Consider the following 243,849-nt stretch of genomic DNA (forward strand, 5'->3'; position numbering starts at 1 on the left):
ATTAATGAAAAGCAGAGGAGCCGGGGGACGTACAGTATCCCAAAACACAGGAATACAAATGTGCCATTGATCAGCATGACAATGAAAAACACATCACTGTTCATTTATTAATGCTGCAACAAAGATTCAGCTCTAACTATTGTTGATGTCAATGTGGTTTAGCTTATTAAGAATAGATTAACTGAACTAAAGACACATCACTTTCAATAATAATTTAACTTTAAATTGGGGTTAACAGAATCAAAGAATGTATTTGACTAGCAGCACTTAACAAATAAACTCTTCGACTTAAGAGTAATACCTACGTGATTTTATTATCTAAACTTAGATAAAAAGTTATAGCTGGTGAAGAAAATAAAGCATATAGCAACTACTCTGCCAGACGTTTCATCTCTGCTGACGGTGAAGACAAAAACAGATTTTAAACTGATAGAGAATAACAAGCTCCTGACTGTCTCCCGGACAAAAACATGAATCTGAATTAATGCTAATGATTTCTCATGAATACAAGCGGATGATTTTGTCCCTCAACATGTTTCCCATAAAACATTTTATAAGTAAAAACTGTGTCATTCTGCTGATTACAGCTTGTTGTGTTGCACAAAAATGGAAATGAAACTGAACAAACGGCCAAGCAATTACTAACAATTTCAACTGCTTAACTCACAGTGACTTATTAGCCACTTGGGGGCAGTAAAGGCTCTTATTTCCCACTGACTAACACTATAATATAAAGGTATTATATGAAACATTGTTCGAAAGCAAATCTGGAGCAGGGTATGGAGTTTAAAATTTCTATGGTCATGAGTCTTTGTTGTCTGGTAAAAATGTGTTTCTATTCTATTCTATTCTATTCTATTCTATTCTATTCTATTCTATTCTATTCTATTTTTAGCTCTGATTTGAGAGCAGGCTACTGGACCCAAATCATCTATAGGGAAAAGAGGAGTAAGATCCTGTCCTGCAATCCAGACAACTTCAGCAGAGCTAGCAAGTCATCTCTGAGATGCTGAATGCTACAAAATAATGTGAACCATAAGCTTAGTGATAATAACAGTGTTAAAAGATGGAATTTTTAGGACTCTCATCGTGTTAAAAGGTTTGTCATCTGTAAACTCTGAGAATAAGAACTAAATATTGGAAAGAAATGTCAACAGAAATCTTCCTTCAAAACCTTGAAGCCTCAGATACATCCCTACACATTGCCTCTCACCTTGTTGGGACTCTAACTCTCATAACCACTTCCTTACTTTACATTTTTGCACACACATTTTACATCCTACTCACATCTTTGTCGTTGCAAACAGTCCTCTTTTTTGTTTTCTGGCTCAGTTGTGTACAAGAAAGCCCTGCATGTGTCACAGAACTGAATCATCCTGCATAACAGAGTGAAAATTAATATTTTATTACCTTTTCACTCAAAGACATTGGCCTAATTATTGTCAAAAAAAAAAACCTGGATATTCAACTTTGAACCATGTTCCTTCAAAAGAGAGAAAAAAAAGATGGTGGAAAGAATGTAACCGGAAAACATTCACCAGATATGAATCTAAATTATTTGAGCCATCATCCCACTCAGATCTTTCATGCTCTGCTGCCAGCTCCATCATCACAGGAATGTTTACACTTTGAGTTTTTAGGCATCAAATTGCTCGGTAACCCAGAGCAGGTACAGTGATAGAGAGATAAATTGGACTATCGTCTTGTAGACACTTGTAAACCTTGGATGTGCTGGGAGGCTCAGTCTAACAAGCAGGTGAAATATGAGTGAGATGCATGTTTATGTGAGCCTTTATACGTGCCAGGATGATGCTTTACGGCCTCTCTGTTCCCTGGATGTTTTCCACGCTGCTCGTTTTCAGAGGCTCATGTGAGGCTGCCACCTCCAAGAGCTCAACCTCTGCCAGCTTCGATAAACAGTCACTCCCGATATCAAAACCTCTAAGTCAGACCAACAGCATGATCAAGAGGCACACCTGAGGTGAACCCAGAGGTAATCTACCCTTCCACCTCCCGCTGCTGTGCATCTCTATTTGTTTATTTCTCTTTGTCTCTTATGTTTTGCTGCTTATATTCTCTCCCAGCATGCAATAGAAACAATATCTTGCACTGTCACCTCGTGGGTTTGGCTTCACTGAATCCTCCACAATATCATGTCATGATAATCTAAGACTCTCATATACTGTTTTTTTCCATTTCCTACTCAGGACCCAGTGACCTGAGTCCATTTCATATACGGCCAGCCCTGCACTTTGCCACACATCCCTCTTCTCTGTATCCCTCAATCTCACTCTTATTCTCAACTTAGAGCTCCACTTCACAGAACAGTCATAGCTGGGAAGACAAATACCCGTTTGCCCGGGTCAGTGTTCATATTTTCTTCCTTATGGGGTGAATTCACCTGTACTCAACAAGATGAATGGTTGGGGCGCACTCACTGGGAAATGGATGTAGTTAAACAATCCTACCCCCCTTTTCCTTCCTCTGCACAGATGAATGGACAGACTCAAAAAAAATGTGAATGGGAGGTGTGAAAAGGCCAACCACTGAAAGTAATTGCTGTTGTGTTCACCAGAGAGAAAGAAAACAACTTACAAGGAAGTTGTTTGCAGCGCACCAGGAGAGCCACATATCAAATTGCCCAGGCAGACGTGGCAAAGGTTCAGTCGAGCGAAATGGGCTAATTCATTTTAAAGCATGAATTCTCTGCCACTCTGATTCGTATTCTGACAGACACCCTCAACGCAAACACCAGCTTTTGAGCTGCTGCTGCTGCTGCATCAGGCACCTTCACACATTGGTGATTTTAATGGGCAGCAGGAGACAAGTGTTTGATAAATGTGCGCTCTGATATATGGCGTTATGTGATGTGATGTCGGTGAACTACACACAACACTCTCATGTTAGAAAACCTGAATTGTGTATGATGCTTATTTTCAAAGGCTAACACAGGTTCTTGGTTTTGTATGGGATCCAACACAGGGCCATCAGGCTAACTCCTGGCCTAAGCATTTTTCCTCCCACTTTTGTCCCACACATGTTATTCCTGTTTAGTCTCCCTTATTTTGAGAGTAAATGTAATATTACTAAAAGTTGGAATTGGCGAAATCAAACTATTTCTCAAAGCCCAAAATGAAAGTTTTGTAAGTAAAATCTTGTTATATTTTGGGTCAGTGACATAGACTTTATAAAACATGGACGTAGTCTCGCCGACGTCACCCGTCTGTTTCTGGAACGGAAAATGAAACACATCGGCTATAGCGGCCATATTGGTAGTGGCAAGGGCCTCTCGTACAGCCATAGGGCGCCTGTCGGTCACGTGACTCTCAGCTGTGCCTCTTATTGGGAGAGCTCGCGATCTTAATATCGTCTGAACGGCCGCGTTAGAACAAAATTCACCCCCCATACAGTGGGTGCCGGTAGTAAAATTAACGACTCAGACAGGAGATGTTTTTTGAACCAGGCTGTAAATAGGTTAATTTCTGCTTTGAAAACTGCTTTTTTTTGGCTTGGTGTGTATGTGACTTCCGCTACTTCCGGAGTCAGCCTCAAGCGAACGCTTGAGAAACAGCAGATTTTAGCACTTCCGCATTGTCTCATATTCCCAGACTGGAAGTTGCATGGTCAGTGAATACATTTTGGGTTTTATTTTTATTTTTATAATTACCTTTCAGGCCGTTGATACGTTTCAGGCTCTAACAAAACTAAAGTGCTAGTTTTGTGTGGTTTTCTCCTAGCCTGTCTTGTTGTTTTCGTTTGTTTGTTTGTTTTACATTGAGAGCACAGACTGTGTAAAACATGGGTGAAGTCTCCCCAATGTCACCTGTCTGTTTCTGAAACGGAAAATGAAGAAAATTGGGAATCGCGGCCATATTGGAAATGGCAAGGGCTTCACACACAGCTACAGGGCACCTGTCAGTCACGTGAGCCGTACCTCTGATTGGGCGAGCTCATGATCTTAATATCCACCGAACCGCAGAGTTAGAAAAAAATTCATCCCCTGTACAGTGTGCACGGATAGTAAACTTAACAGTTCAGACAGGGGACGTTTTTTCAACCAGGCCGTCCATAGCTGCTTTTTTTGGGGGCTTTGTGCATTTGTGACTTCCAGTACTTCCGGAGCCAGCCTCAAGCAGACATTCAAGGAACAGCAGATTTCAGCACTTCCGCATTGTCTCATATTCTTAGACCAGAGGTTGCTGCTTGTTTTAGATAAAAAATAAATCTTGTCTCAATGCAGGTGAAAGGGAGGGGTCCCATGAGGTCCAGCCCCTTCTCCAAAAATGTTTCATTTTATCTTAAAAATATTTATAAAATCAAAGAAATGACTTATTACCTTTGGAGTATTGAGGAGTATTGCTGCCATGCCAGAAAAAAAGAACAAACACACAAAAAAACAAACATATCAGTACCAGGTTATAACATGATAACTTATATTAAACCAATGTTTGAATGAGGAAACTGTAGAGAGTACTTGATGAATATCACTGTTAGAGACCGAGTTGCTGCCTAAAATGTAACAAGTTTTTACATTTTACATTTTAGTCTCTTTTATTTAATAACTTTTTTCTATTACATTTTTGGCTAGGCACTTTTGTTACATTTTGGGGCAGTTCTTACAGTTCGGGCTTTATTACATTTTTCCTTTTATTACATTGATTCTTTGTTACAATTTGGGCTCTAACATGGCTCACTTTGATGATTTGATGAAATTCTACGTCATGCTTGGGACTGCACTGTGGGTGATATAATTATAAAGATATGCATATTAAGATGGATTTTGAAATGCGTTGGGCTCTTTGTAGAATCAGTCCGACCCTCTGGAAGTAGCTTCATTTATCATTGGCAAGCTGGATGGGCATGGAAGGCTCCATGAATACAAGCTGAAGCAGTCCCTGTCAAAACTCATCACATGATAACATCATAACTCAGTATCATGAGTATCAACTTACAAGTCACTTATCATGTTATTGATATGTTTGGGTTTTTTCTGGCGTGGCCGTAATAGACCCCCATACCAAAGCCATCATACTGGATTAATTAAAAAAAAAAAAAAACATATATGATGTAAAAAACTAAAACAAAGAAGTATTTTCTTTTTTTCTTGATTTCAGTTTCTTCCAAACTTTGTTGTGTGGTACCATTTGTTGGTTTTCTTTGCTAGAAAGCTGCTTGAAGTAAGACGAGCATTTTGCAGGGTTGTTTTCAGCATTTTAACAGGGTTGCCTGCCTGTAGTAAGATAAGCTGCCTCTGATTGGGCAAACTCATCAATTGAATATCTTCTAATCTGTTGAATTGTAATCCCCGCAGTAGAGTGATTGTTGATAGAGATGTGAGACGCTCAGATCTGAGCTGTTTTTTTTTTTTCTCTTTTTGCCAGGCCTTCAAACATGTTTATTAATACTGTAAAAGTTGCCTTTTTGGCTTGGTGTGTAAGTGGTTTCTGGTCTTTCTGTGACCATCCTTAAGCGTCATATTGAACAACTGGAGTTTTTTTATTGCACTTTCCCTTAGGCTTCATGTCTCACAGCCGGAGCTTGCCGCTTGCATAGTACCTATTTGTTACTGCTGAGTGTGTCAAAAGATCAGCAGCAGCTTCTGTAAACTTAGCCCTCACTTTTTTTTTTAATCTATAAATCTTTCCTCTTAGATCTAACACTCACCACTTCAAATTAAATGTTTTATATGGATAGTCTTACTCTTTATGTTGCTATGAACCACACAGAATAGCTTCTCAATTTATTCTCTCAACTAAGGTCCCATCTTTTACAGTTTGCAGAGTCTTCATTATCAGCTGTTGTAACGCAATTTGATTGCATAACAAGAGGATTGCTGCACTAGACAGGGCTTTATAGCTGAAAGTGCATAGCAATCTTATGAAGGATATGACAAGAAATCAATTAGATATATATGGTAAAACAAAACAAAACAAAACAAAAAAAATCCCCATTCAACCATGACGAGCCGCCTCTGGTTCAAGTAACGTACCACACTTGTTTGAATGTGGCCTTTACAGTTCATTGAACAGATATAAATGTACTGGTACATGCACCTCCTCACCCCACAGTATGCCTTTATGTAACCCACTGTAAAGACAGCACAGCCTCAGATCTTATTTGAAAGCATCAGTCCTGATAGTGCAACACAAAGCTTCGACAACAATGCAAAGAACTCAGTGAGTACAGAAGATGTATATCATGGTTTGAATGAGAGCATGTGGTTACAGAATAGTCTTTAGTCCCAACAACTGTCATTTGTCTGGAATAATCAAGATTTCTCATAGTCAAAGTAGTGAGCCGTCTGCACCAAACAACAAAAAACGTAATCTCTTGTACAAACCCATGATTGTCCAGAATGCATCAAGTTCCTTTCAAAACAATTATCCTTACATCCTGTTTGAGTACTTGGAATTGAATTGTGCAGCATTACATGTTGTATTAAAGAATAAAGTCAGGGACTCAGCAGCCATGGGAATGATTTAGTGCCAGTGGTTCATCCTGCGAAAAAGCTGGCTGCTATCAGTATGACAACAAGGAATTGTTGGCCAGCGTGAGGTTAAAGGCTCGTAAATGAAGCTGCAGTAAATCAGGACATGGACACTTAACCTTATTAAAAGGTTTTAAGTCATTGTGAAGTCATCTCTAGCTCTCTGACCACAAAAAGAAATACCTACTCTCTGAAAGGAACGACTCCATCACAGAGGCTTGGACAGTTCCAGCACCTAACTAAATGGAAGATGTGTTAGCTCCTCTTTTTTTTTGCAGGTGGTGAATTAATCAGACTCAAATTTTCCATCCCCCTGTTTGCACTGCATCCTTGATGTCTTCTAATTTGTAAACCAAATGCCCACTTAGAATCACAGCATTACCTCAGACAGATTGTAAATGATAACTTTATTTACTTTGTACAAGTTTGCCTCTGACTGCAGTCTTTTTGTAGTCACCCATCAGGCCATGGGGTAACAATGAATCAAGTTCCTCAGACCCAAACAAAAGCAGACAAGCCACACAGAGGTGAGATTAGGCTTCACTGGAAGTTTGCTTTGGTAGACAGACGCCTGTTTAATTTTCACACCTCTGATTAAGAGCAGTGCACAACTGTGTCCCAAAGCTTTTCACTGGGACCCATAAGGCTTCAAGCCAGCACGACTCATTAACCGGCTGTTATCAGTTGTCATCTGGAGCATAGTTATGAAGTTCCAGGGCCCTGTTCTGCCTCCATGGTTTCCTCTTTTGGCAAATGGAAACCACCCACAGTTACACTGAAGCATTAGCTTAATGTCACCATGACTCGGAGATGTTCTGAGGGGACTAATTTCCCAACTGTTTAACCATAAAACTTAAATTGTGACTCAGCAGCTAGTCTGGGACAGACACAAAACAGTCACATTTTATTAAAAACAGCTTGATCACTTGTGCTTGTTCAGCTCAGGTGAAAGACATCTTCGGGTATCTGATATAATAAAAAGTTTTACAGAGCTTGTACTGTATGGACAGCAAAATGCGAATATTCCCACTTCTGAGGCAAAACGTCAAGATGGAAGTATGGGACCTCCACGAGACTGGCTGAAATGATGAGGTCATCACATAAGGATCTCCTAACCAGTGTTTGACATGTTGGAGGCAAGAGGCAACATTTGGTTGAGAAAAAATGAAGCCTATGTGGAAGTGCTAAAAGTCACTGTTCATTGAGAATCTGCTTGAGGCTAGCTGCAGAAAGACCTGAAACCACGTACACACCAAGCCAAATTGAAAGACTTTTATGGCATTAAAAAAACACATTTACTGCCTGGTTCAAAAGACGGCTTGAAGTGGAAACTCTAATTTTGCCTTCAACACACACTGTATGGGGGTTGGATTATTTTCTTACTTAGTGGTTTAAAGATATGGTAAAATGGTAAATGGACCAATACTTATATAGCACCTTTCTTGTCCCTCGGACAACTCAAAGCACTTTACACTGCTAGTCATACACCACTGACCAACAGTGGGAGCAGTGGGTTCAGTGTAGGGCTGAACAATTAATCGATTTTAAACCGACATCGCAATGTAATAGAATGCATTTTTCAAATCGCAAAGGCTGCAATTTTAAAAAAAAGTTTCATGTACACAGACCTGGAGGAAGTAGAGTAATTTGTACTTGTACTGTCTCAAAACCAGCAAAAGTCAAAATGCTGTTTTTTCTAGCAACCGATCGAGAGACAAATCCACCACTGAGCCACAGCCACCCAGGATCACGAATCATGAGTCTGTCCAATCAGAGGCACAGCTCAGCTCATGTGACTGATGCGCCCTATAGATGTTAAAAAGGAAGCTCATATCCAATATGGCCACATTCAACGACTGGCTTCATTCCACTGTATCAGGAACAGAAGGGTGATGTCACGGACACATATGTTTTACAGTCTATGGTTGGAGGCCAAAAACCAGTCTGCCCATAGTTCTGCCCCACGTGGAAGGCTCCAGGTGTGAGAAAAGAAGCCATACCGAAGTGCAAAAACCTACAGTTCTTTGAGATTTCTCTGTTTGCAGAAATCACATACACACCAAGCCAGAAAAGAAAAAATTATGGCATTAGAAAAAAATATTTACAGCCTGTTTCAAAAAACAGCTTGGGGATGTGTATTCATTTCCAATATGGCACCCTCACCAAAGACATCAAAACATCGTATTAGAAACAGATGGGTGACATCACAAAGACTATGCTCATATTCTATACAGTCTATGCTCCGTCGCCTACAGGCCTCCAGAGTGCTGGCCAATCAGAGAGAAGGAAGTTTGTTTAGAGGAGAGGAGAGGAGAGTCCAAGATGCAGCAGCTAACTGTAAGTGTGTCTGATTTTCCCTCCTGAGGTCAGGGTTTAAGGCTGTGTTTAAATGTGATTTTAATATAACACAATGTTGTAATTTCTTATATTCAGCACGATTTAAAAACCATTAAGTGCACACAATGTAGTTAAGACATTCGTATTCTGCCTTCACATCATGGGCTGGTTGAAACAGGTGTTCTATTAAACCTGACCCCACAAAGACAGTGATTACTTAAAGATGACTACGGGCATTGCAGGATGTATTAGCAACTAAATTAACAATCCGATAAAATGCAAAAGTAGAAGAGCTTTGTTTAGGATTTATTGCAGGTGCCATGATACATGACGCCCGAGGCTCTCAATGATGTAGTTTTCAAACTATCAAGATTTAACGCTGCTGAGCCCTGAAAGCCTGTTAGTGAACCACAAGGACCATAAGTTACTGCAGCTATATGACACAATGCATCTGTGCATCAGAGCATTGGTGCTCGTCTGATTTGCAGCACGTCTGAGGCAACAAAAGCCGAAAGGAGAATAAATCTGAAATGTGGCTCAAGCTCAGGTGGAAGTGCAACAATCAGGCTGTGTTTCAGTGTCCTCAGCTGGTACACACAAGCTTCAGAAGAGTAATATTTCAGTGTTCTTTTGTGTCAAACAATATCTTACCCTCTTATTTTGATGCTTAAATGTTGTAATTCCAAGGTTTGATGCAAATTTGTTTGAAACTGAAGGAAGTAAAAACACATGCCCTTAAGTTTACCTCCAAGAAATTTGTCTGGAAAATGTAATCGCACATAAAAAAATGCTTGACTTTGTAAGATGTTACTTTTATTCAAAGTCATTTTCCATCCTCTTTCAATTGTAGAAACATGTCTTTAAAAGGGTGGAAGTTTTTGAGCTCTGATTATTTCAGTTTGACCTTGGAAAGTGCCTCAAACCTCCAGCTGTCACTTTGTGTTAGGAATTTTTTGCTGATGAGCTCAGCTCCTTCACGCCCTCTATCTCCTTCCTCTACATCTCATTATCTCTCCAAATATCATAACTTATTCAAAAGCCCCTTAAAAGGCAGACTATACCCTGACACAGCAATATGCACCAGGACTCTGCCACTTCATTAAAAAACCTCATTAAACATGCACATCGCAAACACGTAGGGACACACAGGGACACACACGGTATACACACTGAAGCTAATGCAGCTCTATGAGAACGTGTGCTGACAAGTTTTCCTTAGATTGTGTACTGTCTTTTATCAAGGGACCAGGTATAGAGGTTGTCCTCTCAGAAATCTTTTTTTCCCTGGGCCAGCCTTTACATATCGAGATCTGATCGTGTTTGAAGCTGACGTCAAATGGCTAATTCAAAGTACACTAAAAATTTGGACACAGAGCAGGTGCAAGGCAACTTCTTGTGTGGAAAAAAAATGAAGTGCAAAAGTTAATAAACTGTCCGCTTGAGTGAGTGTCATCATCGGAAGCTTAAAGCCGGCTACAAAAGCTAAACCTTGGGTGTTTTTTTTTAGTGCATTCATTCGGATTTTTGTGGAGGCCAAAAGTTATGCATACATTTACACATTACATAACTGTGTTACTGACAAGTGGGTTCATAGCTTTTCCCCAAGAGGCCAAGAAGCCTGCTTCAAGACGTGGTGGCACTAGCCATTTGAACCATGCTGTACTCAAGCACAATTGCACCCCAGCAGCGCTGTTACCCTCCTGGAGAATACGGCCTATGAACACACTACTCCAATGTGAAACAGATTTAAGGAACAAGTATGGCCAGTCTGCATCATCATGTGTCTGTTTACAAGAAGTGCAATCACATCAGTTAGCACAATGAGACACAAAGAACACTGCTCCAACTTTAGTTACTTTTTGGCTAGCGTTGAGTCATTTTGGTACGACACAGCCCTCTTAACACTCAGAAGTGAACTCTGCTCGAATACGACACACTTGCGGTCACACTGGCCAAACAATCCGGACTTTTGGCTTAAAGAGTGCTTAAAGGTAGGGTTTTCAGGAATTTCCATGACTTGTTGTTAAACACAACATTCAAACTGGGCCCTTCCTCCTTGGTTCAGTGCCAGCAGCAGCGCATACCAACAGCTTCCGACTGAAGCTACATGAAGACATTCACTAGCTTAGTGGCCATCTGCAGGGCTGTGGAAGGGACTTGAGAGCCATGCAAATGACTTGGCATGTTAGCACAAGCTAACCACAGGCATTCGACACATACCTGCTCAGCAGAAAGCTAATTTGCACCGCTCCTCATCCCGTGATGCTCTCTGAGCTCCCGAAAGTGAGTGAAAGTTGAGCCAAGCTTCAGCTCTTTTAAGGAAAAAGCTTTATCTGTTTGGCGCTTCGTTTTACCTTGGTTATGTTTTGTCTTGCACCGAGGTACATCCACTATTGTTGTTGATAGCTTTTTCCGCTCACTAATAAACACTTTAAGTCACTTGTGCTGGGTCACTGGGCGTGCTGTGATTGGCTGATGTAACCACGCTTACTCTCTGCCCAGAAATGACACAATACAACCAAAGCAACAGCAAACAGATTGCAGAGGGGGTTCAAGGCAGACATTTTGTTGTGTACTTAGGTTGATAAGTTAGGCAGAGCCAACATTTCCAGGGACAAACTGTCAATGTAACAGAGACTACTTCCATGTTTTATACAGCTTGTAACAGCATGCATTAAAATGCTTTAATGGAGACCATTTTTGAGAAAAAAGATTTAGAAATTTTGAAGCAGGCAGCGCTTTATAGGGTACTGCCTCTTTGATACCCTTGAAGTGGCTTTGCGAGAGTTAAGGCCTTTTCACACTGAGTCAGTTTTTTTTGTCCGAAACTTGGGCTCGTTCAAAAATAAATTTGATCCCATGTTATGTCAATCATGTTTGCATACTCAATCCGAAACTTTTGTCCACCATTATATTTTTGGAACAGGTTCGATTTTTTGAGTTTTTTTACACCTGCCCAGCTCATTTCTAAGGTAGTTTGACTATTCAGAGACACCGTAGACTACTTCCAACATCATATTTTCACATTTTCTGACACATTTTCTCTACAGATTTCGGGTGATGTTTAGTTGATGAATTAATACTTTTGTATATATGTGTGTCTGATTGTGTGCCTGTGTGTGTGTGTGTCCCTGCACGTATAGCTTAAACATATTAACAGCCCCTGCTCAGGATCACATGCTTGATGATTCCATTTTTCTCATACTGCAAATTCTCGCTATTAATACAAAATCAACACATTGGTTAGTCCCCATTTTGTCCATTAATTTGAATGATCTTTATTAGAGATGGGTTATCCATCTTTGTAATATCAATGACCTGTTTGCAACCTGCGCTGCTTTGTTCATTCTCAGGCAGAGCTGCTGACCGAAAAACTTTTAAATTATGTCATCAATTGTCACATAGCCTGATAATTTCCTCGTCTGGCAGCCAGAGTTAAAATTACCCACACCTGGCTGCCATGTTGGTTGCATGTTTTTGATGAAAATCACACCGCTAAGAAGGAATGCCTTTCAATAGTCTCTGGGTAGAATAGCTTTGGGCTTTATTAGGGACCATACGCTTGTCTGACAACACACCCTGATGCTGTGTTAAATCCCATATGTAGCTGTGTGTTTTTTTTTAGACTGTCTTAAGCTGTGTGTGTGTGTGTGTGTGTGTGTGTGTGTGTGTGTGTGTGTGTGTGTGTGTGTGTGTGTGTGTGTGTGTGTGTGTGTGTGTGTGTGTGCTGTGAGGTAAATGGCCCTCTTCAGCTTTATTACCTGGCCATGAATCATGAACCTTCATTACAGCCTGCTCATTGTGCTCTGAAGGTTAAGCAAACCAATTAGAGTTCCCCACACGCCGTTGGGGTTCTCGGCAACAACTGCATCCCTGCGTCTTGCATTTTAAATAGGCGGATGAGGTCCGGGATTAAAGAAAAGAAAGGAAAGAGTGCAAGTGAAGAGGATGTTTAGAAAGGTGGGTATGGTTCACAAGAGAGGGGAAAGACATTGTGTCAGGAGGAGAAGAGAGGGAGGAAACAGATGATGAGAGAAAGAAAAAGAGGGAAAGAGAGAGAACGAAGCCCTATTAAAAGAAATGACACCGTCATGGTTCACTGGGTGCCTTCACTAGGCTGCAGTAGCCCTGTGCTTAATGCTTTCTGGCTGTCAGCGCCACAGTCAGCAGCACTGCCTGGCTGCTCCCAGGAGGAAGCTGTGTTGGTCTATGCTCTCGATTAACTCTGCTGCTTATTAGAATAGATACTGGGGAAAAGGACTCAGCCAACCAAAGAGCAGATCCGATAGAGTGCAGACGTGGCACACTGTGATCATAATGTGGAGAGTGATTTCTCAGAGTTCCTCGGCAAGTCCGATGTGCGGTTTAGATTTTAGATCCTTTGATCAACACCCCGTTTGAACTCCTCATGCATTGATTTTCTCTGGCTGGTTTTTAATTTTCATCACGTTTACTTTCTGCAAATGAACAAGCAGTCAGATGTGTCTGTCATAAGGATGTAAAAGCCTGCGTGCATCTGCATCAGGAAGAGTTTTGCACCATGTGTTAAGACTGTGAAAGCACCAGCCTCTCTCATATTCTAGTGAGCACCCTTGGGAGTCAGGTACTCTGAAAAGGCTGTCAAAGGAAGTTTGGAGAAACAGCTGAAATTACAGCTTTCATCCACATGTAAATCGGATAAAGGTTTCTGGAAATTGGTTCCTTTCAGCACAGTACAAAGAAAGGCCAGTGCACTGGCGAGGTGTGATGAGGGGTGGTGCTTTACACTATGTGGCTGTTTTTTTCCTTTGTCTTGCAGGAGGCTAAATTTTACATGACCACTGACCTTCTCCTTAGTTTGAATATTTAAAAAAGCCCCAGATTCTGCTTTTGTGAAGGTAGACGAGAAGACACAGGGACAGGACAAGGAAGAGATGCAGAGAGAGTGATCTCATCTCAGAGATAGAAGAGAGGCGAAGGCTAGGAAAGGCTGACGCTGGCGCACTAAGTTGCCATATTAGCATTTCAGAGGAAAAAGTAGAAGAATCAGCTAGGAGACAAAAAGGCTGGATCAGCACTGACAGAACCAAGGACTAATGTTCAGATGAAGAAAACACTCCTTTTCCTCCTCTTCCTCTTTCTGTTTCTCCCTCAAGCTCCACAGCAGCCACAGATGAATGAGTGTTATTGAGCCTGGTCTCTTTTAGCTGGACTCATTGGGGCAATTAGTGCGTTTATTCCAGCATTGTATTATGAGTGTAAACCTAGGTACTTAGGCTTACTTCCATATTTTTACCCAAGTCCCAAGAAAGGACATGTTCTGGCTCTCACCCTACAATATATGACCACTGCAGCTATACATGAGTTTTCAAACAAATGGTCCTCAGTAATGGTTTACATAACTGTAGCCCCCTCTTGACTCTTTACAGCCAAGTGGCGCTGAAATGAAATGAAAAATGAAAAAAAAAAAAAAAAACTGCAGTTCCTCGACTGACCACTCAAGGCTTTTCCCAAAAGTGAGTCAGTCCACAAAAAGGTATACAATGAAATAAAGCACTGATCTCTGGTCTTTAAAAAAAAAAAAAAAAAAAAAAAAACTCTTCAGAAGTGATTAAAAACTTGTGCTGTTCTTGAGAGTCCACTTGAGGCTAGCTGCAGAAAAAAAAACAACATATACCCAAATCCAAGAGACATTTTTTTTTCCAGAAAAAAAGGGTTTGGTCTGAATAGCTTATTTCTCTATCGGCACACTGTCTAGCTAACTAGTTATTTTCAAAGTAGTTAAATGAACCCATTTTTCCCATATAGGCGTGTGGCTGACTTAGTTGACGAGCAGGCACCCAGCAGATGTGAAGGCTCGCCCCATTGCCTCATCCAAACTTAAAGGAAGGTTGAGTTCAGTAATTTAAGTATGGCACCCACAATGATAGGCTTCAAAGCTGTATATATGGAAACAAATGGGTGGCATCATGGACACTACATTCATAAATTATTACAATCAAAGAGTAAAAGGTCATAGATAATTTAATAGAAAAAACAGCACCATTAGTTAGATACAAGAGGATGTTACAGTCCTATTTATTTCTGTGGGGTTGAAATATATTCCTTCTAGCCACATGGCTTTGCTGGTTGGGGCTGCTGAGTCATTGTGAAATTTGTTATTAAAGGTTCCATATTCTGCTCCTTTTCTGCAGTATAACATGGATCATTGATGTCTTCATGAAATGGTAGTACCATGTTTTGGTCCAAAAAGCCAACAAATCAAGCACAGCAGCATTGTTTCCAGGCTCTCATAGCCCCTCTGTTCAGAACGCTCTGATTTAGTGGGCATGGCCGTTATATGTAAATGAGCCACCGCTGATACCGCCCTGCTCTTCCGCATTACTGAGAGCGGTGCAACATCCATGACTACCAAGCTCCGAGTGCACAATGTTTAGAAAACACAAACAAAGCTCGTTTACAGTAACATTACAGGCTAAAACAACAGGCTAACCTGAGCTAAAGTTAGCATCCTGAAGTTAACACAGAGACAGGGGGGACACTGAGGAAAAGCTCTTAAATCTGCTCCACAGCACACAGCATTTAAAATACTCACATTTCCAGGGTCCGAGGTTTGTTGCCGGATGGTTGGTAATGCGCCTGGATTCAGGACCGGTGAACCAACCAGGCCAGACTTGAAAGGGGAATCGCTGACGTTGGCAAACCCCGGAAATTCCAAACAGCTCATTTTAGGTCAGGATTTTACATTCACAAGCACTACTAAGTACAGGTTTTGTCATTAAATATCACATTTTGTGAGCTGGGAGGAAAGACAAAGACCCACAAATTTCACTAAAAAAAATTATTAAAGGGATTTGTGCATAATATGGGACCTTCAAAGGCACATACATTATCTACATGTTTGACCAATAACAGCTCTGGCATAAAAAGGGAAGTGACTTTTTAATAGCATAACCCCTCTTTGAACATAATCATGAAAAGTCTGAAATCAGTCTGCTTCTTCTACACCAGTGTGACCTACTCTCCAGATTTAATGTTAGTTCCTGCCACTAAACTTGACATCTTCACTGTTTTTATGGTGTTGCTACTTTTTAGTGTGTTTTTAGGCACACACTGAACGGGGGTTTGTCCAGGGTTTGCAGTGCAGATGATTGTAAAAACAGACTGTTAAAAAGTCGGTGAGTCAGTTTTTGGGGGAGTAAATCTTTGTTCCATGCTGAGTGTCCATGCTGAGCAGACATTTGTATCTGTCAGTAAGTCATGTATTATAATATTTGTGGGAATACGCATGGGGCTATAGACTCACTGGTTAGTGATGGGAATGAGGTGCCATATGTATCACCAGAATATCTTAAAATGTATTCATCTAACTATACTACCATACTTCTCTCACCTCTTTCCACACCGAGCGTTTGATGGGGAAAGATGAGCAGGAGGCGTTCTGGTTCTCAGGTGAATTTAAATGTATTAACAATCAGTCAAGAATGTGCAGTTACAGAGTCTCCGGGTTCAGTTACGCTTCCCTGACATCAACATGTGCTGGGTCAGTTGGCTGAGGGTGCGATGGGTCTCTTTGGGTGGTTGCTCTTCATCATTGGTTGTTAGCCTCTCACACGTAATTCTTCTCTGCCTCCTGGCCGCATTCCTCATCTGTTTATCCAGCCCCCTCCACGCATCACATTCTACAGAGAGACACCATTAAAACCACTTCTCCCTGTCCTCTATTCATTTTTCCTAACTCCTTTAAAAGAAACTTGTACCTGAACTCTGCAAAAGCAAATTCCTGACCTAAGTTTGTAGAATTACTCACAATTAATTCTTTTTTATTATTTGGCATTAGCATTACTTTCAATTGTGGTCACTTTTCATCTTTAAACTGGGTGATCCTCCCAGGAGCTTCTAACCTGTAGACTGTATATAGAGTGGACAGCGTGGCTCCGCCATTTACCATTGTATGGTTTTGAAGCCAAAATACCGCCGTCATAGGCGCCGCCATTGAAGCAGTTTTGCAGCCAGAGTCTGCCCAGTAGAAACTCTGAGGGATTTTGGGAGAATCTAAGAGGAGCCGGGTGACAAAAATAATAATAATTTTTTTCTTTCGAGAGTCTTATTACTTCTTGACTCTATCTCCTGACATATTTTACAATCCCCGAAAAAATACACAAAAACAGCAGCTGTAAATCATCGTTAAACGTTAAGTAAATCCTTGTTTTTAACCTCTTTTAACTAATGAAAACAAAACTTTTCTGGAAAAAGAGGACTTGAATACAAGGCAGCCAAGTAATATATTTAAGTCACCACAACAACCGGATGTGAGAAACATTTCTATGAGGCGTATTCATTTTTTCAAGTTTGATCACAGCCCATCTGGAATGGCAGGAGAGCCGATTTTTTGTTTTGTTTTTACCTATACTGAAGCCAGCCACCAGGGGGACGACATCACTTCAAGCCGAGCAAGATGACATCCATTTTTTTAATAGTCTATGTTCTAACCTTCCATTAAGTGTCCAACAATATGTTTTACCATAATGAGCACATTTATATAATATCATTAGCAAAGCATATGCACATAAGCTATATATTCTAACATTAGTTTTATTGACTGCTCTGTTAACTATCTCATCTCTTGACTGCACCAGTGATAATAACCCAATCATCATTTGTGTAAATATTAAGACATACTTCAATGATTAATCTGTGACATAAGTTCTTTTAATGTGGTTGTTTTTAAATATGCTCAAGTAAGTTAACATAGGTGACACAAACAATTTTACTGAGAATTTCTATTGCCAAATAATTTTTCTTGGCAGTTTTTAGACTTTGGCTGCATTACATGATTTAAAGCAGCAGTAAGCAACGTGATCAATTGATGCAGGGTTGGGCACACTAGGATGCCCCTCCTGCTTGGTCTTATCATTCAGCTAAGCTCCTCCTACAAAATAATGCACCAGTCATGCTGATTGTTGTCAATGCAAACTGTCTATCCCACCAAGAACAACAACCATTCTGTGTGAGGCTGCAACAGCCAGAGCGCCCCCTGGTGTCTGGCAGACTGCAGATGGAACAAGGGTCAAACTAAAAGATTATTAGACAGATCTTGGTGTTTTTTTTGTTTGTTTTGTTTTCATTTTCTACCACTCCCAGCTTTTAAACGTGACTGGACAGTTAGTTCCTGAAAGCCTTCTGTTTGAAATACTGTCTTCATTATGATACATAACAATAATTTATGTTGTCATGTCAAACCAACAGCTATAATCATTCTCAGCACATTATACAGACATGCCAGAGAGAGCATGCCACTTTGTATGTATATTTATTCACTGAAGCTGTTTATGTTTCTGTGCAGTTGATGTACAGGTTTGCCAGCTGAACATACGGTTCTGTTTCCCCCTGTGTGTGTAATGTGTCTCCAGGAGCTGCTGCCCTCGCAGGGTTAAACAGTCCAGTCGTCCCTTCCTTTAGTCAGATTTCCTTGAAGCGAAATAGGGGGACAGGGTTCCTGGCTGCTGCCCTGTCAGCTTGACCTGCTTTAAAACGCCACCATCATCAGTGGAGGAGAGCTTTGAAATGCCTGTTAGTGCTGAGCGTCGGCTTCCCATTCAGAGCCCTCTGAAAGCCCCACTCACCGCAACCTGATAACAGCTCCAGGTGTCTGGATGGCGTCCAAATAGCCGCCTATAGTCTTCACTCTGTTAGAAAAGCTTAGCCCTGGCACCCATGTTTTGACTGCCCTCCCCTTCTGCTATCCCATTTTCTCCTTTTCCATTCCCTCTTTCACACATGCTCACTTTTTCCCAGTTCCTGGGGAATCTTTGTTAAAGTCATCTTTAAATAAGGATTCTGTATTGATAAATGTAGTAACTGACTTCTCTGATGGTGTCTCTTCAGTCTGTACAGTCTTCACTTCAGCACCTTTCACCATGAGTCAAATAGTATGCTGAGATGCTAGCCATATTTACTGCAGTCAGCAGGTTTATTATGGTTTCTATTGCTCTGGAAGCTGCTGTTTCTCTATGATTTTTTCGGTAATGTCACATCTCCTGGGAAAGTTTGTATAAGGCAAGGTAAAACCATTAAAGTTCTTTCTCTTGCAGTTTTACAGTCTTAGTGCATTATTCATGTGCTATGGAGCAGGTCATTCTGGGTAAATTACTTTGGGGCATCCCTGTTCTCATATTAAACCTGCAGGATGTGTATATTCCTCTTTTTTGTGCTATGTTGAGCACAGCATAAAGTTTTGTTGCAATGGTGAGATTGTGGGTTTGATAACCTGTCCTCAAGGCTCTGGGTCCTGGTGCAGAAGTAATTCTTACAACTATTTTCCCCTGTTTCTATTCCCACAGCACAGTTGCGTAACTGGTCAGACACTAACTCTTTTCGTGTCCCACTGGAAAACAGCAGTCACCGAAGTTCATCCACTGAATTAAAAACTTGCTCTCTGCTCTTCCCGAGTACAAAGCAAACACTCAAAAGTTCTCCCGTCCTATAAGAGATGTGACTGGAATGTAAGAGAGCTAGTTTGACCCAGTTTCTCTATTATCACGAAAGGTTGAACATGCAAAAAATGGGAAGATGAGCCTTAAAATGAGAAGACCCAGTCGATGTCCTGGAGGCATATGGCTGGAATGAAATCCACCCAACCCAGACAATCTGTTTGCCAGGGAAGGAGACATTCAAGTCGTTTTTGATATATTCATGTTGCACTCGTCCACCGAGCACCTGCCTTCATCTTGTCCCTGCCTTCACTTGCTTCTTGGCTTCCTGTGCGGATGGCTCCTGTCCCACAGGCCCTCTGGCAGTCCAGGTAATAGAATCATGAGGCAAGTATCAGTTAAACAGAGAGGAGAGAGCGTCTCTTCTCCGTGTGACTAAAAGAGTGTGATGAGTCGAGTCCTCAGCTTCCTGTCAAATTATAACCCCTACAGTGTCATCATCCCTGACCAGGACACCTTTAGCTGGTGGATAAGCTGATAAGCTAATGTCATTACCTCTGAATATGATAATGTTCAGATAAAAGTAACCCATTTTGGGTATTTTAAAACAGCTGCCAGCTCTTTAATTCTAGACCTTTGGTTTTGACTTCCAGCAGTACAATTAGGGCAGATTTAATGGTGCAGTTAAAATTCTGTCAAAGGTTTTCACTCGTGTGTGAATTTAAATTCTCACATCGGCTGTTTAAAAGTCAGGCAATGCTTATTTGAGATGAGATATGCACAGCTGGGAGGGGGTGGCATCATATTACAATATTTGTCATTTACCATTTGATAAACCTTTCCAGGAACGGTGATTCACCTGTAACAGTCATCTCGAGGTAAGCAGGGTCAATCTTTGTATGAGACTTGAAGCCAGAGCTTTTCTAAAGGACTTTTAAAAACATGGAGGCTGATGCAATTTTGGAGGTTTTCAAAAAACAAAAAAAAAAAAAATGTGTTAGTGTTTGATGGCATGTGAGAAGTGCAGCCATAGCAGAAGGTTTTTTACAGGGATCAGAGGAGTCTGCCTTTTGTCAACTACATGATGAAGCATCATCCTCGCTAGTGGACACTAAAGTTACTTTTCAGTTACATTAGTAAATAATATTTCATCACTTTAACTAATGGCCTCCTAGCTTGGCGCAGTTTGGTATCTGTGAAACAAGAAAATTAAGATAAAGCCTGTGTTGGCTGTGTCGGATTTACTCGTCATGGGCAGAATGTAAGCAATGCAGGCATGTGAATATTAACCAGTAGTGAGGACAGAGGGCTATAGACACTAGCCCTGCTAGCCATGCTCAGCTATCCTGCAGACATCGTTGACTCTGAAATCCTATATTAAACCACATCAAATAAATTCTGCCTTTTCTGAGACCTTTTGTGAAACCTTTAGGTTTATTTTGATTTTTTAAAAGCCTGATAAGGGCTTTGTATACTGTGACAGAATATCAGAGCCACATCAAGAAACAAAAAATCTGGGGTTTCAAGAATTAAGTCATAATATTACAAATAAAGTTGTAAAGTGACATCCCTCTAACTAAGCATAAAGCTCCAAGCTTTTTCAGTAGCTAAACTAATGAAAGGGTCCTCAAATGTTTCAGCATTACAACTTCAAACTAGCAGTGTAGGAGACTGGTGACCCCCTGCATTGAAATACTCTGACCAACCCAAAAACGGCCGTAAACAAACAATGGCCTTAGATACTTGATGTAGCTGAGGGGTAGAAAATTACTGCCTGTGCAGATATTGCTGTGTTTTTCAATGGACCTTCTGCTATTGATACAGTTGTTATCCAAGCTTAGTCACCTCTAAGAAATGTGGAAAACAGATCTAATAATTTCTGTTTCCATCGTCTTATATCAAATTTTTACTAGTACTTTTGTTGATATTTTACTACAATGTTTAAAATATGCACTTGTAAATAGCTTTTTAATTCAGCAGGCATTTTGAAATCTCCTTATCAGAGTTTCATGACACACCCAATTTGGGAATCACTAAGTTTACAGCTGCATGTAAAATTGGTGTTTTAATATTGGACTGAATTGGGATTCCATGAAATTAAAGGAACTGCAGTTTTTAGGGCACACTGGCTGTATTTCTTAATACTGGATGCTGCCATTTACAAGCCGAAAAAAATCAAGTTTTTCAGGTGAGAAATGGTTTCTGGGTTGACTGTGCGTGATGAGAATGACTCAGCTGCAGGATAAAGTTTTGTGAAATCCACAATGCAAAAATGTAGAAAGTATCATACAGTTGAGCATGAAAGAGTTCATACAAGCAACACTCTGTGAAGCATGGACATCATGAAGGCAGCCATTGTAATCCTCCACAAGTGACCTACAGTGTTCTGTCGTTGGCAGCTGGGATTGTCAACACTGTTCAGTGTCTGGTTCAAACATATGCATTCCCACATAGGCCTAAAGCTCCTCTGGGTCATGTTTGGATAAGTTCATCGATGGTGTTACATTCACAGACAGTCTGGTTCATCTTCCTGCACAAAGCTTTTCTTCTTTACAACTTTTGAAAATAAAGAACAAATGCACTCTTTGCAACAATGCAGGGAACAACTCAGCTCTGTTGTCTCTCAACAGTCAAACAGTTTTATTTTGACATGAATGAAGGTTTGTTTCTCATTGCTCTTTTGTTGCTGGCTTTAATTTGCTTCAGGCTTATCACATAGCCTGTAAGAACAAAGCTGTTTTTTACCAGAGAAAAGTAGCTTTAGCTTTATTGTTGTTTCATATCACAGGTTATTACAGATTAGGGATGATGTTTTCACCACCATGATGAGCTTCTCATTATCAGTATTTCTTTTTTGACCTCTGAAAACCTCTGACCTGTTGACTCCAGGCCTGGATCCACTCGTTGTGATGGTTTATTGTTGCATTTAAGTCAGTTACATTCTGGCATCTAAACAGGGTGTTTTATTCTGAAAATAATTGGATGTTTAACTTCTGAATTCCCACCCTGCTCAACCTGCCCTGAGCCAGGTTATCAGATGTTGTTCATCTGGTCACTTTTTCGTCAACTGCCATGGCTTTAAGTCGCCTCTGGTTAATTTTCAGTAGTTCTCAAATCCTGTTCTGCTCCGTTCAAATGGTGCTACAGTGTTTGCCAATTTTCTGGTGCTAGCTTGCGGTAGCTGCAAAATCCACATATGAAGACAAGGTTCAGCCCCGACAGCAAAAATACATGGGTCATTTTAAACAAAGCGTACATTGCAGTACTGCTTTTCACCAGTAGGTGAGCTGTGGGTTTATTCATTCATTCATTCATTTTCTGAACCGCTTATCCTGTGCAGGGTTGTGGCTGACTGGAACTTATCCCAGCTGTCATTGGGCGAGAGGCGGGGTACACCCTGAACTGGTCGCCAGTCAATCACAGGGCTGACACAGAGACAGACAACCTTTCACTCACACTTATGGAGAATTTAGAGTGCTCAATTAACCTGATGAGCATGTTTTTGGACTGTGGGAGGAAGCCCGAGGACCCGGAGAGAACCCATGCATGCACATGGAGAACATGCAAACTTCACACAGAAAGGTCCATCGGCCAAGCTGGGATTCAAACCAGTGACCTTGCTTTGGGGCTGCAGCACTAACTGTTGCAGCCCTAAGCTGTGAGTTTGACATATTTATTGTCTTTAGTTGTGTGGGTGAGAAATCATGACAGAATATAGATGATTTCAAGCATGTGTCCAATAGGTGGTGCTATTTCCTTTACCTTCATGCATCTGTATATAAGTGGAAAATGGGACTATGATCATGCATGTTAAATTTGAAACAGATTGGACAATATACTTGAAAGGCATACGTTCATCACGTCATATCTGAGCATGCGCTGAAAAAACGCACCCTGACAACTTTCCATTTGAGTGGATACATGATACTCAATTGGTTTGGGGAAAGGGATATTCCACCTCTGTAAAACGAATTAAATGTCCATTCGGAGTGGCACATTCCTTTCGGAATCAGGTGTATGTATAGGTTAAATTCTTTCCGTTTGAGCAAATAAACCGAATGCAAGCAGAATATTTAGGTCCATGTATACGTGGCTACTGACTTCCTGGTTCATTGCAAGATATCAGAGTTTGATGTGGCACTGTAGAATTTTAACAACAGGACATGACCTGATGAGAGATGCTTGATAAAGACCTGAGAGACATTTCTGAGTGCATTTGAAATGAAAATGGTATTTTAATAACATATCAAAATAAATGACTTCCTGTTGACAGTAGGGGGGGCTGTACTTTAGACTTAATAAAAAGCTTATGGATACTTACAGGCTGAGACATTGCCTGTGTGTGTGTGTGTGTGTGTGTGTGTGTGTGTGTGTGTGTGTGTGTTTTGGGGGAGCTATTTAGGTTTAAATTTTGCCAAAATATTGTAAACTTTGGTGGTGATTTGCGGCCACGTTCACTGAATTTAAAAAAAAATCCTTTATAACATTTCATGGTCGATGTTTGTAGTATACAAAAGGCAAGTTTGGAGTTGATGTAATAAAAAACTTGGAAGTGTTCAAATATGAAGCAGACAATTAATTAAAATTTGACCCTTAACTCCAATTTCCAAACTTCCTGTTAAGAATGTTTTATGGTCCTAAGAACTTTTTAACTTTGTTGTAATAACTGGCATGATAGTTATACACAGAAAATTCGAGCCAGTAGCTCATAAATAGCCAGTGAGGCTGCAGTTTTAAGTCACTAGGATGTGCACTGGAGCAGGTATCCGCATGAAAGCACTGGATTCATAATTTTTTTTGCGTGACTGAATTTTGTGGCTGGGTGCATTTGTGTTTATCTCAAGCTAAAGGCATGCAATTTAGGGTTAAAGGTCCAGAAAGAATTAAAGAATAATATTCCTCAAGTTATAATATAATAATATTCCTTAGGGTTTTAAGAGGGCCTTTGCCCCGTATTTCGGACTTGGTTCCTGATTATACCTGTAATAAAATTGACAGACACATCTACAAAATAAGGGAGCTGCTTATTCCCACCTTTGTCCAAACTTGGTTGAGCCTTGGTTCAAAAGTTCCCTTGAATGTAGGTTGGGGAAATAGCAGGAGCTATCCAAAACAAACTGCATGTGTTATGATGAGAATAGAAAACAGTAACTGAGGAGGACAGAACCAAAATTTATTTCACTTTTACTATTCACAAAGCGTTTTGTGCCAAACAAGTAAGCTTATTCAAAGTGACAAAGAGATGACAACTTCTACCTGCAAAGTCAGATTTGCTTTGGTGGAATTTGTAGCTGTTAGCTGAAAATTCAACATTCATGCTGGAGTAATGGATGGAGATTAAGGCGTCAGGAGTAAATGGAAAGTCGATGCAGGAGAATAAAGATGTGCAAAATCTAGAAGTAACAAATCCCTGCCTGCACACACTCACACATGCTCACGCTCACACACACTCACACACATTCCCCGTGCTTCCTGTGACGCCAGCTGTAAGTTTCAGTGTGTGTTAAGTCCCCTCATTCCTCTCACTTATCTCACGCCTTTCACTGCAGATGGTGCAACAAACAAACTGCAACCGTTTGAGTCATGTTTCATAAAGGCAGACTAATTATCGAAAACATATTCTTTCAACCATTTGCTTTCAATAACTTAAATGAAAGCATTTTGGAGCCTAAATCACTTGGCGTCATAGAAATTGCTGTCTCAGGGTCCAATTTACAACAGGGAGTGCCGATGGAAGCTTTAGGCTTGCTTGCCGCAGTAGGAGGGTGGTATCATGATTAATTTAGGCTTGTTTTGTCAGCGCAGGAAGCCACAAAAAAAGCTCATTACAATCAGCTGGGTTTTGTCACAGTCCGGGCTCTCTCTCATCTCCCATAGAGAAGCAGAGCGACACCGCCTCTTTGAATATGCATTGATGATAATTGCATGATTTATGCATGAGCGTCATGGCACCTTAAGACTTTTCCCCGCCCAACGAAAGTCCTTGAAATTCTGAAATGAGAGCTTTTGTCGGTGCTCTCAAAATGTTTGTTTAATGCACTCGTCTGGGCCATTCTTGAATGTGTCAGTGTTTAATATGGAAGTATAAGATAACAGCGACTTGTTTGTTTGAATATTTACCAAATGCTTGTACAAAGCCATTAGGAAACATGTTGTAAGCTGTCATGTTGCTTTTAGCCTCATTCAGTATTCAGTTTGTTGCATGTCTCTGTTTGACTTTGGGCTTTCACTGACATTACCTGCAATTAGGCTCTCGTAATTGCCCCACTTGCCAGCAACTGACTCAAATTAGGAGGGTGATTGATGGTTATATGAGAGTCACAGCAGTGATGTGTGCGCTGACCTTCCAGTGAGCTCATCTCATGAGGGTGCTGACCCTTCAATAAACACAGACAAGGCCTCCCAGACAGACCTGGTGTGTGCGGCTGCTGCGAGGTGCCCCAGAGTTTTCCTGTTAGCGCTGATAGATGATGATGCACTTTACGCTTACCCCTCCCACCAAGTTGTCGTCCTTTACTAACAACTGAATGACTGTGGTACACACAGGGTCTGCAGAACTTAAGACAAAGCAGAAATACTGTTAAGCATGGCTCAGTGTTAAAATAGAAAAAAAATAATAATAATTGAGCACATTTTTAAGACTGCACAAAAATCACAACTACTGTAAAGTCCTGAACAAAGGACACATTGGTATGTAAAACACAGTCAGTTTTTGGGAATTCTACCAGAGGGGGAGTAAGAGCCAGTCCCAGTCATTGCGTTTACATCAGGGATCTCAAACTCCCTGCTCTCCGCTTGAAGGTGAGGTAATCAGGGAAATCAGCTGGTGGAGTTTCTGGTTGGAAAGAAAACTTGCAGCCTCTTGGCCCTCCATAGCACGAGTTTGAGATCTCTGGTTTACATGAAGTCATTAACCCTTTCATATTCAGAATACTAGCAATAACCCGGTTGAGGAAGGGCCATGTAAAACATAAAAACCCCTTTTGATAAACTGGAATATGCTCATATTCCGGTTTTCAAAAACCCAAAAAACACTCCCAGGGTACTCCTTTTGAAACCTGAAAATTTGGTCATGAATACACCTATCAGGATATCCCCGTCGAAAGGAACATTTAGTTGTGCTCTGTGCATGGTCGGATCGCAAGGACCCTGGTCTTTTGAGTGCAGGAAGTCCACCGTGCTTCTGCTGTTGTGGTTGTTGCTATAGATACAGCAAGACGAAGTGGACATGACGCGCATTCCATCGTGATGTTTTTCATGCGTCGAGGTGTTGCCCATGCGTCGCAGTTTTGAACATTCCAAAAACCGGAATATTGACCTTAACCCAAATACTGACTGTATGTAAACATAGCCAATGAATACCAGTCAGTGCATCAAGTCACTTGTCTGATATGGAGGAGTCTTCAACAGAACCAGGTTTACTGCATTGAACTTATGCCACTGTTTGCTACCTGTCTGGTCTGCCTAGCCGTGTATTCAGTATCTTTCTGCAGGAAAATAGTTCCTTCCTTCTTTGATCACCATCTTCTGGTAAATTTACATAAGATAAAATTATCCCTTGTTCTATATTTGATAAAACTACTGTTTAGGAAGCAGCTCTTTGTATGACAATGTTGTCACCCTCAATTGTTAAACAAGGATAACTTGGGAGTTAAATCTTGTTTTGGCTTTCTACTGTCTCTGTAGTAGTTTAACTTTTACATAATGTACAGCTAAAAAAAACAAACTACTTTTCTCACACTGGATTTTAGAAAACCTTCATTTTAGCCTTAGTTTGAGGTGCTATGTTTTCGCTGCTCTCTTTAAGACTCACTCCACAAACCCCCCTTCCCTCTGATTGGCCACTTCTCTGGTAACTTGGTGGGGGCAGAGTTATGGTCACACCTCAGTGTTTGAGGCCCACTCCTACACTGTGTCATAAGTTATTAAGGAGATGCTTGTGCAGTGAGTGAGCTCATCATTTTAGCAAATCTCTTAAAGACTGTGGTGTTTTGGAATGGGGCATTTTGACCAGTTTATGGACAGATTCAAGGATTTATAAAACCTGAACTTCTAATGTTGGCACAAGGTAAAATGTTCAGTCTGAGCTGTAATGCAGCAACCCACTGTAAGTCAGAACTATTGCCACTATAACTGGCAACTACTTATAATCTAAAATGCTCTACTACCTGGATGTAAGCATGCACAGATGACAGGTGGCATCTTGTAGTGTAACCAAGGAGATATCATTTTTATAATTGCCTCACTAACTCAAGCATGACAAGGTGAAGTAAGCATGGACAGATGAAGGATGGTGGTGATCAGTGGTCAAAAAAATTATCTTTAATTAAGTTTTTTTTGTGATTTTCTTTGTTTGTTGTTTTTGTTTGTTTTTTGACTGTTTTTTTTCATTTATTATCTATTATTAGATTCAATAGGCTCTGGTGAAATCACAGATACTGTGCAAACCTACAGAACAGCAGACAGACAAAATAAATGTGAATTAAAGCCAATTAGCTCTTTCTAAATATGCTTTCACTTACCACACCATCTGTCTCTATCACACCATGTATTCACACGTTGCATATGTTTCTCGCCATGTGCTTAAGCAGCTTTTATTGCTTTACCTTGTCAAGATGGAGTTGTTATTTGAAACTTTCTTTGAGAAAACTACTGAAAAGCATTAAAATTGATCACCTGCCAAGCTGGTGTGAGCGATGATAGTGACAGCAGGACTGAATCAAAACAGAAATGTTTGAAACACAGAATATTGGTTTTATATCAAAGATAGCTTTTTGTTGAGGGTTTTACTGCTGTGGCTTGACCTGTTTAATCATGATTTTAAGCAACAAATGACTCTGTTTTTTCTTTTTATCTGCACTTATATACAAAATGAATGGGAAGTAGCTATACATGGACTCATTTGATTATGAGTCCATGCATAGCTCTCCTCCTTCCCCTTATTTCAGATTAAAGAATTTAGGTGTTTACTCCACTTTATTAACTGCTCTCTTTATTTTGCTTTTGCCTATTTTAAACAGTCCTGATAAGGCTTCAGAGCATTGTTTTCCACACTGTGCCAAATCATTTTTTCTTTTTAGTTGGTATGAAAATACTTTATTTGAAAACAGAACGTGTCCCTAATTCGAAATGGCTCAGCGGGTTTTGTCCAGAAACAGAACATTAAAATGTCTTGAGAGGACTGCTTTCTACCTGTGTGCTGGGAGAAAATCTCAAAGCCTCAGTGAAAAAGTAGAATCAGTCCTGTCATTTTTGTGAGTCATATTTTTATGCAAATATCTGTGCTCTTGAGTTACAAATATGTGTACTTTTGTCCCCATTTTATCTTTGGCAGATAAAACCCCCAAACTTATCTGTAGGATTTGGTGGACACAAAAAATAAAGGGAGACGAAGAGTAAATATTTGGTTCATTGGTGGAGTAGAAAACATGACTCTGAGATAAAGTTGATGCTAAGTATCTAAAGGATGTTGACGTGTTTGCCATCATATTCACAGTAGCTCATTGTGCTGCTGCAAAGTCCTGTTTTTGCAGCTACCTGCTCTCTGGTAAAAGTCTGCATTGTGTTTTTTGTTCATGACTCTTTTGATGAGCAAACAAGCAGACGTATGTGGACAGGTACATACAACACTAGCAGATGGACGCAGGTTTCCTAATTCCAAGCTGAATACTTTCTTCTAAGGTAGCAGCCCTCTACTTGTAAAAGACGGAGCTGTATAGCCCTGTTAGCCGATTAGCAGCTTCTCTAAAAAGTACAAACCAATCTGGAGCCTTTGATGTCCGTTTGCATAGCAACTCTCCCTCTCTGCTTGCTCTGCAGACTCATATTTTCCCCGCCGCCTATTCATCCCCTCCCCTCTCTCACTCTCTGCTCTCGAACTTTCTTCTCTCATCTCCCTCTGCTGAGCCAGATCTCTTCCATATTCCTTTTGCCCAGGTTCTGCCGGCTGAGACAGACTTATTTAACAAGTGCCTGCAGCCTGGCAGGCTGGGCGCTGGGATGTGGCAGCTGTGGAGAAGAGGTTGATGTGGCCCTCTCTGCCACAGGAGACTGAATCCCTGGGAGGGGGTCTCCAGATGGGCTCGGTTTGAAGCAGTTCACCCCTGGTTCCCCTAGATGAGCTCCATACAGGATAACACTGCATATCTGAATACTAAGTGCAGATTGAGTGTAATTAATTACCTGACTGCACTTAGGTCTTATTTACATACTGCACCTGATACTGTTTCTTAAATCCAGTTTAAATGTTCTCTCAAAAATGTGCTGCATTTAAACGTCTTCTCTACACTCAAGTGGGTTGCATACAGAGACAATTAATTACGTTTTTTTACATCCATACACACATGAAAATGACCTCTGTCATCATGCATTCACAATGTGTGACAGAAGCTTTGATCCTCCTGCTTCTGTGCTCCTCTCTCCTCTGACTTGTACAGGCTGCTGGTATTCTCCCTGCGTGCCTCTGTGCTGACACCGCTTTCCTCTGCATCCCATTGATTCAGGAGCCCTGAGTGATAGATGGCTTTAATAAAGCAAGGTGCAGTCCCCCCAAATAAATGAGCAAACGCAGGATTTATTACCAACATCTGCATTTTAAGGGGCGTAAACAGGGCCTAAGCTGGGAAACACAGTTTCATGATACTCCCACAACCTCGAGTCTGCGCCAGAAACAGTCCAGCCAACACTGAGCTTTGCACGTACACACACTCAGAGACTTCCAATCACTGCCTTTTCCTGTTCCATGTCCTTCATTCTCTCTGTCATTTAGTACTCACATCTATGCCATTCATCTTCCTCCTTCAATAAAATGAGTCCTTGGTTCTCCAATGATTTTTGGCATCTCTCTCCTCTCCTCAGATACTCACACTCTTCAGCCTTTTCTTTTTTCTTTTGTCTTTCCACTCTTTCCCGACAGACACTCACCCTTTTTGAAGCTGCAGAGCCGTTTCCTCTTTGAACCAAAGTGCTCATCACTAGTTTGTCATCACACATAATGGTCTTTTTGTCATATAGCGCAGCACATTTTATTTGCCCTCTTTTTTTCCCCTTACCATGGCAGTGCTACAGGCTGCTTAGCTGTGGTGATTTATCCGTGCACAGTGCCAGTGGAGCTAAATCTCTACTCCCCTTGGCACTGGAACAGTAGTGTGCATGGTTTAATTTCAGCTCTGAAAGACTGTCGTGCTGCAGTGATAACGCAGGGCCTGTTTGCCAGCGATTGGACTAATTAATAGGCTCACAGATGATTCGTTGCCGTCTTACCCAGTCACAGCGGAGGAGGGCAAAAATTAGACGAGGGGAAGGAGAGAGGGCAAAAATAAAGCAGCTTGACCCGTGAACATCAGAGCCTCTTTGGAAAACAGTGGGTTTGCTCATTAACTTTCATGTGCACGAAAAAAGAGGAGACGTGAGCCATAAAGTGCCAGAAAATAGCACTCACAGGTGACTGCAATTTTTCCAAGCATGTTTGTTTATTAGTGACAGCCTTTTGACAAGTCAGTGGATAATTACAAACACATTTAGCCGCTCTTCCACAGGGCTCACACACTGTTTCATTTTCCACTGCGTGCTCCCCGCTGCTGCTGCAGATCTGATACCCTGAAAGCTTTATACAGTTTATACTTTCTCCCACCCTCCCTTTCTTTTGTGTCTCACTGCAGATGACCCACTAATGCTTTATACAATGAGTGCTACTCTGATAGCCATCCCTCTGCGTAATTACAGAGCGAGCTGTGATTAAATGGAAGAAATGGCCTGTTTACCAAACATGCATTAGTCAACAACACTGTATGTTTCACAAGAAGGGGTGTTATATGTGGACAGCGCTGGCTGCTGACATTGATGAATGAATACGGTGAACAACAGTTGGGCAATTTGTCCCCAAATCTTAAATCCTGAATTGGTCTGTCAGCCTGGATCGTATGTTTATACGCACACACACATATGCACACACACACACTCAGCAATCTTTCACACACTCAATAGACTTATGCTTGTTTGTCACACACATGCTCGCTGCCTGTTCTCACATGTGAAACACTGCACATCAAGTGCATAATAAAAATGAGATGTATTCACTTCAAAGAATCTCTGTTTAAATAAAGCCAGCAGCACTGAGTAACAGAGGGCGCCATACAGCAGCGAGAGTTTGTGCCTCACACACATTTCATTAGTTTATCCAGCGTAAACACACACAGCAGGAGAGCAATGAGAAACACTCGGAGAGCAGATGTCTTCGATTTAACATCACTTGTGACACACATGTATCTCTGCAGTGGCATGTGATGGTAACAACTTTGTGGATAGTTTCAGTAGTTTTTAAAGCAGCTCAGTAAAGCAGCCAACAAAGGCTGAGGACCTGCAATGGCCCAAATAATCTGTGTCAGGAGAAACAAGTTGCAAAAATGACAGAAAAACACATGCAGAAGTCTAAAACAAAAAGGTGAAGCATAAAACACACAAAACAAGAAAACTACTGTGAGATCAATACCATTTTTAATGCCAGTGCTTGATGCCTGTAGGGCCTGAGTGAAACATCTTTATCATTGATGGGATTGAAAAGAAGAGCAGAGTCTAGACTTTAGAGGATCGTTTGATGTCAGGGATTGTTGGGACAGCATTGTTAAAAAAAGCAAGCTAGGAGAGTCTGACTCACACTCTGTTGGCTGGTCAAAGAAAAACCATGGAGGGGATTGAACACAAAGAGGATGAGGAATGAGTTGGAGGTCAGTCAGTAGACTTGAGTTGGGGTTCTATGAGCCGAATCATCTGGGCGAACGAACTGAACTGAATCACTTCCTGAAAAGATTAGTTCATTTTTTCAACTTTAGTTGCGCTCTCCTCTTTGTGTCTCTCTATATCCTAAGCAGCGCTTGACATTAACTTTTTAGCTCACCAGCCACTGTGGCTAGTGGTATCCCAGAGTTACTAGCCACTCAGTATTTTCACTGGCCAAAATTTGTTGTTGGATAATTATGTTCAATATGATTAAAGCCGATGATGACATGCTAAAGTTTACTTAAAAAAGATTTACAACCTCTTTAAATGTAAATGACCCCTATGCACACTCAAAACAAGATACATCAATGTTAAAATCCACAGGTCCTTAACCAGGTATTCAGCTCTGATAAAGTTGTGTGTTACATTGTGCTCCTTTCATATGAAAATATGCAGTCTATTAAAACATAGTAATTAAAACAGTAGTTTGTTATTGCTTATAATAAAATGGTAAAGGGGATTAATTGAACTGATAAAAACTCAGCAGGAGACACTGTCTGCTTAAATATTTATTAACGATTGTAATCAGAAAATAATTTCTTTTTTCATGAGAATGACAATGAAGGAGAGGTAAATTAAATTTCCTCAGAGCTTTCGTCATCAGTCATCTTTTTGCTTGTCTCTCTGCTCCATGTTTGAGATAAAATTCAACCTGCCAAAGTGGCCAGTGGGAGCAGTGGTGTTACCAGCCACTGCTGAAATCCACCAGCATTTGGCCAGTGTTAATGTCAAGCCCTGATCCTAAGTGTTGCCCAAGCCGTCCCTCCCTCTCCCTTTCCTGTCAGTGATATGTACTGACTGAACCAACAGGTTGGAGTCAGTTGGGAGCCTTGTGTTGTTCAAGCCCACCCCTACATCTCCTGCTCATGTTTCCAAAGTAGAGGAAGTAGCAAATATTTTGTCAAACATGAGGTGTCATAAAATGTATGTGCTTTTTAAATCTGCTTTCAGTTTGCAATGGTTATCCTACTTAACACCCATTTTCACCATTTTAACATCCAATAAAGACGATCTCAAATGATTGTGTTTCAGTCAGCACAATTTGTGTGCTGTGACGTGGAGGCCATTTACACGACAATGGTTTTAGGGTGAAACGTTCAACTTTTGTTGCATTTCAGCCTCGTGTTAACACAGAAACAGCGTTTCAGCTGACCTAGAACACACTTTTGAAAACGGCCTCCAGGATGGTATTTTTTATGAAACCCTGCCGACACTGTTGCCGTGTAAACAGTAAGACGACGTTTTCAGTGGAAATGCTGATGTAATGCTCCGCTTCATGCGAGCGCATACGACCATACACCAGTACCATTGTTACGATTGTCACAGACTACTGTGTTGTGCTTTTACTGCTCAATCTGCTGACTGTCTTTCAACAAGATGTGCATCTGTTGCTCCACTTCTGCTCTTAGTGTGCACCAGTACACTAGATGATCCGTTCAACTCTACTTCGGTGGAGATCTCCCAAAAGCGGCTTCTTGACAAGACAGTTGTAGCGCCACCCACAGGCCTGACATGCTTACTACAGCGTTTTAAGTCCATCAGCATTTCTGTGTAAACGCAGATTTTTTTCCCTACGCGTTTTAGCGTTTTAGGATGAAACGTCGTCGTGTAAACAGGGCCTAAGGCTGAGGGCTTAAAGTCTCACTTGTCCAGTCAGTCAGTGAACCAATGAATGGATTCCTCTCACTTCTGTCAGCCAGTCCAGTAAACGTACTCAACAGGAGCTCCAACATGAATCACTCACTGACTGACTGGGAGGGAAAGAGGGGCTCCCATTCAGTTCGTTTACTGACTGAATGAACTGAGTGAACTGAACAAACTAAACTGAGGCTAGTGTCGTCTCTCACTTTCACTTTGTCTGTCACTGAATGAATGTACTGAACGGTAGCTCTGTCACCCACTCTCTGTCAGTCAGTGAGTGATCGGTGTACTGATTGTAGTAAACAGAGCAGTCAGAAAAATTAGTGTGATTGTTCTAGCAGCTTCCAGTTTGCAAACTGTAGCTTTATCTCACTAAATTCACTGTCCATATTTCTGCTTGTTTAATTCTGATTCACAGGCAGAGCTGCAGATAAGTACTGAATGATTTTAGTGAACAAATCTTATGAACAAATCACTTTCCTGAACTGATTGGAATGATTCTGCGTACTGAAAGTACCTGTTTTTCTCATCCATGTCAGGAAGACTTGGAGGCTTCCCTGACTGCTAACAGTGCTAACAGGCCTGTGCTCAGAGGCTAACTGATGGCTGTAACCAGAGAAAGCTGCACTCAGCAGTGCAGAGGAATCATTGCTGGGTTTAGTTCTAAGCATCCCAGGCTGCTCCCACTTAAGCCTCACTTAGATGGAGAGATAATTGTGCCTGACACCCTCTTTGAGCCCAGAGTGCATTCTTCATCCCCACTGTCAGACTCCAGAACAGAATTACTACAGTATAAAATGCTTCGCTACTGTATGAGTAAATAAGTTAGTGAATGATTTAGTATATTTTAATTTTTGGTCATTCATCAAGACTACCACTTTTTTATCATCACCTCTTAAGTCATGTTTTTTGGGCATTTTAACCTTCTTGAGATTGGACAGCTGAGGAGACGAAGAGCTTAGGAGTAGGGAGAATAGGTGAAGACATGCAGCAAATGCTGAACCAACAACTGCTGCAACAAAGACCAAAGTTTTTGTTTATCTAGTGTGTGAACTGCTAAGAGCCAACTTTAGAATTACTCTCTGCTAACTTCAGCTGGCGTAAAAATACTCAAATAACATAAGCATTATTACTCCCTGATGACTGAGGTTTTCTGGGTGTCTGAAGCTTTAGAGGCTGTTCAAAAAGTGAACTCCACTAGCTGCTGAGCAGACAGATAATTGTGTTTACTTAATATCAGGTAAATTAATAACAGATAAATTCAGTGACTACTTCCTCCCTGCTCCATCAGTGATAACGCTGTTTCACTCAGTGCCCCCTCAGGCCTCAGATAGCCTTGGAGCTTTTATCGCTTGCACTTGTTTTCTGCTTTTGTGTGTTTTTGATTTTGCATCATTCATGTATTCAGTATGTTTGCTGGTAGTGCAGGTGTTTCAGCTTTTAGCAGCACTTTTTTTTAAAGATTTATTTTCTCTGTGTTCCTTGTGTTGCGTTTGTTCATGAATTTGCTTATTTTTTTCTTAAACATTTGTCGTAAGAGTCTCTGAATGACGAGCGTTTAGGTCGTAGCTGATCCTTCTCTTCTCTCTGCCTCTCTGCCACTGTATAGTTCTGTGATGCTTGACACTAATTTCAGGAGGTCCTGGTCGATATCTCTACTTGGAGAGCTGCTGGATTGCTAATGCAGATGTTCATAAATCATCCCTGACCCGGCTGCCTCACATTCTTGTTTTACTGTTATCTGTATTATAGAGAGCCATCAATGTTTTAAGTCCTTGTCATTGCTGCCAGATCTTAAAACCTTCTCTATGTTCACAACCCCCATAAATATATTAAATTGAATGGCCACATTTTTGTGAAGCAGGGACGTCTTTTTAGAAGGCCAAAAATTCAAAAGTGGACAGATATAACCTCTCTGCGCTAAGGTTCAGAACAGACAATCATTTTAACAGCCTCTTTCAGACACGCTCAGTGTTACGTAAACAGGACAGCAGTTTAACATGTGCATCGTGTCTGTGTAAACTATTGACTGGATAAAAAGATGGATGACTTGTCTGCACAAAAGTGATGCCAAAATCACCCAGTGGCAGGTGTTGACCTCTTGTGCATTTGGAGTTGGTCTCTCTGCAGACATTCAGAGTCAAGGAAATCTGAAAATGACTCTCAGCATATTGACCTATGGGACTTAATAACTGACCCAAAATAGAATAATTTTTTAATCAATCAACTTTTTCTAACAACGTGTTACATTTTTGTTTGGTTATTATTTTTTGGGTTGCTAAATTTTGGGCTCAACCAGGGTTCATGCAAGCGTATTGGCTAGCAGAAACAGGAACTGAGTTGTTCAATTTGTGAGCTTAAAGCATATAGTGGCACCTGCTAAGTTGTTAGACAGTGCCGTTTAATATACCATACCTATCAGCTACTTCCTAATCACAGAGCACTCTGGGAATGGTGTGTTTGGTTTAATAATATTTTCATTTATGGCTTCATAGAAACACCATTTATTAGCATTTTCTATTTCATGTGAATGTACGAAAAGTCTGCTCAGTTTGGGATACTCCTTTAACAGCCTGAATCATACATTATGAAACAATATTTCTTTTACATTTCGATAATGCATGTATGTATCTGTTAATTATCACCACTACAGCTGGATATTCTTTCAAAAGCTGTATTTTAATGATGAGTCATGCGAAAAAGATGTGACTTTACAAGCCGAGCCGGCTCCCAACTTTATTCCTTTTAATGCTCAGTTCTCACTCAGCCATTCAACTCTGCACACCAAAACTTTGTTTTGATTGACAGCATGGCAGCCATGTAGCCAATGACAAGAGAGGATAGGATCATACCAGTATGTGAAAGCAGGAAGGGGACAGCAGACAGCGATGAGGAGTGTGCATAATGTTGCGAAAACACATAAATAGGGATGACATCCACAAACAAAGCCTCATCTTGATCAGCAACCTCACCTTGTTCAATTGATTTTTTTTTTAATTGTTGGTGCAAACATAGTTTGATTAAAATATTAGAAGTCAGAATGCCTGCTTATGTAACAAAACATATGCACAAAACAAGGCAATTATGAGACTTCTCATGAAAACACTGAAGTCAAAAGAGTTTATCAATACACAAATCATTCATACTGCCAAGTCAGATATATTACCAGATTAAGAGCTGTTTGAGACCCAAAAGAGCCAGCTCTTTTTTGGAAGCTGTGCCAAAAGCACTGGCTTTCTGAAGAGAGCTAAACTACTGCCTTTAGTTAACTCAAAAATGAGGTAAAATTTGTGATACTGGGCAAAGATGGACAGTGAAACTCTTTTCTCCTATTATAGTCAGACTCTACATGTTAGAAAACCAAAGCCAACTGCTCAGCGCTATAGTAGTGTTTATATGCCTTGGCAGGCCATGCGGGTATGTTTGCTGACTATTTATACATTTTTTCTATTTTTACCAACATGCTAGCATTTACCATTTTAGACCGATTAACTAGTGTACTCACCCTTCACCACTCTATGATCAGAGAGGACAGAGATGTCTGCTGTTGTCTCTCCTTAAAGGCAATGATTCTGGTTTTTAGTCTTACGTAAAATAGACTTCTCATGCCTTTGTTGGACACATTTTTCATGTTATTCTGGAAGAGACATACCTGATATGAGAACAGAACTGTTTGTTTTCTTGTTGTTTCGTTTTGTTTTTAGTTGTCAAATATCTCAGTTTTCTGAACACTTTTCTTCCCAGTGAGTTCCCACACATTGTTGCACATTAAGCTATTTTTAATGATGAACAACTAACATAACCACTTTTACTCATCAGTATGATCACAGAACACTTCTCCTGTATCTCTCCATCTTCTTCTTTTTTCTCCCCTCCTTGAGAAGCATCTTAAAACTTCTCCTCAACAGTCCTGTCAGTTTTTCACCTCAGGAGCTCTCTCAGAGGCTAAGTTGCTTCAAGAGTGGTTTTCATTTTTACCAGGATCTAGTCTTATCATGAAGAAGAAATTCTTTGAAAACATCATGATTCTTAGGATTTATAGAGGCTTTTTATTATATATTTATTTTATGAGGAGCCACTCTTTGTGCCGGGAAGCTTTATGAGTGTGATCCCTGGCCTCTAATGGTTTTTAGAGGAACAGCCTGTCCTGTTTCGAGCTGTGAGCGAACTGTTAGCAACTGGCTGCGGAGAATATTTTGTGATGAAATACAGATTTTCACATTTACTCTTTTTATTGTTTATGAACTCAAAACAGCAGTAAAAATTACTAGAATCTATTTGTTTACTTTGGTGATGACAGTAGTGACAGATTCATGTGTTGGCAGAGCTTGACACGTGATGGTGCTGAAACTGGTTTACCACCCACCTCTAGCTCAAAGACATTTTTTTATTTAGTCAAATGCTTGTCAAATGTTCTCGACTTCTGTGGAACCGACACAAGAATAATCAAAGTAACGTTTATGAAACAGTACTACATGTCTTTCTGTCCAAACTGAGCTTGTCTTGGATCATTCAGCTCATCTATGACATGACAAACTGAGAGTTTTCTGCATCTGTGTCTTCTCCAGCTGAGCCTAAAGGTTCAAATCCCCATCAGAAGAAGGGGAGTGCAGTCATCCTGACCTAACACTGAGACATCCCATAGGACTGAACAGTGTACAATGCTGCCTTAACTACATAACATCACTTCTCTGTGTGGACCTCTGGGGTCAAACTCATTGTGTATTCCTGAGCTACTGGTTCAGAGTTGCTTCGGGGAGTCTGAGAGCACAGCAGCGTGCTGGCAAGCTGTTAGAGCCCGGCTGTAAATGATTCATATTGTACAGGCAGGCACGTTCATGCTAGCGCAGATTTTAAAGCAGCATCTGAATGATGTCCTCCAACTCAAGGTCTGGGGTCCCTGAGCGGATATAACGCCTCAGGTTAGTCCTATTAATGAGGAGGAGGTGATTTCCTAGCTTGCTGTAATGTTGTTCACATATGTTTCAGGGGGCTTTTGATGAAATGTGGCATTGGAGGGCCGTTAGTCCAGGTGTGCTCAAGTCACTGCAAAAAGCTGATGGTAATCTGCTCCGGGACAATCCATGCTGACACCATTCCCTGGGTGGGAATGTGTCAATCTACCTGCAGTGAAATGAACACCTCTAATACTTTACACTCCTTTCTCTGGGGGCTCATTCTCTCATCTCCCCCTAATCTCAATCTCTCCTTCCTTTCTTACTTTCCCCCAACTGATTTCCCCTCCCCGAGCTTTTATTTCACCTCAGTCTATCCCAAAGAAGATGAAGCGGCAGGATAAGGTCGCGGCATCTGTAAAGGCTCAAATTGGGGCTTAATGAATACCATTAATTCAATCTGGGGACTTGTTTGGATGGCCATGGCCTTTGTCCAGTCATGATTAAGCGATGCTATCAGTTATCAATCGTAATGAGCTTTTGTGGCTGTGGGAGACGGGCACCAGCTTGTGAAATAATAACGTCTTGGTGGGATGATAGTGGGTAAGACCAGACACCTATCTCCTCCCTGTATAATGATAAAAGGAGGTGTGGGAGGTGGTATAGATATGCAGTGTCTCATGGCTCAGTGCTGGTCAGATAGAAACAGCACACTAAAACCTTTTGTACTGAGAAAGTGATCAAGAGATTTCCTTTGACAGTCTCTCTTGTTGTCATCATATGCAAGTTCATTTCCGTTGCATAGCTATGGCTAATATTTTATATTAACGATGGATTAAATTATGTGTGATGAGAAATAGATGGCCTAATTCTGCAGCTCCCTGCATGAGCATCTTTCAATTCATTGTCAGTGTGCTGATCATGTGCAGCAGGTGTTTTAGCAAAGAAGCTTTAAAAGCTAAATGCCAAATGCTTCGGAATAGATTTTGTGCTATAATGCAAATGTTGACATCTATGTCAGCATATAAGCAATACTATATTGTTTACTATAAGATTTTACAATTACTTGCTATTTATGTCTACAGAGGAAAACTTGATCAAAATCATTATCAATCAATTATTTGATAAGAACTTTATCCAAACATGTTTGCTTCTTCTGAGGGAGCTAGACATCCATCACATAATCAGCTGTTACAGTCAAACATGAATCCATAGCCAGTGACGTTCCTTCATCCCAAGTTAAAGTTTCTATGAACTTTCTTTAAGTTATTTGAAAATTCCTATACTTGTAGTCTTGATGTCATTGTAAAGAAGAGATGCCCTCAATGATTCCTTAATGAAATAAAGTTTTAAAGAATATAGAACTTCAAACTTTAATGTGTTAGTATTTTGGCGTCAGAGAAAATCTGAGTGGAAATACACTTCCATAATTGTTAGAACACCTTGTTCAGCGTAGTTAACGGTTAAAACCATTTCTGATGACTGTGTGGGCCAAGCAACTAATGTTTTGATTGATCATGACCAAGGTTAAAATAGTTTTGGATTTGTCATTATAGTTTAGTTTTAGTTAGTTCTGACATTTTTTTTCCATTACAGTTTAGTTTTAATTAGTTTTGGAGCGGGCATTCTAGTTTTTATTTAGTTTTAATTTTTGCAACAAGGCTTAGTTTTAGTTTAGTTTTAGTTTTTTCATACCTTATTAACCAGGTGCAGGTTTCAAAAAGGTCAGAGTAAATATTTTGTAATACTGTTTATTTTCAAGTCCAACATAGTGCTCACTGCTCAGTCAATGCTGATACTGAACTGTTGGCCGCTGCCTTAAACACAAGAAAATAATATGAACTTAATATAAAAATATAAACATAAATTATATAAAATAATTTTAACATGAATTAAATAAAAATAATAAAAGCATAAATTATATAAAACAATATAATATGAGCTTTAATAATTAGAAACTTGAACTCTATAACAATAAATTCAGACTCACATTAAATTAAACTATTACAGATTCTCTGATTCATTGCGTCACTACGTTTGGTCGCAGCACAGCGCACAGCCAGTCAGTGCAGTAAACAAGCTCGTTCCAGTACGTCACTATGATGGTGCCGTACGGCGCTGACAACTGACGAAAACTGACGTAAAATTGGTTGGGAAAATGTGTCGGATTAATTTAAATCCTAAAGGCTATTAATATTGTCAGAAACGATAACTAAGGACATTTTGTCTTTAATTTTAGTTCGTTACAGTTCGTTTTGTGAACACAAGATACAGTTTTAGTTTACTTATCGTTTTTGTTTTCTTTTCTAGTTTTTATTAGTTTGAGTTAACTGCAATGTATTTTAAATTTTTGTTTTCCTTTTTAGTTTCGTTTTAGTTAACTATTACAACCTTGATCATGACACATTGCACACTTTTGAGGTGCCTGACTCCAAACTAGACAACAGAGAGACTTAAGCATCAGAAAGTTCAGTTCAGTTCAGATGCTCATTTCTGGAAAACAAATTCCTATATGTACTTACTTCTTTGTCTTTAGTCTTGGGGGATCAGGATCATGCGATGTATGGAGAGGTGGAGGCTGAAGTGCAGGATTCAGAGTATACCAGACCAAACCTTTTGGCCAACGCAAGCACACTGTTCCTGTGCTGAGACTGCTTAAGCACGACTCTGCTACTGCTCCCACAAAAACACAGCCCAGTGTTTCATCAAATGAGCTGCAATTGAAAAATACAGAAGTGATCAGATGTCGTCTTTACTGGTGGATGTGCAGCCAGGGATGCCACACTCAAGCAAAGTGGCGCACAGAGCAGAGAGACAGCTGTTCAGAGGAAGCAGTGAAGCTAATAGCAAAGGCAACACAAAGAGAACAGAACTCCACACAGATATTAAAAGAGACTGAGCAGGAGTTGATTTTTTAACCGTTTTTTGGGGGGCATTGTTTTGTTTATTTATTTTCCTGCTCTGAATTGGGAGACGCTTTGACAAGCTTAGTGACAGAAGATTTAGCATTAGCTGGCTGTTAGCTAATGCTATCTTTGGCTGACGTGCGGAGAAGTGAGCCTTGGTGTTAACTTATTCTGTGAGTATTTCTTTTTCATTTGTCACTTAAAAACTACAACAGAACCACATATTTCATTCAAATGCATACAGTACTTACTGTTGTCCTTTTGTGGTGCCTCTTTGTTTTATTAACTTTAACTGCTTTGTGAGCTTCACTTCAGCTATAGCCAGCAGGTAAATGTACTCAGCAGCACCACCAGGTGGACTGAAAAAGCAACCGATTGTATTTCTTCATGACCAGACTTAATGTGCAACTCATTGAAAAATGAGCATTAATACTTTTGACTGTATGCCAATACAACAGAGCTAAGCAAAATGTTGTGATAAGTAACTATATCCCAGTGTGGGCTGTTTCACTGGGTTACAACATTGCAGAAGCAAGACATGCAAGCAACAACAGGAACTTCACATACACCCACTCAGACATGCATCAAAACATAGGGCTCATGTGTGATGCTGACTCTTATGTTTACAGTGATGCATTTTTACCTATGCTGGCTAAGCAGTGGAACAATTTGGCCTCATTGTTATGCCTCCATTTATGTCACATTGCAGGCACTGGTAGAAGACTTGTCTTTCACGTGTAAAGAAACCAAAGTAGTTGTCCTTCGAACATGTAGAAATATTCATTTAGACCATGGTTGTCCCTTGACCATACAGCAACAACAGATTCCACATCAACAACTTCTCTACTTATCACTAAATGAGACACTTTCTACATCTTTTAGCATCCTTAGCATCCCTGACCAATAAATCACAAGCTCTTGACTGGTGTGTGATCTTATGAGTCTGTAATTGAGACTTTCCTGTCATGTCAGCAGTGAAGCTGATGCCCACTTATCCTTATTTAGAATGCAGCATCTGTATGCTCTTTGCCCTCCAGATTTAAATAATTCACACAAAGCAGATTCTCCATTCAGTTTTTATGAGCCCCCAGTGGCAGTTCAAGGCAGTTTCAGCCTGTTTGTTTCACATTCTCCCTCATCCACCCTCATCTCAGCCTCCTTTAATTTTGCATTTGGTTGCATCCTGTGAAGCCTCTAACCTTATGTTGTTTTCTGGTTTTTAATAACAAGGCCCAGCACTATTATAAAGACTCTGCAACCTTAACAAAGTGCTACAGTCTTTGTAAACACCACAGTGATTCATAGCACAGGTTATATAAGTGCACATATGACTTTTAAGATAAACCCAAGGGCATATTCCTGGATGGCTTTCGATGCCTACCAACAAACAAAAACAAACGACCCATCATGCAGCAGCACCAACAGCAATGGGAAAAGAGTATTGTGCTGGACGGCTGAGCAGAGCTGCAGCTGGCCTGGAGTGATGCACTGTTCTCATCCCTCTCATAACGTTATTAAAAGTTTGAGCCTGGAGGCCATGAAGGTTTAGCTGAGGATTATTATTTCAAGCTCCCTGCAAAATAAATCAATCCTTTATCAAAGTCCGCAGTCCCCATGAACTGCGTAATCAAATTGAACAGTGTTCTAGGCTAGTAACCCGTTACTGTTCTATTAAACTGAGCTATTGCTGGTGGAGATGGCTCAAATATAGCCTTGCTCATAAGTCATGGGTGTTATGTGCAGACAATTGAAAATTCCCATAAATTTGTGCTGTTAAACATTTCCCTCAAAGGATTTTTATCTTTCAAACTTCTCCTCCTCTTCATTACCTGTGGCAAGTTGAAATTTGTATTTTTGAGATAAAGATACTCAGTATATCTTCTGCAGTGTGTTTGGGGCCCTTGTAGTGGTATGTTTGATATGCAGTCGTTTACCCTGTGTACCAGCTAAACTCTCATTCCATACCAACTCTTTACTCTCTCAACTTTGCATGAGGCGACCAAGAATGCCTCCCTGACATTTAGAGTGAATATATTGGCGAGACCCATTTCTATTGTTGAATCACACATTCCTGTAATGCAATTTCTCAACATGAATATCTCTCCCTCTGCTCTGTTTCCTCTCGCTTTCTTTCTCTGCCTGGTACGCCTGTCTGCTCTGTGATTGGACGAGGCCGTCTTGCACGCTCTGCGCTTCTATTCAGCTGGTCCCTGTTGAATAGCGCCCGTCAAGCGGCGGAGCGCTGAAGTGTTTTTGCTGTTATGGTCAATGAAGGAAATGACAGTGAATTTTGAAAATATGCTGATGACTCCACTTGAAACAGCAATTCCTCTGAATATAGCTGAGGCTGTGTTTCCTTCACATACCTCCAACCCGCCCCCCTCCAGGCTCCCTTACAGGGTTTCCCGTGATGTTGGCAGGGATTTCACCTTGGAGATGATGTGAAGTATTAATGCCTGAGGCGATGGATACAATGTATGTCTGAGACCACACCACAGCTGCATTTTCTTATCGATACCAAGGTTTTGCATTTTTTGTTGCAAGTGACTTGTGTGCAACATGGGACTGCATTAAATTTGGATATGAAAGATTTAAAGAACAACAACCTGCAACATTAAGCATGCACACTGAAAAAACAGTGAGGCTGAGAAAGGATCAATTTGTGCTCATTTCCTGCCAAACACTGAGACTCTGACCTCACAGCTCTTTTGAATTATGAAACTGAGAAACCCGTATTTAGGGTTAAGCGCCACTTAACACAGCTCTCCAAAGATAGAAGAATAATACAGCTCACTTTCTGTTTTATATTCAGGATCAAGGGCAAACACAATCACACAAATGCTCAAAGCTACTGTAGGCAACGCATTACAATTTGGTTTCACAAGTTTTGATTGTTGCTTGTCACTAAATGTTATGATGCTATCCTTATCATATTTACAAACCCGTCCTAGCTGAGTAATACAACGAATCAGAGTTAACTTTTAAGAAACTATTAGGGCAGTGTGTCTCTGCACAAGCTAGCAGCATCTGACATGACATGAATCATGTCTGTACAAACACAGAGGTTGTTTAAAGGAGCATTAAAGTCTGTAACCATAACTATGATGATGATTATGATGATGATGACGATGATCTCTTTCTCTCTCTCAGCAGGGGCGAGGGGCAGGAGAAGCGGATGGATGATGGGTGGCACAACCATCTTCATAAAGTGAAGCCAGAACATTTAGAGCACCCTCTGGTGGCTGGCTGCAGTGAAGCCTGCCCCCTCTATCACAGCATGGAACATGGGGCAACTTGAAAATTCAAAAAAAAAAAAAAAGTTTTCATACATTTTTTCGTAAACATGCTTTTTGACATAACTTTTTTGTCATCATCGTGGCTCTTTTGTACAAGACTGTACATGACTCCATTGCTGAGTTCAAAAGTTTGCAGCCCACAAATCATGTTCTCACACTATACGTTCTGATGCTCTGATGCAACGTCACTGCTTACACTATACATCCACGCGTCGGACTCTGTGTCCTTCTCCTATGGCATTTGGGAGCAGGACTCTTGTATCCAGCTCTGCAACATCAAAAGGAGGTGAAGAAAAAACCCAGAAGTGAGAGATGTACACCGAAGATGCTCAACAAAAATAAATGCACCGCCTTAGCAATTTTTGCCATTCTTTGTGAAGAGACAACAACAACAAATAAAAAAAGAGGAAGAAGGAGAAGACATGTATGGACTGAGAATTGGACAGACATTCTTCAGTGAGAACAGGAGGTAAATTGGGACAGCCAAATTGAACTTTAGACTAACTTAAAGAGGTCACTTCAGAGATTGCTCATGCTCTATTCCAGAGGTTGAGGCAAGTTGGCTTGTGGTACTGCTCCTACTGTGCGATACCTTTACGAGGAGCAACCAAGATTTCAAACAAGTTTGATTTTCTTGCAATCAGCAGATTTGTGATCGGGAGCACATTGTGAGGTGTCAATCTCACCTCGTTACCCCTGTATACCACACAAAGCACAACACGTTAATGAGCTAAAATTTGGCCTGATCAAAAAAATTGTCGCACGAGTGGCAAATCACTCAAAACAAGCCAACAATTGCACAGTGTATGGTCAGCTTAAATTGTGTTTTCCTAGTCTTTTGGAGCAACATCTTACTACCAAGATCCCACATTTTCTTAATAGGGCAGTAAAAAAAGAAATAGTAAAAAAAATAGTATGGTTCAAAGCTGTTATACTCCCCTGTATTTCATTTGACATGTTTTTTTATGTGTGTGTTGTTTAATTAGCACAGTTTTATTGAAATGTGTGAAATGCAAATGTTACTTTTTTCACTTTACTCAGATCTGGAATTCAGTTCTCGATTTTAGATAAAGACAACAGTTTAACTGTATATGTTACAACTGGAACTCTCCTGGATAATTAAATGTTACCCCTGAGTTTCAAAAATACTTCTTGTTGGGACAGAATGTGACAAGAACTAACGACCTCCTCTCACAAGCTTAAGGCCAGCAAAAGCCATGTGCATGTATTTTGCCCCCTTTGGTAGGAAAGATACAGATTAGAGACTTCAGACAGCAAACTGAGAATCAAAAGTTTTTTTTTTTCATTGAAATGTTAATGATGCTTTCTGTCTGAATTTTTCAGCGTGGTAGCCATGCTAAAAAATTCAGAGTCAGACAGCTTTTTGTTAATTTTCTATTCCAGTTTTAACGCATCCGAACACCCAGCAACATCAAGATTGATGCTAAGGATTCAATCAATATCTCATTACAAGACTACTAGCATCCATAGAATGACAGTTTATTTGAATAATGGTTTTAAATGATATTTCGTATCACTCATAGAGGAATTTGTTGCTGTATCCAGTGTGCTTGTAGTGAGCTCCATTGGCATCTGCTGTGTATGCAACACACGCAGCACAGATGGCATTTGCTCTTCCTGTCACACTCACTGTAACCTGGTGTGTGTCATTAAAAAAGAAGTGTAGCAATGCATTTTGAGGTGTAGCTCTGATTGAGTGTTTGACGCTGCTTGGAGGTGTTTGGAGGTACACTGACGCACACACAAAACGTACCTGGACGACAGACTGAACCACTCTGCCTTCAAAGCTGTAATTAGGTTCTGGAGGAGTAGCAGTGACAGGGACATCACTTCCTGTTCAAAGACACAAATGATGTGACGATGAGACACACACACACACACACACACACACACACACACACACACACACACACACACACACACACACACACACACACACGTGTTTTATGCTCTGGCAGTAATGAGCACAGCATATCATGTCTGTGCGCCTTGAACAGGTTTGTTTTTAACATCATCACCTCCACAGGGTGAATCTTATTTATTTGCTCAAGGGCTTGTCGAAATCTAAAGAGCCCTACTATTATCCTGTAACTACTGTCAATTTTGAATAGAAACATCACACAACTGGAGTAATACACATCTTTTCTTACACCTCTCACACACACTCACAGCTACACTTTGGTTTTCTCTTTTGATGCTTCAGTGAAAGAATGAAATTACTTTCCTGACTCTGATGCTGCTCATCCTTGTTATTCGTTGAATGTCGAGGTCTATGTCTGGTCAGACTTTGTTTCTAGAGCTGTGGAGGAGGACCAGTATTATAAAACAATGATGGGGCTTCATGCGCTGTCAGCCACTGACAGAGTCTTTCGCTCTTGATACACTGAGTTTTTAATGGACTGCCACAACTTTTTTACCCAGGAGATGACTCTATATTTACCAAGTCTTAGAGTGTGAAAATGGGTTTTGATCGTCAGACATGAGTGTTTATGAAGTACTTTCTAGTATATTAAAATACCACTACAGCATTTTTTTCTGCAGTAAACAGTTTAAAAAAACACAAAGGTGGATTAATAATTACTTTTCTAAGAAGTGATGAAGTTTCAAAAAGAAAAACCTTTTTATTTGTTTATTATAATATTGCTTTAGTACTTTTGACTTTCTGCTCAGGGTTTAAAGTTATAGTTTCATTTTATGCTCTCATGTTTTTATTTATCTTTTACCTGGTTAAGTAGGGTTGTATGAAGTTTTTCCATTAGTTAATAATCTACACAAGATGCTGGTCAGCTCGGCTGCTTTGTTGCTTGCCTCCTTTCCCAGGTGGCTTGATGTGTCTATCCACGCTTGTTTCACTTAGGGTGAGTGACCTTTTTGTGAACCATTTGGCTGGAGAGCTTCAATGCTTCAAAAAGCTTAATATCACCATCACTAGCTGCCACTTCCTGTTTGTAAAACTTCAAACTAAAAGCCCCCCCGATTTTTTAAAGTTGGATTTTCTCCAAGCGGCAACCTCCAGTCTAAGAATATAAGACAATGCGGAAGTGCTAGTGGAACTCTGCTGTTTCTCGAGTGTCCACTTGAGGCTGGCTCCGGAAGAACCGGAAGTCACATATACACCAAGCCCAAAAAAAAAAACATTTTCAAAGCAGAAATTAACCTATTTACAGCCTGGTTCAAAAAACGTCTCCTGTCTGAGGCGCTAATTTTACTACCGGCACCCACTGTATGGGGGGGTGAATTTTTTTCTAACGCGGCCGTTCAGAGGATATTAAGATCCCGAGCTCCCCCAATAAGAGGCAGAGCTGAGGGTCGCGTGACCAACAGGCGCCCTATGGCTGTACATGAAGCCCTTGCCACTACCAATATGGCCACTATAGCTGATGTGCTTCATTTTCTGTTTCAGAAACAGATGGGTGACGTCGGCGAGACTACGTCCATGTTTTATACAGTCTATGATTTTCTCATAATAAAGTTAGATATTGTGTTTTAGTCCTGCGTGCACAGTACTGCACTCAAAGAAAACAAGTCATGGTCATGTTAGGTATTTGTGACGGTAGCAGTGTCACATGCTTGTTTACATTTGAAATCATGTGATACAAACTGCACAGTCAGTTCTGGGTGGTCAAGCGAGGAGCTTCACTAAAGAGGTATAAAATACAGCAGATGTTTGATGAATCCTTGCCTGGTCAGATATATTACTCAGTAAAGTTAAATGCCCAGCACTTGAACTGAGTATGTTGTATCAGCACTTGTGTATCATTTTGGACTTTTTTTTTAAGTGAGTATATTTTATGAACCTCAGCAATAAAGGTCACCTTTCTATGTGCTAGTTGTTGCTGTGTCTTACATCACTTGTCTCGATTGGCTAAACTGGGCTTATTAAAAACAGAAACAGGGGCAAGTCAACCTTGGGCAGAATAACATGAATGCACTATTTCATCACAGTGACAAAATTCTCTGCATGTGTATTAAACTCAAACATGTTTTTGTGAATTATTTATCCCCCTACAAATTTTGCTCTTTGTACTGAAAGGGGCTTTAACTCTAGGCAAGGGAACTAAATAAGCATATCTCCCAAAATGTCAAGCAATCCCTTCAAGCCTGAGATCATTTCAGCGTGATGGTAAGTCTATGTGCGACAATCATCCAAACTTGGAGAGGCTTCTGGGAAACATGACCCAGATAAGCCTCTGATATTATTGCATATGACTCATGGATGAGTCAACAAATTATGTTGTGACCTTTCTAAGGGCTGATCTGTTTACTTATAAAAATGCAAGATGGTTTAATTCCCAACAGTTAACCAATGATTTTGTACTACAAACAATAAGATACACACATTCAGAAAATACTGTCTTACACTGATCACAAGCTCATCAGCTGACTCTTATTCCCCTTATTAATACTGGCAGCATACAACATCGCAGAAAATGTGTTCGATTTCAATGATTTGATTACACATTAGACTGCAAACATTCATCACATTCCAAACAAAGAGCGACAGAAGCCGTTTTCTATGTGAGAAAAAAAACTTACTGTATGGTGCGATATATTCGGGTCATCATGGTTTTCAAAGGGAGCTATTTGCAGTCAGCTGTTTGCCGTATCTGTAAGTGCTTAAAAAGCCGGCTGCCCTGAGCGATAAGTAGTGTATCGTCCAGATGTGAAGTCTCACTGTGCTCCTTGTCATTTCTAATGGGCCTTATTAATGAAGCTCTGTAAGACTTCAACCCCTGCTTCTTTTTCATTCATTCCTTTCTAATCCAACCCTGCCAGTCTCCTGAGTGGTGTCCTCTGTCCTCCACATGTTCAGCGAAAGTACAAAACTACATACATGAACAATCAAAGCAGCCATAAATCAGTTACATGCACCCCATAGGCTCATTGCTGCCTGACTTCATTTTAATTCCAGAGCAGCTGAATTCATCAAAGCATTGATTCAGCGAGATGCTTGAAATGCCCCACAGGGATGCCGGTCCACACTGACTTGGGGCTGTCGTGCAGTAAATGCAGATTTTTTCATCCATGTTAGGAACGTCTTGTTTTATCTCATCCCAGAGGTGCTCTGTTTGGTTTAAATCTGGGAGCCACTGAAGCAGTTTTTCAGAAGGATGCACCTTGAGTCTGCTGCTCCACTGTAATAATTTTAAGAAAGGGTATTTGCTTTGAAGAACCAGTAAACCAAATGTATTTACTATTGACTGTAGAAAAAAAATGGATGTCATCTTGCTCAGCTTGAAGTGTGAATACCATATAAACTACTCCCCCTGGTGGCTGGCTGCAGTATTGGTCAAAAAATCCATCTCCCCTGCTGTTCCAGATGGGCTGTGGTCTAACTCGAAAATATTTATACACCTGGTAGAAATATTTCTGACGTCTGATTGTTGTGGTGATTGAAAGATATTATTGAGCTGCCTTGTAATCAGATTCTCTTTTTTCTGAAAAGTTTCATTTTCATTGGTTATACAAGGTTAAAAACGAGGCTTTACGTAATATTTAACGATGACTGACAGCTGCCGTTCTTGGGTATTTTTTTCAGGGACTGTAAAATATGTTGGGAGGGGGAGCCAAGAAAAGAATCTCGAAAGAGACTCTCAAAAGAAAAAAAAATATGTTATTTTTGTCGCCCAGCTCCTCTCAGAATCTGTCTGAGACCCTCAAACCCTCTACTGAGTGGTCTCTGGCTGCACAACGGCTACCAATGGGGGCACCTGTGACGGGTGAGAGTGGGATCATATTGATCTCACTCTCATATCTGATTGTAAAGTATGTGTTGGGAGAAAAACTGACATCCAAGCTGTCTCATGGCAAAAGTAATTTCTTTTTAAGTGCAAAAATCTCACATATTAAAATTTTAATTAGGTGTGTGTGTGTGTGTGTGTGTGTGTGTGTGTGTGTGTGTGTGTGTGTGTGTGTGTGTGTGTGTGTGTGTGTGTGTGTGTGTGTGTGTGTGCGTGTGTGTGTGTGTGTGTGTGTGTGTGTGTGTGTTTAGTTACACTACACTACCCATAAGTTATGCCTAACCACTATCTGGGGGCCCAAGCTCTGGTTTGTGATTTCCACTGAATAATCCAGGACAGATCCCCAAATCACTAAGACGAACTGTCCCACTGTTTGGGTCTTTACTGTTAGGGTGCCGGACAAAACCTTTCCAATCCCAGAAGGTGGAGCTACAACACTGCAGACCGTTGACTGGTCGAAAGAATCGTCACTTACCGTGCAACAGCAGCCGTATGACTCCTCACTTCCCACACCTCCTCAGAAACAAAGTATGATGTGCTTTGCAACAAAGCGCCACATAGAAATAACAAAGAAGACATACTGCTGCATGTCTTTCATTGTTGCTCTTTGTTTACTGTGTCGGGGTTTTCTTCTTTGTTGGATTTTTTTAGCAGGGTCCACTGTGCTACACTGCAATAGTGTCACCCAATTGCATAACTGGCGCAGCTATCAGCACTCCAGCTTAAATCCTGCCTACCGAAAGAGGACACGGTCAGCTGTGGAAACGCAAACAAGAACAGGCTTTACCGAACCTGTACCAAACTGCACTGATCTAAACTGGACTGTGTCCCCTTTCCTTCACATGTTCAGTAGAAGTACAAAACTACATACAGGATCTAGACTGGACCGCTTGATGGAGCAGTCTTTAGAGTTGCTCCCAGCTAAGAAATTGCTGGACTCGTAACCTCCTTTAGGAAATGAGACATCATCTTTAAGCTTCGTCTTTTGGTAAGGAAATAGACAAGTTAATGGTTCTGTCTTCATTTTCTATACTTGGTACCAGTATCTATTAAAGCAGAGTTCTGGGGGATTCTGGCACAGTCACACTTCTTCCAAGGTGGCTGGAAGAAAGAGAAGGAGGCTCAAAACTTTAAGTACGAAGAACCGGTTTTTAAGGTCACACTTTTGCCAGAGACAATTTTACATCGACAATTCTTGCAAACTGATCCACATTGAATTGAAAGAAGTATCACTTTGTCTACAGGAGTGGCTAAAACTGAGACATGATTGAAACAACTCTGGGTAAACCCCGATCAGTCGTTGTTGGAGAGGATTTCAACTTTTGAGTAAATTCGCAAGTTTCTCCTCAGATGTGGAGCCTTTCTTTTAGTAACACTGGATTTTAATCCCCTTGATTTGCATTTAATGCACTTCATAAAGAACTCAGAGAGAAATAATTGCTTCTTATATTGCGACTCATTAACTCTTTAAAATGCCCTCTGTTTTACCCAGAATTGTATTTTTTTTGTATTAACAAAGCAGTTTGTTTACTCTATTTGTGCTGCTGCTTATAGACTCTGGTGTTGCCTGTGTTTTTAATTCTAAGCTGAAGAGTAAGTGGAACATTTAGATGGCCTGACAGCAGTTTTGCCTTCCTGTGAGTTAAATAAAAAAGTCTTCTTGCATCTTTTCAGCGACTGAGAGAAGCAATCATTGCAGAGGAAGAGGCACTAATTCTCCACAGAGCCTCAAAAACCAATACTGTAATGCAGCCCTAAGATATTTTGTGTTTTGAGTTCCAGCACCATTTATAAACCTCCCTGAAAACGACTTTCACCTTTTCTGAGGATGGGAAGAAGAAAAATGTAGAAAATCACAACCTGGGGTCAGGCAGGATGAGAGAAAACGAAAACACTGACAATATGCTACAGAGCTGGAGCCTGTCTTTCATCCAGGGCTACATTTGAGATATTGAGACCTAACTTCAGTTGATGTGGCTGTCTTTCAGACTTCGTCACAGCAGCAGCGATATAATTAGTTTGACAAGGAGCCTTGCTGCTGCAGGGCCACAGTCTGCTCTACACACTTTGCATTTTGCACCATTCATTGTCTGTTGTCATAACTCTGGACCTTGAATGTGTGTTGCACAAAACTCCCTTGAGGACAGCCGTCTGCATATTCCAGACCTGGCACATACACAGCCTGCGATCCCTGCGTGCTCAGAGTCGAATCATGACTCTTGCCCCTTCAGGTTTAGTCAAACAGTAACCAGATCTCCTCTCGCTGCCTGCATGCTCTCTGTGAGTCACACCTGCATTACTCACAGTCTGAAGAAGCTGGCTCAGGCACAGATGGGAGAAAAGGCAGATGCACTTTTTTCAGTAATAGTGAGGATGCAAGAGAATAATTGTGTGCCACACGTCATTTACATCAATAAATTATTAAATAATCAGCAGGAATGCTTCTGGAGCCTCTGTGCTAATATTTGTTTTCTTCATCTCCTTTTGTTTCAGTCTTACCCTAAAGGCTGAAATCCACATGTCATCTTACATCATCTCTGTTGTCTTGGGACTTAATAAAAACAACAGCTCTCATCTATGAAGCCTTTTTAGAAACCAAGTTACACAGTGTAGAACAAAGGCAGCAGGTTACAAAATCATGAAGAAAAGAAAAGATTAAGAATTAAACATTTGAGAGACAAAAAATTATTCTAAAGGTCAAAGTACATATACATTAAAAAAAAAATGTCAGTAAAATAAAGAAACGTTTAATAAAGGCACGTTATATGGAGGGGTTTCAGAGATCACCCTCACCCTTCACAGCACACTTAGCACCGGACTTTACAATGTGTGAGAAATGAGGTGCTCAGACCAAAACTGTGTTTTCCTGAACCTGGCTGTGAAGAGGTTTATTTTTGCTGTAAGGTAAACTTTCTCAAACCGGGGGGTTATGTGGTTTCCAGTACTTCTAGAGCTGGCTTCAAGTGGACACTCAAGAAACTACACGTTTTATCATTTTGCCTCGATCACTAAAAAAGTTGGAGTGTAACAACCTGATCAACTCTGCAGCCCAGTTAGCATTGACTCAGCTTCATGAGGCTGTTAGCCCCAGTGCTAATAAACTGGATGCTTGTTCAGTGAAGTCCATTTACACTTAACTTTTTCGGCAAATTACTGTGTAATGGTTCCTTAAATGCAAAACAAACAGCGCTGGTGTACAGTGATGCACTGATGATAATATTCAAAAGACTCAGAAACCAGGTCAAATTTCAACCTAGCAGATCAAAAGCTTAACAGGAAAAAGGATCCTATCTGTGGTTGTTGATCACAGAAACCTCTTCAAGTCTTGGGAAGACAAAGCTTTCCTTTTTGGACCCACTCAGTCGGACTGATCGCAGAACACAGAAGTCTCCATGATAAAAGCCATGGTCTGATTTGCCTCTTTAATACACAGTAAGCTTCACTTTTTTTTTTTTTTTACAGTTTAATATCTGCTAAGAGCCTATGACAGCTCAAAGATAAAATCCCCTTAAGTTTAAAAATCCCCTCCAATGTAAAAAAAAAAAAAAATCGGGAAAGATTCACTTACATTTTGACAAATTAATTTCAGAGCCTGTAGTTTTTGGTTTCTCAATTAATGCACTCTTTCCCATACTGCAAAAAAACTTAAACCTTATCAAGTATTTTTGTCTAATTTTTTTTAGTAGAAATGCCTTTTAAGACTTAATATGAGCCACATTCACCTAAACAGTCCAGAAAATGTCTTGTACAAAGTTATTTAAAGACAAAAATGAGGTCTGAATTGCTTTTAACAAGTTAAAAAAAACTGCCAATACAACAAGGGAAAATTAACTTGTATTGAGACATTATTCTAATTTCTAGCAAATTTTATTTTAAGTGGCAGATTATTTTTACTCGTTACAAGCAACTCAGATCTTATTTTCATCTTCAAATAACTTGAGACAATTTTTTACTTAAAATAAGACAAAAGCACTTGATAAGACTTCATGGTTTTTTGTTTTATTTTTGCCATGCATTAGGTTGGCATGATATTTGAACCAGACAAAGGATCTCAATTTACATGTCAGATATTCATTTAAGAGACAGCCTTAAAAAGTCAAAAAAAACAGTTCCAAATATCAACCCTAAAACACAATTGGCTCATGTTAAAAAAAAAAACAAAACAATAAAAAAACGAAAAACAGTGCTTTGCTGAGCAGAATCAACAATAACAACAACAAAAAAAAAATGTGCAGAATGAATTAGAAATCCAATCAAAAAAGAAAAAAAACCCACTCAAATCACGACAATTCCTCAGAAATTCTTTTTTTTCCTAAAAAAAAAAAATCACACGCTTCTGGAGTCTGATCAATGTCAGGCGAGCTTGAAAGTCAAGTGCAGTTCTGTTCAGGTGCACTTGAAGATAGGCGCGAAGCTTAAGAGGAGAAAAGAGGGAAATGGAACAACTGAGTCAGAATCTGATTTATTCATTGTGTCCTTGTGAAAGAGAGAAAGAGAGAGATGGTGGAGACTCTGTGATGCAGCGAAGTGAAGGGTTAGTGAACCAGAAAGCTTCTTTTTGTGTGGCTGTAATCAGAGTATCCTCCCCATGACACGTCCTCCTTCTGCTTTGTCTTTTCCCTTTTTCCCTTCATGCACACTCTCATCCTCCTCACACACACACATACACATGCACACACACGCACACACACATTTGTTTCCCTTGGTGACAGAGCCCCTGTTAGATCAGATTAACTCTCACAGCCACGCAGGCCCAAAGAGGCAGGCCAGGCTACAGCCGACACATGCTGGAAGTGTGCGGCGGCACAGTAGGGGATGATTCGTTGTCCTCTGGTGGAAGGAAATGTGCTCTTCTGCTCTTGTGATTACATGAACAGTTCCTCTCCTTTTATTACTCTCCTGAATGAAAGGCTTCACCGTAATTGCTTGCTGCCTCTTGTTTCTCTCTCCTCCTCTCTTATTCTTGCAGGACAAACACGGCCGCTGTGTCACCCCCTTTGATAGGTGAGTAAACTCATTCCACAGAATAGTCTCATGAGCACCATGTACTGCAGTGCGGTGCCATCCTCGTGCACCACTCCCCCACGTTGTCTTGTTCCTGTTTGAAAGCAGTCCAGGCATAACAGAGGAAAAAAGGAAAAAACAAAAAGAGGGAGAGGCAGCGAAGCAAAGGAAGAACAAAAAAGCAATATCCTTTCATGCTTTGTCAGAAATGGGTTGTTTGGATCATACAGTAGCATTTTATTTAGCCTGAGTCTGTTCCACAGGACTGGTGCAGTGAATAAATCCTGAATCACAGTGTCTGCATCCAAAAATGAAAGGAGAAAAAAAAAAACGCTGGTGTTTTGCCATGTTTGTTGGATTTGTTATTTGAGCTGCATGTGGCAGGCTGGATCTCTGTAAGAAGGAATTCATTTTTAACCGCACAATGAAGACCCAGAGAGCGCTGAAATGACACAGACTGTCTGGGCAACCTATTGAGCATCGTGCTGATTTACTGTATGCGTGAGAATTCACACTGTTGGAATAAGCAGGATTTAAATGATTAGCTGTCCCTTTGCTGAATTTATTCAAGTAAATCCTGATGAAAATGTCCTCCTTAAAATATATTTCTAACTGTTTAAAGCCAGTGCTGGAATTATATGCCACACGGCATCCTTGTGCAGTGTGTTTTGTAAGCAGTTGGTGGTTATAATAATACATTATTGATTGTGTCACAAAGCATTTTATAAAGCAAGAGACAGGGGGGGAGAGGGGAAGATCACATGGCAGATGAAGCTGTCACTGGAGCCCTCAATCAGAGAAGGAAGGAGAGTGAGAGTGAGGCAGATGGTGCTTACTATTGATCCAAAACATGCACACACACTTCCACTGACTAACGGCTCAATATCAGTCCATTTCAGAAGGAGGAAAAAACCTCCTCTCTTTGTGTATTTGTCTGCAGGGGGGTTCTCAGGCCACTGATAGTCCACCGGCACCACGCTGGAGTTTAAGTATTCAGAGTGTTTAACCTGAGCCAAGATCCCCGCAGGCCACAAAACGCATCCTCCGTGTTTAATTCAGCGTGGAGAGGTTCAAACAGTGTGCAGGAATGACATGGACACAGAACACAAGACCCCTTTCTGTACATTTTTATTTACAAAATGTATTAAAATTCTCTGTACAGCGCCTCACTAATGAGGTTCAGCAAATTATGCATGCATCTCTTGCTCTTTTGTACCCACTACTTGGCCTGGCAACTTTTAGTTTTGCAGAAGGTGAGGTGTACAAAAAAGAAAAGGGTGAAACTGATTTACAAAAGAAATAACCAGGGCTGAATTTCTAATGTTAACCTAGGGTCAGTTTGTGAGTAGCAGAGCTGGTCAAGCATCACTGATTTCACATGCAGTTTCTTAGAAAAAAAAAAGTCAAATAAAGGGGGAAAGAAATCAGTTATCTGTCATGTAATATAAATAATCTCATTTATCTAAATGTACACATCTTCTCAGCTCATTCTTTATTTTTCTTCACATTATCATCTTCTTTTTATATATAAAACTAACGGCCCATAGTTTCAGGTGATTAGATATTTATCTTCCTAAATCCTATGGAATCACAGTCTTTTTGAAAGAACAGAAATGATTACAGCAAAATGGAAATGTGCTAAGCTTCAGGACTCTCCCTGGTATAACCTTGTATAAATCTATTTTCCCTTGAATTCATATATTTTTCATTACTAAGTGAAGTCACCAAACACTGTAATGCTCTTCAAAGGAAATCAAATTAAAGCGAACCACAGCTCATTTGAAAAATGTGCAATTGTTAAAGAAAACGGTTAGGTAATCCAAAATACTACAGTTTAAAAGCCATTACTGTTATCCTTTAATTGGATTGCAGTTAATCTACAATTGAATTACCCTTTTTGTTTGGTTTCACTTTCATGTACAGAAGACTTGAATGACTCTTCAGGGAAAAACTGCTCAGAGCGACAAACCTCAGCGAGTTGGTGCTCCTTTGATATTTTACAAACTGTAAATCACAAACTCTTTTTTTTTTTTTAACTCAAGCATGAACACTTAGCTTTACACACTCTTTGTCATACAAAACACACTCTTGGCAGTATTGGAAGTGCGAATCATGACCTGGTTCTGGGGGTGCGTAAATCAGATCATCTTCTCCTCGTCACAAGTCCTGTCAAACGTTCAGAAGACAGTGGCAGCAGCACCAGAGTTTAGAGTACAAACAACACTCTCGAAATTGTTTTGGGCTAAATGGCGTCGCTCCAACAAGGTCAATCTGTCTTTTAAAACAAGTACAATGTCACTATAAGTGACTTACAGCAGTATAAAAGCTAGAGTCTAATATCCAGTGTCTTACAGTGCACTGAGTAGATCTAATAAAAGTATTTGAACACAGAACCAGTGAAAATCTGGCAGCAGAACGATGAAGAGTAATCTGATCATATTGATTACAAGAAACCAATTAGACACTTGTTATATAAGATTCTTCCTCTTTGTGGCACTTCAAAATGTGCTTAGGGTTGCAAATGATGGCTTTAGTTCTCTCATTCATTGTAACATGTCAAATGTATTATACATACGTATATATCTATACATCTATAGATATATACATATTGACCACTGCACCATTCTTCTTTTTTTGTATGAGTTTTCAAGCAAAAAGCGATATTGTGAATGAGTTGCATTGATTGGACTCAGAGTTCCATAAGGCACTGAGAGGAGGGAACCGCCTCGGCTCTTCCCGTGACCAGTCCAGTCTAGTCCAGTCCAGTCCAATCGTGTCATCATTGCAGATTATCATGCCGTGTCCGCCCAGGAGGATTTGGCCCAGAGCTCAATCCCCGCGATCCCAACCTTTTGTAGATATTCAGTCACAGTTGTAAGGGGAAATGGAAATGTTCCCTAAATCTGCAAGGAAGAAAGAAACATAAGGTTTGGTATCTGATTGTCAGGGGGAAGTACATCTGCTGACCCATGTTGGGTCTGAATACGAGACTGTGAATGAAAGACGTCAGGCTCATCAATAATTAAATTTGACACATTCATATTCAGGAAAAATTTGTTGACTTGCAAACCACAAAAAAGTAAATAAATCAAAATGCTATTCTCTTGTGATAGCAGAATGTGGGTTATCCTTTTCACTACTGCACCGGATCTGATTCAAACAAGTGAGAACTTCACACTCAAAACAACACAAATACAGATGTCTCATGTGTGAACAATCTACAAAATCTATACAAACACTTCCTTTTAAACACAGATCAGTGTGGTATGTTAGTCTTGGATGCCATGAGTATGCTTTCTTGGACTCTTATTGATGTTGGACAGCTGTTCTTCTGCAAACTGATGAACTTAATAAGATGCACCAGGACACACATGCACCCAGTCCAATCAAACACCAATCAAAATAAAACTAACAGTTTATTTAAGAGCATCCTTGTGTAACTATGCTGCCCCTCTGTTTAGTGCGCTGCTGCAGAACTTCTGCCTAAATTAAGCAAATTCCTCCTCATCTGGAGTGATATTAAAAGAAAGAAGAGAGCTTTTAGTGAACTACTAGGCCTATTTTGAAGAAATAAGTCCTCATTAAAGCTCTTCACAGTTTGTCTGTGAGTTTTTGAGAGTGTAAATGATACTGTTCAAAATAAAAAGCTTCATCAAGGGGTGCAGATATGGTCAAGAGGTTTAAGCAGCGCCCCATGAGGCTAGCCCTTGAGTGAGTTGCAGGGTTAAAATCCAGGCTGCGGTTTCTTTACTGATCATCACACCGGTTTTGCTTCATTTTGCCTCTGGCTTATACCTTGATGTCATTGTCCTCCCCTTTTTATGCACTTTTAAAAATTTATTTATTTATTTGTTCATTTATTTATTCATTTAAGCTAGTGGCCAGAATACACGGACTAAAACCAGAGTTTTCAGTGCCACAGAGCTGGCCGTCTTCAAACCTGGATGTCTGGATGCCCTATAAGTGTGATTTAGATTATCAGCTGATGTAAAACCAGGAGCCCTTTGGAGCCCTGACGCTCTGTGTTTAATGACAGGACAAGGACATGCAATTAAATTAACACACTGTGTATTTATCGCATGACCAGTTCCATCTAATTCCCTTGATTCTGGCTACAATCTGCCCCCTCCAGTCTTCTTCCTCTCATTTGTCCCTGTTTGCAGACTATCCATATGTTAAAAGAACAATAAGAGCACATCATGAACAAAATACAATAAATATAAATCTTAAATGCTCTGTATTAATAAGGATATAAAAAACTGTATCTAGAAATGGATGCTAAGTGTAAAAAAATATGAAAGTTTTTAAAGGAAACACGTTAAAAAAATCAGTATGAAGTAACCACTGAGCAGCTATTTGTGTGAACGAGGTTGTGGTTATAGTAACTTGGTGATATCACAAGTTACAGCACTCATGCAGCCTGAGGCACTATCCATGTAGCCATACATTACAAGGCATGAACAATATCTCCCAGTTTTGTATTTAAGTTGGCATGCGTGTTCTGTTGTGCCCAACATGACAAACCTAAACAATTTCACAAGCAGCAGCCTCACGGCAACACACACGGATGAATTATTCACTTTAAGTGATACGACAGGAAGTTAAATGATTCATCTCCCACAATGCTCGGGGGTAAGGGGGTGGGTGTGTGTGGACAGTCATGAGAGGGGACATACCTCTAGATCTTAACGCTTTCGGTTCCGTATACGTTGTAGCCTTCTCTGTATGTGGCAAAGTTCTGGGTGTTGGTCGGGGGAGTCGGCTTAAAATTCTGGGCATTCTTGGCCAATTTCAGCCGTTTGGTTTCTTGCCGTGATTTATAACAGAACTCTATCAGAGCCACCATCATGGCCAGCCCCAGCCCTCCGACCAGAATATAGAAGACACCAGCCACATTGCTTAGGCTGAGAGCACTTGTCTTGTCCTGGGGGAAAGTGAAGAACACAGTTAAGAGTTTTGCGGTGGAGCGAGGACAGCAGAACAAAAAAAGAGCAGCCTGTATCCTTCAAACTGAGTCTGACATTCCCTTCACTGCTAACTGCTTTAGTAAATCATTCTACTTTCTCTCACTGCTGCTACAAATGGCAGATTACGGATGCTTATTGCTACAAGCAACCAAAAATTGAAGATGTAATGAGGTGCTGAAGCTAGAGTTTCAGGCTGTACTGGCTCTCCTGTAGCTGTCACAAACTTGTTAGGAACTTCTGACTGCCGTAATTAAACCACTGAGGAGAATTAGGCAAACTTTTATAGCTTTATCTGCTGGTGAATGCAGAGCTTTCTCTTCCCTAAACTGCAGCAAAAAATGGCTTCTGCTCTTGACCATTTTAGGAAGCTGGTCAGTATCGCATAGGTCGATATCTCTGAAAAGCCCTGTCTTTTTCAATCTTGGTAGCGACATGTACGTATAACTCTCATGGCAACATTGTCATACAGTACAGTCAAATTCAAAGTAGATGAATGAAAGCTCCAATAAAGTAAAAAAAACACTAAAGATCAAACCATTTTGCTGCTGCTTACCTACCAAACATATTCATAAAAAATTTGTTCATTAGAGTTTTACTATTTGCAGTTTAACCCTATGAGCATGGGGATTTCATAACGCTATCTAGCCACCCTAACCTATAGACTTAAGGCTGCGTCTGTGTCTCAGAGGGTTAAATAGTGGGTTTATTACATTCCTCAACTTCTTGTAATGTGCAAACAGAGCCTCTAACCTCAACTCTGAGCAGCAGAACAGATTCAGAGGACGCCCTGCGGCGCTCTCGCTGCTCACAGGAGTTGAATTTGAGTAAATCGTCACAATAAGAGGCTTTGAGTGTTCATCACACCACGGGAGGCCGAAGAATCTAATAGACACATCTCCATGCAAACTAGTAACAACAAAAATAAATCAAATTTTCATTAACAGTTTGGTAAATAGAAACAGCAGCATAATGGTCAAAGTATCATGAATGTCAAGAGTGAAAATGAGCAAAAATAGCATTTATTCAACAACTGTTAACTGCAGTGATTCAATCCAAATAGTGTATCTGAAAGGCACGTCTTCCCACAGCATTAGCATTACAGTTAAAAAAAAAGACAGAGAGAGCTTCTACATTTTAAAAAAGTGTCTAATCTCTAAGGCAGAAAAAGAAAAAATGAGTCAGGGAAAAGCAGTGCCTTGTGTTGAAGCCACTCGTAAACTGTGCTACAGTTTGTGGCAGAAAAGCTGAAACACTAAAAAAAAAAGAAAAAGTATGTGTAGCAAATGAACAAAATGTACACTATAGATGTTAGAGAAGTCTTGTCTTGCATATGAACAGTACGTCAAAATGCAATTTGGAATCAGTACAAAAGACCTGCAGCGACTGACCTTACTTCCAGAGTCCTTGGTTCCACATTCACCCTTATCGTACCACCATTTGTTTTTCAGCTTGTCTAAGATGCCTTGTTCACTGAGTTTCAATACTGCAAGGTTTACAGGAGTTCTTCACGTGGGAAATAACATAAATAACATTATATTATGTTATTTTATGTTATTCAACTTTTTAACTACTACATACTTTACAAAGCGATAAAGCAGGGCTCCTGGCTATGTCAACATCACAGAGAGCAGGCATTCTAACTATTACCTTTATAACCCCTAGTCTAAAGCCAGGACCTGCCCATATCGCTTTGAGTAATCGGCAGATGCTGTTAACAGGGCGACCAGCAGGTACACAGCGTACGATCTGCAAGTCTTTGGTTTTTAAAAATTGTTGGGTAGTTGGTCTGGGGGGCTGGTAATGGATCACAGGGGCTTTATGACAGAATCTAACATGTTCAGTCCAACGGGAGCTTTGTCCTCACAAACAGAAGAATCTTACTGATACCCACGGCCTTTCTAATTCCACTGTATCAGCCTAATCCTGTAACAGCTAATGCTACTGTCACCAGCATGACAACGATCAATTCTGGAGGTATTACAACCAATTTCATATCCTGGCAACTATGCCCAAAAGTGTAAGCGTAATTAATTCTTACGTGTTCTATCCGGACATATCGCTGAGAAAACCTTATCTCCCAATTATAGCAGATTAGTGTCAGATGAAGTGTGTCCCAACCAAATTGCAGCGAGCTGCAGGACTGTGCTCAGAAGTGTCAGTGAAGTAATTCCTCTTGTAGCCACATAATCGAATGTTTGACACAGCTGTTTCATATGGTTTGATGTCTTCTGGAGTGATAGCGTCATATCCAAACATTGCATGTGAAAGCTAAGCTAACTCTCCTGTTCTACTGCACAGTCCCATCAGAGGAAACATATGAAACTAGAGGCGGACAGAGATCCCAGTGAAGTCTTGGTATTAGAGTGTTTCTGGGTTGGATCAATCCTTTTGTGTAAAAGGGAAAAAATATTGAAGCAAAGAAAAATAGTACATCGATTAATAAGTGACCTGACTACTCCCTGGGAACAATGTCCCCAGAGGGGATCTGCGCGATGCATAATGCACTGGGAGAAGATTACACCACTGTATATCCCTCATAGCCAATCTGGAGAAACGAACTGTGAAGACCCAGCCATTGTCTTGGCTCGGAGGAGACATTGATTAACAATGCAATTACCCTGAACATGCTCTGTGTCTGAAACTCAATCAAGGCTGCACTGTGTTGTGCCTGAGGCCAGAGAAGAGCTGTGGTAACTGTGTATGAGTGGCTGTGCATGCAGCTGTGTGCATGTTTATGTGCATCCTCTCATGTCTGTTTCAACATGGAGCTGTGAGCAGGACAGGGCAGAGTGGAGCACTATTTGAAACAGGACACTTCAGGCAGCTGTACTCCAGCTACCCAGGCCTTCCCACTGAGTCCTGGAGCCCGAACCAGCCAGGCTTCACACAGAGGATACATACCTGTGCGTGGTAACAGGCTGGAGACAGAGCAAGAGACAGATGCTTTGAAATGGCTCTGGGTAGCTCAGGGAAGCCTCCCGAGCTCAGTGACTACAGGATCGACAACATTAGCAATGCATACATTGAAAAATGTGACTGTACAATTATTAACAGCTCATTCAGAAATAACCACAACACATTGCTTGATCTCTAACCTGTTCAGTGATTTAAAAATGACTCACTGCAGCTTAACTGTTCACTGTGGTCGAGGCCAAGCCATGACAAATGACATAATGAGCATAATGACACAACCCAGTCTGTGAGACCTTGCAGTTTATGTCATTTAGCCATCAGCTAACCTTCATCATCACATGTGACGGCATCATTTGTCATGACATTGACCTGCATTGTAATTTTAAGAAATTATCAGATTACAGGTGTTCTGGTAAAAAATAGCACAATGCTTCATGGCACATTATCTCTGTGACATTACACTGAGCTGTCCTGGTGTCACAATGTTCTCCATTAGCCTCCATAAAGAGAAAATCATCCATCATTTAAACAAAAGAAGAGGGAGAAACCTGATGGTCAAGAGGTTCACAGCTGGGTTATTAATGGGTTGGGGTAGGGACTCTGTAAGAGGGAATCAAACCAAAGGTAGATCATCAGCTAAATTAGACTTCTCACGTTTGCCTGTAATGCTTAGTCCCCTCAAGACGCCGCTGTTCCCCTTGCTTCCCTGTTGGCCTCAACTGAGCAGCCATTTTGTTTGGTTTGTTTGTTTTGTTTTGTTGTTGAGTTGAGTTTGTTCTACTTTAAAGCTCATCAGTTCTTGGCCAGTATCATGGACATGGAGCAGCTGTGCAGTGAAGTACTGCAAAGCTAGGCATTAAACAGGATTAGCAAACTTCACCTTCAGGAGGGACAGCCTCTCGAATGTAGAATAGTCTTTCATCAGCAAAACTTCAAGGTCTCTTCTGGAGTTAAGACGCTAAGACTTCAATAATGGCTATGCAAAGGTGGTCTGCCCTCCACCTGTGTCAAGGTGAATAATAAAGCTCAACCTTTCACACCTGCAGGGCAGCCACACTCACTTGAAAATGTCCATATTTAGGAAAAAAAACTCCTCTCTGTATCAAACTGCTTTTGTTAGAGGAAATTCATTTAGTTTGAATTTTCTTTATAAAAATTATATTGAATCTACAATTTTAAGCTTTCTGTTTGCTAAGAAAAGTCTCCTTTAGTTGGATCTGAGCTGTCAATCTGTCTGATCAGACCAGCAGTTAATTTGGTAATCTGCCGTGGGGCAGCAGCACGTTGGATACGGTGGACAGTTGGTTTGGTTATGGTTGGGTTGACGTAACAGCCTTGCCGATTACTCTGAACTATGGTACCCGATTGTGGTGACATCGAGGCTGACCTTGGAGTCACCTCCCCCGCTGCCGCACTCTCCCTTGTCGTACCACCATTTGTTTTTCAATTTGTCCAAGAGGCCTTGCTCATTCAGTTTTAAAACTGCCAGGTTAACAGCATTTCTTGAAACGATAAAACATAACTTGTAAGAAAATGCACAGGTCCGTGAGAAATCTAATGCAAAGTTAAGAGTTATATTAAGCATCATTGTGATAGGTAAAGGTAGTGAGACTACCACTGTCAAAGCAGGGGGGCTTATGCACAGAGCACTGTTAATCATTAGGTCTAGGAAAGGACAAATTGTTTAAGAATTTTAAGGAATATGGAGAGATAAGAAAGGCTCATATAAGGTAAAGACAGTGTTAAATCTTGGAAAAGGTGGCATGAAGGGTTACGTAGTTTAGAACTGAAGTGTGCGGGATGGGGACACTTGTCATTGAGAAGAAAAGTAACAACAACAAACATCATGCAATTAACATTCGTCACAAGTGACAGCGCAGCTTTTAAAGGCTAAATTGAAAAACCATTGAACTGTTAAATTAAAAGTGACAACACAACAGTCAGGTAGGACAGCATACGGGACAGAAGGAGAGATCGAGGAGAGAAAAAGCAGTAAGAAAGACATAAATATGAAACGACTGTTAGCTTTAGCCTTATTATCTGGATTTGATTCATCTGCTGGAAATTAGCATCTTATACCACATCTATGAAATACTAAGAACAGTGATTATAAATTTAAACCTTTTCATCCTTTATACTACCATTACCTTGATGTCCAATAAAGAAATAAAAGAGGGAGAGAAGAGAATGAAAACAGGGGGACATCAGGGTAGGTGGAATACTATAACAACATGGACAATATTGTTATATTATTCCACCCACCTTAATGCTGAGCCTTTGGGTGTCGCCACACCGTAGCCTTTCGAGTCCAGGTTCCCGCCCACTTTCATGGTGTCGCACGGCTTCCGCTGCTCGATGTACTCGTTCATGGTGGACTCAAGGAGAAAGGCGAACTTGCCCTTTGACTTTCGTACCCGGGCTACGCCATCGGGCGTGGTCTTAACAAACACTGAGGGCTCAGCAGATTTCATGTATGACCACATCTTCTCATACACTGCTATTTTGGATCGCTGTGCAGGGGAGAAAAAGAAGAGGAGCGTTAGAAAGGGACAATTTTATGACTTTAATGGAGTTTGCTGGATTGTTGTGCTTAATGATCACTTCATTTAAAGATGCAACATGAAGTATTGAGAGACATCTCGGAACAAAAGCAATGTGATATCTCCAAATACTCCCACATAATATAGCTGGTGGACTTCTACCAGATCATGAAGTACAAGAATTTACAAAATCCATTCAGCATAAATGTACTAAGTAAGTTTTTTGAGGATCAAATTCACTGAGTGTTAAGTAGATCAGACATCACTAATACAGATGATAATGTCCAAATTAGCTTATAGAAGAGACACTTCCATTTTTGGACTTAGTTATTGAAAAATGCACTTAACAAATAAGCTCTTGCAACAGTAAATTGTGATTGATTTGAGAATTTGAAAAACTGTAACAAATCTCTGTTAGTGAATTTGAGCCTTGGTTTATAGTCCTAATACAACTCACAGAACTTATTACAGTCATTCATTTCAACAACACTGCCCTCAGTGTAACTGCTCAGCTGTGACTCAGAGGCAATGTGCATAAGGAGCAAGAGGAAAGCGGGTTACACAGAGACAAGACAACCCATCACAAAGTGACACAGATGAGCATTTTCCTAGCGCCTGGGGTCAGGCTTAGTGAGCCTGTAAAATCTGTGGGAGTTGAGCGCTATCTATAATAAGCATCAATTAAATTATTCAATACCGCTGGATTTATTTTGGCATAGGCATTTCACACTCTGAACAGATCCCAGTCCTCGCTGTGATGAGCCAGTTCCCGAGTGGCTCTGTGTGTAGGCTACCACAGACTGGATCCCGTTTAAAAAAAACACTCTCTTTCAGTGAAGGCCAGAGAAAAAAAAGAGCTCTTGGATTGGTTCTCCATCAGATGGCTGAGTCAAAATATCTGCTGTGTGCATGAAATGTGGACGAGCTGCTGATACACCATCATCTGTCAGAGTAACTTCCCTGCGGGTGTTTGTTTACCTCACAAGGCAATGTGTCTTCAGTTAGCTGTAGTAACATTTCAGTGTGAGCCAATCAATTCATAAGAATGTGACGGGACAATCAACTGAAACTATTTTAATGTAAGATTAGGCTAATATCATTTCATGAGACATTGCAACAAAACCAGTATCACTATGAAATGCATATCAATGGGTCTATGCTATCATCATCATGATACTAACAACCTGAAAGAACAACACATAAATCATCATAATAAACTACAATTTCCTGTAACATTAAAAATTATTAGTCATGAAGGGGTTTCTTCCTAATCCATAATGTGAATGAACAAAAGAAAGATCTCATAAAAAAGCTTTTGCAGATAGCTTTTTTGGCAACACCATTCACACTTTTAGCTAACTCGCATGAATAACAACACCAGAATCTTACATTTTTCTATAGTCCTGTGTCTTATAATTTTTAATATTTTATGATTAATTTGTCAATTTCATCTCAAGTTTTTGGGGTTTTTTTCTTCAAAAACTAAGGTACTGGACTAAAGACTTAGCAAATGAGTTTTAGCGATGCAAATGGGATTTTGAGCCAGTCAAAATGACTAGAAATGCTGAATATGCTGTGCTTCCGGCTTCAAAAATCTAATAATTAGACAAAGTTTTTTCTTATTTATTTGAAACTACCCCTGAAATTTCATGAGAATTAGGTGAAAATTAGCTCATAACTTCTGGCCAGATTCTGTTTTGCAGTGCGCCTGTACTCACAGTGTCTATAGCAATCAGGTAAGGCCAACTTACAACCCCACTCTTGGTGAATATCACATCTGAAGCCTTCAGTTGTATCATGTAAAACATTATAGGCCTAATCATAAAGGTTTATCATTTTGTGCGTGATCTCAATTATGCATATCAACAAACTGGGTACTAAAGAACTTGGTGAAATTAAATAAATAGCTAACTATCAACTGCTTATTGGAAAATTGAATTATTCACTTAACATTTCAAAGGTATCAGAGGAAACAATGAACCTAACTTCTGTGTACAAGAATTAAGCAGCTATTTATCACCTGCTTCTCTGGGAATAGCAGGAATGTTGGGATACTTCTAAAAACATTTTGTGGTGGGTTGTGATTTAATTAAAAAAAAATTGCTAATCATCACCTTCTTACCTTGGAATTTGGAGTAAATTTCAAAGAAACTGGGGAAAAAGTAGCCTACCAATTGTGAGTTGGGCCTATACACTTGGACAATATTTTAAAGAAGCTATGTGCTAATTTCAAAGAAGTAAGAAAAAACACTGAAATTTGCGGACCTCTAAAGTAAAGTGTTACCAAATGTCCTTTCATCTGAGAAAAAGGAATGCATGTTACTAGAAAAAAAAGTAATACACAAGTTTGGTGGTTTTTAAATTAGCTAGTAGTTATTGTGCTTGAACATATGTGATATTACCATGACAAAAAACTGAAGGTCTTATATTATGAAGCTCTGTGAGTGAAAGTCTTTGATAAAGTTGTCTGAAATGACTCTGATGAATACTAAGCTGGCTATGCACGTCCTTACTGATCAGTAGGCAGACTCATCACTGTCCCAAATGGTAAAAGCCCCTTAACAAAAGCAAATTCATCTCTAATGCACTTCTATTAATAAACAAAAAGCATTAACCTTGACCCAGGGAAAGTGCCTCACTGGCATCATGTAAGCATATACAATTTGTTTGCGGGCATCTGTCACACAGCATCAGACCAAATGTGGGGATGAGATGAGACAGCAACATAACACAAATTAAAAGTCTGCATGATAAATGTTCTCTGCTCAGATGAAAAGCCTTGAGGTTGAGGCAATGGGCATTTTATTTTAATGCAAATACAAAGGATCGGAGGGGTGTTGGGAGGACAGCCAGACTCAGATGTGACATTTTTGTTGACGATCTTGTTAAATGTGTTCTATTTGCATGTGTCAGACCTCATGGAAAGGACACTAGTTTGGAGGACAATTTCCCCAAAGACTCTGGGCTCATCTGCTCGGTGAGGGGAAAGCTCCAGACGTCTCCTCAAATGAAGAGAAAAGAATGAATCTGGCCATTGATTACTGACGACAGAGTGTGCTGCCTCAGTGCTTTATGAAGTCAATTCATCAATATCAGAGCGGAGACGGAGTGAGACCGAAACCTAAATAGGCCGATTCCAACGCAACTAAAGTCAGCAGCAAGATGCTTAAGGCAGATTCTGATAGAGAGAAACGAGACACAGTGAGTGAGCCCAGCAGGGAAAGAGAAAGATATTTGATTATTGACTGCTGGCACACAAATATGCATACTCAAAGAAAACACCCTCACACTCATACACTACACACACACATGGACACACATAGTGCACTGGAGGTCTGCTCCCATTTCTTTAAAACGTAATCATTCACATTCCAGTCTGTGGCGGTCATTTAAAATTCAATTACAGAATAATGACTGCACAAGTCCATCATCAATGAACAGACAATTTGTTCTGCAATTATATACTGCCATAAATACAGCTTTATACACGTGGCTCTCATTCACACTTTATAATAGCCCTGTTAGAAGATACTGCTCCATCCTCAATGAGCTAACAGGGAGCGGCTACATTGATTGCCAGTGCAGAAAATAATCAAAAACACAGGCACATGTGGGTGAAAACTCTTCACTCCTCCTCCTTAAAATATGAATTTACCAGAAGCACTCATGATGTTGCTCTGTTCATGATGAAGTGCCTAAATAGTGGATCTCAGCCAGCCCTCCTACCTAAGTGACACGGTTACATCATCTGCGTAGGTGTTCCCCTGCAAATCTGTCTGAAGCAGTGAGTTTTCTACTTTCTTACAACAGAGGATGAGGGGAAAAAAACTCTGCTCTGTTTATCCAGACAGTTGACCTAAGATGAGGCATAAAGGGAACAGGACTTGCCTTGAGAAATACAGGTTAAAGAGAAGCTTGGTGGTGGAGAGGCCTTGGTATCACCATGTCTGAATCACATGTGGATAAAAACAAACTTACAATCAGGCTCTTAAAGGCTTGTGCTCGAAAATGAAGGTTATCTCGGAGCAAGGGCCTGCAATTAGGCTCAAGCATCTGCCATGTACTCTTAAGCACTGTTTGAAGGGGAGGAGGCATCTAATGCATTTGTGTTATTTTTTCTTTTCAATATTTTTCTCTTTGTTTGGTTCCTGGCCACCTCAAACAGAAACATACTGTTACTGTACCACTGACATATATTGAAGCCAAAATACCCCCGTCACAGGCGCCACTATTGGCAACAGTTGTGCAGCCAGAGTCTGCGCAGTAGGGGCTATGAGAGACTCTGGGAGGATCTGAGCAGAGCCTGGTGTCAAAAATAATACAATTTTTTTTTTCTTTGGAGAGTCTTATCTCTTTTTGGCTCTCCTTTCCAACCTATTTTACGTTACTGAAAAAAATACACCAGAATAGCAGCTGTCAATCTATATTAAACGTGACGTAAAGCCTTGTTTTTAACCTCATATAACTGATGAAAGCGAAACTTTTGAGAAAAAAGAGGACTTAAATCCAAGGCAGCCAAATAATATCAAATCACCACAACAATTAGAAGTGAGAAACATTTCTACGAGGTGTATTAATTTTTTAAAGTTTGACCACATCTCATCTGGAATGACTGGGGAGTAGTGCTGCACGATTATCGCAATTGCAATGTCAGCACATGCAATTCCGATTTTTCTCCATGATAACCAAGCAAGTCTGTAGACTCATCATGACCCAACTTTTTTTATTAAATCGCAAGCACAATCGCAATCGCAATCGCAATCGCAATCGCAATCGCAATCGCAATCGCAATCGCAATCGCAATCGCAATCGCAATATTGTCCACCTAATCGCACCTTTTCCCCAAATCGTGCAGCACTACTGGGGAGTTGGACTTTTTGACCTAAACTGCAGCCAGTCACCAGAGGGAGCAGTTTTTGTGGCGGCCTCACTTCGAACCAAGCAAGATGATGTCCATTTTTAATTACAGTCTATGGAAGCAATTCCCTGCTCCTCCAAAGATACGTGATGAGTCAACTCAAAAACAGGCTGAATCCAACGCATAAAACACACTACCTGGACAGGAAGTCAGACATGAAAGCAACAAGTTTCATCTTGTCAATTTCAAAATAAAAGCTATGTACCAATTCCTCACCAAGTATCAGATTTCATAGATTAGAAATTCTTTCTTTGATAAACACACTGTTAAAAAACACAAAACAGCCACTAATCTGTACTCCAAGTCCATTACACCAGGATGTTAAGCTGTTAACTTGTTCTGTAGGTAACGGCACAAAGCAGATCTTGTTAAACATTTAAATATAAGCCAAAAAGGACATTTAACTCATAAGACATACTTAACATTATTAAAATCATAAAAGTTTTTGGACTAATCTCTATATAAAATGAAAACTAGCAGAAAAAAAAAATAACCTGACATCAGTGTGTTGGTCTCTGTGGAGATCATTGTTATTATGTGATTGTAAATTCCTGCGAGATCTTGCTGAGTTCCCACTTGATTTCATGGTCCTGCTGCTCCATTCTGCGAAGCTTCAAACATGCTACCAGTGAGGCAGAGTGTGTCCCAGTCCACAGTGAAAAACACTGACAGAACCATTTGTAACCAAAGGTTAGCCACTGAATGTGCCAAAATGTTGTCTAACTGCTTTTTTCCGCCAATTCGTCAGGGTGGGTGAGGTTGGTTTTGAAGCACTCAAACATAGAAAAGTTTAAAACAACACTTTGAGGATAAAATTTACTCATGTTACAGTTTCAAGATTACATTGTGGGACAAATGTTTTTTTCCTCTTTACCCCCACAGTGTCTTCCTCCTTATAATGATAACATCTGCTTTGTGCTGCAAGAGAGACTAACTTGCTTATCCTCAATAAACAGTAGCCTGCTTCAGTTGTGGTTGTTCAGAACTGCTCTGGTTGCTGTTGCCTTAGGAAAAAAAAATACAAAAACACTTTCGCACTGCCACTTATTTATGTCTGTGTGATGCAGATCTGCTGTTTCAAATGCTGAAGGCAAGGTTTGAAAACTGTGCCACAAATAACAAAACAGACAGTCAAGTACAAGACCTAAATTATTTGTGTTAGCCCGTAGTAAGACAACAGTCGGGTAACAGTTTGGGAGCAAAGCATGATTTATTTTCAGTATACATGGTCTTAAGGATGAGATATGGGAAAACCCCCAAGAACCATGAAGTGTTTTAACTGCGACTCTTTGTTTTGCTTCACCATTTTTAACAGGAGTGAGGAGTTTCAAACTGATTTTACTCACAAATTTGAGCCAGAAAACTGGAATTCTCTGAGAAGTCCGGATCAAAATAAATTATTGTTCAACCACTAAACATGTTTTTCTGTGCGTGAATGAAAGTAGATAACTGTAATTTGTTGATCAAAAAATAATAATGAACTTTACTATTTTTTCTGCTTTTTCGTAAAACTGTACATTTGAGAATTCATGGATAACAATATTTTATCATTAAATATATAATCTTGATTAAAGGGCTTGCACATCCTGGTGGATTAACCATTGCAGAAACATAAAGAGTGTTTTTGTAGTCAACTATATAGGCTACTAATAATTTAGGGCAGTGGTGGCAAACACCTTAATATGGGTGGTAGCCTGTAAATTTGTTAAGCACCATAGAGGTATGTTTTCTCTGTTGCAGGGCCTTTACGTTGTTACCGTTAAAGCAATCCTCTTTTCCTGAAGAATCAAAGCCGTTGATATCTTTTGTGATGTACTTAAAGGGCAAAAGCAAAGCCATCAAGAGAAAAGACAAACAGGAGGACCATGTAGTTACGCAGAAATCAAGTACATCTTGAGAGTGGGGATGTTGTTTGGGAGTCCTCAATGATGTCATTAAAATGTCTAGAGATAGATGAGTGATTAAAGTCTGAAGTCATGAAATTGCCCTCTTCTTTCTTAACAACTCTTAATCTGTATTGATTCAGAGTTATGCAGCATTTTTCAAATCTCTGAGCCACTTCACCTGCTGCCACCCCCTCTCTTTGTTGTCATGAGCTGCTTTTATTATTTTCTTTCCCACAACTGACTTATGTTTCGTCAACATGTTCCAACACCTCCCACTACATTTCCTTTGACTTCACTTCCCTCTCACTTTGTTTGTGGACATCACCACTTTCCCCCAATATCCTGTAAGTCAGGACTACCTGTATCTCCAGAATGCAGAAATGAAAGTTGAGGCTCTGGGGGAGCACTTTGTCATTGAAGTGCCACATGCTGCATCCTGAATACCAATCCCTTGTCTTTGATGCTTGTAGTCAGAGTCCAATGGCTGCTCCCGCGCCTGCTGTTACTGCTCATCTAAAGTTCGACAAGGCTCTCTGAGGACAGCGCGTTCCCTCAGAGGTTGCGCCTATCTCGCTCTAGTCTATCATCACTTTTGTCAGCTTTCTCTTTTATGCAAACAGCCTCTAATCTTTATGGGAGCCTCCCCCTTCACTCAGCACTGAAGTGATCCACACTGTGACAAGAGCTGGGGGAGTTATGTTACAATGCACTGCATGTGATTGCAGGGCAATCTACAGATTTTGTGCATAAATCTCCTCTTCATGTAACCCTGGACTTACACAGGTATTTTCAGTTTAGAAAAAGCTTTTTATTAAACATTATGTTTGGCTGCGAAGAAGCTAAAGTGTCTTTGCCACAATGGGTGAGGCATAAAATTGATTTTTGTGCTTAGTTAAATGCATTGGTGACTGCACTCAAGCTGTTGTTCCCATTCCTGCACACCTGCACATCAGAAAGATGCATGAGGCCGGCATCAAGGCTTTTGGGTAATGTATAATCTTTTGAGGGGAACCAAAAACAAAGCTGTGGTCTCATTTCTCTGTGCAATTATCATTCTTTCATTGTTACGTTGTTTAATGAGGTGCATGATGGGACAGCAGTGTGGTTGTCTTTGATGGTCTCACCCCGGTCTTTACACGTAATTAAACAGCCACATCAGCTCATTTTATCATCCCAGCCATTATCATCATCCAGCTTCTCCTGCGATGTACATTACAGAAATGTAAGTGAGCCAAGCCTTCTGATGGAATAAAGCCTCATCAAGAGGATAAACACAGCCCTGATGGTACGACTCATCATTTTCTAATCACCCCCACATACAAATATTCAACTGACTGCATGAAAGGAGCCATGGAAGGAATTAAAATAATGAAACAAACCACAATGGTGCAGCGGCACCTGACAGCTGCTACAAGGAGGGAGAGCGGCACAAAGCTTGGAGCTATCCCGCATTGTCTCAAGGTAAGGCAACAGACAGACTGAAGACAGAAGAGGAGAGGGCGCCCAAACATTCAGGGGAGTCTGCGGGGATAGGAGCCAAGATGCGGGCAGAGTCGCACTGCCAAAGCGCCTGGAGCCACCGGGGCTTTCAGTGGGCACGTCAACGGGTTCCCAGGCCAGCTGTCCTACTTGGTTTGGAGAAGTAGAATCAAGGCTTTCACGGGTATCTTCTCTAACACCTCTCATTTTAAAAAGTTCCTGTACAGCGTCTCTTCACTCCCACTGCAGATGAAGACACTCGCAGTTATGTGCAAACTGTCACTGTCAGGTAATGAGCTGTACATCAAAACTGTCAGTTTATCAGGGGCACCAAAAACAGTTTTGGAGAAAATCCAATACCACAGGAAGATGAGATAATTTATCTAGTTTAGAAACATGAAAAACATTTTAAGAAGACTTTTTCAAAACTAAGACTCATGGAACCATGCCGGCACTTCACTTTAAAAGAAAGCAGCCGAAAATATTAAAAAAAACGTGCAACATTGCCTAATTACTTCAGCGACTTTGTCAAACAAACCAGGTGAGAGCATTAAAAATGAAAGTTTTGGGGGTTGCAGAGATGATGACATATGTCTCTTCTGAAACATCGGGCTTGATTTAAAATTTCCAGCTGGCTGATGCCGTATGCGTCTAATTAAGCCTGAATGTATTTCCAGAGAAACAGATCTGAAATGGAGCTTTAACTCTTATTAATCAGTGCATTTCTTTGCCTGTCAACCCTGCACGGCTTTAATTAAAAGTCCCTTGAAGTGGCAGTTCACACATGTCATTTCCTATTTGCAGACTTGGGGATGTAACTAGGACACGTATTATGCAGAATACAGGAAAACTGTGACTCCGCGACCACCTCTTGGATTGTTGTACTAGCAGACCTGCGGTGGCCTCATTGTCAGGCAGCGAACCTAATCCATAATTGGCATCCATCATGTCCCAGCACAAAGACGTGTACTGTGCACACGTGATGAAAAGAGCAGTGTTGACAGGCTCTGTATGGGGAGTAACAGACTGCTGTCATGCATGTCATGTGCCATGTCTCATAAGATATACCATCTGCATGCCTCTTACAACCACAGTCTTTTAAATATCAAACTGCAGACACTATCTTGTCCTTTTTATCTGAAAAAAACATGGGTTTGATTTTGCATTTGTTGTTCTGAACATTTCAACCCAGGGGTAATACAAATGAATAGTTCTTTCTGCCAACAGGCTGCAGCTGTGAAACATATGAATTGTTCCTCTCCTGCTGATGAGTAATGAGGGAACGCAAGATAAAAGACTGTCATATTGCCTTCTCGTCATCACGGTGTAAGGGAAACAGTGCTGTTTCATTAATTCTTTTCCCACTTATTGCTCTGCAAATGCATAGGATTGGACTGCCAGCATCGCTGCGCCATGACATGAAACATCTTTATATTTCCAGCAGAAGGTTGATTTCCTTAAAGATAGGCATCGCTGTGTAACTCCTGCACAGAGAGAATGTGGCTGCCTATCAGATGCTAATACACAACCGCTTCAGATTTCTACTTAATTTCTGTCCTAAGTGCAAAGCAAGTCCCTCATGCCAACGGACATATTGCTTATTCCATCTGAACCGTCTTTCAGGCTGCGCTGTCTGACCTGCAGGGCTCTTCTTCATCAGGTCCAATTTGCCAGCCATGGCCGGCTGGCTAATTATATTTCATGAGCTGACCCTTCAGAGTTTGAGCCTGATGCGGGTGCTTTGATTAGCCTCCTGTTTTTATCACCTCTGAGTCTTCCACGTTGTTATCACACTTTCTGCTGACAGCCCCGGCGCCTCAAGGTTGCACGTCGCAGTACTGCCGCATAAATTTCACATCGGTGTCATAAGAGTTCAAGAACTGCTTCTCTGTCAACATGCCTCATTTGGAGCAATCTTGCACAGGTCAAGAGTGCTGCACTAAAGGTACAAAACGGAAAAGCTGCAAGGAGGAGTTTATCAAGGACATTTACACAAAGTGGTATTTATGTTTCAGCGAATCCGACAGCAAAACATTTAGGTCCTTGCATGTTTCACATTTGAGCTGGGAGAAAAGAAATGTGGCTGATTTGTTTGTTTGTGTGTGTATATTTTTCTTCTTCTTCTACTCACCCTAAAAAACTCCTTTGTAGAGCCTGAGTCCAGAGTGCCGTATGCTATCTCTGTCTGCTTGGCTAAATCTTCGGCACTTTCTATAGGAGAGACCATCCTCTCCACTGTCAGAAAAGCAGCCAGGTTGGCTGTGTAGGAGGAGATGATGATGAGGGTGAAGAACCACCACACACCGCCAACAATGCGCCCTGATAGAGACCTAGGAGAAGAAGGTTGGTGACAGGGAAAAAGCAGAGTGTAATTACAGAGTGCCATGTTGTGTCTTGTTGGGCTAAGATCTACCATGTGTATTCTGTGCTTCTAACTTTACCAGTAAATTAACCTGGAGCTGCTGCAGCTCTTTAACAGCAAAATCCCAAGAAAAGGAGAACATGGGGTTTAAGTTGTGCTCTAATCCAAGTCTTTAACAGGGTCAAAGTTTATTTCATTGCCTGAAGAGAGTATTGATTAAACCATTTTGGTGGATGTGATTTCTGCACAGAAACCGACAAACTTAATTCCACATATAAGCGCTTCAATAAACACAAAATGAGCTTAGCTTCAAATAATGAGCACCTAAAGGGAAAAGAACAGGAAATGTGTATTTGTTAGGTGTGTGTGTCTCATCAGGAACAGCTAAAAATCATGCAGTGGAAGTCTATTTTTGTTCTCTGCTGTCCTCTCCTGGTGCTACTGGAGCTGACCCACCTTGGTGAGATGTCACAGCCCTGCTGCATGAAGGCCCCCAGTGAGAACCAGAGAGAATTGAAGATGCCAAAGTCATTTGGAGGATCAGGGGGCGTCTGGGGGTCTTTGGTCTCATCCTGCTCTTCAAGGTTCCACTCATACGGACTGAACCGACTGACCAGGAACAGGACCACGCTCACCCCGATATAGGCAAACACTATACACATCCAGATCTCATAGGCCAGCGGGTCCAGGAAGGAGAACACGCCGGGCTTGGACTTTTGCGGCTTCTTTATCATAATGGAGATGCCCAAGCTCATAAAGGGCTTCGAAAAGTCTATCACCTCCTCTCGAACCAGAGTAATGGTGAGAGGTGCAACAGCTATATCTGCTCTCTGGAAACAGGGACATGCATAGCGGGCATTAGTCATGACCTGCATAAACAAGCAGGTCATTTTAAATGTGTGTGTGAATGACTGGAGCTGCAGAGGCAGAACAAAACAGCGTTATCACACATTGTACACATAATTATAGGAAACAAGCAGACTGAAAACACACACACACACTTGTACATACACTCTGCATTTGCACATTGTTAAAATCTGGCTTTTTAGCTCATACATCTGGGCCTGAAACTGTGAAATTACTCAGATATTTCTCTGAAATGCTGACACATTGAGAGGTGATGAGGGAGTAAAAGCTCACAATGCCACTGCAAGACTTTCAGAGAGACAGCTTGGAAAAAATCCACCGAGGCAGATGGGTGTTTGAGTCATGTTTTACCAAATGCTTCCTTAATCAGGACCTAAGGAGACAACTGAGGCGGAAAACTTTTCAAAGGCACAATTCCTTAAAAGAGGCAATTTTATACCGTCCTGCTATGAGAGTCAGGCTGTTTCGATGATTGAGTTGTTTTTATTAAAATTGCATAAAAAAGCAAAGTAGCGGGTTATCTGACGTCTTTAAACCCAGTGTAACTTTGTCATTGAGAGGCTGTAATTGAAACAGCAGAATTTAAAGTCAAAGGGTCGCTGCACCCAAAAGATCAGTAAGCCCTGGCTGTGGAAACTTTCTGGCATTCACTCGGCTGGATTTTCCAAACATGGCTCACACTGGCATTAGCTTTATTTAATTTTCCAAGCTGTTTCTCTTTATCTCCCTCCTTTGCTCTGCTGCCTCAATCACATAATGCTATCAAAACACATCCATGGAGGTGGTGCTGCCCTTTTTGGAAATCACAATGGGTTTCTTTGTAAAGGCAGAAGAAAATAATTAATCACATTAGACAGTGTTACTGCAGCCCGTGTGTCATTAATTAAATAACTGCTCCTCTTCAAAGCAGACGCTCCGTGAAGGACAATTCTTTGTATTGTCTTTTTTTTATGTTGAAATCGAGAAAAAAAAAAGATTGGACTGAAGCGGCACTAGGCACAAAACGCTTCTTACAAGGTCAAACTGGGTACAACACAAATAGACCCAATAAACATGACTGTTTTCTTTACCCTGTCAACAACAATGTGGACGGCTATAACCATTTAATCCTGGTGCAGGCGTAAGCAGCACTCAATCAATGGCGAGGGAAACAAAGCAATAAAGAGCAGCCTCAGGCCTAACCTTTAAAAGACAACTAAAATCAAATTAATTTACTGGTCAAAAGGTCAAAATGTACAAAACTATTAGTCCCGGCCCACCTGCTGTAAAATCACAGGCCTGGAAAGACTTGATGGGATGAGATGTGGGATATTTTTCCACCTTCCTTCTGCAGGGAGTGGACTTTTCCCATTTGAAAGATAATTCGGTGGCAATAGCACATCAAACTGAGCAATCTCTCAGGCTGATAGTTGGGAAATTGAACAGATGAGGAAGCCTAACCCTCATGCATTTTGTATTTGGCCCCCGCTCAACTATTGTGGCTTTGGAAAATAGAAAGAAAGGTGAGGGAGGGAGGGAGGAGGAGGAGGGATGGGGCGTAATTTTCGAATGCTTAAGGTGTTGCGAGAGCCTGAGTGCAGCGCTCTGTCAGATGTAAAACACGGCATGACCCTTCTCTAATGTGAGAGGTTCAACCTTTATGGAGCACAACACATGTGGATCTTGTTGCCAAAACCGCAAGCCTCCATTTAGCTGTTGATTCTGAAGCTGATTTTCTCAGCTGTGAATTTACAACGTGGCATATTCATCATACACATCAAACATTGGACGTAATTACACAATCACTTCAAAGGCATACAATCTTTCATTCATCAAAGTGATTACAGTGTGCTTGCCATATGGACTCATTGTTTTTTATGTACCTACCTCTGTTTCGACTGTAAGAGAGAGGAAGAGTGTGTTCTAGGCTAAGCAAAGAGGGATTAATTGCAATGAACAGCACTGAGAAATGATTTCATTTTCTCCGTCTCAAGATGATCACCAACTCCCCCCCAATGCCAGAGGCTGCATTCGACAAATTCACTCACAGCTGAGACAGACAGCGTTAGACTTTGAACTGGGCAAAAGCTGATGAGCTCACAACGGGTTGGTGATAACCTTAAGACAGAAAAATGAGATCTCCTCTCATGTTGAAGTTCCTTGCAAACTGTCATGTAATCAGCGAAATCGAGGCTCCCAGTACTCACCCCATAGACCAGTTCACCCACCATCCCGTTCCACGCCTTGGTCTCGGGGTCTCGGGCTCCATACTTCCCATCCATTACTATAGACAGTTTGTACTTAATTCCAACATGTTTGGCAATCTCAGATGCTAAATCGACGCAGTAGCCTTCATATCTCTCATTCCCATCCAGATGCATATAATTTTTCTTGTACATCACATAAGGAGCTTCCTGTTGATTCAAACACACGCTGGTTTATTCACTCCCATGCCCTGGCACACACAATCAGTCATCCAGAAATATGCTTACATGCACCCATATGCGCCTGTGCTCTCTCTCTCACACTCACACACACACACACACACACACACATACACACACTCTCCCACACAAACCAAGAGATTGAAAACAACATTTTAAGCAGCTATGATCACATCCATGCAGTCATGCATACACAGATGACGCCCCGCAAATGCACAAATATACACCGATAACAGCAGCGAGAGCGTGAGGTCGCGCTGCTGTTATCAAGCTGTGGCAGCCAGCAGACACCGAGCACCAATGCACCCGACCCATTCAAGCCCAAGGGTGCAACTCTGTGGCACAAAAAAAAGGAGGGTCAAGGTTTAGGGAGAGCAAAATTTGTTCATGTCTGTAGGAGAAGACAGGAGAAGAGGCCAGAATGAGATTTAACAGGGCTGGGAGTCATTGGTGGGCAAGGTGTGGGTCAGCTCAGAGGTGGGTGGGGATGGGAATGGGGATGGGTGTCATAAGTAAATGCCAGTGACAGGAGAGGGATCAGATAGTGCCCAGAGTCTCTCAACATATTCAAGCACCAATGCGCACTTTAAGGCTGCTTCATTCCCAGAGAAAAAACAAAGGAGTAAAGAGGTGTTATTTTCTTACCATAAAATGCAAAAAAGAGATTCTTCATAAATAAAAAGATTACAGGAGGAGAGCAGGAGCGTGCTAGTTTCCCTCTCCTTTTCAAAAACGCTGGTGCAGCTCGTATTTTCTCTTACTGAGCACATCATCATTAACAAACAAAAGAACCGCTCAGGAGAGCAGGCATTGTCATTACAGCCACATACAATTAGAGTGCAAGTAGGAGAGCAATGGTTTGTTTGTTCTGTGCTGAACGTATCCCCTCACCTCCACTCCGCTGAGTGTTTCCCTCCAGTTAACACATGTTTACCTCCTGACTGTATTTCTCATCTCCACATGTTCCCTCTTGATATTGAGTGACACCGGATCACGCCTTGGAATACAAATGAAAACTAACTGAGCATAAATACCAGGGATCCTCATTACGTTTCTCTTTATCATTTTAAAATGTTTGTTTGCAGAGAATGATGCCCTGCATCAGGTGATTATAACACCATAAATCATTTGTAACAGAAGCAATCCAGTAGCCTATAACATTTAGTTGAAAGGATCCGATTGAAAATCAGTAAATTTGAAGTGTTTTGTTTGTTTATCCTATGATCTGGGAATATCATCCCCTCTGAATCGCTGCCCGGAAGTTATACTTCAACACAGAACACATTAAGGAGCAATACAAAATAGATTGGAGAGGTGATAACCAGGAAATATACCACACCTTCGTATCCCTCCTCCAATACTGCTTATTTTGCTTTGCCCAGCTTGTGCAACCATTGCAGTATGATCCTCTAGTCATTCTTCGGCCAGTCTATCCCGAGTGTCAGTGAACATTTACTTGATGAGGACAGACAGGTCTACTTACGTATGCGTTTTTTTTTTTTTTTTCATAATTGATGGAGTCAACCATTATCATTTATACCATTATTGTGATGTCACTGCTACGACAGGCCACTGAAGTATGGAAAATCAAAATGCTTTGACACCCACACGGATACAGTTGAAACACTCCCCCATACGGGATCGACTGTTTCAACATGTAGTGAGTGGATGGAAAGCAACACAAAAAAGATGTGGTTCTACCCGCCCAGGACAGAATGTATCACTCATTGGAATCAACACCATGACCTTGAGTGGCAGAATACGTGAAACATTTAAAACTGCACGGAAAGTGTACCATAATAGTAGTGACCACAATCGTTCGATTTTCCACTGAGGAGTCGTTGGAGACCTGCGGGTCCATAATATTTACAAATCTTGTGTACTCGTTCCAGTATCCAATCTGTGAAGAAAAGGCAGGGGTTAGCTAGTTTATTTCTGCTTTATGCTAAGTGTTGTCTGGTGTCAAAAGAACAAACAGTGGTACATACATTGATATTCACAAAAACCCTTATCCTAATAGCTCCTGTAAGGAACTTTCTGTGTGAGGAATATTTGGCGCCCCCTGTGGACAAAACGGTACCTCAAGTCTCTTTGGTTTTATGCTCTGTTGGTGTTCTAGTAGCAGTTTTGATCAAGTTATTTTAGGTCACAGACACAAGTTTTTTTTAAAAAAGCATTTAAAATGCATTTATTATCACATTTGTTACGTATATTTTTTCCTCTTATAGGAACATTTTTATGAAATAGATGTGTATGTTTTTTATCATTTTGAAGTGCCAACAAAGGAAAATACACTGCTTTAGAAGTTTAGAATAGAAAATACTTTATTATGATTATTATCATTATTATTATTATTATTATTATTATTATTATTATTATTATTATTATTATTATTATTTATCTATTTATTTATTTTAGAGAACTACTTACAGCCTGATTAACAGAGCACAAATAACCAACAGCCCAACAGTTTAAATCATAAGGTGCTTTTCAACAGGAAGGAAGCAACAGAAACCTTTTGAGGAACTTTCTACATTTTTACAGTCAGAACTATGGTCTAAATTTAGTTCTGGGGTCAATACTCTTCTCCTTTAAAAGTCCCTGCTCTGACGTTGTTCTCTCCAGAAGTCCAGGAACTTTGATGATCAGGGCTCAGATTGCTCAATGTTTTTAATTGGAAGAGTACCTGGAGCATTTTTATTTCACTCACTCGATTTTATTCCCTTGATTTATTATTTTCTCAACAATCATCCACAAATTCATCTCTGCAAGCTCCCAGTGTTACAGTTTGAGGATTATGAACTAGCATCTTTTTTTAGCAGTCTGTGGATGTCAATGACACCTGGGGTGGTCACTTAGATTCAAAAGGGGGCCCATACCATCCCTTACCACTCCTCTAGGCACACCCCTGCACACTAAGGCATCAGCATTAACTTTTGAGTGCTTAATAACCAACAAAATCCCCAACATTTGAGACTTAGGGAAAAACTTTAAGAGTGCTAAGTTCAGTTCTGCACCACAACAAATTTATGATGTATGAGGCTATAGCAGTAAATATATTTGGTTCTGCCATAATGCAGGGCTCATTAAAACCGCACTATATTTCCCAGAGGCCTTCTTCCCTTTGCCCTTAAGTCTGACCAAAATAACAGCAAATGAGCAGAATACTAAAAAAGCAAGAGGCGCTTAGCAAACTAACCATGGTTAACTCCACATTAGCCAACCAGTAAGTGTCATGATCAAAGATATCCAGGAGACACACACGTTTTCATCAGCTCAAATAGCCGAGTGTGCAGGAGTTTGGAATGCATGAGCATACCCCAGACAACTTCAATCCCTCCCACCTTCAGCTTCCCAGGTTTAATGGTAAATAATTGATACTCAGGCCTGTGAACTGCATACATGTTTAATAATTTAGCATAATATTCCAGCAGCTTCACAGTTTATTTCGGCGCAGTCCTGCCATTGCGAATGTCTGCATTCTGCTGTACAGATGCTTAAGTCAAACCAATGTCAAGTGTTTGTTTGCCCATCTGAAAAAATGGATTCTCTGGCTCATGATGAAACGTGTTGCATATGTTGCTGCCAATAGTCTAACTGTTGCTGGCTTAGGTTTCTCCCGTCACATCTGGTCTGCATTTTTTTTGTCTCAGATCTTTGACTGTTTGGGCCCAGACAGGTGCACAGCAGTGCAGGGTTTTTGGACCGCCAAGAGGAGGCGCTAGAAAGCAGCAAACTTCTCAAACTTAAGTTTTATAACTGAGCTTCCAGTTGTGGATGTAGTTGGCGCACTTGACAGGCTGGAGAGAGTGCTAAATATTTATTTCTGGCTCATGTCCGAGAGTGATATTTGAGAAGAGCCGCTCCAGGGACGGGACTGTGGGGAGGCTGTGTCATGGAGTGCTGCTCCAGAGGCAAAGTCCTGATCTCACCCTGAGCAGCTGGGACAGATATCAGCCCATACATCACTTGTGACAGTCACAGCTAAGAACCTTCATCCTCTAACTGTCAGTGGGGTGAGCGGGGCTCCAGGTCCTGACAAACTGCTGCCTGGCTTGTCTCATCTTCCCTCCATCCCTCACTCCCCCTCTCTTTCTCCCTCTTTTTCTCTTCCCCTGACCTCTTTTTCTCCCTGCTCTCTGTCTCTGATTGGTTGTATTGAGGAATGGCTGTAAGGCCAGTGGGATGCTAACTGAAGTGTTGGCTTCAGAGGCTCTGGGAGGCGTGCGGTATAATCACACGTCACAATAGGACCGAGCCCACACTTATCCTGCTAACGAGGAATTCACAGCTGTCTCCTGGAGCCCTGACAGGTTATGAAATAAAAGCAAAGGTCATCATGTGGTACCGGTTATAATCCAAACGCACTGCAGGGAATTACCATTTGGAAGAGGAGCCAGAGGAATTCTTAGATCCTCTTTTTAGTAATTGGTTATTTAAATGGTAATTACTGTCAAATCAGATCTGTGCTCTCCTGCTGCACGGAAATAGTCTTATATCATTCTTTTGATAGGACAGTTTTAGCAATCAGATTGCAGGCTGTGTGTGATTTGTGGGGCTTGTGGGGCTTGGCATTGCTCATCAGTGCTACTAACAAACAGGGGAGGAGAGAGGAAGGCAATCAGTGTCCTTTAAGCCCATGCTTGTCCCACAAGGCTGCAAAAATGCTACAATCGAATGTTGAAACTGGATTGTTTAAAAGCAGCCCAAAGCATATTTTTGCACCCCTCATTTAAAACTGTATTTTGGTCAAATTCCATGATCCTGCCTCATAATGAACCAAACCTTAATGTGCGCCATCTGCGTTTCAAACAGACGAGGATTTTTGAGCTGATCCTGGTCTGACAGTTGATGAATGAGAGCTGAAGGAGGTCACCGCTCACCGACTCACCTTCCTCGGCCCACCTGTTTTCATCTCATAAACATCAATGGTGTAGTTGGTCCTGCGGCCGTAGTTGTCAAACTGGATGTTGCCCGTCATACCCTGCACTTGGACCTACCATGAGGGATAGACAGACACAGGAGGGGGAGGGGAGCACAGACACAGGGAGTAGCCATCACTTTGCATATATAGCTGGTATTAAGGCTCTCGTGTCCATAGAGCTACTAGAGTGCTTGCAGTCTGTTAATCAAATGATGAACTGGATACGCTTTAATAAAAGATGTAGTTTTATGGTAATGAGGGCCTGGATTTGAGTGAGCTCTGTGCACAGATATCTAGGGGCAGAGGGAGGAGAGCGGCTCTGCTCTCCTTCCCCTTCTCTCTGTCACTTTCCATCTTTATCACACTCTCACTTGCTATCTTTGCTTCACTTCTCCCAGCCTTTTCTTTGGTTATCAGCTTGCCACTCTCCCCCTCACTGTTACTCCCCTCTCTGCCCCCCTCCTACCGTTTTGAGAGCTCTCTCAATGTCGATGCCTTGGCTCCAAGGTACGGCGGGATTGGCGAGACAGTCACCGGCGCTTCCACGGCGAGAAACATCCACACGTTGGCGCCGCAAGTACCTGAAGGCTTCTGCTATCACCAAGATGGCATCATGGGTTAGAGCTGAAGTGTACTGTATGAAGAAAAGGATAAAACAGTACAAGTAAGAGGAAGACAAAAACATATGATAGGAGCAGGGAATGTGTTACTACATGGGGACAAAAAAACGCTCAATGATTCCCACAATTCTGTACAAGATACTGGGTACACAGGACTGTACTTTTTTCTTGTTCCCTTTAAAAAACACACTTTTGTTTAGAAGGAGCACACAAAGGAGCACACATAGACCTCCGCCAAGCATATTGTGATGCAACACTTTAGTCTTACTTTAATGTTATACTCCCTTTCAGCAGACTGTCTGCTATGATTTGGTGTTAGTTGTAGGTTTATGATAATTTGTTACCTGAAAGTGTTGAAAATTATGATGAACTAGTAATTATTTCATATTCCAGATCTTACTATTCAGAATACTGCCAGGATCTGGATCCTACTTTTACATCTGTCAGAAGTTATGGTGACCTTGACACAGTCAAACTTTCCCAAAAACATAACCTCCTTGGCGGAGGTTATGACAACAAATGCAGGAATGACCAGAAGGAAACAATGTGTGGTACAGTACCACCTCCATAAAAACAGATGCTCCGTTGAACAGTTCAACAACTTTTCCTCTTGTCCACCAAAAGTGACCACTTCAGTTCTACTCTATCTCCACTGGTCACTGTTTTTATTAAATTTATGAGCCATTTCAGTACAACATTTATTTTCTACCTTTTACTCTGCATGGATGATGAACGGCGATGCAAAATGAGAAGGAAGAACAGTTGTAGCCAAGAAAAAAGTTCCAACAGATCAGGTGAGTGTTGTGTTAGGTGCAAGTTCTGACAAAATCAATCTGGTAATAAATGGTTTGATGAAGCGGATTTGATTAGAGGAGCCAATACTTTACAGACTTCATGCAGAGTTTGGAAAAAACAAGCATTAATGCATGATTTTATCTTCCAAACACTTCCCCTCCAACTTTGCCTGACCTTTCTACCGCTGAGGGCTGAGCCACTTGTTTGTTGACCACTGCACCATGACAAAATCTAATTAGATGCCATTCAAAATCCATTTCTTTCTTGATCATTGTTTAATTAGATGTAAATTGAAGCGGCAATATAACCTTGCTTTGCACCACCTATCAATATATTGATTGCTGGGAGAGGGATGCGAGGCAACGAGGAGGAAGCGAGGGGCGGGAGGAAGAGGAGGTAATGACAAAGGCAAACAGGAGGATGAGAGGAGGAGAGGAAGTGATAGAGAGCACTTCAGACGGGATGATCGCTGTGTTCTGAATGTGCAATGAAAGGGCCTTGCAAGCCGAGTACCTTCAGAGGAGAGTTTCGGGCTTCTGGGAATTCTCTTTCATCTAGCCGCTCCCAGCGCTGCATAAACTGCTGCACAATCGGGTTCTCAGGGTTGACGATCTGAAACCCTGAGATGTTGGCTCCACCGGCGAAGACTTTGTCCATGCTCACATTAGTGAAACCCTGAGGTGAGACAGAGAGGACAGAGATCAGGACTTGTGTCACATCTCATGCTTTGAGGTATTCTTTTAGATAAACTTGGCAGGGGGAACCATAAAATATCTGCTTTTGTTCTGTTGGGGCACAAAGTGCTCTTTATTATGAACTCTGCAACACGAGAGCGACATGTGTTTGCCATTAGACTGAGGCCAATGTTTCTCTGTGACCTGTTCTCATTTAGAGAAAAACAACCTGCCAGTAGATGCTTCAGAGTTTGTGTCAGATCACATACAAGACTAAATATTTCACCTGAACCAGCTGGCCTACTTTGGTTCACATTTTTTTCAACGTTCAAGAAAAACTTTTAATGCTTGTTTAAAAAAACCTCTGCTGCTCCAGCTGCCTTTAAATGTCCCCTCTCCACCCTCTGGCCATGACATGAAGTTATTCTTTTTATGGGCAAATTGCTGTTTTGTAAGTGCAGTATTGTGTCATGGCGTGCAAGGACATGTGTCTGACTGCTGCATAATCACATCTTCTTGAGTCAAGGAAACAACAGCAGCAGGGGATCTTGCAGCGAGAGCAGGGCCCAGCCTCCGCTTTTAAATGCTCATGCTAATATCAAGGCTAAATGAACATTTCCCTCTGTGGACCAGGAGGAAAAATATGGCTGCCCTCCAAAGATGTTTAAAAGGTTAAATGTTGTTTATTTATTGCATAGGACATCCACTTAAAGCCCTACATGAATATATTCATCTGGTTGGATATGCATTGCATTCTGGTTTCTAGATTGTGATTGATGAAGCAATGACTATTAAAAACCTTTATATACAGCCAAGAAAACACATATAGGTCTGTTTTTCCCTGATTTCATATAAGAGCCAATAATCTCCTTACTGTGCTGAAACTAAGTCCCATCTCATGCAGCAAAAAGCAGGTTCTTGCTCTCCAAAGAGACCGGCTCGGTTATTACTCACAAGATTGGCCAGAATGTAGTGGTAGCCACGGCTGTTCTTCCCCAGGGTCACAACCTATGGAAGAGAAAAACATCAATACAGTAAACCACCCATGAGATGAGAGCTAAGAGCCAAGACTTGTAAAAGTGGCAACGACAGCGGTCTCTGCGAATGCAGTCGTGTAAAGTTAAAAACAAAGCAAAGCGGTCACTAGAACAACAAAAGCTAAAGGCAGCAGTGGGAGAAAGTGTTCATTAAGCAGGAGCTGATAATGAGAGCGAGGTAGAAACAACACAGAAGATCCTCCTCGCTTTGAAGTCATTTACAGGGATTGGAGTCCTCCACAACTGTTGGACAGAAGGTAGAAAAAAATGTTTCAAAGGAATTTACAGTGAGACAGTAAGATGTGGATCTCGCTCTGCTTTGAAAATATCACACCTTTGGAGCATAACAGCATGTTTCAACCCACGCAGCCTGACTGAAAATAGTAAGTGGTGTTCTAAGCCGTTCCATCACGGTGGTACACACCATATGCTGCCTTTTATTCCAGATTTTCTCCTTCCTTTTGTTCTGGCTCTTCAGATAAATCCAACAGTGGAACTCTAAATCATCCTGGCTCTCTTGCACAGTATGCCGGACAGGTTATTTTTTTTCCTGCCTGCATGTTGAGGTCTGTTATTTATGAGTTTGCAGTGTGCTGTAGATGGACTTCTGAGCAGCTGCCATGCACAAACCTGTCAACCTTGTCTCGGTTTTCATCTGTGTTCTACAAACACAGCAACACAAGTTTACAGCAAAATCAGCATGTTTGCACATGTTCTGGCTCCAGCTCTGTCACAAAAACAAACTGTCAGTCTATCATCTTTTTCTGTGTGTGCGTGTCAGGGTGCGGATATTTGTTACTGTGGATCATTTACGGCATTCTCACTGGAGCAGGAGAGAGCGATGATGTCTTCTGCTGAAAAAAACGTTGTGGGACGTTTTTAGTTTCACCCATTCTGATGCGATTACATTGTTTTAAATTAGCTTTGCTGAACTCAAATTGACCTGGGTGCACGTGAATACAGCAGTATGACATTATCCCTGCTTGGACATGGCACCCTTCCTACTGTAACCAATATGTTTTGCCAATTGTGCATGAATAGACTTTAGACTAAAAGCAGTTCTGCAGGGCTGCTGCATAGGTGGGTCAGTTTTTCCTTTTACTTTGCATTTCAGGATGTTTGACAGAGGGGAGCAGAAAAAAGAGACATATTAAATGAAGAGAAAATGAGCAGCGAGCTTATTACTGCAGAAACAGCCAGAGTTGGCTTCCAGATCAATCAGTGTAATGAAAAAGTAGAGAAAGCTCCATGAAAAGAAACCACAAAGCTATCTGGATCTCAGCTACTCCCTCTGTTATTGTTCACAAGTCTGACTCTCAGACTTTGAGCCCTGCTGCATTTTCTTGGACAAACCCCACAGCCCTGCTCTTCTTCACCATGAGCTAACCTTGACTCTGGCTCTAAGCCTCCTCACACCTGCCCCGGAGCTGGGCAGAGCAGGGCTTCACTCCCCCACCAGGAGGCTGCAGCTTACGGCCAGCCTGGCAGCACTAACCAGCAGCAACCTTGGGATGAAGCACAGCGGGACCCTCGTGACCCAGAGATCCTCTGGCCATATCACACCAGCCGCTCCCCTTGACCTTTTTTAATTAGTCAGCAGTGCTAAGTTCAGATACAGAGCTGGTAGATTAAACACAAGGGGGATAGTTTTTGACAATCTGCTCATTTACTTTGCTACTGTGGATAAGACAAGAGCAGTTTGGTCTGTGAAGAGTGATTAACTTCGCATGCAATTATCAACACTTTATGCACAAATATACCAAATTAACAGCAGACGTCATCAGAAATATTTGTGTCCAGCGGGTGCTTAGCTCCATTTATTCAGATGAGTTAGCGTTCTTCAAACACTAAATTAAAGCTGTAAGCAGCAGAAAAATGTCTGGTTGTTCTGTGATCAGTTGTCAGAAACAATACTACACCATGGAGTCAGCTTCTATTGAGCTGTGACCGTTACAGGGCTACCGGTGTTTTGGAGAAAAGAGTGACTGCACTAGCTCATGAATCTCAGCCCAACATGTCAGTGATTGTTGGCTGATAAGTCCCCAGGTTAAAAAGATGACTAAAACACCAGCAGTGTCTGCTGCTGTGATATTAAATGCGTCTTCTTCACCCAACTTCAGGTAAAAAGATTTGGCTGCAAATAAATAACTTTTAACTGCAGATATTCTAAATCCAGTTGTTACTTTGTGAGTTTAAAGAAAAAGTTGGTGTTGGGCAGAGGGTAAATATAAGTGAATCTATATACTAACAATACAGATTTGTATTCAAAGTGAAGCTACGGCTTACTCTTTTTGGTTTAGGAGGGTTTCTAGATTGTTGACACAAGTCAATTTTTTTATATTTCACAGTCTGGTAAGTGTCAGCAGATAATGCAGTCATTAGCATCGAGCGATGTGTGTGTTTAAACCAAGGGGCAACATCTGGTTAGTAAAAATGAAGCCTATGCAGAAGTGCTAAAAGTTGCTGTTTATTGAGAACCCACTTGAGGCTGGCTGCAGACACCACATACACACCCAGCCATAACAACTGACTTTTACGGCATTAAAAAGCATATTGACAGCCTGGTTCAAAAATTAGCTAGGGTCTAAAACGCTGATTTCTCTATCAGCACACACTGTGCAGTGAGTGATTTTTTTTCGGTGGTTTAGAAGTTATTAGGATCATTTTATTCTCCAATCAGAGGCACAGCTCAGGTCATGTGACCAACGGGCACCCTGTAACTGCTTGAAGAAAAACTCACAGCCAGCATCATAGCAAATGTGGCTGCGTCCGCGGATTGGCTTCATTTCATGGTTTCCATGTTTTTATAAAGTCTATAGTTTAAACTCTTCTCTGTCTTCTTCTTGATGTTTTCTCGACTCACTGATTTCTCATGAACCTGTGAGTCGCGTACTATCTGTCAAATTGGTGTTATTTAGTGAAAATTGTGATTTATTGGGGTTAACACCCTCACATCACTTGACCAACCATTGTACTCCACAGCATTTCTGTTGCCAGGATGCACGGGCAGCTGTAACTGTTAACAGTCAGTAAATTAATCTATTAAACAGAGCTTTAAATGTGTCAATAGCTGTATTTTTCTCTTATCTTAGCAAATTGAGGCAGCAGCTAACAAGATTGACATCTATCACTTGGTGCATTAACTATTTTGAGTGTTTTTTTATTTACTCATGTTAGTACATCACGTAGTGCTATCGTACATAAATATCCTTGAAGACCACTTAAAAACTTATGGGAGGAAGATTTGACTGTTGCAACTTTATTTGGTTACTATACAGTAAAGGAAATCTTGAACACCTGTAACATCAGCTGTGGAGGTAGTGACGACAGCAAAGGCTAAATTAATGGGCATAAATTGCTAAAACTTCATGTAGGAAGTTAGTTCCGCCACCGCAGTCCAACAAGACTGGATACACCCCTGCTTGTCGGCGTAAAGTCTCCTCTCCTCCTCCTCTCCAGATTCATGAGCTGTGAAGGGTTTGTTGGTGATTTCAGAAATAATAGTGTTGGTATTCCTGATATTTTCTGGTGGGTATTAAGTTGTAATACATCTAAGACTGACCTTGTGCCATGATGGTGGAGAAAAAGTGAATAAATTATCAACAAATCAAATCTTTATGCCTTAACTTTCTTCAGCATCCTTAGTTTTCATCTGCCTCCCAGTCTCCTTGAGCTGATTTGCATTGTTGTTGGTTCTCTTCAAACACAAACAAAACAAACATGAGCCTAATTCCTAATTACCCTGTCTTGAAAACAAGAAAATATTTCAGTATGCGTCCTCTTCAATACTGCAGTTCCCCTTTTTTCTACAGTGTACCCTTTTGCACATCGATCCACGGTCTGGCTTCTCCACCTTTTGTTCTGCTGTTTAAAGAAAAGCCAGTATTCTGCAGAGAGCACTTTTTTAAGCCTGATGGGGACAGACAACAGGGATGACCTTGACTTCCCCCCTCATCCAAACTCGCTCTGCCTCAGCCCGAAATGTAAAACTAGAGCTACACATTTTCAATAGACGACGGAGCGTTTTCCTCCAAGTTTGACCTTTCCTCTGCAAAGTTTGCCAGGGCTTAGTAAGAAGCAGACTGAAAATGACAGGTTCCCCAGAGTTTCTAAACAACAAGTCATTTACTGGAGCAAATAAAAGAGAAGAAAATAATGATGCACTTACTTTTAGCTTCTTCCTCACCTATGAAAATTCACACATAAAACACACAGCTTGCTGAGGTGGGCCATTTGTACATTTGTTAACGTTTCTTCCAGAACAACTACAAAAACAAAACAAAGACAATTCAAAATATTTTAAATAAAAAATGAATAACCTTCTCAATTTTAAATGTCAGGGAAATTTTTTTGCGAAACTCTTGTTTTGTCTGATCAATACAACAAACCCAAACATGAACATTTGTCATTCATACACAACAGAAAAAACAAAGCCCCCTGCTGTGCTCCAGCTCTGTTGTAGAGAAATGTAGCATGTGGATTCAACTGCACCACATGATAAATGAACAGCTTAGCTACAGAGAGCAGTTTCATTCAAAACACGTAAAAAGCACCCCTGAACTTTTGAGAACTCTGTAATTTGTAGCGCCTTAGCGAGCCAAACACTGGACCTAAATGATAATAATTGTCAAAAGTGCTGAAAATTTCCCACAGAATGAAAAACTCGGGGTGGCTCTGGCTCAGTGGTGGAGTTGGTCGTCTCTCAATTGGAAGTTTGGTGGTTTGATCCCAGGTCCCAGTGTCCACTTGCCAAAGAGTCCTCGGGCAAGATGCTTCACACCAAACTGCCTTTAGGCGTGCCCAGTGTTGGGAATAACAGCATTAAAACTAAATGTGTAACTAACCCCATTCGTTTTTCCAGTTATGGGTAATCTAATTAATTACTATTTCAAACATTAAAATACTGATGCCATTACAATGAAATGTGTGTTACTATGTATCATGTTAAGGCATTTTTTTTTTATTTATTTCTTTTTTTTTTTAACAAAGATCTGATGCTTCTGTAAACTTTTCAGCAACAAACATCACACAGCTACCTGTGTGCATCTGTGTAACTCACAGTCAGAGAGAATTTCCTGCAGTCAGGAGCAACATCTCTTGCAACATCTTTGGATCAAACCAACTCGAGGGAGAGGGGTGGGTGCTTTTTGAGGTTTGAATGTAAGGCACAGGTAGCCAACTTGTTTTGACTTGAAAAATTTAAGACGACAGGACCATACCTAAAAATAAGGAGGAATTTGGGAGAAATTACAAGTCAGGAGTGGATCAGGAGACAGGGTGAAAAACCATCAGAATCCCCCCTAAATCAGGAGCGTTGGCTCACTCAGCCAGACACAGGACAGGAGCTGAAAATTTAATACACGCGAGTAACTCTGTTTCTACTTCAATTACTTCTTTAGGAAAGGAATGAGTAACTATAACTAATGATTATCTTAAAGTAATTTGCTCAACACTGGCTGTGCCAGTAGTGTATGATAAGTTGAAGCTGACTGGTGCTTCACATGCTGCCTCTGTCATTAGAGATGAATGTGATGTGCAATGTCAATATGCTTTTTGAGTTGAACTTGTACACTTGTGCTAAACATTATAATCACATCTATGTAAGGATAATCATTGTTTCTGTTGATCAGCAGTCTGCCAGCCTAAAACTAAAATATGATTTCATACAATTTTTTTCTGACATTTTAAAGAAAACAATAAGAAAAAAAGGAAAGAGATAACTCAAAACAAGTTTTAATTTGATCAAAAACTTATGTCACTCCTTAAATTGAAGTTTCAGCTTCTCTTTTGATTCAAAAACTACACTTGGTAGTTTGAAAGAGATGGACTCGTTAACATTCACATTTATTTGTCTTTTTTTTAAATTATCCCCCCAAAATACTTATATTAATCGATAAAATCAACTTTTTGCCCAGGCCTAACACAGCCATGTCAAGATCTTTCCAATGGAAAGAGTACAGATTCAGCACACGTAGAAGCTGCTTATTAGAGTCTTAATTTTAAGGTGCATAATCTATCCCATATAATTTAACAGCTACAGATGTGCAAAAGTGCTCCACTTCAAACAGACAGGAGGGTGATTTTAAGCTCTGATACAGAAAGATTTTCTTCCTCTTCACTCTCCATTTCTGCTTCAGTGCTCTTTGTAGAAGTGCTCTTTGTGGAGCACTCCCTAATTAATGGCCAGTAGCTGCGGTGCCAGAGATGCTTTTCTTGGCAGTCTTGATACATGCCTCTTAAGATAGCAGAGGCATCATGTCTTGGCCTCCTCCCAAACGCAGAACCTTTTAGATCACCTAACTTCTACCTTGATTATTATATCCATGATTGCTCTGAGATATGGAAACAATGTGAGACTTGATACTTTGAGAGGAAAGAATCGCTGACACTGCGGCTGAGACACCCTTTAACTTGGCGGTGAAACAGGAAAACATCCTGCTCTGCTTTCAGTAAAACCGAACAAGGTAATTTTGTCTGACGGATAAAGGAAATAGTTTCTCTGGTCTACATATTAAAAGGCTGTACACTTGATGTGGTTGTAAGTACTTGTGCAAATTGTCAGTCGCAGCACACAGGTCTCAGCCTCATATTCGGTCGTGGACTCAGCAGGTCACATTCAGTTTAATGATAACACTCTAATCCTGTTTAATTCTATAATCTCAGTTAGTAAATGGCCCTCAACAGCCAGGGGTTGGTGCTGGGGATTTAAAAGCTGCATACGTATCCCTGGATTTACATTGGGAGGAAAGCTTTGGGTGTATATTCATCAGCCCTTCCTTTCAGTAACACAGGAACAATAAGCCGATGTACAGATTGGGAGATCCTTCATTACCAGAGGAGGCGTTGGCTCGCGTTTCTGCCTCTCTTCTTCTTTGGTCTTAAGGACTTGTTTAGAAATAAGCCAGTTTGTGTTAACCACAGTTCAGAGTAGGGCTGCAAACAACTAGATGTAACCAGTTTTAAGTTACTCAATGCAGTTCTTATTAAAGAACATGTGATATAGGCCTACAGACCAGAAACACTGAGTGATAATGAAGGGAGTAATTCATGTTCCAAAAGATGCTTTAGATATGTAGTTACATCAGCTTTAGATTTGCAGTCTTTTTTAATGCGATAACTTCCCCAGTTGAAAATAAAACCAGTGCAGAATTAAAAAAGGAGGTTGAATTTTTATTATTAAGCATTACCAGCCATAATTAAAGCTGTGGTTGATTTGACTGACAGATTGCAGCTGGGCTTTGTCCTCAACTTCACCTCTCTGCCTGTTTTCAGATAAGCCAGAAGTTAGTAGCTACCAGTCAGCATTTTGTGGTGACTGCCACTCTAGATGTGCCCAGGTCAGCTCTGGTGTCCTGTGGCTGTTGTGTGACCTTACACAATATTAGTTATGGGTTTGTTTTACAATATTTCACATTGTGACAGGCTGTAGGTATACAGAGCCAATCTGACCGCCAGACGTTTGTACAAGAAATCATATACACTGGTTCATTTGAAGATCTGCAAAAAGGATCGTCTTGTTCTCACAAGGCCAGTTTTAGTTACTCTTAACATCTATTTTTAAATTTATAAAAAGGAAACCGAGCTGTACTTTGGGAACATTTCTGATTTAAAAGTAAAAAACCTGCTCTTCAACACTTGACTGAACACTTCGTTCATGCTCCTCATTCAGTGAGCATCTGCTTGAGGCTGGTTGCTCAGGCCCCAGGAACCACATACACACCAATTCATAAAAGCCAGTCTTCACGACAAAAGTAAAATGTTCACAGTCTGGTTCAAAAACAGCTTTGGTCTAAAATTCTGAAAAGTATAGCCACACATGATGTTCTAGGGTGATATCTTTTTATGCCATAGCTGACTCGGCTAATGTCACATCAATAGGCTTCAAAACTTTGTCAAATGGGTGATTTCACAGAAACAATGGCCATTAATATGAGGTATGTGATTAAAAAAATGTTTTAGGACCTTCTTTCTCACCAACAATCTTTTCCTTTCAGCTGATTACACTGTGGTTTTATACATGTATCTCACTGAAAAGCAGAAACAGGGATATAGAGATCTCTCATTCTCTACTGGGAGCCAATATGGCCGCCCTTCATGCCTCTACAGGCGGACAAATGTTGTTCTAACAAATCCCCAGATGTATCTCCTTTTTTTTCTTCCCGTCTCTGTCTGTGAATCCTTTCACTTCATATTGTGTTCTACTCCCTCCATGAAAATGCATCTTTGTGGCTGGCAGTGCGTTCATTGCCTGCCTGTCTTTGAACAGCTTGCGTGCCCTGGGCCTGTCCCAGACGCCATTCTTTCTTTCTTTTCTTGCTTTCTTTTTTTTAACGCTGCTTCTCTTTACACTAGTGATGAGCAGGTTGTTGCCTCTGAGCAAATTCCAGCACTGAAATCCCGCAGGGAAAAAGGGCCAGGAAGAGGCACAAAGGCAGATATGATTCTATATGTGAATCTGAGAGATCTACCTGATTAGATGTGAGCACACGAGGCTTTGCAGAGTAAAACACACAAGCAGGCGCACACACAGACTCGTATAGCCTTACTGAAAATGATCATTATGACAAGTGGTAGCAATACAAAGATGATTATCTTAACCGCATCATGCTCCTTGTTTATGCTGCCCATCTTTAATGCCACAAACATTTTTCTCAGCGTTTAATATAATAAACCTCATTGGGTGAATGGACCACATTTGTTGGATGTGATTCAGGGAGCACGGCTGGCAGTGCCTCTCCCCTCCTTTTGTCGTAAGGGAAGGACTGCCATTGGGTTAATTTATCTGCAGTGCAGTTTATTGATGGCAAAGTCCTATGGGCGATAAATTCTGAGTGGTTGTTACAGCATGAAATGATAATAGCGCGGTGTAGCATTCTCCTCTGCAACCCAAAACAAATTTGTAGGGAGACTCACTCTGCTCTTATACGAGCAAACAAAACTGCTCCTGATGCAGCAGTATGCAAATCCTTCTATAAGCGTGTTCCTGCATCATGTCAAGTGATAAATTAAGCCAATAAAAATGAAATTCAGCTGAGTGTGCTTACAGCTGCAGACAGGGTTCAACCAATGTTTTTATGTTTGTGTGATGAGATGTTGTCCAAGGGAAGGAAGTGCTTTCCCACACCTCCACTCATGAATTTGAGTAAAAACGATAAGGAAATTAATTGACCAACTAATCACAGTATATTAAAGACACTGTAAGGGTTTTAAATTGGTATGAAACAGCCTACTCTAACACAGATGCTTCCTCATTATCCACAAAGTAAAGTGAGATCGTAGGCCACAAAGTAGTGAAAAGAAATGCCCCACTGATTAATTTGATCACTTCTTGTAACACAATCAAGCCTATTATTGGAGTTGAAGGGGTTTTGTTATTACAGTGAAAGAAATCTCTCTGCATCCCATAAAATGTATCCATAAAATAAAAGTAAAAAGATGATTTGTTAATCATTCATTTGCTTTTACACCAAAGGCAGACTATGGCAAGAAACTCATCTGTATACTGGTGGGTTATGGTTCGGGGTGCACAACAACTATCAGACCAATAATTATCGGGTTAATAACAGAACATTATTACTTCATCCTGATATTATGACAACTAGTCTCGATAACATTCATATTTCTGTCAGCACAGCAGTGCCCTTCTCCACCTAGAAGACCTGAATGGCCTGCAGTGAATGTTGTGATCAAGCACCGTTGGCATAAAAAAAAAAGCTTTCTGACTGGAAAAATTTAAGAGTAGCCCCTCATGTCAGGAAAAACTTGTTAACTCGGTCATAATTCTGGTACATACTGATTTGAACTGACATCTACAGTATTTCTCCACATGTTACCCATAAACAATAGAAATAAGAACTTAAAAAAGGCTAGGCAAGAACAGCTAACAAACGTAGGAAAAGTGATTTTTCATCACACTGTGAAGTCAGCACAATGGCACACAGACATAAGCACAAGTAATATAGAAGCACTTTACTGTACACAGTAGCGGCAATTATAAGTGTATTTTTGGTTTTGTTCATAGAATTCATGTCATGATTTTAGTTAAATATATATATATATATATATATATATATATATATATATATATATATATATATATATATATATATATATATATATATATATATATATATATATATATATATATAGAGAGAGAGAGAGAGAGAGAGAGAGAGAGAGCATAATATGGGACCTTTAACACAATCAACACAACAGATAAGTTTTCCCACAGTACCCTGAAGAAGAAAGAAAAAAATTCATTGATATAAAAGCTTCTAAAATCTTTTTTTTTTTTTTTTTTAATTTCAAGTGTTTCTCTATAAAATGACAAAACATTAAAAACAGCAACACATGTCCTAAGGTACAGAATATTTAGCAATATCTAGCAGTCAAATTTAACATACAAAGCTCAACTGCTCACCCCTCCCATGGGTGAAGTGATATTGGCCTTGAAGGACAAGAAGCTCCTTTGATGGATGATAAGTAGGATCCTCTATTCATCAACATTTCACCATTAGAAACATCTATCTTCACCTCCAGATCCTTTTTTTGCATAATTGAATCCATTTAGTCACCTTTTTCATGCAAAAAGTGTACACTAGTTTGTCCATCCTGTGCTTTCTTTCAGCTGTCTGTCAGTCATGCTGCTTGCTGAACTGAACACGCAGCTGGTATGAGTTGACAGTCAACAAGCAACAGAGCAGAACTGGACTGCAGACGTATCTGGTGTTTTTAAGGTGTTACAGTCCTTGGTGAACTGGTGGCAGGTTCAACTCCTGAGCCTGTCGTGTTGTGGTGCACATACCCTATGCTCTCCTAACATTTCCTGTCATTGAAAGGCAAAAAGCTTTTAATTATTTAATACATTTCCATCCTCCTATACCAAAGTGTAAAATGTATAAACTTACAACATCTAAGCATTACTTTTTTTATAAGTTGTCTTGAATTATGATGATTCTTTAATTTTTTTTTTAAGTCAATGAAATAGTTGGGTAAAAATGCTTTAATGTAGAGGAATCTTGTGTGAAACATTACATGCAAGTTGTTCAAAATTTCCTTTTCATGATTCTACACAGCATGAACCTCCCTGCCAGTGAGAAAGACATTTATTCTGCAGTGGGATTACTCCAACTGAAATCATAAAACTAAGCCACTGAGCTGATTCCCATTTCCCCCAGCAATCAGCTGCCTGGATCTGTCCTGTCTCATGATCCTCTCTCAACTGCACTGACCTTGACGGATTGAAGCAACATGTCGACATTGCCACACACCGGCACAGGCCTCGGCACACTGGGCTCTGTTCAAACCCTCCCTCCCATCCTCCGGAGATAAAACTCAATCATCGGTAAATAGAACCGCTGCAGCAGGTTGGGCAGTGGGTTTCCACATAGCTGACAGCCGGGTGCCATTTTTTGGACGTGATTGCCCTCACGGGAGGTGGGCCATCCTTGTTTCAGGATATAATGCTTAGGCCCAATAGGGGGCAGCTGCAGAGTGAAGTCCAGCAGCTCCCCTCAATGTCTGTGACTCATCCATACTGGCAGAGCCGGCCAGATTATTTCAATTAGCTCCAACGGGAGAAAAAGAACAATCCATGCTGAGGTTGTTGCTAAAACAAGGGATAAAACCCAGCACACTGCTGCTTTGAAAGTTAGCTGTTACACCAGCTTTGTTTTCCCCGTCTGTGCTTCATCACAGTTAAAAAAGGTGAGATATGTGTTGTTAGATAGTAGCACATGCAGAGGGTAAAGAAGCAAAAGAAATAATTCATTAACAGGAACAAAGACACAAACCAGAGAACATCAAACAGATTATTGCTCCGCATCCTTATTTTTGTTTGCAAGAGGCGCAAAATAGTAATTAAAGGCACAAGCATTAATTAGCCTCACGTGTGATTGGTAATGAATATTCTAAGCCTTCCATAAAAGCTGGTGCATATCCCTGAAAACAAAAAAAGAAAATAGATTTCAGAACATGCCCTGGATTGTAAAGAAAAGAAATTTGCAACACAAAAATTAAATTAGACACAGCAAATTAATACTATAAGCCATTCTGCTTTAAACTATGACTCTGGGATCAAATTAGATTCATAAAAAACAAGTGAGAGTAACAGTCGTTGAGGGGGTATTGTGAGGCAGAGAGAGGCTGGTATCTAAATGAATGTTAACGAGTACAATCCAATTCAGGAGCTGATTGCCTCTGAAGCAGGCAGCAGCGCGCAGGCGGTGGATGCAGGGTGGAGCAGGGTGGAGCAGGGCAGGCGAACACAGGAGATGCACGATGTAATAGCCACTCATCTATTCATGGTAATTGTGTTTCCCTACTACAAGGACTGGTGGGCTTTTCATTTCCTCCTCAGGCAGCGGACAGGATAGAGGGACAGAAGGGTTTGGGGTTGTTAGCAGAGGATTAAAAAGGATGCCTCATCCTCGGTCTTCCCAAACGGCTGCTCACACCAGGCTTCTCGCCTCAGGCTCTACGGCTCTCCCGCTGATTTTAAAACAGGCCAGGCTCAGGCTAAGCAACCAAAGCAGGCCAAACTGAGCCGCTCAGAGAGGTACGAGTTAAAGGTCTGCCTAACATACGACACCTAGTAGAGTCTTAATGAGGTCGCACATACTCAGCCTGCATGAAGAAAAACAAATCAGTTCGGCTCTGAAATGTGAGCACATCTAAAAAAATCACATGCAAAACAAGCAGAAGTGCAGAGATTAACAAGAGGACTTGATACACAAGATACCAACATTCTATTTACTGCACGCTGCATAAAAGTTTGAATGAGTCCCCTATTTAAAGCTCCACTGCAGCAGCTCGTTATTATGATTTCACAAAGACGAGGCAATGACTTAAAAATAAAAAAGTAACTCTTTGTAGCTTTGGGCTACAGTTATGACATGCCAGAGATGATCCACAAAGTGGCTGTGGTGAGACACACACCAGCTTCATTTATTTGCTACACTCTGTTTAATTGCAAACATTGTAAGTGTGTCATCTAATCCTAAACTTGAGTCAATTGATTCAACAAAGAGAATTTTGTATATCGTGTATATTTTTATTGTATAAAAAAACAACTGCAACAGACTTAAGCTCTGTTTCCACCAAGTGGTCCAGTTTGGATCACTAAAGTTTGTATCGCTAAAGCCTGATCCTGTTTGCTTTTTCACAGCCCCCTGTGCCGCCTCTTGGAAAGCTGGATGCCACTTGCTGCGTCATTTACGTAACGCTAAAGCATCATGACACAGTAAGTGACAATTCTTTCGACCAATCAACAGACTGCAGTGGTGTAGCTTCACTTTCTGGGGTCAGATCAGTGTAGTCTGGCACCCCGACGGAAAGGTGCCAAAAAGTGGGACTTTATCTCGGTTATTTGGGGATCTGTCCTGGGATTAGTCAGTGGAAACGTCACAAAATACATGCCGTGACGAGACGAACCGAACTGAACGGCTTTGCGGAAACAGGGCTCTAAATACTGTATTGGTTTTAGGAAGATGATGACAGAGGAAATTAAAATGTTTAAATAAATAACCCTATTTATAGGATGTTTTGTGATCTAACTGTTAATTTTATGGTTGAGGTCACTTCCTGCTCCAGCTTATCTTGTTTTTATATCACTTTTTCCTCACACAGCTGTGCATCCTGCCTCCCACTGTTTCTCTTTGCTTTTCCATATATGTGTCTGATCTGTTGAAAACACTCATCAGCAGCACATGCGATAAAGACTCAGAAATAATAACGTACGCCTTGAAATGATACGCTTGGTATCCTGCTATCACAACAGGTGATCTACATGCAGACAAGACTTGATAATGACTCAGTGTACCACAACTATATCAACCCAAGATAGTGGAGAATATGTGCAGGAACCAGCTGCATACAGTTTTTAAAAAAGAGCTCTGACAACGTGAGATGTCGCACTTCCTTCATTGCATGAATAGGATGCATGTAATGAAGGACCTCTCTGCCTGAGTAGGGGTGGGAATTTACAATAATTCCTGTGTTAAAATAGTCTAAATATCTAATTTCTCTGGGATCGTGTCGCGGAGGTGGTGGGTTGTTCTGGTGAGTTAAAAAAATGTGCAGTAATAGCAGAAAATAGTGAAGTGAAGTGTAGTCTGTGGCAAAGACGTAGCCTAGCCTAGCACCCAAGCATTTCTTGCTTCATCTGAATGAGATGATACCAGGGCTCAAGCAACGATCTGAGGTTTACACTGGGGGGCGCAGGTTACTTTTATCATCAAACAGTCTTCTGCTGGATCCTTCTGGATCCTTTCGTGGATGGCTTCATACCAGACTGTGCGCCAGGATCTAAACGGACACCAGCTAACTTGGTTTGACTTGCTTGGAATTGGGGTGACATCGAAGCTATTTTTTTGTATTTTTTGGTGTGGTGTACCAGTGTTTTCCGTTTCTCGTTCGAGTATTTTAATTTTGGGCTACCTTTTTTCTGTCTTGAGGAATTATCTTTCGTATCTTGTGGATTAACGTCATTTTGTGTTACAGACTTACGAGCAGTGGAAAATACAGGATTAAAGGACCGTTTAAAGTAGTGTGAAGAAGGAGAGCTTGTATTTTTTCGTTAGTTGGGAACTTTTTCATGATTTTGTTTTTATGAACATTGAGATTATTGTTTTATTTTGGTTGTAATTTATTTTGTGCTGTGCGGCTCCTTTAAATGACAAGCGCGATTTAACTTTGACATCAGTCATGTGACGAGCTGCCAAAGGGGCTAAAATATTTTGCCACTTTGGCCGCTGTCCGCTTTCTTGGGTGTGCTTGCCACTTTTGCCTCTTTTGCCTCTTTTGGTGTGAACGCACAGTTACACTGCACATTAACTTGATTGTTTTTGTCAAAGTACTTCCGCACATCACTTCTTTTTTTTTGGCTGACATGTCGCAGGTATAGCAGACGCTTCTGCATCTGTTACACTTTTGCCTTCTGTGTAATAACATGTTCCTAGAGGGTTGCTGTAGCTGCCATAAAACAGTTGTTTTTGCTGAAATCTGTCTGAAGCAGTGGTTGAAGATGTCATGCGTTTGTACCCCTTTAATTGTTTTACTACATAGTATCTTCAGTGAGGTGAAGACAAAACACTGGGTCACACATGTAACGCTGCGCGTGTGCACGAATAAAAAATGTTTCTTGAATAATGGGGTCTGTAATGCCCCTATATGTAATGACGCCCCTATATTTAATCATGTATTAAATTCTCACTTTGTTGTGTAATGATGTTACATTTTGTGATAAAAATTCTTGAACACAATATGTAATAAACTTTGCCACATTATGTAATAAGTTCTTAATAATTACATGGCGAACCCGCATTTTGTAATAAATGATGCAATACATAAGAACGTATTACATAATGCCGCAAAGTTTAATACATATTACGTTAAAAAAAATGTAAATGTGGCAGATTATAAGAAAATACAGCGTTCTTACATAATGAAGTGAAAATTTATACATTATTACATATTGGGGCATTATTACATAATGTGGAGTTACAGGGTCAACAGCGAGTGTTTGAGTACCGTGTTACTGATACCCATTCCTGCTACAGAGCATGTGTCAGAGGCTGCAGACACTATGGGCAGAGAGCAACAAGAAATCATCCAGTCCATTGATCACTGATGAAAATCTTACACTGATAAAATAAAGGAAAGTGGTTGGCATCACTGGGCAGCCCGCCCAAGTACGGTCTATGTTAGAGAAACACAGGGACAGCGATAACTATTAGGCTTTGGGCCCAACAACCATGCTGCATGATAAAAATGCTAAAACACTCCATAGAGCTGAGGTGAAACACTGAGTGGAATAATAATCCTTCGTGGGTTGTCACTAAAGGGAACACGTTTGCATTATGTAGTCATTTTATCACTTAACCTGTTAACAAAACACCTTTTCTTCTAACTATAGATGAAACACTGCATGCTGTCTTTCTCAAGATTCTCCTTGTGTGGTTAAACAGCAGCGTTTTGACACCCTGTGTGTCCAGCTTTGTAAGAATGTTGCAAGATAATTCAGGAAACATCATTTCTCTGAAGAAATGATGCAGCTGTTTTCACAGACAGATTAACATTCAACATGACAACCAGATTGTCTTTGCTGTGAAAAATTGGCTGAGCGGCCCTTTAATGCGTGTTGTTTTGCAAATGCAATGTGCATGGCAGATATGTGACTTGACTGAGATGATAGAAGTGCTACATGAGTGCTGTAGGGGTTTGGTGGCAGCAGTACAGGTACAGTGAGTCTGACTCCCACCTGCTCTAAAATGGTGTTGATCCTGTCCACCTCGCAGTCAATCACATAGCGCTTCTCCTGCCGCCTGTCCATCTCCTCAATGATGCGCTTGAACTCAGCTGCGTCTGTTGTGCTGCTAACAGAGCGCGCGGTCACCTGCCAGTTGTTGGCTACTGCTGCCTCCATGATGGCCTGCAGTATGGAGAAACCTGGAGACAGGGAGAGATTCAGAGAAAGACCCAGAGGATTAGACACAAAGAGAAACAGTTATGCAAGAAGTGAGTGGCCACTAATTTATTCTGGAGAGGTTTTTGCTTGAATCTAAAGGTTAGAGGCCATCTCATTACAATCTAAAATACCTCCCAAAGAGTCCAGGCCCTCTGAAATATTGTCTGGAGTCTACACTTTGTGTGCCAGTGTGTGAGAGTGTTCAAATTTACATTTGCATTTGAGAAAGGCAAAATCATAATGAAGTGAAAGGACAGGAATCATATCTCCATAATATTAAAAGATCAGCAGGTGATGTTATTGCGCATGGCATCAATTAAATTACGGCATTTAGCTCAGCCACATGTTAACTCTGACAGCACAGTGAAGCACAGCACGGCCAGTGTCTCTGCAGAGGAACGTGCCAACTCATTTAAAGATAAAGACAATGAAAGATTCATCCAGGCCAGTGGTAAAAGAGATCATTACACTCGCAGAAGAAAAGGAGAACGAGCCCTTCTAATGATTAATTCACACGTGAAATATTATCATTTAAGAGAGCGCTCGGAAAAACTACGGTCAAATCTCATACCACAGAGTGAATAATATAGACCTATTTCTGTAGGGATCGACTGCGTGTAGCACCAGCTGAAATAAAAATGGTTTAATGCCTTTCGAATGTACAGCAGGAGAGGGAGCCTGAAGGTTTTTAATGAAAATCAAGCACACTGCTGGTGTTTCATTAAGCTACAACAAACTGTTTGTACAATCACCCCTTTTTCGTATTTTTCTTAAAATTTAAAAAGCAAATTTTGTGTAACCACAGATAATTCTCACACATTCAGACATTAACAGATTTATATGACAGATGTTATCATTGCACGCTACTGTGAGGTTATGCAAAGTGTCTGACACAGTCTGAACTCAAAAGTAAACATTTGTTGTATGTATGTATATTTTTTTACTGAGCCATTTATCCTGACACGCTTTTGTCTACTGCACACAGCCAGCAAACGCCGCACAGAGTGTTAAAACACAACAACAGCTCTTACAAGGAAACAACCGTGACTCCCTCTTTGTCTCTCAGCTGCTGTAATTCCCTTCTTTTTCCTTCCATCTAAACGGTCAAACAGCCCTTTCTCTTGATTTGTAAATGCTCTAAAACTGCTGCCGTGTGTCTGCACTCCACAAGCCGCTCAGCGAGTCATGAGACACTGACGCACAGTGTGTCATGTGTCCGGAGGAGCGGTGGAATAATGCCTGGAGATATCAGCCGGCCAGACCTCAAGGTTATCTGGCAAATGGGTTATCAGGTCACATCTCAGAGGAGTTGGGCTGAAAGAATGTGAATTTAACCTGTAGCGACTGAGTTCAGATGTTGTGTTTGGGGCATGAAGAGGTACATGTGTAGTTCATCTTTGGCTGCAGGGATGCAGAACTGCTTAAAAGTAGCAGCCCTTGTACATAGGAAGTGAAACACCACAGGAATTAAGAACACAAAGGCAGTGAAGTCTGAATGGTATAAAACCTTCAATACACTTGGAAGTTTTGCCTGAAAAAGTCACAAAATTTCTCTGAGTGCAGACATCTGAAGCTTTTTTTGACACATCATCATTTTTACATGAGAAAAGCAGCAGAGGAAGAATTCTCTTGAGTACCATACCTTCCCACATCACCCCTACCTACAGCAAAAAAATACAGACTGAAGGTTGGAATAACATGGCTGCATTATTCATTCTCCTCAGGCATATGCTCAGAACCTCACCAACCGCAAGCCAGCTGGATAGCATGGCAGTCTTCCCAGCAATAAAAGCTTCTCACATTAAAAGATGTCATGCAGATTAACTGGGTCAAAGTGGTCTCTGTTGGTTTGGGAACTGTTGGGAATTTGGTTGGAAGTGGTGAAAAAAAAATGTCATTGAACCATTTAACACACACTAATCACATTAGGTGAAAAACACGCCATGCATAAGGACAGATATTTGTTAGAGGGCTGCAAGTAACAAAGCAATCGCTCCTCCTCTGCTGCTTCACAGACACAATCACATGCACCAGAAGGTTTTTTAAAAAAATAACTAACGCTCACAGGAAATTGTTCCAGGATTCAAAGTGTTCTGTGCAGAAATCTGTGCATTTTCAAATCCCATCTCTAAGGTCTGACGTGCAGGAAAACCAAGAATTATGCCAATTCGTATGCAAAAGAAAGGAAACAATGCCCTGTCAATCAGATTACAATCACATAGGGCTTTTATTTTGAAATTGCAGGATTGCGCAGCAGTCTTTCTCCTGGTGCTGCCTGCAGACCCTGAACTGTGTTGGAACAATTGGATTCATTTAAGATTCACAGAAGATTCCATGCCTGCCTAGTCTTACATTTGTATGGAAATTAAGAGATGAAATCTGCTGGTAGTAAATAGTTTGTCCAGAATCAGATTACTTCTGCTCCTGGTTTTCTTACGGTCAGCAAAAAAAGTTTGTGTTTGGCGATTCAGACTTCAGAATCCAATATGAACAAAATCCTTTGAGCGCGACTTAATCTGGCAGCATGCAACAAGACTGATAGCTCCTCTTCATATCTACCAGCACGTAAAAATAATACATCTTACTGTTCCATTCATCTCAGCATGGCTTTGCTTTACCTGGAGTCCATATTGGCTTCAGTATTTAATGGATTCAATCATCTAATCAGAAACAGAGTCACTCATAAACGTTTTTGTTCATATTTATTTTCAACAAGAACGCTATAAATCCAGTTCACCTCTACGCCTTCAGGAGCCCCACAGCTGTGTTGCATCTAAAATTGTAACAGTCGCACTACATAAATTATAGAAGACAACAACAACAAGATTTCCTTATCACCGCCTATAAATCCCCGTTGTAGAGGTGCAGCGGCTTCTGCTGATCATACTCCTCAGAACTAATCATACGAAGGGGGTGTTAACATGCTGCGATGCTGCGGCTGACATGACGCACCATAAACAGAGACATACAAACTGCACAGCACAACACAGAAATTTATGTACATTTAGCATAAAAGCTTATTCTACATGCCCCGTGTGTGAGTGTGTGTGTGTATGTGTGTGTGTGTTCATCTCCATTTACTTTATTCTTACTTTGTCACAGTGTCTGGTCATAAAATTCACAGTAAAACGGATTAAATTAAGCTGAGAAAAGATCCAGTTTTGAGCTGGATGAGTCATTTCATTCTATATAAAACAGAATGATTTGAATTTAAATTGACAAATTTACAATATGCAATTCTATCCCTGTGTGACCTTTATCAAAAGATGGATGAAACCCCAGAGAGGTAGAGTTGGAGCATTGGAGATGTATTTCTAATTCTTCTCTTTCCTCCATTCATTCATCTACCACTCCTCCTGCTCGGGGTCATAGGGGGCTGAAGCCTATCCCAGATGTCCACGGGCTGAAGGCGGGGTACATCCTGGACTGGTGACCATTCACTCACAGGGCTGACACTCAGAGACAGGCAACCTTTCACATGCACACTAACACCTACAGGTAATTCAGAAACCCCAATTAACCTGATGGTTAATGGACTGTGGAAGGAAGCCAGAGTTCCTGGAGAGAACCCACACATTCACGGGTAGAACATGCAAGCTCCACACAGCATGGCCCACCATGCTTGAATCTGGATTGGACTTGGCAGCCTTCTTACTTTGAGGCAACAGTGCTAACCACTGCACCACCATACAGCCCTTCTCTTTCTTGTCACAAACAAAATTTACAGGATATGTTCAGTCATTTCATGATTGGCAACAACCTAACCCTGAAAGTGGAAAGTTTGTTTGTTCACCTTCTGGATTGCTCTCTAAGGGCTGACAACTTCATACACAGTTATTTTATTACATGATTTGATTCTCTGATTTAAAACATTGTAAAAGACCCACTAGAAATTCACAACACAACTGATACAAAACATGGAGTTGATCACTTTTAAGCACCTCATTGTGATTTCTTAGATCAACCAATGATCTTTATGTAAATATTTGCAGTTAAAGAAAATAAAAGGCGGATGTCAGGGTAATGTCATTCAACTGGTCTGACACTTACCCCATTGTAGCAATTACAGAAATTCAAAAAAACATAAAGTTTTTTAGCTGTGTTGCTGACAGTCCCCTTTTTTGTCTGTCATCACAGGCATCAGTTTACATTTAAGTCTGTTATACAACCTGTCAAAAAAATACTTACAGGAGCTTTAATCTTCATTTTTATCATTATTATAACTTGATTAGTGATCTTGTAGCAAAGTCTGGAGAGTATTGTGCATTTCAATACACATATTGTTCATACATGACACATTTAATACCTGTGCAATGTCTGGTATGTTAATGATATGATGGTAACAGGACAGCAGTGGGCTGTTTTTTTTCACTTCTACAACAAATGCACTTGTTTGATGTAATTTGTCCTAAGTTTAGACTTTGTTTTATTTTTTGCTCACTTCTTCAAAAGTGTTTTCCTCTTTCTTGCATGAAAATTTAGCAACGATGGCCTGGGGATCCAAAGTCACTTCTCTACAGACTGTACTCCTCCACTCACTCATTTACAAGGCAGCACCATGGTCACCACTGCACTGATTTCTGTGAAACATGACTGAATGTACTGCTCCAAAACACATGCTTCATTAGGACAAGGCTCAGATGTATGGGCTGAAGCTTAAAATACACAAAAATATCTGTCACACTAATACAGAATATTTGTTTGTAAGTTGGGGTGTTTGAGGGTTATATACGAGGTTCTTGTCAATTTGTGTTGAGAATGTATTACCCAAAAGGGATCCTGCACAGCTTAGCCTCTTTGTTGAGAAAGTTGGATCCACACATTAATGTCAGAGGAAGTGAACGCTATATTGTGGTTCTTTTTTCTTTTTCTTTTTCTGTAGAAAAGCTACTTTGATGAAGCACTGTTTGCGGTTGTAACATATGTGTTCCTCCACCTTCTGCAAATTCATCAGTTGTGTGGATTTGCAGGATTGGTAAGAGACAACGAATACAATCAAATGAAAATACAACATTTTTTTTATTTTACTGACAGTAATGTCAATAGTACTCGTTTATTGTGCATACATTCAGACACCTTTATGACCTGGAGCACAGTAAGCAAGACTTCAGACTAACTTCTGCGGTAACTTGAGAGCAAGAGAGATCCCAAGTTACTGGGTGGGTCAGATGTATAAACTAGCCAGAGCTACTGCTGTCACAAGTAGGATTTGATAACAACAGAATTTCAAGACCTTTTAAATCATTAGGGACTGGTGGATCACATACTGCTGTCCACATCCTGCAGACTTCAACATTCAGGGTTTCCTGTTCCTCTGAAAAACACAGCCACAAACTGTCTCCACTGTTCAGGAGTTAAATCAGTTACCTGAAAAGCTGAATAGAAGAATGTTCAGAGTAAGTTTTAAGCTCTCACTGTTTGATACTGTATAATGACACAACTCATAGTCAGCACATTGTTGTTGCCTCATAAAAGTGTTAGCTGTTGAAGTAGAAGACTGAGCTGGAATAACAAAGTCGACATTGATGTTTCAGCTGGATCGCTTTCAGGATTAGCCGCTTGAATTAATCTCAGATCAAGTTTTAAGAGTAACAATTAGTGTATGCAGCAAAATTCAACCTGTAGGGAAAGGAACATGGATTTTGCATCCATAAACAAGTGTTAAACATTGGCTTTCTGGTTGCAAAGTAAGAGTTAAAAATGTCCAAATGTAGCAAATGTAAATTATGTTGGAAAACTCCGCCCCTGCATGTCTCCAACAGTTGATAGTTGACCTTATTTACCAGAGGTCTAGTCAGTTTCTCCACAAAGAGGCTTGGTTGACCGGCATCTTTTGCAGGTAATACTCCTCTATTGACAAGTGCCTCATACCGCACTTCAAAAACACTGAACTATCCCTTTAAAGTGTTTTCTTGGAAACCTTGAGATCAGCATCTTTCTTTGTGTGAGGTCCAAAGACTTGTTTACCTGCATCTTCGCTCAAGCAAAACTTCAGTCTCAGTCTCAAAGGCATGAGTTGAAGGAGAAGAGTTAAAGCTTGTAGAGAGAAAGTGTGTGTGATATTGAAAAGGCTGTCATCGAGAGTTGAGCGGTCAGAGGGAGTTCCATGTTTGTGGGGTAGCAGCAAGGGCAGGGCCCCCAGGGTGTGTGAACGAATCTTAATACATTTTGTGAGCAGTGTGCTTGAGTTTAAACAGGCTGTTAAGTTTCTCTTTAATCTCTAACACAAACTGTGTAGTCCACAGAGCAGTGTATGAACAGCTGCGATGGCTGAAAACTCAATTATTTCTGCATTTTCTTTTAAATCTATATCAGAACATTGCAGAGTGTGCTATCAAATCCCGGAGGAGCCTAATGACGCCCTGTGTGCTTATAAATCAGAGCTGTTGCGAATAAGATGTTGTGGCAGCGCAGCATACCGCGGCTGAGTGAGGGCTGCAGTCCTCTTCTTCGTCTGTGAACCGGATCTTAACAGGATGAGTTTTGAAGCGTCACCCGTGGCGGCTCAGCAGTAATTGAATTGAGTTGCATCTAATCTCATTGCCCAGCTCCTTTGGTTCCCTGCCTCTCATTAGGGTACGGTGCACAGTGTCACAGGCCTCCATCTTTCTCTCCCTCTCATATCTCACCGGTGATCTGGTCTAACGAGGCAAATCAAAGACACCGCACTGCAAATATCTTGATCTGTACGCCTCGGTACTGGTCACAACTATCAGCTTCAGACCAGTCCTTTGTGTGTTGGTTGAGCTGTATTGTTGCACTGAGTCATAGTCAACATTAAGTTAATCCACATCAATCCAAAGTCTCATCTATTAATCTAATCAAATAATGATGCATACAGAAGTCACTATAAACTCCACTCCACTGTAAATAAAGGCCATCAGAAGCAGCTCTACCAGCTAACAGCTGAGAATCACACAAAACCCCACAATCTGAACCCATTTCTTTCAGATCAAGATCTGGAGCACACTCGTGAAAAGAGGAGATGGTTGTTGAGCCAAAAGTAAATGTGGCTACTCTTCAACTCTAACGGGCCAATCCTCTGATAAATGAGGGTCTGTGGCTGCCCGAAACGCCCTGCTGAGCACTGCCCAGAGTTTCAGAGGGCATCACACTCAACTGGATCAAAACCACAAGAGATAATGGCTTCACTTAGAATTGTGGGGTTGGTTTGATATCAAGTTTCTGACTGGACACCTGCAGAGAGAGGAGAAACAAGAATTTTGCAAACAGGAAACTGATTTGGATGCTAGCACATGTTATGTACCTATAATGAAAGAATTAATAAAATACCTCTTGTGTGTGTTGTTGCCTAGCTGTTTAGCATGTGTCCCATAAACAGAGACTAGAGTCACTGGTTTGACTCTTTGCTGCAACATTTTTGCTGCATGTCAGATGAGGCTTAAACTAGCTTTAAGCTACCCTCAGATTAACCGGTTCCTATTTAGTGATTTAAAAAAAAAATGCTTTTCATAGAATATGAATCAGATGTATTGCCAAGTAGGTTTTACACTACAAGAAATTTGTCTGTTGGAGCAGATAGCTAAAAACAACTCAAAAAAAAAAAAAAACTAGCATAAATGACATAAAAATAATAAGAAGAACATAAAAAAAAACAAAGTGATTGCATGCTAAGGAGGAAAAAAACTCGCATGAACTGATATCACATAGTGTAAAACATGTTGGAGCTACAAACCTCTCAAACACAAAAGCCCTGAAGACTTAGGATATGACCACTCCAAAGAGATTTGTAGTTTATGAACAGCTACACTTTGCGTTTTTAGTCTGTTGAGATCTCAGTCTTCATTAAGTGCGTCTCTAGGTATGTTCTAATTTACAAATATTCCCAGAGATGCCTTGTCTCTATTGTCTTTTGAGGGAGCCAGAGTAAATAGTTACTGTATTTAAGGCCTGGTGAGTGTTTGCCTGTGGGCTAACTATGCTCACAGGGCTCTGAGGATCGCTCAGTGTTTGCGCAGTGGAGATCAAAGTCTAGGGCTGGGAGAGGAAGAAGGCACTTTCACTCATTAGTAATCTGGCATAGACCCACGATTTATAGAAACCAGGCTGTGCTTTGCTGCAATTATGTGACCTGTACTTATGAATGATTTACAAACTGTACAGATAGTCAGGCTACAAGACAAAACTGAAGGCTAATGCTTTACTTGGTTTCACAGATTTCCATGTAATACGATTTGAAACCAGACCTATCACAACGGTCGATGAAGTGTTGGGCTGGTTCAAATTGTGTCTGTAAGGTGAGTAAGCATTATGACTAGCTACTTAGCAGGGGCAGTGGTTTTGCTCTGTAATTTATGCCTGCTTCAAGGCTAAATGGTAAATGGACTTTAAATGAACCACTCAAAGAGCTTCTACTCTTCTGGTCTCTTTCACCCATCAACACCCATCCACACCACATTCACATACCGATGGCACAGACTTCTATGGTATTGAACCATCAGCTAACACATTCATACCCATCCACACACCACTGACCAACACTGGGAGTTTAGTGTCTTGCTCAAAGACACTTCAGCATGAAGGAGCTGGAATAGAACTATCAACCTTCAAATTGAGAGACAGAGACTCTTCCACTATGCTAATAAAAATGGCTACCCAAAATATAAACGTAAAATGAAGCAGCATTTAAGACTAGCAGCTTACAGCCACAAGTCAGATGTGTGCTAAGGCACATGTTCCCAAAATGACTCACAAAATAGCAAAGCCAGAGACTGGTGACCCCTACAGGAGGAAACGACTAAAAGGCCAATCCAAAAACAAACAAGAGGCAAAAAAAGAAACTTAGTTTCACTAACTAGTAGACAATTGGAATACCTAACCTGCCGTGTTCTTTTTTTTCACTCAAAAAAGAAGACTTCATGCATTTTGCTTCTCTGGGGACTTTATGTGACCACATTTTAAAATTCAGACCACAGCAGGTGAAGCTGTTAAAAAGAGACAGGTTAGCAAACACCGAGCTATTACAGCTCAGAGATGATGAGTGAGCAAGCCACCTCTTGTCCCTGTTTGACTGGAACTGTCCCATTTCCAGGCCCGAGTCCCAACAAGTAAGTAAAACAGTCATATTCTCTGGTTTTAATATTTGAAATACCAAAACATAGCACTATGCTTGCAACATTGATTTTTATGTGTATGTCAATCAATATTATTGCAGAGGCTGTTGTTTATCCAGTAGAAAAACATTCCTAACGCACAAGGAGCCAAAGTTTAACACTGATTCATCTGTACGTGTCACTCAGTCTCGCTTTATTATCCTGACAGGACCTACTGAGTAACGTCAGGTAGGCTAGCTGTCACGCCGAAAAACAAAGTCAGTGTTTTCCACAGAGACAGAGTTTCAGGTTCCTTCAAATGTACCAGACAACTAAAATCTGTGTTTCACACACACTGCACATGTCCAAATCCCAAAATACAAAGCCACATTAAAAATGAGCAAACACAAATAGTGGGTAGAAGCAGTGGTACAGTGATGAAAAATCCAGATGTACCATCAGCTCCCAGATGTGAATTAGTGGTAAAAGTAGAGTGTCCCTATTTGGAGGTTTAGAAATATGGCCACTCTTCCTCTTACAGGTGTCATGAATAGAGAAATGAGCTACACAGCCCAAAACTGTTTCTGTACTAGGCTGTAAACGTGTTTATTTCTGCTGTAAAAGTTGGAGTTTTAACAGGAGGCCTAATGGGATTTTTTAGCTTTTGTAGTCAGCTTTGAGTGGACACTCAGCTGCAGTTCTCGTTCACTTATGCACTGGCTTTATTTCGAACACCAGAGGTTCCCACTTGGTTTTGTTGCTCGGGTAGGTTGTAGCATCTCAGAGCATTTTATTCTGCACCTGTTGATAAAGCCCCTTGGAAATGGGAAATGAACTGAACGAGTTCCAGACTAATTGCTTTTGCAAATTGGTATACAGAGGCAACAAACAGGCAAAGTGCAGACTAAATCTGATGTTTGATGGAGATCAAGATGAGAATCTCTAAGCAGCTGTGATGATTGAGGTGCCTTTGAGGAAAGTGTTTAACTCCTGACCGCTAAGCAAGGAAAACAACAAAGACTATGAAACAGCTCCATTCAGCATTAGTCATTTAGAAGAGGAAAGGAAATGTTATGGCTTTTGTTAAACCAGCCAGAGCTCCTCCACTTGTCCCTGCCCACGGGAAAAGAAGTGTTCAGACGTGTACCTCTGTGCTTGAGACCAAGCATTCAGTGGGGAAGTGGATGCCAAAGTAGCTCAAAAGTGTGTAGCCAGGGCTTTGATGTGGCGTTGCAGGCCCATAACCAAAACAGTTTCCCTGCCAAGAGTTGTCCTAATCATAAAGACAGCGCATGTCAAATCAAACAGAAGCAGCATGCTGTCTGTATCTTTAGAAGTGCACACACACAGGAGGAGGAGAGTGGCGCTTTTTCCACAGTGAAAATCCACCCACAGACATTTTAGAGCTTCTCCATCTCTTCCTGTCTGTCCTCACTCACTCGGCATACTGTGAAATATCAGCACATATTCATGGAGGGGCATGTGCAATAGCACACACATAGAGTTTTGCATGTGTGTGTGTGTGTGTGTGTGTGTGTGTTTGTGTGTGTGTGTGTGTGTGTGTGTGTGTGTGTGTGTGTGTGTGTGTGTGTGTGTGTGCACGCGCTGCTGAAGGGATTGATCAAGTGCTGCACAAAACTCTCCGAGCAGCTTTGGCTGATCAGCTGAAACTGAAAGAAAACCGCAAACAGAGAAGGGGGGGTGTCTTCTTTTCATGATCAAAAAAGGTTCAAATATTATTTTACCCTTGTGGTTACTCTTGAAAATGACATATACATTTTATTTGTTGTTTCTGCAAACAAATTTGCCCTGTGACATGCTGTAACATCAAAGCAATCAACCTCTACAATGGCTGCTTGAAGCAAAGGCCAGGACATTTTGTTATAATGAAAAAAGAAAAAAAAAAAAGGCTCCCAGCAGTAATTTCATGGCTGCTGAAGCTAGCGGTGGGTAGGTGGTAAAATGGCTTTATTCCAGGTTCACTTAAAAGAGGACTCTATGAGAGAGCACAGGGGTTTATTGTGTGCTTATTGTGACAGACGATGGCTCTCGTATCACTTTTTTTTAAAGGTGCATGTGCTTGACTTGTGGTTACTGAATTACAAAGGATGCCTCTGCAGGTTTGTATATTGGGATGTCACTTTGGCAGTGATACCGGTTTACGTGTGCAAAATAAAAACAGAGAGAAAAACGCCACTGATGCATAGCTTCATCCATATTTCTTCAATATTATTTTTCTTGTGCGTTTTACGGCTTCTCTGATGCGCCCTTTCTTGTCAGCGTGTCCAAGCTGATTTACTCTCCTGACGCATGCATAATTTAGTTGTTATGAAGCCGGCGTGAAGGAGAGGGCTTCTAAAGCACAGGAGGCATATGTGTGCGTATAAAGTCCCAGCTGGGTGCAGCTGATGTGCCATTATATTGGCTGTGATGAGACCACAAAGCCAAGGAAAGAAGCTGCAGCCTATGATATAGACATGGCTGCAGCAGGGAGCCGACATTCACACTTATTATCTCACATTGTGTGCAGAGAGAATAAATCAACAATAGTGGGTGACAATATTGCTTTTTAGGAGACATTATGTGTGTGAAATGTGCCAGAAAGGCAGAAAAATGACTTATCTAAAAATTGAAAAGAAAAAAACAGCTGATAATTTCAAGAGTCACAGAGAAATACAGCATTGGTTTGCCAGCTGCAAACTAGAGGTTGAAAGATAAGAAATATGGAGACAGTGCAGATGAAAACACGTCACTGCACCCTTTTAATGGCTGTAGAAGAAGAAAGGAAGAGCCTCTTCGTGGCTGTCTTCATGTGTTTAATTACAGGTGGGACCATCCTTAGTGCAGTGGTATTATTTCACATTGCTTGATTTGTTATGTTGTTTACAACAGTAAGAGCACCGCCAAACAACTACAATCAAACTAAAGGACAGACTTGATTTGGTCTGCCATCAAAGGCATCCAGGAGAGCAGCGGGAGGCATTAATTATTTGGCTCTTTTAGGGAACAAAGGCAACTGTCTCTGGATGGCCAATTAGAGGGATTGCTGAAGAATAGGGAGCAAGGTTCACTTTCATAACAGTGTTTCTGACGCAGCCTGATTGCCCCCCTAAAGCCCCCCCTCTTCATATCTGTCTTTGTATCTTTCTATCTACAGTAGCTTGGCAGGCTTTGGAAGGAACGAGGCTAACTATGTGCGGTCATCCAATCCTCCCTTTCACAGGCCTCTTGGCCCTGCTGGCACATCACGCTGCCAACTGTGCCAGGCTGGAGTTATCTTGTCTGCCTGTGTAACAGCTGATCAACAGAGTCTGTGGTGGGTTGATGGTGTTTAATGCAGAGCCAAGTGGTCTTTGATTGATGTAACCAGAGCATTATCAATCTGATACTTGATTATTTATATTCTGGTTAGCTTGCAAATAATTTTATGACAGCATCCACAAGAATTGGTCGCCTTAGAGACCCAATCCACTTCCCCATATTAGAGGAAAATCTACCAGTGAGCTTAGAAATTGAAAATGCTCGCCTTAACCTCCCAAGACCCAGCGCCCACGTATGTGGACGTTACATTTCTGCCTCTCAGACCCATGATACTTGATTTTGTAAAACCTTGACCCACACAGGGTATGCAAGCGATGTCACAGCCAGTGGAAGTCACTGCGGTTACGCCCACTGAGTGGCAGAAAAAGGGAGAAGAGTGGCAGTGTTGGATTAAATACTGTTTAAACTCTAAAACAAATCCCAAAATATGGAATAGCCATTGTGCATTTGATTCAATGAACATGTTTGAAAAGCAATCAGAGCTATCTTTTGACACGCTACTAAAAGAAAAAGAGAAGAGAAAATGATTGATCGCTGCAACTTACAGAAACAATCCAGGCAAGTCATTTACCGTTAACTTACGCTGTATTTTTGGGTTGAATCATTCCTTAAATCACAAAGTCTCTTAATGTCACCATTTTTCATATATTATATTTTTCATAACTGGAACAATTTTGCCTTTGTGTGATTATAAACCTTGTGCTGGACATGATTTGAAATCTAACTCAAACTGAGGCCAACCCGAATAAGGGAAACTCCAGCACAATCAGTTGAAGCTGTGCTGTATAAAGTATTTAATATTGACTAAACTTAAATGCCGTTGCGGAGACAAAATGTCTGTTAATAACACAGACAGAAATAGATAGTATAAGTACAAGTACAAATAGATAATATGTGTAGTCACTTGAGTTCATACACTGTATACTGTAAATTGAATCATATAGAGGCTTTTGTAGCTTTCAGGCTTTGCATTGTGAGTGTTTTCCTGGTGTTGAAATCAGGTACATATATATGTCAGGATATGATTTCTGGTCACATGTCGATGTTGGTGGACCCCTGGTTCTTAGGTAGCTTGAACAGATCAATGTCAAGTCCACCTTTTCTTGATTTTATGTCATATTCCACATTTTTCCTGGTCTCGCTGTGTTTACTGCTGCTCTCCACAGTGCTAAGTGAGGTTTGTTTTGCCACTCAGTACTACTAAAGTGGGCATGTCCAGAAGGGGAAGTCATTTTGTGGTGATATCACAACATAACACGTATTTCGTAAAAAAAAAAAAAAAAAAAAACAAGCAATCAAAAAAACAAACAAAAAACCCCCACAGCGTATTAAAGTGCAATTGCACTAATAACTAATAGCAAACTCATAACATAGATAACCCAACTTACTGAACAAGGACCAAGTTTAGTTATTATATCTATTAGGTCTTACTTATCCGAAACAGCAATGAGAAATAAAATATGCACACCAGACAAAATCTTGGGTCTCAGGAAGTAAAATGGATATTTCATTTTATTTTTTATTTTTTTTGTATGTTTTGTTTTTTTGAGGTGGGGTTGTGTGAGTTGCATGTGACTAGTAATTGCATTTGCCACAGTGGATGCCAGTCAGATTTGAAAACACGCCCTTAATAAGAAACATCTGGAAGAAACAGTAGCTAGCTGGGGTACAGCTTTGTGCCGCTAAGGCAGAATCTGCACAATAATTTAGCAGGACAGGATCTAATATAATTATCCTCCACATTGTTGTTTAGCTTTAAATGCTAACATTTTTGTCACAGTGTCAGTGTGTGAACCTCTTTCCACAAGTTTTGAAGTTTTGACCAATTAAAATCCAGTATTTAAGACAGCTGTGTAATAAATGCCACCATGGTGTAATGTAATTTGGACCTCCAATGTCTTAAAAGAGAAAAGTGAGCAAACACAGATAATAAATGTTATATCTGATATATTATGGTGATCTAAGTGTCAAGAAGTGTAATATACTTTCATCTACTGCTTTGAGCTGGCTGAAACACTAACATCAGTCTCCCTGCTCCAGATTTTGGCTACACCTTCACTACATCCTCAAATGATGCACAACACAAACACAAAAGCTGCATGTCAGCAGTATTTGCATGTCCACTGTCACTCACACTGGTTCCACTCAGTCATATTTGTCACAAAGAGTCAACATCTTCTGAGCAAGCAGCCCTTCAAAGGGGCTTTAAAGATGCTATTTTGGTCTCTAAGTGGCTGTTTGCTTGGAATTTGATACTCTAAATTACAGTAAATTAGCCAACAGCAGGCTTTTTGATCATTCATTTCCAGGAAAAAAATGAAAACTAATAAGTAAAGAGTCTTTTTCCCAAAGTGGTTGTAATGTGTTCTCAGTTGGCCATGTAACCTATTTATTTAGAGCTATTTATTTCCCACTTCCGTCTTGCTTTAGAGGGCATTCAGAGTGGAAAATGCGTCCACCCTTAACTTTGACTCTGAAAAGACTCGAATCCCATTTTTGCAGTATTGCATTTGTTTTCTCCTTTTTAATCAGTTTGTTTGTATTTCAAAACAACAGAAGTGATCATGCTTATGCACCGTGAGAAACCCAAATTAGCTGTTTGAGTTAGGCTTAGTCTCAGACTGTTGTCAGGGTGACAGCTGCCTCAGTGAATATGAAGGAGAGGATAACTTTTTTTTTTTTTTTTTTTAGAAAGTTGATTTATTTCTCTTGGGGACAGGTTTGCACAACTGCTTAGCAACTTCTCCTATTTGTTGCATTTAAATCAAATATTGATATTTGGCTTCATCTGTGGAATAGTAAGCTGATATAAATATTTTATAGATGCTTGCATGATCTTCAGAAACCATCTGTAATATTTCAGAATGGGTACCCATTTGCATCTTTACTATGAGCTCTTTCCTTTGTGGCAACACTCTGCAGCAGCCACTAATGATCGATACTGTACATGTGCCTTATTGTTCTAGATGAGTCCGCTGAATTACCTCTGCTGCAGCAGGGGTCATTGCAGATATTGATGGACTGAATGGAATAAATTCCCTGGAGGTGTTTCGGAGACCGGAGGCAGCTTTCACCTGACAGATTTTTATTTAAAAAACATTCCACTTCCTGGTGTTATAATGAGAATTTGACATCCAACGTTTTTTCAACCCAAGTTTAAACTGTCAGCAGTTAAATGATACAAGCAAATAGCTCTGTGCTTTCTGTGCAGCAGCTACGTGTTGGATCATTTCCTCCAAAACTATATCCCATTTGAAATATTGATCGGCAAGGAAAATGATGGAAAGGGACAACAGGAGGCATGTCATCACTCTTAATTTGTCATCAGCACCTTTGTGTGAGGATACAGTATGTTCCAGGGCAGACCAAAATCCAGCGTCTTACAATACTATCATGGAAATAAAGAGACGGTTGCTCCAGGTCTAACCACAAAATGTCACTGGTAGTGCTCTCAGCTGATTGGTATTCACAAAATGTCAGAGAAAATAGAAGTGCTTTTATAGTGTCAGGGGGCTCTATCATCCATATTTATGCCTTCATTCAGATTTCTTTCTTCTTTTTATGTCTTGTAGTTCAAGGAAAACTGGAATTTCTGTACAAAATGACAAAAACAATCACGTGAGGTTGGGGAACAGTATGGTGTGAAATTGACCATTTGCCCACACCCTCCCCCAAAGAGTAATTGACCAATCACAGCTGTACATCTGTAACAAAGGGCAGCAGGGTGATTGAATAATATGAAAATATTAGACAAAAATTATCATCATGTTGTCACTTGGATGTCGTTACTGGATAGAAGCCTGGGTGTAACTGTCATGATTTTACACTATTAGACGCCAGGTAAAGTTCATGCTAGCTCCAGCTACAAGTTACTCTAACTAATCTGCAATTATAATACTGTGCGTGTTTTTTTTTTAAAGCTGCAAGGGTATATTTTGGCTTTGGGATGGTCATAATGAAAAAAGTGGGCTACAATAAAACTTTTATGACGAGGAGCAGAAGATTGATATAGAAACTGTGTGTAACAGCTTAAAGGACATGGTCACACCAGCAAACCGTACCATGCTTAAGCATGCTTCAACCCTAAAACCCAGTTTGTTTGGCCATTGTGACCACAAGTGTGCCGTATTTAAGCAGGATTCACTTCTCTGCTTTGGCACACTTCGAAGAGGTGGGCTTCAGCACTTCATGCATGGCTTACTTCATGCACGAGCACAAGCACGCACACGACACATACGGTCCAAGACATATTATCACTCCAACCGCTTCTCTTGACAATCATTTCAAATGATAGTGGGGTGTTAGATGGATGCGTGGGACCAAAACAACTCAACATAAGTCAGAAAGTCTCTAAAGTTGTTGCAGTGTTCTCTGTGTCTCATTGTGCTGACTATGAGGAGATCGCGCTCTGTGTAAACAGACACTTAATGATGACGTAGGTGGGCCATAAGTGTGTGTGATACCTGCTCAAGTCAGGTTCATAATACAGTAGAGTGCCTGCTGGCCATACCCACCAGCAGGGGAATGGCGCAGTGAGGAGGCAATCATGCTCGACTACAGCAAAGTTTAAATGGTCAGTGCGATCACGCAGATCACGCCTGAAGTGTCAAGACCAGTTGAGGAGGATGCAGACTTTCACATGATACATGTTAGCTTTAGCTAACCCCTTAAGCTCAGAGTCATGGATGTAACACATTGCATATACTTAAGAAGACTGTTAAAAATGTTGTCCTTTAAAAACAAGGGTCTGCAACCTTTAATATCGAAGGAGTCATTTTGCATCAACTCACCTGGATTTAATTCATTCCAAAACCAAAGTCTACTTTACCTTCACAATTAAGATATTAACAACAAAGTGTATAACATTTTATAAATAGCTAAAATATTGTATATTAAATTGATATAGAACCAAGAACTTTTTTGAATTAATTGACTTTGAGAACTACAAGAAGGATACTTGAAACAAATATCATTTAGTAATGTTGCCTAACTCATCATTTTTTGTTTGCTCATTTCTTGCCACAGATCAAGCATGAATATTAAGCCGATACCTTGGCAGTTAAATGAATCTATCCACACAGAATAAAAATCTATGTTTTATTTTCCAGTTTGGTCTTTCAGTTTATTTAGTTATCTCACCAGAGGTGTAAAACTTGAGGTTAGCCACAGGTAAAAGGAAAGTTGGTGGGCTTTTGATGTTGTAGGAGGTGAAAAAAAAGAGGTAGCAGGTGTTGTAGTGAAAGGGTTAGGTTAACCCAACCCAACAAAATGTTAAATCATGTTTTTTTTTTTCATGTCAAAGTCATCAATCTCAATAGCCTCTGTAAGAAAAATCAAAATTCTCTATTTCAATAGTATTTTTTAAAGCTCCAGGGAGCCCCTGCAAATGAGTGAAAGAGTCCCTTTTTAAAAAATAATCTAAGACAAATATGCAAACTGTTGTTTAAGACTACAATTTCAACTAACTCTAGGAGCTAATATTAGCTTATTTAACTAGCTTGCTACAGCTCAAGGTATCTGGTGGGAAAAGCTGTCATTTCACTCTGGGAGTTTGTTGGCTAAAGAGTTTAAATAAGAAGAATCCTTTTGGTTAATTGGGTTTAAAATCTTGTAAAATAATCATTTTCAAGCAGTAAGCTCTCCATACTTTTAATGCTAGCAAAGCAATCATTGTCTTCCTCACTTTCTCCAAAGTCACCTTTACTACTTTAATGTAATAAAAGAAGAGATTGTGATTACTTTACAGCTGAGACTACCAGCTCATAGGTAGTCACATAGGAAGATGCCACATAAATGAAAGCTTAAAGCATATAGTGCAGCGATACAGAGAGACACAGAGAGGCAGAGAGAAAGAGCGGCTCATAAATCAAGTAGAGGTGAGATTGCTGAATCAGGGTTGATTGTGCCTGGGAGAGACAATAAAGCCTGTAATCATCTGTCTCTGCTGCACAGACCTGGCAATTATCTGCCCATACCTGACCACCTAACAGAAAGGGCAAGATCCATCTACCTTCACCCTGCACAGCTGGACAGTTTAAAGGGAAATTCCTCAGCTGATGCCAACAATGAAAGAAGAAAGAAAAAACAACAGTATGCAGAGACAATTCCAGAAAACCAGGTTAATGGAAGAGTGTTGCAGGACTCAGGAGTGATTTAGAGTCTTTCATCCCTCTCTACCCACACAGGGCCTAACATATGAATACCTGTCAATATATTATATTACATGACATTACATTAATTTGGAGGTTCCATTTTCTTCCCGTGCTGTATCTCCATCATAGCGTCTTCTTTCAGATGTCTGATATTGGCATTTAAGGTACAAATCTACCTCCATTTCCCTCCAATGCATCTAAGCTGGAAGCATATGGACCATCACTCTCTGCCTGAAAGCCCTGCGCGAAGGCTTAAAAGCATTTTTAGCCAGCCAATAACAGAGCCAAATGAATAGTGTGGTTGTAATTAATCTTTTCTATTGACTGAATAAAACCTCTTTGTGGAACTCAGCCAGTGAATATGCTGTGTTTTCTCTCCCTAATAGGAGAGTTTGGAGAGTAATTGCTAAGTTGCGTCTAGTATTGTGGTAAAATGAATGCTTTTATCAAACAGACATTATGAGGCAAAAAGGCACTCAAGAAAAAATTGCAACAAAATATTGCAAGTGCTTTGATTCGTTCATTTACAATTAATCTACAGCAAAAATACATGTGAGCTATCTGCTAAGGATGATATCTTATTGATTTTTTTTCCTGTTTATTAGAGCACTTTTTTTTTTTTTTTACACGTCAGCTGTATTCTTTGGACAATTCTAGCTCAGAAAAAAAAACACAGCAGAGCAATAACACAATGGCCTGTAAGCCAATGATCTTTCATTGACTCTCAATTGGGTGACCCAAGGCAGCGTCACGAGAGTGAACAAAGAATTTAATAGATGAGTGAGTCCTAAGCAGCACTACTTGTACCCCTGGGTATTCTTTGTTTTCAGTGGTAAGAGGGGAGGCTTAAACAGAGACACTGTGGAGTATTGGTTGACAAATATACTGCTGTAGCTTACCTTTGTTCTCAGGAGGAAAATACAAATAAAAAATCTGGTGTGTTGCTAATCTTCAGTAAATTTATTATCACAATATCCAGTGTGCTTCCAGGGTAAAGAACAAAATATAAGGTTATTTGTTCAAGCTGCCCAGCTTTTATTGAGCAAGAAAAGCTGGTGACATTATTAGCTAAAACTGATTTATAAATAGTATAAATACCTGATTTGTAAAAGCATTAAATTTGAGCACTAAATTTCTAGATACACATCAAGGATGAAGAGCTGAATTTATTATTAGTATAAAATTTTTATGCCAATAGCTAAAAACAGGAAAGTCAAGTTACTTTGCTTTCATTACAGAAGAAATGTGGTACAAGTGATGGTTAATCCCTTAACCCCCCACCCACCCACCCAAAAAGAAAGAAGAAAGGAAAGAAAGAAATTAAACTCGATGCTGTTTTTGAAGATGAATCTATTTGTAAATGTAGCACTGATATAGAATTTTTACCTCAGCAGTCTAGCTTATTGAAAGTCTAACTAGTAAGTAGTTACTAGAGCAGGGGTGGCCAACCTGTGGCTCCTTGCCTTTCAGTGTGCGGCTCTTTATATATATATATATATATATATATATATATATATATATATATATATATATATATATATATATACATATATATATATATATATATATATATATATATATATATATATATATATATATATATATATATATATATATATATATATATATATATATATATATATATATATTTATGAGTAGTGATCGATCTAAAATACTGATATATTGATGCCAATGTTGGGATCACATGAGATTGATACTTAAGTACTTAAGTTTCAGTTTCTCTTCTCTACATGTGCTCCTCTGAATCACTCATGTGCTCAGATAGACAGAAATGTATTGATTTTTATTTTATGTCATTTGTTTATGTGTGAGAGGAAGTGCGTTTGTAAGACCACGTGTGTGATTTGGTTCTTTGTAGTACCACGGTAATTTTTGTGGCTCTGGGTCTCTGACTGGTTGGCCACCCCTGTATTAGAGTAAGAAAACAAAGAAATTTAATGCCTGGATTTGTAGCATCACATGGAAGGATAAAGGTATAGAAACTGAAATAGGAGTAGGTGGGTGTCCATTCACACCAAGTCATGCTCAGTGATGATATTGGGTCTGGCAAGACCAAAGGTGGACCCAGTTTGTCAGAAGAGGCATCAATCAAAAGGAGTATAATGTTGACACTGTAGTATTGAGATATTAAACACTTTGTAGAATCTACAAAGCTCTGTATTTAAAGCCAATTCAAAACAGCCAGCAGACAGGCCGCTGCCAGTCAATGGGTTTGATTACTATGTAAAAGCTAATAACTAAGTAACTTAAACTTGACCTAAAATTACTGAATAGACTGATCAACAGCTTGCATTTAGTATCTGATTTAGTGGTTAAAAAGCTTAGACATGCAACAAGAAGAGTTAGCAATTAACCTTAAGTAACAGATATTCTAAAACAGTGGAAACAAAATTTACAAAAAAAAAAAAAGGTTGACTGGGTAAGACGAAACTGTAATTTTTTAGTGAAAAGTAATGGATGAACAAGAGGGTTGCTGATAAGCTAAAGGCTATGGACACATTGTGAAGAATAAGAGATCTGCTTTTCCATTTATTGTTAATACAGATAAAATGGCAAAACAACCTTAATATTAACCCCTTAGTTCTAAATTGCACAACTCTATTCACTTCTTAATGTTATAGAAGTCAAAAGATACATATTAAATGGGATATGTTGCAGTAATTGAGGCAATTGGGCCTTATCTGTGTGTGATATGCTGGATAATGACTGTGAATCCCTGAAACAAGCAAGTAGCTTCCGCCTCACAAATGAAAGCAGTTGAGTATCTGTTTTCTTTTTGCTTCATATCCTCCAGGTTAAAAAAAAAACATGCACCCTTGAGGACTGTTTTCCCTTGTCAGTCCTCCTGGTTTAGCCTGCAGTCAGTGTCCATATTGCCAGGGGAGCTGCACTACCTGATAAGCGGAGGAAGAGGCTCTCTGACACATCTGTCTGCTTGATGAGCCAAGTGTCAAAGCCCCCCAAAGTGCTGGATGGAGTGCATCAATAAACGACTTTAATCCCCTCCTGGGGCCAATGTCCTCCCGCTAATAAGGGGTCGTCTTACACCACTGGCTGTGTGGAAAGAGGTAAAAGTGGCTTGGCATGGTCCTCGGCACGGGATGTGCTGTACACAGGGAATTGTCTGTACACAGGTAACAGGGTGTAAATCAAACACTCCTGCTGTTGCCTTAATTGCTGCACTGAATCGCTGTTTGGTTTCCTCCTCCTTACTCCCCCTCTTTCTTTCTTTCTGTTGCCTTCTGTCTTCTCTCTTTATAAGTATACATCTATTTGTCATCATTCTGTCTCTCTCTAACACCTCGTCTGTGTTTGTGTTTAAGGCTCTTTTACCCTCCTCCGCAATGAGTCTGACTGTGCCCCAGACAGCCTGACTTGTCAGACAGAGGAGGAAAAGTAGAGGAATGGGGACCGATAGCTGGGCAGTACTGGTTGTTCTGAAGGACGTGTGGGTTGCGGGCATCCGCAGGGAAGATCCAATGAGTGTTCCAGTCAGAGTGACCCTAATTAACCACGTATTATCTGCAGGCTGTGTGGAGGATTAAGGCCCACAGCTCTGGCCCCTTTAAGGCCTGGAGACCTCAGGCAGAGGACTCTGCAAGAGCTACGGCACACTTCAAATTCTGCCTCAGAGTAACACACAGAGGCGTGAGGCTGGACCAGGATAAGAGACGAGCAAAGAGCAGAGGGCACGCTGCAGAGACACATTGCTTCAAGCACATCTGGGGTCATGACCTTTCTATAATGAGCAAACAAACAAAGCAAATCTAAGCTACTGTGTGGGGTTGAGGAGGAAATTGCAGCCACCTTTTCTTGGCACCAAGAGGAAGACATATTGTGTCTTTGTCTGTCACTTCCTGAACATGTCTTTCCCTCATGCCCAGGTGCTGTTTGAACAAAGTGAGGTTTCTGTAGGAAAAGGAGATCATTATTCTATCTAGAGATAATGAGCTCATTTTCTGGTTTGACATTAGTACACCCAGAAATGAACACTTCGCCATGTTGACAGGTCGTCAAACACACTGTGCTCTATTGTCAACAATCCAACGCAATCTGGGAACTGTACAAAAAACCTCACTGATGCAACACAATAAGCAGCCCCCACAGGCAGGCAGAGACTCTGATTCCTGCAGAAAACATTCTGCAGCAGCTGTGACATACCTCATTTCAGATGAAAGACGAGCCAATATCAACAACATGATTAAACAGAAGATTAACTGACTCCAACCAGCCGCCTGATGAAGGAATCTAAAGGTTATAGCTCATAAGAAATGCTGTTTCTAAAAGTCTAATGTGTTTTTACAAGTATTACGAGCTGCTAGTGAATATATTTCAGATTTACATAACACCAAACTACTGTATTAAATAGTGCAGTGTTAACAGTTCAAGCATTTACAGAGCTTTCAGAAAGTATTACAGAGTAAATCTATCCTCCGCTAACCCCGGCGTGCTGCTTCCATTCTGAGTTCCTGTAACACTTGCTGCGCTTCCTGGCTGTAATTTAAGCTCTAAGCCCCGACTCAAGGCCCTGACTGTCACTTACCTCGCTCGGTGTCATAGAGGTAGACAAACTTCTGCCACTTGTAGTGAGAGAGCAGGCTGAGGACGGCACCGCGAAGGGCAGGCCGCATCTGGATGACAAACTGCACCTCGTTATCGGTGGGGTAACTGGGTGTGACGAAGGAAGTGTGGAGAGCGCCGCAGAATGAGGTCAAGGTGTTCATGGACTTCTTGTCGTAGAATCCGAAGATGGCGTAGACTCCACGGGAGAACTGGGAGCAAACTGCAGGGAGAGAGGAGGGCGAGGATTTATGAGTCATAGACATTATTCAGCACAAAAAATGTGCATTCACAGTCATGACTGTGTGCGTCAACACTTTTTTGGAGTTTAAGACCCACTTAGTTACTGAGCATTTATTGACGTACCAACTAAAGGCTCATGTGACCCTTGGTGACCCCAGTGTGGTTGAAAAAGCATTTATTGTGCACAAGTACTGCATAGCCTGTCAAAACAATTCTGCTGTACACCAGGAATATCAATAATTAAAGTTGAGTCTCTGAAAATGTGCATTGGGCCAGTCTGGCAGTTTTGAGCTGTTACAACCATTCTATACCTCCAGCAGTGTGCTAATTAAAGGGGCACTACGTGTTTTAATCATCAAATTTGATCAATTGTTTTTTAAATTCTTGGTAATTCTCCTCACAATACTCGAGGTACTAATCTAAAAATCTGACCGTACTTTATTTCTATTCATTCAACCTTTATTTAGCCAACTTAGTCTTGATGTGGATACTTATCTCTTTTTTTTTAAGGATGACTCAGCCAAGAATGGCAGGACCAAAAAGTTTCAGAAAGAGAAAATCCATCAGAGGCACACAGTATGATCATCTGAAATATTTGCATATCAAAAGGATTCATTTAAGAGATTTCAGCAAGTGTTGCAGTTTTAAATCTGTTTGGAAATTGTTAAAGGCAAAGCAAAAGGAAAAAAAAAAGTAAATAAAAGCATTCCAGCTAGGTTTTACCTTTCAGGATAAGAGGTTTCATCATGTTCAACTAGGGTTGCGTAGTGGTAGAAATTTTTTCAGTAAATTTCAAGACAGTTTTCTGAAAATTTTGATAGGAATTCAAGCTCATGAAAACTGGAATTTTTTTAAGAGTTTTGTTGCCATCAACTTAAATTAATTTTTCTTAATGCTCCCACAAAATTTTGGCTTTTGGTATTTAATTGTTCTTGTTATCAACTTGAACGAGATTTTCAGAAACTGTCTTGGTTGAAACAACATGACTGAGTGCAAATTCAAGTGTGTACCAACACAGTTAAAAAAAAACAAACAAACACATAATTAACAAATGTGCCTTAATGTGTTAGTTGAACATCTTCTGTGAGGTAAACATATTGGATGGTACGGTTTAACTTTAAGTAATGCACACATCTAAGTTAAACTAACAAATGCTCATCAAAATTAGTATTTTTTTAAGAGGCTAGCAATGACAAATATTTCTGCCTTTTAGACTCATGTGGCAAAATTACTGAAAGATCTCTAAAAATTCATTTAGGATGTCATTCTAAAAATATCACATTAGACAAGTTTGCATGCATGTCTGCTAATAAACTGAAATGTTTAATATTTACACATGTTTATGACCAGGTAAATGCAGTTAATTTAAATTTCTGAAAATTCACGGAAATTCACATTAATTTCTGCTAATTTTTCATAATTTCCAAAAGTTCCTATGGATGGAAAGTTTCAATTTTTGAAGATTGTTGGAACATGCAGCCCTGTGTCCAATCAAAACACATTAGCTTCATAAATGAAGACATACAAGCTGACTGTGCCATCAGGGCTAGCTTACTGAAATCCTTTCCAAGGAGTTGCCTTTGAGCGTTAGAGGAAAGGGGTTTTTCAAGGCAAGGGGCTGATGTAAGATGTTATTAAGTAAAATGGAAAATGCAGGGTGCAGTTTTTTTAAAGGTTTGATTTACTCTAAGAAAAACCGCATCCTCTGGGAATTGGATACCAGGCACCCTTCTTCTAATGGCCCCTTGAGTCCTTCATCTTTGTAAAAGTAGAGTACCAAATCTTTGGAGTGGCCAGCAGAGGAAAACATACGAAGAATGTGTAAAACCTTTGCTTCAGGAAGTAAGCAGATCTGAAAATGGTTGCCTGGAGGTAGAAGAGCAGAAAAAATACGGACAATATAGATGCAGGATGCAAGCAGTGCAGGGAGTGTGTGTGTGTGTGTGTGTGTGTGTGTGTGTGTGTGTGTGTGTGTGTGTGTGTGTGTGTGTGTGTGTGTGTGTGGTAGAAGTGGCAGCCAAAGGATAGAAACATCACAGCATTCATTGAAGGTCTCCAGCTCCCACCAGGAGCTCCCCCTTGTATGACTCGGCTCACTGGACTCTGTGCAGCATTCACAGCCACTGTAAACCCGGCTGTCAGGGCTCCTGTTACCTCCCACGGATGAGGTGAAAAGATGGCTCTATGTACCTTCACAGAGGAGTATTTATGCTTTAATTTACAGCGACCTCTTTCACGGGGTATTTGGTTTTGTGAATGCTGTAGTCAGTGTAAAAAAATATTTGTTGAATTATTCTGATGATAAATGAGATCAAATCTAATCAACGAATGTGCAAAAATACATGGAGAAATTTTTGAGGGATTCACTTTTTGTCACTAAGTGCACAGAGGGTTATTTTTGTGGAAAAAAACCCCAACCCTTTCAACAAGCTGCCAAAAAAAAGCTAGACACTGTTCAGCGAAATTACTGTCTGAGGGAACCAAAGGTAGAGGAAAATAAACAGTTACTCAATAGGAGGAATGTTTTTCACTGTAACAAATCTGCTGCAACTACTTTTGGGAATGAACATCTCAGCAATAAAAGATTTTCTTTTTATCAGAGTGTGCATCAAATGACAGTTTTTGGGGAGCAAGAAAAAAAAGTGTTTTCATTTGTTTGTGCATTCATCATGCACTCTAGTGGGACAGCTCAAATTGTCAAGCAGGAGCGACTTCCCCTCAGTCAGAAGCCATTAATGTGTAAACTAACATTGGGAACTACAGATGTGTTTTGCCTTTCCTACCCTATCATGAATGGCTGCTCACTTATTCTGATTGACTCTCAAGTGTTCCCGCTGGGTAATCAAGCATTCTTAACATCCGTAAATACTCTGAATATTCCAGCACAATGTTTGGATGACAAGAGGAAAAGCTCCATACAGTCTTATGGAGCAGCAAGGTTGAATATTTGTTTCTGATTGGCTTACAGAAAAAAAAAATCCAACTGGGCGATTTGGTATAAAGGCTGTTTAATTACTGCTTCAAAAACACTTTTCCCATCTTCTGGGGCTATTAAACAGAAATATTTCATCACTAACATGACAGTATCTGGTTCTTTCATCCTAACCTAGCTAAAAAAATATTTCGAACTCCTTTAAATCACATCAATTTTTTTTTTGTTGCTTCTACCTGTGAGAATTTGTCTGTCATTGAGCAGAACGACTCAACAGCCAATGTAAACCTCGAGGACAACATGACAGAGCTCGGAAACTTGCCTCTTAAGCACAATTGCTGTGTGAATAAGAGATCTAGTCACTGTTGGATTTACTTCATCCTTTTTAATTCTATTCCCTCCCTCCATATCTGTCTGGGTACAGACACCTCTCCCAAGGTGCAAGCATCCATTCTCAGCAACAAAATACACACACTCACATAGAGGAGGAAAGCAAGGCCACACATGCACAGTTGCAGAAAATCAAGCGTGCACACACACACACACACAAACACACAGAGCACTGCTGTCTGATAAGTGAATCAACAGATGGACAGCAGTATTGTGGGTAAGTGCTGCAGGGTGAGTGCTGCAATCTCCTACACTGAATGGGAGCCAGTAGGAGTTCCAGCCCCTCATCGAGGCCCAGTTTTTGCTGCACTCTCTCTTAATTTGGGCCAGTACTGACACAGAACCTGTCCTGGGGGAGCAGATCTGGCAGCCTCTTTCTCTCTGCTCAGCTGTCCTCTGCTTATTAGGTTCAGCTTTGACTGAGCCCTAGTTCAATAACAGTGACGTCCACACAAACCTCGCATCCCTCCCCTTGGTGAAAGTTCCTCTCGCCCTCTTTAGTGATGCAGCATTTGTGTGCTGCAACTTTTTTGGGGGTCATATGCTTGTTTCAGAGGAAAAGGTTGCACATTCAAGGTTGCACTTGATACGTTATTAGTGCACTATGCAATATGATTTGATGTGGTAAATTCAAAAATGGTACAGTGCCATAGATGAAACCACCTTCCCACAATGCACGAACCATTCAGCTAAAAATATCATTTTAATTTTTTGCCAATTTCTTGCATCTCTGCCTTTTTTGGCTGCACCATTCACCCACATCACTCCTACCTGCACAATCCTCCACCTTTACCGTACACGGCTTTTGAGACAGGCTCAATACACTTAGTCTACATACAGTTAATGGAAGCAGTGCTATTGATTTTCAATGCAGTGCCATATGCTGTGCTGTGCAGAAACCTCTTGTTTTCCCACTCTTAATCACTATTAGCTCACTTCTATGGTCAGAGGTTAACAAGCCACACACACGTGAAGGCTTTGTTGGATCTGAAGCCGTAGCCTGGAGGTGGAAGTAAAAGTTTAAACTCTGGGAACTTTCAGGTGAAGCTAGCTGTGCTGTTGATCATGACTGATTAAGCAAATGCGTCATCTCATCTGTAAAAAATGACTCCTCTATCAGCAGGCTGAAAGCAACAGTGCAATCATCATTTTTACAGAGGAGAAAAAAGGGAAACAATTTGTTTTTCGAGCCAGTGCTAATGCAGGAAAACAAAGAAGTGTTGTCTCTTACCACAAACAGCCTGCCTCACCTGTGATAAATGAGGAACAGTTTGTGACTCTGCAACTTTAAATCCTACACTTTTGTTTAAGATTGTCATAACTTTCTTATTATTCAACCTTATTGTTACAAGCCGCACCAATTTGCTATCTTGCTAATTTGAGGTGCATGTAAATTAAAATTTTAATGAACTCTAATTCTATCAGTCAAGGCACGACGGCAGAACAAATGAGCAGAGCACATTCACTGGCATGTTTATTAATAGAAAACAGCAAACAAAATAGCAGTCAGCTGAACAGGGGGATTAAAAAGTCTCTTATTTTAAACAGAGTCCCAGCAGGATTTAAGCTTAGTGACTAAAATCAGGGGGTGCTCAAGTGATGACTTCCCCTCTTCCCTCATTACTTGGACTGTTTTCGATAGGTGACTCACGCTCAACAGAAACTTCAGGATTTGTACCCTAGAAGAGTCAGGCTCTTATGTATGAATTCTAACACTCCTCTTATTTCTCCCAGAGATGTCTCTCCACTCTCCCCCCTTCCTCACCACTATATTTGACCTCTCCTTTTGTTGCCCGTCTTCCTCCTCAGCCATCTGGTCATCCCCCTAAGCATACATCCTCTTCAAGCGTGGCAGTATCTCTCTTCACCTGAGTGCCTCTCCTTTTCCCCTCTCATATTGTTTCCCCCATAATATCGCCCTGCTCCATCAGTGGAGCAGAGATTGGTCTTGGACTTTGGCAAGAAAAAAAAACAGAAAAGGGAAGAATAAATGTGTCCAGAGAAGTCAAGGGAAAAAGCTGCTTTAGAGAAACGCCTAAGCCTCATCCTTGTCGGTAATTAAATACAAATGAAATAAATAAGGTGGTCGAGTCCGTCTCCAACTCTGAGAAATAACACATCAGTTATTATGATTCAATGATTCTGTGTGTCACCTTGAATTTCAATAATGCTAATTTACTCACAAGTCTTCAGACAGCCATGTGCATATGCACAGAGTCATTAAGAGCCTGCATGAGGACCGAGTGGTAAACAACACAAAGATAATTCTCTTCTCCTTTCCCTTCCTTCCAATCTCATTTTTTCCATTTTTTTTCTCCTCTGCAGTTAACTGTCCCTACCCCTCCTCCCCTCTTCCTCCTCTTCTTCCTCCTCCTCCTCCACTCTGCTGCAGGGAACCATGCATCCCATCTCCAGTTCACTGGTCAAACACACACAGTGCGCCGCCCTCATTCCCTTCTATAATCAGGACACTTGGCTGTGCTATGGGGATGTTACATTTCTGATGCATCACTTGAGATGGCTGGCCTGGAATGCTAGTTCAGAGGGGTATGTGCTATCCTGCAGGCATGCTGGGATAATTCATAAAGAGAGAGTAAAAAAAAAAGAAACCCTTTTCATGCTCTTGCAGTGTTTGGACTTCCATGTTGTTTGGCGGCCCATGAGCCAGAGCTTTGCACTGCCTTGGGAAGGAGGGTCGGGAACAGTAAATGTCAACGATGATTGTATCTCTCAAGCTGTTTTACTCATCTCCTTTTCCACAAAACCCACATTCTCTCTTTCTGACTCGGTTCTCTCCCCTTCTCAGCCTCATGGACCGCTATTTCCTGCCTGCTTGGGTCCCTGTCTCCTGCTCCCTCTGGACCTCGTCCTGCTACCTCCTCCCCTCTCCCTCCTCCCCCCTGCACCACCAGCCTACATCAGGACCAACCTCCTCTGAATAAGGGATGCTGTCACAGGGAGATAGCTGGTAAGTACCCTGGGGGAATGCATCAGCTCTTGTCATATAGAGATGTGAAGTGCTTCAAACTGTTAACTCAAACAGGAGACCCAGATTCAAGAACGACTCGGCTCAGTCGCTGCCATGAAGTGTTAAAAGAAGCTGCTACTAGTCTTTCTGCATCAACATCTATTTACACTTCAAATTAACTCCTAGGTTAACAGACAGCATTACGCACACACACACATAACATAAAGCAGATGTTTGAAGTTATTCACATCAGATCAGGGTTGTTTATCTTAATGTCAACATATTGTACATTGTTATTTATTTTGAACATATTACATATAAATCTGTATTGTGGATTAATAATGACACATTTGTATCTCCATATAAGAATTTGTTGCTCTCTCTTTTGTATTTAGGCCAGATTTATGTCTTTGTGACACACTGATAGAGTAGGAATTACAGAAAAAATTAAAGAATACAAAGAAATACCCCTTTATTATAAGGTCAGCATCTTGGATCCCATTGGGCACACTGTCCAGCCCTTTTCAACTTACATAGTGGAACAGGGTTGGCCAATAACAGGAAATAACAAAACCCAATGGCAATAAAGATGGATTCAAAACAAATTAATAAACAAATAATGGTGAGTGCCATTGTGTTCATTCAGACATGTACTCTACATGGTGTTTACCAGAGACAACCCAAATTAGAATAATGACTAAGTAATGACACATGATGATCAACCATTTTTGGGAAGAGGACAAAAGATTTTGTCAGATAATGGCTCATTCTGGACCCAGGTTTAGTCTCCAGACTTATTAATTTACTGTATGATGTCATTTTTACACACATTCACAGTCAATTGTCACTGACATATGTTTTACCCCAACATATAGACTAAGGCTCCATTACCCCAGTGAGTACACAGTTTGACCATCAAAAAAGACTTTATCTTGGATCTCGTGTTGTACTTTTAATTGGCTGACATCTCTGATTTGACTTGTAATGGTTTCAAATTTAGTCAATTACCTTATCTGATTTCACAGTCTGTCAAAATATTAATACCAGATTCTCCAGCTAATGGTTTAAATGCTGGAGTATACTATAAAGAGCATTACTTTTTACTTGGTTACAGTTAGGAAAGGATCGTTATTGGTAAAATGTATGGCCATACCATTACTGTCATAACATATTTGCTTTAAATTTACATATCTAATACAAATTTTATTTACCATTTTGTAAGCCTCATAATTATTAGCATAATTGCCTAGGTCAAATAAATTCAGCATGGCATAGACATAATATAAACAGTGATGAATAATAAAAACACATAAAATATGAGTTTTTGCATCTTTTATGAAAACTTTGAAATATGTCTCAGGTGATAATGCTACGAGGCTAACCATCGTATATATATATATATATATATATATATATATATATATATATATATATATATATATATATATATATATATACAAACAATGACAATGTATATACACACCGTCTTTGAACAGATTACAAGGCTGTGTAGCCTTCTTTGTACAGAAGCACATACAACCTTGTGAACCACTATAGCCATGCCGATGGTTGCATTGATTTCCACTGATTATTGATGGCACTGAAAGGCTCTGCAGCTGCAGTAGTTTGCAAACAAATGCAGAATAACCGATGGTAGGTTAGCATGGCTGAATGAGCCTTATTGTTCAAGTGAAAATCAATCACAACAAATCAATAAACCACTCACTGCTTTTTTAAGACTGAAGCTATTTAACAATGTTACTTTCTGATTTGCAAGATAAATTATTTCACAATATATTTTAACCAACAACTTAAATAAACTGTTAAAAAAAAATCCCTTTTGTATTATTCCTGAAAAATTTATGATGGCATCAGCTACATGTAGAAGTAACTGAATGTTTTTAAGTACCAAATTTTTTGTTAGAATGGAAATACATCAACACATGTGACACCTTGGTGATTTTTGGTGAGTGAGATGTAAGTAAAGAGGATTTTTATGTGTTGACAAGAAAAATAAATCATCACATATTCCTAATCTAAAGTAAAGTAGCTGTGTGACTGATGATAACAGCCAAACTTCAACAGCTCTCTTTATGACCTCTGAATTTCGCTCCTGCCCGCTGCTCACTCTGCCAGTTTGGGAATCCCCCACTGCTAAAAACCTCATCTGCTGTTTGGACAGAAATAGTGCAAGCAAATCCTCTGAGGAGTTCAGAGATACATAGATGAGTGTGTGTGTATGTGTGTCTTTCTGCATGTGTGTTGGTCGGACTGTTGGAGAGCATGATGGATGATGGGGGAAAAGGAGCCTGACCTGTAGATACTCTGTCACCAGGACCTGTTAGACCTGAGCCAGCCCACCCAGAGAAAAGTATCACCAGCTTCTGTTTGACAAATCACCTTTAACCATAAAGGCTTCTATTATTTTAGACATCACACATATTTGTGACTAATTAATCCTTCATACAGATTTATATACTGTATGCTACGGTTATGGCAAAAATAGATGCGGTAACAAGAAATGGTACATTTTATTGTGTCTATCTTATCTATACAACCCCTGATAACAAAGAAAAGAGCCAATACATTTCCCTCTCTGCTAGATACATGAGTAAAAGTCACATCAAATAAGGTTACTGGCCAGTAACTTTTATGGTTCAAATTAGTGTTTCTCAGAAGGGGGTAGTGAGCAAAACGGCCGCCTCTAATGCTGCCTCTACAGGAAGAAGAAGCCTATAAATTTCTGTTTGCCCTTTGCTCGGCTATACAAGACATAAGACAGCTTTTAGATGAATCATACTCCCTTTCTGCTGCAACAATTGCACGTTTGAGATATTTTTTGTTAGATTTCTAGTTTCGTCGTGAGAAGCGACAAGAGCTTTTCTTAATTTAGGGGAAGAATTCAAGATCAAAGTAAACATCGGTAGCTTTCTGAAAGCCTTGCTGCTCAAATTTGGAGTTTAACACATGAATCCCACGCAATTTTTCTGACATTTGACATGAGCTTTGTGAACAAGCAAACTGAAACAGAGTGTCTGGGATACTGCTAATGGTTATTCTGACAGCACTTCTCCATAACTTGGGGGCTGTTTTCTGAATCAAATAGCTTTTCAGTAGCTTGGCTTTTTCATGATTGTGTGATGCATCAGCTTTCATGTAAGCCACATCTTTCCACAACTGAGCTCTAGTTCAGTAAAAGGTTCTGCTGTAGAGCTCAAACTTAAAAGGATCAACATATGACTCCGGTCAGTGCACCTCTGTGTCCTCCTTACGATGGTGACATCACTGTCTACATCCAAGCTGCTGGTGGCGTACACTGTATAACACTGTGGATAGGACAAAAGCTCCCCCCAGGTGAAGCCAAAATTTTTTATCACGACTCCTGGCGACTGGCTGGAATAGCTGTCTTAAGTCTCGCCTTCATTACAACACTCACTTTGTTTCCAGGTATGGGCTCTGATGTATTCGGAAATTGTTTATTTGAAGATGTCAATAGCTCCATGGAGTCCATAGAGCCAAAGACTCTACTATAAAGGCTCTGTATTCACTTCTAACTGGCCTCCTTGGATCTCAGGTGTAATATGTGACTGGAGTCTGTAGCTCTGGATCCAGAGAGTGGGTGATTTTTATCTGGAGTTGTGTTTTTTGCTTTAAGCTTGTGATCCTTGTATTTTCTATTTTATTTTAATTATGTATTTCTGGTATTTGTAAACAAATTTTTGTATGGGTATGTGAATTTTATTTCCCTCACTCTATTTTTGTATTAACAATATGGATGTCTACTTTTCTAATGAAAATAAAAAATAATTAAAAGAAAAAAAAAAGATGGTCAGCTGATGGCTCTGTTGACAAATCTCAGGTGTGGATGGATTAGAGATGGAGTAGAGATGAAACAGCAAGAGGAAGCAAATTAAACACACATGACCTCTTTACCTTTCCATAGACATTAGCTTATGCTTTAAGAGAATACAAAAACCTGTTCTACTCTAGACTTTGACCAGAGGGCTCTTTGAAGGGCTATTCTAAGTTAAATGTGTGTTTTGGATAGCTCAAGAGATGTGATATAGTCCTGTGGCTTCAACCGTATTCATCAAGGCAGGACTTTGGCATCACATCTCACAGCTGAAGGGGAGATGGAGGTGCAGTGTTTTTAACGATATATGGGATTTTTTCAATTTTTTTGATCGATCTTTGGTCAGTTGACAGAATGTTTACTTAAACCGGTAAAATGTGCTTTTTGCTACATTCTTGTTTTTCTAGCTACATTTCTGCAAGGTAGCTTTAGTGCCATGAAGTTTCATTTAAAGAAAGGTAGCTGAGCTTAATACATTTTACATGTAACTTGACCAGAAGTGTTAAACTGTCACTCAATGTCTTAGACAGCTGCATGGTTCTTATATTAAATGGCCCTAGAAATAAACATACACACTTATTATGGCAAGTTCAAACCAATGTTGTGTAGAGCTGAGAAAACATGCTCACAGATGTGTCTGCTTGTTGGATGTCTTTATGATATGAATGTAAACATTTACAGTTTCAGATCAGGAGGATTATTTCCCCTTTTCAAGCTGAGTGCAGACAAGAGAGTCCAATTGAGCAAGACATCATGCAAATCCAAGTGAAAGCATAAAATCAAACTCTAGTTAACTTCATTTATATTCTCTTTGATGCTGCAAGAATTGAACCTAAAAGACTTCCATAGGAAAAACCCAGTTATCTTATCCCATATACTGTGTCTGAGTATTCTGATAGAAGTCTCATATATGATCTAAAACATCAGTCATTCCTATTAAAATGAGAGTGGACCTCTGCTCTGCAAGAAGGAGAGGCAGAATTAAAGGCAAGTCTGAATTACGTGACGTGATTTCTGTTTGTCAGATCTTTGCATGTTTGCCAAGTAAGGCGAGGGAGGATTACTTCTGCAAACTGGAGTTGTCTGCTTTTCAAAATGGAGCCAATATTTGAGATAAACGGTGTTCCTGAAAATTTCGAGGAGGGAATTAGATAAAACAATCATGGTTAAAAAATACTAATGCATGTTATTAATAGCAGAAAAACACAGCTGTGCGCCAAAACAACCACTGCAAAGACACGTCTGTTGAGAAAGGGATTATAGAGAAACAGATGTTATTCACACTTCTTAAGACCATAAAAAACCTGGCGTAAGATTGTAAGTGAGCACATATTTTTTTTCCTCCATGTAACCTTATAAAAAATGTAACAGTCAAAGAAACTGACGTCTCTCATTCCACACCAGTGTTTTGTCATTAATAATACCTGATACTTCAAAGGTTTGATGCTGCAAATTACTGCATACATGGTAGGCTGTGGAAACTGATCCTGATACAGGAGATTCTGAGGTCAGATGAGGCTCACAAGCACGTACTTCCCCATCTCTGGAGCTCATTAAATATTCTCTTTTCTCCTCTCTTGTTTTTCACTACAGCCCTTTAACCAGCAGCTCCTTCTCCTCTCTACTCCTCCTGCTATCTTGATGATATAGTCCTGTACTCGTACTTGTGAGAGCGGCTGGTGAGCAATTGCTGAGGGAATCAATGACTCTTAACTCCATCTCCTTCCGACAGATATTTCCAACTTCAAGGTCTTAGCGTGGTGCTTTTGTTTGAGCCCAGAGCCAGACGAGGCTGAAGGACCTGCACAGGCTGTAAAGTTGTCTTTATCATGGCAGTGCCCCCTGTTTGACCAGCTGGAGTCATTATGCAGAGCAAATGAAAAAAAGAGAGGCTGGTTTGTGCAGGAATGCTGTTCAAATGTTCGATATGTTAGCCATTTGAACAGTTTAGATAACAGTGTTGTGCTGCGGCTGCAAGATTGAGCAGTTTGCTGAATAGCTCTGGGGAGAAATGTGCGATAGACCTCGAGCACTACATGCAGAAATCTCACTTTGCATGCTTTCTTTTCCTGCAAGTCATTTCCTTGGTGTTGACAATCAAGGACTATCTTTGCCAGCAGATAACAAGCCTAAACCTTTGGAGTCATGCTCGGAGATACCGGCCCATCACACTGAACTAATACCAATCCCTTCTTTTCCTCACACTCACACAGTCCACCATTTGCTGCAATGCAGAGGCAAGGCAGCGCTACTGGACTTGTCTTATCCCCTCAAAGATGATCACACCCTCTTACCTTCAGGAAGATGTCACCACAGCACACAGCAGGGAGCGCTGCTGAACACTGACCCTTTGAGTGTGGCTGTGCGCATTTTTAAGGAGGATTCAGCCGAGTATGAAACATGTAAGGCTTATGATATTCTGTAATTGGATTTCCAAGAAAGCTGGTGACAAAGTCCCTCACACACCACTAATCCTCCCAATCAGCACTGCAGGCCTAAAGCACGCTCCTCGTCTTCTTCACAGATGAGTATGGAGGAAGGGTGGTGAGGGAAGTGAGAGGGGGATCGCAGATGAAGAGGGGTGTGGATTTGCAACATGACCGCATAAAGACGGACGGCCACTAAAGGCGTTCCTATGTGTCCTCCTCGCACACAATGTCTAACTACAATCGCGGTGCTGGGAGGCAGACAGGGAGACAGGGGGAAAGGAGGCAGCAGTGCGCTCGGGTACAGCTGCGAAAAGGAGCAAGGGAGACAGGAGGGTTCAACGTGTCAGACCACAACAGCAAACATTCAAACTGTTGCTGTCAGAAGTGGTCAGGGACTCTGCCTTCATGGCAAACAGGGGGGATTAGATCTGCTGCATCACAGGAAACAGTTCACTTTGAGTCCCCAGGAAGTTGTCTTCAAGAAAAGGAGACAAAAGGAGAAAACACCCAGCTTTATCAAAGAGGTCCTTAAAGGAGATGCATTGAAATTATTCATCCTGACTGCAGAAGAACTGGGTCTTTCTGGGTAAAGATTTGTGGTGATGTTTCAGGTAAAGAGTGCTGCACCTGACTGACTTGTTTTGAATCCAATTGTACACAGCAGGGGATGTACTCGGCAGCTGAAAACCTCTCCTGCTCCATTCCTTATTTGGATGATTGAAAACAAAACAAGCACACAAACTTTATGGATGTCATGCTGGCACATATATTTTTCCATCACTGTCAAAACTCTGGATTGTTTGTCCTGCCCTCCTGTATATTTCATTCTAACCCTTTTCCTCAGTCATGCTAAAATGAGTTTCCATTTGTCTTCTCCTGTTTCCTCCTCTTCAAGGCAGGGCAGCAGGAAGTCTTAAAATTTCCATATTACAGTTGAAGTGTGACCATCTGAGTTTAATGCTTCCTGACTGGCCATTTCTATCCTTCAGGGAGATTTGGGATATTTTATGCACATACTAAGCTAGGAGTGTGCCTCAGAGCAGGGAGGACTATCTGCCACTATCATGAAGTCTTCTTCCTACACATGTAAACTAAGCCGTTGCCCCCGGTGTTGCTAATCAAATTACATGTCACAATTTATATCCTATGGTCATGGAACAAAGCAAGCCGATCCATCGAGGAATTCACACTGACTCCAATTTTAAAACCCTGAATTTTAAAACAGCCCCTCTCCAGGACCAAGCTCTCCAATCTTTCTCTGGGGAATAATAGAATAACTCAATGAGCACAGAAGATAGGAACAGTTGTTTAACCTTGAGGACATCACTTAAAGATACCCCCTTCTCCTTCACAGCCTCAATCCAAGCTTCCTCAAGTACGAAGAGTCCAGCATCACTTTTCATCTTATTAGTGCCCTCTCTGAGATGTGGTCCGCCCCTGAATGATAATGCCAGAGGTGGGAGAGAAAAATTAAAAACAAGAGGCTGGGACAGCGAGTGAGAATTATTCCTAAATATACCAGAGCCCAGCAAACCCCTTAAAAAAGCCGTGCCCACCTTTCTTTTCTAAAGCAAATTTTAACATAAAAGCCAATAAAAATTTCCAGAAGTGAGCTTCACTTTAGAGCCTATTCTTGCTGCCATTTGAGAAATAAAAGCAAGAAGTTTCAAGCATTAGATGAAAAGAAGTGCCTCATTTTATTCTCACTGGACCTTTCATTGTCTGGATAAGTGCAGGGCAGTGACGCCAATAAGAAAATTTCAGTCTAATTTGGTGCCAGTCTGATATCTCGTCTGATAAGGTCACTGAGCTGCAGTGGAGAAGAGTCAAAGAGAGCCCCCGCTCAAAAGATATCAGTCTTTACAGAGACACACGCAGATGGAAGGGATCAGCTCGGTTGACCGCATAACAATAGATGATACTGCAAGAATAATAACAGCCAGTTTAGTAAATGAAGGCTTATGGATGCTTTTATACTTAGTCACATTCACACCAGTCCTCTTACACTGATGGCAGAGGCTGCTTTGTGAAGCATCCATCAGTTTCAACTAAACCCATTCAGGCTCAGCCACCAGGGCTGGTTTGGGGTTGGGTGTTTTGCCCAAGGATGGGCCTGTGATCAAACCCCCAACCTACTGACTGATAGACAACCAACTGAACCTCTTAGCCACAGCTGCCCTCAAACAACAATATACAGATTTTTAACTTAAAGTTCAGTTAACTCAATTTACAGTTGGGAATATTTTTTTCATTTTTCTCTAGTGATACCTAGATTGCACATATTATTTGATATCATTTAGCCAAATTTGTTCAAAATTTTTGGATTCTAAAAATTTTCTGGCAGGGCACATCACTGATGAAGCTGTTTTTAAGGTGCTCACAACTCTAACATCATACACTAGAGCTCAGCTCAATGCCTCAAGGAACAATACGTAGAAAATGAAACATTCAGCAGTACCTAGCTTTTAGATTCTAGATTTGCACCCGCTCCCTGGCTCACCCCTCATAGGTAAATTTTCAGTAGCTTTTGAAGGGAAAAAATCTCCTGTGTGAATGACAAAAATGATCCTGTAATGGTCAATTTTTTAGTATCAAAAACTGTTATCAACACGAATCATTATGTACGCAACAATCACTCCCTTCTGCCTACAGCCTATACTAGTCTGCCCATTGTATTCCATTTCTTCCTAGCCTTCTCAGCTCAGCTAAATCCCTACAAAATCCAAAGCTGCTGCTAATGCCACTGCATAACATCTTTCCAGTGCTCTATCCATTTTAAATCCAAGCAAACATTAAGTAAACCGAGCACTTTGAAAACTAAAACAGTCACCGCTGAGGAAGGCAAAAGTGTCGTAAGATGACTAATGTGAAGTTGCAACACTGAGTACCAGTAAGAGGAACTGTTATTGAAAATTGAAAACAGCTATGTGGGGACTGCCACCAATCGACACAGGCCCTAAGACTAAAAGATATCAGGTATTTTGTCCCCTTTCTTAGCTTCTACTTTGTTGGGTTAAGTGATCTAAAAGACAGACAACTTTATTAAAATAACAAAACTCTAACTGAAGTTGTGATAAAAAAGAGAAGAAGAAGAAGAAGAAAGAAGAAATAATAGCTAAAAATAAGTATATTTATATGAAAGTTTAAAAGAAATGAATTTAAAAATAAAAGATGGATGGATGGCAGTCAGAGTCAGAGTAGGCAGAAAAGATGGGTTTTGATTGTCAATGGCCAGTCAATGGCTACGTTTACATGTAGTCAATATTCAGGTTAACGTCAATATTTCAGTTTCTGAAACATTCAGAGTAACCTGTTTACATGCATGAGCAAACAAGGTTATTCCTGTTTACATGGTATCCTGATCAAAACAGCAACGCATGGAAAACAACTCAACGCACGGAGGACGTCTTGACACAATGCGTGTCATTTCTACTTCTTGTTCCTGTATCCATGGCAACAGCAGCAACAACAACAGCAGCAGCACGGCAGAAGATGAATGAAGACCAGGGTTCCTTGCAAACAGAAAATGCCCAAAACAAAAATCAATGTTCCTCTCTATTAGGGATGGGTACTGAATTAGGTACTTATATAGGTACCAACCAAATTCTGTCTAAAGAACTGAGTACCAATTCATGTAGAATCAAAAGGTACCATGTTTAGGTACCTACTGTGACTATGAGGGAGTGGAAGAGTAGGTAATTTTCCATGAACACAGCATTGCAAGGTTAAATACTAAGGTATAAATATGTTAAATTGAAAAAAGTTTATACTTTACTATTAAACAAATTGATATTTTTTACCACATAAACACAAAAAAGTACTGAAAATTGGTAACGTTAAGTACCAGTACTGATTGCCAGGTACCGAGCATCAGTACCATATCATTTAAAATGTGAAAGGTACCCATCCCTACTTTCAATGGGGATATCCATAGGTGACCAAATATTCAGGTTACAAAAGGAGTAACCCAGGGGTGATTTTCAGTTTTTTTTTAAAAAAACGGAGTATGAGCATATTCCGTTTTTTGAAAATGCTTATTGGTGTTTACATGGCTGTGCGCAACAAGATATTGCTAGTATTCCGAATATGAAATGTTTAATGACTGCATGTAAACGTAGCCAATGTTCAGAGGCTAGGGGCACAACTGTCTGGATGTTATTAAACTATTCCCAGGTTGTGGTAAATGAGAGGGTAAAATTACACCTTTGGGTAGATTTTGGTCTCTTAATAAATTCATCCTTAGATGGATTGCAGAAACAAGATAGCCACCATGCTACTTCTCCAGATGGAATTTCATTCTGCAACAAAATTCTGCATTACATCTTATATTTGATATCACTGCAGTGCATCAAAAGAGGTCAAAAGGTTTGCCCTGAAATAACCTCTAAAACTGGGAGAGATATGCTCACAGACTTTTTTTCCAAGCTCTGGCCACTTGAGAGCAAATTCCAAACTTAAGCTTCTTTATGCATAAAAGAGCCAAAGTCTATCCCCTTACAGCTTAGAGATGAGAATATAGCAGCAGCAGCCACAATGGGCAGAAGGAAAATACACTGCAGTGGGTGTTGAAAAGAAAAGCAAGAGCGCTTGGTTTGATTTCTGTGTCCTTGACATTTATAAAATAGATATGTTTTACAGTCATGGAGTTCACCTAAAGTATGAAAGCAAGGTGCTGTTTGGCCTTAACCACTACGTGTACTCTTTGTGGAAAGTCAATTCTTGGTGGACATCAAGCTACTCAGATAACTGTTTTCAGAGCTGTTCATCTCTTACCAAAGCTCACACATCCTTAGACAGCGTATTACAGATATTCAGCTGGCTTCAGTGCGGTTTAAACGGCAGGTAGGTGGAAAGATGAAGAAAAAGATACTCCACTTTGTACTTATAATCCTGTACACTTCACACACACAGGCAAACACAAACACAGTGTGTGGTCACTTCATCTTCCCATCTTCAGCCCTGCAGCTCCCTCTCTCTTTCCATCTTTCCTCTCCTCTCATAAACATAGCTAAGCCAGTGAACTCTCCCAAGTGCTTTTTCATCATATTCTCGCACTGTCAGGGCTGCAAAGGGCATCGGCATCTGAGAGAATCTTCCCCATTGAGGCCCTTTTTGGAATGGATTCCCTCCAAACGGCTCCTTTTCATTCTGCAGCTGCGATGGATTAGCTCTGTCATGGGTCCAGATGAGGTTTGCCTTCCTGATCTGCAAGCCATGCCGAGGAAAAGGAAAAAAAGTATCTACAAAGCCACCACGCCGGGAAGATAAAGACGGAAAGGAAAAATAAAATTAAAGGACGGGAATTGTGCCAGCGGCGACCCAATGTTTGATGATGGAAACACTTCAATATTTCATCACACAGTCATGCATGGACACACATACACGGACAGTGGCCTGGGAGCAACCGCCCACAGGTTTTATGAAGCCATGTGTGAAATAGCAAGAGCCACACAACGGCACTCTCCGAATTAACCAATGGAGGAAGAAACAGAAGAGGGCCATGGTTGAACGGGCACATCATGTTCACTTAATTCTCACTCATGGGGATAGTGAGCGCTAAGGACAGGAGTGCTGCGGTAACGTCAGACTGCACCGCTGCGTCACAGTTTAACTCTGCCACACCTGTTAGTACATCGCCTCGGTCTTGGTCTGGAAATTCTAACAGACAGCGAAACACTGCTTCCTTTTGGTGAGGGTCAGGAGAACAACATGGTCATCTGGGTTAGCGTGATCATCACAGCACTCTACAGAATCTATTCTGCAAATTCAATTAAACTTGCTCACTAAATATGAATCGGGTTACAAATAGAAGCATGTTGGAGCTTGTTATGTTGACTGCATGCATTAAGTTATCTGGTCTGCTTGGGTTTCCTCTCCAGGCACGCAAGTAGAAGTTTCACTTACAGCACATCAATCCACATGTGTAGTCTAACTTGTAACAGTTGTCACTAAAGCCACGTTTGTCCACATTATGTCTTTCATTACATAAGATTTAGTTGATATTCACCACAGATGAAATTCACAGCAGTGCTAGGCGTCTTTACATCTCTGTTTCACTGTGAGGAATATGCTAATATCATTTTTTCCCCTTTCACTCTCCTCTCCTTCAGCTTGTATGCTAGAGTGCCCGTACACTAGTTTCACAAGGTTATGATGCTTCAGTGGCCCCGGCGACTGTGAACTGTCATAAGCAATCAGTTATGATGGAGCCCTTGTTTCTGCACAGACATGCAGCTTTGGCGGAGCTCTGCTAGCGACTGCTTTCTTTTGATGCGGGCCAAAAACGTGCGGATCAATCTGCTCGCTCGGCAGAAGGGGAAGAGAGCTGGAAGCTGGAAGCCCTGTCACACCGTGATCCAATATTTACTACTTTGGAGAGAGAATCGTGACACTCCCTGTTGATGTTTTGTATTCATCACAACAACGCCCTCATGCCCTCGTGTCCTCTCTAGTTTTGACAGGAAATATGCTTCACAACACGCATTTAGAAGAAAACCACAACAACAAACAGCTGATAGCTTTGCCAAGTGGACCCAGAAGACTACGCTCCACACAGGTGCCAATTAAAGCTTTCTGCGGGTTCCTCGAGGCAATAAGAAACTCAAAAGTGTCTCTTTCATAAGCTGCCTGACCTTGGTTAGGACAATGCAGTCCGCAGCTCCTTTAAGGAGGACTACAGATTTCTTTTTTTCTTCTGGACCCACTGAAGCCAGGCCAATGCAGCAACTTCCAATGAGGCACGATGCGGATGTGCTATTCCAGCTCAAGTAGGGGATTACTGATTCAGTGATTATGGGTATTGAAGGGGAGTCTAGTGAATGGCCAAAAGCTAGCTGAGTGTGACTGCAACGACTGCGGGAACATAGCTGTAATGGGCTTTGTGGGAGAGATTAAATATATATAAAAAGAGAGAGATAGAAATGAGAAAGAATGGGAGGGGGGCGCAAAAGGAAAAATGCTGACTGCAGTGTCAGAGATCTTTACAAGTGATAAGTTTTAAAAATGCTCTGCTTTTCTTCCTCTCCTTTCTTACTCTGTCCCCGCACAACTGGTGCAGAAAGGTAAATGACATTTTTGGAAATGATAAATAATCTCTTTCCCCCTCTCCTTGAGAGGTTTTGCTTATTGAGAAAACAAAATGGAAAGCAGCCATCGCATGGAGCAGAAAGCTGGCAGACACATTCGCGATACACCTGAGATGAATAGTTCACAAAAGCAGTTTTCCTCCCTCTGTTCATTTGCCTTAAAATGCAGCACATGTTCAGGCCTAACTCTTATCACAACCAGTTTTTCCTCACGCAGAGAGCAGCCACCCATGTGTCTAATACAGCGCTAAGATTTTGTGTGTCTCCTCCTGTGCGGTCCCTCACAGGGTTTATCGCTTCTTTTATATGGTCAGCCGGCTCCTCTTGTTCATCACAACGCAGCGCAGATACCATCTTCAATAACACAACACAGACTTAGCCTGTCATTGTTGACTTATAGTTCAGAAACCGCCCCATTATTTGAACAGTGCTGAACAGATGTGCAGGGCCTGGATGGGCTGTCATGTTGCATCACGTCTGCTGAGGAGGAAGAGGGCTTGATCTACAGCTTGCATTCAATGGTTTGCAGTAAAGCTCATATGTGGGTCAGTATTGCACAAATTATTGTGTAACCAACTCTTGGTTGGCTGGTTAATGGCAGCATCAGGGTTTTTATTGCTCAGCTGAGGCATACATTGTTTTTATAGTTTGGCTATCCTGGAACTACTGCAGCATGTATCATAAAAAGCATCAGTTATTACTTTGATACGATCCTACAGTATATACACTGACCCTGTATTTGCTCTATGCTGCGCCTGCAGGCTCAGCTGTAGGGTGAAGAAATCTTAAAGATACCACGACAATCCCACCAGTTTTACTTTATCCTAATCCCTTTTCTCACTTACATTAACCACGTTTGCAGCGGCGTATTGAGCGAGAGATAAAGAAAATCAATAACAAATCCAATGATCCCAACATCCCAACAGCTGGATCGAGCACAAACACAGAAATCTGACAACTTTCAGGGCAAGAGCAATCTTTAAAGATTCTGATAGAAATCTTTCATGTGATTTACTGATCTTCTGGATAAAAAAAAAACTTCCTTGATGTGCCCTATATGCAAGCTTTTTTTCAAAAATAAATAAATAAATAAAAATAATCCATAGCTTCTGCAATGTTTGTGAAAGATATATGGAGATTTAGAGCCACTGCAGCAGAGAGGGAGGAAAAGCTGTTGTTTTATCAAACAACATCTGCCAGCGCCATTGATTCCAAGACAAATAACACTCCGACAGCAACACTTCTCCTCAGGTTGGGTTTATGAGGATCTTTTGATATACTGATTAAAAATTCATTGTGTTGAATCTGCCTCGGAGTGGGTTCTATGTTTTCTGCATCTCATTACTGCTCAAGCCTTGTGCCTGGCTTTAGAATAAATAACTAAATAAATAATAAAAAGATACATCAGAGGGCATCTAATGGGCAGAAAATTATGTCAAAATAATGTCCCCAGTGTAGGTTTGGTTTCTGGAATTCATCTTGTTTATGAGTTTGCTGTGTAAAAAAAAAAATTAACCTTATTGCACCAAGACCAACAGCATCAGCGATGGTGTTGCGCCAGTGAGGCATTGAAAGTGCAGGAAAAGTAGAGTGAGTTTAAAGTGTTTCATCAGTGCCTAACTTGGCAAAGTAGGCACTGCTCTTCCTATTTTGTAGGAGTAGTTAACAACAAGACATTTTGGTCTTGTGGAAATTTTGACTCCTGGTGCAGTTTTCCAAACATAACAATAACTCCGCTCAGCATTATAGTATGTGACTGTATCTGACAAAAAGCTCCACCCTTCTATGCTTCATCACAAGTAAGCCGTCAATCATCCCCTCCTCCCCTTCCTCCTCTCTCCCTCTCAGGGGGCCTGCGTTTCCCAGAGCATGTGACCTCATCCCAGGCTGTTACTGTAGCGCTCATCTGACTGAGACCCACATCCAGACATTTCATCAGGCCTCAGAGACCGCCTGGCATGCTGGCCTCAAAACCACGCCATCATGTTACCTTTCAGTGGCTCGTGCTCCTGATGGCCTTTTTGCACCGTCATGGTGCTCATCAAAACGACTCGATGCTGCTCATTCTCTACATTCGCCATAAATCCTCCCTGGGTGTATCTCAAAAATGGTATTTTCCAAAATCATGTCTGCTGTTTGCAGAAAAGAGGCACAGGGTGAGCCTGCGATATTTTCACCATGACCTTTACTTTGGAGGAATGATGAAGTGTGTCATGGGAGCTGTAGTACAAAACTGCAAGATTTACTCGGTAACAAATGTGAAGAGAGGGAGACAGGTTGTGTCAATCGATGCATGTGTGACTGAATACGCCTACAGTGTAAGTGTGTGTTTATGTGTGTGTTTTGTGACTGTGTGTGTCATGCACACAGATGCATGCATATGCACATGACATAAACAAACCTCCATCTGTGCCTCTAACACAGCTGGACTGTGATGGCATGTCCCAGTACAACCCCCCCCCCAATCGCCTGCAGTCTCCTACTAACATCCACAAACACAAACAGACACACTCTTGAAACAAGAAGTCTCCAAAACGTTCTTTAATCAAATTACTTCTCCTCTTGCTTTCTCCTACTGCAGTCTAAGTCTATCCTCTCCACCCTCTCTCCCCCTCTCTGTCTCCCAGCTTCCCCTGCCATGTTTCCCTGGTCACACCTTTCAAGCTGAGTTACAGCCTGCGAGGCGCGCAAGTGAGGCACTACTACAATCACCTGAGGAGCTTCTCTCGCCCATAGCCTGTCTCTGTCAGGCCACGCGTTGCAAATAAAAAAAAAAAAAAAACACGTCTCCTTGTCGCTTTGTTTACCATCTTTTCACACAGCACCAACAACTACTTCCCCAAAAGCTACGCTCAAGAATGCGTGGGGTGATTTGGTGAGGGCCCTTTGTCACTGCTTCACAGCATATGCCATTTGCCACATGTGCTCAGTCATAGCGAGGGCCGCCGGTCACTGTTGGTGTTTCAGGGCAACAGAAACAAAGCTAGCACTCCCTGGGTGGGCGTAAAGGTCAGTGGAGTAGATGTTCCTAAGGATGTGTCGTGTCTGGAAAACAACTAGGCCTCTGTACTATGCAGTGAGTTTTTATGACATCCTTGTTTTCATGAATGTTTGGTATGCCACATTATCTTAATCCACACATCTACTGCAGTTTTCTGACCTAAGAGCTGAATAAAACAAGTAGCTGCTCAACACTTTTTAATCTTGGAACATTAGCAACAACAATAATAATTCTAAAAGGTTATCTATCTTTTTGAACTCTTAAGTAAATAAAAAAAGTTTTATTTTTTAATATTGTGTTTGTAAAGGGATCCTACATGTAACCATGATCTTGTTGTTTACATATGAGATCAGCTGTTAGCAGCCTTTAGCATGTCAATGCTAACTGGTGCCAAGCCTGATGTTCCCCATGAGCTGAAGAGAAGGAGGTGAGGGCAACGTGCTTGTATTGCAGTGTGAGCTTGGAAGAGGAAGACACTTTAAAGACACCAACGTCACATTAGAAGAATTTCACCTGCTGTTGGCAGACAGGACAAAGGGGAGCGAGGCTGTAAAGACCCGTGAAGAAGGCCAACTTAGTCCTGGAACCAAAGGAGGTGGAGGCTGACAGGCCATGCTGCTGTCTCTGATGGACATTTTCCTTTTATTTGACACATATAACATTATTCTATTTCTATTCATGATTTTTTTTCGCACTATAATTTATCATACATACATATTGTTTTGCTGCTGTGACTCTGAATTTCTAATTGGGAATTAATAAAGTACTCTGTGTCATATTGTATTGTATTGTATTGTGTAAAAACAGGTATTTATTTTTGGCTGAGACAGAGAGGAATGACTTCAATGCAGTTGCAGTAAAAATGTAGCTACAGCCAACAGCAGTTTAGCTCAGCCTTACACAAAGACTGGAAACACTGGAAACAGCTAAGCCTGGCCAAGTGCTATGGTAATGACAACATGTAAAGCCGCGTTTCCACCAAGCAGTCCAGTTAAGTTCAGTACGCTTCGGCATGGTTTGGTACAGTGAAGCCTGATCCTGTTTGCATTTCCACACAAAACTGTGCCCTCTCATGGTAGGTGGCATACAAGCCGGATGCTGAAAGCCGCAGCTGTTAAACAATAGCGTGGTCCTGTAGCAGCGTGACACAGTTTACCCCGCTAATAAATCCAATGAAGAAGAAAAACGTAACACAGTAAACTAAGAGCATAGACGGAAGACATGAAGCATTTCGTCCTCTCTGTGATTGGCATGAAGCTCTTTGATACAAAGTGCAATCAAACTTTGTTTTAGATAAGACTGTGTGCCGCTAGGAGAAATACAGCTGCTGTCGGGGTAAGTGACGATTCTTTGGACCAATCTGCAGTGTTGTAGCTCCACCTTCCAAGAGCGGATCAGTTCAGTCTGGCACCCATACGAAAGGATCCCAAAAAGTTGGACAGCTCGTCTCAGTTATTTGGGGATCTGTCTCGGGATAAGTCAGTGGAAACACCGCAAAATGGGTGCTGTACCGAGACAAACCAATCCGGTCTGCTTGGTGGAAAAGCGGTTTAAATGTATGTTGGTTGAGCAGCACCCCTAAAGTTTAAGCTCAACCTGTAAAAAGCCAGTGAAAAAGAAAAGACTCAAAGAGGCTCGCCAGACTTGCCGTTGACCCTCTGAGAGTTTACCTCAGCTTTACTTAACCTTTTTTGACAAAAATATTCCAGACTACCTTTAAAACAAATTTTTCCCCTGAAATTATCTTCTTTCTTTCATATAAAAAACGTTAATAACTGAGCTTTAGCGGTGCTGCAGAGTTTGTAAACTCTCTAACCAACAAGTTAGCCTCTTCCTTGTTCAGTCTTTGTGATAGGCTAGGCTAGGCTAGGCTAGGCTAACAAAACGCAGTCCCCAGCTTCTGATTTCTGACAACTTAAACAGCTGCCTATTTCTTTTTATTTAACTACACATAGGTTTTAGCTATCCCTTAAAACCTGTATTCCTATCCATATATAAAATGACACATTTAGCTCATGCTCTGCTTCTCTGCTTCTCTTTTCTGTTTCTGTATGTTTGGCTGCCTAGCGGTCTCCCTTTTGTTTTTCTATTTTCTTGTCTTTCAGAACAGAAAAAGACCTCACAGTGGATTGCGTTTCATCCTACTTTCCCCCGTCCTCTTGGAGCAGAGCTGGTTTGCCTACAGTAGCCAGCGGCAGCATGAGACGGTGGCTGAACAGTGCAGCCAAAGAAACATCCGCTACAGCCAGGTTTTAAAGACCTGGAGAATTCAATAAAAGAGGGGCAGGCACATGTAAAAGGCTGGCAGAGGGGACACAGACCATTAGCTTAATGACAGAATGAGGGATGAGGAATAGGGAGATGAGATTCAAAAGCCAAGCATTGCAAGATTTGCCTTTAACAGGAATCAAGGCGAGTAATCTAATAAAAAGCGTGGCAAGGAAAGGCAGAGGGGGGCCTGATGTTTTTCCCCCCTCAGGTAAAGGCAGGAGAAGAAGAAGGGTAAACAGCAGAGGGAAAAGGATAGCAGTGTCATTAAGCTGGCTAGCCGTGACCATCAGGAACATTAATGCTGTCTGCTTTGCTTTCTTCAAACTGGTACCCTCTTTCTTTGAACTGCTCCGGTCTTCTCGGTGAGCATACCTGACTCACAGCTCCCAGAGCCATTATGGACCCCGCACCGGTAATTACACGTTTCACAATTTCTGATGTCACTTCAAAGCAACAACAGTCTTTTGCCACCAAAGGACTCACCATGCCTCTGCAGTACAAAGCCCAGCCTTGAGGATTACTGAAGACACACATTGTTTTGCTGCCGGTCACTAATTCAATTAATGGCATAAGGATTTAAAGTGACTTAAAAGAAATGGTTTTAACATAAGACAGAACCTTCATCTCTCCCAAAAGGAGCCCAGAATTTGCTCTGTAAAGGAAATCAAATTTAAGCAAGTTTATGTGAATTACTGTATGCACTTTTTGTTGCTCTTTAGTTTTTATATTACTACATTATAAGGATGTGCAGAAAATAAGAACCTTAGGCAAGAGGCGCTGCGTTATATGTGTCAAACAAAATAAAATGTGCACACAAAAGCTCCAACAACTGAAAATAAAGATTGAGGAGTCCAGACAAAACAAAAAAGTGCTGTCACTTCAAAAAAATCTGCAAGGCCACAGCAGCCACAACCCATCTTCATCAAAGCAGCAAACCTGACTGAGAATAGATTTACTCCCCAAACCCACATAAATGCCACTTTCATAAAATCTTAGTTCACATTGCTGCATCATAAAACGCCGTGTTATTGCTGACAAAGACATGAGTCATCCACATGGGGCTATTGATGACAAAGTAAATTTGAATGTCCACTAAATAATTGTGACAGCTTGCAGAACAAACAACAACGCTGACAAATCCAAAAGTCCGCACACAGGAGGTCTTCACTCACCAGAGGCAAAGCCTCAGCGGCCTAGAAGTCAGCAGATAAGTGATATTTAATAACCGTCATCTCCGTTTTGTTGGCTACATTGGGAGAGACAATCTGAGGTGCTTGTGGACTGTTGTGAGCTCAGCATGAGCTGTCTGCCGTTTGTGAGCTCAGCTTGACGAGAGTCTCAGGGCACTACCTTGAGTAAAAAAAGGCTCAGATCGCACGTTACACAAATCAGGTAGGAAAGGAAACTGCAGCTTGGGCTCTTTTAAAAGCTGCTTTCTGCTGAGAGCGTTGGGATTTTTTTTTTTTTCTTACAATTAAGTGGGAGACTTTTAGCGTGAAAAGAGTAAAACTTCCTCCAGAACAAAAGCAGATCAGATTAACATGCACATCAAAGCAAAAGAGCTGTCTGGACCAAAGATATTAACAGTACTTCACTTTCACTCTCCTGTCTGCATTTTTAGCAGTACAGGTTCCTTGTACATGGAGTTCAAGTCAGTCCAGCGACAGAGCTTATGATGGAGATGCTGAAACATGGCAGCGAAAAAGAAGAAACGGGGCCACAGCTCCCACAGGATCCCCTTCCTCTCACTAAAGCTCTGTCTGCCCCTGAATTTAATTAGATCCTGATATCAAGCCTCTCCCTCCTATGCTTCCCTTCCTCTTCAACATGCGTGAAATTGCACAGCACTATCTATTATTTATTCACTCTCATTTGCTTATTGTTTCTTGTGGGTGCCTCCTTCGTTAGGGCGCTTGCTCCTCTGCTGCCTGTGATATGACGCTCCTCTTCATCTCCCTCACCACTCAGACCCACCTCCTCTGCAGGTCTGAGCCTGGCTCATTTGCAGAGGTTGGTTGGTTGGGGAGCTATGGATTTTTTCCCCCCCTTCCCCTTTCACCCAATGACGGCACGGTGAGGTGCTATGAGGGCTGGGTGCTAATGAGCTGACTCTGCAATGCTGGGGGAGACGCTTTGTAACACGGGGGGAGCATGCAGGGATGCTTCGGCTGAGGGAGAGTCAGAGGGGCCATTATGAGCGTGCCACACTAAGGTTAGTGGGACTTGAATGCACTGGACAGACCGAGCCGTGGGTCTGCAAAGTTAGGCGCTGAGCTGAACTGGACTCATCATTTAAAGTGACATTGTGAAATGGCATTCTGCACTCTATTTCCTCCACTTGTGTCCACTCAGTCTTCACTGATTTCAAGAAAGTGCAGCCGTGGGGGGCAAAGGATCAGGGGGGATCAGCAGTTGCACTGTTTGCAACTGTGAACACCCAATAAGACCCATAATGCATTGGGAGAAATTCATGTGTTTTCTGTCATAGAGAATATAACAATTTATATATTTTTGTCTTTACCCAACACTGAATCTATTACGCTGAAGAAATAATAAATAAAATGCAATCAGGTTAATAATTCTCGTGCTTCTCCACATCTTGGTTCCATACAAACATTCACATTCATCAAATAGCCTGTGCCACATAGTTTGTTAAACTGGCTGTGTTTCCACATAGAGGCCAGCATGTGGTGTGTTGACAGGAGACAGGAGGAGTGGCATTTAAATTTTTGAAATGACCACTGTCAGACTCAGACTGGCTGAAATGCAGACAAGTGTAGAGTGTTCCTATATGTGAAAAAGAAAAAGTGTGGGGGTATTCTGAAGTGGAAAACTTGTGGAAATCTTTTGCTTTGAATTAAGGAACACTGTTACATTGATTTTATTCATGTTTCTGTAATCCCCATAGGAACTTGGTGAAGCAGTGTGCAGCAGGATGAACTTGACTGCCTCCCTGGATTGAGATGTAGCCCCCATAAGCTCCACATACCGGATGAGTTGGACATAAATAATTCTGCTCATTCTGCGTGGACAGCAGTGCTGGAAATGTGGACATGACCGAAATAGAAGCACACTTACACGCATGGGTGACCGAAAAGCTGTTAGACGACTCGAGGTTGTCGACGTTGTAGTTGAGGTGGAAAGGCTTCTCAGTGGTGTTTTGGTTGGTGTTGTAGAGTTGGACAGCGAACCTGAACGCGCTGTGCTCCTGCACCGTGGAACGCATGAACAGTCCCCCTGGAAGAGATGAACAAACACGATTAGACAAAGATTTTACGGGCATATCCGGTCATTTCAAGCCCCTGACAGCTCTGAGCCTAATTCCATTCAGTGGGGAGCAACTCTTGTGTGTCCCGCTGTAATACAAAGGAGGCTCGTTGTCATATGAAATAACTATCATGAATTTTCGACCGTGCGCCGGTCTTCAACTCTCCACATCGAGCAGGGAAACCGGCCGTCTCTTTTCTTGCTTGATTTAAACATTTTTACAGCAAACACTTATAACTAGGCATCCAAGACTGTGTGTGGCTTTAATCTACATGGTTTGCCATAATCAGCGGCTTTAGGCTTGCAGCAAACGGGAAATCAAGTTAGTCTCTTAATTGCGCAGAGCTCGCGCTCCGTCCGGGTATCTTCCGTACAAAACTGCAATCTTGCATTTGTTTTCACCAGACAAACCAAACAAATCTGCATGATTTGGACAAAAGAAATCACTCACCGATATTAATCTGATTGGGAAATCCTGCGGAGGATCTGTCAAAGAGCCACAGTAGGAACAAAACCACGCGTTGTGCCATTTTTCTCCGACCTGTCTGTTCAACTCCTCAAAAGGGTCTGTCTGGGCAGATTCATAGGTTCTGGATGGAATCCGGGCGCGATGGAAATCCAGTGGAAAGATGATGGTCGCTCACAGTGCACCAATTAGGTTCATTGAGGTGCAGCCCAGCTGCAGAGCAACTAAGAGAGAGGGAGAAGGGGGGAAGAGAGAGCGAGAGAGGGAGAGTGAGGAGGAGGAGAAGGAGGAGGGGTGGGCCGGTGGTGGAGGGGGGAGACGGAGCAGATCTGAACTCCGATTGGACCCCGTCGCCGCGTGCCAATGTTGGTCAAACTTGATGTGACGTTAAATTAAAACAGCCCCAGCACGCTGGATCAGACGACGGCTCGGAATACACGCTGCACTTGTCAATATTAGCCTTCTGTTGGCCGAATCAATAGAAACACTGCAATCTCAGGTGGCCAATGACTCTGAATGAATGACCAGGCCACCTCCAGCTGCTGCGGCATCTCCAGGATCCGGCGTGCGTGCTCCGTGTGACGAACACAAGGAGAGCTGCGGGGATGTTCCACAGTGTGGTCATCTCTGAAAACTTTCTGTGTGCCAGTATCCATATGTGCTTTTCATTTAATCTGCAGTCCGATGCTGTCCACCCGAATCTCTAGAGTGAGAGAGGAAACAGGGATAGAGGAAATCAATGTCTGATTAAAAGTTACAAACACATGATACCTTGAGACTCGTGAGCACGTGTTAATGAGGGAGGAGGAAACAAGGACACAGAGCTGTCTATGGTCCTGAAAGTGCCTGAGTCAAACTAAGTAAGCTTGTGTTTCTTTCATCACTTTAGAAATTATAACATAGCTACATCTAAATGTATACCTTTCTCTGGAGGTTAGAAACATATGCATCTCATTTTTATTTACTTTAAGTTTGCCTCTGTCTCTAATGAAACATCTATCATTCCTGTGATTGTGCCTAACAGAGGACAATTAAGGGATTACTGGCCCATTTATCACCCTCGGCAAAGCGCTTTGAAAATTGAGTTTTTAATTGCATTGCAAACAGCTAAGGCTTCCGCTATTGATACTGCAGTGCACTGGGGTCTTTCAAACAGATGAGGACTGCGTGTCCATGCTGGAAACTTTCAAGTCTTAGTAATAAAAAATAGCTCTGTAGGGATATTTCAGCTGCTTACTCCAGTATAAGGCAAAATAATGATTAGCTTCTGTTTATTTTCCTCACCTGAGTTGCTCAAGTGGGATCATGTGCCTGAAGCTGTGCTGTTAATCATTCACGTCAGTCAAGTCCTGCTGTGGTCTGACCCACTCATCAGTGGAGGAGATTTCTTTTCCAAACGGGGTCAAAGTTGATCTCAATTCCCACACCTAAGCGGCTCTCTTGGGATGAATTGGAAATGATTCTCATTGATTCTCTACTCTCCTGCTCAGCCTTCATGTCAGAGTCCTCATATGTTGGTTTGCATGACCTCAACAGCTGATGTCATAATGAGCAATGTCAAACTGTGACCCCACCAACTCCTCTGCTCTGTTATTTCCACCATGTCTCATCATCACACCTGAACATGAGACACTGATAGTCATTTGAGTGCAAATAAGAGGCCACCTGTGATGTTAAATTTGTGAAAATGTTGCATAAAGCAATTAATTGAAAGCCTACCAAAGGAGTGATTTGCTTTGTAATTTACAGGACATGCTGCGTCTCAGTGTGAACTCAGCTAATCATGCATCATTTCAAACCAAACCCATAAAGAAAAATCATTTTAGGCAACAAGCGGAGCTGTAGTGTTTGAGATAAGACCTTGATATAATTGATATTAAATGGTGACGCTTCTGCTGCATTATTTCCAATTAGGACATTTCAGCCATGCTGCATTACCCTCCAGGCTCAAACCTCTGCAGGAATTCAATTTAGTCCCAAGTGGGAAAAAAATCTCAGATATGATCTATAAGAAAACAAATAATTATATGATATGCCTTTTTGGATTTGAAAACCGCTCACAGGAGTGTTAGCGGAGCAGACGAAATGAAAAGAGTGAAAAATAGATGAAAAGATGTAGCCTTTTATCTCATGATGATGATGATTCACAGCCTATAGCTCAGAGCAGTGCGGGCCTCACCAGCAAGAATTATTCATTTGCTCCCAGCCTTCACTTCCTAGCACAACAGGATGAAATCTTCATCTTTGACTCTTTGAGGAGATGAGAGCAAATAAGTTAGAAACTATAACATTTATTGAAAAGTCTGTCTCTGTGGGAGTGGAGCAGCCATGGGTGTAATTATTTCTCAGTTTGATTTGTCATGCTCACTGGATAATTATTCCGTGATCTTCCTCTAACAAGCTTTTATTTTTTTTTAGATGTAAAATTGTGTCAAAGAAGAACTCTCCCTTTGTGACCATACATTTAAAGAATGCATTCATTCTTTCTCAGCGCCAGTGAGCAGGTGGAGGGAAACAATAATACCTACAGAACAGATAACATACATTGTATTAGACTTAATCATATTACATCCATTAAAGTATAAACATCTATAAGGTGAAATTAAAAAGTAAAGAAAACAACTGTCATATAGATAGTAAACAAAAAAAATTGAGATGAGTTTAGAAATTTCAAAAGTTTGCATGTATTGTTCTGGTATTTAAACACAAATAGAGTTGGCTATCCTTAATATAAAGACATATCATACTGAAACCTAATGCTTAACATGAGTAAGGGATATAACGCAATGCTGCGTTTTACCATAGCCTATTTATGATTTAAAAAATTGAAGAGTGTTTTTAATGGTCATGAAACATGATAACTAACAAAGATGCCTCAAAAAGCAAACAAGATCATCAATGACAAGTTAATTTATGTCTTTATTAGTGGTTTTTAATGTTTAACTCTAATAGTGTATGGTAGGTTTCAGGAAAAAAAAATGACTGACAGCTGCAAAAAAAAAAAAATCTACATTTACAAGGAAAACTAGTAAATATAGGACTGGTGACACATTTGACAATTTTTGGGACTCAATTTCAAGCCCCCATTGATTGGGGGCATGTCCTGATTCTAGGCTCATCATAACTGATTATTGGTTAAATAATAAAAAAAAGTGTGCTGTGTCCCTATGATTATTTACTGCTTCCAATCGTGACAGAGCCTTCCAGATCTGGGAGCATGAGTTCCAGGTCAGACTGAGCCAAGCAGAGTATTGTAAAAGAAGCATACCTTATGGATTATTCACCCATGTTTATGCTGCAAAACAGAACACACACCAGGACAGCCAGCCAAAGACATCGACCACCCTTCATGTTTGTTTATCTTATGAGGTAACATTTGATCACACAGATTCCTATGAGATCTCGTGTCTGTGGGTTCACTGACACAAACATTAGGTGTGTGATGTAGCAGTAATCATCTAGTGTTTGTCATGATGGGGCAGGTCCTCCTCTGTTTTGAGGAGCTTGAAGTGGATGCTGAGTGAACCTGGGTGCAGTTTGAGAGATCTGCTGTGTTGCTGAATGTGTCCATTTCTGACTAAAAGATCATATCTTTGGCTTCTGTGTATCCATTGATGTGAGTTCAAAGACAATAACATAAGTTACTAAAAAGTCCTACTTTAATGTTATACTCCCTTTCAGCAGACTGTCTGCTACAATTTGGTGTTAGCTGCAGGTTTGTACGATAATTTGTTACCTGACAGTGTTGAAAATTATGATAACCTAGTACATATTTCATATTTCGGGTCTTAGTATCCAGGATATTGGCAGGATCTGGATCGTACTTTTACATCTGTCAGAAATTATCATGAGCTTGTCTTGTATTGTTTTGCAAAGCAATCTGACCATTTATCGTGGAGTTATACACACATATGGTGAAAACGGCCCCATCTCACAATGATAAAGAATGCTTTAAAAAAGTTCTGGACCCAGACGGTGATCCGGATCACCTCCAAAATTTTATCACTTCTTTCTTATCCCATTTTGAACATATCCTGAAAATTTCATCAAGATCTGTTTGTTACTTTTTGAGTTATAGTGTTCATAGACAAACAAACAAACCCCCAAAAACATAACCTCCTCTGCGGAGGTAAAAATTGAAATATTTGGGAATGATTACTCAGAAATACAACAAAACAAAAGCCTAATCAGCCAAAGATTGTCCCCCTGCAGTACCTCCACAGATCCCTCAGGGGCTGTGGACCCCCTGTTGACCTCTGCATTAATGACAGGAGATAACAGAAAGGACAATAGATAGCATTTGATATCTACAGTCTACACAACCAGTAAAGCCATGTAGCTCAGGTTATAGATACAGCCCGCTGTGTCAGTCTATGTGCTTACATTAGTGACTCTACAGAGCCTGAATGAGCCTGACTGCTTGACCTTGTTTGGTCTTAAAGTCTTGAATGGGCATTTTTATGCTCATCTGTGGTATATAAAGCTACTCTGGGACAGACTGTTGTGTACAATACCTGTAGACTACAATAAGTTACATTTGCAGCAAATTGGCTCGCCATCAGGTATGTCATCAAACCATCCTGCTTTGTGAGTCCAGGGGATGCAAAAAGCATCAGCTATTCAACATTTGTGGGTATGCAGAGGGATAATGCACCCCACCACAGCAGCTTTTAGCTTTAATCCTGGGCTCCATTGTTTCAAGCTCCATAAAACCCAATTGGCAGTGTTCCTTGTCGCTGCACTGGTGACTCCTACTGGTTGGTCAGGAAGTCTATGTGGAGATTCTTTGTACCTCTGATTGTGCAGCCCCCTCCTGGGGAAGCTCCTTGCTGTCAGTTAAAAAAACATCTGGTGACTTGCGGGCTGCTCGTGGCAGTCCAATCCCTCCCTAAGAGAGCAGTGGGTGTCACCACAGCAGGATAGAGATTTGGCCTTTGCAAATGGGGGAATATGCCAGAAGGAAAACCAATAAATAAAAAGCAGAAGAGACCATTAGAGGTGACCTTAGCTGCTGCTCAGTATAAAGTTCCTGAACCACCTTTAACTACATCATTGATGGTAGGAAATCTTCAGAAACTGATGCTCGACTGTGAACTGAATCCAAAGATAACACAGAGACGGTTTTACAGATTTAGGGTCAAAAATTCTGTTTTTTCAATCATATACACGACATATGTAATGTCAAAGATATTTACATATCTGCGACCGAGATTAAGGCCATAATGGCTTTAATTAATTGCTCCATCTTGCTCCTGTCGTAATGTTATGAGACAAGAACTGGCTCGATATGACACATCTGCTCAGCCTCCCCTCTTTAGAGGCTTGGCACCCAGTGACTTGCAGATACATAACCAGGTGGCTGGATAAATTCTTAAATCTGCACAAATTACCTTGGAGCTTTAATCTAATGGGTTGCAATGCGTTAAAGCCATACGTTTTAAATCCACAATAATGGCTTCAATTTAGCGAGACTCATTTCCCAGCAAATATTGTCTGCATATCTGAGCAAATTGCTTTTCATGTCTCAGATTTAAGCACTAAGCAGCTTGAGAAATTCAATCTTTTTCTGACTTGCACTGGATGGTCAGGACTGGTCACGTCATATTTAATTTCCTTGGCTTACACGTGACTTGGCTCACCTTTCAATCTCTCCTTTGCGTGCCATTTAGTTCTCCTCTTCATATCAATCCCACCCTGCTGAGAAACTAAATTCAGTCATCTTAGAAATGAGTTCCCGTGATGAAAGACACATAATGAGAGGGGACGAATTAGTATTGTAGCAGAGATGCAGTTAAACAAGCATTATGCAGCTCAAACTCAATGACTTGGAGAGCTTTTCCAAGAGCCCATCAGTCTTGGCCAGATGTTGGAGGCTGATAAGAGACTCTGCTCTCAAGGAGCTCGTCTTTATTCTGTCAGTGCCTTTTCCCATGAAAGAGACTCGTGGAAGGCAATGGCCCTAGGAGATAGGGAAGCACTTGGTATTGTGGTAGAGTGTCACACAGATGTAAAGAAACAACAAATCCAGTCGAATAAAACATTCTGTGAAAACACTGTGCGATGTGGAAATCAAATATGTTTAACAGAGTGTAAAAAAAGACTCTCCAGTGGGATGAAAACTCTATTTGGCGTAAGTAAGATCCCAGAACATCCTGATGGAAAAGACGTTTGGCTGAGGTCTCCCCACAAAGAAAATCAAAACGCATCATGCGGCACAAGATAGATGACGTGACACAGTTCAAGGGATGAGGAAAGAGAAGTCTATCCCCAATTCCAGTGTTTGAATGCCGCTGCGTACCGCGTCACAAACCCATCATGCGCTTTGGCTCCCCGGCAAACACTCTTTGGCCTGAGTGTGACAGAGGCGGTGTTATCAGCTGCACAGGCTGACACACTTCACTCTCTTGCCTTGGGGTTTGCAGAGTTTGAACCATGCGACCGCAGCAGTCAGCGCAGCATGGCAGGAAGACATCTTCACCACATGAGGTTAGCGCTACATGCAATAGGCCGTTTGCATGCAGAGGAGTAACCCAAGATAAGCATTTAAGTATATAGAGGACAAGTATGTTCATGCACAAGTTAAATCACAAAGCATTTCTTGTGTATCCTAACAGTGTTTACACATGAGTGGTCAGAAGGATGTGGACTGGCACTGAAACAATGAGATAATAGTTACACAATAAGTGGGTCAACTTATGAACCACTGTCATTAAAGTGCTGAGTTATGTATGAAATACATGGAGGAATGCTGTTATTATTTCACTCTGGTGAAACTTAAGTTTCTTTCTCTGCCTAGGCTAATATTAATGCTAATCTTAATGCTAAACAGTGCTAGTTTACCCCCTTAACAGAATGAAAAGGCTAGTTTCACTAGCTTCAAGTCTTTGTAAAAGCTTTCAAAAGTTCTTGTACCAATGGGCAAGTTTGTTTTGCCTTTAAAGGAATTTCAGCCCAGAAAATACTAGCTTTTAACACAATTATGGGCCAAGTTTTTACAAATCCCAGTTGCTTTTACAAATGTAAAAAAAAGCTACTTAAGATTAAGTTTTAGCTTGTTTAAATTGCAGCATGAGCCTTTAAAGACGTAAAGTTTTGGTCAACATAAACAGTTTTAGCAACAAAATCTTTGTTTCAAGTTCTTGGTATAAAAGTCCCAGTTCTTTAAAATTCCTTTAATAAAGCAACATTAGCTCTCAAGTGTTCGCTATGAGCTATAATCTGACTATCTGCAAGTGCAACCTTTAGTTTTAAATAATACTGGTATTTTGTTTAAATAAAAGTTCAGGAAACTTTGGGTTAGCTTTTATAAAAACCAACTGAAGCTTGCAGAAGTTTTAGTTTTGTGTCCTTCAATGCTATTAGTTAGTATTTTATGAGTTTCTTGGTTTAAGTAGAAGCGAAAGCAGACCCAACAACAAAAACCTTGTTTTAGGGTCTACAAATGAAAGTTTCAGCCTTCAGGCAGGCTAGTCCAGTGTCTTGACAGCATGAGGTGCCATGAGAATTTCAGTCCTTTTTTAACTAATGTTTGAGGGATTTGCTGCCTCCCATTTTGCTATCAATAAAACAGATTACGATGGCATTTAAGCAACATTTTTTTTTTTTTTTTTTTTTTTGGAGAAAACCACTTTGCACATCTGACATCTAGAAAAGTGTTATTTTCTAAACTGATTTTTCATTTATAAAAGATACTCAGCTGATCAACAGCAAAGCTTTTTAATTGCCCATTCTTTTTCACTCAGTGTAGTAGGCCCTGCAGTGCTTGTGTTACTTGGTGGTGACCAGAAGCCAACAGAATGAAAACTGATTCAAACATTCCTTATGTGGTTATTATGATAATCTCTGACCATTTTCTCTGTTGGAAAACAGTGCTACCCGTAATAGCTATGGCGAAAGGAATATGTCAAATCCCATTTGTCTCCCACTGGCTGAATTTCAGATAGCTTCATTATACCTCTGGCTTGCTTGATGTACTCTGCACAGCTAAATCAAAACATGCAAAAAAAAAAAAAAAAAAACACCAGCCACAGCTTTGACACAGGTTAGATTTCAGTGACCCAGCCATTCTCTTTCCAAAGAGCAGTGGCAGAAGTTTAATAGCAGAGGCAAGTTGCAATGCAAAGAAAAAAAGAAATGAAATGCAGCCAAGAAAATACTAAAACAATCCCTTAGCAGTGGCAGAGGCAACAGCAGCAGAGGTAACAACAACAGCAGCCTGTTATTTTCCCTTCCCCCATGGCCTCTGTTGCCATATCACAGTAATAGGAGATGGGTGTTGCTCACCGCCTGCGTGCCTAATTGAGAGGAAAACAAACTGGTTTCAACAGTTAATGGGAAAGGTGAGGCAAAATGCCATTAATAGTCAGTGATCTTTTTGAATAATTACCGGTGTCCACTGTGCCACGTTGCCAGCTCTGTTGAAGTGATTGATGTCCCTGCTGTTATGGCTTTTAAAGATGAACCATTAAATGTAAAGAAAAATTGATCCTACATGTAATACCATATGATGTATATCCGTTATGAGGAAGTAGTACAGTTTAAGGTAATTGAACAACTCTGTTACACAAGGTTTTGTGCAGACCAAACAGCAAACATGATGAAATGCACTAAGTGAACATGTTCATACAAATAATGATAACCACAGGCAAATTAGAAAAGCAAGGACAATATTTATCTTTATGCAACAGACACACACAGGTTTTCAGGGACGTTTAGCACACGTTATTAAGCTAATGGTCGTCCCATGTGCTTTGATTTCCAACAAACAGGGACGCATGAAAGCTGCATTCAAGGTCAGGCGTTTCATAGAAACAGCACACCAAGCCAACAGCACATGATAAATGATAAACATTGAGCAGATAGTCTTTGCCATACCTCTTAATAATGCACTCCACATCTCTGCAGTTATAATGAAACATTCAGTAGCTGCAAGTATGAATATTGAATTTCATTAATGGATCAAAGAATCAGGAGGTCAGAAGTTGTATGTTTGTGTATGTCCGTGCTGGTACGTATGTGTGTCCATCTCTCACTGAGTGCATTCCAGTTTTGTTTGTCAGGAGAGTCTCTCCCAGACTGCAATGCTTCAGTTATCCCATTGTTAGCTGCTTCTAGTGTACCTGCAATTAAATTTTCCAAAGCCAGAGGAGCTTAACTAATTACTCCCAGCAAATGCTCCATCTCGCCAATGCAAATAACACCACACTATGCTCTAATAGTGCAGGAAAGCCACAACACAGGCCTGGCGGATCTCACACTGTCAATCAATACAAAATTGGATTTGCAACATAACGTTATGTCAGCTATTTCTGCGCATTCATTTGACAGATAAAACTGTAATCAAGCTAATGCAATGCTCTCAACAGAATAGTTTAGCAGTGTGGGTTGAAATGAAGCCACTTTTTCTTTTCTTGCCCGATTGAACAGAACCAAACAAGTCTCGACTGCAGCATTTCTCATGCATCATACTGACAAGTGCTTGACAAGGCCAAGACCAGGCTGCTTGTCTGCACGTGAATGAGGATGAAGTAAAATACAAATCACTCTGGAGACATCGCCTCGGAGTATGACGTGTAATGGAAATATTCTCAGGTTTGATGCATATTTGCATATTCTCATGTAGCGTGCTGTCAGTGGCAGCAGTGGGTGGCAGTGGAGCTCGAAGGGGTCTCCAGTGTTTGTTCACTCCAGCAGACAGCCATTGCTTTAATTACATTATGACCTTTGCAAGGCCAATGTCCATAAACCATCTTTGCATGCCCATGTGACTCTAAGAAGTGGAATGTAATGGAGCTGGAGCCGGAGTTGGTCACACCAAATAGATATAATAAAAACAACCCAACATAGCTCTTATACGGTCAACACACTGTGCATAATTCTCTATAGTCCTGTCATCCCTTTCTCTTACATTCTTTATATCAAGGCTTTATTTAAAAATTGATTAGTGATGCTAAATTTACAGCAATTTTTCCAGCCTAACACAATTTTTGTCCGCTGAAAATTCTCAAAACTAACTTGCCTTGAAGCATTTAAAGATGCTCATAAAAATTCAGCAGCAACATACTGTGGTAGTGCAAGTGGCGCAAGGGTTGCCTCACTGCATTCGTTGTGTGAATTATATATTAAGTTGAGCTGCAGATGCATAGGAGTGCATTATTTACTGATGACAGCAGAGGAAACGCAGATGCTCTGCTGTATGTCTAAAGCATGCAGTGCACCTGACAGCTGGAGGGGATATACCGTAAGCGCTGCAGTCACCCTAACTATTCACAGAGATTAAGAATACTGCATGCAGTTTAACTAATTGAGCTGTCATGATCAGTGTGTGTGTGATACACTTGAAACATTGAGCCCTTAACACAAATAGCAACACTAAAGTGAAAACATAACCGCACTGAAGATTGTGTTTAAAAGAAAACATTTGCCACCATTCCTGTTCTGTTTTCAACACGCTGTGCTTGTGATATTTTTGTGACAAGCCACAGTTTATCACATTCCTCCTGTCACTCTCCCTGAACACCATATTCCTCTTAGAGTCATTAAATTTTCACATTTTTTTCTCTTTTTCTTTTCGAGGTAAAGTGCTCTTGATGTGTCATCCGTGTGATCCAATTCACTCTGGCAGAAGCTGTTATTGCTCGTCCACCTTTTCTCCACATGTATGGTATGTCCTTGCAAAATAACCCTTATTCATTTCCATTTATTTTGACCAGTAGTGGAGCTGCAGCGACACTGGCAATAAAACAGCTCATTTATTTGACATGAAAGCTGATGATTACTAACGACAGCTCGAGTGGTGACAACAAAGGCAGAGGAAATCCAGAGAAGATAGAGTTGGATTGATCTTCCTCAGAGTGAACAAATGGCCCTGTCACTGAGGGGAATAGTTATACTTCATCCTCTGTTGCCCCTCTAGTAAACCCAGAGTTTTGTTTAATGTTACATAGAAATAAAGCTCAAACCTTATAAGACAATGTCCTTAAATTCTCAGAAAGGCTCAGCAGGTGGTTGTAATTCAGGCCCACAGACAGGTCAGTTAATCTCAGTGGGAGTTCTGCTTAAAAAGGGGTTTCTTCGAACATATCTGAGCTCTGACAAATTGCTCTGAGCTGCAAGATTCATCACTGTCAGACCCTCCTTTCTGCTTCTTTTCTATAGGTCATCATGCCCCCCCTCTAAAACAGGACTTTTCAGAGAATATGGCACACTTATTTCAGAACCTCTTCACCTGACATTTTAAAAGGTTAAGCTCCCTTGAAAGGGCAAGCTTATTAAATAGTTTCATCTCAGGGAGAAAAATTATCATCTAATCACCGTGGAGATGTATATCACAAATATTAGATCATCACATAAGAGAAAATTGGGGGAAGCAGTGTAAGCATGTTGGATTAAGGATAAATCAGAAAACTAATTATTACAGCGGTTTACTTATTATGAGGAATTTAATTCCTGAAGCTTACAATACAATATCACTTAAGAATTGATCATAAATTAGAATATATTATTTTTTAAGCCCTAGTTTTTACATCACACACTGAGCTGTTGGCGTGATGCAGAAATGACATGATGCTCAACAATTTTGGAGGGTTAAGTTCTTTTCACACCCCCAGCATAAATGTCAAGACCATTTTAGCGTTTATTACGTTGTTGAGGATAGTTGCATCAAACTAAGATTAAGTAAATTAGTTAATGCTCTGTTTAGTATTCCCAAACTGTGAGAGCTGGTCCAGGGTGCTGCTGTGTTACTGGAGGTTAGCACTAGTAGCTACAGAATTTGACTCAGGTGATCTCTTTTATCTTATCTGAACAAGTTATCCTTATCTGTCAGATGTTTTCTTTTTGGGGGGTTATATTTTCCACAACCATATTGGCCTGAATTTAAAGTGGCACCAATAAAATAAATTAAAGAAGAAAAAAAAAATTAACAAGAAACTTTTTTAAGACCAATGCTTTGAAGCATACTTTTTGTAACTCAATCTTGTTTATATAACAAGGAGAACCATTTTAATGGCAGCGAGGAGAAAATAAACCCATTCACTAACTTTTAAAACTAATAAGTCATTTGACTGAATTAAAACTGGGTCATGGTTGAATAAAACATTATGGTGTTGGTATCTTCAAGTCCCTGTTAAGATTTTCTAAGTGATCTTGAAAAAGTCTCACTTCTATATATGCCTGATCCGCAATTAATCCATGTATAACATTACGAGTCACACGTCTTCAAGCACCAGGCTGTGAGTAACACTCAATATAGCTGGCTACTAAACAACACTACACACTGAGTTTACAAAGTTTACTTATTTTCACATTTCAAACAGTAGTAATACATACATAATACATAACTAATAATAAACACATTACCTTGTTACTTTGTGTCCGGTAAAAGTTGATAAAAAGAAACGTAATTAAAAAGTAATAAAAATAAGATTTTCTCTCTTTTAATTTGTTTGAAAACAAATGCACGCCTTGTTAAGAGTTATGTCTTTGGGTGCTACTGTTAATGGGAAACAGAGTCTCTGAAACAGAAAAACACAAGCCTTTTTCGGTCCTCCTTTATTAAATGGCTGATGACTCTGCTAACGAAAATATCTCACATCCTTTTTCAGTGATATGTTAAGAGGTGTTTTTGGGCTTCCTATCATCAGAAAGAGCACTCCCTGACACCGTATTACTTTGACAGTTTAACCTTTCTGTTGCACTGATAACGACTGTCCTACTTTAGCGTTACATGGTTCATTTGGTCTCTCCTGATCCTTTACTGCTGATTCTGGTCTCAATCATGAAGGTTGCACTTGCTTTTAAAGGTCCCATATTATGCAAAAATCACTTTATTAAGTCTTTTGGTGAAATTTTGGGGTCTTCGGCTTTCCTCCCAGCCCACAAAATGTGACATTTAATGACAAAACCTGTACTTAGTAGTTCTTGTGAATGTAAAATCCTGACCTAAACGAGCTGTTTGGATTTTGGGGATTTGCCGACGTCAGCGATTCCCTTTATTGACCAATCCACCAGAGCATATACTCCCAAACCCCCTCCCCGCCCACTCTTCTCCCTGCAGGAGAATGCCAAAGTTGAAGGGCCATCACTGCTTTGTTTTTGGCTGTAAACAGCCACATATTTCCATGCACAAGCTTCCCATCTCAGAAGAAGACAAAACTAAGTGGCTAGAGTTCATTTATCAAGGAAATGTGCCAGCTACACTCAGTAAAACTGTGCATGTGTGTGCTAGTCACTTCACGGCCGACTGCTTTTCCAACTTTGGACAGTCCAACAGAGGGCTAGCGAATAGACTGGTCCTGAATCCAGGCGTATTTTAAATGCTGTGTGCTGTGGAGCAGATGTAAGAGCTTTTCCTCGGTGTCCCCCCTGTCTCTGTGTTTGCTTCAGGATGCTAACTTTAGCTGCGGTTAGCTTGTTGTTTTAGCCTGTAATATTACGGTAAACAAGCTTCGCTGTTTTCTAAACATTATGCACTCAGAGCTTGTGGCGCCACTCTCAGTGACGCAGTATCAGCGGTGGCTCATTTACATATGAAGGTCACGCCCACGAAATCAGACCGCTCTGAACAGAGGGGCTATGAGAGCCAGGAAACAATGCTGCTGTGCTTGATTTATTGGCTTTTTGGACAAAAACATGGTACTACCATTTCATAAAGACATCAATGATCAATATTAAACTGCAGAAAAGGAGCATAACAAGGGACCTTTAAGATAAGAGGCCCCCTCTGTCGTAACAAATGAACATAATTAATTAATGAAACACAAATCTATGGCAATCTCAATTTCTTTAAATTCCAGGAAAAAAATAACCTATTCTTTTATATTTGTGCTAATATGATGAGCCATACTCAAAATTACTCTTTTAAAACAAATCAACCAGTATCATGGCTAGAGTTAGCTTGATAAGCTAGCTAGTTCCAGCTGCTGAAATCTAGCGGTGACTGTGAAACTGGTGAGTTAAAAAGTTACCTTTCTCCCTGTCCAAAATGACAATCCCTATTTTTTAAAATAGCAATAAAAAGTTCAGATTCTTCTTTTTTTTGTCACTAGAAAATAAAAGTATGTACAGTGTAAGTGCCTCATAGCATGCAATATTAATATGACCTAAATTTAACCCAGAATCATCTCTTTTCAACACTAACACTGAGCTCTTGGCTTTAAGACACTTTATATCATCTCTACAGCTCAAAGGGATCTAATTGGAGCAGTATGACCTTACACAATAATCACACCGCTGATAAAGCGCGCCCACAGTGCTGTGAAGTGACAGGTTCAAGAGGTTTGTTCAGCCGGTGTCTCAGATATTAGACATTACATCCTGACGAAATGAGACAACTGGAGAAAATCTCATCTCTTCCAACAATGTGACCTGTACACAGACACCAACACACAAATAAAAACAAACGGCCTCCTGAAAATTCTGAACTGCTCCCTCAACCTGTGGCCAAAGCAGGATTATTACAGTAAAATGATGTAATTGTGATTTCCAGAGCTAAAGCTCATGTGCCTGTCCTCACATAAGTCAAACAGACCGGCTGCAGATTCAGCAGTCAAACAGAATCCTCATGTTAGGACATAGTCTTTACATTACAATGACACAGTATGTCCTGCCTTTACATGGAGGAATGTATTAGTGTGATTAGGATCAGTGCATGTGTGATAACACTTTGTGCAGCCTCTGCGATTTCAGATTTGACACTGTGGGTTATGATATTAGACTGTATCCTATCAGACAAGATGGAGTGGACAGACGAGGCCAGTTGACTAATGCAGAGTGACATTCGCTCTCCCAGCGACTACACTAATGGCCCTCATATAGACTGGTAAACCAAGAAGCGTGAAGGGCAGAGGGTTACGGGTTTATTCAACCACTGCTCTCTCTAGTCAAACATGTTCTATTATTGTAGAGTTCACATTTAGATACGAGATCCCCCCCCTTCCTTAAAATAAACCAATTCCTCACATAGCTGAGGGCAAAGTTTGTATTTTTATCTTTCTTGTTTGGTGTGTGTGCAGATTCAGGAGACAGTTTAGAAGTTTTTGTATGAGAAAGAAAAAAGTCTGTTATTTCTGAGCATTTCACACACACCAAAAAAAAGAAAAGAAAAAAAATCCATAACAAAACAACACACTGAACTGCAGTACATAACTGTAATAAAAAAGCAAGTCGGTGTTTAGCCAAGTGACAGTTCTCATTTGTCACCCTGCAGACTGCTGCTGGTTGACTATTTGGAGTACAGGAGTAGAGTATATGTGTGGCTGTTTTTGTGTGTTTTGTTTCCAGGGAAAAGTGCTGATGGCAGAGATGCTGCAAGCAAAGACAAATGCTCAGTGAGTTGAATTAAAGAGTAGGATGCTTTTACCACGCCTGCACCTGCAACCATCTAGTCTGTATACTGTAATTATGAGGCTTACTGGCCAGTCAGATTTTATTTATTGTAGACGCACAGACACAAGTTTTAAATTTAGATGGAATGAGACATCAAAACGAAATATTTGATTTAAAAAATAACAATATCAGTACGGTTTCCCAATAGTGGTATTATTTGGGTATCGATGTAACATTACCTTTTTTGTGAGGTTGGTATCTTGGACAATAACTTTTTGGTAATATTTTCATTTCTTCTGATGTACTGTTGATGAAATTCAGGGTGGAAAACTCTTTTTAAATAAGCAATTTTAATCATCGGCTGATTCTGATATTGCTGCATTTACACTTCTTTGTAATTGTTGAAGTATGTTTTTCAAATAAGACAAGAGATTTGATGTTTTCAAACTGTGGCAAGTTGTCTCTTCTCTGAAACTCCCCTGTAGCATGTCTTACAAAGTGTTTGCTGCTTATTCTCTCAAAGATGATATAATTTTTACCATGCTGTTGGTTTTCTTTCACATTTGATTATGCAAACAAATCCGAGTTTGTCCAAGAGGTAACGCCTTCCACCCTGTGACAAAACTTCATCTATGGAACAGGAGTTAGATAAAAGCAGTCTTTCAGAATTACACATACAGTGGGGGAAATAAGTATTGAACGCATCACCTTTTTTCTCATCACATTTATTTCCAAAGCTGCAATTCAAACAGAATTTCTACCAGACATTGGTATTAACTCAAATAATCCACACATGAAAAGAAATCACAACATTCAGGTCCATAAATGACGATTATGGAATTAAGTACATTAACACAGGAAAAAAAGTATTGAACACACCATGGAAAGGCTGTATACTTTGGCAAGGAAATGCACCATACCACCTGAAATCTGTCAGTAATAATTACTTGAACTTCCACTTAGTGCAAACCAACATCAGCTGGGCTAGAGCAAATTGATGGTCCTATAAAAAAGGTCGTTTTTTCACCAAGCAGTTAAATACGACACACCTCATGATGGGTAAAGGCAAAGAGCTCTCTGAAGACGTTCACAACCTGATTGTTGCTCGGCATCAGAATGGAACTGGTTACAGACTTATATTAAAGCACCTGAATATTCCAGTCAGCATCGTTGGGGCCATTATTCACAAGTGGAAGAAGCACCACCTTACCATCAACAGGCCACGCACAGGAGCTCCTTGCAAGATTTCTGACCAGGAAGTCAGAGAGATAGTCAGAAGAGTACTAAACAAGCCAAGGACCACCCTGAAAGTGCTCCAGAAAGACTTGGAGGCAGCAGGTACAATTGTTACAGAGAAAACAATAGGCAATGCACTCCACTGCCATGGCTTCTATGGATGCTCAGGCCACAAGACTCCAGTCCTAAAGAATGCTGGAATTCTTGATATGAATCTGCTGCCATCCACCAGGATGATTAAGACAAGATGTGGCTGGACCTTCCAGCAGGACAACGATTCAAAGCACACGGCAAAATTGACTCTCAATGGTTTCATAAAAGAAAATCAATCTGTTAGAAAGGCCTAGTCAATCACCTGACTTAAATCTAATTGAACATCTGTGGAAAGAACTAAAGAAAAGGGTTCACCAAAGGGCACCAAAGAATATTCAAGATTTAAAGACAATCTGTGCAGAGGAATGGGCCAACACCACACCTGGGCAGTGTGGGGGATTAGTTAAAACATACAAGAAGTGTCTGGAAGCTGTCATTGCAAACAAAGGCTTCTCCACTAAGTCTTGGATGAGTCTCAGTTAGCATGTTCAATACTATTTTCCTGTGTTATCGCACTTAATTCCACATAATCATTATTTATGGACCTGAACGTTGCGATTTCTTTTCATTTGTGGATTATTTGAGTTAATACCAATGTTTGGTAGAAATTTTATTTGAATTGCAGCTTTGGAAATAAATGTGACGAGAAAAAAGTTGATGTGTTGAATACTTATTTCCCCCTCTGTATGACATGTCACATATTACACACAAAAAATACAAATGTGACACAAGACTGTTAACCTTCCAACAAGATGGTTCTTCACATAGACGGTCTACACTTGTACTTTTTATTTCTTATATATCAGAGTGAGGAGGTGTGGTAAAAATAAGGCTTTTTTTGTTAGCCAAAAACAAACTATAGGTCTGAAACAAGAGTGATCTTTTGTTTTTGTGTTTGCGACAGAAAAAAACTACATCTATTTGGTATAATTTGTGAATGCCAGTTTTTGAAATAAAAACAAAACAAAACTTTATTTTGCATGATAGTTTACAGCTGTCATTGTAGTCCTTATCAACTTACTATACAATATATTTTTGCACAATGTTTCTTTTAACATCTTTTGAATTCAGTTGTTTTCTTTTGTCTAGCTCTATAAATTATTCTTATGTACATCAGATAAGGTAAACAGACACCTTTACTGAGAGTCTACTTCTGCCTGACTGCTCCGTATTAAGAAGTTATATAACCTGCCCATGCAGTGGCCCTGAGCATCATCCAGGCTGCTGTAACATCTTCAGAGTGGGCATCTGCCTGAAGAAAATGTCCTGAAACTGACAGCAGACACTTTTACTCAGCAAGTCTTCTGATGTTGTCAAGAGACTCTGGGAGGGCTGCAGGCTGAGTAAATGCTAGCTATACTCAGTCAAGATATTCATGATCACATCTTTTACCAACTTTTCTTAAGAAATAAACAAAAACTTTCTCCAAGCATGCATCTGTTTTTCCTCTCAGCAGTTCAACATTAATCCTACTATATACATTAGCTTTGCACCCCATCAGTAAATGGGTTTTCTGTGTACTCCCACTCAGCAGGGAAACACACAGCAGATCTCTGCTGCAGTGACAGAACGAAGACACTACTGAGATACGACAGCACGACATCACATCACACACAAAGTTGTGTGACATGGCAAATCATTGCGTAATAAATTAAGAAATAACAATGCCAGAACTCCAGATTTAACAAATTATTTAGAGAAGAAACTAAAAACAACAGTGATGGCAACCTTTAGTGTGCAAAGAGCTCCTTTCAGTGGGAGACATATTAACATTTCATAGCAGGAAAATCACAGGTGTAAGCAATAAAATCAACAAAGGCTGAGTTCCATTTGGCTGCTTCAGTCACTTTGTTGGCAAAGATCAAACACATCTTTTTTAACTCGTGAAGGTTTTAACTGAATCACATAAAATAAGGTTTTTTCTCTCCTATGAATTCTCTTATTTAAGTTTGAGGAGTAACATGAACCTCTTTCACTTCACAGAAAGCGAAACCTTGATCATAACACCATTCTGCAAAGTGATGCCATCAGACCTTTGAATTACCATTTTTTAGAACTGACTTCAACCTACTCTTTACACTGTATGATGTCTATCATAAAGCACAATTTAGTGTAAGGATATTTTAGTCTGTTTTGGTTCTTAGTCCTAATTTTTCTGTTCAGCTATTATATGAAACAGGCAGTGAAGCATTCTAATTTTCAGCTTCACATTCATATCAGATATTTCTCAGAGATGGACTTCTGTATGTAAACACGATTTACTGAATCTCGTCAAAAACAGAGAGTCGTTCAGGCATGAATCCATGCTGTATGGTCAGGATTCTGTACTCATGTTCTATGGGTTTGACTAAGTGGTTAATTAACAGAACCCATACATAGGTCTATAAAGCCTTGAAACCGTGACAACTCACACCATCTGCCTTTTGCCACATGCCATTCCCCACTTCCCCTTCCCAGTTTTTTAGACTCCATCCACGATCCAATTCCTTTGAAATAGTCCACTTAAGGTTAAGGTTGAAAACGGAAAAGCTTAAGAAAATTTGTGTCTGTTCAGTTACAACTGCAGAATCAAGTGGCAATCTCCAGTCTTGAAATGTGAAGCCAAAGCAGCTGCTAAACCCCAGACCTCACTATCAACACCCTTACAAAATCTTGAAAGTTGCATTCATCAGACACAAATGGTCAGATAATTTGTGTATGCATGAATGAGCAAATGCTCGAATTTAGTTGATTAACTTGTGCCAATGATATTTAACAAGAGTAATTCAATTCTAGTGAACAAAGGAATTAGTCGTGTTAATTCACACTCTATTCGCACCATGCATTTCAAATCATTTGCACTGCCTGACAAGAACTTGTCTTCACTTTGACTTTACAGGTCATGCATTTATAATTTTAGTCTCAAAACTAATGAGTGACGTCACTGACATACATTCATGTTTTCACTGTGCATGTTCTGAACCAATTAGCTTCAGTCTGATTATAATTGTAACTTTGGCTCTGGCTATTTGGAGCTGCTGTCATACCCTGAAGTAGGGCTGAACAATCAATCAAAACGAAACCGGGATCGCAATGTAAAGAAATGCAATTTCAAAACATAAAGACTGCAATTAACAAAAAAAAAAAAATTAATGTCCACAGAGCTGGAGGAAATATATTATCTTGTACTCGCTCTTCTTTAAAACCAGCAAAAGTCAATATGCTTGTTTTTCTGGCAAAAAAACCCTGTGAGCTACGGAGATCCATTCTGTAGAATGACTGTGGCTGGCAGAGCCATACCCATCGTTCACTTTACTATTTATGGTTTGTTACTCTTACTGACAACTGGAGGTCAGTAAAATTTCACAGTGTTTTTTCTTTTTTCAATTAAAAAGTACAATCCACACATGTTAACATATTTTAGCAGTTGAAACACAACTTTGTTTTATTTATATTTCCGCACTTTAGTTTGTCTTTTGTCACTGATGCGAGATCAGTACAATTTTTATACATTTACTATTTATATTTATATTCATGTTTACATAGTGTTTCTTCGCATTTTATAAAGATACATTCCACATGATGACATATTTCATAGGTTAAGCCAGAGATTTGGTCTTTTTTTTTTTTTTTTTTTTTTTTACATTCATGCACTTTATTAAATGTGAAAGAGGATTCATATTTAGGTCTGTTGTTCTGCAGTGCTTTGTTCCTTTCTCTGATTTTATCTAAGGTAATTAATGATAACTAAATTACATGTCTACAAGGCTTGAAGTTAAATCAATCAGTCAATATTCTGCTGTGATTGTAATAGTTCAATAAAGATATGTTATTTATATCTATTCACTCATTTTGTGATCAATTCATCTTAATTCATCACAACATGTAGACCTGGCCTATTGGAAAGAAGAAGAATTGTTCATATGTCGACAGTATCCTTCGTACATTGTTGGTCATTTTATTGAATGATTTATTGCTCATGTTTAGTGAATAATGCAGAAGATAAATGTACCCCCAAAAATCATATGCTAAAACGCAATCACAATATTGGTCTGAAAAAATCGCAATTAGATTATTTTCCCAAATGGTTCAGCCCGACCCTGGAGATGGTCATAAAGGACTTACTGCCGACGCTTCTTTTTCTGTGTGTTACCTCATTTTACTGAGAAACCAGCTCTAGCAAGATTGAAGTAGGTGATCAAAGATGATGTCACAGCGTGGAGTGTTTTTTTAGCATTCAAACATCTGTCGAAGTCCATTTATAAGAGCTTAAGAAACAGCTGATGCATCTCTGGATTTCATGTTGCAGCACTTTGCATTCTGCATTCTGTGCAAAATCAAATAAAAAGGGATTATCCCAGTAAAAGCAAGTAAAGACAGAACAGAAGGTGACTGAAGACAACCAAAAACAACTTTACTTACACCTAGAGAGAGCATGATGGAATACACGGGTTTAATTACCTTTACAAATTAGTAACCCATGCTCTGAAAGGATGTGATTTTGTAGATTCAGATTCTCAACAGAGGTTGTGACAGCTGAGGAGACCGGTGTGTATTATTACCCCTTTTACACAAAAAGCATTTACAGAGCTGTCAGCGATTGAGTGTTAGCAGTAAACAATCAGATTCTATCAACAACTTCTGCCAACAAATCAAACCAACACAGTACGATCACAAATGTTCGTGTTTGCTGTGCACAAAGGCTGCTGGTGTGTTCTTGTTTCAACAACTCTAATGAGAAATGTAATTAATACACAGTAAATAGCTGTGTTTGCTTTGGTTGTTGTGACTGAATAGTTGTCTAAAAACGGACTTGCATTATGATAAAGGTTTTACTCTGTGGTAACTTGTCAGGCAGCTTTGGTAATTGATGATGGGATTTTCACTGAGCTCTAAAGGCAAAACAGCACTATACTCTAAAATGATTAGGTCCAAATTGTAACACCTTTGTTATTTAACTGAATAAGCTTAACAAGCACTGTGCAAAGCAAGCCTCACAGAGCTGTGCACTTAAACAGTTGTATTCTAAAATACAAGGTTAAATGTGTTTCTATTCGAAAGGTCTGAAGCTCCTTTTTCTTATCACAAAAAAATATTAAAACAGAAAGTATTGTGTTTTTAAATCAACCCCTTACAAAACCTCTGAGTACAGTGTCTTGTCCTTATTTAAAAAAGAGAAAAATGTTGCACCAAAGCTTAGAACAAAATGCAATCCCATTTGAATACACTAATATGCACACACAGCAGGGTGCAGAGAGAAATACACACAGTGTTTGCATAATGCCAACAGGAAAGTGTCAGAATATAAATATGAAGACTCAAAACTGAAGCACAGTTGTCATTATCCATCCATTCAACAAGGATTACATGAGAACTTTGAAGCACACAACTCTAAAACCAAAGATTTATCATAATAGTCTTATCAGACGTAAACTCCGGCCACACAGGTTTAAGATTTCGTAATACAAACAGGACTCATCCAAATAACTGAAGAATGTTTATCTTTCTATTTTGCTTTCAGTGAGTGAAGTCTAAATATCTAGAAGAGTTATAAATAACCAAAAACACCAAACGTTTTTTTAAGGTTTTAGAGAAAATGTCACCATAAGGGCCCACAAAGCACTCTGCCAATCAAATAAAGCCAACCGTCACCTCTGGAGCTCACCCAGAAAGCAAAGCAGGCAGCAGAACAGATTGTCAGTTGCTCTTGTTTAAAGATATCGGTTTATAGATGATAATCAAAGTTAAAACATTCACAGATGATTGGTGATGGCTTCCAGGACTGCATTAACAGCACAGTGTGTTGGATGCCCCATAAAACACAAGTGGACAATCATACTGTGACTGCACAGACAGAGGAAGGTGCCATGTCAGGTGTGACGCCTCCAGATTCCGCATTTTAAAGAGTATTTTAACAGAAATTAGCTCTGGGTAAGCACGCTCAAAGAGAAAACTACAGCACTGCAGCACAAAAGCTGAGAATTTGAGGAAGAAGATCCATGTCTTTGAATTCAACACAATCCCCTATTGATCTCAAATGTCGATTGGCAGTGTAGCCGACTCGCCATCATGCCCGGCTGCTCCCTGAGGTGTCGCACAGTCCAAACTGTGTCCAGCAGAGGCCTCTGTGTCTTACTGACATCGGAGTTCATTGACATGTGCATGTCTGCTGTGAACTGCATTCATCCATCGGGCACTGATCCCTCTTCATGCTACACTCCTCACAGCATAACACCCTGTTGGGGTTTGCCAGCCAAAGCTACGGTGAACAAGGTGAATTCATTAAGACAAGGAAGCAATCCAGGCTGGAACACGGATCACACTGGGCTTTGAGTCAAGAAATGTTGAAATTCTGTCAAATCTTTCGCCATAAACTGAATTTCATCACTAGTCTTGCTACTTACCTGTTAAACACGCAATGTGACATAAACGCAGTGTGACTAAGTCAGTTTGGTGGCAGCAAACATTTTTTTGTCATGTTCAAAGCACCCGAGGGCAAAATTCACATTATCACTGGCTGAGAAATGCTCAAATCATTTTCTGTCTCTGGCATATTTATCTTTCTTTGTCTGGATTCTTGCCATTTTAATTTTTTCTGCGTTGACTCCGTAAAGCTTCCATCCTTATTAGGCAGCAGTAGTTCTTTGGCATAGTGAGGGAATCTGTCCCGGTTATTGTTCAACTTGACTATTGTGTGTGTTTATCTTGCAGAAACAAATGTCCCTGCATAGGTTTCTCTTCGCGTTGTAGAAAATATCGCACTCAGTTGAATCAAGGCAGTTTGAAACTGCTGGTGTTGCAGCACCATTCTGCAGAATAAGAGAGCTCGCAGACTTAAGCCTGCATGAGAAGAGATAAGATAAACTCTTCAGTGATCAGAGTCTGCTCTGTGCTCTATAAGAGAGGCCTGAACAAACATCAAAAGAAGCATTTTGCATGCATGTGTCGTGAAGCCACTCAGCATTTACACACATAGTAACCTGAAAGAAAGATTTCCCAAGGAGAGTAAAAAGCTGTTGAGTTAATGGACCTCTGGAGAACTGTAACAGACTCGGGCAGTCTTGATTAAAGGGGAAAGAAAATTTGTCTTCTTACAACTCAGCATATGCTGTTACAACCTGGACATGTGGGAACTCGTAGATGTGTCAGGCACATCGCTCTGCATTACCTCAATTAATGCTGTAATACACACTATAGGACTCACACTTGCCAACCTTGAGACCTCAGAATTAGGGAGATTTTCAAGGGGGGGGGGGTTTATATACAAACAAAACAAGATCAGTGAAATACTTTAATTTCACAGAGTTCATTTATTGGACAAAGAAGAAAATAATAGTCCACAGTAACAAAGTAAAGTCACATAGCAAATTTAATAGCTGTCCACAGTACCCATGCAAAAGATGGTAAATAAAAAAATGTCTTAATTATTATTCTTAATTAATTTCTAGCATACATTGCATAGATTGGTGGTTAATCTATGCAATGTATGCTCAATAAATAAAAATAAAAACAAAAAAGGCATACATTGCATAGATTAACCACCAATCTATGCAATGTATGCTAGAAATAAAAGTAATCATCAAAAGGAAATTAAAACAGCCTGTACAATCCCCTCCCCTTCGCGCTGTCCCGGATAAACGGGAATTCTCTTTTCCACTCATTCTGAAATTTACATGAGTACTTTCTCATTTCGTCGTCTGCTTTTTCTTCTTCTTCTTCTGTTCTGTTTGCCGCGCTTGACTCCGAGCCGAGGTGTAGCCGTTATTAATGTCCGGCCGTAAACGGCGCCCAGTCAGAAGAGAAGGATGGTGTAGCAATACTGTTGTCCAGGTGGAAATCGGGAGAAATTCGGGAGAATTGTGGGCCCAGGAGATTTTCGGGAGGGGCACTGAAATTCGGGACTCTCCCGGGAAAATAGGGAGGGTTGGCAACCTTGATAGGACTTAGGGACATATATTATCAACAGCAGCCAAAGATGTTCCACACTCTGGGAGCTGATGTTTCAGAGCAAAAGCTGAAAAGTTTGTGCTGTTTAAGCAGTGAAGTCTCAAAAACTGCAAAAGATATCTAAACGTTGTATCATACATAAATAGCTGAAGATATGAGAGTGGAAAAAAAACAGTGATGGAGGTGTTTTTGACAGTAATTCATGACATGAGCCTTAAATGTTCTGTCTGAGTTGACAACCTCTTAGAGCAAACTGAGCCGAGAATTTTCTAGAAAATACAAACAACCTCTGTCATTAAATGACTGCACGCTGAAAACATGCATTTAGGAAAGCACCAGACAGGCATAAAGGCGTTCCGATCATTTATGGGTGCTGCAGCATAAAACGAGGCTGTTTCCTTTGACAAAGCTGTCTTTAACGCCTTTGTTTACAACAGAGGCAACAGCCGATTAGGGTGTTTCCATGTCAAAATCCGCCCATTAGATAGTCATTTTTTTATCCCGGTCCACAGCTTTCAAACCACTTACTGTACTGTAGGAATTTAGACTGCTCTGCTAAAAGGATTCTCTCTCTAATTCCTGTTTGAAATGGAAAACAGCAACTCTATCTACACAAGAAGAAAAATGTGTGCAGCAAATTTACATTTCCTGGGTTTCCTGAAAAAGAAAAAAAAAGGAAAACAATCAGAGCGCTTAGCAGCATACTGCAGTTTCTTGTGGGATGTTTAAAACGGGTTCAGTACAAGTTTTGGGGGTGTTTTGTCCTTTCTGCATTTCAAATTTAAAGCCAGTGAAAAGCTCAAAGTAGAGAGCAGATTTGTTGAACAGTGATTAAGACAAAGTGAGGCCATCTCTCATCCTGCCACTCCTTGTTGTAGCACCAGTGTGACTAACAGCAGGCCTGAATGTCTTTTGTCAGTAAATGAGAGTTTAATATGTTGCACCATGGAGATGGGACGTAGAGTGTGTGGCCCCTGCTGTTTCTCTCATCAATGCCTTGGCTTGTCACAGACCGCACTGCATGAACCTGCTCTCATCTTCACTGACAGGATTGCAAAAGAGCACAAACCTGAGACTTTCAGAACGGCCTCTTCAATCGCTTACTGATGTTAATTCATCAAAAACAGACTCAAAGTTACCCAAAGGTAAAGATCTGCATTAATATCCTCACAAGGAGAGGTCGTTTGTCTCTTTTCCATTAAAAGAAACAAACTGGAAACAAACTGTGAATAAACTGCAATTATTCCCTGCTGCATTATGTTATGAAAGCACTGACACAGACATCTGTTTGACTCACAGACTATTCAGTGATTTTGCATGTAAGTTGCGACCATATTTACAGAAACCCTGATGTTAGATACTAAGTCTACTAATTGGCATGTGATAACCAACCAATTCACAAGAATATGTGAGTCAAAAAGGGTGGGAGACAGAGATAGATCAGATAAATGCAACAGTGCTCTTTTTTCTTTGCAGCGTTAAGTCAAATGTACTCAGAGTTCAGAAATTTTTCAATTTTTTGAATTTGTTGGCTCTGAGACTGAATTTTTAAATAGCATCTGGGCATGAATTTTTCATTCCCTAAGATGCCTGAGAAATAATAGTATGATGAATGTTATGGAACATATGGTAAAAAATTATGAGACTGTTTGCAACCATTTTCCAACCAAATAAATTTAAATTTGTCTACGTTTCAGACGAAAAAAAAACAAACACTTAGTCCGATTTTCTGATAACTTGTTTGATTGTGTTTTGACAGGTAACAGCTAATGATGGCTGCAGCTACATCTCTGACAGTATTTTAGACTTCCCCATAAAACTACACATGCATTGGTGCTTAAGATGTGCAACTTTTACAAGAAGATACAAAGATCCCTGGGTGAAGATGTCTTAAACAGCTTTTGGTAGTCTTGGCAGTGTTGGCAGGTGCCAGGTCCTTCTGGGAAAACTAAATGAGCACCTCCATAAAATTTCTCAGCAGTAAGTAGCACAAAATGCGCTAAATTTCACAGTTTTCACATTCAAAAAAAATGTGCTTGAAATATTGCATTTTGGGTGTACTGAATCTATAATGGGTTTCCATCTTTTAATTAAACTACTAATAAAAACGAACTTTTCCACAATATTCTGATGCACTGACCATGTTTATGTGATTGTGTGACAAATCGTAGCAGAAGCAGATTTTCTGTTAGAATTAAGCCAAAACATAACGGTTACGTCAACACCCACAACGAGACTTTGAGTGCATATTAACTTCACAACCAATTTTCCATCTTTTCAGTGGTGGTCATCCATGTCTTTTGAACATCTCTCAACAGGAAAGTGCTGGCTGGGTTTTAAATGGTGAAATAACTAAGACAAATATTTTCAGGGACCTCAGAACATGGTGGCACTTCTGTCTCAAGATAACTTACTGAGTGCATAGTGCAGTCATTCTCAAACAAATACAGTTTGAACCATCAATCACACTACTTTCAAAATGACTACCCATACATTATAACTTAAGCTTCTCCTTAAGCTTCATTTGGTATCCCAAAGTACTCTTAAATTAGTATATTCGTCAATGTCCATGGGAAAACAAGTGAAGCAGGTATCTTGTGTCAGAGAAAGTGGATTTTATTTGTTTAAAAAGCAAAGTAGTTTAAACAAAGGACTGAGATGGGAACAAATCTTTAAGATGGAGAGGCAGTGTCATTCTGACTGAAGTGAGTTTTACATAGCTTTAAGCCTTTTACAAATAGAGCCATCAGATAAAGAGGAAGACATATCAAATGGTGTCTTTGAACTTAATGATGAAAGGTCTTAGAGAGTCACATTTCCTTTGATGGATTGTATAATGATAATTATAGATGTCAGGGTTGATCGTGAACATGCATAGTTTATAATAACAGCTCGAACACTTTGTGCATTACAATGTCCAAGAATACCAGGGGCATATATGACACTTTTTATCTTGTGTCAGAGAACAAGTCTCTGATCTTTAATGAGACCGTGCACCATATTTCACATGTGCATCCAGTAGGAGGATAAATGTGATGAAGTCCTCACAATAGAGCTTGGGTAAATCACATTTTAGACTGTGCACATGGAACATATGCAACAAAGGGTGCTGTGTGTTAAGTTTGATATGCATAGACACAATGAGCAACCCACATATAACATATGGTGATTGCTTTATGTGACTGCCAGGGCTATTTTTAAACTTAAGAGTGAGCCATCTAATTAGGCAGTATATGTGCTGACTAAAAGTTATACAGTCCTGACTATAAACACTGTCTTTGTTAATGAAGGAGTCTGCATTTTCATATACAGTGAGTCCCCAGAGTATCATCAGCCAAAGTGAACAGCTTTTATATTGGACCCACAGCCTCGTGTGAGATCAGTCAAGCAAAGCTGAACTTAAAGACAGACAGGCTCTCCAGCTGCCCAGAGAGTGACATCACTTTTGAATTTGAACCAACTTTGAGCCGGTCCAACTTGTGAAAATGTATTCCTGCCATTTCCTTAGGGATGTGGAACACAAAAGGCCCCCATGAAGAAAATTAACATTTTCACAGTTCATTGAGCTCATTTAAATGAATCAAAAGATGCAACTGCGTCATTTTTCTTACAATATGTTAAGGCTGATGCCGAGCTCTGCTCACTACTAGGGCAGGCTGTGTTTACATTGTTTGGAGAATGTGGTGTCAGAGGAAATTTGCGAGGATTTTTATTTTCTATGTCTGGATTTGAATTAAGTTTGGCCTTCTTACTGTAAGATTCAACTATGTGCCTGTGATTTATTTTTAGCTTTGTATAATTTTTGTATGGTCAGTTTAACGGACACTTTTAAATCTATGAAGCTCATCTGGTTGCTTTTATGCATAAAAATAAAAATATTTTGAGGAAAACAGCATTCATGCCAACTTTTCATTCCCCATGTTTATGTTTTCATATTCATATAAAAAGAAAATCTATCAAAACCTTGATACGTTACTTTGACTACTCTCTGTTATTTTTCAAATGCTTTCTAGTAATAGTCTTTGGAATCTGTGCAAAAAGGTTGCCTGTTAAATTCTCTTCCAGGTTTATGTCGGCATTTGATTTACAGCATATTTGGAATAATTTGCATAGTCTCTGAAAATTGCCACCAAACCAATCCCATGAAAAGTTATTTCCCTTGGAGGACCATTTATTTAGTCAAGGCCGGAGTAGTTTAGTGGGATGGCTTTCATTTCACGCTTCATACTCTCAATGTGATTAATAAGTAAAATGCTGTTGAAGAGAGAGAAAAGCCGTCATTCAATCCTATCAGCCTGGAATGGTAGGAGGACAGAATATCCCGGGGCATTAGGGGCTGTTGTCAATCACTGCTCTGAAAATCAGCATATTTGGATCTGCTCTGACAAGTCCTCATCTACTTTGACTGTTTTCAAAGCTAGCTGGAATATGATAGGATAAACAAGGGATGATAGTTACCGCAGATCAGTGCAACATCAGATGAGCTCTGAACACCAGAGCTGCAGTCAAAGTGACCGTGTCGGTTTATCTGCAGGGATTTGCCTCCTTTTTGTTCTCTTTTAGTTTAGCTTTGATGAAGAATTAATTTTATGTATGACTTTTTAATTGATTTAATTAAAAGCCCCTTGATCCTCTGAGATCTGATTAAGTAAGGTGCTTTCAGTTTCTCTTTAACCCTGTGAGCTGCAGGGTCAGGAGGTCTGCTAAGTTTGGTTACAAATACTGTAGATGTAATGTAAATGAACTGCACTTTTATTGCCCTATGACCACTCCAGGTGTTTTACTTTACATAGCATACAGCCTTTTCACATACATTAACTATAATACTAACTATGTGCAATAACTACATAAACGTGCAGCAAGTTGGCGTTACTTTCTTGTTTGCACTTCTCATGAATTCTTCCAAAAAGTTTGACACCCATTTACGCTCATGGAATTGGAGTAAAGATTATAACTTGGTCTCACTTTCATTTGACTTCTGTTGGGCAGCCCACACATCAGCAGATCTAGTGTTATATTAACTCCTTACTGCCTTAGTTTCATTTTCAATCACATAAAAAAAAAAAAAGTTCTTGTGTGTTTTTGCATACTTACAGTTGCTAAATTGAGTGTAGGTTGTAAATTTAAATATAGGACATATATTATAGATACAATAAGTTCACCCTCTGACCGATATACTGGGACACAGTTCATTTGGTACAATCATTGATATGTGTAGAATATGAATCAATAGGCATTAGTGGGATACAAAGGTCATCTCAGATGCAGAGAGCCCCGACAGGGTATGTCGCAAATTCATGATAACAGGCACAAAGAGGTTGAACATCCAGAGTGATCGAGGAGTGGTGATCTGATTGAGGGCCGGTCCCTCATTGATTATTTGTTGAAATAATCTTAAAATCTGAGGTGACGGTACAACTACTTTATTGCTTCTGACCACACTGCAGTGGTTGGACTGCAATGAGAGGAGCAGGTGGTGAGCAATAAACAATTCCCAGCCTTGACTTCTTTTTCATGTGCTGCATTATTTACAGTACAAATAGCAAACAAACGTCAGAAGCTGAATTTGCCCCTCCAGGCATGTCTACAAAACAAACGTGATAATTTTTTGGTTCATTACTTCCTGTGTAGAATCACCCTTCTGCTGTATCAGGTTAGTTCTAGTTTCATTGCAAACAGACTGTTACACAAAGGGTTCACTCTGGCTCACTTTAGTAGTTTGCACCCAAAAAAGAAATTGGCTTTATTGGAATCGAATTGCAATTTTTGGTTCTTAGGTTTTCTTCAAAATCATAAAAAGGATCTGTAGAAAGTCAATAGCATGATTTACCAAATCTCTTCATAAGAGGGGAAAGGTGGTTTGTTGATCAACAGTTGGATCAGTTTTGCCTGATACATTTCAGGAAGTAAGTAAATCCAAAAACCAAAACACTGAATGGCTCTGCTGCAGAGTATCAGATTAATTGCTCTTACTGAAAAAATGGAGCCTCAAATACAACAAATGCATCTGCTGTCCGATTCCGTTCCGCTGTGTGGTGACTGCGTTAGTCAACTCACACTTGCATGTTTAGTATGGCAAGCTGCGCTACTGACAGACAGCTTCCTACTGTAACTGTAAAACTTCAAACCTGTTGACTCTTGGTCTGATCCGCTCATTATGTTCATTTGTTGTTGTAGTCAAGCTAACTTTGAACTGACATGGTTTAATTTTGAAAGTCACTGGGCGTTTTTAGGTAGTTTCCGGTCACGACTCCCTGTCCAACTTGATCTTTCGAACACTGAATTTATGCACCACAGTCCCATCCAAAAAAAATAGGATGGCTGTGTATTACCTGTGACATGACGGACCAGCCACACAGACAGACTGCAGCAGAACAGTTCCATTGTGAGTTGACCCGTTGAATTGAATAGAAACCTATCTAATCCGTTAAGTGGAGATGGACTGGAGATGCATCTGGTGTATTTCAGCTGTTATTTTAGAAAAAAAAAAGTGTCCTCAGATTCCCACTGATGGCATGACATTACAAAGCTAGACATTATTGATAAAGTATATGTGATGTGACGGTCCTTCTCAGCTCCAACAAAAGGATACAGTGAGCCTATACTATATCCTTTGTTATGCAGCAGCACAGCGCATCCAAATGCATGTTTGTAAATGAATGTTTGATGCCTTTTGAACAAGTACACAGCTTATACGATTATTCTGAGATTCCTACATGTTGCAGCACCTCTGGCAAAGCAAAGTGTTTATCGGCAGGAAGATACAGAGTTCAGCAGCAAACTCCATCTACTCCCTATGGGAATGCATGCATGATTAATACAGCCTGTGTATACACGGTACACTCACTATATAACTAGTGTCTACCATGACTCATACAGCCTTCGGCAGGTAGGACAATATCCATCTAATTTCTGCAGAGTGTGTTGGAGCCATCCTCTGCTTTGCCGTTTTTTAACGCTGAACGGGCACCTGTCAGTTTGATTAAGTAAGCTCTTGAATCTCCTCTGGTGTTATTAGCTTCAATTTCCATTTTCCGAGGCAAACTCAAACACAGGGGCGAGATGCAGGGGAGGATGAAACCGGTGACTCCCTCAGAAACCAGGTCTCTAATGACTTGTCCCTTTCAGAGTGCTCAGCAATCTTTTAAATATTGTATATACATCTCATACTGTATGGCCTGATGATGAACGCGTATGTGGAGGGAGATGTTTGCAGAAAATGATCAACCAGGTAGGAAGTTACATTACGATGATGCAGTAAAATTAAAGTATATTTGACCTAAACTAGATTATGTTTGTGTGTGTGTGTGTGTGTGTGTGTGTGTGTGTGTGTGTGTGTGTGTGTGTGTGTGTGTGTGTGTGTATGTGTGTGTGTGTGTGTGTGTGTGTGTGTGTGTAAGAAAGAGAGTGGCTGTGTGACTGCGGCTGAACACGGATGTTGGATGCAGGGACTTTGTGCAAATGTCAGCAGGCCTCCCAGCACCTCCCGAGCAGTCTAACTGGAAATGGCAGTGAGACACTGCTGACCATATGGCTCTTGTAATTAATCGTGCCGATTAATTTTTGGCTCGCCCTCGATGTCTGCACAGCCACTTATGTAACACCAGAACCCTATGAGTAAGCACTTCCCCAAGCCTTTCATAATGGATGTTAGAGACTGAACAGAAGGTCATGTGGTGGTAAGGTTAACACCGCAGCGGAGAGCCTGGTTTCATTCAGGAAAAATAACAGAGCTTATATGGATCAGTCCAATTATTTCCTGAAATCCATGACCTCAATGGAGTAGGATTACTTATAAATCATAAGAAAATGTGTTTTAGATTAAATTGATGTTAATTCTTGAACAATAAAGACAAATTCCACCATGAACTTATTTTAATATTAAAATCTTATAAAACTATTGACCGCATTAACCCTCAGTTATTGCATTTGTTTCAAGATAGATCATCTTGAAGCTTGACGACAAAAACATTTTGGAATCTTGATAGAGAAATGTTTTATAAGAGTTATATAGATTGTTTTATTAAATATATTTGAAACCCTGCATAGATAATCTATCCTCCAATTTTACCCATCAGTGTCTATTTTACAGATCTCTGGAAATATACTCCATCTATGCAAATATTAGGGGTTATACTAACTGACACTGATTTAATAGACCAAAAATTACATAGACCTTTTATGTATGGCTTATGGAGTCATCTGGATTTATAACTATAAAATGGCTTGGAGATAGCTGTCATTTTAAACAAGTAACTCTATCTATGAGTTTATAAGGGGGTTAGCTGTTAAAAAGTAATACTGCAAGCTTGATTCAAATTGCTAGGTTTCCCAGCATGTTAAGAGCAGAGAAGCAGTCACTTGCAATACACAACAAATGAGGGAAAATTTTCACCCATGCCAGTGAGGGCAAACCCCAAGGGTTTTTCTAAGACCTGTTCAGCCAGACAATCAAACCAGGAACCTTCTAACCACTGCACCACCATTTCAAGACCTTTCGACCCAACCATCGGAATCTAATGACAAAGAATTGTGTATGGGCCATATGGATGAGTCCATTCCATTCTCCAATTATGATTGAAATGTCCCCACCAATATTAAGGTTAAAGGAAAGAAACTGTGCCTTATGAGGTTCAGAGAGGGTTATATCCTTTGCCATTTTGGCACAGCTTCCTGAATGAGTCTTTCAGACCTGTCTGTTGTCTGATTGGCTAAGCTCCCTGCAGGCTATCAAAGTTGTTTCGCTAGTGTTGATGAGAGGAGGTTGTTCACTAATGTCTGAAGGTGTCGGCCAAGGAAAAAAAAGTAAAAGATGGAAGAAGCTATTTCACCAAACAAAGAGTAGGTCACCTGAGGAAAATAGTCCCCCTTCATGGGCAACCGCTAATTAATGCAAAACATTGTTTTCTTACTCTTAATGGCAATTGATTCGACACTTTTACTTTACTCAGGAGACAAAAGAAGCAACACAACTGTCACTGGTGACTCGTTCAGCCCAAGGAAGGTCTGCAGAGAAAGTAGTTCATCCATCCATCCATCCATCCATCCATCCATCCATCCATCCATCCATCCATCCATCCATCCATCCATCCATCCATCCATCTGTTGTCTTTACCACTTTTGAAGATACTTTATTTTATCACAGTTCATCAGCATGCTGATTGTATAGTGTAGTGTTTTCAATGATCAATTCTGGAAATAAAAAGAGAAGAAAATTGCTTTTGATAATAAAATGTGTGAAATTTTAAACAATACTCTTACAGATATCTAAATTGGCCTAAAGAAGGTTCTGCTCATTGATGAGTAACTTTCAGCACAATGGTCTTGTTAAACTGACGCAAATGAAAAGAGAGCTACCAGAGTGCTCTGTAAACTGTATAAAATGTCCAAAGGAGAAAATGTGCATATAATTAAGCAATATATACACTCACACTGACTCACTGTTTGCACTCACCATTTCTTTCCTCCCATTCCATTTGACAGAGCATAAAATGACGCTGTGGGTGTTCTCTGATACCTTAGTTTACATTACTCACAGCCTTAGCTGGAAAGAAAGGAGGCACTGCAGGGCCAAATATATACAGAAACACTTGCTTGCCTCAGTTTACTGTCGGTTCACATAGTCTGTGACTTGCAACAATTGCTCGTACACATGGCCTTGATATAGGCCAGAATGCTTCAGAGAACAAGAGCTATCTATTATGTATTGTTTACCGCTGGGCTAAACTAATGTATCAACCAGAAAGGTGAAGAACAGCCCGGGGGCATTTAGCAGATGTTCATTTATAAAATGAAATATATTCACTTTAAATGCCCCACTTGTTTCAGTGCACCTACACTGAATTTTTAACAACTCTACCTTGACTGTGAACTTCATGCGTATTTGTCTTGTTTTTCTGCCAGAAGATAACCAGGATGATGCTATCTTTGAGGAAACATAATAAAATAACATCCTGAAATGACTCAGGAACCGCTCTCTGTATCATGCACAGGCTCTTCTCTGTTTATGCTGGTCATGTTTTGCTGTTTTTAACTACTTCATGGACAGCTCAGATATTTGAGGTGACCTATAATTGAGGTGTATAGTCCATGTACTTAGCAAAGCGAGAGCCTTAATTTGTATGCAGTGAGTCATCAGAGAGTCTGCGTCACCTTCGGTGTCGTAGGGCACCATACTAATCGTCCTTGGATGACTAAAGAGCTTGGATTATGACACTGTTTATTCCTTTTTTCCCCGCTTATAGAAAAGCAAAGGTCGGACCTTCAGAACATTAGCAGGCCTATTTGAGCGGAGGGGAGTCAGAGGGTAGAGCTAGGGGGAGGCTGAGGGGCTCATGCTTGTTGGTTTTTGAGTCTCATCCACCACTCCTTTTCTCACCCTAGCTCTGGGAGTGATAAGGCTTGTGCTCCTGCAGCTGTGCCGCTCTGGAGCATTGCACGGTGATAACAGACCGGCGAGACGTCAAGCTGTTATCTCCTTGATGCCGACATTCACCTCATATACTAGGTTACATGTGTCCAAAAGGTACAGTGCTCTCACTGAGACAGCTGCAGGGAAGCAAGGAGGCAAAACAATAAGAAGGAAAAGTGCTCATATTTTACAATTTAACACAAACTGTGTTAAAAAAAAAAGGACAGTTTCTACCTCCAGAGTGAAGTTTGGATGATTTTTTGTCTGACTTGATGATACATTGGATCCCACTGTATCTTATTTGTCATAATGGTGTCGTGCCTTTAAACAGAAAATTCAGGTTTATCTGCTTACCTTTGGCAGTTTCAGGTCACATTTGAATGATTTTGAATTATATTAAGAACCATATGGAGATTTATGTTTAAAAATTCTCCATGATACAGCAAAAATGTAGTAGGTCATATCTTAACAAACACAAATGCCTAGAAACTGCCTGTGTTATCCAGTCAAGAAATGAGACTCAGCTCCCACTTTGAAGCCATCATTCTCTTTTGTTTCAAACATGACACAAGTCAGACAGAACCTGTAGTGAGACAATGTGTTCTGAGACACTTTGTTCTTCAGAATTAAATTAAGTTTTACATTAAAAGGAGGTTTGTACTTCATAAGCGCTGCCAATGAAAGGGAAGGATGTACCTTATCTCTGCCTGTACTCTCGCTCACTTTTATTATGGAGGTAATTTGCATTTTAATTTGGAGCTTGAACCTGTGCGTAATAGAATTAAGCTGAGGGACACATTGACATGGTTTTCTGACCTCTTCAAGGCCTGCTCGTACAGAGGGGGCAAATTCACTCAAGTTGTAGCGAGGCATGGGGCTGACCCCAGCTGAGATAATCCTAAAAGGTAAACACTGGCTCCATAAATGCCAATTATTGCCATCATTTTCAGCAAACTTCCCACAGAGGCAGTTTTTAACCTGTTAAATGGTGTTTTGTTGAGGAAACATGAATCAACCAGATATTTATTATTCAGCTCTCTACATGAAGTATTCCCTCTTTGGTGTACAGGACCGGAAGGAAAGTCTTTTTCCTTGTTAATGCACAGTGAGATCGTAGCTTGTTTTTCCATAATAACTCCCAGGCCTGTATCTGAGAAATTGGAAGTAGGCTTGTCAGACATTTGTATGTTTACAGAAGCTTTGGAATTTCTTATTCCAGCCAGTATTGGGTTGGGCTATGGGGGAAATAGCTTTAGAGGGCAAAGTGCCATGAAGCATGAACAGCCTCGCTGTCAGCCCACCAGAAAGAGAAACAGAGAGATGAAGTTTGGCATTTTATAATTAGAGATGAGGAGCTGGAGCAGCAAACATTATAGTCCAACTGGAACACGTCTGTGCTTCTTGCTCTAAGTACAACAACAGGAATGAGATGTTACCTGCCTGAACTAACAGAACAACTCCACAAAAGAAGGCGCTTGTTTATTTCATCATATGTTCACTTTTCTCTGTTAGGGACAAAAAACCTTTAATGTATTCACGGATGTCATTGTGTGTTCTCTTAAGAAACTGCAACCCCAGCTGTATCAGTGGAAGTCTCAAGTCAAATTAGACCAATCTAAACAGCATGTTTTCTGCACCTTGTCAGCTTTGACCTTTTAAGAGGTTTTAAAAAAGGTTTAATTGACAGAATTACACAGAAAAGGTCTACATGAAACTTGTGAAACCTGAGAAAACATGGCCACACTCAGGTCAATTCCATCTAGTGAATTAAGTTTTACTCAGTGATGCAAGTATGTGGTGCTTTCTGCAGTGCTTTGATGTCTGAAGACTGGGGAGGGCAACTTGGGAAACAAGAAGAACTGTGCTATAAGTACATCCTGAATACCCCACCCCCTCAAAAAAACAAAAAACAAAAAAACAAAACAAAACAAAACAAAACAAAACAAACAAAAAAACCCTCACATACTAAATCTCTACTAAGCCTGTAGAACCAGTACATCACAAACAGCCAGCATTGGAAAGGGAGTAACTGTGAATCATAGCCAACCCCTTTCTTGTGCAACTAGCTTAGGGATGGGTTTTGATAAGAGTTTTCTGATACCAATGCCCTTATTGATTCTACTTTTTGATCCTATCCTTTATTGGTTTTCTTATGAATTCTTCCTGTGAATTTTCTCTGTACAAAAAGTGGGCTCTACGGGTTTATAAGTAAATATGAAATTGGTCACAGGCTCTGGATATCTAGAACTTATGAATAATAAAAAATAAAAATCGCACATCACATGACATCAATGTACTGTTTTTTATATATGTTATTGACTGACTAGGCCATCTAGTGTCTTTAAGTGCTTACAGTAGTGCTTTTAGTTGTTAAGAGGTTAGTTATGCTGAAACGTGTGAGCCTCCACATACCTTTTCTTCTGTCTTCAAAATTGGAAAACATCTACCTGTTGGTATTTTGGCACTTAAAAGTTCTCAGTATTGTTTACAAAGAGTAACTGTCATATTTCTTTGATAAGAGTTGAAATTCTGAAGTTATACCAATGTATGCTAACCGCTAGCATGTTGATGCAATTTGTATGTTAGTATCAAGCTAGTTAACTATTTTTTTCTATATTTCTTTTGGTACATTACATTGGACTGCAAAATCAGAATTGCCCATTGGGATAAAAACAAAAAGTTGTCTAAACTAAACTAAACTAAACATTAGGAGATACATAACATGTCTTGAATAGGAATCTTGTGCAAGACAGTATGGTACAGTTTGTTGTGTGTTCACTTCTTAGGTAAAAATTCAAGTGGAACATCCTGAATCAGAGCTTTCTTGGGAAACTGTTGTCTATCTGCTAAGGTAAGATAGCTGGGCCAAATAGTTGACCTAAGGTCCAGAAGACCTGGCATTAATGTAAAGAATCAATAGGGATGTCCTTATGCATAAAGGCTAGTGATGTGGATGGATTAACCCATTTCTTCCAAATTACTAGCTTGGAAACAAATCAAAGACTTGGTGCAACAGCCAGTGTGAGCATTGGATCACCAACTTTTCCACAACACTTCTCCCTGTCTTAATTCCTTCTCTGTTATCATCTGTGTTAAACTTCTGCTTTTAAGAAACGGCACTTAATACAGTTATGGTTTGGTCAAAATAACTGTCATACAGTAAGTACAATTTGAGTCTCTCCTTCAGAGAATGGAGTTGGTTCTTCTGGAACAAAAACCCTCAGCTTTATCATAAAAGCTAATTGATCACCATCGGGAAATAATATGGTTTGCCTCAAAGGCCTGAGAATCGGATTTTGTTTATTATGTTGAAGTTAAGCCCCACTCTGCAACTTGATTGTGTCTGCACAGTAATCAAAACATGGTGAGGTTGCAGGCATTAAACATTTTCAGTGTTCCACATGACATGTTTGACGCCTCCTCTGATCTATTCGTCCCCTTTAGTCTTCTTGCACGTTGTCCCACTCTGGTAATGTGTTATGAAGCATAATTAGCTGAACGAAAAGGCCTGTAGTACCAGAACCAGTAGCCCTGCTAGATGTTTACTGAAGAGAGTAATGCCTGATAAAGACCCAAAAGCAACTTGTTTAAACCATACAATATACTAGTTACTCATCTGTGCAACACTGTCTTTATTGATTACTCATTCTGTTTTGTTAAGAATTGAATAAAATAGCAACCCACATACTATGCACAGAGACAGGTCTATAGGCATATATGATAGCCGGTTTAATATAAACATTAGTTAATGCTTGACAAACCACTTAACACCAATTAACCCTCACTGACACCAAATGACACCTGCAGGTATTTTTGAGCATAATTAATAAGGAGAAAACTCAAACCGCTTGACATTTAGTAAGGCACTGACCACTGAGCTAATCTGTTAGTTCAACCATCAGCAAACAACAAACACACAGTAACAGAGCAAGGGTCTTACCTTTGACCAGGTGCTTGCTCTTTCCTCTTCTGTATGGCCTCTACCATCATGCTCAGCATCACAAGGACTGGGCTGATCTGAAATTAAAAAGTGAGTGACACAAGGACTCAAAAGTTTTCCTTAGTTTTCTTTGAGAGACTGTCTGTTAGCTTGTTAGCATCACAGTAAGCTGAAGCACCACTCTAATGTGGCTGCATTTCTGTCTTTTTACGCCATCATGGATTTTTCTCTCCTTCACCATTCTGTTGACTGTTTCCAAGTCATGCATATTGATTTGGTTGGCTTGATTTTAAAAAGCGTATGCCCTCTAATACAAACCACTGCCCCCCACTGGGTGTAACAGTATAAAGAATTTGCATGCTAAATACCTCCAAAGGAAAAGATATTTCACTGAATTTAATCATTTAAATGCTGTCTGTGGTTCTTTGGGAATACAACAATGTTATGCAAATAACTCCAGTCACCATTTATCCGTTGCTTTCCTGAGGTTTCCAGGATGGCCACATTTTATTTGCAGTTCCCCTTCCTGCACACCATTTCTACACCACAGATAGATTTACTGCTTATGAGTATTTTCCAGTAAATTGCATTGAGGGTGTTTGTACATGACGCGGTATATCACAGCAACTCTTCTCCTGCAAAATAATAATGTGTTTCTCTCCCTTCACAATATAAAGGGGCTGAATCTCCGTGGCAGTTCAAGGACAAAAGTGAATATTGTCCTGAAAAACTTTATTGTGTTTCTGTTTTATTTTGCAGAGAGGTTCATTTTTCTTCCTCTCCCACCAAATGTCTTCGCTTCTGGCACTTTCTACAGTACTCACGCTGTCGCCTTATCTTGTCATTTTCCATAGTGTTGCCATGAATTGCCAATGCATGCAGGAGTCTTAAGGCTGTTGCCACTAGAAAAGACTGATTAGTCATAGGAGAGGTGTTGCAGTGGCTCTGAGCTGCTGGCATCACTTGGGAGAGCCTCAATGTAATGCCTATTAATTCTCTGAGACAAACTGCACACTTCATTTGATCTTCTCTTCACCCCATGAAATAAAGTGCTGTATCTAATATTATTGTTCACTTGACACTTCAAGTCTCAAAGTCATGCAGTATTTGTGAGGTGTTTTTGTGCTCCCGGGCAACTTTGCTAATGTACTGTGAACTGTGTAAGATGGATGTTTAACATTTGAATTGTATTTTTTTTTCTATTTATGTTTCATAAACAAGTGCATATGATATTTGTCAATCTGAATTTTTTTGGGGGGGTGATATGTTTCAAGTTAATTGCCCAAACACAAAGATATGAAAATCTTGATAAAGCTCCACAAACTCCTTAGTACAATCATATTTAGGTGAGATGACAGGCAAGATAACTTTAGTTCTTTTCCATGGTAAAATCTTTAGTTATCTGTAATTTGGTTTGATTTTTTTGTTGTTGTTGTTGTTGTTGATATTTTTGTATTCATTGTACCTGTACTTTTAACATCCCTGGCAATATTTAGCTTATGCATGGTGACCTTACATATTAATATCAACAGCATTGGAGTGCTTAAAACAAGTGTTGAGCTCAGGTTCTACTGCAAGCAAACACTTTTTATTGTAATATAGCTTTTTAGAAATGACCCCTAAGGCAACATCTCATAAAGAATTCACACTGTATTTTTTTCTGCCTTTATACTGTTTTCTTGCACAATCAGAGAAAAGAAATATGGCTTGGAAAAAAATCATACCATGCACAGAAGAGTATGCTTAAGTGGCTGTTCATTATTAGTGGCTGTTCAGCTACAAATGGTGTTTTCACGTGATGCAATAAATTTGAGCTAGAACATGTTCGAGACACTCTCACACCAGAACAGAATTGGGTTTGCAGGTTTTTGTCACACAAATAGTAAATTACAGCCACATTTTTTGGTGTGCTAATCGGTGGGACTGAGAAAAAACATTTCTAACATTGCAAAAAACACTGCTAACCCCTCCTATAAGTCTCTCCTGCTTATTGAGCATATTGTTTTCAAAAAAATATCTCTCTTTTTCTTGCCGGGTGAGTCCATCATAAAGAGTTTTAGTGTGCTCCATGTGTTTTTCAAATCATATTGTACAGCACATTTCTATCTCCGTCCATTCAATACCTACGTTCATGTACCTCCAGGTAAATATGGCAAGCAATTTTAACATTTAAAAGCTAAGTTTGACTGTCTGAAATTAGCATTGTAAACATCAACATCGATTTCTGTCTAGCTGTAATTACATTTTTGATAGTCTGAATTTTAAATCAGGATATCTGTGAATAAATTTGGAATAAGTAAAATGTAACATAAAGATCTGTAATTGAATTTTGAGCAGGCGAAATTGAATTAAAGATATATGCAATGACTTCACAGAAACATCATTCAACTCTTCACACATCTCAAATGATAATTACAGATATCTGTAATTCAATTTTGACTACACAGATTGAGAATTAAAAATATCTCTGATCAGGGTGTAGCGTTAAAATGTCAATCAAAAACTCCTCGGCTCTTTAGGCAGGTGGTGTTAAAGGACCATAACAAAGAACAATCTGCTCCCACCCAAAGTGTGAAGCGGGACAAATTAATTGTAATTACAAATATCTGCAATGTAATTTCGCCCAGTCATAATTCTAATTCAAGTTATCTGTAATTACATTTTACAAGACAAAATTGAATTAACAGAGATCTCAAATTTCAAATACCTGTCATCAAAATTTATTTCAAGATATGTATTATCTGATTATAAATATTCATTCATTCATTTTCTGAACTGTTTATCCAATTCAGGGTCCTGGGTGGGTGGAGCTTATCCCAGCTGTCATTGGGCGAGAGGCGGGGTACACCCTGGACTGTTCACCAGTCAATCACAGGGCTGACACATTGACAGACAACCATTCACGCACACACTCACACCTATGTGCAATTTAGAGGGATCAATTAACCTGGTGAGCACGTTCCTGGACAGTGGGGGGAAGCCGGAGTACCCACCCATGCACGGGGAGAACATGCAAACTCCACACAGAAAGGCCCACCGGCCAAGTTGGGTATCGAACCAGTGACCTTCTTGCTGCAAGGCTGCAACTGTCGCGCTGCCCTGCAGCCCATTGTAGATATCTACATAGAAATTAGGACTATCCCTAATTCCTATTTCAGTTATCTTAATTTCTAATTTTAGTAGTAAAATTCTATTTACAGATATCTATTATTCATTTTGCCTTATTAAAATTTGATTTTGGATATCTGGAAAAAAAAAAAAAAAAAAAAAAAAAACTGCAGATAGGCTATCTTGAATTGAGGAGAATTAAAGGTATTTATAGTCTTGTCAAAACGTTTTGAGATATATCTTGAATTGGAATAAAGATATCTAAAATTTATTTGCAGATGGCAGATATCCATTATTCACATCTTGGATTTCCGAAATACACTCCTTACACATGAAAGGCGAAAAGTGACGTCATTTCGTCCAGTCAAAACGTTGAACATTTCTGAAATGATAACTGTGGATCGGCAGAATGTATTCGGATATCTTAAATGTTCTATTTGTCTGGGCGAAATTGAATTACTGATATCTGCATCGCATATCCAGTCTAGATTTTAAATGTTAAAACGACTTGCCATACTTCAATACCCAAACGTCAGTCCAAACACTCAGATACGGCGACGGTTCCAGCGAGCAGAATACATACAGACTAGTGTGGGAGACTTACACAGACCTAGAGATAAATTTTGGTGAAAAATGCTTAAAAGTTTATTGGAGTTCAATTTTACCTTTTGCACAGGTGAGTCCGAGCTGTTCGCTGCTCAGGAGAAAACACGTGTTTGTGGAGATGAAAAGGGATCTCGTTCCTGATCAGCTAGCGTCTGTCAGGTGCAGGGATTTTAGTGCACCACCGCCACCACCGCACCTCCTGGCTGCTCCTCCTGAGACTTCCGGTCGGCGCAGGCCTCATCCTCAGACTGACAACACAACAAGTTCGTTTATGACCAGTCCGTTAAAAAGCACGTGCAGTTGTGGACGGATGGAGAATTTTGGAAAAACAGCGAGGATGATGAAGAAGTGGTATTTTAATGAGAGAACATCAGAAGACTGTGGCTCATGGACATAAAGGAGCCACATAAGCAGAAAGTAGTTCACTGACCTTTGAGAGAAATGTTTGCTAACGGGAGGATATTATCTTGGGATGGATGCACACAGACTCATTGATAACTTCAATGGTGAGTAACTTCAAAAACGCTATTCAAAAAACGCATGCATGCGCCTTTTACCTGTCTTTATACTGCCGCTGCAGTCCATGATCTGGATGTTTTAAACTAGAAGTGTTGTCAACACGTGCTACATGTGTTATATTTCCCGTGGCGTGTTATGTGTGTGTATTTTTAGCAGTTGGTCTGGGTTGCATTATCAATTCCCTTTGATTGTCTGGTGGTTTGACTGATGCTCTTGGTTCAGAAATCCTTTAACCCCATGTGAGGACTGAATTGACTGAGTGATCAGATTTCTTCTGAGCTTGACACTTTTTTCAAAGGCAAATTGCAGACAGATGCAATAAAAAAAGAAAAAACAAAACAAAAGGATCTTGATTAAATGCATTAGTTGTTCCAGGAGAAGATCTGTTTTCACATTTCACAACTTTCTCACATTCGAAAGACACATCTATGAAGAAGACAGTGATGCATGTCGGAAAACACCATTAGATGCAGTATCACTTGACTCAGAAGTGGATTTGAAGCCTATGTTCTTGTCTGATGAGTAAACAGACTGACTCACAGGAGGATATTTAGTGTCCAGTTATACCAGTGGGAGGTGACACAGATTGCAATTTGTACAAATTGACTGTGCAATTAAAATGGGAGAAGAGACGGATGTTGCAGTGAGAAAAAAAAAAAAAGCACTGGAGAAATCTCAACAGCCTGCTTTATATTTCAAATTAAATCAACTTGGCCTATTGCAGTGAGGGGTTTCAGGGATGGCTGGGGAGTTTACTTGAGAAAAAATACAGAAATTAGCCACATGTAAGTAATAGAATTTTGCTGTTGTGCAATTTTGGTTGAATTCATGCAAAATATCTGTTTGCTCAAATTTTTAGAGCATCATAAGCACGTTATCCACATCAAAGCTCACTGTACCCCGCTCTTAAAACAAACCTATTTTAAAGCAAGTATTCATATGTCAGTGCAAACAGATGGTAGTTTCACACAGTTATTCACTTTGAAGCCACATCCTCACAGTAGGCCTCTCCCTCCGATGCCAGAGAGCTCTGGGTAAAAACTATCTCAAACTAGAACACACTGACATGATTTCAAATAGTCCCTCTCTCTTGCTCTCTCCGGCTGCTGTTGCTGTCCTCACTGCCGGCAGTTTAGACTGAGTGTGTTTTGTGTTTGTTTTGCTGAGGGAGACAATGCATGCACTCCAGAGTATGATCTGAGGGAAAGTAGACTGAGACGGGCACAGCCCAGATCTATAATTGGGATCTGTTCTTGGATGTGGAGAGTTTCGAACGTCTATCCTCCAAACCCCTTCCTCTTGCTAATGGGAAAGGAGCCCGCGTGGACACATCTTTTCAGATTTCAGCTGCTGTTTGGCTCTCTCAATAGAGGACAGTACTGCAGCTGAAAATATTAATGCCGCATTGCAGAATTTCCCCCAGAAAAACTACAAAAAGTCATACTTTTTTATGGCCGCAGATATACATCTTCAATAACATCACTTTTGTGCCTTACTCAATGAGCTCAAGGGTGTTTTACAGATTTAATACGAGAAAACATACAGGCCACTTGCGGTCCGAAAGCATTAGATGAGATCTAGTAATGCTTTCATTTTCTTGTTTTTGTGCTCTCCACTCCTCAGTCCTGTGTTTCTATTGATTGGCCCATTATTGGAGACACCAACATGGAGCAGCCTGTGGTGCTAATGGCATGCTCTCTCATTCATACAGACACTGAGCAATGGTAAACCATTACAACATGCAGCTCCCCAGCATAGCCTGTCACTGTGGCCCCTGATTCTGCATCCATCCTCTCCAGTGTAGACTCGTAATTGAAGTCACAGGAAAGTGATAGGGCTTGTTAACTTTTTGGGGAGGAAAGCCTGAGTTGGATGTAATCCATTTTGTAAGCAAAAAGTTGTTGTGGCAACATTTCTGAGTTATGGTTACTGTTGCTGTTAGAAATGTCAGAGATGACAAAAAAAAAAAAAAAAAAAAAAAAAAAACTAAGAAACAATCACAACCAGGATCTTAATTTTAAATTTAAACTGATAAATTATCATGCTGCTTATGTGATAGGTATCTTTAAAACCAAAGTTGAACTTTGTTCCTTTTAATCAAAGATATTTGGTAAAAAAATTAAAAAAACAAAACAAAACTAATTCTACATGAAGACAGTGAAGAATCAGTTAGCAAGTTAGCAAGGTTATGAAGGTAACCTCTTTTTACAAAATGGATATAAATCAGACATTCAGAATGACAATTAAAACTACTAAGGCCTGAACAAGCCAAAAGGATCATTAGCAAATATTGGCATGCAGACTTTTCATGCTTTATTTCTCTGTTTAGGTAAAAATGGATTCAGTTTACACTTTAAGAAAGCAGTCATGAAAGAAAGTAGCTCATTAACTCTTGTTGGAAGACACAGCATATGGGGCTATTTGCTGAGCTGTCACTGACAGAAGTCCCTTTTTGTATTTTGTAGTTTCTTGTTAGAATTTGTTTTCAACCTTTTTTAATTAATTATAAATGTGTATATATATACACACACACACACACACACACACACATATATATATATATATATATATATATATATATAAAATAAACAAACTCTCAACTCTCATGTAAGAACAGCCCAAACAGTACGCTGCAGTAGCACTGAAGGGTGTGCACTCTTTAGTAAATAGTTAACAGGTCTGATAAACTGCTGACTAAGGCTTGCTACTTATACTGATACCTGGGCTTTGATACTGGCCAAAAAAATAATTCCCTATCTTCTAACCAGATTTTATCTTTGATAAGAGTGATCAACAGGTCTTGTGGGATCTTTTGTAATGCACATCAGCGTCGCTTCTAAAAACCAGGGCTAACAGTCATCACTGCATAGAGGATCAAAAAAGTTACAGTCTTTGATGTCATTCTTGCTTTCTGCTATGTTTTTATTTTTCTAGAGATCTGCGAGTTCAATGACTGCACCCAACAAGAACATAGAAGAGTTGTATAAATATGAATGAGGGAGGTACAGAGAGAGAGAAAGGAGGAGGGGGTTAGCTCTTAAATTTGGTTGGAGGGATTTCAAAGAACAGATAAGAAAAGAGAGATAGGTCTTGATATATTATCTTTTATTTATTGATGTGAAACAGCATTTATCACAATCCCTGCACTCTTACCTGTAATCATATGACAGAAGCAAAGTATAATCTTCAAAGTTCACCGTCATGTATATGATCTTTAGGCTGACAGATTTAAACTGGTCTTGTCTGGAAGTCACTGAAAGAAATGTTAAATTAATGAGACATGGAGTTTTGACCTGCACTGCGTAGAGTTTGACATTAGAAAGCTGTATTAAAATTCACCTAAAAGTTTGAAAACACTTGTCTTTAATTACCTTGCATCTGAATTAAATTCAAACTTCATAGACGCTGTTTTGGTTTTAAATGAAACCCACATCTCATGTACAGAAGGTGTAGTCCCCTTCACAGCGGTCACTGGGTCGACTTTCCAACCATGTAAATTGTGAAAAAATCTTTTTAGACCCAGGCTGTTGTTTATTAAGCTATGTTTTTGGTATGTTCCTTTTTGTCTTTCAAAACCAAAGTCACACAAATCTACTGCAATCTCACTTTTTGATACCTCCAGTATTAATTCATTTCCTGATTTTAACAACCCAAATTTCTGACTGAAGCTCCTATTGTTTTCCTATAGCTCATAATATAAATCAATTTTTGTGAATTTAAAAAGTCAAAAATATATTCTCTGGTATCAAGGTGTGAAAGTACAGAATATGAATGGTTAAGTTTGATGAGAAATTCCTAGATTCTTATACTTAATTGAATTATAAATTGATTATTATTAAGCCTGGTGAGACAACTCCTGACTAAACCAATATGTCTTAAGCCTTGAAACATTGTATCACAAATATTGTCGGCCGAATACTTCAATCAATCAAACAATCAGTCAATCACACATATATTGTTGATAAATCATTTTTCATGTTTAATAGAATCACAAAAAAATGTACACATAGAGAAATTAGCAATAATTAAAAAAATGGGGAAAGACTGATGTCATAATAAGATGTTAAAACTCAAAGTTAGAAACTAAACCAACCAAAAGAAAATACATTAAGAACATTAAAAAAGTAAATTAAAACAACTACACCACAATTTAATGCAGCAAATGAGTAAAATTGTATGAGATATTGCTGTACTGAGATTAAATAAAGAAAGAAAAAAATATTTCATCATAAATAAAGATTCAAAATAAAATTAAATGAAATCATTTAGTCTCAGCCATAATGGATTCAAATTAGATATTATGACTCAGAAATACTCTAAAATAGTAACTACCTAAGAAAGTCAACATAAGATAATCTTGTTTTTACCAGGTCGTCAGGCGGGCTGTTCCACAGACACAGGACGGCTGACTCACCATCACCTGAAAATGACAGGGTTCTCTTAGGCCAAGAACCTTAGAACCTTAGAACCAACCCTCAAAGATATTAGAAGCCAATGCAGATGGTTTAAAATAAATAAAATGTATGCTTTCTTTCTGTTCTTTGTCAGCACTCTTGCTGCTGATTTTCGAAGCAGCTGAAGCTGAAGAGATCACTAAAATATCAAATCCTGCAGGTGATTGAAAAGCAAAAACTAGTAACTTATATGTGGCCCAGAACTAGAGTCTGAATCAAACATTACACCATCACTCTTTCCCTGCTGACATGGGTAGAGATGCTGATGCATGCTTGAAGTTGTATTCAGTTTTTTTCTTTCTAATCTCCAGTACCAGTGAATAAACCTGTTTTTTTTTTCTTAGTTGAGCTGTAAAATATTCACTGAATCATTTGCTGTTAAGAAGGAGCTCATGGATTTATTCTGCCAGTGTTGCCTTTTTTGATTGGTGCTGTTCTTCTGATGACCTTTGACCTACATGGTGTGGTCATGACAGCTCTTCTTAACAGTTGCAGTAATCTAGTACTATACTTGACCCACCAAGACAAGACACAGATTGACCTGACAGATGAATCGTGCTAATGAGAAGCACTTCCGTGTCTCTGAGCTCGTTTACTATTGTATTGAATAAACTTAGAGGGCCAATGACTGGAGCAATGGAAAGGCTGTCAGATGATAAAGGCACACACCCTCTCCAGCAAGACTATTTATAGCTAAGCTCTTGCCAATGTCAATAATTGATGCTGACACGTGTAAACACTGCTGTCACATTAATAATTGTGTTGCTAAAATAGTCACGGAAAATGCATGTGGAGCAGAATGTGGGCTGGTCGCCTGTGAACATTGCATGCTTTTCATAAGAGTAAATCATGCAGTGTTGTGATGATGGATGGAGCCATTGGGACCCGGAAAGGGTGGTCTCCAACATAGTTCCAGAGTCAAAAAATGAAACTGGTGAAATATCTAAAATACATGCGTGCTGAGTATTGACTTGAAAAACTATAAATGCTGGTGTAAGAGAAGATGCCTGAATGTTTCCTCTGTAACTGCCTGCTGCTCTGCGTGTCCTGTTTTGCAATAGGCACGTGAAGAAAAGCGTAGCAATCAATATTTCCTCCACTAATTGAAGTGCTTTTTATCTTGTTGAACTCTCAGTGCAGTGTGTGTTTGTGTTTGTGCGTGTGTATGTGTGGTTGTTTACTTTTTGTGGGCCACTTGTACATTCATCCACATAGCTGTCCACTTGTCTTTGTCTGACTTGTCCTGCCTTTAAACTCTGTCAGCCTGTGGAAGCGCCTGCCTCTTTGATCAATATTTATGCCAGACGGCAATTTGGACCCAGGTCACGAGGTTCTGCACTGCTAACAGTCAATTGAGTGAATGCAACTCATGGCTCACATCACAGATGTATGCCTTCATCTTCTGTTAGTTTAGTGTCCTTTTTTGTGGTGGAACCAAAACGTAGTTATTGGATAAATTCAAGTTATCATTCCTTTCTGCTTCTCTTTGATTTCCCCTGAGAGAAATGTAAGGATTGTGCAGAGATAAGTATGTCAGAAGTTGGTAAATGTATCCCAGATGACACACACACACACACGCACACACACACACACACACACACACACACACACACACACACACACACACACACACACACACACACACACACACACACACGCACACACACACACAGTTTGGTTTTCTCAGTCAGAGACACAATCTGTCGCAGTGTCTCAGAATAAAATTCCAAAATCAATACAAGGAGACGCTGCAAATGGATATTGCTGTTTGACAGTGTAATTCCCTTTATCATGAAACAGAGATGAGGCCCTAAGTCTTAACAATTAATTTAACCAATGAGGCCTCTAGAGATTTAAGATCTTAAGGATCTGAACAAATGTCCGCGGTGAGGCAAAATGACAAGGACATAAATTGGCACAGTCTTATTTTATTTTAATATCATTATCTGCTGATGTGTCCACTCCTAAATGACAAAGCAAGTAAGGGCATTAAGATTTAAAACTCCATCAATCCTCGCTTGCCCTGAGTCTCTGTAAGGCTTATAGCGCTGCCGTGAGCGTCCACTATGAATTCAAATAAGGCTACAGTATGTGAGTGGAGTTTCACACAAACGTCTCAGTAGATGTTCTCTCCAACAATCACAACTTCCTCTACTAAATCTTCAAAACCTTCAAGGCAATTGCATAGCAAATATCAAGTTTGCCAAGCGGGAAATTTTGTCTGAGGCTATGCTTATGTGTGGTAATCTCCCAGACTTTCAAGTGCAATCACTCTCCAGTAGAAAGTCCTGCTCTTCATTTGACACGGGGTGTTACACTGGACCAGTGGCTAATTATGTTGGCCCAATGATTAACATTTAAAGCAAGCACTATATCTTCTACAGGCAGCAAATCGTTGTATCTCAGTGGAGAATGAGAGGATGCCAAGATTATTTTTATTCTGTGCTTTTCTTCCCCTGTGTTCGTGATGCTTCTCTGTATGCGTTTGTGTGCGAGACTGCTTTGAAACCCACTTACATACAAATAATGTCAAATAACCTCCAGCGAAGCTAGCCCTGGTCCATCCATCTCCAACATCTCAGCAAGGCATTCATGCTTATCTGAAAAAAGTCTTATATTAACATCCATAGCATTTTCATTTCTTAATCTTTAAGCTTTTAGAAACATTAAAAAGTAAAGTACTGCATATATTTCTAGGGAAAGCCACATTAGAAAAGTGAGTCCTTGTTGCTCAGGTTGAGGTGTTTATCATAAGAGCTGGACTAAAGGTTCCTTCAGAAAAATTGAAATGTCCCTTTAAATGAAATGTGCTTTGATCTGACAGTTTTATGACTTATATACTTGCTGGTTAGTTGGTATTTGAATTTCTGTTTATAACTGCATTTAAATGAAAAAAACATACATACAAAACATACTGTGGGATGGAGGACAGTAGACATAGACTGACATGGTTTTTTTTTTTTTTTTTTCAGGTCCGATACCGATTATAAGTAGTCAAGGGGGCCAATAACCAATCTTTAGAACAGATATGCATTTGCAGTAAAAGTTAAAATATTAATATTAGAGTTTTGAATTCTAACACTTAACTTTGTTTGAATGCCCCATCTTTCTTATAAAGGAAAATGAAAACTTGAAAAAATAGCTTCCTAATTTTTCCTATAGAAAATCAAAGGTATCCTTATTGTCCCCACAGATATGTTTGCAGCTGGAGAGGACAAATGCATAAACAAGACAAATAAAAAATCAAATAAATCTTCCACATTAATTAAGTTTTTTTTTTTACTTGACTATAATGTTATTTTATCTTTCACCTATCTTTGTTTTAAGGTACTTAAGGTGTAGTACTATGGATGGGACGATGCTGGAGACAGAATATTGACTGCAGACAGAGAGGTATGGCTGCATTAGAGCCAAAATAACCCAGTCTTAAACTGTATTCCTGTTATCCTGTGGATTAGATAAAAATGTCCAATGCCAATTAAGGATGTGAATTTCAAGCAAAACAACTATTCGATATTCGCTGGAAACTATTTTAAAATTATTCAAAGATTCCCCCTCCTTGTGCTTGTTTTGGCTGTAAATCCTCCAACCTGTTGACTCCTGGTCTGGCTCTGTTCATCATGTCAGTTTGTTACTGTACTTAAGTTAAATATGATCTGGTTTAGACACAGTTTGTTGTATCTTGAAAGTCATTGGGCATTTTCAATGGTTTCCGTGCACAACTTCCTGTCCCGCTCGACCTTTTTTTTTTTTTTTTGCGAAATTGATACATAACAGCTCCGGCATCCAGCATAAAACTGCAAACTGCCACAGACAGGTCAAAGTCATTGTCACATTAACTATTTGGTTCCTTTGATGTTAATGACTATTCAAATACTCCCAAAATTATGACTCATCCCTAATACCAGTATGCCTCAAAATGCTGGATAATCAGTCTATCACTAGAGGACAGTATGTTTACATTGCTCACTGTCTCTAACTCAAAACATTTTGCTTTCCCATTTTCCAGCACAATTCTTTCCTAACTTTACATCTTTTGCATATATTCATGTATTTATCATATTCCTTTATTTACAATTACAAAAGTATTTCTGTTGAATAGCCTCTCTTTTGTTCTACTGTTTTTGAACAGGTGCAGTGGTGTAATTTTCTTCTATACGAAGACCCACATGGTGTAAAGGTGTCTGATTCTTGTTCTCATTTGTGGTGATGTTGTTATACAAATGTGTTACTTACTCATTCTTACTCATCTCATGGCTATGATAAATACTTGATTATGATTGATCAAAACCCCTTGATCATGCTGGCTCAGTCTAAACAAGAACAGCTGCAGAGAATACACATGTCAGATTGAATCAACCTGTTGAAAATAGTGCTGACGCATTTTACATCTTACTGTATGTTTACCTTCAGCATTCCACTGTACATTATCTCTTAAGTATTTATAATAAGTTCAAAGCAGTTGGAATATCTCTGGACTGATCAACATGTAAGAATGGAGTTAGCTTTTCATGTTTATTTGTGGCTTATTAATTATAGAATGAGTAAAAAAAAGGGTAGAAAACTTCACATCATATGCTTTACATTTGAAGTCTTGAGCCAATGAGTTCTGTCAAGATTAAGAATACTGTGTTATAACGTAATTATCATGGTTCACAGGATATGCAACAGTTAATCTATAATTTGCCGCCCTTGTAATCATTTTGTCCAATAGAAATGTTGTTGTTTTTGGAAAGGCCAAAGATCAGCATCAGGCTATAGACAGGCTCATATGGAGTAATCAGAGTAGGGTGAGACAGCACACAATTACTAGCTCAAAATTACAGGTCTCAACTTTGTGTTTTGTGTAGCTACTGCGCTGAAACCATTGTTCCTACAGGCCTTTTGTTTTCCAGTGTTACAATGGCATTCACAGTTTAAAGAAAGGACCTTTAAAATGCAAATTTACATTATCTTTGTTTCCATATGCAGCTGGTGGAGAATTTTGTCTCTGTAATACTTTGCGTACATTCACACTATGACTCATACTCATTGTGAGTCAGTAAAGTTTGTGTTTTTAATTAACCATACAGGTTCATCCATGGATTAGGTCCATTGAGGTTACACAGATCAAGCTTCAAAATATCAAAATATTCTATATAAACTCAGCTGTGCAGAAGCTGAAAAATCAAGAAGTGGCTGTGTTAGTTTGAAGGCAGCTCAGCCATGCATGAAATAATGTCCTGTGGCATGTTGCTAAGACCCATCCCTGATGGGAGCAAGCCTTGAAATAGCCACTGAGCTCCAATATTCAGGCTGCCATCAGCGCTAAGACTGGCAGCAGCGTCTCTCATCTTTGTGCTTCTTCATCTCATGCCATCATACAATGTCTCTCTCATACTTCCTTTTATGTGTGTTATGTAACACATGTGTACAATGCTTTTCACTTAATAGCAGCTCAAACATTCAGCCTCATTCCCTTTGATGGCTATACTTCTTCTGCCCCTCTGAACACACATGCAGTCTGTTTTTAAATGGTGATGGCAGGTTGGAGGTTAAAATTACATGAACATTAAGTGGGGGTTTTGTTTGAAGCAGGTTGTATTATACACACTATATAAAAGCCCATTCTTGATTTTTACACTGTGCCCTTTAGTGTGCTGCTATTAATATACTCCAGGAAGTGGTCTGCAGTAATAAACACCCTTACTATGAGATCTGTGCCCACACGTTAAATATCAAACATGACAAAAAGCTCCTCTCCACCCTGCACTGCCTGCTCAGTGTGAGACAAAGCATGGTTTATACATTACTGTGTGAACCTTCAGCACTTTATTCAGTGGCATATTCTCAGGTTCTTATCATCTCTGAGACAGTTTATGTCACTATAATTGAAAGGAACTTATTCAGCCAGTGACAAGTAATCCTAACCACGCAGGAAGCTCACATCTAGTGTAGCGGCACAATCATTTCTGGCAGTTGTGTATGTCAAACAGACTTAACTGCAAATTAGGAAGGTGCCTTTTGGGAAAACTGTGAGAGTTGTCGTATAATTGAAATGCACTTGAATGTCTTGCCCACATTACAACCTGAAACTCAAATCTACAGGAGCAATAAATCAATGCTATCTCTCACATATGGCATATTAAGTAAGTTTTCTGCTTCGGGTGAAACAGGAAAATATTCAAACTTGTTCTTTTTTGATAGAATTAAATGAAAAAAAAAAGATAAATAAATTAATGGGAAAAAAATCAACAAAAACAAAGCCACCAAAACAACTTAAGTAAAACACAAGACAGCACCTGCATTCCTCCATAGTTTCTATGGAAACTAAGAGACTCTGAGACCTGTCCTTTGAGATCCCTTTTGATATCTCTTAGCTCGACGAGATGAGCCCTAGGCAGCAATTAAGAAGTAAACTGAGCTTGGCCCGGGAGGAACAAGGCTGAGAAAACAGTTTGAACTCCATGCCGACAATTGACACGTGAGAGATGAGCCTGTTTATACAATTTAAAACCTAACTGACAACAACTCAAAACATTTCTGTCTGTGCTTCACTTCATCACCTCGGGCGAGTGCATGCGAGCTGCTGGATAGGGGTCAGCGTTTGAATTCATCTCTTCAAGCGAGTGAGACGGTGAGGCGCAGCAGTGAGGGGTCTGTCTGCTAAAAGAGAAAAGGGCCCCTATACATATTAAACACAGCCCTGAAGAATGCTGTGTTAATGTCAGGTGTTCCCTACGGTGCAGCAATGTCAGGAGCATCTGGCTCATTTCAGGGAGGAGGGGCAACATTTTTCTTAACATGCAGTATGGCACAAAAGCACAAATTAATGGGGGAACATCTGCATCCCTTACCTCAGAGGTAAAAGAATAGCAAAGGTTCTCTGTCAACAGGAGGATGCTATACAGATCCTGCATGTCATCCTGCTGGCTGCAGGGAGTAGAAGCCAGATGTGCCTTACAACCAGAGCAAAGCATTGCCCTTATCACTGGTTTTTAAAGTTGTCATAACTCATTTTTATTTATTTATTGTTTTCTCAAAAACTCAGTGCTTCTTGCAGGTACAAACTGTAAGTTTTAACTGCACAAGTGTATGAAGAAACATTGTGATGCACTTTGCACCAAATAATAAAGTGGTGCCATGTGTCAAATCAATACCATGTGTTGATATGCAAACAATTTTAGGTATAAGTAGTGCTGAGAAGAAAAATGAAGTCAGTACAATCCACTAAGTGCAATATCTGTTCCCCTCATTAAATGCAATATTCTGTTTAATACCTTCACTTGGTGCAACAACTGTTTAGAATAGTTCATCTTGCCCTGTCTCTTGCTGATACTTAATTGCTTATTTATTGTATACCTAATACTTATTTTACTTTGTTTTATGTCCCTATTAATCTTATTTCCAACTATTGTATTATGTAAAGAGCAATGGTAATACCAAATTTACCCCTGAGATAGAGGTAGATAAACGTTTATTTGTCCCCGTGGGGAAATTGGTTTGCAGCAGAAAACACTCAAATGGCATTTCATTTCACACTTTAGGTAGCCCACAAAACACAAGACACAAAACACTTTCAGTCACTTTAAAAAACACAATAAAACAATATCTCCACATTCCACACATTATGGCCAGACCAGCTGGACCTATCTCCTGTTGATTTTTAAAAATTTGATGGCTTGTAGAATAAAAGGCAGTTTGGACCTGTTAGTTTTAAAGAGGAAGGCAATAACACCTTGCAGATCGCAACAGTTTAAAGAAGGAGGCAAGTGGATGCCTCTCATCAGCCGCAATAGCGTCAGCCTTTTTCATGACCGGGTCTTTATATATACATTCCAGGCAGTTGATACTGTCTTTCTCATAGACTTCTTCTGTGCATCAGAGGCATTTCCAAACCAGCAAATGATGCTAGAAGTCAAGACACTTTCAATAAAAGCACAGTAAAACATGTGGGCCATTTTGCAGTTCACATTAAAAGATAAAAGTTTCTCTAAAAAATACATTCTTTGTTGAGCCTTGGATTAATAAAGTATTCCTGATTCCTGAATCACTTTTGAAATTTTAACCAAAGGATGAAACTGATAAATAGTTGTTTGCTCTGTTAATCATCAATTAAAGCAAGAAAGAAGCTGTGTTAATTATTGCTACAGTACAATTAGCAACATGAAATCACAGCTATGTTAGATATGATGATACGATATTCTTTATTGTCTCACTGGGCGCATCGGTCTTGGACTCAAATGCTGCACATGCTCAGTAAACTGTGGCAAATTTTGAGGGGCTTAGGAATTGTCACTATAGAGACAATTAAAAAGGGATGAAGGTTAAAACAGCTTTGCTAAATGTGTGCAAATCAAGGTTTTTAGGCCTTTGTCAGCCTCCATTAATAAGTAAGCAGGAGGTGCAATGATGACATCCCTGAGAAAGATGAAGATTGTCGCCGTCTTATTATAAAACAAAGAAAATCCTTTGAAACCTAAAACGGTTGTCTTCTGCTGTCAACTTTGCCTGATTAATCAAGTGATAAGAATGAGGCAAAATGACAGTGACATGATGAGATTGCTCAAGGTTTTATCAGGAAGGAGTTTTGAAAGAATATTTTTCTTTTTCTTGATTGCAGCCGCAGTCAGCAATCCCCGGCTTGGAGACAAAACAAAGCAATTCTTAATTTCCAGCAGTTACAAATGCCAGAACCCAAGGCGCATGGAGGAGGCAGATAAAGTTGTTATTGGCAAATGTCCTTGGTGCAAGCAGAGTGAGCGCTCCGTAATCCTAGTGTGTTATTAGTCTCCCAGGACCCTGGGACTCTGCGTTACTATCACAGGCTGGTCCCATGTAGATAACAGCAGCTCCATTCACCCTCACATCTACTCATAGCTAAATTGACTGCAATTATCAGGGCCAGGGAGCTTATTATTGCCCTCTTTTATTTACACACAGACTCCCACACAAGCTCTAAAGTTTGTAATGGTGGGGGATGTTGGACATTTCCTAACATGTCTTAATTCTCCATTAAATCCTCTGAAAGAACAGCATTGATCCCATCTGCCTTCCCTTAAGCCTTAATTGACCGTGAAGCAATCAGGTATTGTGTAGTTTGCATTTTCAATCCCTTGTTGACCAATCCAGAAAGTTACACAGACAAACTCGAGGTTAGTTAATTCACATGTCTCTCAGTCAAACAGTAATAAGTACAAACAAGTCACAGGGAGAGGTTAACATCCACGTAACAGGGTACCAAAGTGCTAATGCCTGATGAAGTGTCCACGTGCAGAAATGAATGAATGATGCAGAGACTAGAACTGTTCAACCAATGATCACTTCTGCTGAGACCATAAATTCCTGATCATTGATGCCTTTAAGGGCATTATCCTTCCTACACGAGACATATTCCCTTAATGAAGACAAAAAAGGTTACATTTCATGCATTGTGCAATCAAAATCTGTTTGCTGTAACTCTGTTTCCCTATTAACACCTAAGGGTTTGATTAATAGATAGAAAAATTATAACAACCACATTAGGCTCTGGTGCAGTGCAAATATTGTCATTACTCCAGTAAACAGAGCACAGCTCAAAGATTGCCTTGACCTGATATGAACAAGAAAGCTAATGCTGTGCTAGCAGGATTAAGAGTCAATCATGCAACACAGTGTTGACTTCAAGTAAAAATGGTTGAACAGTTTATTGATCAACAAGACTGGTTAACTATACAGCCTTTTTCTTGCACCAAAATTAAGATTTTTACATAATGATGAAACATCATTTTTACTTTTGGAAATGAGCTACCAGACGATACCTATATGTGATCCGGTGAAGATTTATGTTAAGTATCAGTAAGTTTTGCGTGGCAGTAACATTTTTGCAGCAGCTTGTGTTTCATATGGGGTGGTGTGGTTTGAAAAAGAAGAAACTGAAGGACTATGATGCAAGTTTCTTCAGCTGATTCTGGTAATTGAAGTTTGACCATTTCTCTAAGTGACAAAATAAGAAATGTTCATGTTTATTTTTTATTTTTTTAATGATTTCCTCAAGTCGTGGGTTCAGACTAATGGGTGCAAGTTAACTGACATCAAACAGCTAATGTGAGAGAGTATTCACACAGGATGTTCTGAAGCAAATGACTTCTTTGTTGTTTGAATAGAAATTTAAATTAAAGTCAGAAAGTAGTCAGAGTAAAGATTAATTTGTTTAATGCAGCTAAACATGGGATCACAGAACCTCTTGGAAGATGTGTCAAATTGATTTGTGAATTTTGGCTAACATTAACAAAGCTAGCAACTCCAGCCATTGGTCGTGGCAAGGGGGAGCTCAGCTCGAGCTGTTAATTTTTAGTTTACCCAGAAACAGCCTTCATACAACTTCATATTCAAACAAAACAAGAACAATGAAATATTTGAATTTCACAGAGTTCATTTATTGGACAAAGAAGAAAATAACCGTCCACAGTCACAAAGTAAAGTCACATAGAGATAGCTGTCCACAGTGCCCATGCAAAAGATGGTAAATAAAAAAAAATGTCTTTATTAAATAAATAAATAAAACAAAAAAAAAGGCATACATTGCATAGATTGGTGGTTAATCTATGCAATGTATGCTCAATAAATATAAATACAAACAAAAAAGGCATATTTTGCATAGATTAACCACCAATCTATGCACTGTATCCTAGAAATAAAAGTAATCATCAAAAGGAAATTAAAACAGCCTGTACAATCCCGTCCCCTTCGCGCTGTCCCAGATAAACGGGAATTCTCTTTTCCACTCATTCTGAAATTTACACGAATACTTTCTCTTCTTACTCATTTCGTCTTCTGCTTCTTCTTCTTCTTCTGTTCTGTTTGCCGCGCTTGACTTCGAGCTGAGGTGTAACCGTTATTAATGTCTGGCCGGAAACGGCGGCCAGTCAGAAGAGAAGGATGGTGTGGCAATATTGTTGTCCAGGTGGAAATCGGGAGAAATTTGTGAGAATTGTGGGCTTGGGAGATTTTTGGGAGGGGCACTGAAAACTCTCCCGGGAAAATCGGGAGGGTTGGCAAGTATGTTGATTCCTTTATCAACTCCTGTAAACTTTCTTTGTATAAAAAATAGGCTTTAAAGGTTTCCGATGTCAACAACATTTTATTAAGTTTATAAGTCAATAGATATGACAGGACACTCTTGGTATTCAACGCTGTGTGGTGACAAATTTGTTAACATATTTCTGGTGTTGCCACCGTTGCATTATATTACAGCGTTACACAAAGTGCACTCTGCGTTTTTAGCGCCCTTTTTGGTAAAGTGAAGCCAAGTTTTGTGTTTCTCTGCTGTTGTCTTTGAAATTCTGCTACTGACTGACGAGCGTGAATGAAGTGTGCCAGTGATGTAAGGTCCGGCAGCTCCAAAGTTATGTTAAGTGTCAACAAAGGAGTTGTTAAGCGTGAAAGTTAATGAGGTTGGTGGATTGTATCATTTCTAATCTGTTCTTAACACGAACCAGGCCTCAAATATGAGAAATAACACATCAAAGTGATTCTAGTGCTGTGTAGCAAGGATAATGATGTTTGATCGCAGAGTTAACTAAACGCGCACATCACAATAACTTACCCTGCTAAGGTTGTGAGGGGAAACATTCCATAGGAGACACGCTATTTTGCTCCTCTTTATTTCTAATATCAGCAAAGTCAGCATCTGCTTAAGTATTCAGTCAGCGCATAGAGTCAGAATATCTCCAGCAACAAACAAACAAGTCAACCAGAGTAGCCTTGATGTCAGCAGTCACGCGCACAAGACAGGAGAGCAAAAACTGTCGCGAAGAAGGCAAGCTGCCAAGTTGCATGGAGAACAGGTGACCATGACCCTCTCTATCAAAGAGACGTCACCTAGGGTCACCTTCTATAGGTGAGGCCTGCAACGTTGCTCTTGTTCAAAACCGTGGAAAATACGAGGCTGTCTATCAGGAATGTGAATTCTGAGAGGGCAACAAGAAACTGGAAGGGAGAAATATTAAAACTTATCATTTCTGACACGGCAAGTGTTGAAGCATTTTCAGTCTCATTTGTATTCTAAGTCTCCACAGGCTTTTTTTTCCATTCATCCGAGCATGGCAGCTGAAAGGCTAAATAAAATGAGACTTATCCATATGGGTAAACTGACATACTATTGGACCTAAAGCAAAGAACGCAGGGAAATATTTCCATGAAGAAATGGTAAACATCAATATCCTCAGGGCTATATCACAAACTGCACTGTGAAAGTCAGTAATTTATCGATACACATGAACTTCTTTCAAAAGTTAAAAAGAAATCCATTAAGATTATCACTATCTACATGTAGTGACTTGTACAGACAGACAGTGCGCCTTTATATGAAAGAAAAAAAATGATTTATATATAATGTATTGGCTTTATCATGAATAAGTGACTGGTCCAATCTTGCATGCAAGTGCATGACAAAGCACAGAGTAATCATTAGTGATGCTGAAGCTGCTCCAGAGTGCCATCCCCTTTCGTTAGGAGCCCGCTGACTGTGGGGTGCAATCGCTCACAAAGCAGTCCAGCTGAAAAAATGGGCTTTGAATCACTTAACTCTGAATTCTGGCCAAAAAACAGTCAAAAAAGTCTGACATTTTATTTGCATAAAAGGGTTGTCTCAGTAATAGGATATTCATCAAAGACGTCCCTGAATTGGGAGGTATTTTAATGAAACAGCATGCAGTCATACATTATTGAACATAGACCCTCCTGAAACGGTGTGCCTCAAGTTTGCCGCAGGCTGTGTTATCCCAGCTGACCTTTTGAAAATTTAATCTCTGATTACACTGAATGGGAAAATATTGAAAACAGTGAACGGTTTAATCTGCAGATCACATTTCAGCTCAGCTTTACATGAGCCTTACGGTAATGTAAGATACTGTGCCTCCTTTTCTGTGTTGTTATTTTGGCCAAATAGGCAATTTGAAAACAAATCCAATAGGCAGATCTTCTACTGACCTTTAAGAGTGAATATCCATGCATATCCCACTCATTTCAGTATACTTGAAGTATATTCAGCATATGTCTTTGTGTGGGCACTGTTTCATTGGCCTGAAACAAAAGGACAAAGTAGATCAACTTCACTGATGTAGTTCAGATAGCATGAGGTCTCAGTACAAGACAAAGACCATTACTTTGTCCCTTGTGTCTTCAGTAGCTAAGCTCTGCATGAAACAGAGAGTGCTACATCCAATTGTGTGTTAAAATGAATTATTCAAGCTGGTATCTAAAAACTTGCGATCTTGCTGATACAACATGTGAAAGGACTTGCAGTAACTGTTGAAATATTCATGCAATTAAACACTACATGGAGAGCACAGGGTTTAGAGGAGGTTAAGCCTCATATGCATCAGTCACACGTCCACAGAAATCTTCTTATACAAGGTGTATCTCAACATGGAGCAGATTTCTGAGTACGACACAAGCACAAAGTGTATTTTTGATACAACAAAATGCTTACTGTTTGCCATGGGCATACAGGGGCTGTTAATTGCCCAGTACGAGCAAAAATGGGACCATTCTGATATCCAAGAGATTCTCCCCATAGGTGTAATTAGATGTGCAGCTGCCAAGGCGTCCCCTATAGAGAACCTGCCATGGGTAACATTTCTTCCCAGTGGAAGTCTGAAGAAGGATAATTGGTGTAATGTTCATGCCCAGTGTTGTGAGCTAATTAAAGCTAGGGGCATTGGCTATCAGATCCCACAAACTTTATACCGTAGCAGATGTCCGCCAGTCTACTAAATGTCCTAAAGTGACCCTTTTCAAGTTTTTTGGATTAAATTTAACTTTTACTCACAAGGTAGAATTCCTCCACAATTTATCTCCTCAGAATGACTATTTATGATTCAATGAATGGTTAAAGTGGGTATTTTAATATCACAAATCAAGATTATGGGCCTGTTTCCACTCATGGCATTTTTTTTGTATTGGCCCAATCCAAGACCTCAATTTCAGAATTAACCAGTGCTTCCAGTTAAATTACAAAAGTTGTCCCACAGGTCTTCTACTTCTCTGATTATGAACCGATAAGTTTGTACATTTTTTTATTTATTGAGCACTTATCAAAATGCTCTGAATGCAGCAAAATCTTTTTTTATTTGATGTTTTTCAAAAATACATGGTGAAATCATGTTATCATATCTGCAGCTTTACACCTTGAAATTATACAATTTTGAACTGAACACACTAAGAGTACAGCAACAGAACACAGCTGCTGCTGACGACAACATTTTCACAAAACAAGAGATGCTGCTAGCGGGAAAAAGAAGTATAACCTGTGTTTGTATTTTCGTTGAAGTTTGTGCATGTATAAAAACACACACAAACTTGGTAGTGCACGCAAAGCTGATTTACTTACCCTTTGCACCAAACATTGTGTCTATCAAATGAGCAAAATAGCACCGACAATCCATTGAGCATGTTTGTAATCGTGAATATCTAAAACAAATGCAAATTATCAGAATACACAAAATACTGTTCAGAAATATGTTTGGAAGGCAGATGCATCGTGCACAGCGTTAAGGGTTAGGGTTTTTTGGTGTGCTGTCCCAAGTGTTGAATGCTTTGTCATGCAGGATGGGAAAGTATATCCAGTTTCCACACATTCGGGACGCAGTAAATGACACAAAATACAGCTTATTTTGCTGTTGTTGTTGTTGTTTTTAATGCAATTAAATCAAAATGAAAAACACCATGGGTGAACTTTTATATTGTGACTTTTTTTGAATGAAACGAAACTGCCACCAGAGAACAGAAAACCATGGATAATGAATTTTAAAACACACAGTAGTACTTCTGACTGTGTCTGTTTTTTCTTTGTGTCCTCCATGAAGACTTCAAACCCCATGGCTTCAAACCTCATTTATTGTTTACAGCGACCCTGCTCTCCCAAAGTGTCCATGGTGACAGCCTGTAGCACGCAAAAGAATCCTAATTCAAAAAGGGACCACACCACTTTTGTACCTGCCTTAATTGCGCACTCAGTCATAGTAGATCACCTGCAACAATTGCAATTTTTTTTGTTTGCACAGACAATTTCACACTTGTTGTCTGGGATCTTAGTAGATCAGGCCCTCAGTGTGCTTATCATGCTCAGCATGCAGTTGATTGAACTTTTAAATGAAGCCTTGGATACATGACCCTTACATTCTCACCATCGGTATGTTTAGATGAAGTCCAGTTTGCTGTTACCTACTGTTGGTGTTGTCTTCGGTGGATGCAGCAAGGTTAGCATCTCTGTACTATTGCAGTAGCCATTACAACAAAGGAATAATTGTGGTTAACAAAAAACAAGATGTCTTAGAGGGTGTCACTTCTGGGGTTTGAAAATGGTTTGTCAGAAGAGATAATGCTTAACAAATGGGTGCTGTGTTATACATGCCAAACATCAGAGGGTAATAGGAACCAGACACACACCTGACTAACTTATCCAGGCTATAGCCTCATCACATTGTGGCTGATGTTGTATCTTATTGAAGATATCCTCATATCATGTATCAATATTTTAAACATACACACTATGTGGTATGTTGAAAACACAATTTAAAACTGTAACAATGGGCAATTTTCATATACTAGCCATGCACATAACTGCATGGGAAACAATGGAGTGACCCACTATCTCCTAACCTGAACATGTTAATGTTATTTTTTGTAACCAAAAGCACAGAAAAAAAACTAGGCATTTTTAATTTGAACGCTGTTTTCTATTGATTCAGTTCTTTTAACCATAAAAATTACAACAATATATCAACTCTGATGTATACACCTTGAATGTAAGTAGGGAATAATTGAGGGCCAATTGTTTCCACATTGAACCTTTCATTTTGATTTATGATTCTGCACACCTAGCCATGTTTCATCTTGAGATTAAAGAAGTGGAATAATCTCCAGCATTTCCTCTTTAAAACTAATTTGTGTTGAACTAATAGCAAGCTGTGGTTCTTAAACTAAGTGTCCCGTTGAAGAAATGATTCAGATTCCTCTCACAGAAAATGGAAAAAAAAAAGGAATGAAGTTGGATGAATGTCCTGTTTAACCTCCACAGTAAATTTGAAAAGCATTCAGAAAGGGGAGTTGGCTGGGCTGTAATTGTTGGAGAGTGATTACAGCTTTTATTTAGAGGCTTTTCATAGAGAACAAAAATGAAGCACCATTACCTCGCCATGATTGGACTCTTCTTGTCATCAGTGGGATAATTGTCCACAAGTTCATGATCTCTCTACAGCGCCGACACAATTGATTCTGGAAATGAAAACCACTGCACCTCCTACACAGCACTCCCCTCCTGATACAACTCAGCATTAATTCTGAGTTTGAGCTCTCCCACCCAGGAAGACCTTTGCAGCCACATCTCTTCGTCATTTTAATTGGATGTTTCTTACAAATACATGCAGTGGCGTATAACTGGGCATGATTTACGCTAATCAAACAAATATCTCTCTTGGTAAATATAAGCTAAGTCTCGTTATCAAGCAATAACAATAACAGGGATAGGAGATGTTCTTTACAATGAGATACATAACAGAAAATGCACAGTGAGGTGTCTTTGATAGAGATTTAATGGACGATGTGAAAGCAAGAGCTGTAAGGTGTGCAGCAGAGGATGGCTGCCCCCAACAAGTCAATGGTTTCCTGATTAAAGGTGCCTTTCAGGGCACTGTTCTGCTACATAGCTTTGTGAAAGAAATTAAAGTTAGGTCATCTGTTTTTTTTATATATAATTGTTGATTAAATTTAAAGATTTCTTATAAACCATAACTGTTCATCTTGTCCCTTAAAAAGCATTACTTTTCCACATGGTTGTGATGTAATGGAAATATCAGTGAAGGTATTGAAGTAGTGTTGTTCATAATTATAGTTATTTTCCAATTTTTATCGCTTTAATTGTGCCCGGGTCATAACAGTTCTCATAATTTGAACATCAATTAAAAGATAGAGCAGAGCCCCTGACCAATGACATCTTTTGCTGTAGTTAGACCTTGTAGATCAAAGCCAACGTGGAGCCATTGCATTAATATTTCACAGCAAACAGTTCATTGACTGTTTTGTTGATTGCCATTTTTAGGATTTATTGGAGACCCTGCAGCCAATCAGAGTTGAGTTTTCACTTTGTAGGTGTGCAATTACAATGAATGATTAAAAGTTCTCTCCTCACTAGTTGGTACAAACTTAACAGTTGGTGAAGCAAAGTATTGGGGTAACCATAAGGGGTGCACAATATTTCGTATTAGTATTGTCGTGGCGATATGTGCTTGTGACTTACTCATGATGCAAGGTTATACATTATATGCAATATGTTATGCTTGTTCTAGAAATGTCTCTAAACCAGTGGCGATTGCTCTAAGACTGCAAGGGAAGCTCAGCTTCCCCTAAAGTGTCCCAAAAAAAGTGGTGATATGTTCTGCTGTGTGTACATTTCATTGACAAAATATGTGCTAGAATTCCTTCATCTTTTGTTCAGAATCAGCTACCTATCACAGGTAACTGGCCCGGCCTCCTCCTCATTCATCCCCGCAGCGTCTCAGTGCTTTAACACTGTCGGACGCTGAGTGTCTTCTGACTTCAGCAGGGAAGCGTAGAGTGGGTTGTTCCACTGTGAAAAATGGAGAGTCATTGGATAAGCACTGGGCTTTGTCCCGCCCATCGGGCGCTCAGCGTCTCTGGGGGTCTATGAGGCAGTGGGCTGGCCTGGACGCTGGGCTTCTGCATGATGATTGGATGATCTGTCTGAGGCCCAATCCCTTTTTGATTGACAGTGAAATGAGCCAGTCAGCGATCTTGAAGTATAACCCGCCACTGGAGCATCTTCTGAGTTTTACAGTTGTTTGTTTTGGATTGATCCAGAGGCTTTATCGATCCCCAGCAGGTTTACTTTTCTTAAAAACTATGAGCGTTATGTTTAAAAATTCTCTCTTTTTTCACCAATAAGCAGCTACAGCTACAGCTGCAGAGCTTCTCCCCCTGTCACTCACACCTACAGCCTGTCGTAGTCTCACATAGCAGCTCCAGCTGCTAGCAAGCTGGCACGGAGGGTAGAATTTACGTTTAAATAAATAAACAAATTTTTAATGTCTGAAAAAAATTAGCTTCCCCTTGACTGACCAGCAATATAACCTTGCATTGGTTTGTATTACTGGCAAAATATTCAAAAAACCAAAATGCAGGAGGAAGACAAATTTGTGAGCCACTGTGTGTCTGCTCATATTTAATAATTATGCTCAATATATAATTTGGTCACAGAGGGAAACTTAAAAGATTGAACCTCTGTGCAGGAGCGTGTATTTGAAAGCCTGACCTGATAGGAGAATAGTCGCTTGCAGGAAATATTACAGATCAATATCAATAATAAACAGATATCAACATGTATAAGACTCTTGCAAATGCAGATGGTGTTCACAGAGGCAGAGAGAGACAGTGGCAGTTAGGTGAAAGTCTGTTATCACCATTTCAGGGGGAATTCAGCTGATCAGAGTGAAGCAGTAAACTCTAGAAAATATCACAGTATCACAGTAAGTATATATAAAATAAGTATCACAGAAAACTAAAATATTGTAATTTTTTTTTTCCTAATATCATGGCGCAAATGTATGTTTGTTGTATGTTTAACTGTAGAAATGAGTATCCAGCACCTGAAAGAATGACTAAAGGCTTGTAATGCTAGCTCTGCCAGTGTTACCCACACTTGGTAAACCAATTTGTCATTGATTACTTGCAAACTTTTTGATCCCATGTTACGCTGTGATGAGGATTTTTGATCAACTTTAACTGTTTTCTAAGGGTTTTCTCACATCTAAACTTTTTGTTTGAACAACTTGGGTGGACACTCAGGATTTCTGAGATATACACATTTCCAGAAAATAAAACATTATGTAAGGATAAAGAGTTTTCTTTTTTTTTTTTTAAAGGTTTTGTATTTTATTTAAAATATTTTATACAATTTATCTTCTTTATTGCCCTCCTGGCTTTGTGCCACAGCTTAAAATAGCTCACATTTCTTTCTTTTAAAACTTTTACAAAAAAAAAAAAAAAATAGCTCCACTCCTCTGCTCCTCTTCCCATTATTGAGGTGACAGCACAGGGTTAGGGGGACAGAGAAGCAGATCTAGTCCTGATATACGACGGGGGTCAACTCCAGCAGTCCAGGCTGATAGCAGGACTGATGAGGACAGCAAGCTGAGCGCCGCAGCAATCTGGCCTCCTCTAGACCGGCTCCATGGACATCAGCAATGAGATCTCCATTACGCCGTTAAACTGTGTCTGAGAACGCAACCTCGCCATTATGTCAATGTCAGTGGCTTAATGCTGATTCATACAGCCGCACAAATCCCAGATTAACCTCCAAGCTGGGAGACATTTTCAGGAGCTCACGGCATGGGCAACTTTATGTCTGGAGGGAGAAGCAGCAAGATTTTATTTTGATAGCAGAGACAGATGTGTGTAAATCCACATACCTGAATGGAACGAATGGACAAGCACGCAGGCTGATATCTACACAATGGAAAAGCATGGTATCAAAATGAGAGTTTGAGTCCTTCACCTATTTGTTGTATAATGTATAAAAATAATAGAAAAAAATGAATTAGTTTCAATTCTTATACCGTTATTTAGTGTTTTTAATTTGACCGAGTTTCATCCTTCAGTGTCAAAAATAGAAACAGAAACACTATTGCCACCCTTCCTCGAAGATAAAAGAGGGAAATCTGAGTCACTATTGTTGAAGAGAGCGCTCTGTGCTGCAGTGCACCCCCGCCCTGGCCTGGCTGCTTGGGCACTAAGAGCCGCAGTGTTCCTCTAAGAATGAGTATTAAGCCATGGTGTGTGTGTGTGTATGTGAAAATGTGTGTGTGTGTAGAAGGGGGTGGTGGTGGTGGTGGTGGTGGGTGCATGGGGGACTGGCAGTGGGGTGAGGGGGTGTGTGCTCAGCTGCAAGCCCTTGTGTGCCGCCAAGTGGTATCAGTTTCCTTTACAAAAATGAATGTAGAAAAAGTGTGGATTGTATTTTAGGAGTGAGCAGGCATTAAAATGAAACAGATTCATCGGCTCCTCCACCCAGAGCTTTTCGTTTTCTATTTTCCTCATTTAAGACAGGCCTATCTTTGAGAATCACATTAAATTCATGTAAGGAAAAAGACTCTTGTGATGCATACGAATGGTTTGTCTTGTTTGAGTACTAACGAGTGTCATGAACATGCCGGGCCAGACATGTTTGAAGTTCAGGTGCAAGGTTTGAAACCTCTTGTGTAGCAGCAGGAAATCAGACAGTTAATGTGCGCATCTCAACATGTGAAGGCACAGTACAAAAAAATTACATCGGATGTTCTGTGATTTTATAGGTTTCCATCTCGCTGACAGACTGTATGTGTGAAAAAGTGTGCATGTGTGTTTGTGTGTGTGCGTGCAAAGAAAAAAGCAGTGAAGAAGTGAAATACAATAATCAAAAACACAAAGGAAGCAGATGAAAGTTTCTCATCAGTCGGCAACTGAGGGGGTTTTTAAGGAAAAGGTATTTTTTTGTGAATAAAAGGTTCTCTTTTAAAGTCTTGAATCCTTCATCACAACAGCCATTTCCTCAACCCTGGGCGCAGGATAAGCATCGCACTTTGAAATGTGATTTAGCTTTTTGAATTTATTTCAGATCCATGAAATGAACTCTGGGTGGCCCAGTTGTTGAGCAGCAGTGTTTTTTAAATAGTTGCCTCTGCTCTTCAGTCCTTGGGCCTTTGCACTCCGGGACGCTGAGAGGTTCTATTTTCACAAGATGAAAAATGGAAAAGGTAATAATTTCCCTGGTATCTCACTTCTTTTATTCATTAGAAATAAAAGAACTGCTGAAAGTCAGAGTTCATTTGGGCAGATTAGTGTCACCAAGAATTTGTGGATGTGTGTGTGTGTGTGTGTGTGTGTCTTGCTTTATATGACTGTAATAATATCAATAATAATAATAATTGACTGTATTGAACATGGACGTTTTCTCAATTACATTCCCCATGGGTTTCCATGCAGGCAGTATAAAGCCCAATGATGGCAGTCCCCATATTGGACAAGCTGAACCAATCAAGCTATCAGTCCAACTGAATTTAGTCGAAGATGCTGTGGCTTTGAGCCTCTTGGTAATCAGATACATTGTACCTGCTTGTCAGTGAACATAACCATAACCCCAATCATGCAAATTTATTTATAACTCTTTGCCATAATATCTCAAAATATAGTCGTTAAAAAAAAATATTTGATTTCTTTAATTTCTAGTTCGTTTTAATGCCTGGTACAAATTAGCAGGGCTGAGACGATATGCTGTTCTTGCGATTCGATTCGAGTACGATTTTTGGGGTACTGATTCGATTTAAGTTGCGGTTCTTCAATATTTACGTTTCTTGTGATTTAGTTTGCTTTTTTTTTAACACCAGACCATGATGATAATATTTACAGACTATATCAAGAGCCATATTTTCCCATAAAATGCACAGCATGTGAGTCAGAGAGAAACATTTCACCCTCTGCTGGAGAAAAGTGGTACCTTTTTGCCAATCCATTTTATAAACAAAGACTGAAATGAAGAATTTGAATTTGAAAAAAAAAAAAAAAAAGAAATTTGACAAAGAACACCAATTTTGATATTGCCAAACAAATAATCTTGATATATAGTTTAACAATTTTTTCTCCCATCCCTACAATTGAGGGTTCATTTGCTTGGACAAATATGGTGATAACAAAAATAGCTCATAAGAGTTAAATTTAAAGGGATAGTTCAGTTTTTTTGAAGTGGGGTTGTGTGAGCTCTATGTGACCACTAAGGACATTAGATACAGTAGAAAGTTGTCTCCTCTCCCTCAGTAAGACACATACTTTAATCGATGGTGACGAGGAAATAGAAGTTAACAGGGAGAGACGGTACTAAATTCAAAGGCTATTTTCTCTGCCTACAAGAACTAAAATCAAAAAGTAATACCACAGTTGAAGAGTACGATGGAAATATAAACATTTATCTGGACCTAACTAACTCATGTGTCCTTATGCGCAGCGCTAGTGCGCTCCGTCCCTCCTCCTTTCAGCTGTAGGGAATGTAAACAAGCTATGCTTCGAGCGCTGGTTTTAGCCTCGTGTAAGTTTGATCAAGTTTCGTAAGTCTTTTGTTTGTACCCTAAGGATTGTGAGGCAGCGTAGGAAATTCAAAATGAGTGACTATGACAGCGACGATGAAGTTTCATTCACTTTGGAACCAAAAGGATACCTGCATGAACCGGAGCACACAGAGCTGCTACAGATGGAGACTGAAAGGAATACAGAGGAAACATCAGCACGATGCCGCTGGGTTAGCACTGCTAGCTCGTCCATCCCCCAGGGCTAAATCCCACGTTCCCAACAACGATGGATGGAAGGACAGGTCCACGTCGTCACCTCCCAGCTCACATCCGAGAACCAGCACTTCGTCTTCACCTCCGCCTCCTCAGCTCGAGGGAAATCATCAAGCCCTATACTAGTTAGCATTGACATGCTACAGGCTGCTAACAGCTAATTTCGCATGTAAACAATGCAGCCATGGTTACATGTAGGATCTCCAGACAAACACAGGAGAAAAGTAGTAAAAAATAACGCAGAAGCCACAAAAAGTTTGGTGTTTGTGACCGACAATGAATCATACAAAGTAATGATCCACTCCAAATACAAAGATTACGAAAAAGAGACGAAAAAAATTACAAGAAACGGACAAAGACGAGAGAGCTGCTGCAACAGGCAGCTACTTGGGCAGCGCCTAGCAACGGAAAGCCAACAAAGAAAAGCAAGAAAAACAGTGCTTTCAGACATTCCATGTATTATTTCTGTCTTAGTCACATAAAAGACACATGAGTTAGTACTTGATTGCATAACCATTGTTTTTGATGACTGCAGCCATGCGTTTTGGCATGCTCTCTACCAGCTTCTGACACTGTTCTGCTGTCACAGCAGCCCAGTCCTGTTGCAAAGATTGAAACAGATCTGCTTTGTTTTTGAGCTTCGGGTTTTCCATTTTGAGTTTGATGATGTTCCACAGGTTTTCAATTGGATTAAGATCTGGTGATTGAGCTGGCCAAGGCAGGGTTCAGATGTTCAGGTTCTCCATTCAGGCTTCAGTTGACCTTGCCTTGTGTGAAAGAGCATTGTCTTTTTGGCAAATCCAGTCATTTGAGGTAGGAAAGAGTTTTCCAGCTGATGGGAGAAGACTATTTTCAAGAGTACCCCTGTACGTGACCTGGTTCATTCCTCCTTCACACAGTTGCATTTGACCTGTTCTGCCCAGATCATCACAGATCCACCGCCATGTTTTGCTGTAGGGGTAAGACAGTCTGGTTTGTAGGCTTCTCCAGACCTCCTCCTAACCAATAAATTGGCTGGAGTGGGCATCAACTCAAAATTGGATTCATCACTGAAGAGAACCTTTGCCCACTGATAAACAGTCCAATCCTTATGATCTCTAGCAAAGAGGGACCAGGCCTTCTTCTGCCTCTCGTTGATGAAGGGCTTCTTCTGTGCCCTGTGCGACTTCAGACCAGCTTCAAGAAGCCAGTTTTGAACTGTCCTTGCTGCACTAGTGACATTTCTCTCAGTGCCCACTCATTTTTAAGATCCCTGGAGGTCTGACGACGATTCCTGACACAGACAGACGAGTGCATGATCGTCTAAAAAGACATTTCCTGCCTTGACCACCTAGCAAGTTGGTAGTACCATGTTCAGCCTGCTTTATCTTTGTATAATGAACGGCTGTCTTTGAGATCTTTAGTTTTTTTAGCTACCTGTCTCTCACTCATGCCAATTTCCAGCAGTGCCAAGGTGGCTGCCTTTGTAGCTTTTGTTTTAGGCATCATGTGCGCGCTGACAACTTCTGAGATATGCTACAGCTTAAATAAAAGCAGGAACCCACTCTTGGTCTTTGCATGTGCAGTGCTGCTTTTGACTTGAAATGGCCTCTTATATAGCTTGAAAATACAATAAAGCTTAAGCATGTCAAATATGACGTAAAATAATATGTAATCAGCTGCATTTTTTGTCATGTTCATTGTAATCTTCAGGTAATATACCTTTAGTGGTATCAGAAAACAAAGGTGGTCTAATAGTTTTTTTCCTGACTGTAGATGGGTTATAAAAAAGTCACATCCTGTAATGTGTGCGGTGTAAACAGAGGATAACAAATGGGCTTTTCAAATCGAAACTGTTTCTTCTATCAGGCTGTAAACAAGTGTAATTCAGTTGTAAAAATGGGCATTTTAACAAGTCTCAAGTGGACACTGGAGAAACTGCAGCTTTTTTACACTCCTGCACTGTTTTCATTTCCTATCACTGAGGGTTGTTGTTTGAGTGAATTCAGATCTATTATCATTGACCCAAACTTCCTCTTCCAAGCCATCTTTGTTACGCAGAGCAAAGGTGTATTGATCATTCAGGTCTGTTAAACATTATTATCCGTTTTGGGGGAGAAAGGATTTGTTCATCAATCAGTGAATTGAGAAAATGAGTTTAAAAACATATTTGAAACAAAGACAACTTTCCCCTTATCGTGAATGTCAGACACGTAGGCTTTACAAATCTTTGAAAACAGGCTTAGAAAATGTTTTATGAGGAAGGAGAGCCTCCTGATAGTTCTAATTCAAGGACACACACAATCTGTTTTAATGACGTGTAAACATTAAGGACAATTCCAGACGTTTTTCCAGTCCCCTTTTAAGAGTTTTGCATCACAATGACTGTGCTCCTAAAGGAATCAGTTTTCTGCAGCTTTAGTACGCCAGCTGCATCGCTCTCAAACACTCACTGAAAGCTGAGGCAATCTTCAAACACCGACTGATTAAGTAATTAAAGCATGTCCTTTGAACAAAATAAAACAAAACTCTTTGGCGTTCCAAAGCTTTGAATGGCTGTGATTGAACGGTTATCAAATTCAAGGTAGACTGGTTAACGTGCTGCGCACTCGCTTCATTGTGCTTTTTGACTACCTGCTTTCTGTCATATTGACTTTAAAGGAGATTGACAAGTCATTGTTTTAACTTTGAAGCATTCTTCACAGTTTCAACACTTCTATCTAAATGACTCTGTGTGTGTGTGTGTGTGTGTGTGTGTGTGTGTGTGTGTGTGTGTGTGGTGTGTGTGTGTGTGTGTGTGTGGAAAAATAGCAGAAAATTATGTTTAGAAGTATACAGGAGTACTACTGATCATCCCTGCGATGTTCCTACAGCTTAATTGGTGTACACCTGTGTTAAATTAGTTGAATGGGCATGATTTTAAAAGGCACACACCTGTTTATAATAGGTCCAACAGGTGACACTGTATGTCTGAAAGCAAACTGAGCATAAAGTCACAGGAATTGTCTGCAGACCTCTGAGACAAGATTGTCTCTAGTCACAAATCTGGAGAAGGATACAGAACGATTTCTGCTGCTTTAAAGGTCCCAATGAGCCCAGTGGATGCCATCATCCGTAAATGGAAGATGTTCAGAACCACCAACCAAGGTTTGGAGGAAACCAGACGCCGCCCATCACCTGGCCAATAACATCACTACAGTGAAGCATGGTGGTGGCAGCATCATGCTGTGGGGATGTTTTTCAGCAGCAGGAGCAGGGAGATTAGTCAGGATTGAGGGACATTTGAATGCAGCAATGTACAGAGGCATCCTTGATGAAAACCTTCTTCAGAGCGCTTCGGACCTCAGACTGGGGCAACAGTTCATCTTCCAGCAGTACAACAACCCACAGTCAAGATATCAAAGGAGCGGCTTCAGGAAAACTCTGTGAATGTCCTTTAGTGGCCTAGCTAGAGCCAAGACTTAAATCCGATTGAACATCTTGGGAAAGCTCTGAAAGTTGCTGTGCACCAATTGGATGGAGCTTGAGAGGTGCTGCAAAGAGGAATGGGCCAAACTGCCCAAAGATTGGTGTGCCAAGCTTGTGACATCATTTATTTAAAAAGACTTGAGGCTGTCATTGCTGCCAAAGGTGCCTCAACGGCATCAAAGGCTTTGAATACTTGGGTACATGTAATGTCTTTCTTCTTTTTTTTTTCTAACTCATTTACAAAGAAAAAAACTAAAAAAAAAAAACTTAACATTTTTTAATGTCATTGTTATGTGTGTAAGAATTTTGAGGGAAAAAATGAATTTAATTCATTTTGGAAATGAGGCTGTAACATAAATTGTAGAAAAAGTGAAGCGCTTTGAAAACTCCTCAGATGCATTGTACTTAAATGAACCTCCTCTTACTGTAAGTTGCCCTCTAATATCTGGACACATGAGGCAGACCTACCTTAATATTCATCCTTAAAAGCGCAGGATACATTCAAACCAAAGATGGATACACTTTGGGAATACCAACCCTAAACTAAGCATGACTTAATTTCTTGAAAGGTGATACCGAGGGATGTATTTCCTTTGAATTAAATTCCAGATTTAGCATGACACACTCTCTGTCTGATAAGCGTTGAAGAATGTGGTATGTATAGCGTGTTGGTCTATTACTGATCTCTATCTTCAAAGCTCAGAAAGCCGAATCAAAGACAATGAAAGATGGCCTCCCTTGGCAGTGCAGTACGTGAGCTGAACTAATCAGCTTTGACAAAAAAGATTAGAAATATTCTTTGACATGTATGTTGCCATGAGCTTTTTAACTTTCGCTCAAGACAGATTAATTAGAGTGAAACTGTTGACATTTGATTCATTGGGTTGACTTTCACTTTCTACTTGAAGACATGCTGTGAACAATCACGCTTGTATAAGCTTATACAAACAGATTTGCAGCTGCCTAAAAACATCACCACTGCAGAAAGCCGTTAAGAGTCCATGCTTTTCTCCTTAGTGCTGATCTGCAATCACAGCTGACTTTAAGACGTTGTGTATTATTGGGTAAGTGCTGCAGGGTCATAAGGCTTATATGACCCACCCAAACAGAAATAAAAAAACAACCAAACAAAAAAAAGGACAGAGGCTGTGATTCCTCTACAGAGGGAGGAGACAGTAAGATTAGCACAAAGCGGCTTCCTAAACTAAACAGAGACAAAGGATGAAGTGAGAAGGAGTTGAAACAAAGGCATTTGAAAATACTGGAGAAATGCAGGATTAAAAATCATTTGTATTGCAGTTCAAATGAGCACACTGAAAACCTCAAATGTCCTTCCTCCTCCCTCAGTCCACAAAACATTTTGAAGCTCCAACTTTTTGTCAAAGGAGCAACAGCAAAGACGTATCATCTCTCCCTCCTGATGCAATAGTTAAACACTTTTTTCTTCTCTGTTTTGACTTTCTCTGCCTCTGCAGGGTCACTCCATGCTAAAAGATTTCCCCAGACTCAGTTAATTCTGTTTTTGAACTATTAAATGGCTTTTTTATTTCAGAACAAGCCATCTGTTCCAGTAATGTGTGATTGGCAGTAAAATACTGTTTCTGAAGTTTTGAGCTCAAGCCAGGAGGGTCGGTCGACCCATTAAACTGTGATTGCTTGTTCATTATGTTGGCCTTTTTCCGAACTGCTGGATGGAAAGTTGAAAAGCAGCAGGATCAGGCTTTTTATCGGCTGTTTGGAGATGAGAGTGACACTGTGTTTGAATATTTAAGTCACGGTCCTGTGGACTCTGTGCATCTTCTACTCTCAGCAGAGCTAACTGTGAATGCAAGCTTCTTACACTTGATTTAAGAGACAAGACATGGTAACTGCGGTTCTATGTAACTGTGAATTGAGGTAAATTCTCTCTCATATAACTCTAGATTTTTTACTATTCACAGCCATTTACTAAAATGTTTCATCTTGTTTATTGTTCTTTAGGGACTTTGTAGAGTAGGCAAAGAGATAAGGACATTTCTTATTGATGTGACTTCATTGGTTATACATTGGTGCTGTACTAAAACAGCAAAAATGACTTAAGAAAATTAAACATGGGAAGTGTATGCATGGGGAGTCAGAGGATTGCAAAAAGGACATAACATACAGCACATGCAGTCTTCTGCCTGCAAGCTTTTCCTGCCAACATCAGCAAGTGACAATATGAATCCCCTCCGTTAAATATGATTTGAAGCAAATAGTCTGTTGCTTCACGACATTTTACTCTACGGGGGAAATTAAATGTTTGATATGTTGAAATACAGTGCGGATTACAACGCTGAGGATTAGGCTTAACCAGCTAAGCTTCCCCTAATCACTCCATGTTAAACAGGATTGGTGACTGTGCTCAGGTGAGCCTGTTTATTAACAGCTGTGTCAACCCTGGAACATTAAAAAAAGGCCACAGCACCTCAGGTTTGTGCAAGCTTGGCCAGACGTACTGGTGAGACGGTAATACTATATGGTCCAGTCCCGCCATTTATCACCTGCCACTTCACTATTGTGCTGTGTCGCCAGAAAGATTGCTGTAAGACTTTAGAACAGATGTGCAGACTTTAGTTGTTAGTTATTAAAAGGCAAAGGATTACAATAAGCACAGAGGAGCCAGTGTTCTTCTCCTGTCTCTGGACAGTTTGTATTGTGGGTTTGCTGTGTTTGACAGAATGATAAAGCAGAAGCCTTCTGCAGGCTGTTTGCCACTGCTTATCAGATAGCCTGTGCAGACTGCAAAACCCAGGTCAAAAACGCTCAGTACAGACAAACTTTATTGTTTGTTTTACTCTGTTGATATCATACAGCTTTTACTTAAAGATAAATCTCATTTATCATGCCTTCTTTTTTCACTTGCAAAGGAGAATAACTTTCAAGTGTTTGTCATAATTTTATGATTAGAGTTTTCAAGCATATTTGGTGGATGCTTTTTGGGACTGCGCAGGAAGAAACAGACACTGCAGTATCTTTTATGATGTTCAAAATAAAGGGAAAAAAGTAATAAATGAACCAAGCAAATGCTGTTATCATGTCAATATGTGTGATTAGAATTTAAATTTCAATCAGTCATATTTATTATTGCTTGTGACCCAAAGTCAGTTATCTTCTACACTTGAAAAAAAGATCAGATTCAGTCATATTAATGCCTTTGCAGTGTAACAAATCAAAGCCACTCTTTTCCTTTAATCACATCTGATTTGACTCATGGCAGTGACTGACTGAAGCATGTAGTGATGCAAGAAGTGGACAGAGAACAGGTGGGGGAAACTTTTTTTTAAAATGTAACTTAAAAAACTTGAGATGTTGCTGTTAAGTCTACTAAAACTTGAATGTTGTCACCTTTACTGGGTGTTCCACTGAAGTGTCAGAGCTGCTGGGGGTGCCAGCAAACTTAGTTGCCCAAAAATTACCTACAGACTCCGTGATCCTGTGTTAAATCACGTTAATTGTGCTCAGTTTCCAGAGTGTCTTCTTACCCTTGGAGTCAGGCAGTGTGGATTTAACTTTCTAAATAAATGATTAGAATATTGGTTGTTTTGGGACTGCTCTTGCAACTGTGTCCCTTCTTATGTCATCCACTAATTTTGACTATGCTCAAAGTTACCTCTGATTTGTTATTCACTATATTCATTATATTATGGTAGACTGTAAAAGTGTGGGATGAAAATATTGATACAGCAATATATCATAATACTTTGACCTCTGATACAATATCGATGTTTCAATTGCTAATTACTATCGATTTTTTTGTAAAACAAATAATAATAATAAAAAAAAAGAAAGAAAAAAAAAACATTTTTTTTTTTGTGAAAATAGAAATTCTTTTTTTGGCCTGAGTTGGAAGTGAACTATGACTTCTGCACCTCCACTGCAGTAGATGGTGCTGTGGAGCTACTCTGCTGTATGTTGCTACTATATAACTAATATAATCTCAGAGAATATTGAAAACATTTTATTCCAAAACTTGATATTATGTTTTTTTTTTCTTTCTTTCTTTTTCTTTTTGGGGATTGAGCAACTTTGAGTAATATTGTGTAATTTGTATAAACCTAATCTCTTTTTTTTTCTTAGTTAACTGTACAGAATATCACGCTATATTACAATATTACGATATTGTGATATATTGTGATACTATTAAACTTGACCCAAGTATCGTGATGCACATAGTATCGTGATATTCTCGCCCATATTCACCTCCTGAAGTCGGTAGCTAATGCTTCATTCGTCTTTTGCTACTTGATGCAGTCACCATTCTTCTTTCCTGTTGTTTAATGAAAACAGCTTTAAGGCATGCTACTAACTCACTGTGTTTGGAATACGATATTAAGATCAGGCACCAGTAAAAAAAAAAAAAAGAGTTTTCAGTGAGATAATATTTTGAATAATTGTTCTGTTTTCATTAAAATAATGAATACCTGATTTTTTAAAATTACCACCCATCCCTTATTTTACTGTTTACGATATCTACTTGTTGCAAAAAGCTACATTTGACAGGAAGGGGATACACAGGGAAATGCTTGGCTGCAAGTTCACTCTGTAGTGCAGAGACACAACATAGAGCTCTTGTGCAGGTTCTGCAATATAAAGACAGACAACCAGTCAACTACTTCAGCCTCCTCCTGTATTAGTAATAGTAATATAAGAGATAAAACACTTTACATGAGATGTGGCCAAGTTAACATCTTCAGGCAAATAGATGTGACTAGAGGAGGGTGTGTTGCCCCAAATGTTAGCTACTGTTGATCCATTGGCTTTAACATATCTGCTGTGGTGACAGAAGGCTGCATAATGCTTTGTGACAGCTATGAAATAAAGTAAACCCAACCCCGCTGTGAGCAAGTATTTATCTATAAAGCCTTACATTTTGATGGCACAAACATTCAAAAATGATGACAAGCGCTCTCTTTTTTCATCTTGAACAAAATATAATTTCATGCTGGATTAACTACATATTGACCAGGGGTAAGAAAGAGTAATCTATGGGCACAATTGAAGCCCCTGGGCTGGAAGATCCTCATCAATTTACTCTGTTTCAACACATTACTGAAAAAAAAAGATGAGAGGGGGAGAGAGAGTGCTGAGGGAAAGTGAGACTGATTTTGGCTCGTGACCTGAGGGCTGTCGCGTGCTTAATCTAGACACATTACTTCTGACATTGCAGCCTACATTGCCTTACACATCTATGATTAAATCCCACTATTTTACATTTTAATTGCTTTATTACCATGATAATTCAGGGTGTTGGAAAGACTTATAGGTCCATGATAGTAAGACATCCATGCATAAGCTCCATTATAAGAGGACAGACAGCTACAAACACATCAGTCATTCAGCTGGTCAATCTTTTAGACAGGTCATCAAATCCTTTTCTGCTCTTTCTTTTGTTTCTGCATGTGCTTATTCTGTAATTGAGACCAGAGCAGTACATGTGACATCCCGCACTTTAACTGACAGCCAGGCTTGAGTCTCGACTGAAGAAACGACCTGACTCGAACTCTCTGAACTAAAAATAGGACTCCACTGCCCACGACTTCGCTTCAGACTTGGAGCCACAAAGTTGATCAGATTTGATGGCCCAGAGCATTTAATATCCAAAAGTGCTTCACATGCAAAATCGCTGTTATGGACACTGCATGAAAAATGGATTCTGTAATCAGGATTGGCATGCCAATGTTTCCGTAGACTGAAAATAAATGGACACTGGACTACTGGCTGGCATCAACTCTTGATTCAGATTGAAGGAATTAGCCAACTACCACGATACTAATTACATCTTTCATGTAAAAACAACACATATATGATCCCTGCTGCAGCCAGTACTGCTTAATGCTGTCAGGTGTCAAACCCTATTTTGTTAGCCTCTTCAGTAAGTAAGGATTAATAAATGTTGAGTTTTAAATTAGGGCAGATTGGAACCTCCACTCCATTAACCTCTTTATGAGGAATTTCTTTACTACAACTGTCTTGCAATTGCTGTTATCTCATATCTAGATTGTGATATAATTGATATCACAAGTCATGTATTATATCATAAGTTACCCTGTGATTACCTCTTCTTTTTGAGACTAGTCGAATGTACTGCAAGCCAAATACTTTTTGTTGCTTTTCTTCACTTATATCCTCAAAGTGCTGAAAATGAAATCTAATGCTCTTTGACTCTTCTATGAGATTTGGCCAGTTTATGGCAGCTACCGTGCAGGGTGGCATTGTTTTGAGCTGTCTGTCATCGTTGTGTCTGGAGAGCTCTGGCTCACATCCCAGAGATGCTCAGCACAACCTGAGCTGTGTCGGTCGAGGCTGCGGGGGTTGACTGATTGAGTACATATTGTATTTATACTCAACCACAGCATGTACAACAGGATGCTTCAACAACTTCAGGAGACACACAAAATTAGATCATTGTGTTGTCGTCGGGGCCAAAACCAGCATCATGTTTCTATCACAGGAAATCTATTTTGATGACAAAGATCTTTGAAGACATGAAAACAGACAGAATAGCCTGTCTGAAAAGTCACATCTGTATTTCTTAAATCTCCTTGAGTCCATTTGAATTATTCATGTTTAAATTTGGAGTCATGCAAGCAGAGAGCACAGCCTGCCACTTGGCTTCTGTGCCCTTATGCTCCACTCTGTATACCCTTGTATTGCAAAGGACAAAATGAGAATAAGGGGGGCACAATTATGTATTTCCTCCTCTTGATCATAAAATAAACTTTCCATAGGAGCTGTTCCAGGAGTTTTGTTTAAAACTAAACCAAAATGAAAAAAACAGCTTGGAAACAGATTGTTGCTCAGAACAGCTGTACTTAAAGTTTGTTGTTTTATTGCTCTATATAGAGCCATTGCTAGAGACTTTTCCTGTATGTCTCTGGCCTTAATTCGCATTCTTGTGAGTGAACCCAGTGGTGCCTGGGGAGTATATCTTAATACTTGGCATCAACATCCATTGATGTAGATCCATGATTAAATTTTGGTAATCAAAGGTAAGTCAAAGATTACTGTGGCCTATCAGGCACTTTTTAAGACATCTCTTAATCATTTAGTTGAATTAATTGATAAAACAATAAGTGTTCCCACCAAAATATTAACTTCACTGTGATTTCTAAATGATGGGAAACAAAAACACTTTTCTGGCAATCGTTTCTGTAATTCTCCCCTGGAAACAGTGATATCTCAGGGATATAAAGAGATTATCTGGTTAATTTGGCATAACGAGCAGCTGAACTCAAGGATTAACTTATCAAGTTTCACTCACTATGTTCTCATTTCCCTATCTCCTCATGTCCTTATTTCCTCATGTCTGATGTTTTTTATTGTCATCATGTGTCGGCAAGGTATGAAAGGGTTTAGACACACAAGACTGAAGATTAATTAAACGTGTGGTCAGCGGTCTGGGAGAAAACAAGTGGAGAGGTTGTTGATAAACAAATTTAGACCCGCCTCTCACTTCATACCCCACCCCTGGCTCCACGCCCGAAAGATGATTGATGTGCATCGTCATGGAAACGACAGTAGGAACTGTATAGCTGACCAATATGGCGGAGGCCAGACAAGCGAAGGCTTGAGGGTGAGTTCACTATAATACGTGAAGCCATATTTATTGCTTTGAATGTAGTAGTTGTGTGACACATTTTAGTAGTATTGTAGCAAAAGATATTATAATATTTAGATATATAAATATTTTCCGATCAAAGAGGTGTGATGCTGCACAATATAAAAGCCCAGGTTGTTGAGCTTACCTTTGAAAGAGACTTGACCCGCAGATGTACGACGAAGTGGGAGGACGCTGTCCTCAAGAGATTTAGCTGCAACACTCGCCGGCTCCAGCTGTTTTAAAGGTATTTCTTTCTTTAGCCCGCTTCTATTGTCTGGGTTTTGTGGTTCTTTGATTGTTGAATGGTGTTTGATGTTCACTCTAATCTTGATGCGCTAAAGGCACACGGTTACGTGCGTACCGGAGGGAGAGAAAAGAGACGGAGGGACGTGGCTTTAGTTGTGGTACAGTGCCTTGTATATGTGAATTAGAACTTAACACAATGGTTATGAATTCAGTTATGAACAAGAATTTGTGCTCCCCTGCACCTGTCATAATGCCCCCATGTTTAATTTTGTCTGATACCGACTCTGGGTTAGCACACTGATTAGCTGCAAAGCTAAGGTAACCTTGACTCGTCAAACAACAGTAGCCACGACTCAACTGCCATAATTGATCACATCACAGCAACAGAACATTTTGGCAGATAAGACAATAATATCAATGCCTGACGGCTGTTACTGTTATGTGAGGCACCACAAAGCTAATCTTGCTTACCTTTCCAGCAGATGGCGACATCCGCGTTCATTTTCAGCTCTGTTAAATCGCGGAGTTCCCTCCACTGTCAGAAAGCCACACCAATGTTGACCCACCCCATTTTATGCTCTTCTGATCTTTTTCTTTTGTGCTGTTTTTCGCCCATTGCTACTGTTGGTATCGCACTGCTTCCTTACACTAACTGCGCACGCTACGTAACACACTGCTCCCCCTCCCCCCTCAGTCTGATCTGCGCATGAGTATGATCCGCCCCCTGGGTGTATGGGGGTGTACTTTCATCGATAGCGATCCATCTGTAGTACTGAGTACCGGATCACATAAAATCAAACGGTACCATGTTTCAATACCTAAATGCATCCTTATGGCTGCAAGGGAGTAGAAGAGTAGGCAATTTTCCATTCTGGACACAGCATTGCAAGTTAATGTATTGAGAAATTAATATGTTACATTGAAAGACTTTGAGATTTTGTTATCAAACAAATTAATATTCATTACCACTTTAACACACACAAAAGTGCCCAAAATTGACACTATTGAGTTCTGATATGGATTTCTAGGTACTGGGCATCAGTAATATATTGTTTCAGATGTGAAAGGTACTCATCCCTACTCAATATGTTTAAAACCATTGAGCTATAAGATCATTAATAGTGTTTACAGTGTGTGGTGTTAGAAAAATGAACTATAAAGACCAAAATTGATTTTGGACCAAGCTGTAAACATGTTGTATGTTGTAATGTATATTGTATTTGAGCATATTTGGGGGACTGTGTATGTGACCTCTGGTAGTCACAGTTTTTAGCACTTTGCATTGGCTTCAGATGTCAAGACTTAGTTTAACTGCAGAGATCATCTTCCCCAGCCTGTGACAACTGACGGCACGTGTTGGCCTCTATCACAAGCACAATAGTTTAACAAAGTAAACCACAGTTTTCTGAGTTAAGACCCTGTGTTAATGCAGAATAAAGCCTTGGCTTCTGCTAAATAACTGTGAGAGCCAATCAGGCTGATTGGAGTGCTCCAGTATATGCCGTGCTTTGATTCGAGCAATCTTCAGTTCATAATTGCTTCAGTATGAAATCTGAATTCATCACTTCTTTGACACACTCTATTATGCTTCTGTGTTCACATAAAACCATGTTGATGGCTTTAAAGTTCCAGACATCATGCACAATAACAGATCATGATGGGTGACGGCACCACAAGAAGAGGAAGAATATAGGCAATTAGCATACCTCTACCATCACAGCGAACAATTTCCATGATCACCAGCTGGTGCCTGCTAGCGCTTACACCTGTCTCGCTAAAAGTCGCATGCATGGTGTAAGCCTCAGCGGCAGTCCGTGGCTCTGTGCCCTCTGATTGCTCCTAGTTATCCCCAGGTTTCTGCTGAGCTGACAGGCAAGACACTCAGGCCAGATGGTCAGGGCCCCGAATCCAAGCTTAGAGTTTACAAGGCCACTTCCTGAGCTGCTTTACAATGATAATAAATGGATGATTTATTAGAAGCTGTTCTTGTTGCATCAAATTAATGCCCAATCAGTCCACAACACTGGACTGACACATTTAACTCTTCTGCCCTTAACACCATCAACATTACAGCACTATTATTAAGTCTGGTAAAACTGTTGAGGTTTTATTGATAGGGCTATTATTTCAAGTCTGGGTGCAACAGCTTGTTATCAGATACATGTTTATAGACCAAAAGATAAATATAGTAATGTGTTATTAGTGTCATTTAGAGCCAATATACTTGTCTTTTGTCATTGCAGTTGTAAACCCCTCTAATGGGTCATAAATAGGAAAAAGATGGTTGTCTGTTTGAATTTATAAAGGTATTAAGTAGGAGTTGAAGTTCTTACCACTTCATTAAAGAGCAGTTAAAGGTTGAGGCTTCTCTTGGCCTTACATCACAAAAAAGCATCCCATCCAGCCTCCTCATGTTGCACACAATAGAAAATTGAACAGTTCATACATCAATGTTTATTTGTACTTTTTTCAAACATAGTAAATTAATGCCTTCAATTTATTTTAACATACCTTACTTTACAAAAAAATAGAAAATAAAAAGAAATAGAAAATAAATATGGACTCAGTCAAGAGGATATTGATAGAACCATAAGTTATTCATGCAATTCCGAGTGGGCATAATTTTGCAAACTTCACCTCACTATACAAGCTTGAAAACAGAATTTTCCTCTTAGACGTATTAATAATGGATCACTATACAGCAACTTTCTTTCCCTGACTCCAGAGAGTTGAGACTTCTTTCCTTGAGAAATGAAGGAAATCATTGGCATCTACCAGCCCCAGGTCAAACTCATCAACACGTTCCACATTGATGAAGAGGGAGCTGAATGCTAATGAAGGTGTCCTTGACTCACTCACATTTAGCTAGGTTATCTGTCCTAAGATCATTAGAGAGCAGTTTGACAGCTTGTTTGCTAATTCACTATGGTTTTCTTTGTTAAACATTATACCTGGCCTGCTTTTTTGTCTGTCACTCTTTTTTATGATATTGCGATTTCCCCTTTCCATATACAGCTCTGTAACTAAGCTGCCAGAGCTAAAATCTCAGATCAAACAGAACTCTGTTCCTTATCGTCTTAGCCACAAATTTGTAGCGTGGTTTTCAATTTCACAAGCGAGGATTGAAATTTAATTTTTGACCATTTTTGATGTAGACAAATGGCTCAATCACACCAGCTCCTTCTTTGCTTTGTCTCTACGCCATCACAGCACCGGCTCTGATACATTTTAATTCAAGTCAATGTGTCAACTCATACTGGCTTCACTCTGTTGCTACTGGCTGTCTGTCAGATCCAGGAGGATGGAGTCCTCCACATCAGATAGGCAAGACTTCTATTTTTTTTGGAGGCCAGAGCACATCAAGCAGGACAGGAAGTTGTCTGAGGCTGAAACCACATTAAAACTTCCTGTTGATGAATTTTTTCTTTGGCTTCATCCTGCTCTTCACACCTTGGCTTAGCTCTGCGTGCTACATTTGCTACTTTTGTATCTTGTGCTGTGTTAGTGAGATAAAAAAAATGTGCTCTTCTATGCTCCTCTCAAACACAACTGAGAATTTCAAGCTGTGAGAGCATGTCCAGCCCTGATGCAGTGTTGTACAGGTGTGAAAGGCTATATCAGAAATGTCAAGGCCTACATGTCCTGAAATTATCTAGAAAATGTCAGGGGTTCAGGAGTGAGCCGGGCTAAAGTCATGCAGAGTCAGGGAAGATATCTGGGCTGTTTTTCGTTTCGGAAGCCTTTTCATAGTAATGCAGTTACAACTGATTCCTTCAAAGCCATCTCTTCACACTTTCCATGAACTGCACTCAGCTCCCCCTCCTCCAGGTCCATATGATGCCCTTCATCCTGGTTGTTCTCCTGCATGTCCATTAGGAATGCCATCTCCAGAGATCCACTCAGAGGATTCTCTGTGCAGGAGGCCAGCAGAGCGTGTGATATCTCCCCAAGGTGCTTTGTCAGAGATCTATTAATAGGTTCCTAGGACATCCTCCTCTCCCCAAGTCCCAACACTCCCACCAACCCACACCCAACTTGCAAGGATCCACACATGGGCACACCTTTTTGTTGGCATGCTCAATGAAAAAGATGATGAGCAGTCAGCCATGATGCTGTGTTTATATGAGAGGCTTGGGACGCCAAAAAGATGCTACGCGTGCTCCATGCAGGCGACAGGGCTTTATTTCCTCTTCAGAATTTCAAGAGGCTGTTCAGCATACAGTGCAGAATTAATGTGATGTAATGTATTACAAGAATTATCAGCTCTGTAATTGTAACCATGTCACAGTATATTTTATCAAACAGTAAGTTGCTCGCACCTTTCACACAAATTATTAACCGTTTGTAGATCCGCTATCAGGATGATGATAACGTGCATACAGTATCCCTTGAAATATGGCTGTCTAATAAAACATCCCCCTCTGTGATTCAGTTCATAAATTGGTATGCAGCCCACATCTAGCGTAAATCAGGACAAGAGCTGATGACATATTCCCTTTTCTCACAGTTTGTATCGCTCCCCCCAGGCAGGTAATATAATGTGTCAAGAGCCAAGAAAGAAATCAAAGGTCTTTTTCCAAAATGCGCTACAGTTTTTAGGCTCCTGAAAGTGTAATCTGCATCTTTTCTGGACAAAGTACTCGTGAACTGTTAAAGAATGATGTTAAAAAAAGTTCTCACTTTGTTAAATACTAAAGCCTTAAAGGGGTCGTTGTCTGTGTGGTTTACCTCTGTCATGGGTTAAGAATATGATGCTAATATATTTGACATCTGTTTTTTGCTTTTATATGTCAGGAGCAGCCAAAGGCAAAGACATACACGTGTGGGTCATAAACTTTTTGACATTTTCTGATGCAGCCGTGTTTTCCAGTCTACCAGATTTGGTGAGCTGCCGCAGTGAATACTTGTACCTGTCTTTTTCAAAGTCAAAAATATGTCATCTGGAATGCTTTGAATATAAATGAGTGCCTGTAAATCTAGTTAACCGGTGAACGTGTCGACACAGTTTCCTCAGGAATCCCCTTTCTGTCACCTAAAAGTGAGGCTATATAAACAATCTTAGAAAACTTGACTAAGTCATAAGAAACAATAGCTGAGTTACTTCAAACAAGAAGAGGGACAAAGGCAAAAAGTGAGAGAGGATAGAGGATTAATCACTGCTGCCCTGCAGCTTTTTCTCCCAGCCGACCACAGTTAACTCCCCCGCCTGTGTCCTTCCGGACCCAAGCTAGGATCGGAGTGCTCTTTTTGCGTTTCACTCAACCAAACCCACGCAGCACCACCATCCGAAGCCTAGAGCACGCCAAGGTCAGACTATATAAAGAATATTATCATCTCTTCAATGTCTCTCCGAGTCTCGGCCAAACTAACCTACCACTGCAGCTACAACGTTACATAACATGTTGGTAAACACCAGCCATGCCATTTAACCGCTTTGGTCAGATGTTCCTTTAACCACACGGAAAACGTCATTTTGTGTTTTGTGGAGCTGAGCAGATTTACTGACCCTAACATTTAAGCGTTTGTTGTGCTTTGATAGAGAGAAGTTGATTGGAAGTCACTGCTTTCAGCACCTGCCCTTTTTAGATATAAGCAGACTTAAGATTTATCATCTCAGCAGAGTGGGTATCCAACTGTTGGCTTTCTTACTTCAAGACTTGCAACAGTGACTTGAAATAATGTCTTATTCACCAGGAAATGATTGGTAATGTGTTTCAGATTTTTCTATTAGTTCTAGCTCTGAGCATTTCCATTATGATGCATTATGTTACATTGTTTATCTGTGTGTATCAGATGTGACACAAAGAGACTATAAATCACTTAGCACTGTAGTCTGCACTGCAGTGTGTTGAATTGTCAGGTGGTCCATTAAACCGCAGATGAAGAGGGTCTGCTGGAGCTGAAGGGTTTAGTCATCATGCATTGTTTTTTTTTCTTTCCATTTTGCACACATTCTGTATATAACTTTCTGTACTTTGAAAATGCACACATGTTGAGTGTCTGTGTTATTTACTCTTGCCTGAAGGCCCTTGGTAACTGTGCCAACTCAAATTCTTGAACTACCTTCACCTGAATCCAATTTTAATTGTGCAAACCCTGGCTCTGCTTCACGTAAAAACCTGCTGCCTCACATGGCTCATACGTAATTGTTTATGTTAGTGCCAAAA

The 243,849-nt window shown here is 40.1% G+C and overlaps 1 protein-coding gene and 1 long non-coding RNA gene across 4 annotated transcripts; both read right to left on the reverse strand.

The window, feature by feature from the left end:
* Window positions 1–16,310: 16,310 nt before the first annotated feature.
* On the reverse strand, window positions 16,311–41,778 carry LOC141793980 (uncharacterized). The gene is made up of 3 exons (XR_012598451.1): window positions 41,707–41,778; window positions 41,072–41,263; window positions 16,311–16,485 (listed from the first exon to the last, which is right to left on the reverse strand). It is a non-coding gene; the product is annotated as an uncharacterized LOC141793980 (long non-coding RNA).
* A 14,839-nt stretch (window positions 41,779–56,617) lies between these two features.
* On the reverse strand, window positions 56,618–199,183 carry LOC141793988 (glutamate receptor 3). 3 transcript variants are annotated; one of them, XM_074674906.1, is made up of 18 exons: window positions 199,106–199,183; window positions 195,333–195,409; window positions 156,385–157,102; window positions 155,745–155,903; window positions 127,478–127,717; window positions 104,181–104,368; window positions 87,840–87,893; window positions 86,725–86,886; window positions 85,263–85,430; window positions 84,764–84,868; window positions 81,668–81,772; window positions 79,636–79,842; window positions 77,039–77,412; window positions 76,352–76,550; window positions 65,660–65,907; window positions 61,873–61,987; window positions 60,194–60,441; window positions 56,618–58,420 (listed from the first exon to the last, which is right to left on the reverse strand). In XM_074674906.1, the coding sequence occupies exons 3-17, from the start codon at window positions 156,461–156,463 to the stop codon at window positions 60,196–60,198; spliced, it is 2,649 nt and encodes an 882-aa protein (XP_074531007.1). In that variant the 5' UTR covers window positions 156,464–157,102; window positions 195,333–195,409; window positions 199,106–199,183; the 3' UTR covers window positions 56,618–58,420; window positions 60,194–60,195. The 3 variants fall into 3 exon arrangements, 2 of the variants coding, with proteins under 2 accessions (XP_074531007.1, XP_074531006.1); XM_074674905.1 differs by lacking the exon at window positions 61,873–61,987 and adding an exon at window positions 64,785–64,899; XR_012598452.1 differs by lacking the exon at window positions 56,618–58,420 and having other exon boundaries at window positions 60,408–60,441; window positions 61,873–64,899.
* Window positions 199,184–243,849: the final 44,666 nt, after the last annotated feature.

The sequence above is a fragment of the Halichoeres trimaculatus genome, unplaced genomic scaffold, assembly GCF_033239565.1.
Source record: "Halichoeres trimaculatus isolate MK-OKI-2021-1 unplaced genomic scaffold, fHalTri1.1 fHalTri1_scaffold_7, whole genome shotgun sequence".
Lineage (NCBI taxonomy): Eukaryota > Metazoa > Chordata > Actinopteri > Labriformes > Labridae > Halichoeres > Halichoeres trimaculatus.

Excerpts from the sequence above, each read along its gene's own strand:
- LOC141793988 (XM_074674906.1), bottom strand. The coding sequence starts at position 156,463 with ATGGCACAACGCGTGGTTTTGTTCCTACTGTGGCTCTTTGACAGATCC. Across the intron at positions 87,894-104,180 it reads TCAACACCATTTTAGAGCAG|GTTGTGACCCTGGGGAAGAA; the intron begins GTGGGAGTCAGA and ends TCTCTTCCATAG. Across the intron at positions 84,869-85,262 it reads TTGAGAGAGCTCTCAAAACG|GTCCAAGTGCAGGGTATGAC; the intron begins GTAGGAGGGGGG and ends CCCTCATGGTAG.